Source organism: Pogona vitticeps, chromosome 1 (genome assembly GCF_051106095.1).
Source record: "Pogona vitticeps strain Pit_001003342236 chromosome 1, PviZW2.1, whole genome shotgun sequence".
NCBI lineage: Eukaryota > Metazoa > Chordata > Lepidosauria > Squamata > Agamidae > Pogona > Pogona vitticeps.
Window position 1 is genome coordinate 206,668,602 of NC_135783.1, and position 288,358 is coordinate 206,956,959.

Below are 288,358 nucleotides of genomic sequence, written 5' to 3' on the forward strand. Positions count from 1 at the left end.
GTCTTATATATGTCTATTCAGAATTACCCCCCCCACACACACACAAGCACATGTTGAATTGAATTAGATTAATTTATAGATACTGACAGAACTCTTTTGTCTGATAAACAAAGACCAATAATAATAACAACAACAATAACAATTATAACAACAACGGTGACAATAGGAACAACAACAATAACTAGAACTTTGGATGGCTCCTCTGATCGGGTCCCAATAGATGTTCAGTGCTTTGGCTCAGGACTGGATTTGACCCAGCCCAACCCAGGCCTTCTCCAATCTGTTCCAAGCCTAGATATGGCCGATATTCAGATTTCTGAATATCTGGAACCCACATTCCTCTTGAATGAGGACACCTAAATGGCAATACCTTTGAGGCGAACCTTACAGCATCGTAAAACCTGGCAAAATGGGAGACCAGAAAGAGATCATCCACCTTGCCGATTTGCAGACAAGCAGTTTTTCAGGGTTTTGAGCAAATCATCTCCCCAAATGTAATTGTCTTCTCTCCCCCCCTCCTGTTAGTATTGCCCTTGGGTAGTCAGGCCTGCCAATTGAGGTTGATCCAGGGTACACTGGGGGTTAATACAGACAGTTCCAACTCAACCCTGCTGGCATTTGGTTGAAACTGGTACATAGCCCCAGTTTTAGGTTAATCAGATACTGTTGCTGAATTTAGGTTACCTTATACTTTTGGTTCTTATTTTTGATCCACGTCTCAAGTCTCCCCATTTGATCTTTGTCCCAGACTCCTTCTTGCCACTAAAATTGAACTAACAGTTCCATAATTACCTGGGCCATTCTCCCCCCTCAACCTTTTCCTTTGAAAAAGGCAACGTCAGCTTTTCTTCAACCATCAGATATAATTGATTCTGTTATAGTCCATGAGAAACTAGGAGTCTCACTTGGCCTACACTTACTTGTATCTAACGCTGACGTACAACAAGTTCAGAAAATGACACAAAAGGACATCCAAGGTGAATGGCTTGTGGGCACGTAATCACTTTAAGTGAGCCTAGAGTCTTAAGGACACTTCTGAATGAACAAAGTTCTGCAAGGTATATGTAGCATTTACTGTTCCTCTGCAGCTTTTAAAAACCCATGCCATTTCTAGTTTACACTCTGGAGAGAGTGATTTATTAGGCTGGTGAGCAGCCTGTTTTTTGGGGGCAGGAGGGAACAAACTAATAATAGTTGCAATTGACTACAATACTCATTATACAGAATATAATCCAAGAAGATTTGAGATGGAAAACATCTATACAGGGAGGAATAATTGCAATCCCAGTTACCCAGATGAATAAAAGCTTCTCTCAAAGGTTACAACTCTAAACACTACAGTAAGCCACATGGAAGACCATGGGGTTTATTTCTGCTTGAATATATGGCTGGGAATGTAGTGCTACAGAGCAATCTTTCGTATGTTTACTGAGAAATCAGTTGTTCTAGCTCGACAGGACTTGCTCTTTGGAAGGTAGGTTTAGGATTTCGGTAAAGGTTCCCCTTGACATTTAGTCCAGTCGTGTCCGACTCTAGGGCATGGTGCTCATCCAAGCCGTAGAGCCAGCATTTGTCCGTAGACAGTTTCCGTGGTCACGTGGCCAGCACAACTAGACACGGAACACCATTACCTTTCCCATTGTGGTGGTACCTATTTATCTACTCGCATTTACATGCTTTCAACCTGCAAGGTTGGCAGGAGCTGGGACAAGCGATGGAAGCTCACTCCGTCGCATGGATTCGATCTTATGACTGCTGGTCTTCTGACCTTGCAGCACAGGAGCTTCTGCCTTAGTATATATAATTGATCTCTAAGTTCACACACAGTCGCCCACAAATATCTAGTGGTTTTGAAAAGAATTTGTTGATTTCAGACTAGGATGAAGGCTGTCACATATGGGATCATGTTGCTCAAAGGCAGGAAATCCTAAGCTAAGGCTGATACCTGCACTGGTGTGCTTCATGATCAGAAATGATGTAGTATAATGTTATAATAAACATAAATTGTGTGTGCTTGCAATTCCTCTCTCTTGGTCTTTCTGGTCTAAATCCACATAGGAAAGGTGGAGCATCTCAAATATGTCCCACCTTGTTTTAGTCCTGTATATCCTTACATATTCAATGTGCGTGACTAATAGGAGAAGTGACAAACATTTAAGACTGAGTAAATGGCCTACTTTTTTTTTGAAGGGCAGTTCAGGCAGTTGCTCATAGAAGTATTGCTGCTGATCTTCACAGATATATTTCTGAAAATGTTTAGCATGACTTCCATAGGACTGTGTTCTCTGGAAACATTTATTGTTGTCATGTGTTCTCAAGAAGTTTCATACTTCATTGTTATTAAGTACCGTTACATCGCCTTGGAAAAAACCTTGATGTTAGGAAGGTGTGATGGCAAGAGGAGAAGGGGACGACCGAGGATGAGATGGCTGGACAGTGTCTGCGAAGCAACCAACATGAACCTGACACAACTCCGGGAGGCAGTAGAAGACAGGAGGGCCTGGCGTGCTCTGGTCCATGGGGTCACGAAGAGTCGGACACGACTAAACGACTAAACACACACATCGCTTCTGACTTATTTTCAAGAGCAAATCAAGCCTGAGCTCTCTCTGGAGGCAAAAACGTTGGCGCTGAGGCTGTCCTACTTTGAACACATTGTGAAAAGGCAGGATTCTCTGGAAAAGACAATGATGCTGAGAAAGATGAAAGGCAGCAGAAAAAGAGGAGAACTAAATATGAGATGGATTGACTCCCTCAAATAACACACAGGCTTGAGTTTGCAAGAGCTGAGTTCAATGTTTTCCCCATTTCTTACAATGATGTCCTTTCAAGCATGCAAATGTTTCAGTGCTTCCTGGCTGAGATATCAAAGATGCAGACAAGGCACTATTATGTCCCAGTTAACCAGTTAAAAATGAAAGCAAGCCAATTTGCAAAAGCAGGATGAGGCAGGTTCCTGTTCAAATAAACAGACTAGCAATTAAAGATTCACTACATGTAGAATCAGGGCCATGAGGTAGTACGTACTGATAAGCAGACAAGCATGACTGTCTAGGCTTACCGGCAGATGGTTATTTATTACGAAAGGAAATTTATAACATGTATGTATAAAAGCATATAAGTAAATTGTTGGTGAGTGTTTGTGTTCAGTAAGAAAACATGGGGTTTGTTTATATTATTCAACAGCCATGACTGGCAAGGGATTGGAAGACTGAAAAGTCTCTCCCGCTTGGCTTCCCTGTTTGCTGATGGAAACATGGATGAGTTCCCCCTCTCCTTAAGCTAGTCTATTGTTCTCAGGTAAAGTGGGAAATGCTGAGTTGCCTCTGTGTTGCAGCAAGATTCAATTGCCTATCCAGAAATCACAGTCTTATCCTTTACCTCAGCCAGCAAAATGGCTTGGCCCTAGACTTGTCAGGTCTCAGGGCGCAGACTGAAGTTTTAAGAACTGTTTTGCTTCTCTGGGTCTCCAGCTGGGAGACAAATATCGGGGTGAGGAGTGGTGAATGAGAATGAGGATGATTTGTCCTTGAGGTGGCTTTAAAAATTTGGCATCTATCCCCACCCAACCCTAGCTGATACATAAAGGGTTGATCAAATTATATGGATAATCAACCCTATGTCCAAAAACGTTTGAGTGTCTAGATTAGTGGTTCCCAACCTTGGGTCTTCAGATGTTCTTGGACTAAAACTCCCAGAAGCCTTCACCACAAACTGTGCTGGGAGTTGTAGTCCAAGAACATCTAGGAACTCAAGGCTGGGAGCCTTGAACAGTAGTGCATTTCGCTGAAAAGTGGCTGTGAAAGAGATTGATTAATCCCTTTAATACAATGCCGTCCATCAATGCTACTCTCAAAATTTTTTGCCTCCAGAAAGTATTGGAGAAATCCTTTCCTTTCTACCCATCTTTCTATTGGCTTCTAAGCAGCTGGATTCAGCACACTTCTTTCTCTGTTTGCTTTATACACTAAGCATGAACGTTGCCATGATTATGGAGCGACATCTAGTGATCAAATTAAGCCATGACTGAGGCTCAGACCACATGCTTATTTCCTCTTACAATGTTATTCTGCCAGACAAGCAAATTTTTCAGGGCTATGAACAGTTTTTTCCCTCTTGAATTCACACTGCTTTTAGATGCAGAATTAGTAGCACCTCAGACTGTGAGGTCCTGAATTTCACGACTCTCCTCCTCCTCCTCCTCCTCCTCCTCCTCCTCCTCCTCCTCCTCCTCCTCTCTCTTCTTCTTCTTCTTCTTCTTCTTCTTCTTCTTCTTCTTCTTCTTCTTCTTCTTCTTCTTCTTCTTCTTCTTCTTCTTCTTCTTCTTCTTCTTCTTCTTCTTTTCATAAATGGGGCATAAATCCATTTCTCCTTCCTTTCATGGGGACAGGGATTGGGCTAATGAAGCTATTTGAAGGGCTATCAAGGAGCAAATTTCTATTGGAGGTGTCCTGTATCTGGATTTCTGTCTAGTTCAAATCCAGTAGATAGGGAAACAGCCTTAATCAGAGGTCTTGAGTTTGCCCATCAGCAATTAGCATGTGGATGGCAAATTATGCAAGCGCACAGTTTGCCTGCCTGCAGTTTTGAGAGACATGGCATTAAAATTGGTGAGCTATATAAAATTCTGCAATCCTTTATAAATGTACATCTACATATATAAACAAGCACATCCAAATATGATCATATACTATTTTATCCTTCTTTTTTTAGTGAAGTGTGTGTGTTAAGTGGCCAGTTTAGGTGGCATGTGTGCAGACACACGCAACAACTGAGCCAATGTTTGGCTTGGCCTTTGGGACAGACCCTTTTAACAGACGATGCAGAGGGAAGGATAGTATCGTCCAACACCTCAGTGGTGTTCCTCAAACACTTCCCCTGGGAAACTCAGTGCCATATGATCCCAGCGACAGTCTTAAAATTCCAGTTCTCCTCAGGTTTGTGCAAATACTCCTCTGTCAGCTATACATTTTCAACAGGGTCAACACAAACAGGCGAGGTGAGATTTGGCCCAGGGGAGAACATTTGAAAGGGGAAGATAATAAATATATCATGCAATGAGTATTTTTGTTCTTGAAACAAAAGGTAAACATTCCTTATCCTTGTTTCTTTCAATGACATGTACAGTGGTGGTTGGTTGGAGTCAAATGGTGTCCTCTTTGGAATCTGACGTCAAAGTCTTTATCGAGTGTCGTGATAGTGCCGGCCATAAATAATAGATGACTTGGTTGGCAGTAGGGAAGAAGGGGCATTTGGTTAGAAAAACAACAACAACTGTCCAGCGATTTATATTTACAGGATCTGCGAAGGTTCATGGATGGGTTAGATTTCTATGGCATTGTTTCCTCCTCATTCCGGTCCCCTAGGAGTTAATTGCCAAGGTATTCTGAAAAACTAAGATGGTGACCAAATGGAGCGAGTGAGGTTGTTTCTTGTTTGAAACTCGGGGATTCAAGGTTGATGTTAAGAGGTAGGCCCTCTCAGAGTGCTAGAGCTGTAGCAGCTGCCCTAATTTGTTCAACATTACCAAGATGTGGACTACTGATGCAGCAGAAGTGTAGTGACTAAAAGAATGAGCTGAGATGCTTTTAATTAAAAAATCAAACCAGCCATGTATTCACATATATTTCTCTGCATAACAGAGCACTCCTTCCTCTAGAGGAAGTTTGCTTTGCCCTTAGAGGTTCCCAAATATCCAAGAAGAGAGGAACCAAGAGATGGAATGGGTCATCTCTTCCTGAGGTAGCAGTACTAATACAGTGGGCCCTCTACTTAAGGAATTAATCCGTATTGGAACGGTGGCTGCAAGTCGAAAAGTCTGTAGGTCGAATCTCCATTGACCTGCAATGCATTGAAAACCAATGAGCCTCGTGGCGCAGTGGTTAAAACGCTGTACTGCAGCTAAAACTATGCTCACGACCTGGGGTTCAAATCCCAGGTAGCCAGCTCAGGATTGACTCAGCCTTCTATCCTTCCGAGGTCGGTAAAATGAGTACCCAGCTTGCTGGGGGGGCAATGTGTAGCCTGTATAATTAAATTGTAAACCGCCCGGAGAGTGCTTGTAGCGCTATGGGGCGGTATATAAGTCCAATAAATAAATAAATAAATAAATAAATAAATAAATAAATAAATAAATAAATCCCATAACTGGCAGTTTTTATTCTATTTTTGTTCCATTTTGGTTTTTGTCTGGTCTGTAAGTCAATTCTCCGGCTGCAAGTCGAATCTAAATTTTGTGGCCAGAGAAGTCTGTAACTCAAAAAGTCTGTAAGTCGAGCCGTCTGTAAATCGAGGGTCCACTGTAATTTCCAAGGCATTCTGCCACTTTTTATGCATTTCTTCCGTTGCCCGGGATCACTGCAACCAGTGTCCGCCTATTCATCCGTCTCTAACTCCCCTTCTTTGTTGTGTGTGCCATTCCAGAAAATAAGCTGAGGAAGGTACCTGTTTTCTCTCCTCTTTAGGGTTATTGTTGCTGCTTTTAATGTTTCTACATTTATTTTTTGTTTTCTATTATATGTGTTGTAACTGCCCCGAGTAGTGGCTCAACACTAATGGGAGTGGGATACAAACTGAATAAATAAATAAAATAAAATAAATTCCCAGTTTAGAACTAAAAAGGGAGCCAGGTTCGGAATGAATTCTAATTTCCCAGGTCTCGATCTAATCCTTATGTCTAAAAGATGATTTGGTTGAAACCTTCCTCATTTTGAATATAAAATAATTGGTAGCAGTTGAGAAACTACATACTGTATGTAAATGTGAAACATTTCAGGGCTAAAGGCATCCTAATTCTGGCTCCTTGGATTCAGATTCCCCCCACACGTCTGTGCCTTCTGGATATTTCACAGAAAATGAGATAGATTTAATATACTGTACACACACACACTCTCTCTCTCTCCATACATTTTAGCTACTATTTTATTATCAGTTTCTGTGGACATTGATATGATGAGAGGGCAACTGCAAAACTAAACACCAGTTCACTGAACCTTGGCAATGTATATAGATTAAAATACAATTTTGTTTGTCAGTAATGAACAAGACATTAAGACCCTGTTGAAGAATTCTGAAAGGATAGTTAACCAAACTCATTAAATGTCTTTTATTTGCCGTTGAATTTTACAGACTGTAAAATAACTCCGTTAATACATAACAAATGTCCATAAAACTGAACTGTTCTCACCCTTAGGACTTTTTTTTCATAAGCTGTTTAAGAGGTCACTGTTGCAAATACAGTATTTAGATAGCTTTTTTAATGCTTCAGAATTAAAATTAAATCAAGTGACAATGCCGTTTATAATGGAGCAATGTATCAAGTTCCTAAAAAGAATGAAGTTCCTGAAAAGAAAGACTTCAAAGAACAATAACAGATGGCATTCATGCATTATTATGCAATATTTTCATTAACAAGGGCGTATTTATAGAAAACATTGTATTTGCATAGGTCCACTAAAACAAAGGGCTATCACTTTCAGGCCCGGGGCTGGGGCTTTCTTTAAAATAAGAAGCAACTTCCAGCCACTTCTAGTTCTGCAAAATAAAAAAATACATTAAAAAAAAACCTTAGACAAAAACAGGTATGGGGGTGGACACATGACCAAATTGCTCCCTGTATCAGCAAGTATAGGGAACAGGGGTGAGATATCTCTGAACGGTTCCCCCGCTGATAAATGCATTTTAAGTACTGCGGATGCTAAAATGCACTTTATAAATGTGATTATTGTTAGAGGGAGCTTTAAGAACTCTTAAGTGGAAAACTGTGGGGCAAGTTAAGATCTTAGATCAAACCTCAGACTAGATCATACATTCAGGATATTTCCCCAAACTGAGACGATGTGTATCCTTGAATAACGGGTATCTGGTGAGATTTAATTGGCATATTCACTCTTTTCGTAGTGACTCTTATCACTGCATCTTATTTTGACGTCTTCTAGAAATCTAAAATTAGCTGTGAATATTTGAAGGCAGCAGCACATTAAACCTTAGCATATTTGCTGCCAGAACTTCATGCTAACTACCAAAGAATCAAAAGGCTATCTGATTTGGAAAGAGACAGAAAAAGAGGTGACCCCACAGTTAGAACCCTTGTGGTTAAATTGGCCAATACCTTCCTGATTTTCTGTGATCAGTCAATTTCTCCCCCCCTCCCCCGAAGAGAAAGCCCTTTTCTGTGCAGATCAAAAATCAAGGTTGCCATAGAAACAGCAAAAAGTCAGTTATGGCATCCCAGTGTTACACTGGAACTTTTGCTGGGGAAATCATTTTGTGCTCAGATTTATTCTGTCAGAAATTATTGTAGTGTCTTGTGTGGCTGTACAGTGAATTTTTTAATTATTATTATAATTCCTCATGATAAATACCTCTCTCTCTCTCTCTCTCTCTCTCTCTCTCTCTCTCTCTCTCTCACACACACACACACACACACACACACACACACACACACACACACACACACACACACACACACACACACACACACACACACACACACACACACACATTTTATGTGTTAATGGGCTTTTAATATGATATAATAATATATTTTTGACTGAACAAAATACTTCACATATGATATATAGCATAGTTCACTGGCCCAACTGGTGGAAACTTCTGCTTATGAGGCTTATTGACTGTGCAAGCATTTGGAGCTTCTGATCATAGGCTGCCTCAAGAAGCAAGATAAGTCTTTGTGTATGATACTTTTCTCACCCCACATGGCATGATATCAGTAGGAGTGTTCCAATGCATAAACTGTGGCCCTGTGGTACATCCATTTTTGTTGTTGTTGTTGCTTAATCGTTAAGTCATGTCCGACTCTTCGTGACCCCATGGACCACACTAGGCCCTCCTGTCTTTACCTCCTCCCAGAGTTGGGTCAAATTCATGTTGATAGCTTCAATGACACTGTCCAGCCATCTCGTCCTCTGTCTTCCCCTTCTTCTCTTGTCTTCACGCTTTCCCAACATCAGGGTCTTTTCCAAGGAGTCTTCTCTTCTCATGAGATGGCCAAAGTACTGGAGCCTCAGCTTCAGGATCTGTCCTTCCAGTGAGCACTCAGGGTTGATTTCCTTCAAAATGGATAGGTTTGTTCTCTTTGCAGTCCAGGGGACTCTCCTCCAGTACAACAATTCAAAAGCATCAGTTCTTTGGCGGTCAGCCTTCTTTATGGTCCAGCTCTTACTTCCATAAATCACTACTGGAAAAACTATAGCTTTGACTATGCGGACCTTTGTGTTGGCAAGGTGATGTCTCTGATTTTTAAGATGCTCTCTAGGTTTGTCATCGCTTTCCTCCCAAGAAGCAGGCATCTTTTAATTTCATGGCTGCTGTCCCCATCTGCAGTGATCAGGGAGCCCAAGAAGGTAAAATCTGTCACTGTCTCCATATCTTCCCCTTCTATTTGCCAGGAGGTGATGGGACCAGTCGCCATGATCTTAGGTTTTTTTTTTATGTTGAGCTTCAGACCATTTTTTGCACTCTCCTCTTTCACCCTCATTAAGAGGTTCTCTTCCCTAGCAGCGTGCTGTGGTCTGCCAACTGATGACTCATAGACCTGCACCAGTCGGTGTACCACCACGTTGAGAAGTAGCATTATGGTTTGGTAGCAGATGATGAGTTAGAACCAAGTTTAATCTATACCATCAGTATGTCTGAAATCAATTAGGCATATTCTACAGGAGAAAATAAAGTGGTGAATGTCAATGTGATTTAGTGGTTAGAGTGTTGGATGGGAATGTGGGATATCTGTGTTCTAGTTCCTACTGAACTATAAAACACATTGGTTGATTTTAGACCCATCTCTCTTTCTCAGCGTAAGGGACGTGGTGGCGCTGCGGGCTAAACCGCAGAAGCCTGTTCTGCAGGGTCAGAAGACCAAGCAGTCGTAAGATCGAATCCATGCGACGGAGTGAGCGCCCATCGCTTGTCCCAGCTCCCGCCAACCTAGCGGTTCGAAAGCATGCAAATGCAAGTAGATCAATAGGGACCACCTCGGTGGGAAGGTAACAGCGTTCCGTGTCTAAGTCACACTGGCCATGTGACCACGGAAGATTGTCTTCGGACAAACGCTGGCTCTATGGCTCGGAAACGGGGATGAGCACCGCCCCCTAGAGTCGAACACGACTGGACAAAAATTGTCAAGGGGAACCTTTACCTTTACCTTTACCTCTTTCTCAGCATGATCTGTTTCATAGGGTTTCTGGGAAGACAAATCTGGGAGAGAGGAATCATGTGTGCTTTGAGTCCTTAGAGAAAAGCTTGAATGCAAATTTAAATTTAATTGTTAATGAAATAAATAAATGAGAGCTTGTTGGTTAGAAACCATGTAAATCTTCTCACCAAAGTTCAGTATGCTTAGTTAACACTCTGGTAGTTAAAACCTCAAAAAGCCTCTGGGCTGCAAGGTTGTAAGATCAGCAGTTCGAATCCACGCAATGGAGTGAGCTCCCGTTGCTTGTCCCAGCTCCTGCCAACCTGGCAGTCTGAAAGCATGCAAATGCGAGTAGATAAATAGGCACCACCACAGTGGGAAGGTAATGGCGTTCTGTGTCTAAGTCGCACTGGCCATGTGACCACGGAAACTGTCTACAGACAAACGCTGGCTCTACGGCTTGCAAACGGGGATGAGCACCGCCCCCTAGAGTCGAACACGACTGGACAAAAATGGTCAAGGGGAGCCTTTACCTTTAGTTAAAATTTGCATCCATTTTCAGATTCCAGAGGATATGGAGGTTTACATCTGATGACTCAATATTTGTATTGCTTTCTTGTCATCCCATACGTAGCTAGTTGAGCCACTTTTAAAAATTTGGTAGGGTATATTGCCACTCAAAGAACTGAGTTGAGGGAGATCTATTCTGCCCTGTTTCCAAAGTGCTAAAGACAGAAACAGACACTGAGACAAATCCACGGAAGATGGGTGCCAGAGCTTTGATTTCCTCCTTCCATTGTAGGATAGAAAAAAAGGAAGAAGTAGCATTTGTTCTTACCACTGAACAGCAGGAGGGGCGAGAATCCATTGGCTTGTTATTTCCCCGCAATATAATAGACTTCACGCAACTCTTAAAAACCATAAGTTTCAGAAATTAGGGGAAATTGTGTAGTCACAATTGTCAGACAGCTCAAGAGTGTCTTCAGTCTGAGTAGCTGGAATCTTGTGCCAAGGAGCTTCCTCAGCACATGGCATGAGAGAGTTAGAGGTCACCAAAATCACCACCTCCAATATGAGGATAATTTGTTTTGCCTACAAAAAACAAGAGGATATGGAACATCTGTGCAAACTGTTTCAATGGGAGACCACCCCAGGAGATATGCAAAGAATGGTTACATGAGAGCAGCAGTGGAAGTCTACCTACACCTAGACTTCAGTGGAGAAAGTGTTCCCAACATTTTGAAACAACATAAAGGAGTGGCAGAAACCGGCTGCTTGTGGTCCCTCCACTGAGAGAAAGATGGCATATTAAATAAAGGAACTGAAGGATCGGGCCCTCTACAGACAAAATATCTACCATGTGGAAGCTTCTTTTAATTGTTCTCTATATTCACTCACTCACTCACTCACTCACTCACTCACTCACTCACTCACTCACTCACTCACACACACACACACACACACACACACACACACACACACATGACAGGTGTATGGAGAGGAAGAGAAAAATTCCCCAATCTTTGTGGCAAGCCATTGCTTATGAATAAGTTGTTAAACAGAGATAGCCCTCATGAATTTTCCCTCTGGAGGTGATGATGTGATCAGACGGGAGCTGGCTTGCATTTTGGACCACCTGTGGCGCACTCCAGTGGGAGCTATTTCCTGGTGATCACATGACATACATGACATTGTGAATCAGCCTGATCCTGATCTATGTCCAAGCTGGACTTTTGGGGCGGGGGCAGCTAGAGCAATTCTTCCATGCAAGAAATCATTGCTTCAAGATAAATCACTCACAGCAAAGCAACCTTCTCTCTGATCAAACATGATCCATTCTCATCATCCGATCACACCCTGAATATGTATGGCCTGGTCCTAAATCACTGACAAAAAAAAATGTTATTCTCACTTTGTTCACCGTTAAGTGTTCTGTATCTGTGAATCTTTTATCTTGCATAATGAATGCCTGTGGTGTTCAGACTCTTCTTCTTTTCATAACCTTCCATCCTGTTGATGACATGTTGCCAGCTCTGCTGTTAGGCACAGTGAGGCAACCATGAAATAGCAGCAAGTTCTTTGTAATTTAAATTGTTCTTGTCGTTTTTTTCTGCTAAAAGTAGGAAAACGTGGGGGCAGCGGAGATCCTCAGGTGACAAAATAACGTGGCTGGCTTTGAGTACTGTATGTCTTGACTTGGGTGAGTTAAGTTTGCCTCTTCCTATCAGATAATAAAGTGTTGCGTGCCAGGTCTGCTTTCACTCATATTGACTTGTATTCACTGATTTCCATAAGATGTATTACAATTAAGAGCGTTTCCAATGTTGCTTTGTATATATGCCTATTTCCCCCATGTTTAATGCAGTATTATGGCTTGTGTGCACCTGAAAAACTGTATCAAGGTGAACTGCTGGGTATAGCTCAGTGGTTTGGACTTGGGAGTTCGATGCCCCCACTGTGGCTCCTTGCCAGGGGATGGACTTGATGATCCATTGGGTCCTTTCCACCTCTGCAGGTCTAAGATGATGATAATGAAGGTTCAGAGGGTCTTCATGAGGATTAGCATAATTTATGGGGGAGCACACTAGTCTGGTTGTGCTAGGCTAGAGAAAGACTGAACCTTCTCCCCTTGTGGATTCAAGCCTCCTTTTCGGCTTTACACCTCTATATAGGGCTTTCATTCATGATTATCCCTGAACACTGGATTCCATCCACAGTCATGGCAAAAATGAGTAGACTAGGTACCAGGTTTTTTATTTCCAGAGTTGACAGTCATATGGAAAACAAATGGAGTAGTTGGAATTAATCTCAAAATCCTGTGTGTAAACAAGAGAAAAGCCCCCCAGGGCCTACTAAGTGACAGGTGAAAGGGATGTCCAGAAACAGCAGCCGGCTAAAACAGCAGTGGGGATCTCTACTGCCATGGGTGTTAAGAACTTGTCAGGCTGTAATACAAATGATTGGGTACAGAGCAGTAAAGTCCCAAAGCAGGAGTTGCTAGTAAGGACATTGCACTAGTTTGCTTGTGCTATCGTGTTTGATACAAAGCCTGAAATGTGCACCTTAATTCTTCGATCACTAAAAAGAACAATAAAGGTGGTGGTGGTGATGGAAAAGGTTCATATGTACTAATCTAATTGTTCGTTTCAAATGTTATTATGTGTCATCAAGTTGCCTCCAACCTACGGCAATCCTATGAATGAGGAATCTCCAAAATGTCCTGTCCTCAACAGCATTGCTCAGCTTATGTAAACTCAAGCCTGTAGTTTTCTTTAGGGATTCAATTCATCTCTTATTTGGTCTTCCTCTTTTCCTGCTGCCTTCTAACTTTCCCAGCATTATTGTCTTTTCCAGAGGATCCCACCTGCTCCTGATGTGCCCAAAGTAGGTGAGACTCAGTTTTATCATTTTTGCCTATAGAGATAGTTCAGGTTTGATTTGCTCCAGGACTCACTTGTTTGTCTTTCTGACAATCCAGGGTATCTGCAAAGCTCTCCTCCAGCACCACATTTCAAAACAATATATATATTTTTCCTGTCAGCTTTCTTTCCTGTCCAGTTTTCACACCTAAACTAGTGGTCGGGAATACAAGAGTGTAGATGATCTTGGCCTTGGTCTCCAGTGACACCTCCTTTCGATGATCTTTTCTAGTTCTTTCATTACTGCCCTTCCAAGTCTCAGTCTTCTTCTGATTTCTTGGCTGCAGTCTGCATTTGTATTGAGAACTGAACCAAAATATACAAAATCTTTCACTATTTCAATTTCTTCATTGCCAACAGTAAAGTTGTGTAGTTCTTCTATATTCATGATTTTTGTCCTCTTAACATTCAGCAGCAGTTATGCTTTGTCACTTTCTTCTTTCACATTTGCTTTAAAAAAGTCATTTCAAGTCATTGCTGCTTTCTACCAGTAAGATGGTGTCATCTGTATATCTTAAATTATTGATGTTTCTTCCTCCAGTTTTCACCCCTCTTTCATCCGAGTCTAGTCTGGCTTTCTGTATGACATGTTCTGCATACAGACTGAACAGATAAGGCGATAAAATGCACCCTTGTCTGACCCGTTTGCCTAGAGGAAACCATTCTGTCTCTCCATAATCTGTCCTTACAGTAGCTTCTTTCCCACAATACAGGTTGCAATCAAGTGCTGAGGCACATTCATTTCTTTCAGTTTCTTTGTTGTAGTCTATAAAGCACAGACTGATCTTATGAAATTATCTGGTTTGCTAAAGTAGCTGGTGGATATCTGCAACATGATCTTGAGTGCCTCTTCCTTTTCAGAATTGAGCTTGAACATACAGCATTTCTTGTTTCATATAAGGTAAATTCAGGAAAGCTGCTTTCTATTAGGCTTTCTCTTGTTTGACTGTTATAGTTTCTAACGGGACAACACAATTCTCTTATGGTTTTTCCTCCTATAAGTACGTACAGTATAGCAATACTGCTGGATAGCTCAGTGGTTTAGGTCTCTGCCTGTGAAGCTAGAGCTTGGGAGTTTGATTCATTATTGTGCCTCCTTGACAGGGGCTGGACTAAGTGATCCCTAGGGTCCTTTCCAGCTCTGCAGTTCTAAGATAATTATGATGATGATGATTGTAAAGGAAGTCATTTAAGAAACGCAGCTCCTTCTTGCTTATAGACTCAGGCTGGCTGTGTACCCTTTTTTTTTTTTTAAAGTACAGTCCTCTGTTTAAAGGGCTCTCCAGTCCAAGCCCAGTTTAAAAAGAAATGGCCATGGGGAAGGAAACCAGGAACTTTGAAGGCACCCATCTGGTGTTCCTTCCAATCTAGCTAACAACATATAGTCTTATATTTGATGAGATGTATTTTATTTCTCCTTAAAATACAGAATCACTTATAAATTGGATCTGTAAATATAAATTGCTGTATACCCGTTTCACTGAAACATTTCTGTGCTTTTTGGTTGATGAAAATGACCCATCCTGTGGATTTCCATGTAAAGCTAGGCATAGCTGAATAGATTCAACACTGACCAACGATCTTTTCTGATGCAGTCTTGAAGATCATAAATTGCCTCTAGGCATTATTGGGAACAGCCAGCCTACAGGTAGTCATTACTCTTGTCACTGTGAGACATTCATGGACCGGCAACTATTACCATGAACTGAAAGCCAATGTCATATGTATTTTCTGTCTATAAACAACATCAGAACGCTGCATTAATTCTTGGCTTTGATTGAGTGGGCTAGTGGAATGTGGATAAATAGGAACAGATTATGCAGAAAAGTCAACATTGAGTTGTTTGTGAATGGAGAAAAAAATATGAATGCATCAAAAGTAAGGGGAAGGAAGAGACTTAATTTTCTGACAAATCTTATTTTCAAGACAACACCACTAAGAGAACCCTTACAGGGTAAGAGTGCGTGTAGAAAAATTTGGATCTTTGAAAGACAGGCTAAGGGCTACTTTTTGAAACACATGTTCATATCTTGATTTAAGTACAAGCTAATTTTTTTCATGCACAATTAAGCCATCCTAGACCAACTAACTTGTAGCAGGAGTCATTCCAGCTTGCGGGGAGGGGGTGGACAGCAGAGTCTGTGCTGTAGATTCTGCTGAGAGATGGCTCCACTTGAAACCTCCATGCTCTGAACTATTTTCATCCGAGATGATGTTAATAAGGCTTTTGTTACTTTGAGAACTGGCGCCTGAGCATAGGTATTTTCTTCTTCCTTCCCCCTTCCTTTTCTTTCGTGTCGTGTCTTTTAGATTGCAAGCACACAGCTTTATTCATTTTTTTAACTAAGAGAAGCTGTCTGGGGTGCCTTGCAGTGGGACAGCAGGCCAAATGCTTTCAACAAATACCATGGATAGAACCCTTCCGACTACTATGAACACAGTACTGTCTGGTGTTTACACTAAAAGGATGAAAAACTAGGAAGTAGAGCATGTAAAGTATATAGGCCAGACTAGCATGAACTGAAGATATGTTTTTGTGGCCATTCATAACAATAAGAAGCTTAATCAGTCACTACAGTTATGTGCATGAAGTAAATGGTAAAGGTTTATCTAGTAAGTCAGCATTTTCAAGTCAGGTGCCATCCAGATGTTTTGGGATACAACTATCACGTGAAGCAGCCCTTAGAAAATTAGTTTGTAAAGTAATTCCCCCCATTACTATTTATTTCTAAAGGAAATCAACCCCGAGTGCTCATTGGAAGGACAGATCCTGAAGCTGAGGCTCCAGTACTTTGGCCATCTCATGAGAAGAAAAGACTCCTTGGAAAAAACCTTGATGTTAGGAAAGTGTGATGGCAAGAGGAGAAGGGGACGACCGAGGATGAGATGGCTGGACAGTGTCTGCGAAGCAACCAACATGAATTTGACACAACTACGGGAGGCAGTGGAAGATAGGAGGGCCTGTCGTGCTCTCGTCCATGGGGTCACGAAGAGTCGGACACGACTAAACGACTAAACGAACGAACAAACTATTTACTGTCTTTCAAAACCAAGTCGTTTCATAATGTTGGAAAAAGTAGTCATGTGAAAAAGAAAGTACACCCTCTTTGAAGTCTAGGTTTTTACGTATCAGGGCATAATAAAAATCATCTGGTCCTTTGCAGGTCTAAAAATTAGATAAATACAACCTCAGATGAACAACAACACATGACATATTACACTGTGTCATGATTTCTTTTACAAAAATAAAGCCAAAATTGAGAAGCCATGTGTGAAAAACTGAGTGCACCCTTACTGCTTCCCTAGGAACTAAGAGGCTAAGTAGCAGCCAGGTGCTGCTAATCAAATGCCCTTGAGTAATTGATCATCAACAAATGTGGTCAACTTTATAAAAGCCAAAGTTTTAGCAGTTTGCTGGCCTGGAGCATTCAGGTGTGTGTTAACATAATGCCAAGGAGAAAATACATCAGCAACAATCATAGAGAAGCAATTGTCACTGCCCATCAATCTGGAAAAGATTATAATGCCATTTCCAAACAATTTAAAGTATTTCATTCATCTGTATACCAAAATATCCTAGAGTCAAATGTGAGGCCATCTGTCCAACAGCTAAAGCTCAACCTAAATGGAATCATGCAACAGGACAATGATCCCAAGCATACCAGCAAATCTGCAACAGAACCGCCGAAAAAGGAAAGAATCAAGGTGTTGCAATGGCCCAGTCAAAGTCCAGACCTCAACCCAGTTGGGATGCTGTTACAGAACCTTAAAAGAGCTTTGCATAAACAAACGGCCACAAGCCTCCATGAACTGAAGCAATGTTGTAAAGAAAAGAGGGCCAAAATTCCTCCGCAACAATGCGAGAGACTGATGAAGTCACACAGAAAACGATTCCTTCAAGTTATTGCTGCTAAAGATGGTTCTACAAGCTGTTGAATCAAAAGATGTGCTTAGTTTTTCACACATGGCTTCTCCATTTTGGCTTCAGTTATGGTGACTCTTGCCAGTGCTTCCTAAAATATTCTGAAGTGATTTCCCAGTCCTTTCTTCTGGGAGTGTCCTTGAACATGCAGCCTGCCAAGACTATGCATGCCATCTCTTCTGTAAGTACACCAACAAAATACAGTGGTATCGCAACTTGCGAACATCCTTACTTGCGAAGGATTTGGGTTACGAATGGCTCCATTTGCAAAAAGCTGCTTCGACCTGCGGACGGAGCCTCGACTTAAGAACCAAAAAAGAGAAAAAAACTTTCCTGCCTTTTTTTGACTTAAGTTCACCTTAAGTCAAAAGAAAAATTTAAAAAAAAATCACCCCCTAGTGGCAGAGTATGGATTAACCGGCTTTGCATTAATTCCTATAGGAACTAATGCCTCTACCTACGAACAGCGCCTCAACATACGAATGAAAAACAGCAGATATAGATTAAATGGTTTTCAATGCATTCCTATGGAAAAGTTTGCCTCGACTTACAAACTTTTTGACATACAAATGCCATTCCATACGGATTAAGTTTGTAAATTGAGGTACCACTGTATATCTGATCCTTGTTAATCCCCATCACTACCACCAAATAAACTCATTATTTGGTGGCATTATTTATAAATCATTATTTCCATATTCTGATCTGCACCCAGTGCAGTTATTGGCTATCCTTTCTGGGGAATGATGGGAATTGTAGTCCAGCACATCTGGAGTGTATCCAGGTAGGAAAAGATACCGTATTTTATGCTATGCTTTGTGACTAGGAGAAGAATCCATTTTTTTCCATTGTAATCCCTGAGGCAAGTGGGATGGGTTCTCCAGCAAATAAGGCAAAGATACAAACATCAAGAACCTTTCATTAAATTTGTGTGCACTAGGGTTAGAAGGCCCACCCATATAAGTCTTTCTACAGTTTAAAAAATACACCAAAAACCATCAAGTACAATAAAAAAAATGAAGTCTTTATTCTTTTGGCTCAACTGTAATGTGGCTTACCGTTCTTTATGGTAATAGCATTTTCCTGCATGCAGTTCACCAACACACAAAGTCAACAGTTTCAGTAAAAGAAGGAATTAACATTTAATTTTTGCTTGTGAATGGAATTAAAAAAAAAGTCCTGATGTGATCAGATATACAAGTTCGCTACTTGGTTCTTGTGGGGGGGAAATTATAATTGTGGAACTGCGTATAATATTTAGAAGACTTCTAGTGCAGCATGAATCAACAAGAATAAGAATAGTCTATGTAAACAAACACTGGAAAAGATCAAGAATTTTATGAATAAGACTAACTGCTGATGCAGGCAGTGCTAGGATTTCAGACAAGTCTTTCCCACCACATTTCAATTACAAGTTATAGCTATTTGGAAGCAAGTGCATTTTGGACTCAGTCTGAAAAAATCGCAGTAAGATGTGTGCAAAAATACAGTACTAATTTAAAAAGCAACCCAGGAACCTACCATTACCTCCATTCTCTCCGTTCGTCGTTTTATTCTACTCTGTGAAATCTTTCAAATAAAAAGTGTTATGGACAGAAAGTAACAACCATCTGTAACATCAGCCTGAAGATCAGTTTCTGTTTTGTCATTTATGTACAGGATGCTGACAAATAAAACTGAATGAGATTTTGTACACTATTTATATTTCTCCTTGGAGAACTCTAACCATGTATTTCAAACAGATTAAGCTGCTTTGCAATAGGATGTGTACAGCTGGCTACACCCTGTACTATGCTCACTCAAAATTCAAGAGAAGAATAAAAGAAGTAAGGGCAGAGCAAGAAGCTTTCCCCCTCCAAGCCCACAACCTCCCCACCCCCACCCCAACAGATGCAAACTATTGCTTGATGAAATGAGGAATGATGTCTGGTTGAACAAATTGTTTCACTTTTACCACTGACGTATGGCTTCCCATATTAGATTTCTGAACAAATCCAAGAAAAATACAGCAGCGAAGGCAAGATAAACAACATGCATCAGTGATAGCCTCCAAACTACTTATAATGGTACAGAATACATCATATTTTCCTGTTCAAGGCTTGCGAACGACACTTATTGTGGTACATATTTGACGCAATAAATATTGTGCACAAGGTCATTATTCCTTTGCTCAAACATGCACCACAGGGCTAAAGTAACTATTTACACAGACAGCATCTCATTGACCCATACGGTGTCAACTTTGCTGAGAGCAGAAGATGGCTAAACAATACTGCAGGAGAAATTAAAAACAAACATATATGTTGGATTATTCTCCCCCCTCTTTTGGCCAGTCCAATGTGCCAGACCTTTTGTAAGTGAACACATTTTGTTTCCTGTAGGACACTTAAGAAGAAGACATACTCTTTCCCTACAAAACTTTACATTCAGGTTGCAGTCCTACACACACTTACCCGGGGTAAGTCCCACCAAACTCAACAGAGATTATTTCTGAGTAAACATGTATAGGATTGTGCTGTTGAGTGACACCGATGTCAACTTAATTTCATGACTGAATGGTACATGTGCGGGGACATCTCTGTAGAATAACTGTTGATTTTATGAGACTTACAGGCACATTAATTTTTTTCAGGATGAGACATAAAAGATGTATACTGTTATTGAGCACCTCTGAATCTGGAGCCATCCTGAAACATGGAAGTATTTAAAACTCTTGTGCAAAGAAGTCTTATCAGTTTCCATGCATGGTCTATAAGTGCAGCATGCCTTCATGCAAATCACTTCTGCCTGTACACATTACAAGAGAATCAGACAGAACAGCTGGTCCTCATATTCCCCCTTCCCCCTGTACCCACCCCACCCCTAGAACATAAAACCCACTTACAAAAATAGTCACATATAATAGTAAACAACCTGTGAATTAAAAAAATGACAACCTCACCAAGACTGATTTCTGTAAAAATATGGCAAAAATGTGGCAGTTGGAATGCAAACAGTGGATACAATTATTGTACTTGAGTGTTTTATGTTATAAACACACATAACATCTCACTTTGCACCTCTCCGTCCGGTCCCTACAGTCTGGGTAGCCATTTTTCTCTTCTCTTCAGCAGTGTCAGCTGGTAATAAAAACAGTAACCTCCTGTCAAATTCCCTTTCCTGTTTCACAGAGCAGCATCTGGATTGACGAGGGGTCACTGTCTTGTTAATAGGCACTGACCTTAAGTATATATCTAACATTTGTATATATATTTATAGATATTTGTGTGTTTGTGTGTATGTGTGTGTGTCTCTGTGTGCAAAAACAGTCAGTTTGGCATAAACCTCCCACAGGAGTCCTTTTGAAATAATACTTTACTTTCTCAAGCTGTAAACAATTTGTCACAAAGTAAATTGTCCGCTTTGTTCATTTTTTACTGTCCCTGATATCTTTACCTTTATCTTCTTTTTCTGATTTGTCCTTTTCATATTTATCTTTGTCAGGCTTTGTAACACTATCATAGGAAGGTGGGGAGGTGGTGGACGGCGTCATATCATTTTTTTCAGGAGTTGAATTCTCATTGAGCTTGTCAATGATCATATCTTCTTTGATAAGAGTGTCATCACCAGCTTTGATTCGATCTTTGTTAAAAATGCAGGACACTTTTTTAACTTTTTGCTTTAAGAGGTAGCGCCTGAAGGCCCGCTGAATAATGACAGCAGATACTTCCTCCTGCTTTCGCTTTAATGTGGTGGTAATTGGTTCATAAGAGGCTTTTGAAGGATTGGCAGCCATAAACCGATCTTCCATTTGGACACGAAGGGCGTCCATTTCTTCGCTGTCTCCCAAAACGCGCTTGGTGAAAGCAAACAAGATGTCAAGGCAGTGAATTCTGTCCCCGCTTACCATGGGCAGATCCATTGCAATAAGCTGAACCTTGTTTGGTTTGGCTATTAGAAGAGGTGGATCCAGGGAAGCAGCAAAATCGGAGAGTTTACTAAACTCTATAAACTGGGTTGCATCTGGATCAAACTTTTCCCAGACCTCATAGAACATCTCAAAGTCATCCTCACTCAAAGGTTCTGCGCTTTCTTCTGTAGCAACACTGAAGTTCTCCAGAATAACAGCAATATACATATTTACTACGACTAAGAAAGAAATGATGATGTAGCTGACAAAGAAGAAGATCCCAACGGAAGGGTTGCCGCAGTCTCCCTTGACCGAGCTCCCCGGGTGGTCTATCTCAGGGTCGCAGTCTGGGGGTCCACTGTTGAGAATGGGGGCGAGCAAGCCATCCCAGCCTGCGGAGGTGGTGATTTGAAAGAGGCAGAGCATGCTGTTGCCAAAAGTTTCAAAGTTGAACATGTCATCTATCCCAACTTCTCTCTTCACGTAGGCAAAATTGGACATTCCGAAGATAGCGTAGATGAACATGACCAGGAAAAGGAGGAGCCCAATGTTGAACAAGGCAGGAAGGGACATCATCAAGGCAAAAAGCAGGGTGCGGATCCCTTTAGCACCCTTGATCAGACGCAGGATCCGGCCTATCCTGGCAAGGCGGATCACTCGGAACAAGGTGGGTGACACAAAGTATTTCTCAATGATCTCTGCCAGGAACATACCTAAGAACAACGTTTAAAAATAGGTTAGTTCAGAACATGTGTAACATCTAATGTGTGCAAAATGTCAAAAGCTGCAAACACCTGGTTTAAAATTATAACTAAAAGTTAATTAAAACCTTGCATGAAATGTTAATTAAAAGTACTTCCATTAACTTCCCACAATTTAAATTTATCATATTTTCAAAATAATTTTTATTGAAATAGATTTTTTCCTTACCCACAATAGATAAAATGACAACCACAAAATCAAAAATATTCCAACCAATGGTGAAATAATAATAGCGAAGTGAAATCAGTTTCAAGACACATTCTCCCGTGAAAAGAACGATGAAAATCAGATTAATTCGATATAAGTTTGTTTCCATTGCATCAGTCTGATCATCTGTTTCCACCATCATGGTGACCATATTAAGGCAGATAAGAATCATGATACTGATGTCAAAGGCCTGCTTTGTAACAAAATCGAAGACCATGCCTTGGAATTTGTTCTGTAGGAGAAAAACAAAAACATGTCTGTCCTGTATCTTGTAATTTACAGTGTAAGTCTTTGCAGATTTTACAGGGTACTAACAGATAAGTTGCACAAAACATACATTCACTGCGCATTATAGTAGTTAAGCTAGATGCATGAAGACAGTAGTGAACAACATATGCAGCCCTCTAGATTTCTGGGAAAGCCCTGGCCAGTCTCACTCCCAAACATTTTTGATTTTTAAAATTGTCCAAAAGGTGTGGGGGCAATTTTGCCATGTTCAGCATCCCTAAAAACCTTTGATTAGTATTACATAACCGATACAAGTTTTAACCAAGAAACTAAGTACAATGAGAATCGTCGTCTTGTGAAAAAATCATCTTGCGAGGTGCTCTATGCATCAGTCTCAAAAAAAAGTGTTGCGAAGCATCGGTCTAAAAAAAAAAATCCTGCAAAGCACGGTCATAGAAAAAAACATCTTGTGAGGCACCAAAGTGATTGCAAAAACCAATCGTCTTGCAGGTTTTTCATCCCACGAGGCAATCATTTAGCGAGGCACCACTGTATCTGTTAAATATTAGCACAGAAAAAATATTGTTCCTAATATTGCTGTTTTTTTGTAGCTCTGATTGTGTTATTTCTAATATCTGCAACTGCTTATAATACTGTGTGAAATTTCTTGATATTGTTCCCAAAGCCCCAATGACTTCAGTGGGGACCACTGAAGTGTGTTTTGTCCACAAGCGAGATGTTTCAATTGCCAGGTCTCTGTATTTTGTCAGTTATTTCAGTTCTTCCATTTTCATAATGACAAGTACACTAATTTTGCCACTCGATCATGTCCAATTTTGTAATCTGTTTGTGCAATCTTTGGACATTCGCAGATGGGGCATGACACAGTTTCCTCTTTTTCTTGGCAGCGTGGACATTTGCTGTTAGCATTAATTCCTTGGATCTTGGCTTTTGTCACATTGGTTTGGAGTGCTTGTTCTTCTGCAGCAGTTCCAGTCACACCCATGTTGAAATGTTTCCATTAATATTACTCAGCTGTTGTCACAGAATCATAGAATAATGAAGTCGGAAGGGGCCTATAAGTCCAACCTTCTGCTGAAGGCAGGAATACATATCAAGGGATGTCTATGTAGCAGTTTTCCCAGCTGTTTAAATGATAATGATAATGATTGCAACTAGAGGGTACAATGGTGTTTATCTTCTTTTGTTTACTCTACATTTTTTGAAATAAAAAAATGGGATGCGGGGGGGTTGCAAGGGTGAAGCACCCTTTGTACTCCAGGGATGGGAGTGTGCAATTGCAGGACCTCTAAAGGCTTATGAACCCCTTGCTCATTCCATAGCAGAGTAGAAGCTCTTGCTGTGTCCATCACACAGCCAGGCTACGAGGGAGGAAAAGACATGGCTACTTTCCACTGTTATTATAGGACAGTGGCTCTCGTATGTGATCTTGTGGTCCTTATCTAAACGGCATAAGAAAAACACAACAATTCACCAAAGACAGTGTTTCTATTTGCTATCATAAGACAATGCCCATTATTTCCTGTGATTAGAAAGGAAAAAAATGCCCTTTAAAACCTACTTATAAAAGCTTTTTTTGAGGGGGGTAAAAGCTGCTTTTGATACATTTTCTTCTAAACCATCACTCAGTTGGAGCCTGTAACTTAAAAGAGCAGCAAATAAATAATGGCAGGAGGGAGGGGGAAAAAGACTTACTGCTGGCCTTGGTATTGGTTTCTGTGGTTTCTTGGACCCCAGTTTTTTCATCGCATTGTAATATTTCTTCTGTTCTTCTGTCATAAATATGTCTTGACCTCCAAAGTAAACAAATGAAATCCAAACTGGTTACAACCAATTATTCTTTTTTAATTTTTTTCTAATCAAAATCATACAAACATAAAAACATTTAACACATAACAAAAAATACTAATTGTGCTTTATACTAATTGTCCTTTCTCCACCCATTTGGAATTTACATCCATTTCCCCCCTTCTATGGAGCCCAATCCCCATTCCAAAATTGCATTGACTCTTGTGAAAGCGTATGTGCCTTCCATTTTATTAATACAAAATCCACGAATTCTCCCCATATACTGCATCTATAAATATATTATTACTTACCAGCCTCTTAACTTTAATATTACATTAACTTACTGTTTATTATACCCTGAATCTCTCTGAATCTATACCATTCATTTAATTGAAAATTGTATAATAGTGTTCAATTACTACCCTGTTTCTCTGAAAATAAGACCTAAACTGAAAATAAGACCTAGTATGATTTTTCAGGATGCCCTACCCCAAAAATAAGCCGCAGTGAAGTGAAACCCCACCCTCCACCATTGTGCAGCAACCAGATGACGACATGACCGTTTGAATAAATGTAGATTGGTGAACATGGGAAAAAAAACGCCCCCTGAAAATAAGCTCTAATGCATTTTTGGAGCAAAAATTAATATAAGACCGTGTCTTATTTTCAGGGAAACACGGTAGCTACAGTTAATCTTGCTGCTGTGGGACTTTGGTCACACATGACCAACCCCCCCCCCCCAAAAAAAAAACAGAATAATACTGTATAATCTGTTAATAATGTTTTGCTAATCTTTTAACTCATCTTCAGTAATCTTTATTGGTAACATCATAAATAGTTTATCTACGGTAAAATCTTCATTTTACATACCGTTATTCTAGCAAACCATGAAAGTCCAATTTTTCTAAAATCATTTAACTTGTATTTTTATTTCTTACTTCAATTTATCATTTTTACATTTAAAAAAAATCTCTTTAAATCTTTCTAAACTCATTAGAATATTTATTCCTAAAAACTGAACAGACTTTGAAATATTAATGTTAAAATTCTTTTCTAATTATTTCTTTTTCATTTTATTATATTTATACAACAGGATCCTCTCTGATTTATGCCAGTTTAGCTATAGCCCCGTTATCTCTCAACATTCTTTCAAATACAGTTTTAACCCGTCAATGACTTTTAATGGATCTTCAGTTGTTAATAAAGTATCATCGACAGACTACACTAACTTTAATTCATCTTCTCCAATAACATTTGCTAGCAATTCTATAACTAGAGCAAAGAAGTAGAGATGGGGATATTCGTATTTGTAAATGAATATGAATATCCCCATCCCAGGTGCACCTAATGTGGGTCCGGAACTGGCCTGTCGTGCTGCTGCGCTGCTTGCCTCCCACTCGTCTCGCTAATTGCAGAAGTAGCTCTGCCCTCTTCTGGCTCGGCTGGCTACTCCAGGCAGGGGGTGGGAGGATAAATCTCCATGCACAGCAGCTGAGTGACCAGAAGAGCAGGGAGACAGCAGAATTACTTCCATGATTGGCGAGAAGAGCAGGAGGCCACTGGCGGCACAGTGGTGTGTGAGTGGATGGGCAGTCCCGAGGGCTGGACCCACATTAGTTGCACCTGGGATTCGGGATATTCGTACTTGTTTATGAATACGAATATCCCCATCTCTACAAACTATACTTAAGAGGGGGACTAGTACTACTGTTTAGGAGTATCCATTTGGTTATTCCATCATTTATTTATTTCTTTTCTTTATTTGCATCAAAATGTTGCACAATTTCAGATTACGAGTGTATATGAAATATAGGTAAAATTTAAAACAAATTAAAATGTTAAGATAATTAGACTATTTTTGACAAGAAGTGGGCTATTTCAGCGGCGTTATCTCAGTCAGTTGCTAGATCTTCCTTTATACATAGGGTGGGGCATAAATTGCATGCACGTAAATGCTGCATGGATTTAATTTCTTGACAGTCACACCGTTTCTGGTCAAAAAAATAAATAATGCTACATTAAACACGGTGAAAATAGACATATATATTTCTTCCCCCTGAATCTGCAAAGATTCCAATACCCTCCGAAATCCTTGGGAGAGGGGCAGCCACCCACTTTCTCCAAGCCCACAGTCAGTCTTCCACCTTTATTTCCTATTCCCCTTCTTCACCTATCATCCAACCCTACCTATTTGTTTGTTCATTTATTTATTTAACTTACATGCTGCCTACACTACCCAAAGGTCTCTGGGCGGTTTACAACAATGTTAATGTCTATCTTCTATGTATTCAAATAATACAGTGGTGCCTCACTTGACAACAATAATCCGTTCCAGCAAAATCGCTGTAGAACCAAATCGTCATCAAGCGAAAGAAAAAACCCATTGAAATGCATTGAAAACCGGTTCAATGCGTTCCAATGGGCGAAATACCTCATTGTGCAGCGAAGATCCTCCATAGGGCGGCCATTTTCTGGTGCCTGTTAAGCGAGGAATCCATCCTAAACACAGCAGGGAGCCATTTTGCACAGCGGGGTGCCATTTTGAGAGCCGCTGATCAGCTGTTTTAAAATCGTCATTTAGCAAAGAATCAGTTCCCGAAGCAGGGAACTGATCGTCGTGAAGCGAATTTTCCCCATTTAAACATCATTTTGAGATCACAATAGTGATCGCAAAAACCTCATCATAAAGCGGATTTGTTGTGGAGCGGTGTAATTGTCAAGTGGGCCACCACTGTAACTCCGTCTTAACTTTTTCTTAGTAGTAGACTGGGTCTTGCTTCTGCTCCAGTTTGGCCCTCTCTTGTTCCCATTACTGATCAACTATCAAACTCCACTCATGGAGCAAATTTAAACCTTGATACAAAAATATTATCCTATACAGTGGACCCTCTACTTAAGGAATTAATCCGTATTGGAATGGTGGCTACAAGTCAAAAAGTCTGTAAGTCGAATCTCCATTGACCTACAATGCACTGAAAACCGATTAATCCCATAACCAGTGGTTTTTATTCTATTTTTATTCCATTTTGGTTTTTTTCTGGTCTGTAAGTCGATTCTCTGGCTGCAAATCGAATCTACATTTTGCAGCCAGAGAAGTCTGTAACTCGAACAGTCTGTAAGTCGAGCCATCTGTAAGTCGAGGGTCCACTGTAGTATATAAAACTCTCAAGTATACTGAGTACCCCCAACTGTATCAAATTTCATTCTTTTAGAGGACAATGATGAACAATTTCATATTGCATCACCAGGACGCTATATGATAAGAATGATCCCGATATACTGATATACCTGGATCAGTGTATCTTTAGATAGCAACTGTCCAGACTTTTCTCTAACCACTTCCATAAATAATTATTTCTTCTAGAAATTTGCAAACCTAGCAAAAAATATTAGGAGTCATCTGACACACACCAGTCAAATCCCACTTGATGCAGTCTCTCCAAATCTTCTTGAACCCAACCTAGACTTGGTCCCACTGTCTTGATCCATTGAAATACCAATTCTCTAAGGTTTATTCTATCGTCATTACCACCTTCTGGAAATCCACACAAATTCTCATTTTAATTCCATCCTCTATATTTCAAATTAATCATTTTTTAAAATCAATTTCAGTAAACTTGACTTCATGCCAATATAACTTTCCAGCACTGGCTTTAACCATTTTATCAATTTCTTTCAGTTGTGTGGCCAGTGTTTTCACTTGATATCATTTTGTGTAATTCTGCTTTAACTTCTGTCATTGTCTGCATATTTTTTCCATTTGTGCTTTAACTGATGACTCCAGTTCTGTTTTAACTGCCTTTTCTATTTCTTTTTGTTTTATCCAATTCACTTTTAAATTCTTTAAACTCCAGAGAATTTTCCTCCATTATTTTCTTAAATTCTGCTAGTAATCTATCTTCTTTTCCCATTTTGCTTTTCTTACTGTGATTCTCCTCTTTAGTCTTAGCTTTTTCTTTCAAGCAGATTCTTCTTCCTTCCTGTGATTCAACAAGCTCCTCTTTATTATTAGATCATGGAAAAATAAAATAAAAAGGAAGACAAAAATGTGGCATGTTAAAGACTAACTGCTGTAATTTAATGTGAGCTTTCATGGACGAGTCCACTTCTTCCTCCTTCCTGTGACTCAGCAAGTTTTGGAGACATTGCCTCCTCCTTGTACTTATCTTGGCTAATTATCTTTCCAAACTTTCTTCAGAGTCAACTGTTTCCCCGTCACAAGGTTCCAGCCTCCGTAATCTTGTTAAACCACAGTCTGAGGGGTAAGATCTGTCATGTTTCCACCTCGACCCGACTCTCTGTGTGGCATCTTAGCATTGCAATTGAAGAACTTTCACACCAAACAGAGAACGTAGGGTAACTCTTAACCCCTAACTTAATAGCTATCATAAAAACATGTATTTTCCTCTAACAAAATATATTAGATATTTATTATTAGACAAATAAATAAAATAAGCCGCCTAGAGTGGTCTTTTAGACCAGATGGGCGGGGAATGAATGAATGAATGAATGAATGAATGAATGAATAAATAAATAAATAAATAAATAAATAAATAAATAAATAAATAAATAAATAAATAAATAAATAAATAAATAAATAAATGTGTGGTATTCAAAGGTCCATAAACTATAAACAGGATATGTATATATTATAAATCTTCTTTCAGAGACTCGGAGCTTCTTAGTTCAGCTGCTAGCCAGTCCAGACTAGAAATGCCACTCGTGACTTTTTAAAAATGAATTCTTTTCATATTTATTTGTGTTTTAATGGGCAATCTCTTACACTGGGTTTCTTGCTTCAGCAACAGTATAGGCTGAGAGTGAGAGGCTGACTAAACAGAAGACAAAGGGCATGGCTCTTCTTTTTAAAAAGGTAAGTCATCTGCAGCATGGAAGATGTTTATTTTCTTATGTGTGTGGGAAATCAGATGTGCCCATACTGTGGCACAGCCCACAACAATTATTTCCACCCTTTTAACCAGAGAAAATCAAGACATTTCCTTCGTATCTATGAATGCTTTCTCCACTGTTGGACCAGCCTTTGCACACAGTACTGATTTTTGTAGCCAGTTTTGTAAGACTTTTGGGTGTGATGTTCTCAGTGGCCATCCCTTCATTCACCTCCTCACCCTTGCCCTTTCCCTCACCTTTCCTTCTTCACCAAATCTATAGTGTCACCCAGAGGGAAATGACAAAGTATGCAAGAAATATGGACTTCTTGCTCCTCTCACTGGGCACAGACTTGGAGAGGGGAGATTAAACTGGCAAGACCAGCAATGAGAACCCAGAATTCTCCTAGGGAGCTATGGCAGGCGTCTACTGATGCTGGTCCCAGGCACTAATCTTGTCTGCAAACAAGAAGCTTCATGTGTGCTAAGAAGCAGTGGATCTCCGGAACAAGGTGACTGCTTCATTTCAACTCAGCATCCATTTAGGATTTTCAAATTTTTATTTTTGTGTGTCTCTCTGTCTGTTATAGGAGAATGAAAGAACCATACCTGGAATTGCTGAAAAACACATTGTCATGTCCAGAAAAAAATAGCTTAGTAAATAAAGACACAGAAACAGCCTTCTCCGGAACAAAATACTGAGAACACACATACAGCACTACAGCTGCCGTATCACTGTCTTAAGCCCTCCTGTATGTGCGTTTGGAACATAGTCATACAGAATACTTATCTTCTTTTTCTGTTGATTAAAATTGTCTATGATGACACCAATAAATAAGTTCAAAGTGAAGAAGGAGCCAAAGATTATAAAGATGACAAAATAAAGGTACATGTACAGGTTGTCCTCATACAGAGGTTGTTGTTCCACCTATAAAACAAACAGAATGTTTAAGAAAAACAAACAAACAGATTGCTTGAGGGAAGGGCAGAACATGAACAGCAATATAAAATAGGGTGATTTTCTTTGTATGAATTGTGCACATTGTAGGTGATGTTATATTAAGCATTTGCTTTATAAAGTTACTTGGAATTGGCATAAATCTCTGCACCCATATTTTATTTTGACCTAATACCTGTGGCATGACAAACACTCCAAGCATTTGGCCTGCCCCAAAAGAGATACCACAGATAACCCAACATTACTTCTTCAGTGGGGGGAGTGGCATGGCAGTATACAGCAGGAACACCCTCTCCTCTTTTGTCTCTGCTCCAAGGTATATATATATTTATTATTATGTTGACCCATTCAGCGCTATGTCACATAAGGACTGGGATAAGGAGTTGCGCCCCCTCCCTTCTCGCACGTGCCTCTCTTCCTGCCTCTTCTCCTTGCCCACCTGCCCCCAAGCCCATTTCCCCATCTCTACCCTTGTGCAGAGAGTGCCTGGCAGGTGCCCAGTCTCGGCGGCCATTCTACTAGTGCTGGTATTAGCACTGGTGAAACATTTCCCTCGCTCTGCTATTCATTGTTGCTGCTTGGGAAAATGAAGTGACACCCTCCCTCTTGCTGTCGCTGACACCACTGTGGGTGTTAGAAAGAAGGTGCCGTGGACCGTTGTGCACACTGTAAGCCCCGATTCCCACTGTGTTCTTGAAACACACTGAGGTACTCGGGAGCACCAGCTCCCTGACAGGAAGAAGTGGAGAAGGAGAGGTAGAAGGTATAGAAGACACAGCAGCAGAAGTAGAAGCCAGTCCTACTTCTTCAGGGAGGAGGCACTCACTCACCTTAAGCAGAGAGGATTGAAAAGCCCAAAGAAGAAGCAGAAGCAGCAGCAGCGGTGGCATTTATACTTTTGGCCCTGATTCTGCTATTCTGTTTTGTTTTAATCTTCTTTTGGGTGGAAGTGGCACAGCGTTCAGTTGAAGCCATAGGCTTCCACGCCATGTGTGTCTATGGACCACAAAGCCAACATACCACCTGGCAGCTGGCAGAAGGGGAGGAAAAGAAGTGGTGGTGGTGGGGAAGGTGGTGTTTACAACAAGAGGGTCAGCAAACCGTGATCTTGGTGAGAACTGTAGTAAACTGATGATGTTGCTTCATGTCCGAGGGTAAATTGCTGCTTGCGTGTGTGAATGGAAACATTGATTAAATGCCTAGGAGAAGATTGCACCCGGAGAAGTGACCCTTTTAAATCAGATACAACCCAAGTTCAGCTTCCTTGTCTAGTTGCACCCTCAGCTTCATGCCTGAATGGGGGAGTGGGGGTTGAGCCAAAATCTCCTAAGACTAGTTCAGCATGGTAGCGGAGGTGAGGGCAACCGTAGGGGGCTCAGGGACTCAAATTTGACCAGTCAGTCAAAATTATTGATTTTAATGTCCTTACAGCGCATTTCCTTGATTCAAATGATGTTATGGCTACATCTGTATTCACTGGTTTTTTCCTTTAAATTACCGTATTTTTCGCTCCATAAGACACACCTCTCCATAAGACGCACCAAATTTTTAGGAGAAGAAAACAGGAAAAAAATCTGTTTTCTTCTCCTAAAAATTGGTGAGCCTTATGGAGAGGTCTGTCTTATGGAACACAACCTAGGACCCTTTGGAGGCTCACCCAGACCCCCTGAAGGCCAGAGGGGGCAAAATCACCACCTTTTGAGGTTTGGAAAGCTTCAGAAGAGCCCCAGAAGGTGACAATTTTGCCCCCTCTAGCCTGGTGGGGGGGCAGGGTGAGCCTCCAAAGGGTCCTAGAGTGTGTTCCAGGACCCTTTAGAGACTCACCCTGCCCCCCCGGGGGTCAGAGGGGGCAAAATCACCACCTTCTGGGCTCTTTTAAGGCTTGGGAAGCTTCAAAAGAGCCCCAGAAGGTGGCGATTTTGCCCCCCCTGGACCCGTGGGGGGGTGGGGGTAGCGTGGCAAGGGTCCGAGGGGGCCTTCCAGACCCTTGCCACGCTACCCCCCCACGGGGCCAGCATGGGCGAAACAGCGACCTTCCAGGACCTTTTGAGAAGCTTTCCAGCCTTTCAAAAGGTCCTGGGAGCTGGCGATTTCGCCCATGCTGGCCCCGTGGGCGGGGTGGGGGCAGCCTGGCAAGGGTCCTGGGAGGCTCCCTTGGACCCTTGCCACGCTGCCCCCACCCCCCCACGGGGCCAGGGGGGGTAAAATCGCCAGCTTCTGGGAGTGTTTGGAGGCTCCCCAAGCCTCCAAACACTCCCAGAACCTGGCGATTTCGTCAGGGCTGGCCCCGTGGGGGGGTGGGGGCAGCCTGGCAAGGGTCCTGGGAGGCTCCCTTGGACCCTTGCCACGCTGCCCCCACCCCCACCCCCACGGGGCCAGGGGGGTAAAATCGCCAGCTTCTGGGAGTGTTTTGAGGCTTGGGAAGCCTCAAAACACTCCCAGAAATTGGCGATTTTGCCGGTGGGAGGAGCGTCGCAAGGGTCTGAGTGAGCTTCCAGGGCCCTTGCGACGTTCCCCCCACCTGGAAGCTGGCGATTTCGCCTGCGCTGGCCCCGTGGGGGGTTGGGGGAGCATCGCAGGGGGCCTGGAAGGCTCCCTCGGACCCTTGCGACGCTCCCCCCCCACGGGGCCAGTGGGGGCGAAGTCACCACCTTCGCACCATAAGACGCACAGACTTTCTACCCCCCTTTTGGAGGGGGAAAAAGTGCGTCTTGTGGTGCAAAAAATACGGTATTGTTACATACAGCACTGATGTTACCTGTCTGTCATGGGTTTGGAGGGAAAGTTCCATCCTATGGGGAGTGGAAGGCGGGACATCAGGAGGAGGGGCTGTACTGTATATATATGTGGAGTTTGTGTGGAGAGCTGAGGGAGAGCTGAAGGAGAGCTGAGAGAAGAAGCTGGTGTGGGAGTCTGTGTGTCAGACAGGGTACTACTGTGTGTCAGTCAGTACCAACCTGATAGGTTCAGGTGTCTGTATGGTTAGCCAGAACTGATAGGTTCAGGGTCTGTGCTTTATTTAAAGGTGTGCTGTGTAAACTTACCTGGTGTATGTATGATTGAGACTAAGCCACGTTACTGTATCTTATTCACTTGATCATTTTATTTTCCCTGTGTGTTATTTAAATAAACCTTGTTCTTTTGTTGGTTAAAAATCCATTCCTGGTCTGTGTGACTTCTTATAGGGAATGGTTGGTGGCAGCATAGTGAAACTGTGGTATATCCCAGTAGGTTTGGGGTTTGTCACATTGATGTTTTACAATTGCAAGCCACTTGAGTAGTGGACATGTGGGGTGAAAATGTAACTCACCGCCATCATCAGAGCTGCCATTTCGTGGTCCTTACTATAAAAGGAAGCAGAAGGTATCCATCTAGTTCCTTACAGGGTCTCTTTTTAAATGAAGGGAGGGTAGGGTGTCGTCAGGCGCCCTTCTCCTGGCCCCTGATGTTAAAATGACAGCTCCTATAGACCTCCAGGAGTACAAACGGGTTTTTTAAAGGTTAAAAAAGAAAGTGACAGAGAAGAAGGAGAGAGAGAGAGAGAGAGAGGAGTAGGAGGAGAGGCACTTTGGAAGGAGGCTCTGGGGTAGCCTAGGGGGTTGCAAAAATATTCTGTGAGGCTGTATCTAACCCACAGGCTACAAGTTGCCCCTCCCCCATATTCTAGATCTTGCACAACAGAGACAATCACAACTGACATGATGTTAGTTATGTGGTTTGCCCTTGAGTGCAGGATCTTTTGGCCACAAATAATGCAGGGCTCTGGTCCAGACCACCATGGTGGAAATGGGTACAGTAGGTGAACTTGCATTCTGTGCCCGCCGTTACATTGTCAGTCCAGATCACCAGGGCTGCATCTACCCTTTGTACAGCAAAAAAGTTCTCAGAAGGTCCCCAGGACTGGTTATTTGTCCCCGTGGTCAGGGGCAAAGCACATGATCAATGTCACAAATCAGTTTGGCTCTAAGCAAATGAGGAAGAATAAACCAGACGGGAAAAATGACCCAGCAGCTGTATAAAACTGGAGTGTGAAAATCTGCATGTGCCACAGTGGTTTACTTACATTTCGTGAATCTACAGCTGCATACATAATATCCATCCAGCCTTTGAAGGTGGCCTACAGAAAAAAAGGGGAAAAAAAGGTTTAACGCCTGTTCCGCAAATACAAGATAGCAAGGGCCACAAATTTCAAAGCAATGATAGAGGGGCAGAGCCCTGAAATCCCCCTTATTGTGCCCTGCCTCCTCCAGGCACTGCCTCTGTACTCACCAGAGGAGGCGAGCGGGGAAGCCATTGAACGAACCAGTACAAACCAAACGGAGCTTTAGCCTAACCTCTGAAATGCAATTCACAGAAGGTACCGTGCCAGGCATTATTCTGACAGTAAAGGAGGGGGCTGCTCTGTTAACTAGCCATATGTTAACATATGTAATCAATAACATAATGGATACAATATCCATTAATACATACTAACTAATGAATGGGTCAGTGAGCATGCTTCATAGGTGCTAATCTGTGGTAGCTAATCATAGACTGATTTAGTAAAAGAAGCCACAGCCTTTAGTCTGTGTGCAATGGACCAATGGCCTTTAGGATCAAATGCCTGGATTTTTTGATTTTCAGAACAATGACATCATCTATCTTCCCCTTAATTTTCTCAGAAGGTAGCTGTAATCCTTAGACTAGATTGGGGTAATTCTTTGGGACAACAGTATATTGTGACCTATCCTTGGATATAACGTAAAATATTTTTCAACAGCTTGTTTGTAAATGGGCAGTTAAGAACCACGAGCTTTGCAAAGAGTCTGCTTCCCATGGAGATGGAAACTGAAAGATCTTGTTTCTGCACATGGATCAACATCACTGCATGTATTGTGGGGTGGCTATGGGGACAGTTGTGTTGAATGCCTGCACTTCAACACTTGCCACTAGACCACAGCTTCACTATATGTACTTAGTAAAACATGGCATTTCTTTAGGAAAGTAGAAGGTAAATTTAAGAATTTAGCTTTAAGAAATACAGAAAAAGGGTTACTCACTACTTGAAGCAAAGAGAGGTAACCAAGCCCCACATTATCAAAGTTGACTTTAACATTTTTCCAGCGAGCCGTTTCATTTCTAGCTATGAGTTCTTCACACTGAGTCTGATTGTCGACTTCATCAATACTAAACATTTCATCAGTTGTAGTGTTGACACAGTGGTAGAACTTTCCAGCAAAGAGATTCACCCCCATAATGCTGAAGATTAGCCAGAATATAAGACATACAAGCAGCACATTCATAATAGATGGAATTGCTCCCAGGAGGGCATTCACCACCACCTACAGAAGAAATGGAGACCCAGAAGGGATGTGTCAATATATACCTGCAAAGTGTATGCATCATACTTGCTGGACAGGTATTTCTGAAATAAATAAAAGCTTCTAAAACTTGACTGGTGTACAGAGCCCCTTTGAATGGTATTCCAGGGGCTGTAAGATAAATGAGACCTTCTTCTTCAAGGTTGGAGACAGGGCGACAGCCATGGAGCAGGCAATGAAACACATGGTTTAATACGTTAGCACAGCAAGCAGCAGCTAAGTTAGCATAGCACTGCTGCTTTTTTGGGAAAGTGTCACAAACACTTTTATTCTTCTACAAAAATATGAAATTTAGCATTTAAGAAGGCAAATAGTGTGCAATATTAGATAATAGAAATTCTTGTTCTCGCTGAGTAAGGTAGAGAGAAGCAGGGAACCACAGCTGCCTTCTTACTGCTCAATAATTAAGAGACATCTCCTTTGTCCTTTCCCAGGTTCCTGCAGAAACAAGAGTTTGTACTAGTTTTAGTGGGAGTGTCAAGTAATTCTCCTAGGTTGTGCGGAGCTCTCAGACATTTGAAACCACAATCTCCCTCCACAAGCCTTTTGCAGACTGCATCTGTATCCCTCTAGGACTTTGGGATGTTAATAAAAGCATATAATTTTTGGAACAATGCACAAAAACATGGTGCAGAGCCTGAAGAAGATGAGCTATAACCAAAAGCTAGTTGTCTGTTGTTTCTTTGGCTTTTTAAAAAGTGATCTAATAAATGTATTACTAGCAACATTTGTATTTTTTTTTTACACACAACCTTTTCTGATTTTTTTCCTCAGCTTTAGTTGGGGATTATACAGCCAAAGCTTTGAGCATTTTTTTAAATAAAGTAAAGCACTTTGTGCTGCTTTTTAGTTCCTTCAAGGAAGCATTCATCATTACTTCTTATGTTACAAGTACTGCATTAATAAAACATTACTAACATTTTACTTTTCTGATTATTATTATTTTTAAAGGTCAGGACAGTTTGGAGATCTCTCATTCATAGGGTTAACCATACGTTGGAGGTGACTTGATGGCACAACAACAACAACAACAATTGTCCTAGTATTGCCAGGCCTAGCTAACAAAGATTTAAAATAATAAGATAGGGAATCTCTTCTAAGTATACACAAAGTTTCTATCCTCGTCAACATGGGTATTTCTAGAAAAGTTGCATTTCCCAACTTTGGTGCCTCACAACTGATCAACTGTTAGTAGTAATATTAAGAGGTTGGAGGGGTTTTGGTAGAAAAGGGGTGGCCATAGGCCTTAGGCCGCTTGGGGCTGAAACTCCACAGCGGTGATTTTGGGGGCCTCCTGAGCGTCCTTGCCACTCTTTGCAGAGACCGGTGCTGCTTGGAGAAGATGGAGGACAAGGAAAACCAGCTCAACGCTTAGGTCCTCCTAAGTGCTTAAACACAGGAGCGCCTCCTTAAAAATGTCAGAAGCTTTGGAACAGGATGAAGAAAGCACACCGGAAGATAAAGGGCCTGAAACGGGGCAGGGGAGACATCTTTTAAAATGGCCTTCATTCATAGAGGCTCTGAAGAATGTACCAAATCTGAATTGGATATTTTTCAAATATCACCTACACAAAAACTGCATGCACACTGAGGTACCACTGTTGGCCACCCTAACACTCAAGGCCCTGCTCGAATTTTATATAACTGGCAACAGTGAAGATTATATCATTTAAACAATACATTGCTCTATGTGTTGTGCAAGATCACAAAAGCATCACTGCTGATGCTAAAGTAGCCTTGGTAAACTACCCCATTGCCTCGCTGTTTAGTCAACTAGACATCAACCTTGGAGATCGACATCAGCCAGAGTAATAATTGTTACCCCTATAGAGCCATGATAGAGCTGCTTTTGAACTACGGCTCCGACAGCTTGAGCACCCAATTTGTGGCGGGTGGCTTTTATAAAGATGGTCATGGAGCAAACTGCCACAGGAGCCGGTGCCGGAAACTGGGGCTCTGGAACCAGAGCACAACAACACACCGGAGCCAGTTGGAAATGGGATCTGATGGGCTCATTGCACAACAAACTGTTTTTAGGAGAAAATGTTAGTGAACAGTGTAGATGTGAAAATCAAACTCACCCGTAGCAGGGATATACAGTGGAACCTCTACTTACGAACGTCCCTACCTACAAACAATCCAACTTATGAACAGCTCCGTTTGCAAAATTTTGCTTCTACTTGCGAATGGAGCTTCAACATACAAACAAAGAAAAAAAAACAACACAGGGGAGGTGGGGAAAGTGCAAAATCTGAACTTTCAGTTGACCGTTGGCCAGCGAAGAGGGTGCTTGTCTGCAACATTGCTCGTCCAAGCGGTTAGAGGGTGGATAGGGAGAGAGTCTTCAGACTGCCTGGTACTCTACTGTACGGACTGTATTTTTTTTTGGCTTTCTTTAAAAATTGATTTTTGCATTTTTGACTTTCTTTTTAAAAACAGAGACTGCCTGTTCTGGGTGAGTACACTGTATTTACTGTACTATACGGGGTTTTTTGCAGCTTGGTGGGGGGGTAGGGCTAGGTGGGGGGTTATGTTTCCGTGCTCTGATGGGTCTTGCAGTGCAGATTTTACTTTTAAAATGTGTGTAGTTAAAATGTGGCTCTAAAGTCTGTTTTAAAATCAGAAAATTCAATATTCTGTGAGGGGCTGTGGTGGTACTAGATGCAGGCACCCAGGCTTTAAAATGGAGTTTAGACTCAAGTCTCTACCCCTCCATGCTCTCTTTTTGTGATGAGGACTTCTGTGCTGGAGTACAGTAATGGTTGCTGGTTGTTGGTGAGAGCAGGCTTTAAAATAGAGTTTAGACTCAAGTCTCTACCCCCCATGCTCTCTTTTTGTGATGAGGACTTCTGTGCTGGAATACAGTAATGGTTGCTGGCTGTTGATGCAGGCAGGCTGTAAAATGCAGTTCAGACTCCAAAGTATTTTTTTCTTAAAATCAGAAAATTTTCTGTGAGGGGCTGTGCTGACTGGTTTGGACTCAAATGTGTTTTAGACTCCAAACTCTCTCTCCCCCCCCCCCCTTGTCTTCTCAATCTCTGTCTTCTCTCTTTTTATGCTTAAAAGCACAAACCTTTGTCTGAGAGGTCTGTGTGCCCCAGTGATAACCTTCCTTCTTTCTTTCCCTCCCTCCTTTCCTATCCTTTTTTTTACCTAAAGTGTTCTTGGCTTGGCTTTGTTTTGTTTGAACTAAAATGGATGGGAATGGGTGAATTCAATTCAGACAATTATCATATCTACTATTGTGGGCAAGAAGCCCGTAGAAGGAATGGAGCAGCCTTCATAGTCAACAAAAGAGTGGGAAAAGCTGTAATGGGATATAATCTCAAAAATGATAGAACAATTTCGACACGAATCCAAGGCAGACCTTTCAACATCACAGTAATCCAAGTTTATGCACAAACCACCAATGCTGAGGTGACTGAAATTGACCAATTCTATAAAGACTTACAACACCTTCTGGAACTGACCCCAAAGAAAGATGTTCTTCTTATTCTAGGGGACTGGAATGCTAAAGTCAGGAGTCAAGAGATAAAAAGAACAACAGGAAAGTTTGGCCTTGGAGTTCAAAACGAAGCAGGGCAAAGGCTATTAGAGTTTTGTCAAGAGAACAAGCTGGTCATCACAAACACCCTTTTCCAACAACACAAGAGGCGACTCTACACATGGAAATCACCAGATGGGCAATACTGAAATCAGATTGATTATATTCTCTGCAGCCAAAGATGAAGAAGCTCTATACAGTCAGCAAAAACAAGACCTGGAGCTGACTGTGCCTCTGATCATCAGCTTCTCATAGCAAAATTCAAGCTTAAACTGAAGAGAGTAGGAAAAACCACTCAGGTATAATCTAAACCAAATCCCTTATGAATACATAGTGGAAGTGAAGAACAGATTTAAGGAACTAGATTTGGTGGACAGAGTGCCTGAAGAACTATGGATGGAGGCTCGTAACATTGTCCAGGAGGCAGCAACAAAAACCATCCCAAAGAAAAGGAAATGCAAGAAATCAAAGTGGCTGTCCAACGAGGCCTTACAAACAGCAGAGAATTAAATAAATAAATAGAGAAGAGAAGGGAAAGAAAATAGAAAGGGAGATACGGAAAGTTACAAAAATTGAATGCAGACTGCCAAAGAATATCAAGGAGAGACAAGAGGGCCTTCTTAAATGAATAATACAAAAAAATAGAGGAAAATAATAGAAAAGGAAAAACCAGAGATCTGTTCAGGAAAATTGGAGATATTAAAGGAACCTTTAGTGCAAAGATGGACATGATAAAGGACAACAATGGGAGGGACATAACGGAAGCAAAAGACATCAAGAAGAGGTGGCAAGAATACACAGAGGAATTATACTAGAAAGATCTGGATATCCTGGACAACCCAGATAATGTGGTTGCCGGCCTTGAGCCAGACATCCTGGAGAGTGAAGTCAAGTGGGCCTTAGAAAGCTTGGCTAACAACAAGGCCAGTGGAGGTGATGGCATTCCAGTGGAACTACTTAAAATCTTAAAAGATCATGCTGTTAAGGTATTATACTCAATATGCCAGCAATTCTGGAAACCTCAACAGTGGCCAAAGGACTGGAAAAGACTAGTCTACACCCCAATCCCAAAGAAGGGCAGTGCCAAAGAATGCTCCAACTACTGTACAATTGCACTCATTTCACATGCGAGCAAGGTTATGCTCAAAATCCTGCAAGGTAGGCATCAGCAGTATGTGGACCGTGAACTCCCAGAAGTACAAGCTGGATTTCAAAGGGGCAGAGGAACTAGAGACCAAATAGCTAACATGCGCAGTATTATGGAGAAACCCAGAGAGTTCCAGAATAACATCTACTTCTGCTTCATTGACTATGCAAAAGCCTTTCACTGTGTGGACCACAGTAAACTATGACAAGTCCTTAAAGAAATGGGAGTGCCTGACCACCTTATCTACTTCCTGAGAAACCTATACTGTACGTGGGACAGGAAGCAACAGTTAGAACTGGATATGGAACAACCGATTGGTTCAAAATTGGGAAAGGAGTACGACAAGGCTGTATATTGTCCCCCAGCTTATTTAACTTGTATACAGAATACATCATGTGAAAGGCCGGACTGGAGGAATCCCAAACTGGAATTAAGATTGCCAGAAGAAATATCAACAACCTCCGATATGCAGAGTGAGGAGGAATTAAAGAACCTCATAATGAGGGTGAAAGAGGAGAATGAAAAAAAATGGTCTGAAGCTCAACATCAAAAAAAACTAAGATCATGACCACTGGTCCCATCACCTCCTGGCAAATAGAAGGGGAAGATATGGAGGCAGTGACAGTGACAGTTTACTTTCTTGGGCTCCATGATCACAGCAGATGGTGACAGCAGCCACAAAATTAAAAGATGCCTGCTTCTTAGGAGGAAAGCGATGACAAACCTTGACAGCATCTTAAAAGGCAGAGACATCACCTTGCCAACAAAAGTCCGCATAGTCAAAGCTATAGTTTTTCCTGTAGTGATGTATGGAAGTGAGAGTTGGACCATAAAGAAGGCTGACTGCCAAAGAATTGATGCTTTTGAATTGTGGTGCTGGAGGAAACTCTTGAGAGTCTCCTGGACTGCAAAGAGAACAAACCTATCCATTCTAAAGGAAATCAATCCTGAGTGCTCACTGGAAGGACAGATCCTGAAGCTGAGGCTCCAATACTTTGGCCATCTCATGAGAAGAGATGACTCCCTGATGTTGGGAAAGTGTGAAGGCAAGAGGAGAAGGGGACAACAGAGGACAAGATGGTTGGACAGTGTCATTGAAGCTACCAACATGAATTTGGCAAAACTCCGGGAGGCAGTGGAAGCCAGGAGGGCCTGGGGTGCTCTGGTCCATGGGGTCACGAAGAGTCAAAGACAGCTTAACAACTAAACATCAAAAATATTGAAATTAGCTCAAGAAATTAGCAGAAAATTAGCACAAGAATTGAGTTCAGAAATGAAACTGAGTATGATTAGCTCTCCCTTACAATTCTCTCTGGAGCCTAATTTAGCAGTTTGGTTTTGGACCTACTGTATTTGGCCCTGGTCTGACCTGATCCTGATTTGAGTTCAAACATCTGAAATCACAGTGATCATGCTGTGCATTGATTTTCACTGGGAAACATAAACGACTTATTTTTCTTTTTCACCTTACTGCAAGTCCGTGCTGAATTCTTGGAATAAATAATTCTTTTAACCTGTTATAAATGTATACTGCTGAGTGGGTGTTTTGTTTTTGTAATTTGCAGAACGAGCAACAGAGGTTGAAAATTGGTTAAGGTGATGATGTAAAAAAATTACTTGGTAAACCTTCAATATCTTCGAGCACATAGTGTGGAATCAAATATAATACAATTTAACACTCTCTGAAAGCACTGACGCTTTTGATAGTGGCACACTGTCTTTAAGTTGCAACCTTTGTTACTGCCCATTCTCAAGTGAAAGCCAAGTGGAATATTTGAGTTGCTGCAATGAGAAAGCCTAGTTTCTCTATATAACATAAGATTGAACTGAGAAGTGGAAATCAGGAGTAAGGTTTATATATCTATATCATAACACAAGAGTTTTTTTAACCATTGCTTTAAGATTGTCTCCAATTTAGAAGGTATAATTATTTAATTTGTTGTTACAGTATACAACAACAGCCACAAATAATGTTGGTGGAATATTCTCAAGATCCTCCTCATTACTCCACATCAGGGTGCAGGCTGGCTTTCTTGTGCTTTTCGGCTTCTGCTTTGGCTTTGCGGTAAATACGAATAGGTCTTTTGCAGACCTGAATTTTCTTCTTAGATTTTCTGGATCTTCAGGCAGCATCCGCCTGAGACTTACAGGGGGTTCCAAGGGGCACAGGGGCTTGGAAAAACCCACAAGCCTCTGGTAGTAAGTAACCTTGGGGGCGCAGGTGCCTTTTGGCTTTCACCAGGGCCTTTTGACTTGTCCTGTGGAGCTGGTTTTCCTTGTCCTCCATCTTCTCCAAGCCGCACCAGTCTCTGCAAAGAGCAGCAAGAATGCGCAGAAGGCCCCTAAAATCACTGCTATGACATTCCAGCAACTGCTGTGGAGTTTCAGCCCCAGGCGGCCTAAGGGGCCACCCCTTTTCTAGCCAAACCCCTCCAACCTCTTCCCATTGGACTACAGGGCCATGGAGGTGACACGTCACTTTGGGGGCCAATCCTGAGGCCGCGTTCTGGTCATGGGGGACCCCACGGTCTATGAAGCCCTTCTATAGGCCCATGGCAGCCTCACCAACTTCCTATGTCACCCTAAAGCCCCGCCCACCCAGGACGGTTAATTCTTGACCCTTTGTCCCACCTCGCAGGGGTGGCGCACCTGTCAAAAGTGATTTTGATGAATGCTAGGTAGTATTAGGTTTAGGACCTCGATACTTGGTGGAATGCTTACTCCCAACTAGTTCTACCTGTGTCACCCGCGTGAGCCAGAAGGTGAGGCTGAGGAGCCTGACGCTGAGGGAGGCCCGGAAAGAAAGAACTAGAAACCGGGCTTTCCGTCTCTGGAATAACCTACCTCCGGAGATTCGCACTGCACCCTCGCTGGGTACTTTTAAGAACCAACTAAAAACATGGATGTATAGGTAAGCCTTCCCTTCTAGTTAATTCCTGTCCTCTTTCCTTTTTTTCTCTCTTTATTTGATTTATTTTTATTTTTCCCATCTTATAGAATCATTTAATTAATTAATTGTTATACATTTTTTTAGAACTTGTTATCCTTATGTTGTAAGCCTCCTAGAGTGGTCGAAATGACTAGATAGGCGGGGTATAAATACAATAAATAAAATAAAATATTACTACTCCTGTTCCATATAGATCATCACAATTTCTGTAGTATGCAATGAATAGTCAATGTTCCACAGAAAAGTGGCAGAGGCATACAAAGAGTGATTTTTGTATCATGCAAATAATATGTTACCTCGTCAGCATACTTAGTGAGGAAAATGTCCACATAGTTGGACGTCTGAGTTAAAATGGGAAGGTATGCAAACTGGCTGAGCCATATGGGTCCATCCAGATTGCCAAGAGTGCCAGATGGAGCTATGGTATGCACTACATGATCTGAGTGAATCATGTGGTTCCCACTCATATACACTGGAGCTGCAACATGGAGCTAACCAACCACATCAAAGTAGGGTTTTGGCATCAGTTGTGAATTAAGCTTCAATGACTATTCTAGAGCTGTGGAACTCCATTTGAAGCGCCAAATACCTTCTACAAAATGGGCTATTGTTAACATAGACAATATAGCAATATTTTGGTTCACTTGCTTTTTCTTTTATGGTTTTCTGTTCTTCTTAAAAATTGGGTTACCCATCTTCAGAGTATTTTCAGTGGAAACAAACCAACAGTGCAGTAGACAACTGGCTTCAAGGTACAAGCAGTGCCAAGCCTGCAGGATATATATGTCTCATTCTTCTAGCTAGATGATCAGTCATGTGTTACTCCTTCCACAACATCTGACCTACATTTCCCCTTTTCTGAGCCCTGCAGCTGTTATCACCCATTTACAGTATGAAACTAAAAACATAAAGTGCCAGACACATGCTAACATCTACCAGTACGACATGTGGCGTGTATAGGGCCGTAGGAGCAGATGGCACTTGAGGAGGCAAAAGACAGGAGAGTTATTTTAAATTTAGTGGTTCATTCACAAGGTATAATAATAATAAGACCCTTTGAACTACAGAGCTGGAAGGGACCCTAAGGATCATCAAGTCCAGCCCCTGTCGGCTCTGCAGCCAAAGACCTAAACCACTGAGCTATCCAGCATGCTATTTGAAATATTACCCTCATAACATTATTAAATAGGAGATAAATTGACAGCCTCCATTGGCAGTAGCTACTCAGCTGCTAATCCTAAACAGAAATTTGCTGTCTTCAAAAACATATCTTTTAAAAATCTGGAGGAAACCCTAGAAATTATCTTTTATGTTATATCTGTACATACTTTCCATTTAAATGGAAGAGCGACAAATCAAAAGCTTGCAACAAGCAGATATACTCAGCTCTCTTTACCATCAGCTTCTTTAAAAATCTTGCTGAAACTCTTCTAGTTTTTTTTTTCTGTTGAGTATTTTTGTTTATTTGTTTAATAACAGAATAGTGGTAAACTGAAAACTTCTGTCCAAGAAGATCTTGCCGTCTGACCTCTGCCATTGATACAGAGCGAAACACATTTTTAAAAGGTGCTCTGGAGAAGCACAGAGAAGCAGGCCTTTTGTTACACTTTGTCACAGGTGAAACCAGTTCAAGCATTGCATCATCCGAATGACAGAAAAATACCAATATAATCAATACAAAAAATGGAGATGAAATGCTCTAACTAGATGAGCCCTTAGTTGAGAGTCAACTGAACTCAAAGTTATAGTTCAAGGAACTATATTTTTTCTAAAATGTATGGTAATTAACCTAATACAAGAGGATGACTGTTTTTGAGGTTTTTCAAAAAATGATACAACTATTTTCAACAAGTTCGCAATAAACAATAATGACAATAATTGCATTTATATAGCACATTTAAAGCATGCAACATTAGTTCCGTTTTCACTGCAACATCCTAGGACATAAATTATTATTATTGTCCCATATGTTGCAGATGGGTTGAGGAAGAATAAGTGGGACGCCTGACTCTATACATTCTTATCTAAAATGAGATATTTTTTTTACTGAAGACTTTGCAGCTCACGTTCCTAGTATGTCTTCAAGAAGATGCTCTGAATGGTTGTACTTTATACATGCATTATTCCAAGCTTTTTCAACTTTTTTTCTCTTACCCTCATTCCTTCAAAGCGTGACAAGGCTCTTAGAGGCCTCAAAGCTCTTAAAGTTCTAAGCGATTTAATTGCACCAAGTTCAGAGTAGCCCAAGGCATTAGCTGTTAAGCTAATTAAAGAGACCTACACAGGGAAAAGAGAAAGGAGAGAAGAGAAATTAATTCACTAGATGTGTAAGGACTACTGTGCTTTCCTTCTTCACAGATCTCTTCTGTAGCCTTGTAGAGTTCTTTCCTGTCAGTCACAGTAGAACAATTACATGTCAAAGGGCACCTCATGATAAAATCACATTGGCATCAAGGAAAAGTGCCTGGTCCTTATTATAGATGGCTTTGAAGAATTTCCCTAGCAGCATCCCTGGCCCAGCCAGCAAAGTTCAAACATGCTGTCTGATGCAAAGCAATGAAACACGGAGTGCAACTACATGGTCAAATACTGCAGGATTTGTTCTGCATAAAACGGGTGAAACTGAAGCTTTTTAAAAAACTGACTGACTACATGATGCAAAAGCTGAATCATATTGGTTCAGCCACTTTTGCCTTTTTTTCTCTCTGCTTCTGGGAAGCCTCTACTTGCTACTTTTTCAAGCTGGAAGGATTCAAACAGACTTTTTCCTGTGTGGTTAGTTGTGATAAGTTCTTGTAAAGACAGGGGGAATGTCTGCAGGTAGTGCTTTGATGACGTAGGCAGCTGGGGTGTGATATTCAAGACAGGGGGCATATAAAAGCAAAGTACCATGATTTTGGTTCGCTGGCAGAGTGCTACATTTCTGAATAAAGTTCTTATAGAAAAATAAAAAGGGAAAGTACTTCACAGTCTCAGAATACAGAACATCAAAAGTTGGAACAATATTTTTGCAAAACCCGATTAATGCGTTCCTATGGGCTTGAAACTCACCGTCCAGCGAAGATCCTCCATAGGGCGGCCATTTTCACTGCCCGTGCAGCTAGGAATCCATCCCAGAAAAGAGTGGGGAGCCATTTTTTTTACCCAGCGGCCATTTTGAAACCGCTAATCAGCTGGCCGAAAATCGTTGTTTTGCGAGAATTGGTTCCCAAAGCAGGGAACTAATCATTGCAAAGCGAAAAAAAGCCCATTTAAAACATCATAAAGCAATCGCTTTTGCGATCGCAAAAAGTTCATTGTGATGCGATTTTGTCGTTAAACAGGGCGCTCGTCTTGCGAGGCACCACTGTACTACAAAATACTGCCCCTGGAAAGCTGAGCTGAGTCCAACCATTTCAGGAACACAGAGATTTCATTATTTCTGAGGGGCTCCTTCAAAGCTTATCAAAGAAACAATTGTTTTGGCAAATTCTTATAGGAAGCTTTTTTTTTCCTATTCAGCAAATGAGGCCGACTGGTACTTGGCTTTTGAGTTCTATCATGATCAATGAACCAGTTGATCAGTAACATCACCATCCCACATGAAAATTGTAATGCTTGACAAATGACACACTAGTGGAGTTGCAGTTAAGGAACGTGTTCTGCTGGCAAGGGCTTCTGAGGGTTGCAGTCAAGGAACTTCTGGGGACCCAAGGTTGGGAACCACTGCCATAGCTTATCTGGAGCAGAAGTGCTACCTCACCAGTTTGTCTATTCTCTGCTAGCAAAGGATTATTTCCCTTGTCTCCAGTGGCCCCCTAAATTAGGCTTTGGCAGAAATGTAGGTTGTACTGTAAGTTATTCTTGATTTCTGTAAATTTGTTCCTTTTGTGAAGGCGATGGGTTAGTAATTTACATCATAATTGTTGCAAAAATCCATGGGGCATAAATGGATAATTAATGTGTTATAACTCATTTTGATGAAAGAGAGAATACAGTACTTACATCCACAATGAGGAAATCTAGCCAGCACCAAGCATTGGTGAAATACACTTGAAAGCCATAAGCTACCCATTTCAGAAGCATTTCCAGAATGAAGATGTATGTAAAAACCTTGTCCGCATATTCCAGCATGGTCTTGATGGTCTTCCGCTGTTCAATGTATATGTCTTCAAAGGCCTGTGAAGAAAAGTGGTGAGGGTGTTACAGTATGACTTTACTGCTTGAAATCTGTGGAATACAGAAATTGGAGTATTGCCTTTTCCAGAACAAGGAACGTCAATTTCCCCCTTTCTGAATAGAAAGACTTGGCAGTTCTCCTTTAATTAATATTCTGCTCATCAAATCTAAAATCACTGGAAATTAGAGATGTGTGACCTGTCCAACCTGCTTAGTTACAGGGAAGCCAGGTGATTGGCTGGGTGGTGCAGGTAGCCAGCCTATCCTGGAGCCTGAAGGAGGAGGAGCTGAAGGACTGGAATGTGAAGAGAAGTATAATGGATGAAAAGGGGTGTGTTTGAGCTGTTGGGTTGCAACTGAAGACAAACTGAAGCTTAGATCTGTTCCCCAAGTTCTTGTTACTTCGTAATATAATATCATTTCCCTTTCTTTAACCACTGGGTCTATCTAATGTGGTTAATGGCTGGGGTTACGACTTTTAATGGAAAGCTATTTTTAAAAGTGACAAGCGTAAGTTGAGTCCAAACACAAACTGGTGGCAGCGAAGTGGGATCCGAAAATCCAGTGGGGATTTTTGGAGATCCAGGAGAGGTATTACAAAGCCAACAACTGCTGAAAGGACTGTATTGGAGGTAAAGCCTTTGAATGACAAGACACAAGACATTTTGAGATGGAGGGAGCATCTTCATAGTGAGAAGAGCCATAGCTCAGCATTACACAACACTGGTGTAGGCAGAAGGTCACAGACTCAATTATTGGCATCTAGAATTAAAAGGATTAAGTAGCATGTAGCAGGGAAGACATAATCTTGGCATCTTGGAGATCTACTATCTGTCTGAGTAGAAGACACTGGGCCACAGTACAGTGGACCCTTGATGTACACACAGCTCGACGTGCGTACCTTTCAAGGTACGGAATTCTCCAGCTGCAATATTTCCAGTCGACTTGTGCCTGGAAAATCGACCTATGGACCAGAAGCGGGGAGGCGGGGAAAGCATCAAATTCAAATTTGGCGCTTTCCCCGTCTCCCCCTTCCAGTCCGTAGGCCGCCGTGCCTCCAAATGCCTTCCAGGGCTTCTCTGTCGCCATAGGACGCATCTTGGAGGCCCCGCCTGCCATCGATCGAGCCTCCGAAGCACGATGGGTGGTGAGGGGGACCTCTGCAGGCCTCCCCTGCCGCCATGGGAAGCCTCTCGGAGGTCCCCCCGCCGCCAATTGAGTGTCTGAAGCACGATCGGTGGCGGGGGGTCCTCCAAGAGGCCTCCCATGGCGGCGGGGAAGGCCTGCAGAGGTCCCCCAGCCCCACAGGCTTTCCCAGGGTGGACCGGGCCTACCAGGGGAGGGCTTCCCCCAGTAGGCCCGGTCTACTCCCCAGGCTTTCCTGGGGGGTAGACCTGGTCTACTTGGGGAAGCCCTCCCCTGGTAGGCCCGGTCCACCCTGGGAAAGCCTGCTTCGGTGGGGGCGGGGGACCTCCGAGAGGCCTCCAGCAGCGGCAATGGCAGCAGCGAGGGACTTCCAAGAGGCCTCCGGCAGCAGTGGGGAAGCCCTCGGAGGCCTCAGGCAGCGGCGATGGCGCCGGCTGGGAACCCCTGGAAGCCTTCAAAAGGTAAGTTCTATTTATTTTAATTTTGTGTGTGTGTGTGTGGGGGGGGTTCTTGGGCCGGTTACGGATTAAATGGTTTTCAATGCATTTCTATGGGAAATGCATATTCGACCTACAGACTTTTCGACCTACGGACACTGTTCCAATACGGATTAATTCCGTAGGTTGAGGGCCCACTGTATAAACAGCCAAGCTCTGGGGCCAATCCCCCATTGCCAGGACTTACTGGAGGATGCACTAAGCTCCCAAGACTGGAAAAAAATGTGTGTGTGTGTGGCTCTAAAAGTAGTTGGATGTCTACTTCTGATCTGGTAAACTCAGTAGTTTTTAATACTACTCCAGGGGGAGCCTGCTACTTGTTTGACAACTGAGCCGTCACACTGAGACGCTTCTAAGAGTGTCAATCCATCATTGTTCCCCTCAGCAAGGGGAGGTTTGTGAGGGCCCCGGGGCTCACAGAAATAGCCTTGGGGGACTGCATGTGCTCCATAGACCACACAATTCCTACCCCAAATGAACAAGCACTCTGACCATAAGGACGTCACTTATGCACTTTTGTTTCACTCTGAAGAAAGACAGTTGCTCACTAGTTGTTATCATAGTGCTGCTGTAGGCTGTGTAATTCAAAAGCCAATCGAGGCAGAAAATTAAGAGCCTGGAACATCTCAAAAAGATTGCTGTCCAATCTCTGCATGATATTGCAAGTCATGCCCATTTTATTCCAACAACAGCTGTAACCAGTAAAGGTTTCTTTCTCCTGATTACACCTTGTAATCAGGAAAATGGAACACCTTGTGTAACTTAAATTCAGTCCAGTCCCAGGAAGTGTCTAGTTGTACCTACTGGGATTGCAGAGAATAAATCTTTGCTCTTTTCTATGGAGTAGTTCTGTGGTAAATGGGAAATCTGCAGTAACAACACACTTCTGAACAGTTTCACAAATGTAACATCACCAGCTCATGAAGGGCCTTGATGTCAAAATGTTACCATGGACAAGATATACGATTGCCCTGGTTTATCTGCACTGTTTCCTAACGCTCATATTTCTTGTACTGTTTCCCCCTCTGATAAGATGTCAATCTGACCTGTCTGTGTGTTGGGAATTTTTCACAAGTGTTCTAATGAGAACACCTCTTCCATTATTCCTTTAGCAGTTTAGCATGTACTGTAGCCCCTTCCTCCCTGTCCTTCAGGCTGAAGGGAGATTGCTGGCTGTTGCTGGCCACTGCTCCCAGTTAGTCCAACCAGGAGGACTAGGTCTTTGATTGTTCAAGTCAGCTTGTAGACCTCTGCCAAAATCAGCCCCAAATTTACTATTCTGCCACTTCGTGCGATGGTGGTGAGGATCATTCAGCATATTGAGATGTGAAAGCTTTCTTTGCATTGATAACCTACTGTATATTTTAAGATCAATAAACCACTTTCTTCCCTGGTGTCAAACCTCTGTTTTGGAGGTTCTAACTGCAGATGACTCCCACCCCACACCAAATTAAGACACAACCCTTCAGCAATGTGAAGAGTGTCATGATGACCTCACTCCTCAGAAGACTTGACTTCTATACCCGATTATCTCCATACTGAAGGAAATTGTCCCATTCATTAATTTCTTCATAATCCTATAAATAGTAACTGTGACACCTTAAAAATAGATCTTTCAAGACCAACAGGATCATTGCAATTATTTAATTTAATATGTTTAAAGCATATTCTTTTATTAATGGCGTATATGATGATTCTACTGTTAATGTCTTTGGCCCTTGAGGTGTTACTCTTTTTTTAAAAAAAAATCCAACTCAAAATATTCCATAAAAGGATAGACACTATCCAAAAATAGGCACACATTTTCCAGTTTGATAATTATGCATTTGGATTGCTTGCAATGTTTGTGGTAAAGAACAACTTCCAAAATTACCAGAGCACCACTGCTGAGCAAAATCATGAAGACAATAAAGGTCTCAAACCAATTATGTTCCACTATTTTGTAGCAGGTTTTCCGAAGATTCCACCACATTTTCCCTTTTCCATCTTCTACGCTGACTCGACAGCATGTGAACCTTCGCATACAGTCTGGCAAAATAAGGCGGGAGGAGGTGACATAGGTTATTCTGCAGAAAAGTCTTACAAATGATTTAAATCAGGGGTCTCAAACTCAATTTACCTGGGGGCCGCTGGAGGCAGAGTCTGGGTGGGGCTGAGCCACATCAGATTTTCCACCAAGCGGAGCAAGAGCCCGAGGAAACTGCCCAGGAGTTTCCTTAGCCAGGCAGGCTGGCTGGCAGGGTGCAGTTCTGGTTGGAGAGTGCAAGAGGCGCTGTCTTGGGAGAGAGCTGGAGAGCGAGGCTTCTTTTGACTCTTGACAGCAGAGGACGCATGGGCGCTTCAGGGGGCAGGCAAGGCGGGGGCCGCAAACTATTGTCCAGCGGGCTGCAAATGGCCCCCGGGCCGCATGTTTGAGACCCCTGATTTAAGTAATCAGTTTCAAGTGAAATATATGCTTAAAACAGTTTGCCTAATAAGATTTAAGCCCTCACTTGGTATGCCATATGACAGTGCACACAACGGGCGCCTCATTTGGGAGAAGAAAAGATACATCCACTTCAGCATGTACTGCCCTTTGTCTTGTTTCTCACCTTTTTTACATGCCATGAAATCTGCTTTTTTGGAATACACCTTCTTGAACCAACTCTATAGTGCAGGCGAAATCCAGGGTTACACCTACCAAAAATGATTCCACATAATTAAGTGGGATTGACAAGCCCTGTTCATTTCAATGGGCCTAGTCTAGGTAGGGATAACACTGGATTTCTGTGCTGTATGTAAGCTTGCCTGAGTTTGAATAAAAGCCTCTGAACTTTCCATTTGCAAGGGATAACTGTAAGGGGCAATTCTGACGCAGGAGCAGATGATGAATCTTTCCACATCTTTGCTTCTGTAATATCTCAGAAGAACATAAAGTACTAAAAACAACAGCCAAGGTAGAAAAATTGATCAATGTGGATGAATCAGCAAACTGCCCAGGATTTCTGAGTCCCATCTGCTTTGCAATAAAGGCAACAATAAAATTACCCTCTTCTCCTACCCTACAATACTGAAATATCCTCAGACAATCAGCAGAGGATTTTTGTGTTGAAAGAGTGTGTACTCAATTCTGTTCAAAATGTTTAATTCTAAGTGTGCCTCATTTGCACCAAGCTCAAGACGGCAAATCACGTGATTCTTAGAAAAAGATACCAAGTAGATTCTACTAGCCTGAAGTGTCCCTAGCATAGGAAAGGAAACCCTGAGCGTTCCCCAAGACTTCTGAGCCACTCACCTTCAGTAAAACAAGCCTCTGGTTCCAGGGATTCTTCAGGTTCAGCTTCAGGCTGCTCTCCTATTTGGGGAAGGCCAACATCAACTGTGCTACCTTCAGATGAACTAGATGCATTTAATTTCTGCAAATAAAGACCCCCCCCCCAAAGGCTTAATGAGTCATTTATTGGTTGTAGTACTGGATTACACTTAATGCATTCCAAAATGCTCTCCATTTATTTAGGAACTCTAAAACAAAGAGCAGAACTCATCTGTAAATGTAATGTGAGTTTGCTGCTGTTGTCGTTTTTAATATCAGGTCAGAAGAATCTGATATGGTATTTATATTCGTTTTCCCCATGGCATCAAACATTTTCAGTGTGTTCCTACAAGGAACCACAAATTTGAACCAGTGTGCTAATTGGCTGAGACATATATAGATCTGAAAATTCTGAGGTAGTTTATTTGCAGGAGGAAGCGCTAGCTTGTGGTTTCAATCATGTAATACAGAGAGCACAATGAATTGCAATGTGTTCAATGCCCCGCCCTCTCGCAATTATGACCAAACCAACTAAAAGCTGAAGGGAGTATTTTCATGTCTAATGCGGGTAGAGTATGCATAGGCAGCAAACTGTATTGAACATGTTTCTTCCCATTGACATGAAAACACAAATTATCAGTGTATAAGTACTTCTATGTTTCTATAGTTTCAGAAGGAAAAGCAGCATATTAAATCCAGAGCAGGAGCCATTATTTCGCATTCTCTTTTGCCAATGCACTTGCACAACTGACTGTGCATTTTGAGACTACTTTTTATTCTTGCATGGTACACATATGTGTTCTCTTACTACGTCATGAAAAACACTTTTCTTTAACCACACCTATGAAAGTAGAAACCTATTTTGGAGGGAAAGGCGTTATGCCAGCGATAAAGAAGGATGTCAGCCAAACTTTCAGCTCGTCTCCTAACTCTCTTACCAGAACCAAATGGGGTGCCACATGATTAAAAGTAGACAAATATGAGTACCATAGTGAATAAAAGTAGTGTTGATCATTGCATTCGGTAGCCTTATACAATGTTATTACCATGTATAACATCCATAAAATGGCTGCATTGGTAAGTAGCTATCTTTATGTGGAAAATGATATAAGCAGATGGTGAATAACGCATACCTGTGTTAATGTATTGTTATAAAAGATAATTCTTCACATATCATTCCAAACAAAAGCTATAGGCATTATTTACTGGAATCAAGCATTTTTTAAATTGCATGAACTTTAACCAGCTTAAAATATTAGTCTGACGAGGAAAATACTTTACCAGTTTTGCTCAGTTCATTTGAGATTTTAAAAAAAAACAGCAGAAAGATTTGGTTGCCAGTTTGAAGTTAGGAAAGGGTTTCAGATGATCCGAGTGATTACTACCAATTCAGAAAATGACCGGCTCCATTTTTGTTCATTTCAGGTCGTTCAGCCAACCTCTGGTTAAAAATAATTTCATTTTTTTCAGAAATTGTGTTTGTCCATTTTGGTTGTTCTGTCAATTTCTGAGACACTTGAATAGCTTTTACTGTATTGATTTCATGAGATTAAAGCTTCTTTCTTCCCAATCCCTGTTTCTGTAGGTGTTTTAGGAATAAATGATGAAATTTTATGTGTGTGGCCATGGGAGAAAAACCCACAGAACTATATCAAAGGTAATCGTGTGGCTCATCTGAGTCCCAAGGTTCGAGGGACTCAATATTTTTTATGTTAATTTTATATTTTTAAAAGAAATATAGATTATATTTTTAAAATGAATATTAATACCAATAAAGAAAATAAATATTATTTCTTGCAGAACAACAATTGCCCTTTGTTTCCTGATATTATAAAGCTTTATCAAATAACTTCCTTGGTACAATATAATATTCACAGATGTGAATTATAATGAAAAATTAGCACTACACTTTTTGCATATTGCTACTTCTAATGGCAAAAGGGACTTTCTACAATGAGCAAGCCAAAGTAGTACGTAGTAATAATAAAGTAAAATCAGAACTTCCGTTTTAGTTTTCTCTTAAAACTACTTATTTAGCCCAAGTAGCCTTCCTAGGGCTGACAAATAGACTGTGCAGTCAAAGCCATCATAAAAATGTTCGGAGTACAGTAATTTTATTCAGATTGATGGCTGGGAAAGGCTAACATACTTGGAGAGTCATTGTGTAATGTCCTTTGATTTGGGACTTTCTAAGGAGCAACATTATTTGTGAAGAGTACATACATATAAATCTTCACTTTTTTACTTGCAGATGTAAACAAAAACAGGTTTTTGCTCAACTATCTTAAAAACCTCCACATATCCCACATAAATGCAATCTTCATAAATGACATTCTATACTGTGCCTAAAAACTGGCTCATGAGAACAAAGCAGAGGATCTGAAGTTTGATTCCTCTGAACTCAAATGGCTTGACATCTGAATAAACAAGTTTAGAGGTAAATAGTCACGCAGTAGAGTTATGCATGCCTAAATCTCAGGGAACTTAATAGCACACAGGTGCAAAATACATAATTTGATAAATTAATACATCAGAGGCATGAATGACTCTTTGAAATGTATTGACTACCCCGTTCTTTCTCATGGGTACAGCCAATTCACATATACAATGGGTGGCACATGAAGATTAGATTCCCTTCTGGCAATTAATGAAGCCGTTCATGAACATGTATGTGCATTAACTGGAGATTCTATGTCCATTGAATATTCTGGACTAAGAAACAGATTCTCATCACATTTCTTTATGTAAGCAATTCATGCTTCTTTAATAAATATTGTAAGTTAAAATCCTGATCGCTGTTTGTATTGTTTGAAATTATGTAACATTTTGTGTATAGCACTCCATCCCACACCATTTTTGTAGCATTAATGCTATTAAATAGCAGAGCAAAAAGTTAAAACCAAATCAAAACTCATGAATCTTTTTCAGAAAATAAAGCAGTTGGTTGTCTTTGGACTGCTCAGTTTTTAAGGAAAAAAGTTTTATTACATCTATGTATTGCAACATGAGTAACTTAGTGCAAAGGGTAAGCAAATATAAATCTGATAATATTGTTACTGATTTTAGTCCTTGAAATCATGTACAGGTTATTCACCAAAGAAGTATGTTAGGTATTCTACTTGCGAAGAAAATGGCCAGGCAGAAGTCTAAGGAATCATAGTTAAAGATGCAAACACTCCGCATTTATGTTGGTTGGGGTACATACTGTACAGTGGAACCTCTACTTACAAACGTTCCTACCTACAAACATTTCAACTTACGAACAGCTCTAGCCGCAAAATTTTGCCTCTATTTTTGAACGGAGCTTCAACGTATGAACGAAAAAGGCAGGGAAAAGGGTGGGAAATAAAATTTGCTAACAGTTGGTGGCAAAGAGGCTGCTTCTTTGTAGATCTTTCACCCCAACGGCTAGGAAAAGGGAGGCTCAGCCTCCCGGGGCTTCTACTGCTGCTGCTACCACTGCCGGGAGGCAAGCCGCCGGACCATCCTGGCTGGGCTCAGCCTCCTGGGCTTCCAGTGCCGCCGCTGCAGGCTTTCCTGGGGCTCGCCGGAAGTGCCGCCTTTCTCTGCCACAGTGCGGGTTGTCCGCTGCCATTGAAGGCTTTCCCGGGGCTCGCCACAACTGCTGCCTTTCTCCGCCGCCATTCGCTGCCGGGCCAGGGTTTCCACGCCATCGACTCAGGCTTTCCTGGGGTAGACAGGGCCTAAGAAGCCCTGGTAGAGCAGGGCTTCCCCTGGTAGGCCTGGTCTACCCCGGGAAAGCCTGTATCGGCGGTGCGGAAACCCTGGCTCGGCAGCGGATGGCGGCAGCTCTTGTGGCGAGTCCCGGGAAAGTGTCCCATGGTGGCAGACAATTCGTGCTGTGACAGAGAAAGGCATCGCTTGCGGCGAACCCTGGGAAAGCCTCCGATGGTGGCAGAGAAGCCCTGGCCCGGCAGCGATGGCTGGAGCCCGGGTGGCCTCCTGGCAGCGGCGGTTGTGGCAATGGAGGTAAGATGCTGCTTTTTTCTTTTTTAATTTTTTTCCTTTTGCAGGGTGGGATTGGGCTGGTGGGGTTATATTTCTGTTTATTTTTGGATTTATTTATTTTTTGCAGCCCCAGGGGCTTGCAGTGTTTTATTTTGGTGTGTGTGTGTGTGTGTGTGTGTGTTTTCTTCAGCCGGAACGGATTAATCGGTTTTCAATGCATTCCTATGGGAAATGGTGCTTCTACTTATGAATGTTTCAACTAACGAACATCGTCTGGGACAGATTAAGTTCGTAAGTAGAGGTTCCACTGTATCTACATTCTACCAACTGTAAATTAAGCCTATTCATTTTGCTGTCTCCTTAAACATTTAATGTTTATTGTCATGGGTAGCAGTATCAATAGTAGTAGTAGTACTAATATGATGATGATAAATTTGATTTTGCATAGGACCCAAACAATAACGGGGTGTGTGTGCACCCCATGGCTTATGTAGCTTACACAGAGACAATGGTACAATTAAAGTTGGAGGGTGCTATCTTTGTAGCTTTTCATCCACTTGACAAGCCAACCCTGATAGGAATACTGTACATAAACCATCTTTCTTCAAAGATTTTAATTGGAGCCAGCGTAACCCACCAAAGCATCAGAACCAAGGATTAGAAGAAGATCGGCATACGGCAGATTTACAGTACACTCTGCATCCTGGACTTGTTATTACTCTCTTCCCTTTGCATGGGGCAGATCACATAGGCTGAAATGTAAGAATGCTTTCGGTATTTTTTGAATTATTAATTTTGGGATTTCTATGCACGGAAGCCGTCAGATAAACAGGCAACACCAGCATTTCCTGTCAAGGTCCAATGTATGACAGGAAATGCTGGCTGAATAATCATTAATATCTATGAGGTGTGTTTTCAGTTCATGTGACCTGACACTTATCATTCCCCAGCCCCATATCAAATCTGAAGGATGGGTGGGGCAGTAGTTGTGATTATCTGTCTCAGCAACCACATTCATCAGGAGTCCTAATGCAACACAATCTCCAAAACCCCAAAAAGGATAATCTTATAAAAGAAAATGTGTGTATTCCGTACACACCGTCTCAGTAAAAAGTTATAGGAAATTCATTCATGTTTTCTTTGTTAATCTAACCAGTGGCACCTATGAAAAGAAAAGATGGATGCCTCAAGGACCATATTTGAATAATATGAAAGTTATTGAGATATCATCCGTATTTAAGATGATGATGAATTCTAATCCTTGCCAAACATCATGGAGGTAAATGTAACATAGGTCTGGGCTTGGAAAGTGTACTCTTTTGGGTAACAACTTCTAGGAATCCCCTGCCAGCATGGTCGCTGGCATGTACCTTTAGGAAAGGTTTGAGGAAAGGGCTGATCACAGGGAATATGCATTTCTTTTAATGTCTAGTTTGACCCTAAATGTGCACCAGCTTGCAATGTTCCCTGCAATCTCATTCTTTCTGGGAATTGGTAAATCTGAAGTGTTTGCAGTACAGAATATCAGCCATAAATAGCCTTCAGGAAATGTACCAAGTAAGATTTTCAATCACTATAGAACTTCAGAGATGGTTAATTTAGACATGGTACAAACTTCAGTGGTCTCTCTCTCTCTCTCTCTCTCTCTCTCTGTGTGTGTGTGTGTGTGTGTGTGTGTGTGTGTGTGAGAGAGAGAGAGAGAGAGAGAGAGTATTTTAGATAATCAGGTGGTATGCTGCAAAAAGAAATAAATAAGTAGATTCTGGTAAAATTGTAATGTTGTTTTGGTTCTTAGGGCCTCCTGCTTTTTATATATGAAACAAAATGTACAAACCCAAAGACATGACTTGGAAATATTCTTATTAATGTGCACGCCGTCTTTGCCGTCATGCTTTCATTCAGCAATACAGTATGACAGAAGGGAAATGATGTTTAGCTTAGAAAACTAAAGTTTACATGAGATAGGAATGCTAGTCAGGGAATCATTTCAGCAAGCAGCAAATAAGGCTAACAAACATCTGAATATGTATTAAACAAACTTCACTCTTTAGCTCCACATTTTCATTTCCAGCCTTTGAAATTTGAGCAAAATTAAAAAGAATAAGTAGCTAAAAAGGTAACATGCTAACAGTCTCCATTTCATTTCCCCCATTAAACTGTAATTTAGCAATCTACCAGGATGGGGGGAAATGTGAAAGAGATGGAAATAACTGATGCAGAGATGGATGAAGGGAGAGATCAGCACGTAAAAGACAATTTAGAACGATTTAGACTTAGGGGCTGAAATCCTGTTGCTTAGTGCAGTAAGTTGCACAAGAGTAGGCCCACTGAATCGGGGATTTGGTAAACCAATTTCTCTTCAAGTTGCATTGGTTTAAATGGTCCTGTTCTGTGACTTACTACTCCAAGCCACAGGATTTCAGCCATTATGTATATATGAAGGGGAAAAAACTTTTTTAAAAAAGTCGCAATGCTTTTTAAAATTTAGAATATACAGTATGTCTAAACTTAATGGAGAAACCAGTATCATCAATGGGAATCTACCTACAAAAAACATTTCTGTGTTTTGTTTGGCTGTACTACAGTGGTGCCTCGCAAGACAAAATTAATCCATTCTGGGTTAATGTCGTCTTGTGATATTTTTGTCTTGCGAGCTGCGGTTTCCCATAGGAATGCACTGAAATGTAATTAATGCTTTCCTATGGGAATTTTTTTTTAAAAAGTCACTTACCAGTTAGGGACCTGGGGAAGCACCATCAGAGGACTGGCGGGGGGGCCCTCACCTTGATCGCCACCTTAGGAGGTCCCCCGGGGCTTCCCTTGCACCATCGGAAGACTGGCAGGGGTCCCTCCGAGCGGTGAGTGTCACTTGCAGAGGCTTGTCCAGCACCATTTTTGAAGATTGTGCCCTTTCCCCCTGCCTTCACCAAGCCTCCGAACGGAAAAAGGAAAAAAAGAGAAAGCCTTTTTCCATTCGGAGCCTTACCGAAGGCAGGGGGAAAGGGCGCGATCTTCAAAAATGGTTCTGGACAAGCCTCTGCAAGCGCCGCTCGGAGTGACCCCGACACTTCCCTTGCACCATCGGAAGACTAGTGGGGGTCCCTCTGAGCGGCGAGCAAAACAGACAGCTATGTAAGGGAAGTATAAGTAGGCCGTGGTCTGGATGCCCTGCGACAAGCTGATCAAAGGACAGGAAGATTACTCTCAATTATGGGGCTAATGCTTGAGAATCTCAGACAGTACGCCAAGCCACTGGGGCGCTATGAATGACCTGCTTTAAGTAGCTTCCGTAGTAGTGTGCATAGTAGCATACCCTGTTCCTCAAGAATGTCTGGTTCTCAAGACTGAGATACATTTATTAAGAAGAGCCAAGGTCCATGTGTTAAGCATATACACTAGCACTGCAGCTTCATTTTCATCTTTAAAGTGGTGGGGGGGAGGGGAGACATATGGACTGGGCCCAAGGCGAAGCGTTTTTCCTTTAACACTTTATTCTACAGTCATGATCCTAAGAGGAAACATGACCAGCTACCCATATGGTTATTTTCTCTAGATTTGGGGCAGCATATTTTGGACACAAATACAGGGATTATTGGATCTCTTGACAGAGTTACCATCTCACCATTTTTATATCCCTCTCCCCAAGACATTTTTGCTTGATCATTTTAAAATCATTGTTTGGGATGCTATTTGTTTTGTACAGTATTAGTGATTCGGCGGGATGACAGAATATTGGTGATTTGCATTTGAGCTTCACACACATACGCCAAAATTCCAAAATCCTATATACCAGCTAACAATATTAACTGTAAAGCAGAATAAAAAGCCACGGAGTGAATCGACAAATCCTTTAATTTGCCCATAGACATTTTGTCCAACTAAATCAGTGCTTTCAAAGCTGAATAAATAATAGCATGCACTTTTTGCTTGTTAGAATCGAGGGGTAAAAACGCAGGTTAATTGGAGCCTGAAATCCTACAAATGTTGGGACTGCCAATCCTGCCTGACCATGCTGTGATGCGAGTCATCGGACTCAGCAAAGAGAAGCCGTGGAAAGTTTCTACAATATTGCAATGGATGGGGAAGGAAAATGGCTGAGTAGCATGCAGGCCAGTCAATACCCATTTAAAAAGTAATCATACAGAGGTAGAACTTGCTTAGGTAACCTGTGCAAAATTGGTGCTGCTTGTTGCTCTGATAAAAAAGCACCAGACCGGCATTCTTGAATGATCCAGCTTGATTTTAATCCTGCGAGAGGTAAGAATGGTAGGAAATGAAGTTTACCACACAGTATCTATGCTTTCAACTTTGGCTTCCAGATATTATTCTATAGTATCTAAACTGATAATGGGGGGGGGAGGGGAAAATCTTACTAAATATGGCCAGTTGACGCTCAAAAGCATGCACCTGTCTTCTTAAAGTGTTATTCCAAAAGACCCAAATTAATTAGTCAGTAAATTGTAAAGTAGTGCACTGTCTGTAAAGACTATAGTGGCCTGTTTGTTACAAACCTGAAATTCACTTCAACATCATACGAAAGGCTGGAGCGCTCATAACGACATTCAGACGACAACTCCCCATTTTGTACAACATAAATACAACATAGAATTTATCACAGTCAAGGTAATAAATAAATAATACCTAAATGTCTTAATCTTAACAAAGTGGGGTGAGGATGATACAGATTTAGAGGTGTGCAACAGTGTTGGCTGAAATGGAGTTCATCCTCCACTCTTCAAGGCAATTGATGCTTCTCCCCTTTAAATATTCAGAACTGGTGGGACATCCTGATGAATGGAAAAAGGTGTACCCGGTTGTGCTAGGAACTAAACAGAAAAGGCAGAAGCACCTGGGAGTATAGCCGAAATCTGGAACCAGTCTTATAATTCATGTCAGCACTAATAATTCAATTCCCTGGTTTTAAAAAGATTTTTAAATAAAATTCTAGAATTGCCCTAGGGATGGAAAGTGCAAAATCTTGTTATTCACAGCTTGAATGCAGCAAAAAAAGTTATCTACTACTGTTAACTCTTTTCACAAAGGCAAAGGGTTTGGGTGTGTGATCTTACAAATGTTGTACGGTTTCAGCAGACTCCTGTAATAGGATGCAATTAGTCTTTTACTAACTGCTGTTCAACCAAGGAGAAGACCTAATGGGTACAGTTTTTATGCCTATTATTTCTTTACCTGTTGCATTGTAATCTGTAAGGATGAGCAGTATCGCCTAGTTATATCAAAGAACTTGCAAGAACAAACAATAGCTGTTTGTCCCTCTCTGGTGAGCAGATTGCTTTTGTACTTGAAGCATTAGCAAAGCAAAATGGCAGAGTTCATTGTTAAGTCAATGCCTCATGCTTCAGATTCTGGGCTGCAGGAGATCAGGCTAAACATGGGGATGCTTCTACAGCAAAATCTCCGGGTGCCAAACTACATAAATCCACTCCCATAAATTTCCTCTTGAATTAATCTGGCTTGAGAGAATTTTCCTTCCTAATGCGAAAGACAGCAGCCAATCAAACCGTATTCAGTCATTCTATTAAGCCTGCAGTACCCGCATGCATTGAAAGGAATGCATTAGCTCCACTCCACTCTATCCTCTCTTTAATCAGAGAAATACAACTGTCTTAAGAGGGAACCAGAACCCCCGTTAACATGGAGAGGCTTTCTGGGTACAGAGTCTGCCTTTCTTCAATCAATCCCATTTCTGCGATTAGAATAACAATGGAGGAGGTAGCTAGTGTACTCCTGTCAACATGTGGGGGGGGGCATGCTCCTTAGAGCATGACTTAATAGTGGTTCAGACATCGCCCCTCGGCTGTGGAACACACTCCCCACTGAAATTCGGCTGGCACCCTCGCTGGGTGTTTTCAAAACTCAACTAAAAACCTGGTTATTCAAACAGGCCTTCCCCCAGTCAACTAAGTAATTTTCTCTTTTTCTTTTTTCCCCTCTTGTTTCTTGACTTTTGCCATTTTGTATTATATATGTTACTTATACTGTATACTGTTTTAATGTGTTTTAACTTATGTAAGCCGCCCCGAGTAGACGTTGTCTAGAGGGGCGGGGTAAAAATCGAACAAATAAATAAATAAATAAATAAATAAATAAATAAATAAATAAATAAATAAATAAATAAATATGAGAAAAAGAAATTTATCAAATCATCCTCTTTAAAATGTGGAACTATTCTATGCTACCCAGAACTCCATCAGGTGTTCCAAGAATCCTAAAAACTGAGGAAAATAAGTCATTCTGAGCCTCAAACAGCCAAAACTGAAACATTTAGGGAGAACATTTTCCAATTGTTGCTTGAGTTCAGTAAAGCTCTTTTTTTCCCTCCCATAATGTTAAAAGGAGGCAAAGGCTGACAAAATACATTTTTCTACAGCTGTCCAACTTTTCTGTGGCACAGAATTGCAGCACTCAAAGGCTTCAGAACACATATACAGTAAATCTGATTGCTGAGGCCTGCATCTCTGAGGAAATCCCATTGTGGGGCAGAAAACGTTAGCTGGAAAAATAATGTTGAGCTTGAGCATGAGCCAGCCAAAGTTAGACACAAAATCCCACTAGATTTTTCTGGCAAAGCTCAATGAATATTTAGAAGTTCAATCATATTGCCCATATGAGGAGGACAACTCCTGTCATGTACTGCATCCTATAGCAAACGACGTCTCCCACCATACTACTCTTCACGTAGATCAACCCCTGGATGTTCTACTTGTCAGAAGTAATCAAAATATGCAATAAAGCACATTTTGGTCACTGCAGGGTCCTAAGAGGAGGCGTGGCTGCTGTGATACTAGGCGATTTGTCAACATGAAGGTGGTGAGGCTCTTGCCTCACTCTTATTTAGGAAGGAGTCTGCTACTGCTGAACCCCGAATGGAAAACAAGAAGGGGGCAAGGATGAAAAATCCAGCAGAATGTTCTCTCTTTCTGCTTCTTCCATCACACATTAGGAGCTTCTATGTCTCTGCAAAGGCAGAACAGGATTGAGGCTTAATCCTCTCCTGCAGTCAACAACCACAAGCACTGAATTATAGAACTGTAGACTCGTGATCCTCTGCCTAAGCAGGAAATCCACAACCACAGTCTCCAGGAGTTAAGCACTGAGAGCCATAGAAGCTCTACATGTTAAGTAGGTTGCATCCTAAAACCTGAAAAATACCATGCACTGAAAATAAAAATACAGTGGTGCCTCGCATAGCGAGGTTAATCCGTTCCGGATTAACCTTCGCTATGCTGAAGCATCGCTGAACGGGGCAGGGATTTCCATTGGAACGCATTAAACATCGTTTAATGCGTTCCAAATGGGCCAAATACTCACTGTTCAGCGAAGCTTCAGGATGGCCGGCAGCCATTTTCACGCCCTCGTTTCGCTTAACGAGGGCGCAAAAACGCTGCGCGCGGCCATTTTCCAGCTTCCGGCGGCCATTTTGGCCGCCGAACAGCTGATCGTCAGGGGGGCGTTTTGCGAAGATCGGTAAGCGAAACGCTTACCGGTCTTCACAAAGCGAATTTTTCCCCATTTAAAAAACGTTGAGCGATCGCATTAGCGATCCGAAAAAACGGATCGCTATGCGATTTTATCGTTATACGGTGCGCTCGTTAAGCGAGGCACCACTGTACAGTATCCAAATGTGCCTTGGGAACGAAATGGCTTACAAGTTGTACTTTCACCGTCAAGAAAAGAGGTCATGAGATGAGCCTTTTCTCCCTTTGTTGGGAGCTGCACACTGAGTGATACGTATATTGTATGTAAAGAAATTAGCATAAAATCTGTATGATGGCCAATGGTAAGACAAAAAAAAATCCTTCTACAAACTCCGTACTACATCCAATACTATTTTCCAGGAAGTAAGTGAACAGTATCATTGGCCAATATCCCAGTGATCTTTCCCTGAGTGGAAAGTCCTGCCAGCAGGGCAGTCATGCAGGATAACGCCACCGATGCACACAGGGCAAACCACTGCCTCTTCAACAACAACACTTTGCTACACCACCCATGTGTTCCACTCAGGGGAGATTCAGCAGGACCCTGGCCCTCATGATTAGGACTAGATTCCTAAAATGATATTTCACTCAGCTATTGAAACATGCAGTTGCATAAGAGTCTTAAGAAAAGCAGTATTAAAAAAGTGCAGGCAGACTTCTTGGAGAAGCGCTAATACAAAATGACATAGCTGGAGAGCTTCAGTATTTGTTTCTGAGCTAACTTATAAAACAACACCAAAGATCTTAAAGGAAGGAAATTACGTAATAAAGAGTTGGTGAACATTAATAGTGCATGAATGATGAGAAGATACAGCTTAAGAACTCTCGCAAAGCCGAGGAGTCTGTGAAAGGAGGCTATGTTAGGAATCAACAAATCAAAGCATCCTCAGTCTAGTCAAATGTCTTTAGCACTGTAACACGTTTAAAACAAATATTCCTGCTTTCCAAATGGTGGCATGCCTGAACAAACTAATGACAAGGACACAGTCTGACCAGGCTTCTCTGTCCCATATATTTCAGTGAGATTTAAGCACACACATAACACTTTCATTAAACTCAACAAGAGTTGCAAGCTTCAATGTAGGCTGCTCTCAATCTTTGAGTGAATATCAGTACTGTATTAGATTATGAAAAACACTGCAGTCCTAGCAGATCCTAAATCATTGCTCTACAAATGAATGTCCATTAATGTCTGTGAAATTAATTCTTCTAAATATAATGCTATAAATCAATTTGCATCATAGTGGAACCATAGCTGACAATCACTAAACATTAAAGAACTAAAGAAAGTCTAATCCTACATGCCTTTCCATAAAGCACAGATTCGTAACTATATCATAAATTAGCATTTTAGCTAAGGAGAACTCATTCCCCCCCCCCAATTCTGCTGACAATAAAGACATTTATTTTATTTTATTTTATTTTATTTAGTTTAATCTATATGCCACCCACACTACCCAAAGGTCTCTGGGCAGCTTAGAACATTTAAAATACAATAAAAATTCAGAACAATAAAAATACAATTAAAATATATATTACAAGCCTGCAAAATTATCATTGCTTTTCACCTGTTTTTCAGACTGCTAGAATAAAAATCTAAAGAATACAAAGTTAAAATACTAATCCTCAAAGACGTGCCAAAGGACGAAGATCAGTCTTTCCCAAACCTTTTTAAAACTTGAAATAAATGTGAGAATTTAATAAAAATCATTCTAAATTAAAAATATTCAAAAATTAAATTTTCATTAGAAATTCTTTATACTAACAATATCTACCACACAAAATTGTTTAAGGTGATAAAAATATTTGTTCCTTATAGAAATATCACAGTCTTATGGCCGTCTCTGGAATTTATTCATCACCCTCAGTTTGGGAGCTCATGATCTAAATTAACCTAATGAACAACAATGTTAATATAATCAATATTACTATATAATTTGGCATTTAAAAGAAACAGACACACATACAGAGTATGTCACTCATTCGCAGAGCTTATACAATGCAAAAATGCCAGGTCAAAGATTAAACATTTCCTGTCCTTGTTTTCAAAAGGATAGCATTTTCAAACAACACAAATGTGCACTAAAGTAAACTTACCTCTTTGCTTTCTTCCAAATCTGACTCACTGCTAAACTCCTCAGTGTTTAAATTTTCGAAATCGGATTCTCCAACTGCAATGGGCACGGTCACAGTCACACTCGGGTTGTTTATGAACGACATGTAATCACTTTCGTCCACAACATATTTCTCCACACTGCTGCCGATGCCACTGGTAGTTCCGTTGCCATCTTTCAGGTAGTTGAAGTCTTTGCCGATATCTACAATGGTGTGGTTAGAAATGCAACTGTCCTTCTTGTTGTTTAGATCTTCAAGTGGTTTGATTTCATCCAAAGCCTTCTGTTTCCTCACAAAGGCCTTTTGGACAAATTCATGTGCTTTTCTTTTTACATAATCAATGCCTCTCTGAATCCTTGCTACAGCTATCTGGAGATTGTTCATCTCATTGTCATCATCTGTAGCAGCAAGATTGTCTGAACTGAAGGAGCTCAGCAGCAAGGCTAGAAAGAGGTTCAAAACCTATTAAGGCAAAACAAATGGCTGGTATGTTACACAGAATGACAACAGCCCCTTTCTGAATGTTTCAGTGTAACATCTGTATCCTCCCAACTACTGCTAGATCGAACCATCTTAATACTGTGGCTTCTCCATACCCAATGCCAGTAGTATCAAAACTCGCTTGCTCTCCTCCCCGTAGTTCTACAATGCCAAAAACCTGCTTCAGAGCCTTTCCCAACCATCTACAACAGGTTTTTAGGGTTCACATGGCCTGCCAGAGAAAAAAAGTATCACTGCTTTTTGCAGAAGCAGCAGGCTCCAACTGACGTACACCACTGGATTCTGTCTTTAGTATATAATCTAGCTGGGACACAATGAGCCAGCACTGAATCAAATCAGTGCTCCCATTAACTCACTTAATTGTGCCAAATAGTTGATATTGTTCTCAAAAGATGTCCAGACATTGTAGACTGATGCTTCAGATTGGCAAACTGCAAAACCTGCAAACTCGAAAAACTACATATGGACTTTCTGTAATACGTAATTTGGTGTTAGGACCCAGGTTCAATCCTTAGGAAGTGCCCGGAGAGACCTGTCTGATGCCCTGGAATGCTGCTGCCAGTTAATATAAACAGTACTAAGCAAGATGATTCAGTAGTTTGATTTCACATAAGGCAGCTCCCTACATTCCTATGCAGACAAAGAAAGGACATGACAACTTTTAGAGGAGCAGTTCCAGGATAGCAAAGTCCATCTTTTAAAATAAAATGGGCAGTCCCACTACACACAGGGATTTGATGACGGCCTACATGTCCTCTTTGACACAGGCATTTCTAGAATAATACATAGAAGTTAGAAGGTAAGTAGAACCACCATCTGACCCTTGAGATATTGTCCACTAACATGGTTGATTTTTTTAAATTGCATCTCTGTATTTAAGTCTCATTACTTACACAATCTGTTGAATGTCAGGGATACAAAAGTGAAATGGCATCACTATCTCATCTTTGTAATTTAAATTGAATTATTTCCAATTTTGGGGAGATTTTTTTAATCACTCTATACACAATTTTAAAATATCTAAAAACCAAAGTCTATTACACTGCTTAAATCAAATATACATTTGTTGGATACCTACCACTAGATTTCCAATCACCATGACCATCATGAAGACAGTAAGGCACATGGTCTGGCCTGCAACCTCCATACAGTCCCACATGGTCTCTATCCATTCGCCACAAAGTACTCGGAACACAATCAAGAAAGAGTGGAAAAAGTCATTCATGTGCCAGCGTGGAAGTTCACAGTCGCTGGAGATCTTGCAGACACACTCCTTGTAACTTTTGCCAAACAGCTGCATTCCAACCACAGCAAAAATGAAGACAATAATGGCCAGGACCAAAGTCAGGTTCCCCAGGGCACCCACGGAGTTGCCAATAATCTTGATCAGCATGTTTAGAGTTGGCCAGGATTTTGCCAGTTTGAAGACTCGAAGCTAGAAAATAAAAAAACACAGGCTTCAGTATGCATGTTCATTTTCCTTATTCTTTAAGAAACAACAGTATTATCTTCTTCTGAAAGTCAACAAGAAATAGATTTACAGATCTCTGGACTCCTTCAATGGTGAAGGATGACATAAAACAAGTGCAAATTAGTGGCTTGAATGATTAACAGCTTTAAGTAGCAATGTTAGGTATGTACCTTTAGAGTAAGTTCCACTGCACTGGATGAAATTAACTTCCAAGCAAACATGCATTGTGTTGTGCTCTTAACATGTGTTGCTTCATTCAAGGGTACAGTATATCCATTCATAATCTAATAGGTTAGTATGTATGTGATCAAAATGTATGTTCAAATGTCTGTAGCTTGTTTATGCACTTACCAGTCTGAAGGATCTTAAGACTGACAATCCTTCCACATTCGCAAGGCCCAGCTCCATCAAACTCAAGCTGACAATGATGCCATCGAAAATATTCCACCCTTCTTGGAAATAATAATAAGGATCCAAGGCTATTATCTTTAGGAACATTTCTGCTGTGAAGATGCCAGTAAACACCTACACACAAAAATATGATCTGTCATTAGTTCTGCGTGACATTGATCATACTCTTCAAGATACATTTTGAGCAGGAGAAACCAAGGGCAGCATCAAAAAGAAGTGGGGGAGGGAAAAAAACCCTCCAAAATGTATCCCTTAATTGTAATCCCAAGAAATAAGCAATTTATTCTGATAAGTGAAATATCCAGCATAAGTTTCCCACTATGTGGAAGATCCTTCTCTAATATGAATCAGACCCATTGGAACACATGACTACCCCCCCACCCCTAGAATGCCCTCTCACTGGCTTAAGTGGGAAGTAGAAAAAGAAAGGAAGAAACCACTGCAAAAGAAAGGCAAGAGAGCTAAACCATCACTACCTCCTCTGACATGTAGTCCCCAATCTCAAACAAGCAGGACTATGCATTTGCTAGACACAAACACTTCCCACCCCATTCCATAGGCATAACTGTTCTGCGTACTGGTTACTATTGGATCCCACTGAAATCAATGGGGTGTATGGTATACCCCACCAACTTTTCACCCTGATTTGAATGGGATCTAAATGTGATTAATCTAATCTAGATCCAGCACAAGAAGTCCAAGTAGTTCAGAAATATTTCAATAGTACTTTTACTTTCTGCTTTTTAATATAACATGTGGAAGGCTTACCAAGTTTCCAACAGACAGCACATTATTAAACTGGGGCGTCATCGGATAATGTTCCATGGCCATAAACAAAGTGTTCAGAACAATGCAGATGGTGATAGCAAGGTCGACAAACGGATCCATCACAATCAAATGAACAATATGCTTTATTTTTAACCATGGAGCGCAGCAATCCCAGATTAAACACATGTTAGCGAATTTGTACCAGCATGGAGGACATTTCTGCCTGGATTCTTCGAGTTCTAGAAAGGCAAGGAGAGAAAAGAATACGTACAAAAAGGAATCACTTAAAAAGCAACCCCCTTTATTATTTTTTTCAACACAAGATTTCTGCCATGTTGATCAATGGTGACAGTCAGAGAAAAGTCTGAGAGTTGCACTGTGACCCTTGCTGGCAACCCCCAGCTGTTATCCATCCCTTTCGACAATGACACCTCCAATTTCTGGTTGGATGTTGAGCCGACAAGCAATGAACAACTGACTGCACTGTTGCTTCTGGGGCATGACCCTGGATACCCATGACTTAGAAGCCTGCCAGTACACGACAGCAAGATCTATGCCTATAAGTGGAAGGTCTGTAGCCTTCCTGGAGCACTGTCGCCCCCACCAAGGGCTGGAGTGCCTGGCAAAATCTCATTGGTTTGGGTCTCCATGAATTCCAGACTTCTAAAACTGTTCACACCAGATTTTACTGAATCTGGGGAGTGGGGCACAGAAAAAGATGATGCAACATCAACTCTCCCCCCTATCCGAATGGCTGAGTTTCCATCACTAGCACACAGACACCCCAGTTATCTGTGGCCTTCCTGGTCTTATTTAATTTCACTGGAGACAGTATGTTTAGCACCTGTGGTTTTAATGGCCTGTCCTGGCTAGCCAGTGCCCTACAAGGATAGCTTGTATAAATGGGCCCTGGTTATGATCCTGGGGTCCTTGACGCCTCCTGAAGGCACTGATACTGCTCCTTTTGTCACTTGCACCTCCGGTGCCACCTCTGGGTCAGGGTGGAGGCTGGATGCCCTACAGGCTGCCAGATGGGTTCCATCAGCTTCCTCCTCTTCCTCTTCCCTGTCCCAGGGTGACTGACCAGCTTCTGCACCCACCTGAGGTCTGGCAGATGTTTCAACGAGCCTTCCAAGAGGCGTGGGGTGAGAGCAGATGGCCCACCAGGGATGTTGGAGGTGACCTCTTCACACCTTGTCTAACCATGTTCTAAACTTTGCAAAACTTTAAAAGCATCTTACGGTTCCATGTATGTCGTGCTTTTCCTTCAGAAACGTGAAAGCATGGCACTCGTCCTCCCCCAGTTTAGCCTCAGAACAAACTTGTGTGGTAGGTTCATCTGAGAGACACCGTGACTCGTCCAAGGATGCCCAAGAGGTGGCGACTAGATCCTGCACCTCCCACCTCCTAGGTCTGCACTCTATGCTACACCATACAACCGGCTCTCGAGTTTACAAACCTTCCATTGTGTTGGTAAGTATGCTGGCTATGCTCATTGCTCTTTGCCTTGCAGTGGGATCAGAGAGAAAATCCATAGACATGTGGTAAGAACTTGAGCGCCTTTTCCGTAATTCCGTTTCTGTAGTGGTGCCCTGAAAATAAATTATTTGTTAATGTAAAGGCTCATAATGGTAAAAATATTGAGCAAAGCAAAGAGCACTTGTGGGAGTGGGTTCAAAGTGGCCTACAAAATTGTAGCTCAGAAGCTACGCTGTTCAGGACTGGAATGAGACACAATAATCTGTGAATCTCAGCTGCAGGAGTCCAAATACCTTGCGAGAAGGGGAAAATGTAAGTATTATCAGTAAATGGGGAAAAAAACCAAGTGTCCCAACATCCCATTCATGTTGTACTCATCAAATAACAATGGATATGTTAGGTAGCCCTGCTCTAACCTATTCCCAGTCAACCATGGAACATCTGTGTACTTTTCTTACCAGCAGCCATCAAGGGGATGTGGATCCCATTGACAAGGCTGGCAGAGTATTTCATTACCGTAGTTCCACCCAATCCTGTTTCACACACAGCAAATAACTTGCTATAATTGTTAGTTTTCTGCTTTCTGACCAACCACAGGCTGGGAAGATCTCTGTACAAGTGTCCCCCCCCCCCGCTCCATTTGTGAATATATTTAGCTGACCTGATTCTCATCTCTAATTGTGTGGTAAAAATTGCCTGCAGCTTGATATTACTTGAGAATTTTTCAGTTTATTGTCCTGGCACTAGAATTAAATTGTACTGTCATTTGAGAGGAAATGACAAAATATGTTCAGAAAGCTTTTTCAAAAAGGTCACACAAGGAAAAGCGCCTTTATGCTATAGTCAGACCATGTCGACTGAAAGATGCTGGGAAATGTAGTCCAAAATAAGTAACTTTTCCAAGCTCTGAGGAGGTTCCAATTACATCAGGGCTCATGTCATTGCAAAGCAAAAGATTGGGAGCTTTGGTGTTTTGAAAAATGGTGGCCAGTGGTTGGCAGCTGATGAGAAAGCCCCCTGCCACCCTCCAATGCTTCTTTACCAGTCAAAAGACTTTTCACTAATTAAATGCTCAATTTCTTCAGAAACTTTCAATCTTAATTATGATGCAAAGGTAATTGTGGCCTGCTAATAAGGACAAGGTGTGTGTGTGTGGGGGGGGTAAGGAATAAGCAAAGTTGTTACTCTTTGTAATTTAAGATAATTAAGTTTAGGTTCAAAATATTTCTTCTTCCTCTTCTTCATTTTATCTAGGTTCCAGCTGTATTCAAAATTTCAAAACAATCTGTATGGACACATTCTAGGCAAGGGGTGCTGCATGCTTCTCCTAGCAAAACCTCCGTACGGTATGGAGGTCCTACCTCCTCCACTCCTGACTTGTTGTGTTCAGGTCCGAACCGAGCTTCTAAGTGTTTTAAACTGAACACCCACAGCTGGAAATTTTACACAAGCAGAATCCCCAGGGTTGAGAGGCCAAACACACCTGGCCTCTTCTTTCAGGCCTTTCCCCCTCCATCTGAGATGGTTAAGGAGGAGCAGAGAGAGGCAACACATACCCTTCCAGCATCTCCTGCATACTTTGTGCCTCCTTTCCAATTGTTTAGAATGCCTGAAATAAGTTATTGCTTCAGATTATTCTGATGAATGTGAGTGAATGCAGAACCCCCTTACTATTTGTAGCCTGTCCTTCTGGAATGTTATTTTGTTAAGAAAGGAGCTGCTGTAGCACAAAAAGAGCTATCGTGGCATGCCAGCGCATGCTTCTGAATCTGTAGCGGCGTTATCAAGGATTACCTCAGGCAGAAGCTGTCCAGTGGGTGACATCAGAGCTGGAGGCCCACCAACTAGGGACACCACCCCATTGCAATCGACAGTGCTGTGCATCTTCCCATTTGCTGGAAGCACAGGGATCATTCTGGATGATCGACTGGCTTGACTGATGTTGCTGTTGCGGCGCTCACTGTGCCTGTGAGGAACAAAGAGAGAATCTCTTCTGCTCTCGTTGTCTTCAAAGGTGCTGTGTTCATCATCAGCAAAGTCGTTTTCAGATCCTATATCCTTCGCTCGGCCTCTGAAGCTGAAAAGACTTGCTTTGCTGCTGCGCCTTGGGGAAAACAAGGATCCACGGATGCTCAGCAAAGACTGTATGGAAATATGAAAAGGCAACCCAAAATCAGAAATATCCATGAACCACATAGAAGACGGAGAAAAAAAACTGAATATGCTATGCTGAAGCCAGACTGTAGTGAAAGCAATAGGATTTATTTGTGACTAATTTAGCAAGTCCCATCGGTCATTTATAAGTAGTAAAAATACTTAGAAAAGAGAATAGCAAAGCACAGTGAAATTATAGGCATATGAAAAAGGAAGTAGTGTATACCTTCTTTGAATTCTACCATTTGACATATCAGGACTTAATAAAAATCATCTGAAAATTAGGTAAATACAGCCTCAGATCAACAAGAACACATGACATACTACACTGTGTCGTGATTTATTTTACAGATATAAAGCCAAAATGGAGAAGCCATGTGTGAAAAAACAGGTACACCTTATGATTCAGTACAGTAACTTGTAGAATCCCCTTCAGCAGCAATAACTTGAAGTAATTGTTTTTTGTATGACTTTATCAGTCTCTCACAGTGTGAGAATTTTGGCCCGCTCTTTTTTACAACATTGCTTCAGTTCATGGAGGTTTGCAGGCATTTGTTTATGTACAGTTCCCTTAAGGTCCCACCACAGCATCTCAATTGGGTTGAGGTCTGGACTTTGACTGTGGCATTGTAACACCTTGATTCTTTCTGTTGCAGATTTGCTGGTATGCTTGGGATCATTGTCCTGTTGCATGACCCAATTTCTGCCAAGTTTTAGCTGTCGGACAGATGGCCTCACATTGCTCTAGGATACTTCAGTGTACAGAGGAGTTCATGGTCGACTCAATGACTGCAAGGTGCCCAGATCCTGGGGCTGCAAAACAAGCCCAAATCATCACCCCTCCAACACTGTGCTTGTCAGTTGTTATGAGGTGTTTGTGCTGATATGGCTGGAGAAGGGACAATATTTGTACCAGGTTTGAGAAAAGAAATTAAGAATGTTCTCCTAGTCCCGACATTGGACAGTAATATTCTTAGTGTGAGTAAATTAGATGAAGAAGGTTATACAGTAATGTTTGCTGAAAGCACATGCACTATAAAGAAAGGTAATAAGGTTTGTGCCACAGCAAAACTAGAAAACAATTTGTATGTGTTAAAACAAAATGACACAAAATTTAGTTAAAAATGTACCATATCATGGTTTTTGCTAAAACTGGTGCTGAGCATTATGGCCAGACAGCTCCACTTTGTTCTCATCTGTCCAAAGGACACTGTTCCTGAAGTCTTGTGGTTTGTCCAGATGCACCCCTGGAAACCTAAGCCATGCTGTCATGTTCTTTTTAAAGAGAAGAGGCTTTCTCCTGGCAACCCTTCCAAACAAACCATAGTTGTTCAATCTTTTTCTAATTGTACTGTCATTAACTTTTACCATTTAATGTGCTAACTGAGGTCTATAGAGTGTGAGATGTAACTCTTGGGGTTTTTTGCAATTTCTCTGAGCACTGCACGGTCTGTTCTTGGGTTGAATTTGCTTGGACTTCCACTTCTGGGAAGATGGGCAACTTTTCTGAATGTTTTCCACTTGTGAATAATCTTCCTCACTGTAGAATGATGATCTTTAAATGGTCTGGAAATGGCCTTATAACATTTTCCAGATTGATGGGCAGCAACAATTGCTTCTCTGTGATTGTTGTGGATGTGTTTCCTCCTTGGCATTGTGCTAACACACACCTGAATGCTCCAGGCCAGCAAACTGCTAAAACTTTGGCTTTTATAGAGGTGATCACATTTGTTGATGATCAATTACTCAAGGGCATTTGGTTAGCAGCACCTCGCTGCTACTTAGCCTCTTAGTTCCTAGGGAAGCAGTAAGGGTGTACTTGGTTTTTCACACATGGCTTCTCAATTTTTGTAAAATAAACCACGACACAGTGTAATATGTCATCTGAGGCTGTATTTGCCTAAATTTACCTGATTTTTATGAAGTCTTGATACATAAAACCATAGATTTCAAAGAGCGTGTACTTTCTTTTTCACATAACTGTATGTTGTGGTAAGGCTTTTTCTTCCCCCTAACTTGCACAAGTAATTATTGAATAGAGATGGATTTAGGGTGTCTTCGAAGAAACTTCAGATGACATCTATTAATACTGTTTCAAAATATTACATTAATATTATTAATTAGTTCCAATTTTACAATAAAATGTTCTGCTCTTTCTGTCCACTCTGCATTCTTTATACAATTAATTACAAATGAATGAAACCACAGCCAAACAATGGCCACTCTATTTTTTTTCCAATGGCTTCATGATCAGCAATCAGTGGTTGGTATTGCTGGGTAACATCTGAGGCTCATGATTCAATAAGGGAATCACTGCTGACCTCTGGCGCCCTGTACTGTTGTTGTTTTTTCTCCCTTCTCTCCCTTGCTTCCTCTTGTTGCTCTTTCTCCCTTCCCTCCCTAGCAGGGAATGAGGTGAGAAAGGAATGATGAGAAGGAGTATCAACCTCCATACACCATATTTTCTCCATCTGGAGGGTGGTCTAGATTGGTTCTGAAAGGAGAAGAAGGTGAAGGAAGGAAAAACAGGCGAATGGATAGTAGCAAAGATCGTAAAGAGGATGAGGTGACTGCACTCGGGAAGGTGGAGGAGGGTCCCAAGAACTCCAAGGATTCTCCAAAAATTAAACAAATCCCAAGCTTTCATGGATTTTTACTGAATTCCAACGAGCCTACAAAGCTGCTCAAGATGGCAGCCTCAAGAGTCCATACATCACCTGTCATGGGCATATACCATCGATTTCTGGACTTTTGACTACAACTCTTTTTTGCGCCCTCCATGGGGGAGTTGTGCTAAGCCTGAAGAAGTGGAATTTTATCCATGAATGATTGCAATTTGAAAAAAAATGTTGTGGTCCAATAAAAGGTATCGCCCACTCTTAAATCTGTGTAATCTTGGGGACCGCAGGGTCTTCTCTTTGTTCTTTTTGGGTTATCTTTTTGTAATGGCTATCTTCTTTGCATAGAAATGTCCATATGACACTGAAAGATGTTTCTTTGGATACCGCAGACAATCAGAAACTGATCAATTATGTGGCCAAGTGAAGGAGGACAGGGGAAAGAATGGAAAGAAAAGAGAATACGTTGACCTGAGATTTGGTCAAGGACCATCGGGCCTTTATTTGGCATCACTTGCAAAACTGACCTGGAGACCCATGGCACTCTAAAAGAGGAAGGAATGGCTGGAAATACCCACCCTGCTATTTTTAAAAATCAGATAAAAACCCTTCTGAATAAACCTATACATATACAAGGCTAACTCTTTTCCAGCTGGCCTAATACGACTTGCTGAGTAAACAGAAGACGATTCATGCTTCGTACCTGATGTGGGGAAGAGAACCGCTTCTCATAGGTCAGTCTGTTCCCTTCAATGGAGAATCGAAAGCCTTTCCTTCGGATGCTGTCTTCAGACTCGGATTTGTGAAATCCATCTTCCTCCTTTTCATCGCCTTCAGATTGTTCCCGCTGTTTCCTCTTCTTCCGCCTGTTCCTCCTCTCTTTAGCACTCTTCGAACTCAGCTTTGAGGTGGCCGAAGAACTCTCTGAGAACCCCCCCACACCACCAACTTCGCTGAACTCTCGGGATTCATCGGCTGCAGCGGCTAAAGCAGCTGCCTGTTGTGTGACAAAGTGAAATACATTCAAGATGTACAATACTAATCTGTGAATACCATTATTGAGGGTGAAGGAGCTTGATGTTCATGACTCTAATACTGTGTTCTGAGGGAAAAGAATGAACTCACAAAACAATTTGGTGGGTTTAAAATTCTAAGAAGTGCTCCAAACCTACACCGAGTTTATCTCAGGACACCAGCTGCAGTGCTGCCCTAAGACAGTTTGCTGCCTGAAGCAGTCATGCTCTCTCTCCTGTGCCTCTGCAAAGGACCAATGATTTAAAACTCCTGCTGCAATGTTCAGATACAATATCTTCATCCTAGACCTCTTCTCCCACCAGCCCATGTGAAGCAGATCACCTTGTTGTTTCACGTGAGGAACATTCTTCCCTTTTTCAGTGGTACTGAAAACACAACTCTCAACAGGACAGAGGTCCAGGCAATTACTCACTGTGGTCTAGTGCAGTGGTTCTTAACCTTGGGTTATTCAGGTGCTTTTGAACTGCAACGCCCAGAAACCCCAGCCAGCATAGCTGGTGGTGAAGGCTTCTGGAAGTTGCAGTCCAAAAACACCTGGGTAACCCAAGGTTAAGAACCACTGGTCTAGTGAAACTTTCTCCACAGGGAGAAAGGTGGGGGCATTAACTGGTTAAAATTAAAGGAAAACAGCCCCTTTCCAATCTCTTACTAAGCACCATGAAAAAAAAGAAGAACCATTCCTTCTCTTGAGCCTCCTAGTTTATTCTTTTCAACAGAAGGTTTGATATGGGCAAAAATAAATTATTTAAAAAAGAGAGAGCCAAATAAGATTCCTACTTTAGCACATCCAGGAAAAATCATTCTTTATGTTTATTGCTAATTCAGTATTTTCTCCGCCTGGTGGAAATATATTTTATTCTATGGAGACTGAATGATGGGAAGCTCTTGATCCATATCTGTTAATACCAGACAGGTTTGTCTCAAGCAAATAAATATTATAATTCTATCCCTGTTCCTATTATCAAGTAGCTATCTTGAGAAATTTCATGTCATCCAGCTAAAAGCACCCTGATTAGACATAGCAAATCACAGATTTTAAAAGCCATCTTGAATAAGCAGGAAACAAAAGCTTAAGATACTATATTCCTCAGTAATGCAACCTGAGCTTCTTCTTGTTGTTTTTTCAGCTGCTCCAGCATCTGCTGAAACTCGGCCTCTTTCTGCTCAGCTTCTTCCATGGTGGCTTGATTCTGTTCTTCGTAAGCCATGGCGACAACGGCCAAGATCAAGTTGATCAGGTAGAAGGAGCCCAGGAAAATCACCAGAACAAAAAAGATCATGTACGTTTTGCCAGCAGCACGCAGAGTCTAGGTGAGGTGGGGAGAAACAAAAGAGGCGTTATTATTTTGATGTTTACCAATAACTGACAATAAAACATTCCCTATTCACCATCTTAAAAAAATGATACATGAGATCACAACTACATGAATAATGAACACCTTAATAATAATTATTTGTTTAAAGTTTCTAGTTAACTGAAAAACAGGTAAGCTGCCAAAATAATGCCTCCATTTTAGTGTCACACATTCAACGCTTGCTTCATGACGACTCTCACCAATTGATAGAGATTTTCCCAGTAGTCCTGAGTCATGAGGCGAAAGAGTGACAAGAAGGCCCAGCTGAAGGTGTCAAAACTTGTATAGCCGTAGTTGGGGTTTCTGCCAGCTTTTACACACATATATCCTTCTGGACATTGGCTATAAAAAAGAGGGGAGAAATAGTTTTAAAAGGTTATCCTAATCAAAATATATGTTACTGCAGGCTGATGCTAGAGCTGATGGTATTCCTCTGTTATGAGTTCATGCTGAAACAATTCAAGAAAGCTAACTGCAGGAAAAAGTCCACAGGATCAAACGTTTTCCACCATTAATAATGGAAAGCTACCCACTGCTTCACATAGATCCTTAATGCACCTCAGAGAATGGTACCGTACAAGGTTACTGAGCAGAATCCAGTTCATTTCTCCTGCTTATGTAACAGTCCGTTGTAAGAGCGGTTGTGGACTGCTTCCAAGCTTGCGAAAGAAGGTGTTGCTAGATGGGTCCTTCCGGAAGCTCAGAAACTATACAACCACTTGTGCAATGGACTGCTGCATGAGTGGAAGTAACAAACAGCCCACTACAGTCTACCCTAAGACCTAAAACAAGGGATGGCAACATGTGATTCTCTAGATATTGTTGGACTGCAGCTCCCATTATCCCTCACCACTGGCTAGGCTGGCCGCAACTGATGGGAGCTGCAGTCCAACAACATCTGGAGGTGCACAGATTAAATGCTCTGGGCCAGGAGGGAGATCAAATGCAAAAGAAAAGTCTTCCTTTGGTTTTAGAAAAGCTTCCCAAGTTTGAAACCAGAAAAACATTGCTCTTTCAAAAAGAAAAAAGAAAAAATCTCCCAGAACGCCATGCTATCTACAGCAGTGGTCCCCAACCTTGGGCCTCCAGATGTTCTTGGACTTCAACTCCCAGAAATCCTGGCCAGCAGAGGTGGTGGTGAAGGCTTCTGGGAGTTGTAGTTCAAGAACATCTGGAGGCCCAAGGTTGGTGATCACTGATCTACAGGATTCTAGCGGACGTTGTTCAAAACAGTACTGTATCCCAGCTCTATATAATAATATGTTAAAATTATCAAATTGGGGTCAGGGAGAGATATTAGTGTAACCTATGTTTTCCAGGGGACAGAAATCCTCTTTCCCCACTCCATCACCTCTTTAAATTACTCCACAAAGTAAAGTGTGCTGCTTGTATACTCCCCCATAGTGCTCAAAAGCACTTAGTTTACTGACTTCTGGTAAATGGAAGGCTGAGTCAACCTCGAGTCAACGACTTGAGCCCCTTGGGATTGATCTCAGGTCATGAGCATAGTCTTGACAGCAGTGCTGCAGTTTAACCACTGTGCCACAAGGCTCCTCTCCAAATTTAGACGTTCACATGAAAACATCAGGCTTCTCGTCCCAAGATGTTAAAAGTCTGAAATTTTGGAGATATTAATCTATCTATATCTATCTATCTAAATTGTTCAATGGTAACTATTTGCTGCTGCATCCTACATATAGGACGATAATAAAATGTAACAAATCATTCTCACCCTGCATCTGAGCCGTTGCCACACAGCAAAGCATCATTCTGTCCTTCCAAGAAATAAAAGTTATCTGTTTGGAAAGAATAATCGATAAAATTGAATTGCACTGAAAATAACTATTTGAACAAATGAGTCTTATGGCACCTTGAAGACAAATACATTTATTATGGCATAAGCTCTTACTGCCTCCCGTATAAGATGTAATCGGTCAATGCACCGATTGAGAAGACTGACAATCATCTATGGCAGTGGTTCTTAACCTTGGGTTACTCAGGAGTTTTGGACTGCAACTTCCAGAAGCCTTCACCACCAACTGTGCTGGCTGGGGTTTCTGGGAGTTGCAGTTCAAAAACATCCGAGTAACAAAGGTTAAGAACCACTGATCTATGGTAAAGTAAGCTCTACAACAGGTGCCATTATGACAAGCTTAGTCTTTAAAGTTCTACACAACATGTTGTTGGCTTTGCTCGAACAATCCAACCTTGCAACTCTACTCAAATATGTTGCTGTTTTACAACACACACAGACACACACACACACACAAACACACACCAAACAACCAAACAAAAGTAAACCCACAAACGTAATAGGTGAAATACAGTGGTAGTAGAACAGATCTTTCATTCCTTTGCATCCCTCTCCCCTGTGCCCACAAGATTGGCATCACAATGCTGGGTGTCGCCCAATAAGACACAAAATGCAATTTTAGAAGAGGTAACTGTGTTAGCCTCTGCTAGCATATCGAGCAAAACCAAAAGGAATATTAAAAAAATGAAGATGACAAAACGTATGAGTTTTCATGGACATGTCCACTCGACTTGTCCACAAAAGTCTTTAAAGTGTCACAACGTTTTTGTCTTTCATTTCATTTATCTTTCTTTCGGTTTTGCCTAAAATGTAGTTTGTATCCTTAATCAGTGTGGTTCTTATTCTTAGTTGGAATGAATTTTCCCATTTTCGGTTAGAGAAAAATATTTTTTAAATCCATCTACATTTTCTCCTAAGTTGGAAATAGAAGCCACTACTGCAGGAGCAAAAAAATAACTATATCATTGGGTAACTGTCATAGCCAGTCAAGATCTAACAAACAAACAGTACTGGTTATCATATTTTGGAAGTTAATGAACAGTTATTGTAGATGTTATGTCCCTTCAAGTCAGAACTGACTTATGACCCTAATGGGGTTTTCAAGGTAAGTGAGATATTTAAGGAGCCATTTTACCAGTTCCACTCCCCCAAAGAATTTCCATGGCTGAGCAGAGATACGATCCAGGCCTCCTGAGTTCATTGCTATACCACACAACCACAGTCAATATCAAAAGCATTACGGTGGCAACCTTAAACTTACTTACTGGGAAGCAAACTCCTATGAACACCGTGGCAAATAATTCTAAATAAATATGGTTGGGATTTGTTTATTTATTTATTTAACTTATATACCACCTATCTAGAACGTGTCTACTCTGGGCGGTTTACATAAAACCATGACAAAACAGTTCATTCTACATGTGGTCAAGGCAGCAAAGCAGCACAAATGGGCTCAAGAGATTTTACCACAACCCAGTGAAATTAGTTGAACCTGCCTTCCACTGAAAGTTACAGAATAGGCTTTAAAAATGAGATTAGCAAGTCTCAGTCAGTGCAGTTGTGAGAAGAGGTGGTAGTTGTGACAAAAAGTGATAAACTCAGCACTGCCTCTCAATATAAATCCAGGCCGTAATTCAATTTTTCTTTATTTTACGTGTATCCCACTGGATTCGATGCGTGATTTCTTGTTAACCTGGAGCTGGCCTGACCTAGCACTCCACGCTCTGGCCTTGATGCCACATTAGGGGACTTCAGAATATGTATGAGGAACCGTTTGGATTCCAAAGACTGCCCTTCAACTTAGCTATGATATATTATGGATTGTTTAACCAAATTATAAACTGCCATGGTCACTCAAATTACTGTTTCTGAATTGAACAATGTAGCTCTTGCCAGGTCTGCTTGGAAGTAAATCTCATACTGTTCAGTGGAGCTTATTCCCAAGTAAATGCATACAGGATTGCTGCCTTGGTTGTACTATGTACAGCACAAAAATAAACAATTCAGCTTCCACTCCTGATGCCAATATTGTGATACGGCACACAACTACACAGCAGCAGTAGAAGCAGAAGCACTATGATTGTAAACATATGCAAGTCATCTAAAATTTACTTATGTCCCATGTTTACAGTCAAAGAAACATGTTACAAAAGAAAAAAGGAACGGGAAGGGAAGGGGGAGGCCGGATACCTGTACTCCAGGGCTGCAGATTAGTCTGTGCAAAATTAGATGCAATAGAAAATCAATGAAACAAATTCATTTCAGCTACACTAGTTGAAATACCATCATAAAAGGCTATAGGCACAGTGGACTGTATCAATGTAACTAAGGACAGCAATGGCCTTAGGTGGATGTATTCATTCCTCTCATGAATGATGGGTGTAAAACCCTTATTGGGGGATTAAATTTAGCTATACAGATGAAGCCATAGGTGAGCCCAGTATTTAGATTAAGCATTTAAACTCATGGGGGCAAATGCCTTCTGTCAACTCAATACCATCAACCACAAATACATGATGCTTCACTTGTGTGCACAGGTAAACCCTGACAGATGAGGCCAAAATGACAACTGATGTACTAAGCAATACAGTATACTTAAATGATAGCTAGGCCAGTGTTTGAGATCATAGTTTAAAAATGTAACAAGTAGCAATGGATCTTTAATTCCTTTTGCTGTCAGGAGTGGAGAACATCTCAGAGGATGCTACCAGCATCATTAAAGTGGAAGATGTCTTCATCCATTTGTCTCTTTCACCTGGGGTCATTTTCAGTATTCCCAGAATCTGCTCTGCAGAATAACAGAAGAGGTACCACCAGGATGGAGAAACAGTGAAAGAGGCCTCTTGCCAGGTCTACCAGCAGGATTCACCTCACAGGCCCCTCTGTGAAGGGAAGGTGCTCTTCCACATGCAGAAGGGAACTCAGGACCTGAGCCATTGAGCATATCTACACTACAGCTTTACAGAACTTTGATATCCCTTTAAGTGTCATGCCTCCATCTTAAGAAATCTGGGAGTTTGTAATTTGGTGACTTAGAATTCTCTGTAAAAGAGCAGTCCTTTGAAGGACAGTGTAAGAACTCTTTAGCACAGAATTCTAAGTATCTCACCAAACAACGTATCTCGAGATTTCTCGGGATGGGGCCATGACAAAGTGCTATCAACCCGCTATACCTGGCAGAATGCCTTCTTCCAGCGAGATCTGCCCAACCTATTCAATTATCCCAGACCAGTCATCCCAGACTGATCACGGTTCCTGAGAGAAGCCCTGAAAGAGAAGACCAGGAACTGGGCCTTCTTCGTGGTTGCCCCCAACCTCTGGAATAAACTCCCGCATTTGAAGGTACTGTACTACATCAACAGAGCACAGAGGTTCCTTCAGCTCTTAAGTGAACAGTTCTGCCATCTCATTTTTATTAAATGTTTTTATCCTGTCTTTTTTAAAAGTTTAAATTGATTGATATGTTTATGTATTTGATTTTCAGCATTGTCATCTGTTCTGTGGTTTTATTTAATGTGTTATTGTTGTTTATCATGCTGAAAGGAAAGGAAAGGAAAGGAAAGGAAAGGAAAGGAAAGGAAAAAAAAGAATGTTACAGTAATTTAAAAAGGCACAGATTTTCATTGTTTCCCAGCAGGCCATTTGCACAACTGACTGTGCAGTCAAGGAGTGATTAAACACATAATGTATAAGGCAGAAAACAGTGCTACTCGCTTGCACAATTACTCATTTATGCTCCATGATAGCAACAAGATTTTGGCAATAGTCTTACAAGTTAATATAAATGCTCACATTTTAAATATGTCTCTTTGCTATAGAATAAACAGAAAAAGTACACCGGCTAACACCTATTCCAGACAATATTTTATTTTAAAGATGAAAGAATGTATGATTTAACAGACCAACTAAAACCAATGGTGCTACTTCAAAAGCGACAACGTTTAGGACCACAATTTAGATGGCACTACATAGTTTTAGTGAATACTGTATTGATAATATTCAACTTGCAGTCATTAAAAACTTGTTTTCTAATATTAAAGAGTAATAAAAAGTCGCATATTCTTACTGTCATTACTGACGTATTCATCCCAATTAAAGGTAGTCACAGTGGTGTTAATGAAGGTACCATTTTCTCCCATTGTGCTGTTGAAGTAGGAAGTTATATTAATTTCAAAGGTAGAATTGTCTGGTGGCCAAATCAGGCATTTGTGCCTCAGGTTCCCCATGAAAAGTTGCAGCCCAATGAGCGCAAAGACACTCAGGCAAAAGACGGTCAGGATCATAACATCCGAGAGTTTCTTTACAGACTGAATGAGGGCTCCCACTATGGTCTTCAGACCTGCAAGTGGAAAGCACATGCCATTATAATGTCACACACTAAACATATAGGATGTCATGCACATGTGCTTGAATTCAATAAGATTTCATGCAGAATGATGACAAAATGATTGTATTTGTGACAGTTTAATGAAAAGCCTGGTTGCCTGTGAATATGAATGAGAAGCTGTTAGTTTTATGCCAATTTGAAACAATGTGCAGAAATAAAACAAAGGCTTTTCTATATATCTGCTATATAATCAGAGAACTACTGCTTAAGCAGACATGTGAATTTTGCTCTCCATGCCATGTCTCAGCCCTTTGTATAAAAACATATTGCTTTTTTTGCTGCTGCTGCTGTCTCTTACCCAAACCATTCTTGCAGAGTCTGTTTTTAAAAGTTTTCAACAGCATGGATATGTTTATGCTCTGTTAGACACTTAATTCTATTATGTTCAGTCTTACTGGATAAAACTGATGATGGTTTGGAAAAGAAAGACATTTCTTTTAGAAAAACCCCATGCACAGTCCATGCGCTTTTGCCTCTTTTTTTGCATATCTTATGCATAATTTTTTAAAAAATAAAAAAATAAACAAAAACGTTCACACAACAGATTACACATTCGAGTTCAAAGTGCCTGCAACAAAGAGTAAAATTTGCATCAATATGAAAGCCTTAATATATTTGACCTTTTATTAAAAAGTTGAAAGCTTGATGTCATAAGATGCAAATCATATAGCCACTTACTGCAAATGTCTCATGCAAGAATTTGTTAAACTCAAAGGCTGATCTGGAAATAAAAATCAAGCTGTAATATTTAAAAAGCAAGGAATCCCATTTCATTGAAAACAATGTTTTTGATTCCTGCTTTTCTTTTCTTTTTGCTTTGATTGTGCAGCAAGCAACATGGCTTAGGCTTGGAGATGTGAGTTTGTCTTCAATGGCATTTTTAAAAAGTCAGCCTCCGTGTTTAACCTCGCTCTCACCTGGAATGACTGATATTGTTTTCAATGCCCGGAGAACTCTGAATGTTCTCAACGCTGAGACATTGCCCAGGTCCACAAACTCTGTCACATATCTGTAATAGGGGAGTTCACACACAAACACAATGACAGCACACAAGAAACAGTCGGGAGGTACAAGGGGCCGGCCACTTTGCCAGACCGCGCCACTTCTTACCTGGGATTACAGAAATAGTTTTCAAAGCTCTCAATACTCTGAAAGTTCGAAGAGCTGAAACATTGCCTAGGTTTACAAATTCTGTTACATACCTGTAGAATTAAATCACAGTTACTCAGAATTGAGGCAGAACTTAAGCTAATTATTTGGGGTCTTTTATCAAGACCTCACCCTCTTTTGCTGCGCTTGCCTTGTGTTTATTAATATGCTTTCCGGGACTTCAAAATAAAATTTATAAATGTCATTGAGCAAATCACACTGCTTTATTTATTTATTTATCTATTTAAAGCTTGAGAGCTTGCTTCCATTCTGGTGAACAGAAAGAAGATATGAAATTATCTTATTTTGAAAGAGTAAGGCAGAATTAGTTGCAGATTTATGAATGGCATACCCATAATATTCTGGCTCTGCAGCTGAGGAATATTCTGTGATACTAAAAATAAATATGACTACTAATAAAAAGAGCAGATTATTGTAAAAGTAAATTCTTCCACAAGGTTATCTCTGTCAAATTAAATGTCAGTTTCAGTTTTCCATTGACTAACAAATCCTATTAAGGTCTGTAAAAAACAAGAAAGAAAAATACTTACGCAAATGTAATGACTGTAAAGTCTAACCAGTTCCAGGGATCCCGGAGAAAAGTGAAATCTTCTAAACAGAAGCCCCTTGCAAGAATTTTAATTAGTGATTCAAAGGTATAAATTCCAGTGAATGTGTATCTGAGAAAAATATCAGTGTAAGAGTTATCAGAAATTAAATACAGTATTAATTATTTCAAAACAAACATTTCCACAGTAGCTAATAATTAATTTTTGTTTTTAAAAAAAAGTGAAATATAAACCTAAAAGAAAAATAGCAAGCCTTGGCAGGGCATGAGTTTCTTCTCTAGATAACAATCCAGAACTGCAACAAGCTGATTTAAGCAGGGTTTGATGATATACAGTACGATCAGAAATATATATATGATTTAAGCAGGGTTTGATGATATACAGTACGATCAGAAATATATATATATATTTGAAGGTTCCACAAAGAGATTGAAAGCAAACTCACAGAGAAGGAGGTGTTACTGAACATCTTTTGCCCTTTTAAAAATGTATCTCCTTATGTGTCCTCTTTGCTTCCTTTATTCCTTCCCCCTACTTCAAACTCTCTGTCTGAATAGCTCAGTGAGTTGGGTTCCTGAGGTCAGGAATTTAATCCCCCACTGTGCCTCCTGGGAGGAGAGCTAGCCTGTGTAGCCTTGGGCAAGCCATGCAGCTCCAAAGGAAGGGGATGGCAAACTACCTCTGACTACTGTATGCCTAGAAAACCCAGGAAAGCACTAGCATAAGCCAAAATCAACTTGATGACACATAATTATTATATTACCATGATCAAACTCCTTACAAAATTGGCTACTAAGAAGAGAGAGAGATAGTGGGCAAAGGAGTAGTGGACAAAGCAGGATTGATGATGTATATGTAGTAGTGGGCAAAGAAACAACAACAAAAGAACTCCTCAAGTTTATCCCCATACAGCCTGCAATGTCTCCCAGTTTTCTTCCAGCCTATATTTTGGGGAGAAGCCTTCGGAACTATCAAACAGCCTGTCCCTAAAACGCAGCACAGTCTGAATCCCAATTCTTCTTTGTGCATCCATTTCTGACAGACTGATGTAACATCAAAAGCCACTGTACTGTAAAATAAATTCTAATGCTATTCTGCATTTTAGAAGCTGAAATAGGAAACAGTAGGAAAATGGACTGCAGTCCCATCGAATTCCACTCTAGAGATGATTAGCGAAGGCATTCTGAGGTTATAGGATCTGTTCTAGACCATCAAAAGCACCGTCAAATACAGAACGGAAATTCAGCACTGGGCTTAAAACTGATTCACCCAAGAGGTATAACCGTAGATGTTTTACATGTATCCCCAGTCATGTGTTCCAAACATATGCTATTATGCAGGGCTCTGTAATGTGATAACAAGTGCCATAGGCTGCTTGCCTATGAACTTGTTATCACATTACAGAGACCTTGGGGACTGCACATAATGAACTTGGGGACTGCACACAATAAACAGAGACATGCATTATGTACTTATTAATACACTGAATTGTAATTAAATTGGACTTACTCTACATTCTTTGTCCAATCCGGAGGGTTACTCATAGTCATAAATACACAGTTGGTTAAAATAGTGCACATAATAAGCATGCTGAATAATGTATGTTACAGTCAAGGAACATATACTTGATAATACATCATAAGAAAAATGATCATGTCAGCAGTGCATTCTGACTTACTTCCAACATCATTAATGTTTGCTACATTAAAATAATGCTCAGAGAGCATTTCAAAACTTTCTGACTTATTGCTCCATAATTAAAAGAGAACAGGCAAACACCAAAACAGACTTTCTGAAATACAAAGAAATAAAAGTGGATTTGCAAAAAAGAAGCATGCAGAAAGTCCTACTCTTCTTCTGAATTAAAAAGAAATGGTTGGAGTCAAAAATGGGTGGTCAATAAAATGCTAGGATGCAAATATATGTTGGTGGAGGCATGAATGGCAGTAACACGTAATAAGCTTTCATTTACTTTGTAAACTGCTATGCAACTAGAACTTAGAATCATTGAATGATGAATTGGAAGGGGGCCCTTCAAAAGGATGTTTCAGAATAATATTTTGCATTAGGTGAAAAATACAATTATCAGCTGAAGACACAATGAATCCTATAAGGTTAATTAAATCCATGTGAATGTAAAATGGATTTACACTAATTAGTTAATTAGCAATGGAAAGTGACCCTTGGGTTCAAATATAAATACTGCCTCATGTACACTGATGTAGGGCACGTTTCATAATAATACAAACTTCCTCGGAAGGAAGGAAGGAAGGAAGGAAGGAAGGAAGGAAGGAAGGAAGGAAGGAAGGAAGGAAGGAAGGAAGGATGGAAGGAAGGAAGGAAGCTCATCATTCACTGACAGATGGCCTGCTTTGCATGTGAAAGGTTCCACGTTGAATCCCCAGAATCTCCAGCCAAGCCTGGGAAGGCCTGCCTCAAAACCTGTAGAGACACTGCCAGTCCTTGTGGGTGATGATTCTGAACCAGATGCTCAATGGCCCATCTCTCTTCAGGGAGATAGTGCTACTAAAATGTGTCTAGTTTCAAAAGTACTCTACTGCTATTGATGGTTTGAGGAAGCTTTAGTATGGGGCAATTTGGGCTACTTCCCAAGGAGGAGAAATGTATGTGGAACATGTGAGCAAAACTAAAAAGGAACCACTTGGAGCCATGGCTTATGTCACCATTAGCACTGACTAGAATTGCTATCCTACACACTATTAATCTCCTCAGGCATTTATAAAGCATGTACCTTAAAGGTACATCTTCATGAAAAAGCAAGTCAATTAATTAGTCATGATAGGCACTAAGTGGCCACATGATGGCACCATCAACTAAGATGTTCAGAGCTATTTTATTTTAAGGTTGCACATTGCTTATGCATGCACACATATGTGTGCATGTGTGGACACACACTTAAATATTGGCAGCAACCTTCCTGCAGGGAACTCAAAGCACTACACAAGGATTTTCCAGGACAGCTACTTAGCTTTTGAGAGAAACACTTCAGGCCCTTCAGCTTTTGACAGATGTCTTCCATGTGGTGGTGAAAGTTCCACGGGCGTGTAGGGGAAGGGGCATTTAGTGATGCTGCCAAGGAACAAGAATTCAAGAATCTCTGTTCACTTATTGATTTGAATGGAAAGCCCTCCCCATATCCCTGCCAATTTGCTTCTGTTCTTCTCCTCACCAGCTTATTCCATTCCCCACAAAGGTACAGCCATACTCTTTATCCAGAACTGACTTGAATTTGGATAGCAAAGAGCAGAATGTGACTGGGGAGCCTAACAGTAAAAGCAGTTAGGGTCAGCTCTGAAAGTCATAAAAAATGTGGACTCAGCTGCAGTAGTAAATTACACTGACCTCATTGGGTAGGAATTGCATCTAGGTAGACATGCACCGGTTTGTGCTTCAAGTCTGTGATCTTATACGTACAAGTTATATCTGGGAGTAAAATCCCATTAACCTTGCAGCTTACTTTTGGGGGGGATCATTAGCATGAACTAACACACCAGGCATTATAAAAACAAATTCAGCCTCATTCTGTCATGAATATTCATAGCTCACTATTTTTTTCTTAAGAATTGTACAATCTTTTTTGGAAAGCAAAGCATTCTATCAAATGTTTACCAGACATTTGCTCCAAGGAGTTCAGACTAACATGTAACTTCACAGCAATCCTGTAACGCAGATCGAACTTAGAGAAATTGATTTGCTCACTCATGAAATTCATAGCTGAGTGGAGAACTTGAATTATTGACATCCTGTCAAAACCATAGCCTCCAGATCATGCTGGCTTTAAATTTCTCTAACAAAAAAATAAATAAATCTGTTGACTTCTCAACCCCTTTCTCTTTTTCCCAAGACCAGACATGAAAATATTATACATCTATAGCAGTACATACTATACTGCTTTGTAATGTTCCACTAATCCCATAATTGTTTTTACTGAGCATTATAACAGAAAATATAGATAAGACAAAGAACTACCTAGTTATATACAGTATATATAGTCACTGCAGCCAGAATTCTTTATGCTATAAATTGGAAGAAATCGAAGATACTGAAACAAGAACTCATTGAGAAGATATGGGAAGCGGCAGAAATGGATATTCTATCAGAAGTGTTGAAAGACTGTCCAATACAAAAGGCAACTGAACGATGGGATTTATTATATAAATGGCTTGAGTCACCAGATAGTGTTTGAATAACATAGAATTAAACTAAGATGTAACTGTAAGTTGAAACCTGGAGGGCAATCAAATTGTAGAAAGATGGAAAGTTGACTTGATATCACAACATGAACAGATTGGATGACAGTACATTTCGTGTTCTCCTTCCCCCTCTTTTTCCCCCCATATTCCCTCTACCTTTTGTACTCCTTACAGTACCTTATCCCTAGTTGTTAAAAATAAAAAATAATTAAAATAATAATAATTGGCAGAATCATGGAAAGAGCATTTATTGTCTGGCCTTAGCTACTACTGACATTTACATACATATCTCTTTTGAAACTGTTCTTTAAAACCACCACAACAACACATACTTAAGTTTCTTATTAAAATTTGTATCTGTTAAAACAAAATTCAGAATGAGAATGGATCACTGCAGATTTGCAAGCCACACTGAAGTTTCCAAGTTTCATCAGTTTCACAGGACACAGCCAGTTCTTTGTTGACACAAAAAATACAAGAAACATATGGAATGCTTATACATACCCAGGTGTGCATATTTACTTATATTGATGAAGGGGACATGCTGCAAGTTACATAATAGTTGTTAACAGTTCACAGCCCTGACTCTCAGTACAAGGCTTTGGGGTTTATGAGACAGAGAGACAGGGAAAGAAGGATAGGCACAACTGCTGTGCAGTCTTCATGTCAGTAGGCCGAGTAGGATCTCCAGTCAAAATACACTGGATAAACGCACCATATATCCCCTCGTACAAATCAGAACTGAATTTCTCTGCCTAGTGGCCATAACACATCTGGATCACTCATAAGTTCAGAACACCTCTGTTCGTGATGATTTTTGTCAGAAAGCAGCGGCAAAACCTCTAATGTGGGGCCTGGGCTGGGAGCAGACTGTGGTCAGGCCTGACGGGCCTCAAGGCTGCCTCACAATCTGTGAGTGAAATCTGCAATATGGCTAACCCTTCCCTGCAGTTCCCGACCTTGGGCAAGACGCCTTTCAGTTCATGTCATTGAAGAACTGCAGACAGACTCTTAAGCCATCCCAGAATAGGTGACATAAGCCATTGATATAAGGCAATTAGACTGTCATAAGAAACCAAATGGCAAAATAAGGAATGGGGCACTGAAGGATGGAGATGTAAGAGAAGAAAAGAGAAAGGGGGGAAAATGGGGAGCAAAATAAGCAAACAAGAGAGCCAAAGGAGGATAGGAAGGATCTCATTTGAAAACCTTGCCCTACAATAATGAGGTGAGAGCAGCTGCTGTAGAATTAGCAAATATGAGAAATGTACCGGGGAGTGAAAGCAAGAAATGGAGGAAGGACAACACGTGGTTCATACACTCTTTAGAACCAAACAGCCTCAAAGAATCAAGATACAGTACTGAAAACAAGAGTCAGTGTTATTTTATTCACGAAGAAACAACAACTAGCAAAGGATATGAATGTACCAAAATTTTAATAGCTATTTTTCTAAGAGGGTTGAAAGGAGTTAACAGGTACACAGCGGAAGTGGCACTGAATCGGAAGATCGCCTTCCCTCTATTCAATACTATAAATGTCTGGAAGAAAAAAAAGGAAAACACAACAGTGGGAATTTATATCATAACATTGGCCTATAAAGCACTCAAATCTCATCACATATAAAAAGAGCAAGTCCCAGTTACAGAAGAGTGTATCCACACAGACAGCAGTGCTTATCATCCTATCTACTGGTATTCATGCAACATAGTTATTTTCAGAAGGCTACTCAGCCTGTCTGGTGCCAGTGAAGATTCCTTCTCAAAGTTTCCTCTTGTTTTCAAACTGGAGCTTGAAAATAAATTGTTTTTTTCTGGACCACAGTTCCACAAATCCCCAGCATGCCAGTGGCCATGCTGGCTGGGAGATTCTGGAAGCTGTAGGTCAAGAAACTAGCTTGTCCAAACTGTGTTTCAAAGTCAGACATCTATACAAGCTACTCAGAAATGCACTGATATTGATATAGTTTTACTTAGGGCTCTTCCCACTAAACATCAAGAACTGGATGCTGGGGAGACAGGAAAGCTTATTTTGTACCCGTCCCGCTTTGTGACTGCAAGTCAGCTTCTTACCAAGACAGACAAGTTTGGAAGTAGCAGATACAAATAACTTGTAATTAGTTAGGTTTTCCAAAACAAAGATACAATTACATTATGATTCTAATTTAAACAGGGATAACCCCCACCCCACGCGATCCTTGTTCCTTTTGTATTCTTGGGCAAATTAGGACTCTTACATTTCAAGTTACAGATACGTGGGCTCACTAAATGGTGAGGTAGATGGGGTGAACAATGTGTTTTGTACCTCAGGCTAGCTGCGTAATGCATTCAGATGTATGTGTGTGTATTTTTTTAAAAGTAACCAAAAAAGACAACAATTTTTATTACCTTTGAGGAACAGGAAAGGAAAAATGTCAACTTTTTAAAAACAGTTTACTAACTACTTGGAATGTGATGGCTTGTAAAGATAACTGTAATCAGTTCCTTTAAAAAAATACCGTATTTTTCGCTCCATAAGACGCACCTTTCCATAAGACGCACCAATTTTTTAGGAGAAGAAAACAGGAAAATATAATCTGTTTTCTTCGCTCCATAAGACGCACAGACTTTCCACACCCCTGTTTTGTGGGAAAAAAGTGAGTCTTATGGTGCAAAAAATACAGTAACTTTGTTAATTCTGCTCTGTTCCAAATGCACTCAGGTATAAGAATTTGCATGACAAAAACAGTTTATATAAACTGCAGCTCATAGTACAGTGTAAAGTTTTTACTGCAATCTCTACAGTCTCAGTAGCCACAGAATCACTAAGGATCGCTATCCTGGAAATAACAGAGAAATGTGTTCTCGGAGCAACTACAGTATTCACACACTTTTGTAGGTGGGGAAAAATATGCACGGAAAATAGGAACAGATCACATAGAAGTAATATAGGAATCACCACTAAATTACAGTATTGGCAATTGGAGTGGTCAATTTGGTGAAGTGAGTATATGACAAAGCCATAAGATAATGAGTTTTTAAAGTACTCTCCGTATGTGTGTGTGTGTGTGTGTGTGTCTGTGTGTCTGTGTGTCTGTGTGTGTTTGAGAGAGATGCACTGATGGACAGCTTTCATAACTTTTCTATGAAATGTAAACACCCAACCTTGCTAGATATCTAGTAAATCCCAATGACCAGTCATCACTCTGGGATGGCACTGGGATATAAAATCCAACTGGCTGCCTCAGGAACCTCCCATTTTCTGGATTAGAACTGCATTTTCTATGCTAGATACTGTTATCGGCAAACTCGGCTTCTTCTACAGCAGTCTTATGTTCTGGCTTGTTTCATCCTATAAAATTCCTCAAAGCTCAGAACATGTTTCTTTTCATTATCACATGATAGAAAGAACTGTGCTTATATCCCATGAGGATGAATTTTGAAATGCTCCTCAGTACAAGCCTGCTTCCTGAACTTCTATCATTAGCAAGTTTTTAATCTACACCATGGTCATTATCAAAAGATGTGGCAGACTCTATCCTGTCTTGATGTGAGGTAAATACAATTAACCCATTCTATAGCCGCTGTATAAAACCATTTAGCAAGCTGGTGCTCTTTACTGCCCAGCCAGTCCGAGAGGAGACTGTTAGGACTTTCCTGCATCTTCTGAATTACGCCTGCATGTGGACGTGTAATGCCATTGCCTTTAGCACCCGGCAAGGACAGTCAAGGCTTGGCCTACAAATGGGCCAAGAGGTGGTTAAGCTGCTTCCGGCAACAGATTTGAAGTGACAGAGAAGGCTAGCAAGTGTGTTACTTTCAGGAATAGAAAGACATGTTTATGGGATTTTCCACTGAATGCATCAGAATAAAATGGCTGCCTTTGAGTCTCATGCCTCTCATTGAGCTTGGGGATGGGGATGCCATTTGCTATTCCAACTGAGGTAGCAATAAACCATTCCTCGGGCCGGACAAGGACCCTATCTAGTGGCTCAGTGCACTCCATGATACATTGCTCCATGGCAGCTGCCCTTAAATTTATTTTCACAGCAGCTCCCAGCCATGTCCTGGAAAACTTTACTTGTGAATGTTGGTTTTTTTTTTAATGTGGCTGCCAGAGAAGGCCCAGCTTTGAATGTCTTTGTGGTTGCCTCCATGACAGTGCTTTCAAAAAGGATGTGTGTGATAGTAGGTAGAGAAGTCCAGCTTTTAGTCCGAACAGCAGTACAGTTAGATAGTTTTAGACTCTGGACAACCATCTTGCAGGGGTCTTCATCTTCACATACTAATCTCTGTCATTTTACTTCAAATGGTCCTAAACCTGCCTTGCCCAACTAATGCAGAACTCTACTGAATGTGGCCCTATAGGTCCTGCCTGGGTGGCTGACTACCACTCTGATGAGGTCTGTTAACAAACTGCTTCCTACCAAGAGAACATATTTAAAACAAACATGGAAGCAACAACTTTAAGCAATCAGCTAACTCACAATCCAGTTTGGGGAGCCATGCCATCCTTTCCAAGCGTACTAAGGGATAACTGTCACTGTATTCAGTAAGCTTACTCCCTGGTAAATGTTTTCTAAGATTGCAGCCTAGATCCTACTGAGGAGTCACATTTTATTCATCACATTGCTAGTTATCCTATTTACCCCAGGCTGCCTATAAAATCTTACATCCTCATCAGAGAGATTTGTGGAATCAGTCTGTATTCTGAACAGGAACCAAGTACATTCTGAACAAGCACCAGAGGGATTGGTAAACTGCATCTGTCACATTTTAATGATATCTCCATTCAGTATATTCTTACTTTTATGATATATACCAATATGAACAGTTTAGAATCATCTACTGTAACTATTCAAAATACCTCACAGATTCAGGCCACAATGTTTTCTTGACCTGATGTTTCTTCTCTCACTTGTTACAGGAGGTACTCAGATGTTCGCCTTTACCCACAAGAGAGTAAATGCTTGAACACTGTATATTGTAGCTACACTGGCTGTTTTCCTTTATGTCTGCCAAAACTGCAAGTAATATTCCCCTGCCAGGTTTCTGCAGTAGCTAATACATTTATTTGTCCAATTCCTGTCTCTTTAATGAATTGCCTATGTTCTCTCCGCATTCAATCATCTACATTAATCAAACAATCATTTATGTTTTATATTCACTAACCCCCTTGTAGCAGCACCGTATCTAATCTTAAAAATTCCTTTCTTGTTTGGAAAGGAGAAGGAACCCTGGATTTAAATCCTTCCATTTATAAGCGTTGCTTTGGGGCAAGAAGGGGAAATGAGCACGCTGTAAACCTCTGAACCTCACTCTCAGTTTGCTCTTGGGTGGCTATGTTCTGTTGGGGGAAGGAATTGACAGTTATGCTTTTCTCTGCTCTGAGTGAGGTGAGAGATGCGCCTTTCTCTGCGTTCTGGAAACAACCATGATGCAAACATTTGCACTTCTTGGCTGCAACAGGGACCGGTAGCGCTGTACGTCCCTGTGGAGGCATAAAGCAGGCAAGCTGGCTCCATTCATTAAAACAGGAGGGCCCTAACTTGGAATAGCAGGTTCACTAGCTAACCATTCTCACCCGCTGAATCCTTAGACACACTGGCAACAGCAGCAGCAGTAACAACAAAGATAGAACCTCCTTTCCACAGCACCACTGCTTTAAATCTCATGTTCATCTCTCTCTCTCTCTCTCTCTCTCCTCTCTCTCTCTCTCTCTCTCATATGGATCAGTTCTGAGGTTACAATGAGGCTATTATTCACTTCTTTGCTGTGTGCTGAACATCTGCATGTTTATTCTCAAAGTGTCTTTCCCTCTTGAACCCTGAGTGTTCTATTCAGCGATTCTCACCCCTTTCTAGCCTCTCCTTCCAGAAATATTCAGCGCATGGGAGAGTTCCTTTTTGGGACCCCAGCTCCCAGAATCCCTCAGCCAGCAGGACTATTGGCTGGGGGATTCTGACATCTCTAGTCCCCTCCTGTAAAAGGAGGGAAAAAAAGGAAATGTTCCTAAGGTTTGCAGAAATGTTTGCTACAGATCTAGGTTTTGGCTGATCTTGGTGAAAGATGTCCACTATGGACTGCTTCCCTGAGATGGTCCACCCCTAGCTTGGAATACTACTTTTCAGAACAATGAAAATAATGATGTGCTGAAATCATCCATGACAAGTTGTTACTGTGAGCCAATAGGGCATCATCTGACCGCTGGTCAGTTACAATGGCTTCAGAGTGCCATTATAGTCGTCATTCTAAAAAGCAAGTTTCCAAATTCAGTCTCTTTCCACTGTCGTGACCACTACCTGTTTGCCTAATCTCCCCGTTAACGTCCCAGAGGAGCAGGGGCTCCATCTCCTTGCACCTTTCATTGCTTGAAAGACAGCAGGTAACTAGGCAGTGACCGCAAGAGTGGCAGCTGCCACGACTACCACCACCAGCAGGGTTCAGGAGCTGGCAACGGGCCTCTATCTGGGACGTGGTCTCAGCAAGTGTCCAACAAGCCTGATCTGACATCAGGCCTAGTCATCAAATGAACAAGTCCACAAACAAAGCAACCGGGCACCCTGGCTGCCTAAACTACAGAGAAGCGGCTGTGAAGATCTAGCCCAACTTCATCGCTTTCCCAGCAATATATTGGAAAAGGGGGCAACCACACCTATTTTGCAAAACTAAAGCCCCAGAAGATAAATGAGGTGAGATTGCGTTCTTTTCATCACTGCCAGTTCTTATATATAGGGTAACAAATGCTTTGAAAGACCAGGTAACTTCCAAAGTTAATAGAAGAGAAATGTGACCTCCTCCATACAGCATGAACTTCCACATTTATTGCTAGAAGATGTAGGGACAGCCACCAGCTTAGAGAGTGTTTTTTTAAAGGACTGGATAGATTTGGGGAAAAAACAGGTCTACCAGTAGCTATTAGACATGACAGTTTCACATTCTTTCCAGTACTTTGGCTCCTATCATCCTTAGCTCTACTAGCTAGGGTGGATGACTCTTATAGTCCAACAACACTTGGACAGCCAAGCTTTCAAAATGCCAGCTCACTGTGTAGTATACCATAAGAAGAAATACATGGCAAGGGAAGGCCAGCATCTTAATGCTCTTTTTATAAGCTCCGGTCAGAAGTTGATTTGGACTGATATAGTCAGTTTTACGAACATCATGACCACAGCAATTTAAATCAATTAATTTATAAGTCCTTTAAAAGTATATGGCAAGATTTGCTGAAAGACTGATATAAAGACTCAACTTTCATTTTTCAGCAGATTTTTCGCTTTATTTTAAAAAGACTTATAAATGAAGTTCTTTGGCAATTGGCATGGTCATAATGTGCATAAACCTGGCCATATGAATTCAAATTCTGGTGGCTATATTCTTTATCAGCTGAAGCTTCTGGGCCCTCTCCAATGGCAGCCCCACATACAACACAATACAGCAATGATGACTGATGATAGGATAGTTCAGAGAAACTACATCTAGGGTTTATATTCAAGTTGCTCAAGAAACAAGGAAAAACAAGAGGCCAAAGAGCATTTGTTACATAAGAAAGATTAAAAGGCAAACAAACTATTTTGGCACTGAAAGGGAAAGGGAAAGGTTCTCCTTGACAACTTTTGCCCAGTTGTGTTTGACTCAAGGGGGCAGTGCTCATCCCATTTACAAGCCATAGAGCCAGCGTTTTGTCCGAAGACAATCTTCCGTGGTCACATGGCCAGTGCGACTTAGACACGGAACGCTGTTACCTTCCCACCGAGGTGGTCCCTATTTATCTACTCGCATTTGCAGGCTTTCGAACTGCTAGGTTGGGGGGAGCTGGGACAAGCGATGGGAGCTCACTCCGTCACATGGATTCGATCTTACAGCTGAAGATCTACAGACCTTACAGCACAGAGGCTTCTGAGGTTTAACCCACAGCGCCACCACGTCCCCGGAAGGGAGACTTCATGCTTAATGCCACAGTTAATAAAAACTTTGTTCATTTCTTTTCTCAGTAATTTTCTCTGTGTAAAAAAAAAGGGTCACTACCACTAAATTTTATAATACTGTAAAACTGTTTTTATAATAAAACTGTTTCACATGTAAAGATAAAGCAGAAAATATCTTATAGAAGACTGATACTCTCCCCTTGTAGTGCTTATTTCTGAACCACATCAGCAAACAAGGGGAATCAATGAAGGAAATAGACAGCGATCACTACTGGGAATCATTACCGCTTCAGATGCTTTGGACTACAACTTCTATCAGCCCCACCCAAGGGTAACGGATTATGAGACTGTAATCCTAGACATCTGTAAATTTTAAGGGTTCTCCCACGCTTGCTATAGGGTTTCTTCCCTGTTAGTAGGTTTTGTAACAGCAAACACTCACTTTTTTGTTAACGTAGTATGGGTCCAGGTCCTCCAAGGGCTCAGACACCATTCCCGGAGGTATGTCTCCATATATAAAGGGCAGTGATTTGCCGGCCTCCAAGTCACTATTGGGTTTTGGTTTATTGTCATCGTCGTCGAGGTCTTTGCGTTCTTGTTTGGACTTCGCCGCTTTTTCCTCGGCAATGCGTTGTTCAATAGCTGCCAGCGACTCTTTCGTGAAATAGCGGAAGCTGTCCGGTCCTGGTGGTACCAGCACTGATTGTGCCATCTTTTCATCCTGCACCTCTTAATTACAGTTGTGTCCCATGCATAAAAAAGTGCTGGAATACAGTGTGGAGTGGGGGAGGGGGAGAAGAGAAGAAACACATGAAAGAGGATTAGTGCCATGTTCTGTGCAGAGGGGAGGAAAAGGAACACACTTGCATATCATTGTCTGCAGGGCAGCTTATGGACTAGGCTGCAAAAGGGATTTCTGATGTCAATGCATTCATTTATGTTCCTTCCAGGCAGTTTTCCTGGTTTTCCTCACATCTTTTTAATCATCTCAGATGACTGGAAGTTTCCCCCCTACCTCTCAGAAATCCCTCCCCCTCGATGCAATTCTTGTGAAGCGCAATATATTGACAACCCTTCAAGAATGTTCAGCAGCACCGAGCACAACAAGCTTCCAATTATTTATTTATCCTTTTGTCCAAAAATCAGGACAGATAAATGTAAGCACATGATAGGTCACTGCCCCCAGGTGCCTAAAATCTACATTTAGTCAGAGAACGGCAAAATGGGTATTAGCAATGTAAGGGGAGGTGGGAGATGGTAGTAGACTAACAAAGGCGTAAAGAAGAAAATAGAAATGCAGCTAGGTGGTCCATGAACAAAATCCCAAATCAGGTTTGGTGAGTACATTGTTTGGACCACTAAAATATTCCCAGAAAGCAAGCTTTCCAGTTCTCTTCTTTGGGATGGCCAATACAGAGCATGAGGCGGCTGGGGTGGGGTGGGGTGAGGGACTTAAAAAGTCAAAAAACCATATAAACCTTATATACACAGGATCTGAAATTAAACCAGAAATCCAAAACAGCAAATTGCCGCTGCAAAGCATCGGCTTAAGGTGTGATGGTATCAGGTTTCACTTGAGAATGTACAGAATCTACTCTCTCTTCCTGTTTCTGTAGGAAAAGTACAGACTAGTGCTCACCCCCCCCCCCCCGGCTCCGTGGGCTCTCAATGGATTTTTGTCAAAATATCTGGATTCCACTTTTGGCTAGGAGTGGGCAAAATGTGACTTATAAACTTAACAACAACAACAGCAACAGCAACAGCAACAGCAACAGCAACAGCAGCAGCAGCAACAACAACAACAACAACAACAACAACAACAACAACAACAACAACAACAACAACAACAAAGACCTATTTTGACTGGGGAGAAAAGTCTAGGAAAAGCTATTTTTTGCTCCTGGGCTCAGCTGTTCCCTCCAAGGCTGCCCATTCAATCAGCCCCCCCCCCCACTGTCCAATCCCATCCAGGCACTTTCTGTGAGGAACAGAACGACTGTAGGTTAGAATAACTGGGTATTAAAACTTGACTCTTTGAAATCAATGGGACTGAAAACAAGCACAATTTAAACCCCACTGCTTTCTATGGGTCTATAGTAATTATGATTAAGTCTTATGGCTTACTTGTTTCATATTCCAATATACACTGTGTTACTTTATCCCAAGTGCCTTGCTTTGGAATGAATTCCTTTTGTCACTAGGTTTAATCAACCAAACCACAATACTCTAGTCTGAGAACCTATTGCCAACAATAAATGGATGAGTTCTCCGAGCATGTACAGATGACCACAGCCAACCCCCCCTCCCCTATAAGAGCAAGGTATCATTGGATCCCAGTTGCCATCAGGAGTATGTCCAGTAGTCAGGGATGATGGAAATTGTATTTCTATGTCTGGAGAGCTACCAATTTTTCACCCCTACAGTCAAGGATATTGCTTCCAAATATTGTTTCCAAGTCATTGACCATCGCTTTGATTCCAGGAAGTAATACACAGATTTATGAGTTATGTAGTGCTAGACATGTTTTCACAGAACTCAGTCAGGAGTGACTCAAGATATTTCATTACTAGGAGAAAAGGACAAGATAGCATCCCCTCCCACTCCATGTACAAAAGCTGAATGGGGGTGACATCTGGATTTTTCTTCAACAGTAAAAATGGAAAGACATGACATATCACACTCGAAGGCAGCAGGCTGCCCTTTCCTCAACATCTTGTAGCTGCCTCCCATCATCTACTACCCGAGGAGACACCATCTCACTTTGTCTAACCCCTGACTTCAGTGGAATGGGTTCCTATGTACTGTCTATTTATGTATTTGATTGTTATACTGCCATCTAACCAAAAGTAGGTGAAGCTCAACTGGTATTTTTGTCTAGGGATGCACAGCTGGAAGTTTTTGTTCAGTCTAAGAAGCTTCCTCCCTTAAACTCAAAGGTGACCAGGAAGAAAGTTTGTGCAGTCCTGAAAACTGACAAGACCGTTCTGTGTACAGGTACACACACACACACACACACACACGTATGTACGTACGTATGTATGTATACATGCACACGCAACCATAGAGTACTGGGGTGAGGGAATTCACCTCAGTCTCCTTCCCTGCTGTTGCCACCATCACAAAAGGCCTGGGGAGAGCCTCATTAGCAGAGACTGCTGGAGGCCATAACTGTCACAAGATTCTTTGGCGTGTGGTACTCCTCCTGCTGTCAGGGGAACATGGTATATGCAGAGACCAGCTTGCTTCCTTGAAATAATAAAAAAATCAGCTGTGGACATGTGAATTTGGCAGCATCCTGCCTGAAAGCATTATGTGGCTTTGTAAATAAATAAATGAATAAACTCCTTTTATTAAGTTATGAGTTTGGTGATTAAAAAAAAAAAAAACACTGAACACCGCAAACCTATTCTTAAGTTCTAAGCCTATTACTTTCAAATAAGAGCATTTTATTTTCCTGCTAACAGAAAGAGATCTTTTAATGCATCTGCAGTTTTGAAATCCGGCACTAAAGATGCTTAAAATGCGGAGTGTCATCTTTGCCAGATTCTTAAAACACACAAACCCAGCAACAAGCCTGGATAAGCAAAGCAAGCCGCATTATCCAAGCAATTAAATAGTAACAGCAACAGAAGATTAACAGCTTGAGTGCCAGATGATGTATCAGTATAGCAATTATGATCTGAATATGGTAAACGGTACCTAATCTGCGGTCGGGAAATTAAAAAAAAAACAATCTCGCCCCTCTCCCCCCATCATCATTTGGATAGCATCGGCGAGTGCTCCTCGGCTTCACCGATTCGCGCCCGCAAAAGAGCTGCAGAGGCTCTCCCGCTTCTCCGCACCCGGCGCGCGCGCCCGCCCGCCCGCGCGCACACACCCGGATTCCTGCAGGTGTACATTTGGGCGTCGTGCTTCGCGATTGCGGACCCGTCGGAACGGCTGCCCACCTGAGGGATCCTTCCGATCCTCTTGGGGGAGGGAAGAGAAGCTAGTTTTTAATACCCACGGAGTGCGTGCTGCAAAGTGCAAGATAAGAAGGAACGATCCCAAACGACCACAGCAGAAATGGCTTTAATGTGAAAATGCATCTGGATGGGGAGGCCCTTGGGGATGGGCGCCGACTGGTAAACAAAACACACACACACAGAAGATATCCTTTTGTTAAAACCGCGGATGAGTAACACATGCGCTGCCGGTGTGTGGGGGGGGATCGCCCACTAACGTGGGGTTGAAACACGATCCCCGGGGAGATTGCAGCAAACATCCCATCATCCTTTGCCTTCTGGGGGGGGGGGCGCGTGCTGGGGATGCGCTTGATGTGTTTTAAAAAAAATTAACGCTTCTTCCACAGACCACACCTAACTTCCTGCGAAAGGATCCTGGTTACTGAAGTAAAAACGAGCATTTCCTGTGCATCGAGAAAAAAAAGAAGAAAAGGCTCCTTACCAGGCGCTGCAAAGATTCGGCGTCCACCAGATGGCGCTGGCGGGGAGACGGGAGGAGTGCGACGCCTTGCGCGAGGTTCCCGCAGGCTCATATTATATCCTTGGGCGTCTTTAAAAAGAAAAACTCCCCCAAGCCTTAAGACTTTGGGATTTTACACTCCCAATTTTCACGCTTCTCAGCAGCGCGCCATGTTTGATTGCCCAGGTGCAGCCGAGGAGACTGCAAAAGGGAGAGCCCCAAAGTGTGTGTGTGTGGGGGGGAGGTGTTGCTGAACGTGGTCCTGCCGCGTAGTTAGTTGCACGCAAAGCCGCAGACTTAGCCTGGGGTGCTTCTGTCCCAAAAGATCCCTTTGATCGCCCGGGCACTCCCCCCCCCCTTTCCTGGAGTTTTGGAGCCACCTGGACTCGATCCGGTTTGGTTTGGAAGAGGGCAGGGCGCCAAGGTTCTTGGAGCCCCTTCCTCTTAAAAACGCTGCACGTATATGGAGGGGGGGGGAGCAGAGAGGGATTTCCCCTCTCGCCTCCTCATAAAGTATTAAGAACTTGGCTGCAGTCAATCAAGGAGATGAAAAGGCACGGACGTATAATTAATTCATGGCATTCACTGTCGCAAGAGGTGACAATAGATGGCGGCTGGCTCTAAAAGAGCAGGGGAAAGAGAGATGCGTGGCAGGAAATAGGTCAGCTGGTGGCGGTTAGTCACAGGATCTGTAGTGCCCCCAGAGTCAGGAACAGTGTAGCTTTGGGATGCCAGTTACCCTCTTTGTGGCCACAGGCACAAAACAAAAGGAAAAGACTCGAGTCCTTCACCACCTCGTTTTACTCTGCTCAGTATTATTTGGTTGGTTTATGGGGTAAACAGGCTGGGTTACAGAAATATTTGGGTCTCGTTTAGCGGAATTCTTCATAACACTCGTAAACATTGGAGAATTTTAAGGGATGCCACCGGTGTAGATTTAGATTAACAGCATAATCTTATGTATGTTTATCCTGCTTTGTTTAGTGATGCTTGCTCTCAGCTAAGTAGGATTGCATGCTAAATGTAATTTAATTCACATTTTAAACTGGAAATAAGTGACAGAGAATAATGGCATTCAAGTTAAAGGAGGAAAGAACCACAATAAGAAACAAAAATAACACTAGACTACATAAGATGCAGAGGCAGGTCTTTTTATTTCTTCTCATTTCTTTGCCGGTCACCACCATATTTCTTTTCAGTTGGTGCAGCCTGATGATGCGGACAGGATTCTTGGAGAGGTGACTGCCACCACATGGGTGCTGGACCCTTGCCCTTCCTGGCTCCTAAAAGCAGCCAGAGGAGGAATGGCCGATTGGTACGGGGAGTGGTAAATGCCTCCTTGCAGCAGGGTAGGATCCCTGCTCGCTTAAAGGAGGCAGTCAGAAGACTGCTTTTGAAGAAACCCTCCCTGGATAACTACTGGCCAGTCTCAAACATCCCATTCCTGGACAGTGTACTGGAGCGTGTGGTGTTTTCACAGCAGATTATCTAGACCCATTTCAGTCTGGTTTCAGGCCTGGCTATGGGACAGAGACAGCTTTGGTCACGTTGGTGGATGACCTACACTGGGAAATGGACAGGGGGAGTGTGTCCCTGTTGGTTTTGCTGGATCTCCCAGTGGCTTTCGATACCATTGACCATGGTGTCCTTCTGGGCCGTCTCTCTGGGATGGGACTCGGAGGCACTGCTTTACATTGGCTCCAGTCCTTCCTGGAGGGGGGGGAACTCAGAAAGTGGTGCTGAGTGACTCCTGCTCAACGCCCTGGCCATTGGCCTGTGGTGTTTCTCAGGGTTCCGCTTTGTCACCCATGCTTTTTAACATCTACATGAAACTGCTGCGAGAGATTGTCCAGAGTTTTGGGGTTCCGTGTCACCAGTATGCGGATGACACTCAACTCTATCTCTCCTTTCCACCTGATTCCAGAGAAGCTGTCTTGACTCTAAACCAGTGCTTGGCATCAGTTATGGGCTGGATGAGGGCAAACAAACTGAAACTTAATCCAGACAAGACAGAGGTGCTCCTGGTCAGTGGGAAGGCAGAGGAGGGAATAGGGATACTACCTGTGCTGGATGGGGTTACATTCCCCCTGAAAACTCAGGTCCGCAGCTTGGGTGTACTCCTGGATTTATCCCTAAGCTTGGATGCCCAGGTCGGTGGTGACCAGGAGTGCACTTGCACAAGCTGTGCCCATTTCTCGAGATGTCGGATTTGGCTACAGTGATACATGCTTTAGTTACATCCCGTTTGGATTACTGTAACGGGCTCTATGTGGGGCTGCCTTTGAAGACGGTTCAGAAACTTCAGCTAGTGCAAAGCTCTGCAACCAAACAACAGACTGGGGCCAGCTACAGGGAGCGTATAACACACCTGTTACAAAAACTGCACTGGCTAGCAGTCCATTTCTGGGCCCAATTCAAACCACTGGTCATTACCTACGAAGCCCTACACAGCTTGGGTCCAGGCTACCTGAAGGACAGTATCTCCCTATATGGGCCTTCTCAGCAATTAAGATCAGCAGAGGAGGCCCTCCTCTCACTCCCATTGCCAGCACAAGCACAGCTGATGGGGATATGGGAGAGGGCCTTCTCGGTGGCAGCTCCCAAGTGAATCCCTGAACCCCATTTTAGCAGATAATTTTTCCATGTTTTAATTTTATTTTAAATCATATATTGTTTTATTTATCTTTTAATATTTAACTTACTGTGTTTTCAGTTGTGTGAATTTTAATGCTGTGAGCCACCTTGGATGCCTTTGTTGAGAGAAATGCAGCATACAAATAAAACTAATAAAATAAATAAATCAATAAAGAAATATTTTCTCTGAAGCATCACAGGTCCAGCTAGAGAGGAACTTTCACAACTATTGAAATTTAAAAAAAAACAAACAAACTTAAAGCGTGCCCTGACTCTGTGCCCCAGGGATAGGCAATTTGAGGCCTTTCAGATGTCATTGGACTGCAGCTCCGGTCAGTTTTAGCCACCATACCCAATAGAGTGAGGACTCATGGGAGGTGCAGTCCATCAAAATCCGTTGTCTGCACATTGGCCACCCCTTGTCGAGTTAAGGACAGAGACAATGGGAAATACAGATTTCTTGGATCACCCGCAGTTTCCCTGTCGACCTATTAATGTGATTATTCCAGTCTTAAAATGGAACAATCCTTCCAGGAAATGCATGCCAAAGACGGCAGGAATTTTCTGTTCCCCTGTGCTGTTCTCATTTAGATTAGCCTTTCTTTTTAAACCAAGTTCTCTTCTATAGCAGGCTGTTACTGTCTGGACTTTACTCATGTGCAACAATGCCTTATGGCTAGCAACACTGCATTATTTGGATTTTACTTCTCAGCTCCTGCCCCCTTCTACAAACTGCATGGAGTCCCTGCAACTGTGTTTAGGACTCCTGCCAGCCAAGGAACCATGTTTTTCCTCCATGGTACAGCAGTAAGGACATCGTCGTCGTTTAGTCGTGTCCAACTCTTTGTGACCCCATGGACCATTGCATAGGCTAATTCATTCCATCTCCCCACCCCCAAAAGAGATCCTGGTTTTCTTTTCCACTGTGCGATTACGTGGCTCCTAGAAACCACTGAACACACTCAGATCTTTGTAGAACTGTTTTTTTTTTTGGTGGGGACTTGTCCCTTTCTGGGGATTGAAAGGACTGTTTTGTACTTCTCAGAAACGTTCCATTTTTGGATGCCAACTCACAAATGTCTGCAACCAGCGTGGCCTTGGTCATAGAAGTGGCTGGCCAAACTGTCTCTGGGATTCCAAGACCTGCAATACTAAAAGCCAGTGTTTCCCAGGTTAGAAACACACCGGGCCTGAAACTGGAAGAGAGAAGACGTTCTTCATCTGTGTGTCTTAGTAGGAACTTCTCATACCTCTAGGATTATGCAAATCAACTTGCTTTGTTCGATGATTAGTTTTAAGGATTTAAATTTGGGATTCCTGGTTTCACAGAGCAGAAAGGTTGTGTTAGTCGCCTCTCTGCAACATAAGTCGTGCTTTCAGATCTCATTACAGACGATATCTAAGGTGTTTATGGCCCCAGTTCTATTTCTACAAACCCTGTGCTCTTTCCCACCTCCAACATCCTGGTTCTTCCCACTTATTTCTCAGTGTTTCTAATTTGGTTACTTTCCTGAGGTTTCTTCTTCTTTTTTTTAAGAGAGCAATGAAGATGCTGGGTATCTTCGGGCGTATTTAGGATTGGTAGACAAGAGCTGTCCGGTTGGCCTGTGGGGACAATAAATAGTGATGTGGCGTCCTTAAGACTAAGATGATTTACTGTATTTGGTGGTGGTTGGAAGCCGACAAGAATACCATTCTGAACAAGGGCCCATAGCATATCTAGCCACTGAACTTTGTCACTTGGAGTCACACAGAACTACTGCACCTTTGGCAGTAATATGGATCTCCAGCCCAGTTGCATGGCCGTGAGAACACATAAGACACCATGGTATGCAAACAGGGCTGGAGTTTTCAGATGTATTGGACTACATATCTCATAACCCCCACTGTGGGAGTTCTACTTGATTTACACACACATAAATGTAAAGGTTCTACTTGATTTACACACACCTAAAGGGATGTGGTGGCACTGCAGGTTAAACGGCAGAACCTCTGGGCTGCAAGGTCATAAAACCAGCAGTTTGAATCCACGCGACAGAGTGAGCTCCCATCGCTTGTCCCAGCTCCTGCCTACCTAGCAGTTTGAAAATAAAGTACGTAAATGCAAGTAGATAAATAGGTACCACTACGGTGGGAAGATAACAGCGTTCCGTGTCTAGTTGCACTGGCCACGTGACCACAGAAACTGTCTTCGGACGAACGCTGGTTCTATGGCTTGGAAATGGGGATGAGCACCGCACCCTAGATTCGGACATAACTGGACAATTTGTCAAGGGGAACCTTTACCTTTACCTAAATGTATTTCACCTGGAAGAAAGAAGTGGAAAGCTTTGAGGTTTAGCAAGGCCAAGCTTTCTGTTCCTGCCCTGGTGTCAGTTGGGAGGTTTTTTTTTTTAAATCAAGAATCTAAGCAGAACTAAGCTTAACTAATCTCCAAAACTGTCCCATTTAGCCCTTTTCTCCCAGGTGAGCCACATTTAGGTGTCTATAAGGTATGTATATGTAGAATTCCCAGACCAGGGAATTAAGGGATATGTAGTCCAATAAATCAAAGAACCTTACCCCTACATATTCTTGTTTGGTTCAGTGTGATCCACTGTGTATGGGACAGCCATTTGAAAGTGTTGGGAATCCCCAGCAGGTCCAGTATACTGTTGTTAAGTTGCTTTTAAAGAATGTGCTGGTTTTAAATGATTTGAACTTTATCAGCTTTGTACTGTACTTCTTTTAAATATCCATTTAACATTGCAATTTGTTTAATCTTTTCACCTGAAATCTGTGTTTTAAATGTTTACTGTAAGTTGTCTTTGGTCCCACAAGGGAAAAGAAAGGGAAATAAATAAAAATATTATTGGCCAACTTAAGACAACATTATCTCAGCTCCTATGCCCTAAAGCAGTGGTTCGCAACATTTCTTTCTGAAATCACAGACCCCTTTTATAATAGCCAAGTAATATGCAATCCCTCTGCCACATTTGCATAAAAAGACATTTTTAATGGAGTAAAGTCCCTTCTCAGGAAGTAGAGGCTTCTTTCTTCCCCCCCCACCCCACTCCGAGGGCTTGTTTTTCATACATACACATACATACTAATTTTAATATCCAGCTCCAAAAGGTCATGGAAGAAATCATTTAACAAGGGCTACAACAATGGTGGCGCTGTGGGCTAAACCACAGAAGCCTGTGCTGCAGGGTCAGAAGATCAAGCAGTAGTAAGATCGAATCCATGCGACGGAGTGAGCACCCGTCGCTTGTCCCAGCTCCCGCCAACCTAGCAGTTCGAAAGCATGCAAATGCAAGTAGATCAATAGGGACCACCTCGGTGGGAAGGTAACAGCGTTCCGTGTCTAAGTCACACTGGCCATGTGACCAAGGAAGATTGTCTTCAGACAAAACGTTGGCTCTATGGCTTGGAAACGGGGATGAGCACCGCCCCCTAGAGTCGAACACGACTGGACAAAAATTGTCAAGGGGAACCTTTACCTTTACAACAAATATAAAGCAATCCCCAGCCCAGAAAACCCTTCTGTGACTCCCCTTGGTGGCCATGACCCTTGGGTTGGGAAGCATGGCTCTAAAGTCTCTCCTCTATCTAAGATATGTTAATGACATCATTATCATCTGGACTTATGAAAAAGAATCATTTGAAAAGTTCCATCAGAATTTCAATAATTTTAATCTTCCCATTAACCTGATCCTAGACTATACTGTACAACAGGTACACTTTCTCACTGTCACCATGTACCTGCACAGTGGACATCTAAGGATGACATGGGTTTGGAAATCTGCTCATTGTTTTATATATACATACTGTATTGACATGTCTTCATCTTCCACTCAGAATACAATACAACATCTACTTTCTATAGCTAAGCCCTCTGAGATAACCACATCTACTTAGACCTATAAGACAGAGACTCTAATTTAATGGATTTACAGTAGGCCTTTCTTAGACTATAGCACCATCCACTGAGGTGGAAAAAACAAATTGACAGGGCAAGACAAGTATCTAGAAACCTTTTGCAAGACAGGCCAAAAAAGAACATTACCGAACGTCCAGTTAAGACCACTCAAATATGTCATCAACAATCTAATCTAATCTTAAACAACTAGTGAAACACAACAGGCCACACAATGCAGATGTAGAGTGTATCCTGCTACAGTCCTCACATCTATTCTGGCCACACCCTTAGGACCACCCCCATCCCCAGCAACATTGTCATCAACCTCAGGACCTCATTTACTTGTCTATGTGCTGATTTGATTTCTGCCATCCTTTGCTAGCAGTGTCCTGCTGCATGTTACAGAGAGCAAACAGAAAGTTCTCTACACCAGTGAAAGAAATGGATATATGTCTGACAATGGAAATGGCAACACACACAAGCCAGAACCCTTCACCCTCTCATGACATTCTGTTGAAGATCTTGAAGTAAGTGCTGTCAAGAAGAAGAATTGCAAAGGAGGACTGGAGAGGAGAGTGAATGAGAAAACACTGAAGAGGGCTACATTCATAAGAGTCCAATATATATCAACAGGATTAAATAAGGTCCAGGAATTCTTAGCACACCGTGGCTGAACTCCACTAGTAAGTCCCCCTAGAATAGACCCATTGAATCAGTGGGGATTTGGTAAGTCAGCTGCTCCATAAATTCTCTTGATTTAATTGTCCTACTGTACTTGTGACTTACTGCTATCTTTCAGCCAATATGTATCAATATTTTGGATTCACACACAGTCTTGGTTATAGCTATAATAAGAAGGTTATTTTCCTTGACATACTTTTAACAACATACTTTCTGGAAACCATATGATTGCTGATAACAGGAGAACCATCTAATCAGCACTCGGTCTATTACTGGTGTTAGTAAAGTAAATGTGATTTTGAAAAAATTAGCCCATTAACTAATGCAGTTATCACGCTCTACCATCTTCATTTGGACCCCAGACACTAACATGTACTTTGGCCTGTTTGCTTAAAATATTTGAACCCTGCCTTTCTCGTTAAAAAGGACTCAAGGTGGCTTACATTATTAAAAAGACAATATTTTAAAGTTAGAAACTAAGTATAAATTTTTTTAAATTGAATATTATATTAAAAACCAATGCTAAAAAGAAATTACAAAAGCACTTTTAAAAGCAACAAGGCGCAACTATCTCTTAAAAATTCTTCTCAAGCAGCCAGTTACTAAGGGAAAACTTGCCTGAAGAGAAAGGTCTTGATCTGGTTGTGGAAGGACAGCAAAGATGGGGCCAGCCTGGCCTCCCGTGGGAGGGAGTTCCAGAGTCTGGGAGAAGCCACAGAGAAGGCCTCTCCTGTGTTCCCACTAAATGCACCTGTGAGGGTGGTGGAACTGAGAAAGCCCTCCCCTGGTGATCTTAACACCAGGCAGACTCGTAAAGGGAGATGCGTTCTTTGAGATAGCTTGGGCCCAGGCCATTTAGGGTTTTATGGGTTAAAACCAGCACTTTGAAATCTTGGAAATGGATCAGCAGCCAGTGGAGCTGCTGTAACAGGGATTATGTGATTCCCCTAACTAGTCCCAGTTAACACTCATGCTCCTTGTTTATGAGAAAACTAGATGGTAAACCAAAAATGTTCACACTGAAATAAGTCCATTAGTTTTTAAGATACCACTATCTTTTTATTTTTGTTATCCATGCAGAAAGAGCCCAATAGACTTCAAATAGTACTTTGAATAACTCTTTATGGTGGCATCATTAAGATCTCAGTCTTAATGACATATCAGCTTCTCAACATGCTGGACCTGTTGTGTTTTTGTTGCATTTCATACTCCTGTTCTCTCAATTATTGTATAATTGTCTGTCTGCCGAATCTTCACTAGATAAATTTGAAGAAGTGGGGTCCAATGCATGAAGGCTTATACCAAATAAAACTTTTTGGTCTTAAAAGATGCCACAAAGCTGCTGCTGCTAACAGAGCTATTCCTTTAAAAGAAAATTGCCTGTGGGAATGTTTTGTTGATTTGGTTTTTACTATTATGTGCAGATGTCAACCAAGCAAATGCAGTGGTTTTTGTCCTACCAGTAAGCACTGGCTTTGACTTTAATAAAGTACTGTACGTCTGTCTTGTCTGAACCCTACCACCTTGTGTCTCCTTAAGTAACAGAGGATTTGTGATGATCATGGAAGGACATGCAGATGCCTTTTTTTTTAAAGAAAAGCTTATATTGGAGATTAACCATCGTGATAGGCAAAGCTGCACTCTTATATTCCTTTCCCTGCCCACATTTCTGTTTCTATTAGAAGTGAAAGTTGAGAATACAAATTTGGGATGCTGCATGTAAATCCAAATAATTTGGATGGTGTTCTACAGAACTGTTTGCCTCTTTGGTACGACTGCTATTCTGTGCCAAGGAAAACTAACCTGTGACCCTGGAATGACAACTTACTTTTTAAACTTATTCCCCTCTCTTCTTTCAAGGAGCTTTTGGCAGCATGCATGATTCCTTTCTCTTCCCCACTCCTTGGTTGTAATTACCCAGGAAGACAGGCTGGGTTGAAAGATAGCAGCGGTCCAGCAATCACACAAGTGATAGTTTCTTGGCTGCGTAGAGATCGAAACCCAAGTGTCCCATAGTTCTAGACAGTTGAACCACTTACCTGACGCAGTTTCACAAACGGTGTAGGTCAGCTGCTTCGAACCTGGTGCTCTCAAAATATAGTAGACTCTACTAGCCATAGCCAATGTCATGCTGGTGATAGAGGGGTGGACTAGAACGCAGGAGACCTGGGTTTGAATTCCCTGCTCAACCCCTCCCCCCAACACCACTCCACACACAATCTTTCTTAAATGGCACCTCTAGTGGTGGTGCTGTTCTAAAGCAAGGCCTTAGCGCTCATCCTGGCCTCTACAGAAAAGCTCTTTGTTCTTCCAAATACTGACATTTGAAATAGCAGTCCCATAATGCCTGTCTCTTCCCCTTAGGCATACATACTTTTCTTCTAGATTAATCTTTGAGTAATCCTTCTTATTGCAAAGTTCAATTGTATATTGAAGTTGTATAGTGATATAAAAGTTGGCATTGTGTTTCTTTTTTTTTCCTAATAAGAAAGATTTTTTTTAAAAAAAAAATTGAACATTTGCTTCATCATAAACATATTTTGCTTTGCGCAGATTTCATCATGCATGGAGAAAAAACAAACATCTCTTACATGGAAGCCTACAAAGCCTCCCTTGCCATGAATGATAAAATACTGGCTTCCAGATGCTAGCTAACTGCAACAGAGTGTCCTCATCATGGGTCTCTAGAGGCCAAAAGAAATAATGACATGATGCCATTGGCAGGGTTGTGCTACAGCATGTGGGCCTTTGCTTGCCCAGCCCAGCATGGTGTAGAAAGAGTGGGTGGCTGGACTGCTGCAATGCTATAGTGAAAGAAGCCAGCTCTGCCCACCCATTGGCAATATCTTGGTATTTATGCTTAGTGGTTGACATTTTGACAGTGCTGGATATTATTACACTGGTGAGAGAGGAAGCAGGATGATGTTAGATCATGGCTGGGGAAGATGTCACCCTCTAGATATGGTCAGGTTCCGGTCCACATCAACTTCTGCCAGGGTGTTGTATTTGGATACTGCCTTTTACTACACTACTGTATTCAGATACAGAATTTCCCTAACTGGGTTGGGCAACCTGTGGTTCTCCAGAAGCTGGGAATAGCTGGGTTTGGGAGTGGGGGTTTAGACCAGTGGTTCTTAACCTTGGGTTACTCAGGTGTTTTTGAACTGCAACTCCCAGAAACCCCAGCCAGCACAGCTGGTGGTGAAGGCTTCTGGGAGTTGCAGTCCAAAAACACCTGAGTAACCCAAGGTTAAGAACCACTGATTTAGACTACTGCTTGCAGAACCCCCAGTGTTCTGAGCATAGCCTGGTGCATGACTCTATATGGATCAGGACCACAGGAGAGCTAAAGACCATCTGTTATATATCAAGGTGCCAGTATGGACTAGGCTTTCTCTGGCTGTGAATTGTTTTTAGACAACTGATAGTAAGATAAGATGCCACACTCTCTAGTCTGGCTCCCAGATAAATAAATCAAGAGATGTGGACTGTCAAGGTCATAGAATCAATTAGGAGGACCATAATTCTTGGGCAGAGCAGATGCTTGGCCTGCAGGTGGTCCCACCATGTTCAAATAGTGATGTTTAGAGATGGGCACAAACCTCAGTTCAGAGATCTGGCCCAATTTATTGCTGTGTTCACACAGTGTTGTGTGGGCACAGCGCCTTCCTGCCTCCCTTGCACACTCACCCATTCCTCAGGTGATGCGCACTTTGCCCTCCGCCTACCCACTTGCCTTTTGCAGCATCTCTTCCCTCTTCCTCTTCCTCCGTCAGCCACCCAATTAACAGCAGTGGTGCAGGAAATCTTGCTCTCCTCTTCTGAGTGAATGAGCGGCTGATGGGGAGGCGGAGGAAGGAAGAGCAAACTGAAAAAGTTGAGTGGGTAGTCGCACTGGGGAGGCGGGGAGGGAAGCACATATCCGAGGAATGGGTCAGGTATGCAGGGGAAGCAGGAGTGGGGAAGGTGCAATGCCTGCACAACAGCTATGCAAGAGCTGCAACAAATTGGGCTGGACCTCTCAACTGAGGTTCATACCCATCTCTAGTGATGTTAGACCATGGCTGGGGAAGAGAGGTGTATACAATCATGCATTTCTAGCATTCAGGGAAGGAATCCTATCTAGAACCTTCAAAGGCCACTACCAGTCTAAGTTGGCAGTACAAGACTACATGGTTTAAAGGTAGTGTTCTAGGTTCAAGAAGATCAAACAATCAGTTTTGTGGTGTGCAGGATGTATACCCCCACACACCATGAAATTTTAAAGTGAGATACCCCACTGCTTGGTCCACAACCTGCCTCTTCTCATGGTGCTCCTAAAAAAAATCTAAGATCTAAACCAACCTACCAGACAAGTTCTTTTAAGCTTAGTTTTAAGAGTTCTTATCTGGTCAAGCCAGGAAGTAGACAAAAAGTGAGGCAGAAAGAGAAAAAGACAACATGTTCCTGGGGGTAGTAATGAAAAGGGCAAGTTTTCTCATTGATTTTTATAAGCCTTCCCTTCAGATCTGGCTGGTTGAGGAACTTAAGCGAGCCATCTCATGTGTCGCTTTATGTCCTGTTGCTTTGACAACAAAGCAAGCCAGGAGCAAAGGAAGGAGGTGTGGGGGAAGAATGATGGATGCACAACAGAAGAAAATAAAGATCAACTAACCTGTGCAGACAACATTTTTACATTGAGGGAAGGAGGGGGATGGGAAAAGCAAGGTTGCTTTTCAGATGTAAAAACCTTTGCCTGTTGGGGAAGGAAGCGCTTTCAGGGCTGTCCAATTCGGCATTATAAAATGCTGGGCTGCTTTTCCCCACGGTAGTTAATTTTCAAGGGTTACGTAAGAAAAGCCGAGTGATTATTAATGTATGGACCTGCATTTCTGTGGGAGTTACAACTGAATCTTTTCATGTGTGTTAATTTCTGCATGGATAATCTGAAGAGTCTTTAACAACCGTGCATTTGCACATGGGCAAACTCTCTGTTCTAGCAAGAGAGAAAAAAGGAGCAGTCGCGCTCCCTTTTTGTGGGGGCAAAACTAGATTCATGCTGTTTCAGGAAACGATAAAAGAAAGGAGACCCCAAACAGTGGCAGTTTGAGGTCAAGTGGAAATAAAGACATGCAGAGAGAAGAGTACAAGATGTCAGGGATTATATCCATTAAGATGTTAAGGAATATATCCATTAGCGCAGTGGTCCTCAACCTTGGGCCTCCAGATGTTCTTGGACTTCAACTCCCAGTAATCCTAGCCAGCAGAGGCGGCGGTGAAGGCTTCTGGGACTTGGAGTCCAAAAACATCTGGAGGCCCAAGGTTGGGGAACACTGCATTAGCGTATAGTAACCGTATGAATCAATAACTCATAGGACCCCTGTAAGTCGGAAGTGACTTGATGGTACATAAAAACAGCACTAAGGTGGAACAGAGACAGGGAAACTTTGGACTTCCAGATTGTTCAGGCTACAGTCTCACAATCCCATACAGTGGCCATGCTGACTGTGGCTTCTTGGAATCACAGTTCAGAGCATCTGGAGGGTCAAAGGTTTGCTGCATCTTGGATACAGCATGATACTTAACTCATTTTAAGGCCTTCTGCTTAAAAAAAAAAACCTCAGCACTGAACTTCCATCGTCCCTAGTCCTTTGGCAATATCTAACTCTGCTGACATGATATATAAAAAAACTAACAGCATGTTGAAAAGTAGATTCCCCTCTTCAGATCTCTGAAGCATCAGCCTCCTGCTTTTGTACACAAGCCACAATTCACGCATGCATGCCTGCTGCTAGCCTATGGTTTTAACAGCTCTGAAAGTGCTAAGGGGTCCTTTTCCATCTGCTGAGCAGCAGTAAGGAGGGCCCTCTGACTTATACTGCCATGGTAAATGTTTGAAGCCCAGCTCCTCATTATGATGCTGCCCATAACTGTGTCCCTATGGAAGGTCCAGGAATGCAGATGGTTATGTTGATCCCTATTAACACATCACTTCCACCTCCACCTGAAGTAGATTTTTAAAAAGCTAAATGGGACTCAATTGCCAATGGAAGATGAAGCCACTCCAGCACAAGCACAAAGCAGCATGCAGACAGTAAATGCTAATCAAGGGACAGGAGTATTTGTGTCTCTCAAAAATGATCCAGATAAACTCTTTTGTTTTCCACAACTAACTTTGCAGTCTAAAATCTCTTGGATTTGTGTGTGTGTGTGTCCGGAAAAGATCCCCGGAATGTATCATACCTCTTAATCTGTTTTAGGTAAGCAAACATTTATGGCGGGAGTAGGCAATACATGCCCCTTTAGATGTTGTTGGACTACATTATCTATCAGCCCTGGTTTGTGTAGCCGGTGGTGAAGGGAGCTGCAATCTGACATCTGGAGTAGCCCAAGTTTCTCGGTCTTTATTAAGAGTCATCGTTGCTTTGTTGCTAGAATACAAATGTAGAGCCAACATCATGACTGTGAATACAGTATGTGTCCTGAATGCAGATGTATAAAATGGTGTCTGTCATCCACATTTTACGTGCTCACTGTGTGAAACACCAGAGTACACAAAGTAAAGCTTGGAGCTGTTGCAAGAGCTCAAATGTGATGAAAGTGTAGCGATTTGCTGAGGGCCTTGCTAGAAGGTTTTGTGCTGGGTACAGCATTGCTTTTCTCGTCCTTGAGAAAAGGCACACACCAGTTGTCTACAGGAACCAAGCATGCATACTGCATAGAAGGTCCTGGGTTCAAGATCTGACATCTCTCTTTCTCGATCATGGGGAAGACCCTCTGCCTGTGGCCCTGGAGATCAGAGTTATTGGGTTAGGCAACCATCGGCCCATAACACTCATGATCTCTCCTCATTTGTGTCTAGGGCTAATGGAAGTTTAATTCCAACATCTGGAATAGCACACATTGCTCCACCTTGAAATAGATCATGCTGGCCCAAGGGGCCTTCCAGATGAACAAGGGCTTCCAGACTACGTTTTTACTGAACTGTCACAGGGTCTCCTTCATGCACGTTTATGGGTGGTGCAGAGGCAACAATCCCTATTTTCACCTCTCTTTGAGTTTCCCCAGTATTTCTTATGTCGTCATTCTTATGAGACTGAGACTTATAAGGAAGTTGCACAACACCTTTTAACTATGAGTGGTAAGAATGCTCTGTCTGGAAGCACTCCGGAATACAAAACAGGATACATTTTCTGAGACATTTCCCACTCATCTAAAGCAACGTAAGTCTGATCTTGGTAGTAAAAGATAACTTAGGTTTGACTAAACAACACTTTACAAAGGACCAACTTAAAGCGATTTAAAAAGTAATGTTAATTTTACCTGATTTATACATATAAGGAAAGGACTTCTAATAACCAAAAATACTTGAATAGAAATACGTTTTGGGGATGTAGGGCTCAGTGAAACACCTTGATTTGGATGTAGCAAGAAGCCAGGGGGTCTGTTGGGTCTCTGGCAAGCAGTGTGCTGATGAATGCTACCTACCCGTTTGTTCCTTCTTTGCTTCTCCTGCAGCTACACAAACCACAGGTCTTTCATCTGCGCTTTTATATCATTATGTGCGAACTGGGAACTCTGGCTTTTTTTCTACCCAGAAAAGTCAGAGGCATAAATTATGGCTTTTTCCTTTAACTAGTCTGAGGAGAGACAACATTAGGGATAGAAGACCTGAGGTTGATGTAGCTGCTCCCACTTCCACAAGAGGCCATGTGGGAGCACCTGGGAAGCAGGCGCCAGCCATGGCTGACCAGTCAAAATCCAGGGCTAGCCTGTATCCTTGTTAAGCCTGGGCAAGATGGCACAAAAGCAGGCAGACTTTTGAGTTTTCCAAACTCTTCATCGGGCTAGGGGGGCACCAAAGAGGAGGAGGCGGGGGGGGGTGGGAGAGAAAAATTAGGCCTGAAAAATCAGAAAAGGCAAAAATTTAGGACAGATTGGATAGTGTGAGATCTTTAGTTCAACTCTACCCCAAAACGGAGACTGCAGACTGAATGAATCAGGGCTAGGTGTGTAGGAATCGGGCTACATTTATCATGCATACTAAGATTAAATAAAAATTCAGGGCTCCTCTCCAGTTCTTAAAAAAACCAGGCTGAAAAATCTCTCTGTTGCCTTGGCTGAAGAGCCACACAGATCTTTAGTGGTTAGAGGAAGACCCTTTTCTGCCACTTGAAGGGAGACTGTGCTGAAGTTTCAAATCTCTCCAGCTAAGAAATCCTGTTCCTAGTCCCAACTGGATTAGACCCACTGAATCAATGGGGTTTATTCAACAGTTGGTTCAGTGGGTCAGCTGTCCTCAAGACTAGCTATGGGGTTTAGGGCCCAGTGTTCCTGTTCCTCTCTAGTTACATATAGTTCCCACTAGATGTATGGCATTGCAGCCTTCTTAGGTAAAGGTGAAGGTTCCCCTTGACATTTAGTCCAGTCGTGTCCGACTCTAGGGCGTGGTGCTCATCCCCATTTCCAAGTCGTAGAGCCAGCGTTTGTCCGAAGACAGTTTCCGTGGTCACGGGGCCAGCGCGACTAGACACAGAATGCTGTTACCTTCCCACCAAGGTGGTACCTATTTATCTACTTGCATTTGCATGCAGGCCAAATGATTGAAGCAAACAGACCTTTAAAAAGGGATATGGAAAGGTGCAAGGTCCTTAGCAGTGACCTCTGAAACCACCTGGCTGGAGCTGCGTGTAAATGCTGGAGTCAGCACCCAGCATCGCCAGAGGAAAGCAAAAAGAACATCTAGAGTAGAAAAAGTACAGTCGTCTTCAGTGGCTCCATGCTGCAGCATTAGCAATTAATTACCTCTTCTCCTTTGTTGTTATTAATTGACATTTATTTTGTATCAGCTATTTAGGACATTCTAGAACAAATGCAGAAGTAGCAGCTAAATTTCCAGTACAGCCTTTTCTCTGTGTCTTAACCCTACCCTGCATCCTCTTCCAGCCATCTTCTGAGCAGAACTGGCCTGGATATTGCAAATGTCTTTAAAAGGGGGGGGGGAGTGCAATTACAACCCCCTGAGTTCTCTTTTTTCAGTGGTACAGCTTAACAAATACTCCTCCCCTTGCTTGCAGTGCATGTAAAAGGCTACTGGTCCCACCTTCATGGACCCAATATATATATATTTTACTAGTTTCAAGGCTTTCTTTTCCCCTTTTTCTTATATATTGAAAATCTGCCTACTTCATATATTAAGTAAAAAGGATTAAAGGTATTGGCAAACACAGAGAAAGGCAAAAGATAGGTTTTGCCAGGTGAGCCCCATTAAAAAAAAATCTGCAGTAGCATCCAACCATCATCTCCAGAACAGCCTCATAAATCTGACATATACTTTTTCTGGGTTTTTGTTTTGTTTTGCAAATTGCAGTCTAAACAAGGGAAATTAAACCCCAAACCCTAGGGACATCCCATAAATCATACCCCGGAATGTTTTTCACAATAGCTGCTTACAAAAGTTTTAAAACTTTTAACAGCTATGAAGGATGTGCACCAGTTTTGAAGAAAAGTGTTCAAAAGAGGCAGAGTTGCAGGGTGATGCAAGAATCTACAAATCACTCCAGTTTGCTCTGCCATTTGGGAGGGGGGGCAGAAATGTTGAAATGTCGGGAGCATCCATTGCTGTATCAAAAGAAAGAAGCGCCAAAGTAGAAAGAGGCTGCCAGCTGCCACCCCAATGAAAACCAAAAGCTCTCCTGGAAATTCAAATCACTGAGCCCTTGGCGACAACTCAGACCAGCCTCACCAAACTCTGTATATTCCTGTCTACCTGGCTAAGCAGCTATTTCATAGCCAGGAAAGTGAGGGAGCTACATACATAGCTTACAAGAGTGGCAGGAAATGTCTCTCCATTCCCCCCCCCCCATTCATTTTCAATAGTTAGCTGCACAGAGTTTTCATTATGCTTAGAACCAAAGTGTGTGTGCATGTGAATGACTGACTGTAGTGCAGGCATTGATTGCATAGGTCAAACTAGCAAAATGTACTGCTTTTATATTTTTGTAAGGTCTGCTGCTGACCTCTATTTGCCAAAACATTTTTTTCTTGCCATGCATGCCTGTCTGTGTTCCAGACTGAGTGCCCGTGCAGCACCACCCAGTGGGCACACCTCAGCAAGTTAGGCTACTGACTGGGTACACTAAGGGGCATCTTCCCTGCTCCCAACGTAATTTTCTCCTGTTCTCTTCCTTGTCTTTTCCTGGTTGGTGCACTGCAATCATGCCATGAAAGAAATGTCTGCCTGAACATCCAGAGGTAATACCTGCCTGCCTTTTTTGCTGCATGGCATGCAACAGCCTTTCCTGTGCCACTAACACCTTTCCATCACCCGCTTTCCTTTCAGAAGATCCAGGGATGAAGGTCAGCTTAGCAGCCGTGCCCAGGTGATGCAGGAGCTGGGCAAGGAGCAGAGCACATGGCCCCCAAGAGATCGGAAGGAAGGAAGACAGTAGGAGCTTTGCTTACATACTGAAGCTTCACCACATTCCACAAATGTACGGCGTGGCGTGGTGCCTCCCTTCCAGAGCACAGCTTCCCAATACAGAAATATGTGAACACCTGGCACAAACCTGGGAACAAATTAGTCCAAGTCATCTCCAAACCAGCGTGGAGTGGCTTGGTCCTAATCCGCACAACAAATATTCAGACATTTGCACACCCCTTACATATGTGTGCTCCAAAGCATGACTTGTGCTTCCACGTTTTCTGTCTGTCTCATTCTTTTTTTAAAATTCTGTTACTGCTGCCTCCTTGAGAATAGGCAATCCTGCCTGCCTTTTTCTTTCTTCATCCTTCTCCTTTTCTTTTTCACCTTTCTCTCTTGGTGGGGCTTAGGGAGGGGGCGTTCAAATCCTGCTGGAAAGACAAGGGCATAAAATGTATTTCTTGGCTTGTGGTGCTTCAAACCATACTTGACCCTCCCCCGCGATCATCCGTGCAAGTGGAGGAGCAGACATTTAGACAATGACTATCAGGATGGAGAATGAATAGATGAGAGAGGACAGTTTGCACTTGCAGAAAATAGTACAAGTAGAGACTCATGAAAAACTTTCACAGCCTGCGGATTTTGCTCCCATTCTTTTTTCTTTCCTATTCTGGTTACATCTTATTTGAACTGAAGACAGGCTGACCAAAGAGTCCACTTCTTTCCTCCCTGGCTCTCTCCATCTCTTTACTCATACCTCAGTTGATCTGGCTACGGATTCCCATTCAATCTGATCTGTTGATTATAATAAAGATCTCTCTCTCTCTCTCTCTCTCTCTCTCTCTCTCTCTCTCTCTCTCTCTCTCTGGATTCCCATGCAGGTAAGCAGCCTTCATAGTTCACATCCCTTGTTAGATCATGACCACTGGAGCCTATATCAGAGATGCATTTTGAATATGGATGCTGACCAACACCTCTGCAACATAGCTGACAGCATGCACGCTTGGATTTGCAGTCAAATGTGCATCTTGATGGGATGATAGTGGATGCATTTAGTTGGAAGCAATGCAATAGAAGAACGAGACAGCATATTCACACTCCTGTGCATTTGGATGCACATTCTATTTACCCTACAGCAATCCTTTAACCTATGACAAGGCATTCCTTTTTTGCAATTTAAAGGATCCCTTGATGGGTAGGGAGAGCTGGGCCCTGAAGCCAATTCCCCTGGAGCCCCCATCCTTTAAATGGAAGGGGTTTCCAAGGGAATTTGTTGTACTGCAAAGGTGCAATCCTCTTAGCATCTTAAAAGATCTTGGGATGAAGGCATCAAAGTGGGGGAGCAGGGGATCTCAAACCCTTTTCAGACCGCCCCCCCCCAGCATTCTGTTATTAGAAGTGCAGAAAAAATGCAGCCACACTTGCACCAGTGATGAGGACAACTGAGGCAGAGTCAGGTAGTTACGATCCCTTTGTATTGTCTGCACTGGCGCACCTTTAGGTGTTGAATGAAATTGGGTAATACCTTTACGATTAAGAAAGCAAGCTTTCCAGTCCTGCCAAATGCTTCATCAGCTTGTGTATTACAAAACTTGGGAAAGGTATGTGCTGACAGAGAGGCCCAACAATCATCCTGGCCAGATGTTATTGCCAGATATTAGATCCATAATGCTAGGGCATTTCCAGGAATTGTAGTGCAGAAAAATCCCTTCCCTCAGCTCTGTTCAAAGCACTGGTTTCCACATAGGCCAGCACATACACATAATAAGTTGCCAGTGCCAAACCATATGATCAATCCAGCTGGCTCGTCTTTCCTCTTTCTCTCTGTTTCTATAGCAGATGCAGTATAGGACAAGACAAGCCACACTACAGAGCCACAGGTGAAGTCACCACGAGTCATCAATTCATTTAGGATTCTACTTGCCAGAAAGGGAGTAGGTATCTCTACATCAGTGATTCCCAACCTTGAGTAGCCCAGGTGTCCCAGAAACCCTGGCAAGCACAGCTGGTGGTGAAAGCTTTTGGAAACCCTAGGTTGTTGTGGGTTTTTCAGGCTCTTAGGATAGAGTTCCTACGCCAGTCCTCTGAAGATGCCGGCCACAGAGACTGGTGAAACATCAGGAAGAACAACCTTCAGATCACGGCCAAAGAGCTTGAAAAACCCACAACAACCATCAGATCCCAGCTGTGAAAGCCTTTGAGAAAACCCTGGGTTATCCAAGGTTGGGATCCACTGCTCTAGATGAATACCAGTTACGTACTGCTTCTATGCCACATGCCACCTACATATAAAATGCATGGGATACTGGATTGATTGGCTAGTGGGACCACACTAGGGACAGCCTCGAAAAATCCAAGTGTTTCTTCCTTAGTGCCACTAAACTGCAGTCATTAAAAGCCAATAAGTGCAAGAAAAACTATCTGCATGTTTTAAAGTTACAAATATTTATACATTGCTTTCATCTATAGATGCTGAAGCAGCATACAATAATAATAAAACATATAATACAGAAACAGTACAGAAAACCAAGACATAAAGCTTGCATTGTCTGTAAAATAGATAGTAGACAGGACTACAGCAGAAAGGGTTGCTAAAATAGGTAAGTCTTCAGTTTGTATCTGAAAATAAGTACTGTTGGAGCATGCCTGATACCAGACAAGAATTTCACAGAGTAGGAGCTATTACACTAAATGCTCTACTCTAAATTTATGATGACTGGGTTTCAGCAGCATGTGGTACCCCATTTGGGACAGGAATGTAATCTAGGAAGGCCTTTGTAGACAACATCATGCCCAATGGGGTTCTTGAAGAAGAATGTAGTTTCCTAGGTAACCCTGCTTGAAGATGTTCAAGGCTTTTTATATGGACCACAAAAAAACTAGTACCAAATGGGTAGCCACTGACTGTGCCCAGTTTTGTTTTCCTAGACAAAAACCAAAACAAAATGAAAAACACAAATTCAGGATAATGTTACATTAGCCAATCTATTATTGTTTGGGACCAAAAAAACCCCTATAACATATTGGGACAAAAATATCTTGTGCCATTTTCCAGCAAACCACAATGCTGAGAAGCAGAAAGGACATACAATAGATTGGTCTCATATAAGCAGGGCACTGGAATTTTCAGTGGGTTCAGAAAATATAAACTTGTACCTTAAAACCTAATCACAACCTAAAACCTACTGTTAATCCTAAATATGTTGCAATTTTCATGAGATCAGAAAATACCTTTTAATCTCATTAGTTCAATTTTACAAAAAAAAAAAAGTCATGGTAGAACTACATTAAGTACAGAGCAGATAGCAATAGTCCAACTTTGAGTTTACCAGTACCTGAACCACTTTAGTCAAGATATAGCTGTCTCACTGCAATGAGCATGCAAATCAAATTTGAGAAAAGGCATTCCAACCTATGAAATCACCTGAGCCTCCAATGTCAAAGACGGATCCTAGTGTAATTCCAGGCTACAAGCTTGATCCTTCAGAGGGAAAGCAATGCTATCGAGAAGAGACAGCTTGCACACACAGCCTTCTATCTTTCCAGGATTGAGTCTCAAGGGTTTTTTTGGACCTTATCCAGCCCACCCCTGCAACCAGGCACTGTTCCAAGACTAGCACAATTGCACCTGATTCAGATCTGACTAAAAAGGCACAAAGGGGAGATCAGCATTCTGATAACATTTTGGTCCCAAACTCTTGATGACTACCCCTAACAGCTTGATTACCTTTTGGAGTAATAAGGCTGTACAGAAAGTGTTGATCTTTAGAAGGATTCCATCATTTCATTGCTACAACAAACCTTTCCTCCAAGCAAATATGTAGTAAGAATAACCCTGCAGAAAAAAATTATTTCAAATTCTGCCAGGTTACATCTTCAATGTTTGGTCTCTGTCCAAACCCAGTTTCTGTCAGTATGAACACCAACAAGGAATCGTAGTCTATCCTTATCAGATCCCAATGCTAGTGAGTTTTCCTGCCTATCTCCTTTCATTCTCTAGCTTCTTCATATTTCTTATTTTGAATACTCAGTATAATCAAAAGCTGTGAAAACTCCCCATTTCCAAACATAATCTCCAACCCCCACAAGTCAGGGCTCGACTACAATGTTGAATTAAATCAGTAGCTGATTTGGGTTTTTAGAAATTGATTTAATGTCACATGGTGTTTGAGTTGGTGTATGTGTCCGCAGGGAACAACTTTGAGTCCAATGGTAAGCTATATGGTACATTGGCACTTTGGCCTCCTGGGCCCCCATTTTCCTGGGTTTTGTTTCTGTACCAGGAACATAATTCTTCATCCTTGCCTGCCTTGAGACAGCTGGTGCAGTACTCAGCAGTTTTTATTCAGCAAAGCCAGCATTAGAATCCCTCAAGATAGACCACAGCTACTCTGTCATTTCCTCTGTCCTTTAAGAATTAGCATATCTGGTAAACCATGTTTTAAAATATCTTTTATATTAAGTTTTGAACTGGCATAGCGCTGGATCAATGTAGCACTAAAATAGAAAGAGATGGGGTGAAAGCAAGAGTTTAGACTGCAATCCAAAACTCATGGTACTCGGCAAACCTTGCAAATCCCACAAACACTGGTTATTCCAACTTAGGCGGTTGCCCATGCCAAATCACGTACAAATGAAGTGGCTTGGATTCAAAATAAACACACACCCCAAGCAGAGGTTTTAAAAAACTGGCTTCCGAGTTAAAAAAAAAAAAAAAGAGCACACTTAGCTGTATGTCATGTAATCATGCTGAATCTGACACACAAAAAAGAATATTTCCACATGTAGTCATGCCCTCAGTTAAAATTTGACTAAACAGAAGATGTCTTAATCAAAGCTCTTTAACTTCAGGAATGATTTTTCTTCTGTTTTTTGCCTAATCCAACATGTAATATCTGTATTGTTAAGCTCTTAACCATTCTATCCTTCAACATTTATTTTCATCCCATCCTCCCACCACATTACCATACTTCAAGTTCCCCTCCTTGTACACAGACCTCTCCAGATCCGGTGTATCACCACAACCCCACTGTATCCAAAATCTGTTTTTACATTATCTCTGTGTTGCTGAAGGTCTGAAGGAATAGTTCTTTGATATTTCCTTCTCATCTCACCAGACTATCCTTCTCACTTCAATACAGTATATGTTTCCTTTTTCTTTACAAGTGAAAGTATAGGCAGAACTCCTAACTTGATTAAAAATTATTCTTTCTACCAAGTACCAGAGAAACATTGCGGTCGAAGTGTGGAAATTCCAGTACGCTCAACACATTTACCTTCTAAATTAGGGAGCATAAGTCTATAGCTTTTGGTTCAACTTCTGCTTGAAAGAAGTTGGATATTTCCCTTCTTGATTAGTTTGATGACAGCTTGTGGGTGGACCATTGATTTGATTGAACATAAAAACCCCCTTAAACTTTCCCTATCTTTGACTAAGGATGTAGGAGGTGTGGGGGGGATTGCCTCAAGACCTAGAAAACCGAGGGCTTCCAACAGGTTGATTCATATTGTTACCTACTGTATGACTGGTATACAAACAAGATTAGGTCTGTTGTATTCTTTCTCATGACAAGCCAGCATGAGCTGGCCATGCAAGCAAATTGGGCGGGGGGGGGGACAGTTTACTTTTTCTACCGAATTCTAGATGAAGGGTTGGGGGATAGAATATGGTAATCTTGATGGAAGCAAGAAAAAAAATTATTGTCTGTTTCCCTCCAATCCATCCTTCCTCTCCCCTGGGTTTTCACCATAAATTACAAGAATTTTAAAAAAGGGAGTTTTGTAAAGGGTTTGCTGCAAGTCCTTGTTCTCACTATCTAGTGACTGCCTCATTTTCCACCTTTGACGCTCAGAGTAGTGGGCATACGGGCAGCCTAGCATATTCAGCCATGCCATTTATACAGCATCACAAACTGAAAGTTACTTGACCTTTGTCTTACAGGTTGGCATGATGACAGGAAGGAGTTAATATCCTGAGATAGACTGTCAGTGATAATATGGCTTTTGACTTACGTGTATAGTCAATCAGGCTCATTCAGGAATATTTAACTTAGAAGTTTAGGAGAAGCTTCCTTTCTCTTCAAACACCTGTGGAGCATATGCACTGCCAGACCAGCCAGATTTTGCTCATGGCAGAATAAGAGCAGAAATAAGAGAGCTTCGTGGCTTTAAGTAACACAGGCAACCTTGGCAGGCTTAGAGGATAAAAATCTTTTTTCATCTAGGCCACACCAGTGGCCATTTATTTTAAAATCCCCCAAGCCAGAAATGGCTTGGTGGGCTCTTCCATATTTGTTTGGATTTTCATGGGAATAAAGCTCCCTGGTGTAAAACACACAACACATATGCCCTTCAGATGGCTTCCAGGAGCAATTTTAAAAATAAAATAAAAAATGGATTTTATTTGGAAAAAGGGACAGTACTCAGACGTCTCTGGAAGTGGAGGCTGGTGACTTCAATTTGTGAGGGAAGTGTATCCACTCTTGGGTTTAATCCATATTTTAAAGTTGTTATCTTGGGTGCTAAACTTATTTTGTGAATTAGGTAGCTCCTATAAAGTACAACCTAAAATCAGGAGTGGATTCATTGGCACTATGAAATCAGAGTCACCAGCCTCCCTTTTCTTCGGAGCTGCAAAAATGGCCAGCCCTGGCCTAGATAGATGCCTTCGGGACAACTTTGTTTCATTTTTTGATATTCAGAAAAAAAATTGCAGCTATTTTGCTCACTAAATTAATATTCCAGAGAAGGAGCCCTGTATTTATATCTTGCCTCAATAGAGAACTTTTCAAATGTGTTATTATTTATTAATTTTGTGTATATAGTAAACTTTATTTAAGTCTTCCTTAGTTAATTAATATGCAGCTTGTCCAGTTCCTTTGCTCACTCCACATGCAAAGCATAGTTCTTCCTGACTAGTAGGAGAAGGAAGGCTTTAAGGTTTGAAGTCTCCTAGTCACAGGGAGGGAAACACACGCTACAGTGAAGGTGTGGAGGAAAAGAGTGAGCCGTCCGCGAAAGACAAAATGGATACCAAAGGAAAAGAAGGGGAACATCAGGATGACAGTGGGAGTGGTGATAGAAAGGGAGAAGTTCTGACAGTTGAGGAAAAGGCGGGAAAATTAGAGGTATGCTTGGCTGAAGGGGAATGGGAGGAGCAAGAGGTGACAGTGTGGGAGGAGCAGAAGAACGAGGAGGGGGTTGTCGGGTTCAATACGGTGGTGGAGGAGTATGAGTGGAGAAAGAGGGAAGAGAGAAGAAAAGCCTTTGAAAGAGTGTGACAGCAAGGGCTTATGAGAGACTTCCCTAATTTAAAAGTCGGAGGACTGCTACCAGACCCCACAGCCAAGGAAGAGAGACTGAGGCGTATGGTGGCTAGTGAGTGAACGGTCATCGTAGCTCCAAGAGAGGCTGAGCTGCAGTGAGAACGGGAGAATTTGTCAGCTCCTTTCCCTGAGGAACCGGACGAAAGGGGGTGGATAAGACACTCATGTTGTGGGACGATCTGTGTGATGAGGAGTGTCCCACCCCCGCAATCGGAGCCCAAGGAACGATATGGGGAGTTACACCGTTAACTCCATGGGACTATAACAAGAGCTCAGTTGATGTTAATAATGGCCTGTTGCCACAGTTAGAACCAATGTTATCTTCAAGCGAAGCGCTGGTGGACGTAGGAGACAATAAAGTTAAGAATGTTAAAGTTATGAAGACTCAGCCTGTGTTATTTCCCGCCGAAACCGGAGAGTCGCCCATGGGAGGCAATGAACCTCCTCACAGCTACACAACTTGCATGCCCTGGCCTGTTCTCTCCTTGCAAAAAAAGGAATCTTGGGGGGGGGGGGTGGAATCATTCTCAGAAACTGCTGCAAATGAGCTGACAGTCAGTGACTTCCTGTTTAAATGGAACTCATGACAGGGAAAAGAACTAGGCCCAATAATTACCTTGCAGGATTAGACACAAATCTTTCCCATCATCAGAAATGCCTTTCTGCCAGCTGATCTCAAAGATCTGCCAATAGATTAGTCTACTGTCTACCAGAAGAAGAGCAGAAAGGGAGCAGGAAAGGGGTAAGGTGAAGCAGGATCTGAGTTATACGAAATATGTACAGTATAAGCCTTAAGCTTATGGACACAAGTACACTGCTGGCACAAAGACAGACAAGGGGGAGGGTAGCCCATGTAACAGAGTTGACAGTTCTCAATTTGGGGAAAGGTGGCACTGAGCTTTGAAACTGTGTCATTCAGGGTAATTTTTTTAGTTGTGTTCTGCCTCTTTTAACCACAGGCTTAAGAGAAAGATGTTGCATCACACAAGAGCAGTAGGCCTGCACAGTCATCTACTCCACCATATATGGGGTTGGGTGGGTTTTTTAAAAAACAAATTGGATTGCTATGTACTATATGTGCCCATCCTTTGGAATCACAACTAGTTCTGTCCCTGCCCCCAGTGGACACAAAGAAGAATCATTTATTATTTGACCCATTCATTGCTGGCAGGAATTTCAGCAGGTGTGATTTTTTTTTTAGCCTCCAGCTGAGTGATTCTGTGATGTGGCAATTTAGCAGGTGCAAGGTTTCCACATCATTGGATCAATGTGTGGGATGTGGACTGATTCCAGGTGAATTTCTGGTTCTTTTGGCATTTGTTAGAAATACAAGCATCCTGTCCTAAAAAAACAAAACAAAAACCAGCCTAGGCAAAAAAAAACAACACTGGTGAATAAAACTAAAAAAGAGGGTCACTTGCACAGTGCAATGGCTACATTATAGCTGGGGCAAAAACAAGCTCCTATATGACATATTTCAGTACCAAAGTGTATTGAACGTATTGATCTCTGTGCCAGAGCTGGGGAAAGTATGTTACTTTACTGACTACAGGTCCCATCATCTGTCACCCTTGACTATGTTAGCTAGGGCTGAGTGAAGCTGCAATCCAACAGAATACAGAAGACCTTACACTATCTAACCCTCCGCTATACCATTTTCATTCAGAAAGCACAAGCACCATGTTGGTCCTGCTTTAAACACTATTTCATGGGCAGTGGCTGAATGAAAAAGAGGCACTGGAATGCTACAAGCTACATTCCATGGGTATACATATTGGTTGTAGCAGTAATAAAAGCAGAAGGAAGCATTGCAATATCTTTGATACTTAATATGACATTAAGCAGAAGATTGCACAACAAATACAGAAGGCCTGTTGTCTAAAACCTGTGTGTGTGTGCGTGTATGCAAACACATATGCACATGCGTGTATGCGTGTGCAAGAACAAGGCCGGCTCAGCCTTTCTGTCGCCCACCTGTAACTTTGATTAGCTAGCAGGCATCTAATTTAAGAGCTCCAGGTTGAAATAAAAACATTGCTGAATCCTGTCTGCAGGTCCTTTTTTGCTGTTTCACCTGAGAGTGCTAAGGCACAGCTACAGTTGGAATTAGTCATTCTGCCTTGCTAAAAATGTTGATGTACACATGTAGAGAACTGATGGTGTTGGAATTCCAGCTTAGGTGTTATCGAGGACTGGGAAGGGAGAAGGAATGAAGGTATTGGAGGCATGGCTCTTGTACTCTGTTTCCCAAAAGAAATATTGTCAAGTGCTTTCATGGCTGTAAACTGATACATCCCCATTAGCTAATACCTGTCATCATAATCTTCCCAACAGTGCTGAAAAATGCAGCAAATGAGATGGCAGAAAAAAATGCAGCTACAGAATGTGTAGTTTAACCACAGGACTTAACAGCATTTTTATAACGCCCTTTCCCCAGCCTCTGACACCTCCATCCTTGACTCAAGCAAACACATTTAACGAATGTGATACATTAACTAGACACAGAGCACGTATATATTTATTGTGGGGAGAGGTAGTAATAAACACTGATATTATTTATTTATTTATTTCATTTCATTTCATTTCATTTCATTTCTATCCCGGCCATTTAGGGCCTGGTAGGCAAAGTATGTGATCTGTAAATTTAGTAATTAAATAAAATTGTAATGTGCTTTCTTGTATGACAAATAATATGCTAATCTCATTCCCTGCTATGCCAGCTTTTCCTCTAGCAGCGTCCTTCATATATATGTTGGGCTTTCGTTTCCATCATCCTCAGCCAGAAGGCAGAGTTATGGGTGTTGTAGTGCAGGGGTTACCAGGTTCCAGAAGGTGGTGATAAACCATGCAATCCCATTTAAGACAACACATGTAGTAAATCTCTTTGTTTAAACCCAGGTCTGTCTCATTTGCAAAGTGGAGAATGGCAATAAAGTTTACCAAGTTTTCATGGGAAGAGAGCCTGTGCTGTGGGGAAGTAGAGGAAGAGATAGAGCATGTGGGGAAATGTCTCATGTTCAGCCACCAAGCACAGCTAGGGAAGGTCCCTTTCTAAATTTCTAGTGATCCACACCCAGTTAGTGTAAAGGACTACACTGAACGAGATGAACCTGTAGCACGACTCATTACAAAGAAGCATCCTATGGCAACCATCCCCTGTTTGCATCATGCAGTTGGTACATTTATATATTCACACTGAAAGCAGAGTCTGGATTTAGTTAGTATAGCTAAATAATGTCTGAGAGACATTTTATTCACAAGCCTTTCTAACCTTTGTTTCAAAGGCACCTTTGAGCTCTTCACATCTTATGGCAGTAAATTTCATAAGCTAAATGTGATCATTAACCACAATTGCTAAATCATGTTTTTTGTGTTTTTTTTGCTTCAGACATCTCTGTCTCACATTTTATGTGAGTTTAATAGATACAGCTGCTGCTGGTACTGTCACCAGCAGATTCATCCTTAGATTTATTTAAATGGAAATTCTTCTATGGAGGACTGCCCCTGAAAAGTAGAACATTTTTGTAACATGCTACAAATACTGATGTTATCTGTAATATATTAGAGGGGGTTAATTAGGGCACAACACTGTGTTTTTTGCAAAAAAAAAAAATCTGGATTTTTGTAAGGACGAACATTTGAGACAGGGCGAGATATAAATGCAATAGCAAACTAAAGCAAAGCCAGGAACATCTCATTTGGGAAATACAGCATGTGGCAGAAAGTTAACAAACATCCTTAAAAAAAGGTCAACATAGAAGAAAACATGTTGTTCCTAAAATAAACATTTGCAGGAGTCTGAGCAAAACATACGAGATTGCACCTCAGTAGCCATAGCAGAAAGAAATGTTTTATTCCACATTGTTTCAGGAAGTGTACCACTGCGTTTCCTACCTCTACAGTAGCCTCTGAGTGCAGAATAACACCTTCCCATGATAACTGACAGAAATAAGCAGATGGATAGCAAATGAATGAAAGAATGTCAATCAGAAGGCAGGGAAATTAAATAACAAGGAAAGGCTTCATTAAATGGGGAAAAGGGCTGTGTTTGCTGTGGCAGTTTTCTGCATGCTCTGTGAAAAAGGGCCCGGTAGCAGTCGTGCGCTGCTCAGCAAAGGGAGTGGGGAAAGGTTGCCTAGCAACTGGTCCTGGAAGCTGCAGCAGAGAATTTTGACCTGGCAGTGTGAGAGTAAGGGGAAACACGGACGAAAGCGCTTGCACACGTGCACACATACACATACACACAACACACACACACACCCCACACAACACACACCCCATGTCTGCTACAGAACCTTACACAATCTAGCATTAAAAAGAAGTGTTGTCATTGCACATTGCCATAGTTCCCCTCCCTCTGCCATATAGACAAGTATTCATTCACATGCTGTAATTAGAAGTTACCTTTGGTTAAAAAGACTGAAATAGGAGCTGTGCCATGGGGATGTGTGAAGAGGGATTCAGTCTGCAGGCAAAAAAAAAAAAAAGGTGTGTGGGTATGTGTGTGTGCGGTGGGAGGGAGGAATGTGCAGAACATCCTGTAATGAGATGGGTAAACTATGGAAGGATTATATAGGAGATGGGATGAGGGCTTGGCTTCACTTAAAAGATGTACAGAAGGCTTTCATGTCTTCTGCATGTATCAAAGACAGTAGGAAATGGCATCAGGGCATTTTCAGTAAAATGAATTCCCCATTTTGTGTGCTTTTATACTTTATGACAACTAGTTCAGATGAATCTTGCTGTGGAAATGATTGCAGGTGGCCAGAAAGAGGCAGCGAGAGAGAGAGAGAGAGAGAGAGTTAGTTTCTTCTCTGCTGCCATAGTCTATTAACAACTAAAAGAGTTTTCAGGATTGGAAGCAAGCTATAGGTTACAAGAGGAAACTTTTGGCTCTTGGTATATTTTGGGCAACAATTCCCATTACCCCTTACTGTTGCTGGCTGCGGCATCTTGTACTCACAAGACCAAAACATCTGGAGGGGCAGAGGTTCTCTCCACCCTTATTAATTAACATAGTGACTTGAAGGGAGTTTACCTTAACATCACCATCAGCTTAAAATAAATCAGCCTGCTGTTCAAACTACCTGCCCTGTGTTATAGGTACAGTTGTGAAGACTAACCAGGAAGGAAATGAAACAATGAATCTTGAAGACATTTTGAGAACAATCAGCTCCACTGCATTGTACTGTGGCCTTTGTTTACAGACTGCTCCTATGAGCTACAGTTAAATGAATAATATGACATATCTTATTTTATGCATATTATTTGGAAGTCTTCAGTGAGACTAACTCTTTATTGTGTTTAGGATTACAGTATGATTCATTATTTTTAATCATGACAACCAAAGTGAATTATATGTAAAGAAGCACTTTCTTTTGTCTATCCTCATACCTATCTATCCTTATTCATGATTTGCTTTGCTGCATTCCAGATGTGACATGTATTTGAGAGCTTACTGGGTAAAATAAATGTGCCATGTTGTGAATTGTGAATGGGATGTGAATGTTTCATTTACAGTGTTTTTCTCCAGCAAACATGGATGCAGCAATTGCAAAAGATATGGATTCCTGTTAGTGTGTTGTACGAAAACTGGGTCATTTCTCTGTGTATGTGCAATTTACAGTGTTTGGCTCATATGGGATGATGTAAGAGCAGAATGTAAAAACCTGAAATATCTCAAAGACATAGAAGAAGCAATGGTTCATCCACTCCAGCAATGTGTTTCTGGCTGTAGTTAACCATTGGGAGCCCACAAGCAAGTTATGAAGGCTACTCTTGTATGTTATTGCTCCCAGCAAGGTATTTACAGGTATCCTACCTACATCAGGGTACTCCAGATGTTTTGACCACAGTTCTTGTAGCTCATTGCCATTGGCCATAATGGCTCTAGCTCTCCAGATTTTTGATGGGAGTTACAGGCCAAAATGTCTGGAGGGTTGGGACCTCTCCACAACTGTACAGAATGCAGAAATTCCCAATGTGGTGTGGAGGCCAAGGTTCAAATCCATGCTCAGCCATGGTAACTCATTGGAGGAGCGAAACTGGTAAAACCACTCCTTAAATATCTCACTTACCTGGAAAGCCCTATTAAGGTCACTATAAGTCAGTTCCAACTTGATGGCACATAACAAGATCAATTTCATATTGCTAAACTAGCCAGGATGGGAGCCATGCAGTTGTCTCTGTGTATGCATGTGCCAATAGGTGCTTCCATCAACTTCTCTGGTGTATTCTCTGGTGCACAGCATGATGAACAGAATGAACAGAGCTTAAAGTGGTGGATGTGAGGTGGGACTGGAAATAAGTCACCACAGTGCCCCTCTAAGTGACCAACCACAGACCTGGCTAGGTTGTCCATCTGTTTTGTCATAATTTATCATACATTTAGTTATTGATGAAAGAACTTGGTCCCTACTTTTCAGCCTTTCAAAGGGACTTCAAGGCAATTTGTAACAGAACACTGTTCCATAGGTTATATTTTAAAATACTGTATACTTCACTCCAAAATGCAGAGTACGAATAAAACAAACCAGCATTGAAAACATGAGTGTTGTACATCTATATTTGTCAGAGGACTGGACGGGCTGCACGTATCTTTTACGTTAGTGGTCCCCAACCTTGGGCCTCCAGATGTTCTTGGGCTACAACTCCCAGAAGGCTTCACCACCACCTCTGGTGGCCAGGATTTCTGGGAGTTGAAATTCAAGAACATCTGGAGGCCCAAAGTTGGGGACCACTGTTTTAAGTCTTTTGCCATGTGTTTTACAAAATCCACAATTTATTGGCCTTAAGAACTGTGAATTTATCTTAGTTTTGTTGATAGTGGAAGTGGCTTGCACCTAACCCTAACTCTCTACATCCGTAAGTTTGGATTGCACTCTCAAAACCAGTAAGAAGAACCATTGTGAAGACTAGAACTATGTGGGAAAGGAATGAAAGAGCAAGGTAAGGGAAGCATTAGGATGGACTCTTATTTTTGTTCTATGTCTTACCTTGATTTTTGTTAAGGTCTTGAATACCTTTGAAATTCTGATGTCTTTTTGTACCATTGCCAGCCTTGAAAAAGAAACATGTAATATGTATATAAAAGGAGATAGCAGGATTCATGAGAGTTCCAGTAGATTGATCTTACATACTTTTTCAGTTAGAAAGTGTAGAGCTAGAATCTCCAGTTCCAAAAACTGGGAAGCTATGTGCCCCTTCTGTCACCTGTTTTATGTACAATACAGTGAGATTCTGAATTTGGAATTAGATAGAATGCATTTTTAATAGCTCTGCTGATAGGAGACAACGGTGTTTAGGAGACCTAGAAGAGGTGGCATTGGCAAGGCATGGGAGAGGTGAAGCCTGCATATCTCATGCAAGGCATTTGCTTTTACACTGAGAATTTTATAAACATATGGAGAGCACACTATTATCCCACTCAGGGGCAACTGACATTTTCATGGATACTTGATGAAAATTCTCCCTTGGGAATCAAGCTGCTAGTGACAGTTCCCTACAGCTGCGCAGTCCCAGCTGCTGCAGAGTTTACGCTGCTCGGAGTTAAACTGAGCTGCTTCGTTAATAAACACATCAGACTCGAAGGCCATGCTTCTTAGCTTTGCTTCACCTGCCCTGGACAGGCTATGAACTGTTTGATCCATCTGTGACAAAGACAGAGCTTCTGCAAATTGCAGGACAATAGGGAAAACAGAAAGTTATGTTCCCAAGCTGAAATCTGCAGTTAACTTCCTGGACTCATGTGTTTGCAGAATGTAATCTTTGACTTCATTTTAACACTTTGCTTGTGCCTTGTTTTTTGCTTTCTTAAATAGCCATGATTTTCAGCCCCAACACCTGTTTCTCGAAATACCATCTAAGCAAATGGGTATACTGTAGTACCTTCCTTATCAGAAGGATGATTAGTGACACCTGCTCATATTTTGAGCACATTTTTATCCTAGCGCTGAGGCTTATTTCTGTCACTGAATATTTGTTGCTGCTGTTTTATAATTGTACTTATATCCCTTCTTCATCACCAGTGCTGTCCATACATTTATATTCACAATAGTCCAGTCTAGTCAGCCAGTGATTGACTTGCCTGCCAAGTGACTAAGTCAGCCAGGAAGCTTCAGACTGAATGGGGCTTTTTCGGCACCTGAGTCTTTAGGTGTCGTTACATGTCAAAATACTCCTGGGTTTGCATTCTTGAATTGATTAGAAAATATACATTTACATGACATATAGCTAAACATTGCTGGGAAGCGGGTTCCCCTCTCCCAAAGTGAGTTTTTGTAACACCCTCTAGGGCCTTCTTTATTTTAACTCAATTATGAATGTGGTTTGTTTACATGATTCAATTTTTATTTTTTTATTTTTTGCATGTGTGCTTCCCTGAATTGGAGTTAATTATGTCTGTGGGGTTTTTCAAGTATTGGCTATTAGAATCTGCAGTACTGATCTAGCACTATGTCAATTTGAAAAAAAAAAAAAAAATTAATCTTTATACAAATATTAAAAATCACACCATAGTCGAAGAGTACAATGGCTAGTACAATGGATCATAGTGGCCAGGATCCTCTCCTTCCCTGTAACAGACATAAGTTTCAAACCAGCCAACGTATAAAAGGTGGTATGAGCTAGAAAGGTCATGAGTGCCTCAAATGGCAAACTGGATTAAATAGCAATACCCTCCAAGTAAAAAAAAAAAAAGTGCTTTTTCTGGACAAATGCAACCCTATCAAGAAACAGGCAGCACATTTATTTTCTGGACATAACGATCCCCTTGCTTTCTCAAGATCCAATTACTGGCCCTCATTCAGCCCATTACCAGATCCAGACATTGATCAGCCCTGCCTGACCAGGTGACAAAGCAAAATAGACCTGTGTGGTCCAGTATCAATGACACTTTTTTTCCTAATGATGTTTCCCAGCAGCTTGAAAAAGATCCTTGGAAACATGTGGGATAAGATGGTACCTTGTGGGACCAAAAGTGGTGTTTGGAAGCAACAAGTTGCAAGTGGCATAGTTACCTGTAGCTAGTTATCTTCTGGGGTAACAAGGATATTTATAACATTTCAACAATAGCATAATGTGTAGGATCAAAATTATTCTCCTTGTGTAGCAAATAACATTTTCTAATTACTTTCAAAAGTTACTTTTAAAAGGTATTTTAAGGCACTTGGACAAGTAGTGTTCCAATTCTTTCAATCCTGTCCCCTCAAAAACGTAATAACAAACTAATAACATAATGTGTGAAATCCTTTTGGCCAAGCTGGGCCACACAGCTTGGATGATTTCATCAGCTGTGACTGCCCTGTGAACATTTGGGGGCAATTAAAAGTTTCCTGGCCCTCTCCCAGGGAACCTGAGAGAGGGCTAGGATGTTTTTAATTGCCCCTAAATGACCATGGCATAGCTGTGGCTGATGACATCATCCTAGTTGCATGGCATAAGTGGTGCAACAGGAATTCAGACTGTGAATTACTTTTTACGCTGGCAATGAATAACACCAGGTTCTTTTCAAACACTGCAACGAGTAACAGTGACAACCGATTTTAAAAAGAAGCTTCTCAAGCTCTTTATACAATAGAATGCAGCAATGAATGAATGAATGAATGAATGAATGAATGAATGAATGAATATTATACAATAGAATGTAACACGAATGCTACGGATTCAAGGAGAAAAAACTCTTGTATTACATTCTGAAACTGAAGCCTGCAGGTAGAAGCTCCATTGGAGGACTACTTGGAGATGCAATGAAGGGTAAGACTGCTTTGATACCAACGTCTCCATAGAGGAAGCATGATAATGGGCTTTTAACTTCTCTTGGGTCATAGTTGCTGTAAGGTTTTGTACTACTTGCTTTCTAGTCATCATCTTGTGTTATACTCTACAGTGTCCAGATAAACTAGTACCTGGGTGAGCTCTGTGGTGCTACACAGGGATGCTTGGAAGTGGCAATGTTGACTATCTATTACATAACAAGGCCAGGATGTCAGCCAGAACCACAGATTTTTCAACTGGAAACCCTTCAAATTCCATAATTCTCCATAGCTGGACTGTCCTACATGATCTATTACCTCTGAAGAGTGGAAGACCAAATTCTTAATCTAAGCTTCACCTGGACACACTCTGGTGAAACATCACTTCTTCAGGAAGTGTTTTCTCAGAAAATAACTGGCTCCAAATCTACAACCTCTCAGTTTGTTGAAAACAGGTCAGGTGTGTCCTGCAGAATTTGCCAGAATAATGACATATCGAGCTAGGCCCAACAATTGTCAGTGTAGCACTGGGTTGAGGATAAAGTCTTTATGAGCTGCCAAATCTTTTGAGACAACTATTCTGGTGTTTTCTAACACTGTGCCTAAGGCAGAGAGATAAACAAGCAGTGGGTTATACAATGCACCAGCGGCATTCCTGGTCTAGCATTCAGGCCCAATATAAAGTAACAATACTTGTGTGCCATAAAATCAATTTTGACTTATGGTGACTCTTTCCAGGGTTTTCTAGGTATAGAGTACTCAGAGATAGTTTACTATTACTTTCTTCTAAAAGTAATAGCAAAGTAATGGCACAGCATAGGCTACACAGGCTGGCTCTTCTCCCATAGAAGGGAATCAATCTCCCAACTCCCTATTTCCTAGCATGGGTTCTGTTACTCATTGATCCATTTGGAGACCTTTGCTTTTCATGATAGGTTGTCCCTAAAGGTCAGGAGACTGCTCTGAAGCTCCCCCCCCCAAATTGCATTCAGCCCCCAAGCCAGGTTCAGCCTGATTGTCCCACGCTTGCTCTACATCAGTGGTTCCCAACCTTGGGTATGTTGGCATGGGGCCAGAACTCCAGAGTGTTAATAAGGCACAGGCCTCAAGAAAATGTCCTAGAGTCTGGCTAAATCCCACTTTAACATTAGCAAAGCAAGAGACTGAGAGATTGAGTGACTTAGAGATTTAGACGTGTGGGAGAAACCAACATGAGAGAGTTCTTATACTTAGAATATATTATATTGATTATGGCAAAACATATACAGTATACAGAATAAGGTACATTTGACATACGTAGTAACATTCAGAGCATTGACATAGAAGTATACAGTATGGCCACCAAACGTACTGCTGAGTGGTAAGGTCTGCTCTGTTTCAGCTACATTTATACTGAAAACAGCCAATCCCATTTCTCCATTCACAGCTGGTGTTGTTAACAATCAAGCAATACATCATCTTGCTTCACCTGCATGCTGTAGTCATTACATTGGCTTTTCTCTGCTACAGTGATCCTCAACCTTGGGCCTCCAGATATTCTTGAACTACAGCTCCCAGAACCCTTCACCACCACCTCTGCTGGCCAGGATTTCTGGGAGTTGAAGTCCAAGAAAACCTGGAGGCCCAAGGTTGGGGACCACTGCTCTTCTACACTTGTGCCTCTGCACTACATTTACAATATTAAAATTTAACTCCCTGTTCATAAACAGAACCAAATCCTGACAGGGTAACCCAAGTGTTCATGAGCTGCAACTCCCAGAAATAGCTGATGGCAAAGGCTTCTGGGAATTTTAGTCGAAGAAAATCTGGGTCACCCAAGGTTGAGAGCCACTGCTCTACACACCCTCCCCCATCATGCCCATTCCCCAAGAGCATTATTATAGGGCCAGGTAGCCACCTTGCAGAGCTGTTGGCTTAAAATGGAGTCAGATTAAAATATTAAATGAAGTTGAAGCCCAGTTACAGTGGTTTCAGAGAGAGAGAGAAACAAACTTGTAATATCTGTAACATTATAAATCAGTTCTACTGTGCCAGGAAGTGAAGCACAAGATATGGACAGGATCAGAGGAAGAGGAATAGAATGAAAGGGGCAACAGCGGAAGCCCATGAAAGGAAAAAGATCTGCATGAATTACTCTTCTACTTCTGCAGAACTGCAGATTAAAGTAACACTCTGATTTTCCGTTATGTTGCCCCCAGAGATCCTGACTCCTCCATTCCCAAGGTAAAGGTGCACACAATAGCTAAAGACAGTCAAGTTATTTTGGCACCTTAGGCATAAAATCTTAAAAGCACCTCATCCAGTTTCTGGCAGCAAAAGGTAGAATCATAAAACAATTAAATAACTATGACTTGGCTTCCCTTTCATAGCAACCTACATTTGCTTCCCAAGGCAGCCACACCTCTCTGGCGAATATGAGGTCTGGATCTGCACTCCACTCTGTATGAGACATAACTGACTTGTATGTCTCCTAAAATATAAGGGGCTCTTACTCACAGGGAGGTACACTTTGAATCATGATAGCCATACATAACTAAGCAGCATGATGCATTACATGGAAACAGATATAAACAATTCTGCACTTTATAGTTTGCTTTTTAAAAAGGAAAACTGAATTGTGGTTGGTATGGTCCAGCTGGTGACACATTATTAGCAGGCTGAATGAGACGCTCCGTTCAGATATAACGTGCTTCCTTTGGTGTGAGCTTAGTTAAAATGGCTCCCAGCTGGATAACCAAATCATTATGCCATGTTCTTACACTTCTTTTCAGTCTCTCAGGAGCAACTAGGTTAATCAATATTTAAAAAATATGGCACCGTGGTGTCTGTTCTGTACAGATGAAATTTATTTTCCAGAGTAGCATATTGTATGTTCTGTGAAGAAGTGATGTTCTAATCTTTCAAAATAATGATTAATCCATTAAAATAAAGGGGCATTAGACAGCAGCTCTGCAGTTTGGTCAGAATATGACTATTTATTAATTAATGAAATTATTATTTATTTATTAAAATATTTATATCTTGCCTTGTATCTGGAGATCTCCAGGCAAGATAGAGAAAATAAAAACAATTTCATTACCAATTTTTTTAAAAAAAGAATTCAACTGAGTATAATATAAACAGAGAAAGGAGGATTACCAAATGGCTTACATTCACTGCATCATTGTTTTCATTTTCTTGTGTGTGTGTGTGTACACATATATAGAGTCAGTTTGTATAGCATTACACTCAGCTAAATATAGCCCACCTACTGTATATGATGAGGGTCCATAGATCAAGGGCAGGTACTTCTCAGGTTCAAGTCTCAGCATTGCAAGGTAGGGATAGGAAAAATTCCTGCCTTGGAGCCTTGAATGGCTACTGACAATCAGAGTAGTCCATATTAGGTTAGAAGGACCAATAGGCAGACATATTATGTGATATGTAGCTGTGTTCCTACAAGGTGCCCCATCACCCTACAAGGAAAACTGCAAAACTGAGGATGTTGCAAAACCCGCAGGCCACAGGACATTTGCTGGTGGGTTCCATTCAGTACTGGAAGCCTCAAGCAATGCAGGTCTTCCACAAAGGCAGCGAGAGGAAAATCAGGAGCCATGCATGTGCCCTCTTCTAAAATAATGTCTACTACAACAAGGGAAGTGGGACATGGAGATATCTCTGAGCCCATTTCCCATTTTAGATAAAACAGGGGAGTAGCAAAACATGCAATATGTGGCAGTACTTCTGAAAGAGGTTTGAAAATGACCACGGATGAAAAATATGGTCACCGTGGTGGCACCAGGGTGTCTGTGTGGTGTAGGCCATTTGTCAGTGCAGGACTGGTGAAGATCTTCTCCCCATCATGTGAAAGATTGGTGTGATTCTGAATTAGTACATGTGCGGAGCCCATTCCTGTTCATTGCAGGGGAGTTGACTGCTAGAGGTAACAAAGTAGTGGAATCAAGCTGAATCATGGCTAGGATGGCATAGTGGTAGAAGTTTTGGACTAGGTCTCAGGAGACTTAGGTTCAGATCTCCATTCATCCATGAAACTCACTGGATGATCTCTCACAACCTGACCTACCTCACAGGGTTGTTGTGAGGATAAAGGGTGGAGGAGGAGACCCTTAAGAAACCCAAAGAAGGAGTGGGGTTTGAATAGAATAAACCAATCAATGCTTCTTTAGAGCAGTTTGTGCCTGCCTCTGTTGTGCTTGCAAAACTCTTGAACTTGGGCCTATGGGACACCTTTAGTCCCCTCACATTCTCACAAAGCCAGGCTCTTGTTTCTGAAATCTGCAATGGAATGACGTTCCAGATTTCCACCTCTACATCTGCCTGGAATGTTTGTTATCCCACGTAATGAAAAGATTAGACCATAAAAACTGTAGTAGGAAACATAAAGCAGTTCTTTATTGAGTTTGTCTCTCTCTCTCTGTTTTTTTTAATCGAAAGGAAAATTGATGTCTAATTGGCCCACAATTCAATTTTTCTAAATGCTGCTTTTAAAACAATTTTAAACAGCTGGCTAGACTTGGCTTCCTCATGACATACACAATTGTTTGGGATGACTTGAATTTCAGAAGACAAAGGAACTAATTAGGAATGAAGAATGCGAAAAACCTTTTAAGACCTACGCTGTTTTCCTGCATGCAGAAAAGGTGTAGAAAAGGCCATTTAATGTGGCTAAAAGTTCAGGGAGGAAAAACCCCCCTCATTCTCTCAGGAAAATAAGATAGCACTTAAAAAGCAATGCTCTGCCATCCAGTCAAGCACTGGGACCTTTTTTTTAAAAAAAGGCAAACCAATGTTGAGAGACCAATGCTGTGGTAAAACAAGCAAGCTTATTTTACAAATAGGCATAAGTGGGCAAACTTTTACTCTATCAATACATATTTTGGTCCAAAGCTCTAAAAATCAGCTTCACAATGTTCGGTGCGGTTTCCTCCAGGGTGAGGGTCTGTGAGACTGAAGCCTTGAAGTATCTGTAGAACTTACCACTGTGGTGTCAGGGAACAAAATGTAACTTGTGTGGTACTCACTTAGACAGAGTGGTGTGTTTTGTTTTTTTAAAAAATAAAATAAAACATAGCACAGCCCTTGTTGATTTTCCAGGCACCAAGCTCAACTCCACTGACCAACTACAGAGGAGTCCATCAAAAATCTCACTAACACTTTTTACAGGTCGCTTAAAAAATGACAACATGCCATATTTTAAATAATTAAAAAAAGAAGTACTTAACAAGTACTCACATTTTAATCTCTCAAATCCATGGTCTTTATTTCTTTTTCACAGTGTGCTGACTGCCCCTTCTCAGTTTCAAAATTTTGGATGGATCAGAATGTGTAATCAATGACTTCAGAAATTTGTTTCAGAAATTAGAAAGGCAAACCTGGTCCACTGCCCAATGAAAAATTGGTCTGCTTCTGAGTGTGAATATATTTGATGCCCCACTCCTTAGCCTAACACATCAGATTACTACACTCTCTTCATATCATGAAGCATATTTGTCATATATTCCTTTTTTTTTCCTTGTTGCTTCTCTGTTTTCTTCCTTGGAAGTTAGACCTTCTAGGGTTACTGATTTGCCTCCCTCGGTTTGATTACTGACCCCAGGCTTTGCCCCACATCAACAGGGACCAGCTAATTCATAAAAAGGACAGCTGGCAAAAGTACAAGGTCTTGTTACAGTCATAAAACTTTCTGGTTCTCTTTGGAGTGTTTTCATATTAAATCTGAAAACTCACTGGGGGAGCGGTTGAGGAAGTAAATTAGAAGCATCGAAGACTGCACTTATTCTGTAACTGTTATATAGGAACATAATTTAGATGGTAGCTACCCTGCTATGCAGCCTCATCCTCTCTTGGAAGCAGGACCTCCAAAGTTTAAAGTGACTTAATACCAAGTAACTTTGTAAGAGTACCTCACTCTTAGCTATATATACGTAGAATTTGGCAGGTTGATGTGCTGAAGCTACCGCTAATGGAGCAGTTTTAGCATGATGCTTTGGGAGGGACCAAGAGCATCATTCCACCACTGGCTAATTAGGGATGGCGTCAGCATGTCATTATGTTCATTCATCTTCAAAATAATTTTCCAGATTCTATAAATAGTCTAAGGTTAATGACACACATCAAGTGCAAAGATGTCTCACTGGAGACCAGGACCAAGATCATCCTCACTCTTGTATTGCCAATCACCACATCTTGGTGTGAAAGCTGGACAGCAAAGAAAGCTGACAGGAAAAAAATATATTAGTTTGAAATGTGGTGCTGGAGGAGAGCTTTGCAGTTACCCAGGACTGCCAGGTAGACCAACAAGTAGGTCCCAGAACAAATCAAGCCTGTCCTACTTTGGACACATCAGAAGATAAGATTATCTGGAAAAGATAATAATGCTGAGAAAACAGGAAGCAGCAGCAGGAAAACAGGAAGACAAAATATGAGATGGATCAATTGCCTCCCTAAAGAAAGCCACAAGCTTGACTTGGCAAGAGCTGAGCAGGCCTGTTAAGGACAGGACATTTCGGAGATTGTTTATTCATAGGGTTCCCATAAGTCAGAAGCAACTAGATGGCAAATAACAGCAAATGTGTTTTCACGGCAGAGTAGGGATTTGAAACCAGGTATTCTGAGAACACAATACTGTATACCATGATGGTTCTGAAATCTGAAACATAGGCTGAAATTCAGACACACGGAGACCATGTGGTAGCAACAGAATTTAAACACCAGCGTAAATATTGCTGCTGGCATAAGGCTTAAAAGTGATGATCAGACATTGTATCCCTTTCCTCTCTGCACCTCCAATATCTACATGTTAGGAATGTCCTGAGAAGAGAAGAATAGCAAAGTCTGAGGCACCCCTAAACTTGCCTCCTAGAGAATTTAAAAAGTGTTCTGCTGCTGCAGCTCAGCATCTTCCTTATACTGGTGGTCTTAACCAAGATAAAGAAGTGGGTAGACTTAAGTCTTAGAGGATTTATTTTGGATCCTCAAGGCCTACCACCTTGAATAATGGTGCAAAAACAGTAGCTTATGAACACTGATGTAGAGTTGTTGGACATACACGAACACACACACACACAGAGGGAGAGGGAGAGAGAGGGAGCGAAGGAGAAAGAAGTGAATTTTTCCAGAAACAACACATTGTTGCCCCTCTCCCTATTTAATACAAGGTATTCGAGGATGGTTAGTCTTGAACAAGCAATTAAGACCCATTAGCTTTACAAAAGCCCTTCTTCTACTTTGTTAATATGAACTGATTCTGCTGTTCCCATTTTTGGGCTTTCTGGGAGAAGTTATTGGATTGCCATGCTCAGCACCTGCTTTTCCATATTTATCGTTACACTACTGCACACACTGTACACACCTACTTCAACTTTCCCCCAAGCTTTCCCAATTTCAATAGCCTAATTTTGGATCAAAAAGGATCTGCTGTCATCACTGTTTTTAAAGCATTAGGGTTAAAAACTGTTGCTCATCTACTACTAGAATTAAACAAATATTTGTGAGGGTTCGATTTCTGGCTCTTTCTTCATTCAGATAAATCAAGAGATTTTTGCACTTTACAAACGGGGTGAGGTTTATTGGAGTGTTTAACAAATAACCAGTGTCAACAAAGTTATCCCAACGTCTTTCTCCTTCTGACAGCGGGTCGGTCAGGGGCTTCCATTCTTCATCTAGCAACAGGTTCTTTTCACCAGCATCCCATGGACCTGGCCAGTCTATAGATACATTCAGGTCTACTGCAGCTCTGGCTTCTCCTTCCAGCAGGGGCACGGTGTCCTCGTCCTGGTCGTCCATCCATACGGAGCATCCAACGGGTGTGGGGGTCTTCCAGGGTCCTCCTGATAGTCCTTCTTCTGTATTTCTCACACCCTTCATTCCAACTTCTCTCTGCTTTCTCTCTCTACCTTCTCCTTTTCCTCTCTCAGCCTTTGTCTCCACTCCCTGGCTTCTGCTTCTCCCCAATATGATGGTCTAGGGGGACTCTCTCTCCTTCTCCTGTAATCAGCCTCTTCTTTGGGTACCCTCAGCTTCTCCCAAGCTCCAGTCCAGGGATCCTCCATCCAGACCCATTCCCAGCCTGGAGGCAACCGTCCCTCTGTCACATTCCCGTGGGTTTCAAGAGCAAAGTCCGATAAGCCAGTCCAATATCAGAATTTCAGAGGATGCAGAGCCGATACCAAAATGCCAAAGCCAAATCACAAACCATAAGCCGAGGTCAGGGTCCAAAGCCAAATCACACAACATAGTCCAGGGTCAGAGTCCAAAGCCAAAGGTCCAGGGAACAAGGTTCAAGGTAGTCAGGAGCGTGGATGCGAGCCAGAGATTTGACTTGTTGCTTCCACAAGCTTGCCAGTGTCTGGGTGCAGAGTTTATAGCAACAGCAGCCATCTAAACACCTCATCCTGCTAATACTCAGGGCTGGTCGACCTGATGTTCCTATGGGAAGCATTCATGCGGGCTTCGGATCTCCGTGTCATGAGTCCTTGCCGAAACTTGTCCCTCACTCTGGCTACTGGGGGAGGAGAATATGGTGGTGATTCAGCTGTCTGTGATTCTGACTGCCTAGCATTCCCCTCAGATTCCAGATCTTCTTTGGCAGAACTCATGACACCCTCCCTCTTTTTTATATCCACTGCTCCCGCCTCTGTCTCCACCCTCTCCTTCCATTCTGTTCCCGCCATATCTCCCTGAATTCCTTCGACCATTAAACTTCACATTTCTCTCTCTAAATCTTCTGTATCGGTCCCTCGCTGTACTGTTCTCTTGGGGGATGAAGTGGGCAGGGTCTGTATTTCTTTCTCAACAGTGTGAGGGAGGGATGGCACTCCGGCAAGAGGGTTACTGCTCTCGCCCTCTGTCTCACAGTATTACATTAAAAACAGTAATAAAATCAATACTTTAAAGCTTAAGTGTTTCAATAGTCTATTTATGATAATTTATTTACATGTGAAAAACATCCTTTAAGCCAGATTCTATTGGGCGGTAATGCCCCTTTCCTTTCCGTACTATATATGGCTACTTCACCATTGAAATTCTGCAGGCCAGTTCTGGAAATGATCAAACAAAATACAGTGGTGCCTCGACTTACAGATGTCCCTACTTATGACCATTTCGAGTCATGACCAGCTCCGGTTGCAAAATTTTGCTTCTACTTGCAACCAGAGCTTCCACTTACGAACAGAAAAAGGCAGGGGAAAAAGGTGGGACATTCAAATTGCTAACTGTAGGTGGTGGCGACGAGGCTGCTTCTTTGTAGCTCTTTTGCCCCAGCAGTTAGAGAGTGTGTGTCATCGTCAGAGGCTTGGGACTGCCTTCTTCTACTTCTGAGAGCGCGCGTGTGTGTTTCCAGGGAGGCTTCAGGCTGCCTTGTACGGTAAGGTGCTGTTTCCTGCTTTTAAAAAACTGTTCTGGGTGTTTTTTAAGAGTGGTTTTGAGCTGGGGGGTTATATTTCTGTACTGTGATGGGTCTTGGGGGGTTTATTTGTTTGTTGAGTTCTCCCATTTCCAATGGGTTTTGGGGGGTTTGGTTGTTTTTGTTTTTTTTCCCCATTTCCAATGAGTCCTGCATGTTTCCTTTGTTTTTTCCTTTGTTTTCTTTGCATTTCCGACCTGCCCCCTTTGTTCTCTGTGCATTTCCGATCTGCTCTGTTTATTTCCTGTGCATTTCCAATGGGTCTTGCTTTTTATTGCTTCCCCGCCCCCTTGGCCAGAAGGGATTGATCGTGTTTCCAATGAGTCTTGCAGTGATTTTTTGGGGGGGTGTATTTTTTTTCTTTGGCCAGAACGGATCAATTGCATTTCAGTGCATTCCTATGGGAAACGGTGCTTCGATTTATGCCCATTTTGAGTTACGTCCATCTTCTGGAACGGATTATGGTTGTAAGTGGAGGCACCACTGTAGCATGTATCACAGTGAGTCAGTAGAAGAGACTAGATGAATTTACCTTGTCCTAGATAACATATAAGCATAATTCTAGCCAACATATAAATCCATTTAACATATGCATGTTTGTACACATAATTGCTTCAAGGATAACATAATGACTTAGCGCTAATTCCCCCTCCCATATTTTACAAGCATCAGGACTGCAGGAAAGATAAAGTGATTACTCCTGCCAGAGCTTTGCTCTGTCAGCGGATCCTCTCTTTCTTTGGGGGGGGGGAGAGAAATCTAGTTTGTGTGGATCTTTATGCTGCCAAAGATACCCTAAGGCAAAGGGGGGGGTCACAGCAAATGTCCTTTTTTTGGACTGCCAGCTTCCCCTTGAAATGCACAGTACACAGCAATTCTTGAAACAGGAATTCAGTGTGTAATAAGAGTCACTCTGTGCATGTTGAAGTCTCCTTGTATCATCCTCTTAGACTAAAGCAGAGCTTGGAAAACGACTCCCCCAAAATATTACACTCTTAGAATTCCCTGGCCAGCACAAAGGTATCCCAAATCACAATAATACCAACACACACACACACACACACACACACACACACACACACACACACACACACACACACACACACACACACACACACACACACACACACACACACACACACACACACACACTTGTATAGTGTTTAAACAGTAATCTTTCCTCCAGAATAGAAGAAGAAAATTGTACATTTGCCCCTGTCACTCCAAAAAAATTTTTTTTGCTGAAACAGTAGGGCTGATGTAAGAATACTTAAGCTGATATAACTTTTTGGCTCAGCCTACAAGAGCCTAGCCCACAAGCCTCAGAGGGACTACATTCTTATATTGTCATTTTGTGTATCTTTCTTTCCTTTTGTGCTGAAGGAAGTGTAGCTCCCCAAATCCAGCCCAAACAAGCATGGCAGATGAAGAGAGATGATGGGCACTGTTGTTCAGCATCATTTGGAGGGCTGCAGATGCTTTCGTGCCCAAGATCTTCCCTCCTCGACCCTCCAGTGTTAAGTGTGCATCGCTCATACTTTTCAGCACAATTTCATTGTTTTAAAAAGAATCATCATCACCCCCCCTCCCGCATCCCAGGCAGACGAGCTCAGCTTGATCAGCCAACCAGATATAAAAGGCTGCTAGCAGCGCTCCTCTGTCTTGGCACTGTCAAAATTCTGGCCCTGTCTCTCTTCTACCTTTTCTCTAACTCTCTTTCAATTCCAAGTCATGTCTTTTTGTTTGTAAGCCTAAGAGCAGAAGCCATTTGTAATTTTTTTAACCTATATTTAAGCCTCTTCCCAAACTGGCTGTATAACTCAGTGATTTAGGTTTTTCTGGCTGTGGAGCCAGAGGCTGGGAGTTGGAGTCCCTTCCTGTGCCTCCTCTGAGTAGAGCCAGTCGTGGGTGGCCTTGGGCAAGCTGCACAGTCCCAGGGCGCACATCCCTCCCCCAGAAGAAGAGAATGGGAAACCACTTGTGAGTATTCTCTACGTGGAAAACCCCGAAAAGCCTTGATGGGACATGATGATTATTACTGTACAACACGTCCTGGCACATGGGTGCACCAAAATTTAATTACTGTGTTTCTACTTCAGGGAAACAATTTTTGTTTAAAAAGCCCTGCTTTATCTTGGATCCAGCTTCATCTGGAACTGAACACCACTCATGCGATGACTACCAGCAGAAGAGGCAAACGGTGGTTTCCCTCATTGACTGGCTGTCTGACAGGGGTATTTTTAAAATTGATTGTTGTACCTTCTTGTTTTACATGTGTTTTTATTGTTGATTTTATTTACTGTTTTAAATCTAAAATTTGTCTAATTCTTTTAAAAATATTTGTAGGCTTACTGTTGTTAGCTTTAAAATATTGTCTTTTTTATGATGATCTTCTTTAGGAGAAAGATGGGCTAAACATATTTTAAAGAAAAGGAACAAAGACAATAGAGGATGGTGGTGTTTGTGATTATCCGCCCCGCAGCTTCCCTCCTCCTGCGCTCTCTAAAAATTGGTTCTGAAATGTTGGGGACCCTCCAGTACAGGACGAGGGACTGCTGGAAAGAGAGGAAGAAACAAAAATAGCCTTCCCCATCTGCTGGTTGGAGATTGTACCCAGCCTGTGGGATCCTATCTGCAGAAACACCATGAAAGCTAAACGGTGATGCAATGGCTTGGCTTAGCTTTCTTCAACGTATTGCTCTTCACATGTGTTGGATTCCAATGCCTATCAGCCCTGTTTGGGGATTGTATGCATTATAGTGCCACACATCGGAGTACTGTAGCTCCTGATTGGGGCAGGCTAAAGTGGTCAGTGGGCAATTATGCTGACAATAATTATCCACTCAACTGGCTGTCCTGAGACCAAGAGTTTGTTAGTACAAAGGCTGTCATAAGAAATCCTTATAATGTTTTTTTTTGTTTGTTTCACTGGTAATACAGGAAGTAGTGGCTTTAAGCTACACTCTTGATTGTAACTGTTTTCAGACAGGTAGCCACTAGTCAGTTTCAGCAATAGATGCAACACTTCAGTCCTTACTGATTGTGACTCCAAAATGGGAATGAAGGCATTCCAAATGACTCCTGTCTTCACATTTTTAGAAAGAGAGATGCAATGTCCCCAAATTTCATTGCTACAAGGCCTAGCTGTGGTTATTATTCTTTGGTGTGGGAAATTCACTTTGTGCATGATCAGTGATAGAAGTAAAAATAACGAAAATGAAGTTGTTGTAGTTTGGGTGCACCATGAGAGGACAAGACTCTCTGGAAAAGACAATGATGCTAGGACACGTTGAAGGCAGCAGGAACAGAGGAAGATCAAATATGAAATAGAATGACTCCATAAAGGAAGTCACAGCCTTGATTTTGCAAGTGCAGAGCAGGGCTTTTAATGACAGGAGGTTCTGGAAGTCTCTCATTCATACAGTTGCTATTGGTTGGAGGTAAGGACCTGATGCCACACAACACTAACACACTTTCCAGTGATTTGCCAAAGACCATGGCTGGACTGCCTCAGTGGAACAGTTTTCTGTACTAAGACTTCCCCACATCTGACCCAAAAATAGATTATTGCTCTCTGTAATATATATATATATATATATATTGACCTTGTGAGCTACCTTAAGTATAAGTTCTGTGTGAGATATACATTTTGTAAAACATGATCAAAGTGCTGTCTGAAAATGCACTGATTGAGGGCCAAACACATGGTATAGTTAATGTGTCATTAGAAGCACAGACCCCTTAAGAGAAAAGATTGTTTATTTGAAATTTGTTTGCCTCAATCTGCATTTGGCAAATTAGTGTAATTTGTTCTGTGGTTGGTTGACAGATAGATAGCATGTTTTTGTTTGTGCATCTGAACTATTAGGCATCGAATTTATGTGCCTGGTGGGTTAACATCGTAAGAGGAGCAAATCCACATTTAAGTTAAGATGTGATCTGACCCCTAAGACTGGGCTCCTGTCCACACCTTTTTGGGAGACATGACAACCAAATGGGGTGGAATTTAGCTCTGCACAAATATGCATAAGATTGTGGTGCTCAGCACTTTGGTTATCTGCAAGAAATTAATGAATATTTTGGGAAAACATGGAATTGCCAATTTCACAAAGTGTATACAAGGCAACCATTTGGGAAGACAGTAATAAGACAGTGCGAGTGATGGGTCTGCAGAAGTTGAAAGCAATCACAGCCACGTATTCACCACCCTGTGGTCAAATAGCTCAGTTTTGTTGTATGTTTCTGAATACACACAGCATGAAACTGGCCTAGGGACAGCACCATGTTGGGCCAATCCAAAGCCAATTTGGGCTGTGTGAAAACAATCTTTGTATCTTAACAAGGGCTTCACTACAAAGCTCAGAGCCAAAAAAATATAAAAGAGTTATAATCAAGTTATAAGTAGCTGGGAGATAAGAGGAGACCGTAAACATGTTAACTTTTCTTAACTATTAAAAACAATCAACAAAAAACCCCACATATAAGTCAGTCATTCCATTCTAATATTAACAGCTACAGCAGATTAAATTATTTGCCTTTCTGTAATCTAAGCACGTTCAAAAAGGTGAGTTTACATACGTTTTTGTATTGGTTTTCAGAACACCATCAATGCTACAATGAAAAAAAGAGGCCAACTTTGACTATTAAACTTTCCTGTCTGTTTAAGAGTTATGTGGTTGAAAGAATAAAAATACATTATGTGAAAACCACATTTACATTTGTCTCATTGTATAGACTGGTGTCAAAGGTAACAGTATACACTGAAATACGTGCACCTGCAATTGGTCCACATTATATGTGCATTAAATGACCCTCCATGGATGGCCCTCAAGATGGATCCACACGCAATATTTTATTTATCTAAGATTCGTTACTATATAACTGACTATGTTGGCAGAGGGTGTGACCGGATGGACAAAGGTTCTGCAGCAAATATGTGTGGTTGGTTGGTTGGTTCATCCTGAAGGAGGGAAGGGCTTACTGGTCTTCCCATCTACGCTGCATTGCAGAAGCCACATTTTTGAGAGTCATTTTTTTTTCAGAATTGTTAGGAAAGAAATCCTTATAAATCTACTTCTTTGTTGCAGCTTGACCTCTGGAACATTTTCTCTCTGTTTTTGGTCATTCTGGGAAGTTCATTTCACAGCCAGTTAAATGCTTATGATCTGACACAGAAATGAACTCTCTCCATGGAGTGCTATAGCACTAAGCTCTGCCCCCCAAGAACAAATCCAGGAACAAAATAGTGGCACTCCCCAGGAAGATTTTTTTAAAGCACGGAAGAAAGGGGACAAAGCGTAGCATGTATCTTATTGCATGGAGCCTTGTGTCATGTGACTGGCAAGGGGGGGAAAGCATGTAATCAACACTGAACATGACACTTTAACCTCCATCTGGACAAGTGCTCGCTGTATGGAAAAAAATATTCCACTGGAGTTGTACATCCACAGATACAATTCACCAATGAAAGTTGTAGAAACAGGTGAGCATTCATGTGTGGACCAAATCTTACAGGAGGACGAAGCAAATGACTGGATCTTGCTACACCTGGAAGATATCAACAAACAGATATACGGAAACTTCAGTTTTGATTTGTCTGGCCAAACAGATAACAAGCCAAAGATGGAGCTCAGACTTAAGGTTCAAAGGCCAGCTGTTTGTGATGAATTTGGGCATGCCGCTGTATCATCTCTGGATTGTTTCATGTACTGTAAAATGGGAACTGCACATGCTGACAAGCCTTGGGACTAAGAACTAGACTTATTCCATAATGTTTCTTGCTTGATATTTGTGTGAGTCCAAACTGTCTTGGAGTTGCACTGGGTTCTTTTTGCCTCAAAGGCAAGACTAAACCTCTTTCTAAAAAATTTACTAGTGAAACCAATGGGATCTACTTCCATATGACTAATGCCAGGACTGTATATAAACAACATAACAAGAAAAAGATCTGTATAACCATCATCATCAGTCATCACCATCTTAACAGAACCCGGCAAAGGAAATACATGTTAGCATCTGGTTGTACGTGTGTGAGAATAAGAGAGAAAGACAGAGGAAACATTGAAGAATGCTATTGTTCCTCCTCAGGATATATTAATATGCAATATTCATGTATTTCTAATATGTCTAGCCTTCTGTTCTGGGAGCATAAATGCAAGTATTGCAAGCCAACTCAGTGAGTTAGGTGTCTGGTGCCTAGAAGTCGAATTCCCCACAGTGCCCCTCGGGAGAAGAGCCAGCCTCTTTAGCCTTGGGCAAGCTGCCAAGTCCCAGGGTGGAATCATGGACTACATTTGAGTATGCCTAGGAAACCTTGGAAAGGGTCACCATAAGTCAGAATCACCTTGACAGCATGTAATTACTATTGCCAACAGTATAGTGTTGGGCAAAATTCTAATCCATAAAACTCAAAATAGATTAAAAGAATGTAAACGTTATGGCCCAAATCATGTTTGTGACCTGCACAGACTTTTGGAGGCAAATTATCTGAACTTCAGAAATCACCATCATAGACGTTAAGTATTGCATACTGAGTTGTTTGCATTGTGCTGCTGTAAAATCCTTATAGGATTTTTGGTTTTTCAACTTGTCTTCAAAATATTTTTGAAACTGTGGGGAAATATAACAGCCCGTGCCAAAATTAAAGCAAAACAGATGCCAGGTGAGCCTTCAAGAGATAGGATGCAAAAGGATGGAACAAGGTCTCTCCCTGATTGGCCCCTGTTGTACCTCAGTTGAGGAGTGCCTGGAGAAAGTCTTTAGGTGAAAAGCTTGGTACAGATTGGATAGACTGAATCCTATGACACACATGCTCATAAGCAGAAGTAGAAACATCTAGTGGGATCCTGAATGGGGTGAGATGTTATAGACCAGCTGCAGTAGCGCGGGAACAAGAAGAAGTGCTTCCTGTTTCCGTGATCCATTATAACACAGAATTCCCAAACTGTTATTTTCCCCTTCCCTTTTGGTGATAAAACGGCACAAGCTCTACCCTGGGAAGACATGGTTTGTATATCTCATCCTGTGCGTTATGTGCTACCAATTCAGAACTGATCTACAGTGTCTCTAATAGTGCTTTCAAGATAAGTGAAATACCTGAGAAATGGTTTTACCAGTTTCTCACCCATCCACCTCAGGGAGTTTTCATGACCAAGAAGGGATTCAATCTCATGTCCCCTGAGTTCTGCTCATCACTTGGCCCATTACATCACATTGCATGTTATTAGCTCAACCTAGAGGAAGTGAAAGAACCAACTGAATCTTATATAGAGATTTACAGTATAATGAGGAGGGGCAGTAAAGTATGGTGATGTTGTGGCAAACAAGAAAGGTACTATTTAACTTTGATGTGAAGTTTATTAAAACTTTATTAACATGTTTGCTGTCATTTAATTTTTGATGTAGATACTGTTGGAGGCAGCTTTTCAAACCTGAGGCCTCCCTATTCAGTTGCATGAAGCTGCCAGGATGCAGCTTAGGCCAAATAAAGGTCGGTGTTACCCAATCCCCAAGCACAGGATACTCATTGAGGTAAGCAGGCCAAGTACTGTAGGTTTAAGGCCAACGTGGAAAGTGCCATCTAACTACACTGTTTTCCCGAAAATAAGACAGGCTCTTATATTAATTTTTGCTCCAAAAAATGAATTAGGGCTTATTTTCGGGGGGATGTCTTATTTTTTTTTTTCATATACAGCCATCTATATTGATTCAAATATAGTCATGTCATCTTCTTCTGGTTGCTGCACAATTTATTTATTTATTTATTCAATTTATATGCCACCCACACTACCCAGAGGTCTCTCTCCACAATGGTGGAGGACGGGGTTTCACTCAACTGGGGCTTATTTTTGGGGTAGGACTTATATTACGAGCACCCTGAAAAATCATATGAGGGCTTATTTTCAGGTTAGGTCTTCATTTCGGGGAAACAGGGTAGATGCAATCTCTGGCCAAAACAATGCCAAATCCTGCCGTTTTCCACATGAATTGGAGGAGGCTCTGTTCCACCAAAGCTTATGCCACTGCAAATCTGTTAACCTCTGATGCGTGACAAAGAATCTAGTTCTTGCTGGGGGGGGGGTTTCTCCCCACAGAATAACACAGTTACCTATATGGTAGTTAATCACTCATTCAGGACCTGTCCAGCTGAAAAGATGATCACAATTGAAATGTTTGTCTTCAGGTGCCTTTTCCCCTTTTCTCAAACCTTTCCTCTTCAGTGATAGGTAGATGCACACAAAGGCATGTTTACAGGCCTACCATCTATTTTTCAAAATTACCACTCAGAGACGCTCTCAAATGTAACAAACAAGTCTGTTTACAATGAATGGACCTCTTCAGCCTGAACGTTTACTTAATAGTGAAGGTATTATGGAAAACACAGAAGAGTAGGGGTGAGGGAAGAGATCATCATCTTCAGCTTAACATTCGACATTTCTCATCTACCAAAACCATTTACGGCACATCAGCCAGGAACAACACGAGCACCTCCTTCCTACTTCCTGCCCAACAAGGGTGGATCCTTTTCCATATCATGAAGACAGCCGCATTCTCCCTCTAGCCATGACAGTGGTGCCGCACACCGTGCCCACCAAATCAGTGCTCAGCTATGGAAACAACCTAGCACAGATCAACATTGGGTGCGGGGGGGGGGGGGAGAGAAGAAGAAACCACCTCCTCCAGAGCAAAGCTGCTACGAAATCTCCATTCAATTTCATATGTGTCAAAGAATCTTGGAGGCCAAATCTGATCCGGCTTTTCACGCAGTCATACTGGCAAGCTACTGTTGCTTTGACAGCCCATGACACAGACACCAGAATACTGATTGTGTTGCTTACCACACAAGGAGACAGGCGGTGTTTTTCTTAAGGCCCAGTGTGCTGATCACTCTCTCCAAACCATTCCTATATGGAACCAGCTGGATCTGTGCTGTCCCATCCTTAATTCCTCCTCCCCCCCCCCAATCTTTTTTTCTAGCAAAAGCAGGAAAATGGAGGAGTAGTCAAATCAGGGAACTGCATCAGTTTGCTACCTGCTGAGAATGTCTGTCACACTCTCAATCATGTGAATCACACATATAATGGGGGGGGGGGAAGGCAGGAGGAGGGAGATCAGGACCTGTCAAAATACAGAGTTAAGTCTTTAAAACAAGACTAATCTACCTCATTTAACATATTTTGGACCATTTGCTGTGCCTTTGGAACCTTCTACAGTGCTGATTCACCTGACAGTGTTTCCCATAATAGAAAGGGCGATTTCATTGGGAGGCAGTGCCGCAGCAAATACGGTGCAGAGGATGCCTGGATATTGCAAAGGCAGTGCTCTGCCACCTGAAGATGCTACAGGAAAAAAGCAGCAGATACATGCAACATTCTCCTTCAGCGAGCCCCCCCCCCTTTTTTTCTTTTGAGATGCTACATCATTTTTCTCCCATTTTCATTGTGCATAAAATAGCCATCGAAGCTCCAGTGGAAAAATGTTAACACTTGTGGCTAATTCAGAATGTCCAAGCGACAACAGCTTATGGATGCCTCCCCATGCATACAGGAAAATGTGCGTCAGCATTAGAAGCAAACGGCAGATCATCTACAAGATATGAAACCACTTCCCAATGAAAATTATAGAAAACTTTTAATACATTTAGCCACCATGATGCCCCCCTTGCACCATCTCCTATGATGATGCCATAAAAATGCATTGCCAACAAGGTGCGCCAGCAGGAGACAGGGCAATCAATAAGATGGCCTGATTCCGGATGTGCAAAACCAGTGAGGAAAGACTCTCTTAAGCCCATGGTCTTACCTGTGAAGAAGAAGGGCAAATTACAGCATGCTGAGTACCGTTATCCATAGATCTGCATGGGAAGGCTTTTCTCCTCCTGCCGCTGTTCAGGTTCCTCAAGAGAGCAGCTTTCCAAAGTCTCCCATTTTACACTTGTCTCATTGACAACATGATCCACCCCTCTCAAGAAAAAAAAGAGGAAACCTTTTCTCCAGTAATCTTCTTTTCTCTGTGCCTTCTTCTAAGAAGCACTCTGTGTTCCCCAACATCCGTAAAAAAAAAAATGCTTGTGAGGGGGATAAGAAAAAAGAGGGAGAGAGGGGGGATAGGAAGGGAGGGAGAGACAGATTCATATATAAATAATGAAATAAAACAAGGCGGCAAATTAAGGGATAGCCCCATCTACTGGCAATCGGAACGAACACTTTCCGGCTGCCTTGTTTTTTCACATCCCTATTGCAGGAGTTTCATTGTTAATCACATATAATCACTCCATGGGCTAAAAATACTCTTGTCTTAAAGAAGGAAACGGTGAACGTTGCATCTGATTATTACATTTCCAACGAGGATGTGAGCTGTACAGTGACATGACCTCACTGTAGAGAAGCTCAGTTAATGTTACCTACAAAAGCCATGTAGAGACCGGATGACGTTCAAGCTTTTACCTGCTGTGTGGAGCAATCAGGAGTGGCAGCATTGAAGGAAAGGGGTTCTCACCCTGTATACCCCAGACATAAACATGTACTTTAGGGAGGAGCCTTACACACTTTGGGATGACCTCCAGTCTTTGAGAAATCACCAAATCCAAAAATTCTACAAACTGCTCATGCAAATGCCCCGTGTCTGTTCCACTTTAAAAACAAAGCAAGACGAAAGAAGTGAATTTATGGGTTGTTAGGAAATATAAAGCAAATAAATGCAGGGATACAAACTGAAAGGCATTTAATATCATTTGGGCTATAATTTTATAGACACTTACTTGGGGAGTAAGTTCCATTCAGTTAAGTGGGGTTACTTCTAAGTGAATATGTATAGGACTGTCATATTTCTACACAAACACACACACACACACACCTCCAATGTTCTTTCACTGCTTTCTATAATGATTTTTCACAGTGCACTGCATTATAGGAAGGTACTTTATCACCAGCTGGGGAGGGCAACATGGCTGGATTTTGGACTGCATCTCTGATCACTGTTTGCTATTGGCTCTGTTGTCTAGAACAGTGGTTCTTAACCTTTGTTACTAGGATGCTTTTGAACTGCAACTCCCAGAAACCCCAGTCAGGACAGCTGGTGGTGAAGGCTTCTGGGAGTTGCAGTCCAAAACTCCTGAGTAACCCAAGGTTAAGAACCAGTGGTCTAGAACACATGGGAGTTGTAATCTGTCAATATCTTGATGGATAAAACTTGCCCACCCCTGTTATAAAGGATCACCAATTAGAGGAGTTTATATGAATTCCAAAGTGGTAAAACCTGTACTAAGCATGTCACTCGTGGTGCCCCTTTAATACATGTTTCATAGAGTAAGTGGGGGAATGATAGCTGCAGATGGTTTTTCTCATTTCATCACTTGTGTCTAGCTACAGAAAACATACTCAGTATCACAGATCAATGACTTCTTAAAATCTCCTTTGTCTTTGGTATAATAGTAATACTCAGAGTGTAGAAAGAGTTCAGAACCAAGGAGTGATGGTTATTCTAAATTAATTAATATGGAATAAACAGGGTGATCCTATATATTAATTGCCTGTGATATATTGGCTTTGGGGTGTAGAATCTTGAGAACTATATTGTTTTAAATTGTGTATGTTCTAATATTTTCCAGTCTAATAATGTCTTCTCTCCCTCCACTCCCATAAAGTTTATAAAGTCTGTTTAATTCCAATTTTATTTAAATCAAACTTTGAAAAAAAATGTTCCATTTCATAAGACTAGGTTCTAGATCAGTGATGGCAAATCTATGGCATGCGTGCCACAGATGGCATGCAGAGTCCTTTCTGCTGGCACGCAAGCCATAAGTTGCCGGATCACTACTCCCCACTCCCCCCCACAGCCAAACCTGAGCAGGTGGCTGCAACTGCGGTGCTGGTGCCTGGACAGGTGGAGGGTCAGGATCTGGAGCAGCTGATGCTGGTGGTGGATCTGGAGTGGCATCTCGAGGCACCTCCATGCCCGGGAGTCCCCCTTCTGCTGCCACTTCTGGTTCTGCAGCAGTGGCGGCACACCACTCCCTGTTTTATTTTTTTATTTTTTTCAGTTTGGGCATGTGAGCCCAAAAAGGTTCACCATCACTGTTCTAGATCATGAATGAGGGAAAAGACATGATGACGTGGATTATTTATGCTTATAACCTTTTAGCCAATTGTGAGACTCTTATTTGGGGGATTAGTCTTAAAAACTGGTTACAGTCCACAAACCCAATTGTGAAATAGTCTCAGAAATGCCCCATAGTATTTATCAGAATGTTTCCTATTCATTGATATTGCTGTTAAGATGGCTTTTTGTTTGTTTTTTAGGGATGTCAGTGCAATGAATCACTACTAGGCTTTGCAACATGATGCCTCTACCAAGACGCTAGAGATCAGCACCAGGGACAGCACCTGCAGTAGCATTCTTCGTTTGCATCTCAGATGTTCAAGCCTCCTACTTCAGATACATTTCCCTGTTCTTCTCTATCTCACACATTACTTTGGAGAATGATGCTGTTTCTGAGCACCGTGCACTCCGGGGCAATGTCTTCATGTTCCAGAAATAACCTTATGTGTGAAAACTCTTACATTTTTGTCAGGCCTGGGAGTGGAGTGAAGAATAATTTGAAAGAAATTTAGCAACACCATCTAACATGTCATTAACAGTGTTATGATTAAAGATAAACTTCTGCCCATGTGATACAATAAGGATTGCTAATGATGTCTAGTAGGAGGAAGATCCTTATGAAGAAGAAAGATGAAAGACATGCTATTCTGAAAGCCGGTCCTTAGTACAGAGGACAGCATTATAAAAGTTTCGTGCCCAAGAGTAACGGACTGCAACACACATTCTGTTCTCTCCAGGCTTTTGCTACATCATTGTAGCTTTGTTGTTACCAGGTGGAGCTGATCATTTCTGTGTCTTAATATACTTAATAGTCCTTAATATTTTTTTTGGTTTCCAGGTATGCTTTGCAACCAAGGGTGAGCAAGCGAAGGAGCAGAGGGTTTTGTTAAGATGTTTATGAAAGTATCGCATATAGTTTAAAGGCAGAAAAAATAGTTGTATTACAAGACAGACTGGAATGTCAGCTGTTCTGAAACTTTATGTTACCACAGTTGCTGAAACTATCATAATTATAGTAGCATATTGTGTTTTCCCAGGGTCTCCGAATGTTTTCAGCTTCAATTAGGGTTTGCAAGTGTGAACGCACCTTTCTGTTAGGTGGCCAGTTGAGCAGAGGGACGATCAGAGTTTACTTTTGCTGGTCTTTGTCCCAGATTCTAGCTTGGGTATTCTGCTGCACAGCTCCCTTTCCCCTGCTTAACCCTGCCCCTAAGTTTTAACTCCTGGTGTAACTCAAAGGGTTTCTCAAGCTTCATCCTAGTGGCATGAGAGACATTGCAAATTGTGTTCATCCTTCTCGAGTCTAATAATACAGGAAGGTTTGTATGTTTAATCATTTGATTTATATCCCATCCCATTAGTGCAATGCACTATTCTGGGTGGTTTACAATGATAAATAAAACATATACTAATAAACTATAAGTATACAGTAAAATTAAAGCATTAGTAAAATAAGAGCAAGTAGCACCAAGGCAATTCTCTGTGACAGCAGAACAGGAGACATAGAATCAAACAGGGTCAGCATGGAAAGCCTCTTTTTAAAAACAATGTCTTAAGTTGCCTTCTGAACGTTAACAGGGAGGGGGTCGGGTGCAGCTCCACTAGGAACTGGTTCCACAACATCAGAGCCACTGCAAAGAAGGCCCAACCTCTTGTGGAAGAGTTCCGGACTTCCTTCAAGAGTGGCTACCCAGAAGAGCTTAGCTTGGGAGGATCTGGTGGGTCAGGCAGATGACATTGGGGAGAGACATACCAACAGGTAGTGTAATCCCAAACCACATTTTATTTAATTTTGGCTATGTTAAAAATGTCACCGTGTAGCTCTTTTTCATGCCACTATTGCTCCAGATCAGTGCCTGAAAAATTTGCTTTTCAGATTACTTGTCAGATAGCTGGGGCAGCTATGTGAGTCTATTACAGCAAAAAATACAGAGAATCGTTGTAGTTAAACAAGAGCAAATTTTATTTGGCATAAGCCCTTGAGGACTCCACACCAATGAATTCAGTGGGCTCCAGTCAACAAAAGACTATGTCCAATGTATCTCTAAGGTGCTGACACTTTGTTGTTTTTGGGCTACAGTTCCCAAAATCTGCCCAGTCAGCATGACAAGGAATTTTGAGAGTTGTAGCCCAAAATAAAAGAATTAAATGTTAATTCCTAATTTTGCCTTAGGAAGGCTGAGATTATATGAGATGAAATATTTTGGACACTGTTTGTTGGTTTCAAACAGAGGATTTGCTAGTAACAGCTAGCAAGGCAAAAAAAAAAAATTGGGACAGTAGAGAACAATTTAATCCGCTCTTGAACTAAACCCCTATCTCTATGGTTTATGCTGGCTAGATAGCTCAGTGAGTTAGATATCTGGAGGGGAAACCAGAAGTTGGGAGTTCGATTCCCCACTATGCCTCCTGGGAGAAGAGCCAGCCTGTGTAGCCTTGGGCAAGCTGCACAGTCCCAGGGCACCCCGTACTGTCTACCTGGACCACTCTGAAAAAGGATCACTATAAGTCAGAATTGTGTTGTTGTTCTTGTTGTTGTTCTTGTTGTTGTTCTTGTTGTTGATGATGTGTATATTTATTTATTTATGTGTAGTGTTTTATACTCCCATGCATGGCTAGAAAGGCTCTCGCTTTGCAGCGAACATATACCTTTTATTAAAAAAGGACAAGATAAGACAATACCTGTCCTCAAGCATACAGTCTAAAAAAAGAGACAATGCAAAAAGTAAAGGGGATGGAGAGGAGGAAGGAAAACAAGGAAACGTGGACACATACTCTGCATGTCACAGAGTTTTGCAGCCTGATGGAATGGCTGCTGGTCAGGTGCAGAGGGGCAATGGGGTTGGTTTCTCAGGCGCTCTGACAGTGGACTTGCTTTCCATCTCTCCTTTTTCTACAGCTTGGTAGAATAGCTAATTAAAATAAGAGTCACTGGAGAAGCTGGCCAACTCATTCTCTGGATACTCTCAACTGCCAGCAAGATGAACAAGTGGGTCCTAGACTAAATTATTCCTAATTTGGGCACATCATGAGAAGATAGGATTCTCTGGAAAAGACAATATTGCTGGGAAAGATAGAAGGCAGCAGGTAAAGAGGAAGATCAAATTAGAGATGGAGGGACTCTTTAAAGGAAGCCACAGGCTTGAGTTTATACAAGCTGAGCAGGGCAATTGAAGACAAGACATTTTGGAGATTGCTCTTTCATAGTGTCACTATAAGTCGGAGATGACTTGATGGGACATAATAACAGCAATTGTCTGTTTCTGCCGTCCTTTTTTTAAAAAAAGATTCAGATTACATATGTCTTCCTTTCAAAAACCCACTTTTCATTTGGCTTAGGATGCTTCATGGAAGATAAAGTTTTTGCAAGTAATTTTTACATATGCAGAAATCTTATTGATTGGCCCCTGTGTATATAATAAATATTGCCCAGCAATAGTCATTGCTTAGGTAAAGGTAAAGGTTCCCCCTTACATTTAGCCCAGCCATGTCTGACTCTAGGGGGCAGTGCTCATCCCCATCTCCAAGCTGTAGAGCCAGCGTTTGTCCGTAGACAGTTTCCGTGGTCACGTGCCCAGCGCAACTGGACATGGAACGCCGTTACCTTCCCACCAATGTGGTACCTATTTATCTACTTGCATTTACATGCTTTCTAACTGCTAGGTTGGCAGGATCTGGGACAAGCGACGGGAGCTCACTACATCGTGTGGATTCGATCTTACGACTGCTGATCTTCTGACCTTGCAGCACAGAGACTTCTGCAGTTTAACCCACAGCACTACCACGTCCCACATTGTCATGGCTTAGCCAAACTCTATTCTACAAATTCAGTTCATAAGAACATAAGAACAGCCCTGCTGGATCAAGCCAAGGGCCCATCTAGTCCAGTGTCCTGTCTCTCACAGTGGCCACACCAGATGCCTGTGGGAGCACACGAGACAACTAGACACTTGTTTCCTGATATCCCTCCCCTGCATCTGGTATTTGAAGGTACCTTCCTTCTAAAGCCTGGAGATTGTACATCCGCATCGTGGCTTCTAACCTGTGATGGACTTTTCCTCCAGGAATCTGTCCAATCCCCTTTTAAAGGCATCTAGACCAGATGCCATCGCCACATCCTGTGGCGAGGAGTTCAACAGACTAACAACACAATGGGTAAAGAAATGTTTTCTCTGTTCTCACTCTCCCAACACTCAATTTGATGGATGTCCCCTGGTTTTAGTATTGTGTGAGAGGGAAAAGAGGTTCCCTGTATCTACTTTATCCAGCCCCTGCATAATTTCATCCCTTCTGAGACTCTGAATCTGCTTATTACTATTATTAATACCACTGTTATACAAGACTAAAAGTGAAGTGTCTTTACCTTCTGTGTCATACTGCGATGAGGTCATTGCCAGTGCCCTGACCAGGCCGTCTGGGTTCCTGGGCCCCTCATAGGAAAGGGGAAGGGATGACAAGGCCCTAGCAAGGAGGTCACTGATGAGGGCCTACTGCAAGCGGGAGAGGGGGAGGCAAAGGCCAGGATAAAGGAGGAAGACTGGGAGGACATGAGGGCTTCCTTGAGGGAAACAGAGGGAGAGATGAAGACTTTGGAGAAGGAGGAGGGGATGTGGGGAAAGGACATTGAGGCTTGGGATCCCCAGTTCTTAGGTGAGGAGTGACTGAGAAAGGGCTGAAGTCCCCAAGCTCAGTCCATTGGATAGAGGAAGGGGCCTCAGACAGAGGAACCCAGGGCCAAGACGCCAGGAGCCCACTATATAATCCCAGTGTCCACGTTGTCCAACAAGAAGCAGCAGAGCATCCACTCCAGTCCAGCTGTGGTTCTGCAATGGAAGTGCCAGTTGGAGAGACAGAGGAGTCGACAAGAACCTTTCCAGGTTCTGGCTACTATTTGATTTTTTTTCTGATTTAATGAAGGGTTTTAGCTGTGCGGTGCTTTATTATTTGCATTCTGAGCTACTCTGAAACAGCTCTTTCAGTAACAGCCACAACTGATATTCTAAAAACAAAAGATTTTAGTATGCTGTTTGGTTATTGCATCAGTTTGGGAATGTATACATTTCGAGGCTGCATAAAATCTCTACTAAGTTTCATTTTAGAATCTGACCTTTATTTAGCTTAAAGAAGCTAAATATCTGGGCATCTAGAGCTCAAGGCCAAACATGTACCTGTTACCATGATGAATACATATGATCTTACTAGGCCAATACAATTAGACAGCAGGCTATCAACCACTTCTTTGTGCGTGAATTTGTTTCATTTAACATTGCTCAGCTTTATGTGTTGGAATGCCATTAGTTTGATACACCAAGGCCTTCTAGCAAAGTGACACCGCGGCCACAGTTGGACACTTTGGGCCCACCCTGACTGAAGGAAGTCATAGCTGTTGAGATTCCTAGGCATCGTCACCACCATTGGGGTACAGCTAGAATGCTCTGAAGAAGGGGCCCATTCTCTTCCTAGCTCTCTCTCTGTGTGTTGGGCAGCAGCTCTTAGGAATGAGAGAAGCCATGCTAATGATCTATCCTATGGACCACTCTTCCTCCCCAGCTTCAAACTGCATTGATTAGAAAACAATATGCTTGGCAGGTAAGTCACTGCTTACTGAAGACGATACTGCTGGCTTCAAATACAGACACACAATTACATTAATTAAAATTAGTGGCAACAACTAATGGGGTGGTATAGAAATTGAAATACTATAAATTTAAAAAGGAAGTAAACCATGGGTAGGTAAAATGTGGTTCACTGGCCAAATGTGCCCCTCAAGGAGGCCAGTACACCCACATGCCCCCAATGCCCCCTTGTGCCCCTGAAACCTTAGGGGGGGGATTAAACAAACAAACAAACAAAAAGATCTGTCATGTCCAGTTTCAAAGATGTTACCTGGAACTGTGCTCCTAGTGGGAGGAGGATGAAATATAAACGGGGAACACCAGCATTCTGAAGCTTACATCTCTGAATGCCACTAAATAAACAGAAGCATTTCAACCTTTCAGAAGGAGAAAATATTCATAGAAAAAGCTGGAAACCACAGAACAATGATGTCAAAAATAAGAAGGCATGGCCCTCTACTGAAATCCTGGGAATCCAACCAGGACTCTTGGGAGCTGAATTTGGGCTCACATCGGACACCCCTCAATCTAACTCTAAACTGTAGATGCCTCCCTGAAAAATTTCATTCTTCCTTCCAAAAATTTAGCTCTACCTTGTACTTCATCCTCTTTTGCAGGACAATCAGGCTGCTTCAAGATGAGGGGTTATTGCAGAATCACCCTGACTCATTCAATAATATTTATAGGAAGACATGTTATTATTATGTACATAAGTGAAATCTTCCTGGGTTTTCGTAGCATGGTTTTAATTAAAAAAACAAAAAACCGGAGAACTCCAGGCTTCCTGGAGGCAGATCAAAGAGTGAAACAATTTACACAGGTATAGATGTTATCAGTGCTACTCTACCATCTTTCTAAAGAGCTGTGCTTTTCAGCAGTCTTGGAAAATTTATGTTTTTAGACTACCATTGGCCATGCTGACTTGGATATTCTATGAGCTGTCACAAAAAAGTAGCTTCTTCAAGCTCTGCATTTTGATGTGGTCCATGGGGTCTCGAAGAGTCAGACACGACTTAACGACTAAGCAACAACAATAATAACAAATCATTTCAAAGTATTAAATGCGAGTAGATAAATAGGTACCACCTTGGTGGGAAGGTAGTGGCGTTCTGTGTCTAGTCGCGCTGGCCATGTAACCATGGAAACAGTCTACGGACAAACTCTGGCTCTACGGCTTGGAGACGGGGATAAGCACCGCGCCCTAGAGTCGGACACGACTGGACTAAATGTCAAGGGGAACCTTCACCTTTACCTTTAATGGCAGTGACCAGAAAGGCATTTTAGAATGTCTTTAAAATTAGCATTACCCAGTGCGCTTAACCTTACAGTGACGAAAACGACTGAATTTTGCTGATATAGTAAGTCACTGATCCCTGTAAAAAGTCAAAAAATTTTAAAATTGAAATATATGTTACTTTTTCTGAAGTGGCAAAATATGACTCTTATAACTTGCAAGGCTGGCAAATTGCCACTAAAACAGATATTAGCCATTGTTTGATTGAACAGATTCCTGCACTTGCAAGAATAATGTTACTCAGCTACAATTTTACCACATAGGCGAAACGCTATGGGTGTAAAGTGCTGGTAGACCAAGTTTGTTAGATACCAATTTACTTTCTCCTCACTTTAGGATTCTATGAGTTTTTTTCTCAATTGTTTTGCTATTTCTTATCCGTTGCTTACATGTTCAACTCTCAGTCATGAAAGAGATTATTTTGAAAGACTGTACATTGACCTTGGTCTCAGACTGGGTTGGAGAGCTGGTGGGTTATTTCACAGTGACTTTTATTAAATCTCATTTTCAAACCTCATTTTAAAGCACAAAGTACAGTATGTTTTCAGGATTACATTTTTCTACACTACCTTTAATGTTTTTAGCACTCTGTACACACAAAATTTCACACATTGGTCAGTGATACTTTAAAGAAGAGACCTCACTACACCTAATTATAAGACTGGCCCTGTAAATAATATAAATAATACGAGTCAAGCATTTCAAAAGCAACCGTCATAGCTAGAAATCCAATAAGCTTTTAAAACCCAATAATGCTCTCCCAGGGCATGCAAATAAAAAGATTCCTTTCACAAACACTTTCGTTTCATTTATTGCTAACAGAATTATGCGGTTTAATTGGTTGGTCTAACTGTGATTTGGCATTAGAACCCAGGTGAGATTTTGTTAAACAAACCTCTTCTTATTGATTTATTTGAAAACTCCTTTTAAAAGCATGGCTGTCTCAATGAAGATTCCACTTCATAACAGCTCATGCTTGCAGACCTTGACCTAAATCCAATGGTTAATCCTAGCTAGAGTAGACCTACTGTTCTGAGCTGACAGGAATCTGTTTAATAATTAAGACCAGACCAGAAGCCCATCCCAGCCACCTCCTATAACAAGGTTAGTGGTAATGAGTAACAAGGAGTAACCTTTTTTTCCGTACAGCAAAGAGAGTAAAGATGGAGGGTGATTTTGTTACCTCATAAAGGTTACATCATTTACCCCTTATCATTTTCAATTACATAAACTACAAGCATCAGCATTTCTTTTAATAAATTACCTCCATGATCTGGCCTCCCTGCCCTGTTATGTCTTACTGACACAACCTTCTCCACATTTTGATCTCGTTCTGCCTCACAACCTCCTGTTTCTGTTCCATTCTGAAACTTCAGGTTTCTCCTCCTCTCTGAAAGTATCTCTCCACCACTTGCCTTTCCATAATCCAATGTGGGTATCAGTACTGGTATCATACCCACTTACAAAGTAGGACACAGATACAGCTGCATAATTTCCCAATGAAGGCGGTAGTAACATCAGCAACATGTTGAACAAGAACCGTCAACCCTAACAAGAACTACTGCTATCCCCATTCTCATGTACATTTCTTATGTATAATAATATACTCATGGATTCATTAACATCTAATGATCACCCAGTTAGATTATTTAATATTAAATGTGCAACAGGTATGCTAGGTTTACAATGATTGCCTCTTACAACACTACTGCTGTATGCATTTTAAGTAGACTTTGTGCAAAGTTATATAAATGAGTTTATATATTCAAGCAGCTCAAAATTGTCGACTAGGGTGACACCTGTGTCTGTCCTTCTTCCATGGATTCCTCAAATGACTGACAGAACCCTGTCTCACCACAGAGTAGATGAAATTACGGTGTTAATTGCCAGCAATGGATCCAAGGAATAACAACTTTTGGAGAACATTTGGCCCTCCACAGGTCTTGAACTTTAACTCTCACAACTCTTACAGACAAGCTTCCACGCTGTACTGAGTGTAAAGAAAATTCATTTTAGTGATATCAAGAAATACACAACAGTGATTGTAGTCTTCTTTATCATGTTTCTCATAAGTAGTAACTGTGTGTCAGACAGGGTCATAAATACAGACACTGAAATTTAGTATATATTTGCATAAGAAGCTGCAGTTTTTGGTTTTTGCATATAATTAATGCTAAATTTGAAAAATATAAATTAGTTGTTGCGTTGCATCAAAGTGTTCTTAAAAACTAATGGCAGATGCTTGGCTGATTGTTCTTTTTGTGCCATGGGCCATCGCATGTGCCAAATCATGTTTGCAGAACTTGAGCAATGAGGCATCTAGAACCTTTCTGTGCAAGCAGAAGACTATTGTTGTGAACAGGTCTGCTCTGTAATCTTTGCTTGAGCAACAGTTGTTAGGCAGAGACTAGACTATTACATTCTGGCAATCATCTACAAGGCAATGCCCTGGCACATTTATTCTGATCATACATTTTCATTGGCCAAAGGTCAATCCCACTCAATACAATAAGTGATTGCTTAAGTGGATGATGGTATTACAGAAGACCTATTTTGGTTGGTTCTGAACTGTGCTTCAGGTATACTAACAAACTATTTATATGTAACAAGTGCAATTTTGATAACTATCCTCTTATGTTATAAGTGAACAGTTGTTCCTATACTGTGTTGCCCTGGCAGAAACAAGGAGTTGACCAGAAACAGAAAGATCTAACTGCTGCAGATTTATTTCTATAATATACACCAAGGCTGCCTTTGACATCTCTAACAACAACAACAACAAAACAAAAACAAAAAACTCTTTCTTCCATGGTGTATTTAAGCTAACTGGAAACCATACTGATTTTGGAACCCGTCTTCCAAGTGATTCTTTTAATTGTAGTTAACCAGAAGTGAAGGAAATGAATTCACAGTGTGCTCAGTGCTCTTATTAATGAGTATCTTGTACAGGAATATCCTAGGATCAAAGGAGGTTCTTTGTCTATGGTTTGAAAGCTGGTCTCCTATTTCATATGATTAATAAAAAGTGGAAAAAGAAAGTTAGGGGGGGAAAACTGGAAAAAACGGAACTGGGAAGAAAATATGGAGTAGAAAAGAAAGGGTGAAAGGCATTCTGGATCACAAAGCTCTGATTAATTAAAGAAACATTAAAGTGAAATATAGCACCTGCAGAAAATGATGGCAGGACAAAGAATTGTGTGATGCCAGCAGGAAACAGAATCAGAGAAATATACTGTAAATATGCTAAGCTAAACGAAAAAGAACATGGGGCAGAAAGGGAATGTCAGCAAACTGTAAGAAGAAGGGGTAAAGAGAGGACAAAGCAAGGAGAAAAGAAAGAAAAATAACTTGAATCTGCAAATTCTTTCTGGTTTCCTGCATTCCTTTTTCCCAATGCCCACACCGGAATTTCTGTTCCTCCCTGGGGTCAGGTGGCCAAAAATAATGGAAGACAAAGAATTCTCAAATCTGAAAGCTCAAAAAGAGCACAGAAATATTGGAAGCCAATCCTCACTGAACGTACAATGGAGCTGAGAGAGCTACTTGGTTTAGAACAAGTAAGGGGGTCATTAAATAAAATGTACAGTAGATCTTGTATAGTATCTAGAAGCAGGGCTCCTTCAAGTGGTAAATGCTGTCTATTTCTGAAAGCATAATAAAAGCAGAAGCCTGATTGTTGGTTAAAATGGAAACACTGGTCTTCCTTACAGGTCTGTTTGCTGAGATTCACATAACAAAAGAGATACATGGCTGGAGGAAATATGTTGTAGGAATGATAAGCACACTTATATCTGAACCATGTTCTTCATCTAATAAGGGAGCTTTTATTTATGTGACATATTTATAGGCTGCATTTTAGGGCCATGTTTTCACAAAGTAAAAAGTAAGGCTAAAATCCAACACATCTTTATTAATGAGTAATCCCCATTAAATACACACATACAATTGCCCTATAAGAGAGAAGAAAAAGGAGGAGGATCCCAGAAGGTTCTATGAGTAGAAATGAGTAGTATGCTTCACTTAGCCTAGATGTTGGTCACCAGGACTGCTGTTTGGATATTAGCTGTGGAGTACCTGGATTTTTGTGCCATTACCATCTCTCGTAACAGATGGACTTAGACGATCTATCAGGCAGGCTAGTGTTCCTTGCAGTGTGTGGCAGACTTCTATAGATGCTCAGCTGTGTAAGAAATACATATCTTGTGCTGATATGTATTTCATTGCAGTGAACAAGTCTATCTCATTTCAAAGGAGATAGACTTATTAATTGGTTGCAATAAAAACAAAAGAATCTTATAGCGCTTGTAAGAGTTTTATCTGGCATAAGCTTTTGAGAACGTGAGCCTGTTTCCTGCATCTGAAGAAGTGGGCCAGAGTCCACAAAAGCGTCTGACGAATAGTGAGTTTTAAAGAAGTAAGTCTGAAATTACCTGCCTCCCAGATACATGAGAACAAATGGATCAAAGTTAGATGAGTTACTAGTTGGACTATGGTCCAGTATTTCTGCCAAAGCCCTTTTCTTTCCATTTCTTCCATTTTGATGGGCAAAACATTAGCATACCATTCTATCAGTTCTATTTTCTAAACAAACACTACATTTTCTCAATGAATACAGCAAACACAATAAACTTTACAAAGACTGAATTTCCAAATTGCAAACAATACATACACAGGCTTTGGAACTCCTTCCCACTGGAGATGAGGCTGGCCATCTCCCTCTTGTCTGTCTAGAGGCAAACAAAGACCTTCCTTTTCAGGAGGGCTTTTAATATGTAAACTGCTGAGGAGAGGATTTTAAGATGAATTGATCTTTCATCTTTTAAAAATGTGTTTTAACTTGTTTAATCATAATGTTTGCATATTGATAATTGGTATAAATTGCTTTTCATAATGTGATTTTTACATTTATAATTGTTTTTACTTTTGTGTGTTTACATCTTTTGTAAGCTACCTTGAGGCCGTCTATAACACTGTTTCCCAACGTGGAGGTTGCAACCCCCAAGGGGGTCAGGGGTCCCCTTATATGGGCTGTAGCCCTTATTAAATGTTTTATTCTGAAGCCAGATATTAAAGTTAGCATGTATGTGTATATATGCAAAACAGGCTCTTTGGGGGAGAAAGAAGCCTCTATTTTCTGAGAAGGGATGAATTTGCTCCATTAAAAATGCCTTTTTATGCAAATATGGTGGAGCTGGTAACAGGTTATTTGGCTATTATAAAAAGGGGGGGTTGTGACTCAAAAAAGGTTGGGAACCACTGCTTTAGCGCTACATGTTTGAGAGAGGGAATTATTGTTGTTTAGTTGTTAAGTCATGTCTGACTCTTCGTGACCCCATGGACTAGAGCATGCCAGGCCCTCCTGTCTTCCACTGCCTCCAGGAGGTGGGTCAAATTCATATTGGCAGCTTCAGTGACACTGTCCAACCATCTCATCCTCTGTCATCCCCTTCTCCTCTTGCCTTCACACTTTCCTAACATCAGGGTCTTTTCCAGGGAGTTTTCTCTTCTCATGAGATGGCCAAAGTATTGGAGCCTCAGGTTCAGGATCTGGAGAGAGGGAATAGCCTGTTAAAAGTGCTGGACTCATATACTCTCTCCTGATATTCTTATTGTGACCACCAATAGAAATTAGCCAGAATCTTATTTCAACAGATTCCTGGTTTATTATCATGTATGAAACTAGAAATGTAGTTTAAAGTAAATTGCCATTTGATAAATAAGCCTGTAAACAATCAAGATCTGTTGCCTGCTGGTTTAGAAACTGAGTACAGGTTATTTTTAAACGGTGTTTTAAAGTTATTCAAGTCACTTCCTGGTTTGCCACTGAAATTCAGCAGTGCAATTTTCAGGCATACCTGAGGAGGCTTAAAAATGGCCGGGGGGGGGGGGGGGGGCTAAATGCAGTCAATGTTTTACCCATCCCTGTTTTAAACCATGGCTGATGATTAACACATCACGACAACTCCAGAATCTGCTAAATATGAATTCTGGTTTACTCATCTGGTATGGTAGGAAGAAAGCAGAGGGTAGAGTATCGAAGCCCAATGCTTTTCATAGGTTCTTTTCTATTTATGCAGGCAGTGTTCATTCATGTCTGCTGTTAATGTGCACTGCTTTCATCTCTTACGGTGATCATGCTATGCTTATGGCTGGGAATGATTTTATTGTTCAGCTGCCCTGCCTGCTTCATAGAATCTGATACAAGAGAGTGTATCCATAGGTGTTCACTTTGAAGCCCTCTATTTTTCCCTACCATTTTCCAATATTGTTTTCATAGCAGGGGAAAAATAAGTTAAGGGGGGTAACCAAAATGGGCTATGCCATGTGTTTTGCTCACTAGCAACAGGAGCTTATCTAAGAGAGAGCTGTTTACTTTCACCTGTCGGTTTGTGCTTGAGATGGATTTGGAACAGGAGACTTACTGATAAACATTCTTGGTCCTTTTTTTTCACTAGGGTTGAAAGTCCTAGTTGGGCAGCCATTTTAGGCAAATTGCTAAATTTTATTGAAAGTGATGAAACTCTCAGAAGAGAAGACTTATGGAACTATCTATGGTAATTGTTCCTCCACAAACCTTCTGTTTACTCTGCATGACTGTTGTAAAAATCTAAAAGGATAATCTGCAGGCAGGTTAATCCAATAGAACTATTGTTGACCTTGTATCAGGCCTAGCCAGCACATCACTGGTAATGAGGGATGGTAGCAGTTTCTGTCTAACAACATCTGGAAGAACACATATTCTCCATCCCTCATCTATTGGAGGCTACATGGCTGTTGCTAAGGGCTGAGTGGGCTTAACAGGCAATGCAGCAATGAACCATGGTTCCTCGTATCCTTGAACTCTACAACACAGGAGAGATGAAGAAATCTCATATTTTATTTCTTCTCCGTCCTTTCTCCCTTGAGGCTGGACTTCATCACAGTTATTCTTACTTGGGATGTGACAGCTTTAAACAATTATGTTGTGTTACATCCAATTCCCCAGGTTCTTCATCTAATAAACTCTCTTTCCTGCAGCTCTTTCCCCGTTTATACAACCTTAAATTATCACTTGTAACTATTTTATGTACTTAGTTACAAAAGCATTTTGATTCTGCCTTTCTATAAAATAAAATGCCCAAGAGGGTTAATGTGATATGGAAACAAACCAAAATAAAGCAGTAAGAAAGACAATGGGTGGGGTCCAGAGTATCCCTTGTGCATGAGTGAGATGATTTGGGCTGACTGCCTTTCCCCGCTTTCCTCAGTGCCACCTCCCATAAATAGAAAGTAAAACTTGGAAAAGTTACTTTTTTGGACTACAGATCCCACATTCGCTCTGTCAATATGGCCAATGGCCATAGCTTCTGGGGGATTCTGTGAGTTGTAGTCTAAAACACAATTTAGAGGGCTCTGGTCTGGGGAACAAAAGCAATCTGTTGAAGCAGCTCTTCAGGGGACATGGGGCTGTGAGGAGAACAAAGAAGTAGTGAAAATAGCCAGTCTATACACCAATAAATGTTCTCTTCAAGAAAAGAAAAGATCAGGACAAAACGGTAGTACAGCTGATGAAAACAAGACACATCCAATAAAATACATTCTCCAGACAGACTTTCTTAGTCTTTCAAAGGCAAGCCAGGAGCACAAAAGGATTTTTCATTAAATGAGGAGGGAGTTCCAGGCTTAGCCCAGTCGCGGCAATACTAGATGCTCTTCTAAGCCTCAACCAGGGCTCCCTCTGCCAAGAAAGAAGAGCTTCCTCATCTACTTAAGTGTGAAGTACAGTCCCAGCACTAAGTGAAATGCCCTCCCTGAGGAGATTTGCCAGACCTTGACATTTTATTATTTCAGGCGTCTGGCCAACACATGGCTGCTCCAGAAAGCTTTTAGCTGATTGCCGGTGTTGGGAGTTTGTTATCTCTGTATAATTGTACTGGCTTGGCCTTCATGACCGGTGTTGTTGTGATTGTTTGTTTTTTTAACCCTCTTTTTAATATATTGGATGTATTTTGCGTACTGCATTATGTTCCATCCTACAAGCCACTTCAGAGAGGACTTCGCAAAGTTAAATTCTTTCATTAAAGAATTACATTAGCAAGTATATGAAGAAGCATTTGCATCCATGATGCAAAACTAAATAAGCGGATGAGGCAAAGAGAATAGTCTGCCCATAATCAGGGCTGGATCCGGGCGATGGAAACACAACCCTCAAAGAAATGGGGGGCAACACCAACACCCAGCGAGGCTGCTCCGGCACGTGCGGCCTAGTTTCCTGTTCCCCTGTTTTACTGTCTGTTTCCGAAGCAGAGAAGCCATCTCACGGGCAAGGGCAAGTCGAGAAAAGGTGGAGGGAGCCTGGGGTGAGAGAGCTGTAGTTGCAGCCCATCTCTCTTTTAGGAGGGACTCTCCAGCATCTCTCTCGTCGTGTTCCCTTTGCAGTCGTGTGAGTGTGCCCGCCTGGGTTTGCCGGGAGGGAACACAGCTATGAAGCTGTTGGTTCAGATACCAGGCTTTTAAAAACCGGTTCTTCTCCTCTATTCGTGCTCTTTACCAGTAGGTGGAGCTGCCATGTTAGGTGCTGCCTCTCTCTCCCCCCCCCCCCCAACACATACACTTTCTCCTTTTCTCTCTCTCTCCCTCCCCACCTCCTAATGAGCTGTTTTCTGATATATGTTGGGTACCATAGAGTGAGGCTGAGAACAGGAAGCGGAGGCAGGAGCAACGAGGTTTCTGGAAAGGTCTCTGTGTGGGGTTTTTTTCCCCCCTTTATTTCTCCCCCCCCCCTTCTTCTTCCCCACTGAGAATTCAGGGATCGGAGTGAAGAGACAGCTGCAAAGCGTTGTGGTCAGGAAACCTGGACCCTGGTTGCCGGAGGAAAGAGCTTTGCCCGATCCTGCTGGATGGATGCTGTGCTGTGATTTGTCCCTCCCTTGCTATCAGGTAAGCTGGCAAGCCATTTCCTCCTAGAGACGACGACCGGGCTCTTAGCAACCTCGAAATCTTCCCAGAAAAGAGGGGATCCGATGTTCCCCCTTTGATGGAGGCGCAGATACACGGAAAGAAGACTGGGGGGGGGGATTTAAAGCCATTTCGAATTGCCCAATTATAGTGATGCTGGGCTGGTGGGTGGTTTTGTGGTCCTCCCTCCCTCTTATTGGTATGTTTTCCTTTTCTTTTCCTCCCTACCTGTTCAATGCTACACTCCTCAGTGCACTTGCCTGCAAAAAAGCCCAGCTGAATTTCCTGGGATTTCTTTTGAACAGACATGCAGGGGCTTGTATTCTAAAATCTCACCGTGGGCCTAGGATTGTAAATATGACCTTTTTGCCAATCCTCTTCCACACAGACTGGATCAAACTGTAAAATGGGATGATAAATAAAGTCAGAGGCCGTGTTTTAGACTTTCGGTGGAGGTCATGCTGCATCTAAGGGGAAGGAAGATGTACTACTCTTCCCTTGGTGGTTTAAAAAAAATCTGCTTTTGCTATGGTGTGTCTGTGTTTCTGCAATTACTGTATATATGTTTTAACAATATCTCATCTGTACCATTTTTAAAAATGGTACAGATGAGATATTGTTAAAACATATATGACTGGTTTTGAAAGAGGAATCAACTTACGTTTCTAGAATATAACAATAATATGCCTTGTATCTGTTATTATTTTTCTGTTGGTAAGACAGGTTTGGTGAGGCATCCAGATGAACATGGCATCCAGATGAGTGATGATAAAACAAGGCCCCATTTGAATCCATGAAATGAGCTTCCCTTTCACGTAAGGCATATTAGGCATATGTAAGGCAGGCCATCACAATTATTTGGATTGTTCCCTACAGGAATATCTATTAATCTATCTCCTTTGACAATATTAATAATTTTATTTGTTGTAGCTAAGTAACACATCTTTGATTCTGGAAAGTGTGTGGATTGGCCCAGCTTGCTAATGGTATCAAATCAGTCAGTCAACACTGAAATGTGTGGGCTTGCAAGTTACACAGAAATGTCTTGTTTTATTTCCCGCCCCCAGCTCCAGTAAGGTTATAGAAATATAGAAATTCTTGTTCCCTTTATGTCAGGTTTGCAATAAACTTGTGCTACACACTGCTGTCAAAATTTTGTGGTATCCTGTATAAGCACCAGGAGCTTCCTGAATGATGGCCTACACTGTAGGTATTGGAAGAGTAACTTCTGAGCTTAATTCTCAAAGAAAATAGGGCCATGATAATTAGTGAATCTGAGATTTGTAAAACATGCAACAACCTTTAGTGGGATGTATACAGTATATATACCTATAGATTTTTCCTAGCTTTACTAAATAATGAGAGATTATGGATCCTTGGTTAAGTCAACAATATTTAAAGATGTAAAGATTGTTGCTCTCGTTTATGCTGACCAACATATTTTGCTTGACTTGGATCACTGTATCTTGTGGAGCATGACAAATAGCAGCCTCAGGAATGTTAATTTTCTCTCAGTCAATCTGCCTTCCAGCTTGCTTGTGTTATGAAGTCAATGCTGCTTTGTGGTGCTTCATCCATCTCTTCTCTTAATGCACCTAAGGTTATGCTTACACTTCATCCATCTGCCTGTTATAAACTGATATCTGGGGTTGGTTTAGGGGCAGTTACTATGGAGGAGAGACATAGAGGCTATGGCCTTTCTTTCTGTGTTAGGTGTGTGAGTGTGTGAGCTGCCTTTAATATACAAAATGTCCTGGCTTTTTTTTTTAAAGCCAAGGGCAAGAATGAGATGATGTGTCATAAGCAACATGGATCAGTGATGGGAATCCATTGCTAATTAACTATGCCTGCTCTCTGTCAGATTCTTATCCTGAGTGAGGATTATAACTCCTACGATAATTAGAGTCATTAGGGTTTATCCAGATGATCAGCTCAGGGCATGGCCCAAACATATTTTGTGATAGATCTGTAAGTTCTGGTTCAAACATAGTAGTGTGATATTTGGTCTACCCGTAAAGAATGGTGGGAGAGGCCAGTCCCAATACAAAGGGCAGTGATGGGAAAATAACCTTGCTGTGTGTGGACACAAGGGGGAGAGGGCTGAACAGTAAAGAAAGTGTTATCTCAGAACCTGAAACTGCATTTAACCCAAGCAACCATGTATTCATTTATGATTTCCCATGGTATGCATATAACTATATAGTAAACCTGTGATCTGTAATATCCAGCAGCATAGCAAGGAGAATTTTATTATTCATCCTCCTACAGTTAGGTATATTGGGAAGAAAGGGAATGATACAAACTTTCTTGTACATTGTTGTAGACTTAAGAGCTGAACATGAAGTGAAAACATGTGAATTTGACAAATTATCTGGTTAGTGGATAGGCCTACATTTCTGTATAGTGTATATGCATGTATTTACCCTCCTTTACAATCCATGTGACTCTCAAGGTCGCTAACAGTAAATCAAGCATAAAATATGAACACAGATTAAAATATTATTGTTACAAATAAAACACCAGTCAACAAAGTTGAATATGAGAAGCAGTGAAACTGGAAACACTCTAACATAAGAGGACTTAATGTTGAATTTGTTCAGAAACAATTATTCGCCTTTCCTAAGAAACAAGGAAGTGGTTTAGCTCCTTTATAAGACCATCTGAATTTGAGCAATGCCCTATTATCCCCTTCCGCGGCCAGTGAGAGTGTCATTTTGCCAGGGGAGAGAATTCTCCCAGATGCCGATGGCCACTTGCACATAGTCAGGGATTGTGGGAAGAGTCACAAGTGGTTGACACAGAAGGAAAGAAAGGGTTTACCCTGAAAACTGCTTGTGGAGTCACAGGTTTGCCTCCATTGATTTCTTTATGTCTCAAGCATGTACGAGTCAGTGTTTCTCCCCCACCAGGAGTTTTTGTGGGTTTATAGCCTTCACTCCAGCACAGAGCAACCAGTTCCCTCACATGTGAGACATCATTATGGTACAATGATGAAGAGACTGCAGCTGATATTTTGGTGACAGCGCCTGTCTTTTTAAAAAAAACACATTTTATTAGTTTTTCAATCTATCTACATTCAGTTCATGCTTGTTAAACATCATGTTGCATGGGTTACTTATAGTTATTTGTTTTTTGCATCTTGGTGTCTTAGATGTCCCTTCAAAATCCATACATTTTTTAAACGTTTAAATCATTCATGTGTGTATTTTAGTGTATAATATTGTCTACTATCATAATATTGCTGTCATAGTATACAATGTTCTCAAAATCTTCTAATAGCATACCTAATAAAAGTAATTCTGGTTTCAAATTTATATAATTTTTAGGTGATTTAACCAACGAACTTTGTATTTTATACCAGAAATAACTGAATAGGTTCCTAACACATAATAGATGTTCTTTAAAGCGTCTTATACAGATTTTATTTATATAATTGTTTAACCATTTCTATCTCTACATTTTCTATCATGTCTATGTCAATATCATATCTAATGTATGTTCATTAAGTACTATCTCTTCTACCTCATCCTTATATCTAGCTTCAATTTACCTTAAGAACCACCATGTTATGCCTTTATCCTGACTAGTGATCCCTTGTTTCAGTTTAATTCTCTTTTCTAATATATAGGATATGCCCCCTTACAATTCCAGAAGTTAAGTATATACATGTTTTCAACGTTGAAGGCCACCTTAATATTTTTTTCTTTTTCATCTTTCTAAGTAACTTCTTCTTTTATTTGTCTTTTCCCAATTCTTCTTTCTATCTCTCTAAAAATTCTGCCATGCCTGGTGTCACCTGGGAACATTTTGCATACAGGTATTTGATCTGTCTCCAATAGATTTTCCAGGCTGTTTTTAATTAGACCTGCTGAGTCTCTCCCCTTATCTTCCCTTAGCACACCTAAAACTCTCCTTGGCTCCAGTGTTAGAATGAAATCTCCTAGGTTTTCTCCTCTAATTTCCTCCAACCCCTCTTTTGATTACATCATCCATCATACATCATTTCCTTGTTCATTATTCCTTATCTTCTGTTGACTATAGTTCTTCAACTGCTTCATGAATATTTTTGCCTCTTCATTGTGTGATCTCACTATTTCAAAAATTTCTTGAAGGGTAGATTTTGTTTCACCCAAAATTTGTTTCATCCCAAACACAATGCCTGTTTTGAATGAGTGCCCCAAAGAGGTCCCATTGAATTCAGTGGTGCTTGTTCCCATAGAGCTTTGTAGAATTGCAGCGGTCTTTACCTTTCCTGCTGCTGTTACACCCTCTCCCCATCTCCAGTTCCTTAGCAGTTATAGATACCTTTGCAAAGAAGCTGTTTGTCATCCCTTCCTGCATCAGCTGTTCTGGAAGTAGAATGTAGGAGGAGTAGCAAAGCCAAAAGATAGCTTCTCCATTAGAAACAGCATCACTTGGTTTTAGGTATGTGTATTCCCATTGCATGTGTATTAACAGTACAAGAGCTACAGTATGTAAGCCAGTGGTTTGTAGAAGAAATATCTATTATATTTCAGTGTTCAACATATTGAAGCCTGAGATTCTGTGGCCACAGTTGATATGGAGCTGCTCTCAGAAGTGGTGAATTCACTTCCTTTCCATATCTCAGAGGGTGGATATCCCATAGAAACAGTTATATGTCAAGAAGCTACTCTGGAAATTGGTGCTATTTGTGTTCAAGTACTGTAAATGAATAGATGACAGAACTCTAACAGAATATCACTCACTTCATCTCAGACTGTCTGCTTCTGGGTTGACCTCTGTGGTGTTGTAATGAGGCATCACTACCATAAATGCAAAATAAAGTCAGTATCCTAATGCTAGTCTCAGTAAGAAAGTAAAATCATTTCAATCAATTATGCCATGGTATGTCAATGCATATGTAAATCTTATTGAGTCAATGAGTCTAGTCTAGTTGGGACTGGCAGTAGAGTACTGTCCATTGTATCATTTAGAGTTGTGAATAGATAGAGTTGCCATGTAGACCATAAGGCCCTTCAAATGTTATTGGATTACAACTCCTACCATCCCAAATCATAAGTTATATTGACTAAGGCCGATAGAAGAGAAAGTGCAATATCTGGAGGGGCCATGTGTGAAAGTTATGTGGGTTTATTGTCTTCCCTCTGTCAAGCTGGGATCGCCTTACAGTAATCCTGATAGGTATTTAAGGAGTAGTTTTATCAGTATCATCCCCTCTCCCTGGTGATTTTTCCATAGCTAAATGAGGATTTGACCCCAGGTATCCTGAATCCTAGTCCACCACTCTCCACTGCAGCACACTGGTTGCATCCTGCCCTACCCCTGGTGTAATCGCTAGTACAAAAGTTTCAGATATGCATGTGCTTCAGGCTTGTCAAGCATCACTTTGCTGGTGTCATTTTATGATAAACATACTCCTCTGTTTTTGCCTGTTACTTCTGTATGACTTTAGAGATTGATACTCTTGCAAACAAGGGCCAGCAGGTAAAAAAATGGCTTTCAGATTCAACGCTGAACATGAGTGTTATGTAGTGGTTTTTCTTCAGTAGAACAAAATGAGTGAAAATGCCCCTGCCAATTTTAAACAAATAAAATCTAGTGCATAAGCTTGCTTTTTAGTACATTAGAAAATGACTTCTTTGAGTACAATATAGATTTAACTGGAATTAGCTAATATGGCGTATGTTCAGTATTGAGTCCTCGGTAAGAGTGGACCTATTGAATCAGTCACACTTGTATATAAACATTTTCTTCAGATCTCCTCATCGATTCAGTACATGTACTCTGCTTGAGACTAACAATTAGGTTTAGTCCAATTAGAGGAAGAGAGAGTGCAATATCCAGAGGGCCTATTGTCGTATGTTACGTGTTGTTAAGTTGGAATCATCAACCTGAGTTCAATAGGGCTTCTTTCTAAATAGAAACATGTACATTTGCCTGTTGTATGTCACAGAAGAAGTGTTTATACATCTATTGATATGATGGATGTAAATGTGTTTGGATGATGCAAAGATTTGTTCGGAGTGTATTTGTAACTTAATAGTGCATATTAAGAAGGGTACTAGGAAAGGATGTGAATCTTTTTGTGATTGTTGTTGTTTAGTTGTTAAGTCGTGTCTGACTCTTTGTGACCCCATGGACCAGAGCACGTGAGGCCCTCCTGTCTTCCACTGCCTCCCGGAGTTTGGTCACACTTTTTGTGTCCTGCAAAAGCCTTTCACAGCTCTGAGCAATGGGCAGGCTGTGTTCTAACCAACAGGAAACGACACATCTCTATTTCCTGTTGTATCAGAACCAAGAAAGGGGTTCGTCAACCACAATGCAACTTAGAAAATACCATTGGAGGATTATCTGTGATGCCTGAGCTGTTTGTTCCCATCGGCCCTGTGGTAAAGCCTGGCACATAGCTGTAAATGGCAACCATCTTAATTGACCTGGAAGTGATATTTAAGAAGCATTTGTTCATGAAAGACAATTTGAAAATATATTACCATCCAGCCCAGTGTAATGATTGAAATATTACTTTTTTAAAATTTTGTGGATAGGTTGTTTGGTGAGTACAGTATACTGTAAGGAAACAAGGCTCTATGTCTTCTGCATATATATTTACCCATGTAGTCCTTCCTAAATGTTTCCTGGGTCCTACATTCATGGAGGTGTGGGGAAGACAGTTCACTTTTCTCATGAACACCTGCTACTGGAATGTGCTTTGCTCTGTCTTAAGAGCATAGATATTGTAATCAATCTTTCCATTGTGATTCCAGGGAGCAGGGAGCGATGTAGCTTGGCATAAGGTGGGAGGCAGAGCTCAGGATAAAATACTCTTTAGGGTGAGGGAACAAGACCAAGGACCAATTAATTAGTAGCATTGTATCACTTCTGTTCCATGGGCTGTTACCAGCAAGTAATGAGTCTTCCATAGCCTTCAGTGGTATGACTTAAGCGCACATTTGTTAAAACTAGTGGAACTATGAGTCAAGCTTTCCATTACAGAAAGCACATTATCAGGACAGGGATTTTTTTTCAGTGCTGAAAGATGTCTGATTGTCATAACAGGAGTTTTACACCTGTCTTTTGCTTCTTTGTTTTATGATCCATCATCAAGAAGTAACCATGGCTTTTTTTAAAATATGCTTGCTGGGGAAGGTAGGAAGCATATCTCTGATTGTGTCTCTGGAATGCTAATTTAGTTTTAGTTTGTGCTGAGTTTCTTATTTAATTTTACTCTGTTTATTTAAAATATGTATGTGCTGCCTTTATCCTATTTTCTATCTGTAACATACAGCTTAACCCTTGTTCTTCCTAAATTGGCTTATATGAATGAACTGATATGGAAGTGCTTCTTGTTCAATATGTCCTGCTCATGATATGATAGTTCAATACAAACTACTGAGAGATGGGAACCAACAATAGGTCATAGTCCTTTTTGAATTGCTCTCATATTCCACTATGTGGAATTGAGACTGAAACGTGCCAGGAGGATCCATGGAATCGCCAGGTATGCTATCTCTCTGGAGGATGGATAAAGGATGTGATGGAAGGCTTGCCATCACTCATAAAACCTATAGATACATATCTCTTTCTTCTTCTCCACATGGGAACAAATGACACAGCCAAGAGGAGCTACCAAGAAATCATGTCTGACTTTGAAGCTCTGGGAAGGAAGCTCAAGGATTTGGGGGCCCAGATAGTTTTTTTCATCCATCCTACCAGTGCTCAGAAGAGAAATCAAAATAGAAAGGAAGATCCACTGGGTGAATGACTGGCTATGAAGGTGATGTTGATGAGAGGGATTAGTTTTTTGGGACCATGGGCTAAGCTTCACAGAAGACAGACTGCTAGCAAGAGATGGCTTGAATCTAACAAGGACTGGGAAGAACGTGTTTACCCACCGCATGAAGAACTTCATCAGGAGGGCTTTAAACTGAATTGGAGGGGGAAGGGAGACGCAAGCACAGAGTTAAGGGTAGATGAAGCCTTACACACAATAAGAGGAATGGACCAAACTGATCAAAAGGGCAACAATAATATTAATAATAATCGCAATAATAATCATAATAATATAAAAAATGTACAGAGACAAACAGGCCACAGATCACACAACCTCCGGTGTCTGTGTATGAATGCCAGGAGTATGGGAAACAAACGAGAACTGGAAATTTTAATTCAGGAGGGTAACTATGACTTGATAGGAATTACTGAAACTTGTTGGGATGACTCCCATGACTTGAATACAGCAATTGAGGGATATAAACTAATCAAAAAGAACAGAGAGAATAAAAAAGGGGAGTGGCAGTATATGTCAAAATTATGCATTTCTGCACAGAAATACAGGAGGAGGAGATTGGCTGTCCCATTGAGAGCATCTCAATCAATCTGCTTGGGGCAAAAAACAAAAGGAACTTGGTAGTTGGAGTCTACTACCGGCTACTCAATCAAAAAGAGGAAGCAGATGAAACTTTTGACAAGCAAATTGCAAGGTTTTCAAAGAGACACGATGTAGTAGTGATGGGAGATTTAAATTATCCAGATATATGTTGGGAGGGAAATTCTACTAAGTATGGCCCTTCCAAGAAATTCCTGGCTTATGTGGCTGATAATTTTCTCCTACAAAAGGTGGAGAAAGAAAGTAGAGGATTTCCTATCCTTGATTCTGACCAACAGAGATGACTTGGTGGGGGAAATGGCAGTAAGGGGAACTCTAGGCGAGAGTGACCATGTCCTTCTAGAATTCTTGATTTTAAAGGAAATGAAAGCAGAGTGTAGCCACACACTTCTGGATTTTAAAAAAGCCAATTTTAATAATCTCAGAACAAAGATAAGGTCCCATGGCAGGAGATCCCAACAAAAAAAGGAGTCCAAGAAGGGTGGGAGCTTCTAAAAAAAGAAATTCTAAAGGCACAACTACAAACAATTCCAACAAGAAAAAAAGGTAGGAGGTGGCAAAAAAGGCCAGTGTGGCTTCAGAAAAAGCTCAGGGAGGACCTAAAAACAAAAAAAGACATGTACAGGAACTGGAAAGAAGGCCAGGCCACCAAGGATGAGTACAGGCAAGTAGCAAGGAAATGCAGGGATGGCATTAGGAGGACAAAAGCTGAAAATGAGCTGAGGTTAGCTAGAGACACTTAAAGCAATAAAGATTTATTCAGCTATGTGAGTAGCAAAAGACAAACAAAATACATAGTGGCGCAGCTCTGCAATGGAGATGGAAAAATGATAACAGAGAACAAAGAAAAGGCAGAGGTGCTCAATTCCTATTTCAGTTCAGTCTTTTCCCATAAGAGAGACTATGAAATTCCAAAAAATTGGAAGTGCAAGTGGGGGAACAGGATTGCAGCTGGAGATAGATAAATAGTCAAGGAATACCTTACCACCTTGAACGAGCTAAAATCTCCAAGGCTGGATGAACTGCATTCAAGAGTACTGAAGGAACTGGCTGAAGAACTCTCAGAACTGCTATCCATTATTTTCTTGAAATCATGGGAAACAGGGGAGGTGCCGGAGGATTGGAGGAGGGCCAATGGTGTCCCTATCTTCAAAAAGGGCAAAAAAGGAGAAACCTGGGAACTACAGGCCAGTCAGCCTGACATCAATCAAGGCAAAATTCTGCAACAGATTGTAAAGCGGTCATTGTGCAAACACCTACCTAGAAAACAATGCAGTAATAACTAGAAGCTGACATGAATTTGTCAAGAACAAATGATGCCAAACTAATTTGATTTCCTTTTTTGATCAGGTAACCTCCCTGATAGACAGAAGGAATTCTGTAGATGTACTATATCTTGACTTCAGCAAAGCTTTTGACAAAGTGTCCCATGATATTCTGATCAGCAAGCTAACTAAGTGTGGGTTGGATAGAGCAATTGTCAGGTGGATACACAATTGGCTACAAAATCGTACTCAGAGGGTGATGATTAATGGGTCGTTCTCTAACTTGGGGTATCCCAAGACTCTGTCCTGAGCATGGTGCTCTTCAATATTTTTGTTAATGACTTGAATGAGGGAGTGCAGGGAATGCTTGTCAAATTTGCAAATGATAACAAAATTGGGTGGAATAGCTAATACCCTAGAAGACAGAAACAAAATTCAAAATGACCTTGATAGGATGGAGCACTGAGCAGAAAAGAAAAAACAGAAAGAAATTCAACAGGGATAAATGCAAACTACTACACCTCGGAAAAGAAACCAGTGGCACAGTTACAAGATGGGGAATACCTGGCTCAGCAAAACGATGAGTGAGAAAGATCTTGGAATTCTCGTAGATCACAAGCTAAATATGAGCCAACAGTGTGATGTGGCTACAAAAAAGGCAAATGCTATTTTAGGGTGCATTAATAGAAGTATAGTTTCCAAATCCCGCAAGGTGCTAATCCCCCTCTACAGGCACTGTTTAGGCCTCACCTAACCAGTGTTGTGTCCAGTTCTAGCCACCACATTTCAAGAAAGATGCTAAGAAATTGGAACAAGTTCAGAGGAGGGTGACAAGGATGATCAGGGGGCTGGAAACAAAGCCTTATGAGGAAAAGCTGAAAGAATTGGGCATGTTTAGCCTTGAGAAAAGAAGATTGTGGGGTGATATAATAGCACTTTTCATATATTTGAAAGGCTGTCATACAGATGAGGGACAGGATCTGTTCTTGATCATCCAGGAGTGAAGGACACACAACAATGGGCTCAAGTTAAAGGAACCTGATTTCGGTTGAATCTCAGGAAAAATTTCCTGTTAGAGCAGTACAACAGTGGAGCCAGTTACCTTGGGAATTGGTGACTGCTGCAACACCAGAGACATTCAAGAAAAACTTAGATAATCACCTGGCAGATATACTTTTATTGTATTCCTGCGTTGAGCAGGGGGGTTGGACTTGATGGCCTTGTTAGGCCCCTTCCAACTTCACTTTTCTATGATTTCTATGATTTCTATGATTTGCTGAATTTGGAAGGGGAAAAGGTCACATCTGCTGTCCACACCCCCAGTGATGATACACTCTCTTGTGGTTTACAGTGCTGTACACATGAGAGCCATATCTTGATTCCATCTCTGTGTGGACAAGCTTGTTTCTCACTATGGTTGAGTATCTTACCTCTGGGAACACATCTACAGGGAACATGTGGAGCATCGGCACCCTATATATCCTATCCTATCCTATCCTATCCTATCCTATCCTATCCTATCCTATCCTATCCTATCCTATCCTATCCTATCCTATCAAAAGCCAAATTTCTATCCATTCTGTTGATGGAAAACCAGCTGTACTGTTGAATCTTAGCTGTAAGAATAACTTTGTTAGGGTCATCAGCATCTAGTGCAAAAGATTGTAAATGCTCAGTGGCTCATCTAGTTTAAATGAGCATTTCCCTGGTGCATAGCTAGTCTAGATTAAGAGACAAATGTGAATATATCTGAAATAATTCCCTAAGATCTAGTTGACCACATTTACTCTTGTATAATTCTTCTGTGGCTTGTACCGTGATGCCTCGCTTAATGACAATAATCCATTCCAGGAAAATCACCGTTAAGCGAAAATATCGTAAAATGAAATTTAAAACCCCATTGAAACACATTGAAACCTGTTCAATGCGTTCCAATGGGTAAAAACTCACGGTCCAGCGAAGATCCTCCATATGGTGGCCATTTTTGCTGCCTGTATAGCAAGGAATCCGTCCCTAAACACAGCAGGGAGCCATTTTAAGCACCCGGCGGCCATTTTGAAACCGCCAATCAGCTGTTTAAAAAAATCATTTTGTGAAGAATCGGTTCCCGAAACAGGGAACCGATCATCGCAAAGCGAAAAAACCCTATTTAGACCATTGTTTTGTGATCACAATTGCTATCGCAAAAAGATCGTCGTACAGCGATTTTGTTGTAATGCGGGGCAATCGTTAAGTGAGGCGCCAGTGTAGTTCTCAGCAGGGGACTCAGTTTCATAATGGCTGAAGTCCAGTGGTAATTTACAACTAGAGTAGGCCCCATTGATTTCAGTGGAACGTACAGAGGGGATGACTCGCCAAATCCTCACTGATTCAATGGGTCAACTGTAATTTCAGTTTACAACTGAATTTCAGCCTATGTTTCAGATTTCAGAACCATTACGCTATATTGTGGCCTCAGAATACCTGGTTTCAAATCCCTACTCTGCCATGAAAACACATTTGTTGTTATGTGCCATCAAATCACCTCCAGCGTATGGTAAATTCCATGAATGAATGATTTCCAGATTGTCCTGTTCTCAACCGCCCTGATCAGTTCTTGCAAACTCAAGCCTGTGACTTCCTTTGTGGAGTCAGTCCATCTCATAGTAGGTCTTCCTTTTTTCCTGCCGCTTTCAACTTTTCCCAGCGTCGTCGTCTTTTCCAGAGGATGCTGCCTTCTCATGATGTGTCCCAAGTAGGACAGCTTTACTGTCTATATTTTTGCCTCCAAAGATTAATTCAGGATTAATTTGATCTAGGACTCATTTATTGGTCTTTCTGCCAGTCGAGGCTATCTGCAAAGCTCTCCTCTAGAATCACATTTCAAGCAAATCGATCTTTTTTCCTGTCTGCTTTCTTAACTGTCCAGCTTTCACACCCATGCATGGTGATTGGAAATACAACAGTGTGAAGAGTCTGTGGGTCGATGTGGAAAATGCATTGGGAGGAGACAATGATAAACTACTCCTTGAACATTTCTCTTACCTCAAAAACTCTTAGGTTGCTGTAAGTTGGAAACAACTTGGCAGCCCATAACAGCGTAAGTATTTATTGTTACACATTCTAAGAGATTCCACTTGTTGACTTTTCCCCAAATTGACACATAATGTTTGAATTGCTATTACTCTCTGCTCCTCATTTTTTTTCTTTTTACCTTGCCACTCCCCTCAGTAATTTCCCACCTTGCTCCCAAGATGCTCAGAGAGGAGGTATTCAGATCTTAAAACTATAATCAGCAGATAACAAGAGGGAGGGGTGTTTGATAAAGACTTAACTGTGCCACGTTACTTATGCTGGTAAGGGATCGGGTTTCCTTTCAACCATTTGTGATGCTAGATTGCTGCTATATGACTTATTTGAGAAGTCAAAAATGTATGATCACCATGGATGGATAGGAACGCTTCCTGTGGCTCAAATATCACAACAAGCGTTTTGTTGTACTTCCTCCCTCCCCTACTTTGGAGGCAAAAATATTTTGACACAGGTTGGGGTTGGGCATCAGAAAGTGAAACAGCTGTTTGAATACCCTACCAGTGTTCTTAGGTATCAGTATTAGTGTGTTGTTCTGATAGTATACTTATTTTTGTTAGGTGCTTTGAAAGCCTTTATCAGCTGAAGAGCAGAGCAGAAATGCTTTTAAAATGTTCTAAATAAATAGCCAAAAAAAAAAAAATGGGTTGGGTGATGAGTTTGATAACAGATACATATTTTTATTAACTTCGAATATTAAAAATCCAGACTTTTTTTGCTAGAGCCGCCTTGAAGGTAAAAGTAGGCTACATCCAAACAATCCAAGCCCATGGGATAAAAACTGGAAGGTGGGGGATTTCTTGTCTGTTTCGTTAGATCTTAGAGACTCTTTGGAAATATTAACAGAGTCTTGCAAAAATGCAAACACAGTTCTATTTTCCTGCTTCAGCTGTAAGGTCTGAGTTTAATTTGTATTCCACTGTCATATATTATAACATCAAACATGGATTGGTTACACCATGCCCATGGAAGGACACGTGTTAAGAGTCTACAACAGTGTAAAAAAATGGCCAAAATCCTATTATGTTGTTACACCGGTTGAAGACAATTGGTATAAATCTTGGTGACAAACTGCTGCAGGTTAAGAAATTAGAGTAGGCATTTGCACTTGCACACTGAGTGGGCAAATGTTTGCACTGACTTCTTAATTTACTGCAATTCATCACTAAGATATACAGCAATTGTGCCAATACAGCAATTGTGTCAGCAGGCATAACTAATAGAATTTTGACCATTAAAACTGACTTTTGACCATTAAAACTGACTTTTCATCATGGTTTGTATAAAATGGTTGTGGACTCAAACAGGTGGAGAAGAAATTTTGTTGAACTTCAACTCCCAAGCACCCTAGCTGGCAAAGCCAGTGTGAGGGGTGATGGAAATTACGGTTCAGTGTCATCTGGATAGCCAGAAATTACCTAGCCTGGACAATATGAATACTTTCTTTGGACCTATTCCACATCTGTTTTCATGAACAGACTTCTTTAAGTTTAAATAAAGTTATTTCAACTTCTGTAGTGTAGAATGTGAACACATGTTCTAGTTACTGCTGGTTCTTTTTTAAATAAAACAAGAAAAAAAGAATTGCACATTGCTTAACATCTGAGGTGAGTGTGGGAGTCAGAACTGAGGCAATTATTTTCATCCTTTTAATCAGTGATTTGCCTTGTTAAGTACTCAGAACTTGTCTCAGAAAAGCAAATTGCTAAGTTGATGAAACACTGGCTTCTAGATCTTGTGTGTGTGTTATGTGCTGTCAGGTTGGAACCAATGTGTAGTGACCATCATAGGGCTTTCAGGGTAAGTGAGATATTTAAGTGAGGCCTCATTGCGCACTGGTTAAACTGCTGTACTGCAGCCAAAAATATGCTCACAACCCAGGGTTCAATCAAGGTTGACTCGGCCTTCCATCCTTCTGAGTTTGATAAAATGATCACCCAACTTGTCCGCGGGGGGGGGGGGGGGATGTGTGGCCTGCATAGTTAACTTGTAAACCACCCAGAGAGTGCTTTCAGTGCTATGGGGCAGTATATAAGCAGCACACTTTTTAAAGGAGTGGTTTTACCAGTTCTACCCACCCAGTTTGTTTCTGTGGCTGAGCAGGAATTCGAGAACTGTTCTCCAGAGTTCTACTTTGTCACCCTATCCACTGCACCACACTAGGAATGTAGAACTTAGTTGGTTATAAAGTGTCATCACCAGAATAAGTTGTGTCAACAGTGGTATCATCTGGCTTTGTCAAATAGTGAGTCTCACTGTGTTTCATGAAACTTATTTCAGAATAAGTACACTTAGGCTTGCAGGCTTCTGTTTGTGTAAATATGTCATCTTTGCATATACAGTGGTGCCTCGCTTGATGACATTAATTCGTTCCAGCGAAGTCACTGTAGAGCGAAATCGTCGTCAAATGAAATTTTAAAAAAACCCATTGAAACGCATTAAAAACCAGTTAATGCATTCCAATGGGCGAAATACCTAATTGTCCTGCAAAGATCCTCCATAGGGCGGCCATTTTCTGGTGCCTGTAGAGCGAAAAATCAGTCCTAAAAACAGTGGGGGGGCATTTTAAAACCCGACGATCAGCTGTTGGGAAATCATCGTAAAGCGAAAAATCGGTTCCCGAAGCAGGGAACCGATCGTCGCTAAGCGAGGAACCCCATTCAAACATTGTTTTGTGATCGCAAAAGCATCGTTGTGAAGTGGATTCGTCGTTATATGGGGTAATTGTTAAGCGGGGCACCACTGTACCTGTGTTGTTGTTAGAGAAACAATAGTGTTCTGGGTTTTGTTTAGATTATAAGGGATGGTTTGGTGTAGAAGCGTTGAAATATGAACATGTAGGTTTCTCATTTTAAAAAGTTGCCTTTTGTGTACTTCTTCAGGTTGAATTGCTTCTGTCAGTGGAACATAGAGTGTGATGATCCTCCTTCATCTGCTGGTGACATATGCACCTTAAAACCCTGCTGGGAAATCCCGCAGACTCTGTTTTTGGGAGTACCAGAGACAGCTGCAGCTAGGGCAAGGATTCTCATCCTGATGGTCAGGCACCCATGTGATTTGGATTTTGGCCAAAGGACATCACAGATATCACAGCATAGTGCTTGTTGAACTGTGATAACAATAAAAATTTCTTGATTAAGACCTGAACTTCATTCTGGTTTAGATAACTGAAACGTGTAACTAGAATCCCACTCATAGTGAATTCATGTTTACCATGATGTGATTTTTGAAATGTGTCATCCAAATGTGGTGACACATTGACTGCCACTGTTTGGTTGCCCATACCACTTTATCTAGAATTAAAACAAGCCAAGAATAATTTATTTTTGTGTAAACAGTCTGCTTCACCAGATGCATGAAGGAAATTCAAAAGTTTATACAGTATAAATAATATGACTAAACTTTTGAATTTCCTTCATGCCTTCATACCATATATATATATGGTACATATATTTGAATTTCCGCCATACCATTTATTTATTTATTTATTTATTTATTTATTTATTTATTTATTTATTTATTTATTTATTTATTTATTTATTTATTTATTTATTTATTTATTTATTTATTTATTTATTTATTTATTTATTTATATCCCACCTATCTAATCAATTAAGATTACTCTTATATATGGTACACCCATTTGGAGGAAATGTAGACAATTTGGTCTGCTGTCGAAATTACTGACAGTAACAATTACATTACTAACATTGGCTACAAATAAAAGAGTTTGTTGATAACACAAACATCTTGGCTGTATTTAAGCCAATCAATACACATAATAGGATAAGAAATTTTGATCGAAGACTGTTGTAGTAAAGCAGTGCCTCTTGGTTAATTGCAATTCATCAGTGTTCACTCTAACATCAATTTGAATTTACTTTGGTGCAGGGTGGTCACATTATGTCAGTAACAAGATGGTCCCAAAAGGTTGAAGTGTACTTCCATTTACTGGTTTAGCACTGCTTTGTCTGATGTCAGATTTATGTTCTTTTATGATTTTGCTTAGAGTTTGTCCTGTTTGTCCTGTGTAGCCTGCGAAAGAGCATTGTTGAGAGAAGGTGGTAAGATGAAGAAGTGAATGTATTTCTGAAATTGTATGTGAGATTATTACAGTTTCCTCCCAACTTGATACCCTATAGATTTTTTTGGACTGCAACTTTTTTCACTCCTACTCTGTTTCCCCCCCAAAAAGAAGACTGGGTCTTATATTAATTTTTGCTCCAAAAACACATTAGGCTTTATTTTCAGGGGATGTTTTATTTTTTCATGTACAACAATCTCCATGTATTCAAATACAGTCACGTAATCGTCTTCTGAAACGTCGCCATAACTCTCCAGACCCCAAATTCCGGCCTGAAGTTCTTGTGACTCTCTCCAGGGATGGGGGAGTGGTCGTCATGGCGGTGATGTTGGCGTTAAGGGCCCCAGCACAAACTGGCCTCAAGCACCTTCCACCGCAGGACTTGGTGGTTTTTGTCTTGTTTTGGGAACACACTTGCTTGTCGAGGTGGTGGTGGGAGGGGAAAGTATGGATCCCTCTGGTCCACACGGACGAGACTGAGTCAATCCCGGTTGCTGCATAATGAGTATTTATTCAAATACTGTCATGTCATCTTCTCGTTGCTCCACAAGGGTGGAGTGCAGAGTTTCACTTCAATGGGGCTTATTTTTGGGGTAGGGGTTATATTACGAGCATCCTGAAAAACAATACTAGGGCTTATTTTTCAGTTTAGGTCTTATTTTTGGAGGAACAGGGTAGCTAATATGATCAATCATAAGGAATCATGGCAGTTGTGGTAGTCCTCATTATTTGGAGTGCACCAGGTTGGGGAGGGCTTTTCATTGTTTCTTGTCAGAGTGTTGCAAGAATAAATATGGGAACAGAGTTACCTGGATTTGTTACAGTGTCTGCACCCTATGTTTATATCCTTGTTATGTGTGTGGCCTTTTGTTACACGCGAGTATCACTTTCAGGATGCAGAAGCATTCTCTGAAAACTCTTGACTGCTTCAAGCATCAGAGGATTCTCTGAGATTCCCATTATCAAAGATGGACTAGAGCTCAAAGATGATATATTTGAGTGGTTCCAGCTGGGAGCAGCTGTTGAGAACAAGCGATGTTTTTTCACTTTCTGATTCTGTCCTGTATGAAGTTGATTTCTTCCTTCTCTTCACCACCAGTAGTGTGTTCTGGGTAGATGGCCAAAGTATGCACTTATGTGTGGAAGCTGGTAGGTTTTTCAGTTGAAGTAGTATTTAAATGTCCATTATATAAATTGCACGTTGGTAGTCACAAGTGAACCTTTGTGTAGGCTCTCAACATTCAGGCTGCACGTGGGTGAAGCTACTCAAGCAACTCTTTTCCATAAAGCCAGATGATACAGATGTCATCAGTGTGTCACGAGAAGATGGCATGTGAAAGTGTTGTTCCAGGTTAGCCATAAAGATAGTGACATATTGTAGAACCCAACATCCAGATCTAAGATAATTGTAGGTGTGCATTAAGCGGCACAGCTTTGTGCCTACATCTATTGTAAATATGCCTCGAATGATGTTCCCGATGGCATGTAGTCCATTTTTATGGGACATTGTAGAGTCAAGTGCCTTAACATAATCTTTTGTGGTAGGGGGAATTGTATTCTTTGGCAGAGTGGGTTGCCCGAGAAGTCAGTGGTACAAACAATAAGTGTTGGTTGCATATGGTCTGAGGATGGAGTCCATATTGCCAGGTACCCCAAATATGTTAGTGTATGTGACTGAGACTACGGGATGCCTGGGGCGCCCTGGTTTGTGTACTTGTGATAACAGATACCTTATTAAGGTCCCTGTAATATTTCTGTGTAGATTTGGTCTTATTTATGATATCATTATTGTTTCTGAGACAGTGGATGGCTGAAAGTATGTGGGGAAATTGTTGTTTTCTGGTTATCTCAGTTCATATGAAGATAGAAGCACAATCTGAACTAGTGTTACAGCCATCATGAAGTTTGTTGTGTGCTTATATGTTGTCTCTTGGTGTTCTTGGAGGAGGCAGTTGTGTGGTACCCTAGTCAGTGTTATGATGAAACTATTTCTTGAAGAAGTTCTGAGTCATCATATTAATTCTGCTACTTTAGAAATTATTGCTACAGAGTACACGGAAGAGAATGCCTCCGAATGGCAGCCTTACAGCAATACAGTTCTGGTATGGTGGATGCATATCAGGCAAACTCCAAAGGGAAAAAAAAGAACAAAATTAAAAATAAAATTTATAAAAGACAAAAACCCTGTGGCATCGTAAAGACTAACTGTTCTATTTTAATGTGAGCTTTCATGGATCAAGTCCACTTCTTCAGGCATATGGCTCCACTCTACTTGGATAAACTCAGTACCTTCCATAGTTGTAGTTTTGGAAGAGCCACGGATGGATAGAATTTGGACCTTTTGAAAGGGATAGAGAGAGAGCTGTGTTGTAAAGTGGATTAAGTGTAAAGTAGATTTAGGTAAAACACATGGAATTTTGATTATGGGATTGTTGGGTGCCCTAAGGTGACTAAGAGAGTTTTATAAGAAGTATAGTCCATGTATTTTGCTCGCTTCAAGAGCACCTTCCTAAGGAGTCACATTCTTTGCTTCATGATAAACCATAATGAAATTTTAAGATCATTATCTGGATATGGGCAGATGAAGCTGAAGAAGGAACAGGAAGGTGTTTGAGTTCTACTGGTTTCTTGGGAAAGAAGGGGTTAACAACTGCAGTCCTTGTTAGAAATGACCAAGTGAACCTCTGCTGTTTTTACAGCATGATTGGAAATTATTATAGAGAGGGTTGTCGGCCTTTTCCTTCAACAATGAGCATAATCAGTTCATGTGGAAGAAGTGGACTCCTGCTGTGTTTGCGCATAAGATATGTTATGTGAGAATCAGATGTGCAGTCTTCCATAGTGTAGCTTTGAGAATCCTAAGTATAACCTCCATAGTGTTGTGTTGTTTAACTATGTCATGTGAAGGCTACAATGTATGTAGGAAGGCCTGTGCCCTCTGAACCAGTAGTTGTTTGAGGTCAAAAGGTAATGCAGGAGTGATGTGGTCACGGCACTATATTATACAGAAATGACCTGACCGTGTGATTGTAATGCCTTCACAGCAGTGGAGAATTATCTGACCATCTGATCAGGTATTTTTTTAATGTTTATCATAGGTGAACAGTTATTTTAAAATGTGAATTTTAAAATGGGCCTTTTCAGAGTTCGAAGGAGAGCTTCCCAATTTGTTGGTATATTAATTGTCTTTATACTCACACACCTGTAACTATACAGTGGTGCCCCGCATAATGGGCGCCCCGTTTAACAACGAATCCACATAGCAATTAAGTTTTTGCGATCACAAAAGCGATTGGATTGCGATGTTTTAAATGGTAAAACATCGCTTTGCCATGATCAGTAAGCTGTTTCGCTTACCGATTTTCGCATAGTGATGTTTTTAGAACAGCTGATCGGCAGTTCCAAAATGGCCGCCGGGTAAAAAAAATGGCCGCCCGCTGTGTTTTCACGCCCATTCCTCGCTTACCGGTCAGCGAAAATGGCGGCCGTATGGAGGATTTTCGCATAACGGTGAGTTTTTAGCCCATAGGAACGCATTAAACATGTTTTAATGCATTCCTATGGGCTTTTTTGTTCCGTATAGCGATGAATCCACATAGCAACGATTTTTCCGGAACGGATTATCGTCGCTATGCGGGGCACCACTGTACTATTTTTTACATCCCATTCATATATTAGAAATGCTACAAAAATGTTAAGTGTTATTTATTAGCAGGATTCATAATTCATATCTCATAGTATTTAGATCTATAAGAATTAAGTAGTGTACAATATCTCATGTAGTCTCATGTATTCTACCTCAAAATCTGAATGTAGATCCATATTGTAACTGAACAGAGTAGAATCAAAGAATCATAGAAAAGGGAAGTTGAAAGGGGCCTACAAGACCATGCAGGAATAAAATCAAAGTACCGTATTTTTTGCACCATAAGACGCACTTTTCTCCCACAAAACAGGGGGGTGGAAAGTCTGTGCATCTTATGGAGCGAAGAAAACAGATTATATTTTCCTGTTTTCTTCTCCTAAAAAAATGGAGCGTCTTATGGAAAGATGCGTCTTATGGAGCGAAAAATACGGTATATCTGCCAGGTGATTATCCAAGTTTTTCTTGAATGCCTCCAGTGCTGCCACACTCACCAACTCCCAAGGTAACTGGTTCCACTGTCATACTGTTCTAACAGTTAGGACTTTTTTTCCTGAGATTCAACCAAAATCTGGCTTCTTTTAACTTGAGCCCATTGTTGCGTGTCCTTCTTTCCAGGATGACTGAGAACAGATCCTGTCCCTCCTCTGTATGGCAGCCTTTCAAATATTTGAAAAGTGCTATCATATCACCCCTCAGCCTTCTTTTCTCAAGGGTAAACATGCCCATTTCTTTCAGCACAGAGTCCTGTCCTCTGAAGATGCTGGCCGCAGAGACTGGCAAAACATTAAGAAGAACAACCTTCAGAACACGGCCAAAGAGCCCGAAAAACCCACAACAACCATTCTTTCAGCTTTTCCTCATAAGGCTTGGTTTCCAGCCTTCTAGCCCCCTGATCATCCTTGTCACCCTCCTCTGAACTTGTTCCAATTTCTTAGCATCCTTCTTGAAGTATTGTGTCCAGAACTGGACACAATACTCAATGTGAGGCCTAACCAGTGCCTGTAGAGGGGGATTAGCACTTTGAGGGATTTGGAAACTATACTTCTATTAATCCACCCTAAAATACAAATGCTTTTTGTAACCACATCACATTGTTGGCTCATATTTAGCTTGTGATCTACGAGAATTCCAAGATCTTTCTCACTCATCATTTTGCTGAGCCAGGTATCCCCCATCTTGTAACTGTGCAATTGGTTTCTTTTCCGAGGTGCAGTAATTTGCACTTATCCCTGTTGAATTTCTTTCTGTTTTTTTCTGCTCAGTGCTCCATCCTATCAAGGTCATTTTGAATGTTGTTTCTGTCTTCTAATGTATTAGCTATTCCACCCAATTTTGTACCATCTCTAAATTGGACAAGCATTCCCTGCACTCCCTCATCCAAGTCATTAATAAAAAATATTGAAGAGCACCATGCCCAGGACTGAATCTTGGGGTACCCCACTTGTGACCTCCTCCCAGAAAGAAGGAGTCATTAATCATCACCCACTGGCATGCTTTCTTAAACATACATAATATTGAAGCTTTAGTTCAGCAGATAATAAAATTTAAAAAAATTGCCACCTTCTGGGACTCTTCTGGAGCTTCCCGAGCCTCAAAAGAGTCCCAGAAGGTGGTGATTTCGCCCCCTCTGACCCTCCGGGGGGTGCAGGATGAGTCTCTAAAGGGTCCTGGATTACACCCTAGGACCCTTTAGAGACTCACCCTGCCCCCCCCAGGGGTCAGACGGGGCGAATAACCACCTTCTGCGACTCTTCTGAAGCTTCCCAAGCCTCAAAAGACTCCCAGAAGGTGGCGATTTCGCCCACGCTGGCCCTGTGGGGGTGGGGTGGGGGGAGCGTCGCAAGGGTCCTGGAAGGCTCACTTGGACACTTGCGACGCTCCCCCCCCATGGGGCCAGTGGGGGCGAAATCACGGCCTTCGCTCCATAAGACGCACAGACTTCCCCCCCTCACTTTTTTGGGGGGGGGGTAAAAGTGCATCTTATGGAGCAAAAAATACGGTAGCTGTTTGAAATCTCACATGTTACACTTCAGTAAAATCTCTGAGGCAGTATGTACTATAATAATATGTGTTTAAATGAAAATGAATAAATACATTATAAAATAAGAGAACAAAACCAGCATTTAAAACAAACCCATAATAGCAATTAAAACAAACCACTTTATCAAGGAAATAAAAAAAGGCTCTGAGAGTCACTGAAATGACATCAATGTTGGCACCAAGTGGAACTCTCTAGGAGTGAAATTCCACATGTGGGTTGCCCCTCTCTCTGTACGGGAAGGCAGATGCAGAAAGAGGGTCTCAGTTTATGCTGGTGGAATTTGGACAGGGGTATGTGGTAAAATGCAGTCATCATTGAGCTTTAACTGGTGGATTGGAATCCCAGACTGTTAAGACCAGGGCTGGCACTGCCATGCAGCGGAATGAGGCCAGCAACTATAGTCCACGCTGGCCTGATAGATGAAGACAGCAGCTGATATCTTAATGGCGCCACAGACCCTTTTAAAGTGCTGAGCATAGGGATTGTGTATGTGTGTGGCTCCGGGCACCACAATGTCTTAGGCCATCACTGATTGTGCTTTGACCTAAATGGGGTTCACATAGGACCGCCACGATTTTTTAATTTGACTCTTTTATAAAAGATAAGGAGAGAAAGAAAGAGAGAGTGGCGGGGAGCATGTGGAGAAGAGGAATACAAAGAGAAGTGGAATTAAAAGAGATATGTGGTACAAAGAATTAAGTAATGGGCAGACTAAGATTAGCTGTGAATCTCAAAAATGAAAGAGTCAAAGACTACTGTGCCGGATGCCATAAATCAGGCTTCTCCAAGCTGGTGCACTCTAGATGTGCTGCCATACAATTCCTTTATTTCCCCAGACAGCATAGCTATTGGTCTCACTGAAAAGAAATGATGAAAAAGTACAGTCTGGTACCTTTTAAAGGTACTTGTTTTGGGAAAGCTGCCAAATAACCGGGAGTGAAGTTAGCAAGAATAGCATTCCATTCTGCGTCTTACTGACAGAGTAAGGCTCATTAGAAGAAATGGATATCATCATTGCCTCGCCGTGAATCCAGGGTGACTGTATATTAAATCAAAGCACTGTGTCCAAATATGCTCTGCCTTGCTAGACAGCTAAAGATGAAAGCTGGAGAAATGAAATCCAAAATAGAAACTTAATTTCTCATTTTTTTCTGGTTTGAAAGCATTCACCCATTTCCAGGGCTTTCGAACGGTATGACAGATTCCCTACACTAAACATTTGAACGAAGGCTCATCACGTAGGTTATGTTGTAGTGTGTTGAGAAGGGTAAGTTGGTATCAAAATTATTCAGGAGAGCATTGTTTTAGCTTGTTATCAAAATGAAGAATAGCTGCAGGTTCCACCATTTGAGCCTAGAGTCCTTACTAGGGAAAGAATCCTGTTGAACCCAGTTAGATTGACTTCCAGGCTGTTAGACTGGAACTGCTGGGTATCTCAATGCCCTAAGTATCTGGTTGTGGAGCCAGAGGTTGGGAGTTCGATTTCCTCCCATTTGTGCCTCCTTGGCAGGGGCTGGACTCAGTGATCCAGCCCTGCAATTCCAAAATGATTACCCAGTTCACCTGAAGAATAGCAAAGTACTAAAACAACTGCAACTGCAACTTTGTGAAAATGTTAGTCATAAACCCCTGTATTAGACTTAATTATATTTCAAGTCTATCTGTTCACGCATCCTCACTCGCTATAGCTCATGAAGGTGGTATAATTAAGCAAAGATATTTATTTATTTATTTATTTATTTATTTATTTATTTATTTATTTATTTATTTATTTATTTATTTATTTATTTATTTATTTATTTATTTAAAATGTTTGTACCCTGCTTTTCTCATTGAAAAGGAACCAAGGCAGCTTACAACAATGAAATACAATATTTTTAAAGTTTAAAACAATGAGTATACAAAGATTTCTGATTCTTTTCAGAAGTGCATGTATGTGTGCATGCGCAAGCATACACACACACACGTTTTATTTATTTTAATACGTCTGTATCTCTTCGTCCTACCCTAAAAAGAGGCTATGATGCTTTAGGTATATCACGAGAAGGCAAGACTCACTGGAAAAGAGAGTAGTGCTGGAAAAAGTTGAAGGCAAAAGGAAAAGAAGGCATAACATGAGGTAGATTGAATTAGTAAAGAAACTTCTGGCCCTCAGTGCGCAAGTCTTGAGCAGGGCCGTAAGCTTTTGGAAGCCGCTAATTCATAGGGTCACCATAAGCAGGAGGTGATCTGACAGCACATAGTGCTCCCCCCTGTGTGTGTGTGTGTCTGTGTGCGCGTGCATGTTTTACACACCCACACACCCCTTTCCTCTAAGGCAGGGGACCCCAACTCCCAGTCCGTGGACCAGTCCCAGTCTGTGGCCTTACCAGGACTGGGCCCTGGAGACAAATCTCCTCGCCCCTGCACATGCACAGATGCATGCCCACCTCTCCTATCCACACATGGCCCCTCCCACACACCCATGGCCCTTCTCATGGCCCCTCCCATGATGCCTTCCACACATGCACAGACCCTCCCCGACATGGCCCCTCCCCCATACGCATGGACTCACACGCAGCCCTTCCCACACATGCACGGACCCACTCCCCGCCCACACACTAAACCAGTCCGTGGAGTCAAAAAGGTTGGGGACCACTGCTCTAATGAACTCAAAGCAGCCTCCGTCACTCACTCCTACTCGTCCCCAATGTGAGCTTCATGAGTCTTGTGAGATTGGTTGAGAAATAGTGACCTATGATAAGATTCATCATTAAATGAATGATGGGTCTCTTTAGTCCTACTCTGGAGCTTCTGCACCACATTTTTGAGACCTTACCAAGTTTCTCACAAACCAAAGTCTATACTTGCAAAATTATGCTCGATTTATGGGGGATTTATTTCTTCAAAAGGGGGGGGAGAGAATGCAATCAAATTATTTGTCCAGCTATCAAGCACGTCTCCCAACACATAAGAAATTTCCTAGGACTATGAAAACAGTAGGACCTTGCGTGGAAGTACAGTATTCAGACAGGGTATGTTCCCCAGGAGTGAGTAGGAGAGAAAGAGCTGCAAGAGAAAGAGAGGAAATGGTAATGAACAGGTGCTGTAAAAGCAATGAAGTGTTAAGATGCTTTAAAATTTAATCTTTGACTAAATGCCACTATTAACATCCTACTTTTTTTAAAAAAAAAATCTTTATTTTTCTTTTGTATTGAGAATCCTCATCCAGATATGTCACAGATTACATTAGTTAAGGAACCCCTCGTGGTTGTGGTTCAAGGAGGATGTCTGTATCTGTTGCTCATCCTGTTGTTTCCAGGTTGAAGAGAAGAGCAACTAAACCAATGACTGGGCTGGGGCACCTCTCTTATGAGGTGTACAGTGTTTGGGGCTCTTTAGTCTAGAGAGAAAAGGCGCCTGAGGAGGGACATGACTGAGATGTATAAAATTATGCAGGGGGTGGATAAAGTGGATAGAGGAAAGCTCATAAGGTCATATGCTAATACCTGTGCACTAGAGGATTGTGGGAGGAACACCTAGCCCCTGATAGGGGTCCCGCAGAGCACCCCAAAACACGGAGGAGCTCTCTTGGCCTCTGGCAGGACTGGGGCTGTGCAGCCCTGTACTGAGTGGGAGGTGCAGCCAGGGAGTCACCATAATGTGGGGGTCAGGGGACAGAAGGGGGTAGGAGATGCAAGGGCCATTCCAACTCATACCTTGTAAGGGAAATACCATGGTCATGAAAGTGGTTTTCCCAGGGTGAGGCTCATCCATTGCACTTCACATGTGCTGATTCCTATGATGTCCCTAAATGTGGGGAACTCAACTGCATAATTTGTGTTAATGAGGGATTGCAGTTGTGATTTCCCTAGTGTTTTTACAGTCTCTTTACCCTTTGGTTCCTGGTTGTTTTCACCATCCTCTGCCATTTAAATTTGCAGCCATAGCCCCATTGGCGATGCTTTGCAAGATGAATCCCCCCCCATTGGAACACATTAATTACATAAGATCTACTTTTTTATCCCAAAAAAGTGGGGGAGAAAGTGTAGGCTGCTAGCTTTCCAGGGTCTGCCTCCTGGAAAGCCAGCAGCCTATACTTTCTCCCCCACTTTTTTGGGATAAAAAGTAGGTCTTATGTAATTAATGTGTTCCAATGGGGGGGGGAACCATCTTGCGAAACAGGGTCCGCAAACATCATCCAGCGAAAATCGCCCATCGGAACAATTGTTTTGTGAATCGCAACATCGCTCAAAAAAGTCATCGTCTAGCGAATTCATTATTTTGCGAAGTAATCGTCTAGCAAGGCACCACTGTACCTATCTATCCAATGTTTTGGCCATAATTTGTAAAAGCCAAATAAAAGTAACAAAATAGTTAAGTTCTGACAAAAAAGACAGATAAAACACCAGTATTAGTAAAGAATTTTTAAATTTGTGGAGTGGTGAATAGTGCAGTTCCATTGCCCTCCAGATCAAACATTTACTGAAATAGCAACATGGATACCAAGTGCTAAAAAAGAAGGAGAATGAAGGTCAAAAGAGCCTGCTAGGGTAAAGATTTCCATAATTTGGGCATCACCCCTGCAACTATGGTGGCAGTCATCTCAGAAAATATCTTTCTTGGGTCTGTTCTGTAAAAATGTCTTTAGAATATATCAGGCTTTCAATAAACTGAGTATCATGAAATTAATGAGCATTTCTAACAGTCTCCATCCATGTCGTGTTTCATGTTATATATGAAACTCAATCTTTTTCTGATTTTAATTTTCTCAAGGTCCTCTGTAATTTGAAGAAATATGTGGTGATGTGACTGGAAGCTAGAAACTTTTTTTAACTATCTTTTTTTGTGGGCCACAATGCCCGGAATCAACTGAAAGGAGAAACTCACCTGGTATTAAATATGCAGCACTTTGAATTCATTTTGTCCTTAGAGGAAAAGAAGATTTTTTTAGTCTAAAGCCATTGTGTATTCCACTCAAAGAAATATATGGACAGATCCAGTGGCTCTATTTCAACACTGCCCAGAAATAAAAAGGTACGGCACATTTTTCTCTTTTTCGTCTCAGCTGTTTGGTTATGTTTCATTTTTGGGAAATGTGAGCCACTTCCCCATTTTCACATCTGCATAGTTCCACTTGTTGTTGCTATGCGCCATCAAGCTGGAACCAGCTTATACGTAGCTACCTTAAGAGGGCCTTCAGGTAGGTGAGGGATTTAAGGTGTGGTTTTACTAGCTAGAGGGACGTGGTGGTGCTGTGGGTTAAACCGCAGAAGCCTCTGTGCTGTAAGGTCTGTAGATCTCCAGCTGTAAGATCGAATCCACGTGACGGAGTGAGCACCCATCGCTTGTCCCAGCTCTTGCCAACCTAGCAGTTCAAAAGCATGCAAATGCGAGTAGATAAATAGGGACCACCTCGGTGGGAAGGTAACAGCGTTCTGTGTCTAAGTCGCACTGGCCATGTGACCACGGAAGATTGTCTTCGGAGAAACGCTGGCTCTATGGTTTGAAAACGGGGATGAACACCACCCCCTAGAGTCGAACACGACTGGGCAAAAATTGTCAAGGGGAACCTTTACCTTTACCAGCTCCATGCCCCCAGTGAGTTTCCATGACTGAGCAAGGATTTGAACTCTGGTCTCCAGAGCCCTAGTTCACTACCCTATCCGCTGCACCATACTGGATACTGCAGGTCCACTTGGCCACCTATATTTCATGAATCCCCTTCTGAGGCATTTCAGAGGACTCTATATCTTTGGTCCATTTCAGTCTTGCATCTGGGCCAAAGTCTGATATATCACTCCTGCTGCTTCTTAGATCTCCCCTCCTCCTCCTCTTCCTCTTTTTGGTCCACTGGCTCCCCCCTTCCTTTCCTTTCTTTCCCTTACCCTCAATACAGATTCAGACCATTTACCTTTCTTATTGTACTCTTCCTGAGCAGTAGAAGCCCTTGCACCACCGTGCCTCAGAAACGGGTTGGACTGTAGTGACCACCTGTAGCCCGTTCAGAACAGAAGTCCAGTTATGGGTAGAATAGTACCTCGTAAAGTTATGATCTGTTATGGTTTGCAGCCTTTCCAGTTAGCATGACACACCCTTAGAGATTTCTGAATCTTCTTAATTTTCCTGCACCCTGGGTAGGATGCTGCCTCACACGTCCGTGGCTGCTCCACAGATAATCTGCTGTACTTCTGAAACAGAGGCTTGACCTTGACCTGTTGACTTAGTAGTCCCCAGGCATTTCCTACCTCTCCCCCCTTTCTTAAGTGATTCTGTGCTTTGTAGGAATTAAAGTCTGAGGTACAATAATTGCCTGAAGGGAGAAAAGCCTGTCCTATAGTTTCACCTTTCCATGAGACAGGCTTTATTTTGGGTTTAGAGGAGTTAGTGACGGATGCATTAACATGGACTGCTTTCCTCACTTCTTTGCCTTCTTTTTCTTTTGCAGGTCATTCTTATGCAATAGGCTAAACGTAATTTAAATGTGCAGGATGAAAAAATGGCACAGGCACTGCTGGTACCACCAGGACCTGACAGCTTCCGCTATTTTACGAGAGAATCTCTTTCAGCTATTGAAAAACGTTGTGCAGAGGAGAAAGCTAAAAAGCCCAAACAAGATCATCCAGATGTCGATGATGAAAATGGGCCAAAGCCAAATAGTGACCTGGAAGCTGGAAAAACACTCCCATTTATATATGGAGACATTCCTCCAGGGATGGTGTCCGAACCATTGGAGGACCTTGACCCATACTATAGCAATAAAAAAGTGAGTTTGTAATAAGGCTACTTGGAATTTACCTTTTTCTGACAGTCTTTGTATATTTCTCTCATTACATTAATTTCTGATGTCTTCTCAGTATATACTGCCTTGGCCAAACTGTTCTCTGCTTATAGTTGGAAACGCTTTGAATGAAACCATTTGGAATTTTGCAAAGTCATTTCAGTGTCAGCTGCATTGTTTTTACTGACAACATCCATGAGCTTCCTTTTACTTGTTTGTGCATGGGTGGAAAATCTGGGCATCTGGTGAAGCCCTTCCCTTGCTAGATGCCCAGAGTTGGGGTACTGGCAAGAAGGAGAAGGTGCCCACACATTGACTCACTTCAGGTTTATCCCTCACAAGTAGATTGGAAACTGTGGCAAGAAAGAGTGACTGCAGCAGCTGGTAAAGCATGGCAGTGAAGAGTCGGGAGTCCCACTAAGGGAAGAGGGGCCCACTGAGTGAGTGGCCTCAAAAATCTGGACTGGGTTCTGTATTCATAGCTGCCCATCTAACGTGGGAGGCAAATTTGTCATGGTGGCATCTCTAGCAGCAGTGGCCTTAGTAGAGTGCCTTTATTATTAGAGTGAAGTTGCTTTTGACAGTGGACCAAGAGCTCCCATGGGCTGAGCTAGTCCGCCCCTGAAGACTGCCGATTGCTATTCGATGAGTTGGTTTCTTCTTGCCATTGGCAAGAAGACTGCCTGTATCCTGGAGAGGTGCAGAGTAGGCATAAAAATTGAGGGAAAGAGAGATAATTTTGGCAGTGATTGGGAAAGCAGTAGAACAAATGGAGGGGGAAAAACAGATTTCCAACAGGCAGTGATCTGAAAGAACAGAGAGACCGAGAGAGAGAGAGAGAGAAGAAAATATGATAAAGAAAATGGGAAAAGAGATCAGGACCTTCAGAGATAAGGCTGAAATATATACTTTAATTTAGATAGATATAGATATAGACACCCACACACACATATAGGTTGCATGCGCCTAGTATTTCTGCACTGATTTCTACTGAGCACATTTCTACTGATGGGTTTCTATTTGTGTCTTCTTCCCTCCAATACTATAGTTATAAGACTGCAGCTGTCGCAAGGGAGCTGTCCAACAGAACAAACAGCAGCTTTAAGAGAAGACTGATGCATTTGTATAGCAGGGGGTTGAGTTGGCAGCCAGAGCTAGAGACCAAAAATATGGCTCTTGTCAAAGTAGGGGTAGTTCTAGCAAAGCCTAGGCTGTTTTAAATCTGGTCCTGCAGCTGTATCTCTTCTTGGTCCACTAGAGAGTCAGTCCTTGTACAATTGTGTTCAAGAGCATTTTCCTCCAAAATAATGCTAGCAAGAAAAAGACCTTGCATGGCGCTGCAAAGTAGACACACTTCTGTCTAAAGCTTCTTTTTACACGGACTTATCGGTAACATTGTCCCTGAGACCCTGGGGAGGTAGATAGTCCTGAGCTGGCCTGGAATCTAAATTGGAATGCAGTGAACACCGAGAGCTGGTTTGCAGGATTCAGAAACTCTTCTGGAAATCCTTAGGCTCTAGAAGTTGGTCAAACATGATGTTTGTGTTTATTGAATAATCATTTTGTTGTGTGTTTATTGAATGCTTGCTTCATCACTCTTTAGATCAGCCACTCTCAACCTTCTTTTGGCCATGGCCATAAATACAATATGAAAGAAATAAAGGTAGAATCAGGATTGTATAAGGCAAATAACAAATCTTCTAAGGTGGTGTGTGAAGAATTGCTTCCAGTTTGTGGCCTCCTTCAAATGTGCCAGGGTCCCCCCAGGGGGCCTTATGGCCCCTGATGAGAATGGCTGATGGATCCTCCTGTCCTTGCTCAGTTCACTTCAGAAAAATTTGTGAGATCCATGACCTAAATCTGAGTGCACTTATGTATGCATACATTTCAGTAGCCTTCTTGATTATCTTCAAATACTTCAAGCTAAGACACCGTTTATAATGGTTGGAATATAGTTGGTGATTTGCACTTCCAGAATTCAAATGGTGTAAAATTATTGTAACAAGTTGCTGCTAATTAATCATATGCTATTTGTGTTCTTGGGTGTGCACCTGATTGAATAACTGAATGCATGCCCAGGAACATAACCAGCACTTTATTAAATAGTGGCAATTTGCCATGGCAGCCTATGCAAGTTTAAATCCCTGGTTGGATTCTGTTCCATGTTGACAAAAAGAGTGGCTTCAAATGCTTCTTCTTCTTCTTCTTCTTCTTCTTCTTCTTCTTCTTCTTCTTCTTCTTCTTCTTCTTCTTCTTCTTCTTCTTCTTCTTCTTCTTCTTCTTCTTCTTCTTCTTCTTCTTCTTCTTCTTCTTGCTGCTGCTGTTGCTCCTCCTCCTCCTCCTCCTCCTCCTCCTTCATGTCTTCTTCTCCTTCTTCACAGAGTTACTACATAACTTGAGTAGACCATACTTGAATCCATTTCCTAAGGATATAACAATAGTGGTGAACAAGAGCTGACAAAAGACTGTATAAATATATATATATTTTTGTATATAAAAGTTTAACTTTTTTCCCCCTCCAATTTGTACATTCTTGTTTTCCAGACCTTCATAGTATTGAATAAAGGGAAGGCGATTTTCCGATTCAGTGCCACATCTGCCTTGTACCTGCTAACCCCGTTCAATCCCCTCAGAAAAATTGCCATTAAAATTTTGGTACACTCATATCCTTTTTCAAGTAGTTGTTTTTAAATGTATGAAATCCAAAGCATTCTTCCAATGTTATATTGCCACATCTCTGCATACAAACAGATACAGTGGTGCCTCGCTTAACGAGCGCACCACATAACGATGAAATCGCATAGCGATCTGTTTTTCGGATCGCTAGTGCGATCACTTAACGTTTTTAAAATAGGGCTAAATTCGCTTTGCGAAGACCGGTAAGCGTTTCGCTTACCGATCTTCGCAAAACGAAGCCCGACCATCAGCTGTTCGGCGGCCAGAATGGCCGCCGGAAGCCCGGAAATGGCCCAAAATGGCCGCGCGCAGCGTTTTCGCGCCCTCGTTAAGCGAGGCGAGGGCGCGAAAATGGCTGCCGGCCATTACAAAGCTTCGCTGAACGGTGAGTATTTGGCCCATTTGGAACGCATTAAACGATGTTTAATGCGTTCCAGTGGGTTTTTTTGATCCATTCAACGATGCTTCAGCATAGCGAAGGTTAATCCGGAACGGATTAACCTCGCTATGCGAGGCACCACTGTATTACCTTTTGATGGATTAAAACTTTTTAGAGTGTCAGTATCAATTCAGGATCATTCACTGAGTAAACTTGGTCGAAGGTCTTAGTGACAGAGTTCTTACTGAACTGCTTAGTATTGTAACCTTGTCATTTTGGAATAAGCATTACATACATACTTAGCCTGAGATGATTAAAAAATAGCACCTCTCCAATTAATAGCACCGTCCAATTCTTAGTTGGATTGTCACATCTTCAACACAGATAGAGGGCCAATTTTTTGTGCTCCAAATCCTCCAAGGGCTGTACAAACCACCAAAAAATGCCCTAAAGCTGGGGTCCCCAGCCCCTGGTCCGCCACCCTGTACAGGTGGGCCATGTGTGCATGTGGGGGAGTCATGCAGGGGGTCGGGAGATCTGGCCCTCCAACTGGTGCATGGTTTGGAAAAGGTTGGGGACCACTGCCCTAAAGCATAAAACAAAACAGGGTGTAGCCCAAAATCCACTTTAAATATTAAAACAGTGCAGGTAACAAATGTGGGATAGACAGATTTTTCTTTCCCAAAGTCCTCTGTGGCTCAATTGATGTCAGAAGACATGGCTCAGCCCCTAAACCTAACTTTCATATCCTGCCTTTGTTTTCTGTTTCTTTAATTATTGTTTTGTAGTGTACAGATATATATTTAAGGCATTCTGTTTTTTTAATAGATGCTACACTGCCTACGGAACTTTGATTAGTGAACAGTGAACACTCAAGAATGATTGAATGGCTGACTGCATGGAGCCACCAGTTTGCCTGCCCAAGCACCAGATAGATCTTTTCCCTGTAGGGAAGCAGTGGAGAAGTTAAGTGCTCTTAGGTAGCACTTTGAAGGGCTGTTGGAAATGCCAGCTGAAATCAGGAGCAGGGAGTCCTTGCTAATTGGGTTTATCAGGGATTTTCAGGCTGTATGCTTTTCTGGCCTGTTTGCTCCCACAGGCCACATCATCACAAAGCAAGCCAGAACTCCGGGCGTGGAGCTTGCACACCATCTGTAGTGGACAGAACAGTGGCCTAACTGTTAATGTGCCCTATTGTTCAGGAAACCTATGCTGACATAAATGAATCTTTTAAAAGTAGACGGGCTCCCGCCCCCCCAAGAGACTACCATGGGCACTCTTCTGGAATCTTCCATTCAGTTTATGTGAACTGCTGGATAACTCAGTGTTTTAGGTATTGGGCTGCAAAGCCAGAGTTAGGAGTTGGGAGTTCCAATTCCCCGCTGTACCTATTTGACAGGGGCTGGACTCAGTGACCGACAGGGTCCCTTCAGGCTCTGCAGTTCGAAGATGATGACGATGATTATAGAGTCACTGCCATTACTGAAAGTTGTTGTTTAAGTGGGTGCTGTCATTTGTTTTATAATATGACGTTTGATTTAATGGCCAAAATTCCTTGACTGCATTTTACATTATTCAGCATGCTTATTATGTGCACTATTTTGACAAACTGTGTATTTATGACCATGAGCAACCCTCCAGATTGGACAAAGAATGTAGAGTAAGTCAACACTTGATTGATAACCTATAATTGTTTTTGGTGTGAGGGAATTTTAGTTGTGAATTTTGACCGGATGCTTCGACGGCTGGTTTGTGTGTTTTCTGTCTCTTTCTTTCTACAAAGCTTTCATGTTAATAAGCGTTAATAAACTGCATGCTCCCTGTAGCAATCCTGATCAGCAGCCTGGCTGCAACACTTTGAACCAGCTGAAATTTCTGAACACTTTCCAAAGGCAGCCCCACATAGAGTGCATTACAGTAACCCCAGTGGGATATAACTAAGGCATGTGTCACCATGATGAAAACAGGCATCTCAAGCAATGGGCATTGCTGGTGCACCAGTTTTAAATGTGCCAAGTGCACCTCTGACCATTGCCAAAACCTAAGCATTGAGGCTCAGGTATGAGATCAGGAGTACACTGAAGCTGTGAATCTGAGTTTCGGAGGGGAGGCATAATCTCACCCACCATAGGCTGAATCACTGTTCTTTGGTCTGCCTTTCAGTTGAGGCTTCCAGGAGCACCTCTGTCTTGTCTGGATTAAGTCCCAGTCTGTCTGCCCTCATCGAGCCCATTACTGATGCTGGTTTAGAATAGGAACAACTTCCTTGGAGTTGGATAGAAAAGAGAGATGGAGTTGGGTGTCATCCATGTATTGGTGGCACTGAATTCCAAACAACCTCTCCCAGTGGTTTAATGCAGTGGTCCCCAACCTTGGGTCTCCAGATGTTCTTGAACTACAACTCCCAGAAGCCTTCACCACCACCTCTGCTGGCCAGGATTTCTGGGAGTTGAAGTCCAAGAACATCTGGAGGCCCAAGTTTGGGGACCACTGGTTTAATGTGTGGCTTTGGGAAAACTGTACAGTCCCAGGGACCCCAGAGGGTCTGAATTCCAGCGAGTCTAAAGCCCAACAGGCAGTGGTCTGGCAATGACAACAGAACTATAGGAAGCTCTTCCACATCCAGAGCACTCTCACTCTGCTTTGTACCGAAAACAAAGTCCAGAGTGTGTGAAGAGTTAAAGCCCTCGTTTCCAGTCTCCTTGCCCATTTACTTGTGGCACTTAGGCAATTACTGATTGCATGACTGGTGTTGTGTCCAGTTTGGCCCTCAAGCCTGCTAAGCTTCAAGAAGGTTGCTGTTTCACAATGCTTGTAGACTGTATCCAGGATATTAAATCCTGGAGGACTCAGTTTTCTCTCCCTTAAATATTGACTGAAGGAGTTCAATTGTTTCATTATTCAGATCTTCACAACAATTGTGGTCAGGAGGAGGTGGTTTGTTTATGCCATAAAGATTGACTTGATTGATTTCCTCTTCCCTGTTATACAGTACCCAGCTTGCTTGCATTTGGGTTCATTTGTACGAAACATGCCTTTATTTTGAGATACTCTTGATGTTCATATTAAGTGCATCACGATCAGTTGGAAAGGCTCATATAATATTATCTGAAGTATCCCTGCCTTCCAGAGAGAACGGGACCTGTTAGGAGTCCATCGGGTCGATTATGTCCTCTTCGCATTTGATCTTTATTCTATTTGAGAGGCCTTGTATTGACCCGACTGGCTTATCAGATTATTTTTTAATACCATGCTAATGATTGGATACAGCAGAGGTCACTTAATGCAGTAACATCTTTGAAGCTAAGTAGCTTTTGGCAAGACTGGAGACTGAACCCCCTTTTGCACCACTAGTAGTACTAGAGGATATGGGAACCCTAATGTGTGCTCTATGAACAAAAGAAAGAATGCCATCAATAATTTGTACGAAGCGTGATGAGTGTGACAGTGGCACACCGGCCATAAGAATAGTAGTGCATGTTACTTGTTCCCTTTCCTTATGGTTCTACATTAAATGTGTAAAGCAGCCAGTGCATCGGCTAATAAATACTGTAAGTAACGAGAAAGGCTAAGCAAAGGTCTTGTGGTAACGGAAGCGCAGTGGAACGGAGGCTCTTGTGACAAATGGGATCCTTTTCCCTTTAGATGAAAAGAAGTAGTGACTCAGTGGAAGATAGAGACACAGATTGAGAAGCAGAGAGGAAAAGGTGTGTTGACAGAAGACATGAAAGTAGGAGCTGGAGAGCAGACCACCATGAAGATGGTGGGATGAAGTAGAGCCCATCACTTGCAATGATGTTTCCCAAGATAGTCCATCATCCACCCCATCAGTCTGCATTTGTTGCTTGCTTTGTCATCCCTGACTGCTGCAAGAACAGTGGCCCCTCTTAGATTTTTCGTGCTTTTTTTTCAAAAAATTGTGGGGCTCCCCTCAGGCCCACCAATACCTCCTCTTGAATGTGGATGGTGTTATTTTGACTACACAAAGGCCGAAACGCAAAGAGTTTGATGTTGATATATTGTCTGGATTTCAAGAAGGTTGACTTTTTGATGTGTGAAAGAGATCTTGTATTTTTTTTATTACAGTATGTATGGCTCCTTCACATGTATCGTTTTCATGATAGGAGGTTAATTTATTGTAGGAAGCAGGGGTCTGTGAAGAAGAGGCTTACTTACTTGACTGCCATTGTACTTGAGAGTCTGATTTCTCGTGATCTTCTTGTTTTTAGTAGCAGCTACATGATAAAGTACATGATGTAGCACAACTCTGGCTGCTATCTAGCATTTTCAGTGGATAATATACAATTCATATCTGATCACTGTAAGGCCCATATAGGTAGGATATTTGGTGATCAATCGGATTCACAACTAAAAAGTGTAAAACCTTTTTTTTTGAAAAAGAAAACCCAAATTGGATCTGACTAGGGCTTTTGGTGATGTGTTATATTTTTTGTTTTATTTTGCTCAGAGAAAATCAGTTGTAACTTGACATGCTTTCTTGCAGCCACCCCATTGTAGAAGAACACATGACATAAAACAGAAAGGCGAAATCCTGTCGGTGTTTATAGAGGGACTGTGTAACTTACTATGGCTAATCAACAGGGTGCATGACTTCCCTCAGTGCATGACCTCCCTGATCCAGTAGCATTCCAGCCAAAGTGTTTTATAGAAGCAAATCTTCCAGTGAAAATATTTGGCAATGTCATCAGTCATGTGAGGCTTACTTGAACTGAATCTCACTGTACAGGATAGAGTGGTACTGACCCTCTAAGAAGTAGGTGTGTTTAATTTTTTATTTGCACTTTTTTAGGTACACGTTCACTGGAATTTATACCTTTGAATCCCTTATAAAAATTCTTGCAAGGGGCTTTTGTTTAGAAGGTTTCACTTTTCTTCGAGACCCATGGAATTGGCTCGATTTCAGCGTTATTTTGATGGCGTAAGTATTTTTTTAAAATTTGGGGAGGGAAACCTTATAAGGGCATGAAATTAGTGTCAGTGTCTATCACACAAGGAAGCATATACTCATAAAATAAGAAAAAAAAATCTGCCAGCAGGTAAAATCTTGATTAACATACTTCTAGTTTATCGTACATTACAATGTGAAAATATATGGGTTACTTTATATACTTGCTTGCTTATATTTTAGAGATACTAATTCCATGTCCTGCATTCTTTGTGTGTACTTGAATGGAAACTATTCTTTGACTTCATGCTGTTCTATTAAATTATTCTAGCTCAGCTTCCCAAATACAAAACTTAAATTTCAGTTCAATGAAACAACGACCGATGATGATTAGTAAATTTAAATCTAGGTTGGATATAATGTTTTAATTTTAAATGGTGAAATCAGCAGCGTGGTCTTTGTGAAAGACCCCAAGAAAGTGGCTTAAGTTCTGCCTCAATTCTGAGTAACTGTGATTTAATTCTACAGGTATGTAACAGAATTTGTAAACCTAGGCAATGTTTCAGCTCTTCGAACTTTCAGAGTATTGAGAGCTTTGAAAACTATTTCTGTAATCCCAGGTAAGAAGTGGCGCGGTCTGGCAAAGTGGCCGGCCCCTTGTACCTCCCGACTGTTTCTTGTGTGCTGTCATTGTGTTTGTGTGTGAACTCCCCTATTACAGATATGTGACAGAGTTTGTGGACCTGGGCAATGTCTCAGCGTTGAGAACATTCAGAGTTCTCCGGGCATTGAAAACAATATCAGTCATTCCAGGTGAGAGCAAGGTTAAACACGGAGGCTGACTTCTTACTTCTAATGAAGTAAAGTTTGCTTATATCCAGCATGAATCTTATTAATCATGGCTTATGTTACCAAAAGGCAGGAATCAGAAGATCCTTTGTCTTTTCAGTGTAACATTTCTTTTAATTTGCAAAATCAGCCTTTGCGTTTAACAGATGATTGCATGAGACATCTACAGAATGCACAGCCTATGCATTATATTTTATTTCGGGGGATTACTTTCCTTTGTTGCTCTACATTTAATGATGAGAAGCAGTTTTTGTTCTTCCATGCCAAAAGCTTTAATTCTATGATTTTTGTAATGCCATGTTGTTTTTAGCACTCACTGTTTCAGGCTGCACTGTTGAGCACAGTTCTTTGGGAGTAAGCTCCATTGAATACAGTGCAATTTACTTCCAAGTAAACATGCAAAAGATTATTCTGCATGGTTCAGTTTGAACTGTGTTTTAATTTGTTTTAATTGTTTAAAAAAGACAAAGACAGGCATGGTTTGGGAGCATATTAATGGACGTAAAAATGAAAATGCCTGAGTTCTTATTATCTCCCTTCTTGTCTTAGGGTATGATTTTTTAAAAAAGGATTGTAAGTGGTGAAAATGTCATTTTTAAAGGAAGAAAAAGTAGTACGCACAGGGTACTTTTTAAGCAAATGCTTTGTTACATCCAAGCAATCCATGAGTTATAAAATGTCTTATTTTGCAATAAATGGTTTCATGAACAGACAATTTTTGCTCTTCATACATTTTCACAAGTGCTGGAACTGTTTATGAAGCTTTACTTTTTCATAAACAAGATGTTGTTTGCTGTTTCTGCATGGCTTATAAATATGAGATAAATATGTTACATCTCAATATAACTTTTCAATCCTTTTCTGCTTGCAGGTCTGAAGACCATAGTGGGAGCCCTCATTCAGTCTGTAAAGAAGCTCTCGGATGTCATGATCCTGACTGTTTTTTGCCTGAGTGTGTTTGCACTAATAGGACTCCAACTTTTCATGGGGAACCTGAGGCATAAGTGCCTGATTTGGCCACCAGCCAATTTTACCTTTGAAATAAACATAACTTCCTATTTCGGCAGCACAGTGGGAGAAAACGAAACCTTCATTAACAATACAGGGAGCACCTTTAACTGGGATGAATACATCGAGGATCCACGTAAGATACATCGGTCTAAACTTGTATAAATAATCATGTGTATTGTGGTTTGTTCCAATCTGATGCCCATCTGCAGATGAAAGGCCATGTAACAACACCATCCTAATTGGGGCTGTTGGGTTACTCAAATCTAAACCCCTCCAGTCCTACAGTTGTTGGAAATTAATTAGGTTTCCTTTCACCCTGGCCCACCTTATGCTGGCATAGTGATTGTCTTGTGGGCTGGAGGGGGTTTGGATCTGGTTTAATTTGGCTCTTCCTTTGCCCTGCCCCTCCCCTTCTCCTTTTTTTGGCTTTCTTACTGCAGATCTAAACCATGAGTTCAGTAACGCTGTCAGATCTTTCTGCTGGCAGATTTCTGAGATCAGCATGCAGAATTCTGCTGACTCAAGGGCAATTTCTGCCTATAGAAAGGATTTCCCTCTGTTCATAGTGCACCTCTCCCCCAGCTAGCACATCTGAGTTAGCATCACACAATAGTCCAGCTGAAACTTCTATTTATGCAACAAGGAGAGAGGAGATTTTGTGTGGGGGCATTTTTTTTCTTTCCTGCAAGATCTGATGGATTGGGAAAACTGGTCAGAGTAATGTAGGAGGTGATGCATGTGTTCCAGGGAGCGCAGGACATCCCCCTAACATTCTTCTTCCTTGTTCCTCTGTCAGAAGCAAAAGGACAAGAAATGAACGCAACCATATGCAATTAACCAAAAAGTTAGCATCTGTAGTGCGCTCAAGCCTTGTGATGTGGTGACACTGTGGGTTAAACCGCAGGAGCCTCTGTTCTGTAAGGTCTGTAGATCTTCAGCTGTAAGATCGAATCCACGTGACGGAGTGTGCTCCCGTTGCTTTGTGCCAGCTCCCGCCAACCTAGCAGTTCGAAAGCATGCAAATGCGAATAGGGACCACCTTGGTGGGAAGGTAACAGCGTTCCGTGTCTAAGTCGCACTGGCCATGTGACCACGGAAGATTGTCTTCGGACAAAACGCTGGCTCTATGGCTTGGAAACGGGGATGAGCACTGCCCCCTAGAGTCGAACACGACTGGGCAGAAATGGTCAAGGGGAACCTTTACCTTTTACCAAGCCTTGTGATGTTGGGTACAACCAAGGTTTGAAAGAGAATGTGATTTTTAAAAAATGTTAAGATTTAGTTGTGTTAAATAAAATATTTAGTGAAAAAAAACCCAAACAAATTAAATGTGGGATGCAGTTCTTAGTGAAGTAATTGATTATAGTTTATTACTGTGAATGTCTATGGAGTCTCACTGAAATCATTGAAGCTTACTCCAAGGTAGGTGGGCAAAGGATTGCAGCCGTAGCATACCTGGTTAAATGTCTTTTAATTCCCTTCAGTTAATCAGGCAGACAATTTCTTTTTTAAAATGTGAACTGTTTCTTAAATTCAAGTTTTTATAAAAACCATAGAAAACAAATGCACTCTAAGGTGGTGACTACTTTCATCTGGATACTACATCTAAAAACTACAACCGCCACCCTTTTTTTAGAAGTGTTGCTTCTATTCATAGCTAACGAACACTTGTGATGAATTAATTAATGGTGCAGTGCTCTACATGTCTGCTCAAAAGTAACTCCCCATTTTGTTTCAGTTACTTCCAGAAAACTGGGCATAGGATTGCCATCTAAGACATCTTTAATTGTGTGACAATGCTAATTAATATGCTACCCTCAATTAATAAAGAACCTCTGGTCATTGAGGGAGTCAGACAAATTCATTTGTAGCTATGCACTTTTAAAGAACAAAACAAAACTTCTAATATCTATGTGATTTTTGGAAATGTAATCCTTCACCCTTGTTGATAGGTCTGTGTTTAGTATCAGAAACTATAGAAAAATAGTTACTTATTGTTTCCCCTCCCAGGTAATTTTTATGTTTTGGAAGGACAAAGAGATGCCCTTCTTTGTGGTAACAGCTCGGATGCTGGGTAAGAATTTTTTTAAATACTCTATTGCTTTACTCTGGTAAGACTGAATAGAATAAATAAAAATATACTATTTCAGTGCTGGAAATGCAAAAAAGAAAAAATGGACCTATATGCATATGTGGTGAACATGTGAAATAAGAAAGAAAGAATGGGCACTGGTTTTTAAGGAAATTAGAAAAATTATTGGATACAATATTCAGATATCACCAATTATTGCCCTCCTGAACATAATTAAGAATGACCAACTAAAAAAGATCAGAAAGTTGTTATAATGGTTACAGTAGCAAGACTAATATTTGCAAAGAATTGGAAAAGCCACAAATAAACTAATCTTGAAGATTGGTATTAAAAATGGGGAGCTTAGCAATTAATGATAAGTTAACATGTGAAATGAAAATAAGAAGAGGACTGGTAATGTCTTAATGATTTCAAAGATGTATGGAGTTTCGAGTATGTTTTTTCGAAGGGAAAAGGTTATATTCCAGCAAAAGAATCAATGGAGTTTTGGAGAGGTATGGGTGAAAAGGGGTATAAACCGATATTATTGGTCACCTAGTCCCAAGGTGAAGGTGGCACCGGTGGGGAAAGTTCAATGTGCATTGTGTGTAGTCACTATTGAATTCATATTTTAGTTTTAATTTTGTAAAAAGTAAAAACTTTAAAAAAATACTCTATAAATACTCTATAATTTTTTCTAAAAATGCAATTAAAATTAGAAAAGACTAAAGCTGTGATCCAGAACATCATAGGAACAAAGGAAGCTACTTTTTATATACAAATCGTACTCTTGGTCCAGTTAGCGCATTATGACCCACTTAGGAGTGGCCATAGTTCTTCAGGGTTTTGGACAGGAGTTTTTCCAACCCAGCCTGGAGATTCCTAATATTAATTGGGAGTTTCGTATCCAGGTACTATGACCCTAATATCCAGAGTGAGATGAGATCAGTATGTTCAAGATTATCCACCAAACACTCTATCTCAGCTTCATGCAGAAATCCCTCTGCATGAATTTATCATTACAGGACTACATAAACAATATGAGAGCGGACTCCATGTTCTCTAGAAGAACTAAAAGCACAAGGGCACTTTAAAGACAAAAAGGATTTATATAATATACATTTTTGTGGACCGCAGTTCACTTCAGCTATTGCATGGAGTGTTGTCTCAATTGGTGGATTAGCGTACAAACGCTGTAGTGGCTGAATCAGTGCATGGGCTAAAAGCAAATGGAAATATGAAAAGTGAGAGCAGTTACTCTAACGGTGGTACTTTAACAATGGTACTTTACCAAAGTAACCCCAAAATAAAAATTAAAAAACCGCATTTGTTAGAGCATAATTGGTTCTTATTTCGGAGAGGGTATTAAAAAATAATAAAAATAGGCCTAGAAGTATTTTGGTGAAATTTGAGTTAGAAGTGTTTAAACATATTTGTTTTTCAAAATTTTAAATGTTTCAAATTGAAATAAAAATGAACCTGTTAAAGAAATTGTCTGGTGATTCAGTGACCAAAAGTGATGTTTAGAATGACTACAAAAGTGGTGATGAACAACAAAAATGCTTTGTGTTTTAGAAATTCAAAATTAGATGCTGAAGAGTCAGGCCACACCTAAAATATTTAGGTTAAGCCTAAACCAGACTGTAGTGTCTTTTGAAACACATCAAGAACGATACTAAATGAAATAGTTTGGCAATAAGTACAAGAGTTTTTCCAACAGAAAACAGTGCAAAGACAGTGGCAGAGACAAATTAGGTCTTACTTTGTCATATCTCTCTGATATTTGAACCTGAAGGAATTGAAAGGCCATTGGTTGATTCTGGAGGTGACTTTCTACAGCATCATATTTGGGGGGAAAAAAGGATGGACCACTATTTAGTATTGTCTGATTCAACAATCTCTGTATTATTATAGGTATGCTGTTCTGTGTTTCATACTGTTTCACTTACAAAACAGGACTCTCCCACCCTCTCCTCTTGCTTCCTCCCCTCCAATCAATTGAGAGTTCAAAAACCCTTGAGGACAAAAATGTGTGACATGGGGAGATAGGCCCTGAGAAGAAATCAGAGGAGGTTGTGCACACACATGCTCTTTCTTACACAGAGATACACACACACGAAAATACATGCTTTCCACTTCTGGCAGGATCACTTTGGATGCAGTCTATCTAGAGTATTTTTTTTAGGCTACATGAATTGGGTATTTCTTAATTTCTTAATTCCTTATTGACAGTGAAAAACCCGTTAGAATGTATAGATAAAATTAAAACACACTTAGAAAAATTTGGAAAAATAACCGGATTAAACATAAACTGGCAAAAATCTGACTTAATGTTGTTTAATTATAGTAGAATAGAACAAGAAAAGTTTGCCGAAAAACACGCCTTTAAAATATGTAAAACAATTAAATACTTAGGAATAGATTTAGCGAAAAATATTTAAAAGATAAAGGATTATAATTATAACAAACTAAAGGAAGTAATTAATAAGAAACTACAAGAATATGATAAGTTCAAGTTATCTTGGTTTGGAAAGATTGCATTGGTAAAAATGAAAATTTTACCAAAAATTAATTTTCTATTCAGAATGTTACCAATGCAGTTAACAGAGGATGATTTGAAATATTGGCAAGGAATAGTTAACAAATATTGTAATGAAGGGAAGAAATCTAGTATTTCTTAATTTTGTTTCAGTTCCTCAATTAATTAACCAAAAAAAAAAAAAAAACAGTGCACACTTTGGCTGTTTAAAAAAAATGCTTGTACAAAGTTTTGTCAGGAATAAGTGATGGTCAGTGCCCAATCGAAAAGCTATTTACATATATTTACATATATTCTATTTTTGAACTAAAATAGGGCGAGCAGATTACTTGGAATTAAGAATACAGAACAGCAGACAGGAAGGGTTAAAAAAAGCCACCAATGCAATCCCGTTGTATAAGCATACTTCTACAAAATTTTAGTCTGTTTGTTCAAGAGTTTGTTAGAAATGAGTTTATCCTCTAACCCAGTGGTCCCCGACCTTTTTGCCTTCACAGACCGGTATAGCATGCGGGGAGAGGCGTCCGTTCAGGCATGGGAGGGGCCATGAGTGTGTGGGAGGGGGCGTGTGGGCGGGGGAGGGTGTACATGCATCTGCACATGGGGGGGGTCAGGAGATTTGTTTCCCGGTCCAGTCCTGGCAAGGCCACGGACCGGGGGTTGGGGACCCCTGCTCTAACAGATACTTGCTTTGTGTCTAATTATTGCATAGATATTCAGTCCCACAAGTAAGCCTGAATATCTTTTTATTATTTAAGGAATGTAGCTATAGTTGTCTGTTGCATTAAAAAAAGGATAATTCTCACCATAACAGATGTAATGCTATGAATTGACATACACTCCTCTATAAATCTTCCTGAAGATTCATGGTGGGTTGTCCTCTGCAGAGAGAAGTATACAGTGGGTGCTTCGCAAGACGGGCACTCCGTTTAACGACGAATCCGCATAACGGCAAGGTTTTTGCGATCGCAAAATGACGTTTTGAATGGGGGATTTCGCTGTGCGATGATCGGTTCCCTGTTTTGGGAACCGATTTTCGCTTCCCGACGATCAAAACAGCTGATTGTCAGGTTTTCAAAATGGCCGCCGGATGCTCAAAATGGCTCCCCGCTGTGTTTAGGAGCCATTTTTCGCTGCACAGGCACCCGAAAATGGCCGCCCCTATGGAGGATCTTCGCTGGACAGTGGGTTCTTAGCCAATTGGAACACATTAACCAGGTTTTAATGCGTTTCAATAGCTTTTTTATTTTCGCTTTATGACATTTTCGTTCTACAGCGAATTTGCTGGAACGAATTAATGTCGTAATGCGAGGCACCACTGTACATTTCTCTGATTAGATGAATGAGTATCACTGAACTAGTTTTAACAGGTTTAGATAATGTGACTTCTCGATCAGGTGCCTCAGAGAAGATTGAAGGCAAACTAAACCTTACAGCCACATCGGCAAGTACTTATCTTCCTTTTAGAAATAACTAGACCAAATCAGTCACTCTTATTGAAAACAATGAGATGTAAGCCTACACTAAAAGATGAAGTGAAATGTTTTTTGGCAGTGTAGGAAAAAAGGAAAAACCATAAAATATTCTTGTCACGCTTCTACTGTTCTGTGTTGCATTTGGGGGTGAAAAATCTATGTTTTTTTGGGGTGGTAGTGATTTTTTTTCCATTTGAATCACTATGATAGCTGAAGACCATACTTGTCATAAGTGACCCTGTCTTAACGCTACTTCAAGTCATCAGGTTTAAAGGTATTTAGACCAGAGCCTACTCTGCTAATTTCATATGAGAAAACAGTATGGAGGTGGGGGGGGGGAAACAAAATAGTACTTATCTTCATTATAAACAAATCATTAATTTTTCTCGGCACCTCCATGAGTGGGATCAGGGGTCAACAACATCACATCACATTAGTATGGAATTAGAATTTTGAAAATAGCACAAAATACAAGTGATAGAGATGCTAATTCATGTCTGATGTGATTTACTTTTTCATAGCCAATGTCCAGAAGGATATACATGTATAAAAGCTGGCAGAAACCCCAACTATGGCTATACAAGTTTTGACACCTTCAGCTGGGCCTTCTTGTCACTCTTTCGCCTCATGACTCAGGACTACTGGGAAAATCTCTATCAATTGGTGAGAATCGTCATGAAGCAAGCGTTGAATGTGTGACACTAAAATAGAGGCATTGTTTTGGCAGCTTACCTGTTTTCCAATTAACTAGAAACTTTAACCAAATAATTATTAAGGTGTTCATTATTCATGTAGTCGTGATCTGATGTATCATTTTATTTTTTTTAAGATGGTGAATAAGGAAGGTTTTATTATCAGTTATTGGTAAACATCAAAATAATAACGCCTCTTTTGTTTCTCCCCACCTCACCTAGACTCTGCGTGCTGCTGGCAAAACATACATGATCTTTTTTGTTCTGGTGATTTTCCTGGGCTCCTTCTACCTGATCAACTTGATCTTGGCCGTTGTCGCCATGGCCTACGAAGAACAGAATCAAGCCACCATGGAAGAAGCTGAGCAGAAAGAGGCCGAGTTTCAGCAGATGCTGGAGCAGCTGAAAAAACAACAAGAAGAAGCTCAGGTAGTTTTATTTAGGAAAATGTGCTTGTACATGTGCTAAAACCCAGTGGCATAAATAACACTTTCTTTGATTTTCTCATGACATGTCTCAGTTTCTCTGAGTGAAGAACAACACCAAGAGGAAGTGATGAGACTGAGGAGAAAAAAAATGGTGCTGCCAGGTCTTTTACCTGCACTTTTTCTGTGGGCATTGTGGAGAGCAAGCCAGTGAGTGATGTTCACAAGAGAGAGGAAAGACCTCCATGAGGTGTTTCCTCCCCGCCCCCAAAGGGAATGGTGAATTCTAGCATGATCGTGGCATTCCTCTTCATGAATATAGAGTCAGGATTGGCACATCACTAGAAGGCAGGACCAAGTGGGCATGGTTTTGCTTCCTTCTTACACACTCAGGAGCTATTTTATTAAGTAGCCAATGATATGTATGTACTTGATACATATTTCTTTCTTTCATAGTGCCATACAAGGCCCTCCTCTCAGGTTTTATCCTTACAGCAACCCTGTGAGGTACATTGCCTTGAGAGCCAGTGACTAGAACAGGATCATCCCATGGTCAAATGGGGATATGAACTTGGGCTTCTCTTCCTACCTCCCTGAATGTTGCTCTACTATAAGATATGAGGCCATCAAGAGAACAACTCAGAAGAGGCAAAGTTCTTGCCCTATCCCCACATTGACCGAGGGATTCTTACATATTGGGTTGAAATTGGCAAGAATATTGCAGAAACGCTCTGTGTAGGCTTCTCAGATTGACTCTGGTTGCTGGTCTCTCAGTCAGGGAGAATACAGGGGGAAAAGGAGAAGATAGGTTCCAAGCATGGGCAGATGTTGTTGGCAGCTTCATTAAAGTCTTCAAGTAAAGCTAAATATGGCTGTGATGTTGCAGAGCTGCCCTCCCCCTTTTGTTCCAGTTCACACAAGGAAGCACTGACTATTGCCAGTATAGTGTTTAATTGCTTAATTGCTTTATGTAAGAACCTTTGGATGTAATAGTGCATTTGTCTGCAACTGTGATGAATGAAGTAATCCTACTAATTCTAATTACCTGGCACGGTAACACAACAGACAACAGCAGCTGTGGCAGCAGCCTCGGTGGCGTCAAGAGATTTCAGCGGCGTGGGTGGACTGGGGGAGCTCTTAGAGAGTTCTTCAGAGGCATCTAAATTAAGCACGAAGAGTGCTAAAGAAAGAAGAAACAGAAGGAAGAAAAGACGGCAGAAGGAGCTGGCAGAAGCAGAGGAGAGGAGAGAAGTGGACACGTTCCCTAAATCTGAATCGGAGGACAGCATCAGAAGGGGAGCGCGGTTGTCATATGACCAGAGGACTTCGACTCACCAGGTACACTCCCACACAAATTCACAGGGTGTGATCCCAGTTTCAGAGCTGGCATTTCATGCATATTTTTGGTTGCTAAGAGTATGATTTTATGTTACTAAGAATAGGGAGTCTTTCTTGCAAGGAATGGAACGGAGTCCTTTTTGTTGTAGAGCTCCTTAGTGAACTTCTTTCTAGAAAAAGTCTGCAGAGGTCTGTCCTTTTGAAAATCGGCAGGGAGGCATTTTTTAGGTAACTTAGGATATGCAAGCAAGGACTGACTTCATCTGAAGTGGCTCTTATTCAATTCTGTGGGACAGTTTAGTCTGTGACACAGCAGAGAGAGATCAAAGTCTGCAGATGCTGGCGTCACTTAAGGACACGATGTCTGCTGAGTCCTTGATGCCCCAAAATGTATGTTCTTACTTTCCCATTGTTGTTTGGGAACAATTGTTTGGTGGAGTCAAAGCTTTTTCCACTTCAAACAGTGACTCCATTATGGGAGTGCTGCCCGCTCTCCCACTTATGAATGCAATGCCATGTTTACATGAAAGAGTTATATGCTTCTGATTCTCCCAATACGAATATGTTTTTAATGAAAATAGAGGTATCAGTTTCTGCTAGTGTACTCAAAGCAAAAGAACATAGGAAACTGCCTTAAATGGAGTCAGATCATTGACCCAATATTGTTGATACCAATTGGCAACATCTCTCTTCTGTATTCAAAACATGCTTTCTATCCATTGAGCTATGGCTGCTATTAAAGAGGGGGAGTTTTAGAGAGAATCATGTAGTGTATGTGGATTTATGATATTATTGCTCACTGTACTTCTTACTTGCATAAGTATTTCTAGTCTGCCTTTTGGAATAATTTATTTTCAGAATGTGTTTTTCTTCCCTTTCCTAAGTGTACTTTTTGTTGCATGTGGAGATTTCCTGCCTTCCTTCCTTCATATTGCCGTTTCTGTTTTTCTTCTTCACTTTTTAGCCTAAATGGGTTCCCATGACATTATGCAATAATTAAAAACAATAATGTCTAAAACAGAGTAAGTGATAAAAAGTAGAAACAGAAAGAGAAAATTAGAATTATGGAAAGACTTTCTAGCAGCAAAACAGTACTCATTCTAGACAAAAGGCTTGGCAGTTTTATCTCAGTGAACCAGAATACAACAATGGCTTAACTCATAAGCAGTCACTTTCTGGAATACAGTGTTACCTCGCTTGACAACGATAACCTGTTCCGTTCAAATCGCTGTTAAGCGAAATTGTCGTCAAGTGAAATTAAAAAACCCATTAGAATGCATTAGAAACAGGTTAATGCGTTCTAATGGGTGAAATACCTCATTGTCCAGCGAAGATCCTCCATAGGGCGGCCATTTTCTGGTGCCTGTAATGTGACAAATCCATCCCTAACACAGCGGAGGGCCGTTTTGCACAGCAGGGAGCCATTTTGAAACCCAACGATCAGCTGTTTTCTGATCGTCGTTAAGTGAAAAATCCCGAAGCAGGGAAACGATCATCGTCAAGTGAAAAAAGCACATAAGAACATCGTTTTGCAATCACAATAGCAATTGCAAAAAACCCATCGTAAAGCAGATTCATCATTTAACGAAGTAATCGTTAAGCAGCACACCACTGTAAATTATAGTTAGTGGTGTAAAATCTGGGAGAAAAAGCCCAGGATTCTGTTGCTTTTGTCATCAAATAAGGGCAATTGCACAAGCAGTGGTAGGCGTTATTAAGGGAAGTAGCGTTTAATGTTTTGCCTGTTTTTAATTATTTAATTATTTTTAATCAGTTTTATAGTTGAACTGTTTTTAATTTATATTTATTTTATTTATTTCTTTAATTTTATATACTGCCCTATTAGTGCAGAAGCACTGTTCTCCCTGAAAAGGAATGTTTTGAGTTGTCTTCTGAATGACATCAGGAAGGGAGCCATGCATAACTCCTCTGGGAGCTCATTCCATAAGGTTGGTGCCACCACAGAGAAAGCCGTGCCTCTTGTAGAAGACTGTCAGGTCTCCCTTGGAGTGGCTACATAGAGGAGCCTAGCCTGGGAAGATCTGGTGGGTCAGGCAGATGACATTGTGGAAAGATGCCCTGACAAGTAACATGGTCGCAGACCATGGAAGGCTTTGTACATGAGTGTCAAAACCTTGAACCTGATCCAGGACTCAACAGCTAACCTGGAGTGATGTGGTCAGATTTGCTCACACCAGCCACCAGTCTGGCCACCATGTTCTAGATCTGCTGTAGTCTCCGAGTCAGTCTCAAGGGACTCAGGCATTAGAGTAGTTAATGTGGGAGATGACCAATGCTTGCACCAATGTCTTGAGGAAGCTCTTGTCTGGGTAAGGGTGGAGTTGGACGGTGATCCCCAGCTGGTTAAAGGCTCATATACCTTTATTATGTTTTTAATTTTCTTATTTTTAATTCTGTGTGATGCCTTGGGTCCCCTTGTCGAAAGAAAGATGGCATTTAAATAAAACAAATAGCAAAATATTTATTTTAATTATTTATCTGTCCATTATACACCGAGTCGCCTCTGGTTGCACAGCCCACAACCACAAAATGCAAAAACCATTTGTATGATTGCCCTTAAAGCATACAGTTTTCAATAATAAGATTTTGGTTGATGTAGTTTTTTCGGGCTGTCTGGCCATATTCTTGAGGTTTTTCTTCCTAACATTTCGCCAGTCTCAGAGGCCGGCATCTTCAGAGGACAGGAATCAGAACTCTGTCTGTGCTCTGGTGACTCCTGTCCTCTGAAAATGCCAGCCACAGAGACTGGCAAAATGTTAGGAAGAAAAATCTCAAGAATACGGCCAGACAGCCCGAAAAACCTACAACAACCATGAGATCCTGGTCCTGAAAGCCTTCAAGGATAAGATTTTGGCTAGATTATCATTTACATGAAAATGTGGGTTGTATTGTCCCAGCTCCCACCAACCTAGCGGTTCGAAAGCATGCAAAATGTGAGTAGATAAATAGGTACCACCACGGTGGGAAGGTAACAGTGTTCCGTGTCTAGTAGCATTGGCCATGTGACTATGGAAGATTGTCTTCAGACAAACGCTAGCTCTATGGGTTGGAAACTGAGACGAGCATCGCCGCCTAGAGTTGGACATGACTGGACAAATTGTCAAGGGGAACCTTTACCTTTACCTTTATGTGTGTAAAACACCAGCCGTATGATATGTGCTGCCGTGGTTAAAATGGTCTTTACTCTTTAATTGTTCCAAATTCAGTTGAAGTGGTTTTTTAAAAAAAAACCCGTAAAGTTAACATAAATTAGATAAGTGCAGTGTCTTTTGTAATGAGTGGGAAAGTCTAGAACACTGGTTCTTAACCTTGGGTTACTCAAGAGTTTTGGACTGCAACTCCCAGAAGCCTTCACCACCAGCTGTCCTGACTGGGTTTCTGGGAGTTGCAGTTCAAAAGCATCCGAGTAACAAAGGTTAAGAACCACTGGTCTAGAACAGTGGTTCTTAACCTTTGTTACTCGGATGTTTTTGAACTGCAACTACCAGAAACCCCATCCAGCACAGTTGGTGGTGAAGGCTTCTGGGAGTTGCAGTCCAAAACTCCTGAGTAACCCAAGGTTAAGAACCAGTGGTCTAGAAGATTGATATCAAGCAAAATATGTCAGAATTTGTTACAGGGGCAACTAGAACAAAATTCTGTCTCTTTCATGGACTATTGTTTACTTGCATCGGCAATTTATGTCTTGACTTTCCCCTCAAGCAGTGCTCATAGTTGAATACAAATGCTATATATTGACCTATACATGAAAGTAAAATTGTTAAGCTATATTTTTAAAATCATGTCAGGCAAAAACAAAACAAAACAAAAAAACAAAAACATGGTGGCACCTTAAAGACTAACTGCTATGTTTTAATGCGAGCTTTTGTGGACAAGTCCACTCCTTGAGACAGTTTTAAAACCATATATTTCGTGATTATTCCATTGAATGAACAGGAATCAGGTCAGACTTCGGCAGGGAGCACTGAAGTTTAAAGTGTCCAAGCCTGAAATTAAATTCTTAGACAGGAGTAATAAATCTCAATGTAAGAATTGTTTTTCCCCAGCACCAGTGATGGCTTTATTTATTCATGAGTACTGCTAATAAAATATGTGAAGGGGGAGCAAAAAATTCCATTAAGAGTTTCTATTAGGGCAATTACATGAAAGAACGACCAGCAAAAATTGAATCTGCTTGCTTTCCATGCCAGAATAACCATCTTCAAGCCTCCTGTGGTTGGTGAACATTGCTGAAGGCATTAATTGATGAGCCGGTATGATTAATAAATGGTGAATTAATAGCAGAGCTCTAATTAAATGTAGCTAGCCTTTAGGCTTCCCTCCATAAGTAAAAGCAACAAGTGGTTAGTTAATGTTGGCTTCTTTTACATTAGGATATATCTGCTCACAAGCGTGGATTAGTCAGTAGCTGAGGAAATTTTGTGAAATACGATTTATTACCTACTAATGTTGTCTTGAATGATGGAGCAAAGGGCAGCAGATCATTCTGCATTGTAACAATCTGTATGGAGACTGAAAGGAGGAACAAGAAGATTAATAATATTTATTCCATCAATGTATACCTGGCCTTCCTTTCCCAGTGGAGATTGTTGAGGAGACTGTGATGATAGGAAGTGTTTTAGCCTAGAGGAGGTCTCACAGAGGTCCAGCATCATCAGCCGTGACATACAGTAGTACGTCTCAGTCTTGGGGTTGTTAGGAGGATTGATTTATTTATTTAAAATATTTTTACCTCGCCTTTCTCCTTAAAAGGACCCAAGGATATCACCTCCTGATACCCAAATGCCAGGAATTGAATCTCGAACTTTATGTCTGCAAATGATGTGCTCGGTCAATGAACTGTGGCCCCTTCCAAGCCAAAGAGGGCATGAGTCTATGAAATAAACCAGGAGGGTGTGCTGCTAATACATTTCTAGGTATCACAGGTTTGTGGCAGTCAATCCTACGGGATTTACAACTCAGACTGTCTAATGGATTAAATTGGTATGGGTAGGCAAAGGCATCCTTTCTTGTATCAATAGCTCTTCCTGTAAAAGCATGATTTTTTTTTCAAATTAGAGCCATTGATGAATTCTCTCATTCTAAATACTTAACTTCTTGCTTTGTTTGTTTTTCTCCCCCTCTTACAGTCTTTGCTAAGTCTTCGTGGCTCTCTGTTTTCCCCAAGGCGCAACAGCAGAGCAAGTGTTTTCAGCTTCAGAGGGAGAGCCAAAGACGTAGGATCAGAAAATGATTTTGCTGATGATGAGCACAGCACTCTGGAAGACAATGAGAGCAGAAGAGATTCTCTCTTTGTGCCAAACAGACACAACAGCGAGCGCCGCAACAGTAACACCAGCCAAGCAAGCCTGTCGTCAAAGATGGTGCCACCTCTTCCAGCAAATGGGAAAATGCACAGTAGTGTGGATTGCAACGGCGTGGTTTCCTTGGTGGGAGGTCCTGCAGCACTCCCTTCTCCTACTGGACAGCTTCTCCCAGAGGTGACCAAAAAAAAAAAAATCACTCTTCCACTTTATCATCTTTGATTTAGTTTGACACGAGTGTCTGTGACTCTTTGTGATGTGTTGTGTAGGCGAGGCTCTTGTAAGGAGACTCACCAAGGCAGAATTCCTCACCCCTCTACACTTCTACAGCCCTCTCTTCTCCTGAGGGCGGAGTATCTTGAGGGAAGGTCTGGCATGTAGGATGAAATAACTCTGGGGAGAAAGAGACAGAGTAGCCTGTGTGGGGAGAAGCTGTGCTTATATGAGTACCAACTGTCTCTGTCCTGTTTTCCCAGATTGTTTCTAGTGAGGGACACATATGATAACAATTACTGATGAAGGACCACAAAAGAGACAACTTTGTCATGATATGCATGATCACTTTTGGATAGTTTCTCTGTGCTGTTTTATTAACCAGCATATGCACACTTCCTTAAGCATTGCTGATAAAGCACTATGGAAAAGTAATATTTAAATTAGGGTTGTGCAAATATAATAAATATTGCAACATCGTGGACACTCTCTTGGCTCCACTCTCATGCCGTCCAACCTGCTGTTAAGCTTCCTAACTGCCATATCAATTCGCCTCATTTAATTCTATATATAATCCATTTGATGAGGCTCTTAATGTGATTTATAATGCAAAACAAACAATTGTAATGAGCTCATAAAATAAAATTAAGACTAGAAGGTTTAACATACTGCAGTTACCTGTCATTAACCAAATAACAACGGCTAACACTGTAAAATTGTGCTAAAAGCCCTTGTGAGAGACAAATTCCTTTTCTTTTTTTTTTAAATTATAAACGAATGCTTTCATTTCACAGCATATTTACAAAAATGATAGATTGATTTCAAGGACAATAAATCCTATCCTCCTCTGATTAGTGTATGCTCCGATAATTAAGAAAGACAATTTCCCCCTTAAAATATACACAGAATCCCAATGACGATCTCTTACAACTAGATATTTTATTTATAACTATACAAGGCCATATTTTTGCTTCCATTGCTCCGCTGATGGTAACAACATCCATCCCTTTGTGTCTTCAAAGTACTCCACAAAATTCATCTTCCTTTGAAAATAGCTGTTCGAGGTTTAGCGTCTCCTATGTTGAAGTTTAAATGCTTAATATGTGTGTGTTTAGTCGTTTAGTCGTGTCCGACTCTTCGTGACCCCATGGACCAGAGCACGCCAGGCCCTTCTGTCTTCTACTGCCTCCCGGAGTTGTGTCAGGTTCATGTTGGTTGCTTCGCAGACACTGTCCAGCCATCTCATCCTCGGTCGTCCCCTTTTCCTCTTGCCATCACACCTTCCTAACATCAAGGTTTTTTCCAAGGACTCTTTTCTTCTCATGAGATGGCCAAAGTACTGGAGCCTCAGCTTCAGGATCTGTCCTTCCAGTGAGCACTCAGGGTTGATTTCCTTTAGTATTGATAGGTTTGTTCTCCTTGCAGTCCAGGGGATTCTCAAGAGCCTCCTCCAGCACCACAATTCAAAGGCATCAATTCTTCGGCGGTCTGCTTTCTTTATGGTCCAGCTCTCACTTCCATACATCACGACAGGAAAAACCATAGCTTTGACTATTCGGACTTTTGTCGGCAAGGTGATGTCTCTGCTTTTCAAGATGCTGTCAAGATTTGTCATCGCTTTCCTCCCAAGAAGAAGGCGTCTTTTAATTTCAGGGCTGCTGTCTCCATCTGCAGTGATCATGGAGCCCAGGAAGATAAAATTTGACACTGCCTCCATATCTTCCCCTTCTATTTCCCAGGAGGTGATGGGACCAGTGGCCATGATCTTAGTTTTTTTGATGTTGAGTTTCAGACCGTTTTTTGCACTCTCCTCTTTCACTCTCATTACAAGGTTCTTTAATTCCTCCTCACTTTCTGCCATCAGAGTGGTATCATCTGCATATCTGAGGTTGTTGATATTTCTTCCGGCAATCTTAATTCCGGCTTGGGTTTCTTCCAGTCCAGCCTTCCGCATGATGTATTCTGCATATAAGTTAAATAAGCTGGGGGACAATATACAGCCTTGCCGTACTCCTTTCCCAATTTTGAACCACTCAGTTGTTCCATGACCAGTTCTAACTGTTGCTTCCTGTCCCACATATAGGTTTCTCAGGAGACAGATAAAGTGGTCAGGCACTCCCATTTCTTTTAGGACTTGCCATAGTTTGCTGTGGTCCACACAGTCAAAGGCTTTTGCATAGTCAATGAAGCAGAAGTAGATATTTTTCTGGAACTCTCTGGCTTTCTCCATAATCCAGCGCAAGTTAGCAATTTGGTCTCGAGTTCCTCTGCCTCTTCGGAATCCAGCTTGTACTTCTGGGAGTTCTCGGTCCACATACTGCTGAAGGCTACCTTGCAGGATTTTGAGCATAACCTTGCTAGCGTGCGAAATGAGTGCAATTGTACGGTAGTTGGAGCATTCTTTGGCACTGCCTTTCTTTGGGATTGGGATGTAGACTGATCTTTTCCAATCCTCTGGCCACTGTTGAGTTTTCCAAACTTGCTGGCATATTGAATGTAGCACCTTAACAGCATCATCTTTCAAGATTTTAAATAGTTCAACTGGAATGCCATCACCTCCACTGGCCTTGTTGTTAGCCAGGCTTTCTAAGGCCCACTTGACTTCGCTCTCCAGGATGTCTGGCTCAAGGTCAGCAACTACATTGTCTGGGTTGTCCGGGATATCCAAATCTTTCTGATATAATTCCTCTGTGTATTCTTGCCACCTCTTCTTGACATCTTCTGCTTCTGTTAGGTCCCTCCCATTTTTGTCTTTTATCATGTTCATCTTTGCGCAAAATGTTCCTCTAATATCTCCAATTTTCCTGAACAGATCTCTGGTCTTTCCTTTTCTGTTATCTTCCTCTATTTCTTTGCATTGTTCATTTAAGAAGGCCCTCTTGTCTCTCCTTGCTATTCTCTGGAAGTCTGCATTCAATTTTCTGTAACTTTCCCTATCTCCCTTGCATTTTGCTTCCCTTCTCCTCTCTGCTATTTCTAAGGCCTTGTTGGACAGCCACTTTGCTTTCTTGCATTTCCTTTTCTTTGGGATGGTTTTTGTTGCTGCCTCCTGGACAATGTTACGAGCCTCTATCCAAAGTTCTTCAGGCACTCTGTCCACCAAATCTAGTTCCTTAAATCTGTTCTTTACTTCCACTGCGTATTCATAGGGGATTTGGTTTAGATTATACCTGAGTGGCCCAGTGGTTTTATTAAATGGTTATATAAATGCTTAATATAGAGAAGCATATTTCTATCAGAGCTGTGTCCTGAAACTCTGACATTTTTAGGTTGCCCTTTAGCTGGTTTTCTAATGCGAATGCAGGAAAATCTGTTGCTTGCAGCTTCCTGGGGAGAGCACACTATGTGACAACCAGAACATGTGAAATGGCCCTCAGTCTTTGGACCCGACTCTTCGTTCTTGAAGATTTACTTGCTTTCAAAGGGCTTTTACTCATATTTTTCTCCAGCTGAACTTGTTCATTCCCCCAACCCCCCAAAGTCAAGCAGTTTGCTTTGTGTGCCCAAAGTGTGTGTTGAAAAGCATCCACCCACTCTGCATGGCAAGCCGTTTTCAGACTGCCTGGGCCTTTCAAAAGCATTGACTCACCATAAAAGAAATTAACAAATCCCTGGAAAATCCTTGCAGATGTAACAGCAGATCCATTCTCTGAATGCCGATCCTTCTCTAACCAATTGGGCAGTGTCCTACTGAAGCGAGTGGCGTCAGCTGTCTTGGGGGCACCCCAAGGTTTGTGGCAGTTCAAACACAGTTCGGAGCAAAAGCTTATAGGTGGGGGGAAAAAAACCCAACGGTCCAGTGAGGAACAAGTGTGTTCTCCGTGGGATCGGGGAGAGGGAAAGGGCGTTGGCTGGAAACTGGAACAGGAGCAGGGCAGACTGCAGGATTTTCTTGCAAGGGCTCCTTGTAGAGCTTGCAGCATGAGTTCCAAGAAATACTAACGATGGTGTTCATTTTAGGGTACCACTACAGAGACGGAAATAAGGAAAAGAAGATTAAGCTCTTACCAGATTTCTATGGAACTGATGGAAGAATCTGCAGCGAGACAAAGAGCCATGAGTATAGCCAGCATACTCACAAACACAATGGAAGGTACGGTGCAACATGCTTGACCACCTACTGCGCTTTTACTGTACTGTACTCAAAGGGGAAAAAAAACGGCCATTTTAATTTCAGTGGAAAGTGAGTGTTTTTAGGGCTGAAGCCTTCAGCAGTCATACGAGCATTTTCATTTCACAAATTGTTTTAATTTCCTTGCATCAAGTCTCCGGATACAGATGACTGAAAACTTCTTTTTTTAAAAAAAATGCCTAATTTACCTCCCCTGTCCTTCCATCCCTATCAGGCAGCTGCCAAGTTGGTTTTCACGTAGATGCTCTTCCACCAGAAACGGTAGCATTCCTGGCTCTCCTGAGGAAGGAGCATTTGCATTGCAATGGAGGAAGAAGAGTCTGCCAGTGCCTTCCCTTGTGGGAAGCAATTAACTTGTCCACATACCTGAGCTTGTATGTCATCAAAAGGCTAATCCCTTGAAATGTCAGGCAACAGTGACTGACGAAGGAGAATATTAGACTGCTCATATAGGAATAAGTCAAATATCAGAGGACAGCCTGTCAAGAAAGATGGCGCTTGGTGGCTACTCTTTTTATCAGCAGGAGAGCTGATGATTAGAGACATTGGGCCACTGGGTGTGCGGTGGGTGTATAGACTGCGTGAGGAATTGCCTGTAGGAAAGTTGTGAATGTCACACATCATCTAGCTGGGCTGCTAAGTAATGCTGTGTGGAAACAGTGGCTGTGGTGCATATTGGGACCGTAGCTGTGAATGTTCTAGAAGCCAAGTTCAGATTCCTACGTAGGAGACTGACAGCCGGGAATATCAAAATAGGTTATTGTTTTCTTTTGTTTTGTTTTGTTTTTGTTTTTTTTTTTTGGTATATCAACCAGGCAGAGAAAACAGAGAAATATTGATGTGTGGGCTTCCTGTGGGTGCAGAGAATAGGGCTTTAGACTTGTCAGGCACTCAGCAATGTTTTGAGGTAACTTGGGCAAAAGGCACAGCTTTCATTTGAACCAAAACATAAACCAGACTGTGAGGTTGAACGTAAAAAAGGTGACAGACCAACTTTTGAACCAGGGTTTAGGGATTTCTGGCAGGAGCTAGGAAGCACTTGGTTCAGGTTGAATTGTCCCAATAGGTGATGATCAAAATATTTCGGGTTGGCTAAATAAGAATCAGGTAGAAAACCTACATATAGTAAGCATAACAGAAGATCTTGTAAAATGAGTATGCTTTTCTATCCCCCATGGGGATAGAAAAGCATACTGAACAGTAATGGGAGTTATGCATGCAGTTTTTACCTTTTAAATATTGTGCATACATGGAGAAACTCTCCTCCATGACTTAACAAATAACTGTATTTGATTTTTTAAAAATCTTTCTGTAATTTTAACCAAGATAGTCCACGTAAAACCATATTTTTATTTTTCTCCAGAACTTGAAGAATCCAGACAGAAATGTCCACCATGCTGGTATAGATTTGCAAATACGTTCTTGATCTGGGATTGCTGGAGCCCTTGGCTTAAAGTAAAACACGCAGTGAATTTGATAGTGATGGATCCATTTGTTGATCTTGCTATTACCATCTGCATTGTTCTGAATACCCTGTTTATGGCCATGGAACATTATCCAATGACTCCCTACTTCAACCACGTGCTTTTGGTGGGAAACCTGGTATGTATATAGACAAGCAAGAATTAAGTTTTAATTTATATTACATTTTCTTTTTGTATCAGTACTTGAGGCAGTGCTAACTGGTCTTCAAGAACAATAGAACATAACTGTCACAATAGAAAACGCTAGAAAAGCAGTAGTGGTATATTCCAGAATTCAGATACTCAGTGCTGTTTAAGGTAGTTTAGTCCAGAACCTAGGTATGGTCCTGAGTAAGCAGGAGGAACTTGGGTGCCATATCAAATTATAAACCATGATTGGGATTGATAGTGCTTTATAAACGTAGCATCACAATTAAAAAGTTCTGACTCCACGCCTACTGGTTTCCTTACAAAGAAGGGCTGTCTGACCTTGGGGAGAAGCTAATGATCACTTCAAGGTCTAAAGACTAGTATATGGAAGATACCATAAGGAGCATCTTAAACTGGTTATGAAGAATATAGTACAATAGTCAGTAATATGATTTTGAAATCTATTTTGGGATTAACCTTTCTTCTGGGGTTCAGTTCCGGTGCTTGCATATATATGTAAGGCGGCCTATTTATCCAGTCCTTTTCATCCTTTCCTCACCTTTGTGGTCCTTGTCTCTCTCAATCCCTTCTCCAGAGGTTGGGTAGGAGGAGGAAGTAAAAATATATTGGTGTAGATATAAACCTCTTTAGTTCTGGCAGTTTCTCCCTTTCTACAGTAGTGTATTATAATATAACTTACATTATTCAGTAGCCCCACCCATTCCTCTGAGGAGTTTTTTTTTTTTCAGGGAGGGAGTGCATTTACTGCAGAGAGAGATTGGGAGTGGGAGAGAGAGAAGTATCAGTTATGGGAGCTCGATTCTGTTCACATCACTATTGAATACAAACCTCTAATTCTGAATAATTTGGGCAAGATTGCAAGAGTGTCTAATCATGGTTTTATGTCGCTAGCAAACAGCAAGTTAGAATATTTTTGAGATGTACCAGTATATCTATTCGCGAAGGCTGTATATTCGTGAGTACCAGTATATCGTTGGCAGTTTGGCCATGGATACGAAGTAAATATTAACAGTAAACCTTAGGGGGAATGATTTTCTTCCTTTATTGTTCAAATTACTGTTTGGAACCTGAAAGTTAATTACTTTGTTGGACTTCCCTAGTAACCCACTAGGGAGTGATGGTTGCAGAAAGTTCCTAAGCAGACATTTCTGCTTGCAATAGGGACTATTATAATCACTTCCTTGAGCTTTCATTACTGGAAATCTGATTACAGATGTTATTTGGCAGGAATATAGAATTTTGAATGGAGTTAAGCTGCTTAGTAGATCAACTCTAAGCCTTGATCTATATAAATGTATATAGAAGCTAATCTAGTAGTGCTGTCTTTGTTGCAGTGCAGGAATCTCTAATGTTAACATCTAATGCTACTTTTTAATCTCAAACCGCTCCAAATTACCTTGGCCTGAATTTAATAAAAAAAATCAGTGCCTTTTAAAAATGGCCGTAGTGGTTTGAAGGATAAGGAGCACCTGTGCCGAAGAACTCCAGCTCTTCTGCCAGCTACAACCACTCCTTGCCCAGGATAACTTGGCTTTAGATATCTGTGCTCTAATAATCTTATGAGTAAATTATTTCAGCGCATGGGGCTGGCCTTGGAGATGCCCAGAAATTGCAGTTGGTGCAGAACGCAACTGCTAGGGGTGCGGCTGAGTGGAATCATTTAACTCTCCCTCTTTAAAGTCCTGTCTCGGATCTATCCAGCCCAATTGGAGCCAATTGCATAAAAAAAGCCTTAAATGCTTTAGGATCAAAGTTCCTAAACAAGCCTGTTTTCCTTTACCAGCTATTCTGGGAAGACCTGCTGGTGATCTGCCCAATAAGGATGCCCTGTGGAATAGTGTCTCACAAAATACCTGCTTGGTGCTATCCGCCTGATCATACCATTCCCTTGCAGAAATAGAGCTGGCCTCTCAGTTGTTGTATTTTTGAGAAATAAAAACATACTTGTTCACTCAGCTTTTTGAGATATAACCTCACCCTGTGGCCTTTTATTTCTTACTTGCTTGTTGCTTGCCTTCCCTCAGAAAGAAAAGGATTGTCACTCTCGAATTGGCCTTCTCACCCACACTAGACGCTGTTCCAAGACCTCTAATTCAGAGCATGTTACCGTAGTCTCTTGAGACTGAAGGATGCCTACCTATTAACTTCAGATTTACAGTCTAAAATGTATGACACACAAGGAATAAGGGATGTGGAGGGAAGAGAGGCTAAAAATAAATCTAGTCCATAGCTGTTGGAGAGAGGTGCAAGAAGGAAATGCACCTGACTGCTCTCCTCTCTCTCTCTCAGGCATGCTTTACAAATGTGTGTGTTGCAATGTGTTATTGGTTTGATTTTGTGGTTTATGCTTACAGTCTGTATTGATGGTGTATTTTCATTATGTTGTACATCCTATACATATATATTGCAGCAGGTATCCAGATAGAACATGGTGATAATCTAGTATCTGTGTCCCAACCACCTGCTTTTAAAGCATATGTATAAAACAGGTAGCTGGCTGGTCAGCTCAGTGGTGTAGGTATGTGACTATGGAGCCAGAGGTTGGGACATTGATTCCCCCCTGTGCTTCCTGGGAGAAGTGCCAGCCTGTTTGGGCTTGGGCAAGGTGCAGCGTCCAGCGGTGCCCCAAGCGGAAGGGAATGGTAAATCGCTGTTACGCTGTTGTGTATTCTTTACCTAGAAAACCCTGAGAAGGGTCGCCGTAAGTCAGAACTGATGTGATGGCATGTGATCATTATCGTTATAGAACAGGGAAAGACTGCAGGATACTCCCAGAGGGCTGTAACTCCCGGCAGCGTGCGCTTATACAACAGAGCACATTGTTGTTGTTTTTTCTGAGCCTAACGTGTGGAACAATCTTCATTATGTATATTAATTTAATTAGGGGAAAGCATATGTTTATACTGTCCTTCACACTGATAATAATTTAAAACTTCAACTCTTTCTCACTCTTGCCCTGTTGATCTCATTTTGTTGGTTTCTATCCAAAGAAAGCTAATTTACTATTTCCTGTGACCTGTTTTCTCGTATGTTGATTGATTAAAATCTGGGAAGGAATGACCTTTTTTTGTACGTGCAGCAAAGGAAATTACAATGAAAAATCATGATTGACAGCTGTGTAACCTAGAATCGGTCATATCCTATCAAGCACTATTTTTTTAACGACAACATGTAAATTATGTTTACACTGCATCTGAAACTTACATTTCATACATATAATGAAAAGTGGTACATATGCTGGACGGAAGCAAATGGCAGTATTTTTAGGCTATGTTACCTGAAAATATCTTCTGTAATATTTATACAGTGTCAGCAATGAATGTGAAAAGGAACAGACAGCAAGGAAGGTATCTAGAGTTTAGCATAATCTGCTGTTCTAATGTTGATTTTCATGCATAAAAGCGACCTGACAGTTCTAAACTCATCATTTTAGTTTGGTGAGCCCCATTAGAATCTGTAATATTTACTTCCTTTTTTTTAACAAAAGAAATGGCTGAATGTTGCGATGCATTGTTCTCTGTTATCAGAAAATTTTAATGTTTGCATGCCTTTACGCAGACTAAATTTTTTGCAGACTTTATCAATCTGTATGCTTTTAAACATGGAAGGTCTGTAAATTTGTGGTGCACCATCTGCTTTGTGTTCCTGTTTCTGCCCCTGAAACTTCTGTGAAAGGTCAGGAAATACTGAACAAGACTCAGAAGCTCAGGAGGAACTTTTGTTAGTCCCTGTGGGCGACACTGATCCCAATAGACCAGTGATCTAACTTGATATGGTACAAGCAGCTTCCTTTTGCCAAAAAATAAATAAATCAGTATATAGTTCTTGAAGTTAAAATATTACTCTGATGCTGTAATTTAAAGCAGCCATTCTCAGATTTACAACCTTCCTGGAGGGTCCTGGCCCATTTTAAAGGGGCCACAGACTGGAAACACTTCTTCACACGCCACCTGATAATTCTGATTCAGCCTATATTTCTTTCATATCGTATTTATGGTCATGGGCAAAAAAAAAAAAAAAAAAAAAAAAAGGTTAAGAATGGCTGATTTAAAGAACCAACTTAAAATGTATGCTAATGAGTTATATTTACATCTAGGTCTTCACTGGGATATTCACAGCAGAAATGGCCCTCAAAGTGATAGCCATGGATCCTTACTATTATTTCCAAGAAGGGTGGAATATTTTCGATGGCATCATTGTCAGCTTGAGTTTGATGGAGCTGGGCCTTGCGAATGTGGAAGGACTGTCAGTGCTAAGATCCTTCAGGCTGGTAAATAAACAAATTACTTTAACACCAGCTTTCATATAATCTTTGGCATTTACGGTATATGTGAAATGCATCATCACTAGAGATGAGGGTATTCGTATACAAATACCCCTGTGGAGCTGGATTTAATGAGTTCAGCTAGCCGTTCCAAGCAGGGGAAGGGAGGACAACCCCCCCTGCATGGCTGCTGAGTGGCCAACTGAGAGGAAAGAGAGTGAGGCTTTGGGAGTGATTGGAAGGATGAGTGAGGCCGCCGCCGCCCCGGATGCATGAGTGGATGGTCCGGCTCCAGAGGCCGGATCCTTGTTAAGTCCTGCTGCGGAGGGATATTTGTATTCGTATACAAATACCCCCATCTCTAATCACCACCACCACCATTTTCAAGGTTGCACTAAAGGAGAGCTATTGAACGTTATTTTTTTACTAAGTATTTTCTGCTGTATTTCCAGGCAAATGTTTCCTTAATGAAGTGCATAGAATAAAAACTTTAGTGTTTGTTTTGGGGACTATATAGTGGACCAATGCATTTAAAATCAAGTAAGAGTATTAGTTTATCTGTCTGTCTGTCTCCATTTTTCAAGTATGCTAGCATTTATGAACTTAGAATTTCTTTGTTACCTGGGCTATATATACTGAATGTATGCATCTACGTAGAATAAAAGTAATTGTGGGTATGTTCTTCTTGCTTGAAAAAAACACAGTGGCCAATCCTAGTATGTATCTGTTTGGCAAAGAATATTACAACAGGCGTTTAACATTTAATGGAACAGGACAGGGATTCATCCATCCAGACCTATCTGGACTGTAAATCCCGGCATTGCACATCACTATATGTGATGGCTAGGTCTGATAGGAGTTACGGTGTGATAAATCACACTTAGCCCAACCTTGATATGAAGGTAATGTAGAGAAGCAAGTACTGAAATAAATGGAGATTTCAGTATTCATAATCAATGTACAGGTATCTGGATGCTACTTTCCTACATTATTTACTGTGCTGATAGTGATTACAAGATTGCACTAGTACAACAAACCTTAAATCAACATTTGACAGAATTTGTGAAAATGATCATGAAATTTTTTACAGCTTTAAATTTAACATATATAATTTGAGAAATAATGAAAGTAATGAATAAGTCCACCAATGGTCTGAGATTTTATGTGTATGTCTAGCCCAGGGACTGTCTCATAATAAGGTTTGCATGGGGAGGAGAACTCAATAGTGGTTTACCATTGCCATCTTCTACACAGTATTAACAAAAGTTAGCTGAGTGTCACCACCATTGCCGCCTTCACCAGTGTCACCTTCAGCTACCACTGCTGCCCTGTAGCTGCTGCCCCCATCACCCCTGGAGCTATCCATTCTCTTCTGCTGATGTGCCCATTACCCTTGAAGAAGGTCTAGTGCCTCAGCTGTGTTCATTCCACTTTGGGAATGGAGTCCAGCTCGTAACGGAAGTCTAGCCGCCTGATGGCATTGCTTACATCTTCACTGCCACACTCAAATTCTTTCACTACATTAAAGTGTGCATCCACGCAGGGAAAAGATTGCCCCATCATAGGATTTTCATGGTAAGGAAAATTCAGTAGTGATTTACCACTGCATCCTTCTGCGCAGTACTAACCAATACTTTAGTTCAGTCATCCATCCAAATGCAGACTGCAGCCAAGAAATCAGAAGAAGACTGAATCTTGGAAGGACAGCAATAAAGAAATTAGAAAAGATCATGACTTGTAAGGTTATGTCACTGGGGACCACACTATGTATGGGTGTACACGTGGGACAGTAAAGAAAGTTCACAATGGAAAAAAATGAGAAAGTTCACAGGGGAAAAAAAGAGAGAAAGCAGAGAAAGTTCAAGCCCAAACTATCTCTGGAAGCAAAAAAGTGATGAAATTGAGGCTGTCATACCTTGGGCATATCATGAGAAGGCAAGATTTGCTGGAAAAGACAATAATGCTGGGAAAGGCTGAAAGTAGCAGGAAAGCTGGAAGACCAAATACAAGATGGATTGACTCCCTAAAGCAGTGGTTCCCAACCTTGGGTGCCCAGATGTTCTTGGACTACAACTCCCAGGAATCCTGGTTAGCAGAGCTAGTGGTTAAGGCCTATAGGACTTTTAGTCCAATAATATATGGGGACCCAAGGTTGGGAACCACTGTCTTAAAGGAAACCATGACCTTGAATTTACAGGAGCTGATCAGGGTTGTTGAGGACAGGACATTTTGGAGATCATTCATTCATAGAGTCGCCAAAGGTTGGAGGAGATTTGATAGCATGTAACAACAACTAGTCCAGCGATAGGTAATTTGCAGAAGTCCAGGGACTATACGCCCTCACTCCTAGTTCTTGAAGAGCTGCACACAACTGCACATTCCAAAATATTTTTCTTTTAAAAAGTTTTTTTTAAAAAAAAACTGAAAAGACACTTGGAATTTTATAAAACAGAAAAAAAAATTGATCATGTGTGGAGGATGGGGGCACTGAGGGACCCCCAGACATGACAAAAGTGTTCCCGCACAGTCTCTAGAGAGCACAAGGGGGCTTCCTGAGCAACATTTTTTTAAAGTTAAAACTGAGGAGGTGAAGGACCATATTTGGGACCTATGTGTAGTCCTTGGGCTCCGCTTTTCCCATCTTGGGTCTCTTTACAGATGTCATAAAAGAATTGACACAGATGTGGTTGAATGCCTACCATATAGATCTTAATATTCATAGAAATACAATGTGAATTATGCTGACTATATATCGATAAATTAAAATGTGGCTTTCAGAGCTCAATAGATTGTCTGTTCTCTGGTCTATATCCTACATTCCACTAAATATGTATAAGTAGAGATGGAAACTATGCTTCCTATGAAATGCCACTGCCCATGTTTTCCTAATCCCTCTCCTTGCTCCCTCCCCCCAACCACATGGTCCACTTATCAGCTCCACAGGCAGTATGGTTGGCACACCAATCAACCTGGAGCCCGACCAGCCCATTCCCACCAGTTGGGCTCCCGAGACACCCAACCATTCTGGCGGGGAGGCAGGAGTAAGAGTCCCCCCACGTAGCTGAGGAGTCATCTGCTACCTGGGGAGGTGGGGGCGGTCCAGTCGGGCTCCAGAATTGTTTAGTGTGCCACTGCTGCAGAAGAACCACGGCTGCCTAGAGAGCCTGGCGGGAGGGAGGAGAAGAATTAGGAACACCGTTATTCAATACGGAGCACAAAGCCCCTGTCTCTGTCTATAAAAACCAAATCTGCCTTCTAGAATTGGACAGATTGTGTTCAGTCTTCATTTTCTAATGAAGCAAAAGCAAAAAGGGCAAAACCAATTTTGAATAAAGTAAGAATACACTAATGTGAAAGAACTGTCAGTCTTTCAGATTTATAAACATACTAATAATGTCTTTTTGCAATTGTTTTCAGCTGCGGGTTTTCAAATTAGCAAAATCTTGGCCGACACTAAACATGCTGATCAAGATTATTGGCAACTCCGTGGGTGCCCTGGGGAACCTGACTTTGGTCCTGGCCATTATTGTCTTCATTTTTGCCGTGGTTGGAATGCAGCTGTTTGGCAAAAGCTACAAGGAGTGTGTCTGCAAGATTGCAGAAGACTGTGAACTTCCACGCTGGCACATGAATGACTTTTTCCACTCTTTCTTGATTGTGTTCCGAGTACTGTGTGGCGAATGGATAGAGACCATGTGGGACTGTATGGAGGTTGCAGGCCAGACTATGTGCCTTATTGTTTTCATGCTGGTCATGGTGATTGGAAACTTAGTGGTATGTTGTTATTAATTGGTCTTTGTAAAAACTGTATAGTGGTGTTATAATGTCCAAAACTCATATTTCATTTATTACTTTGAAGAAAAATTTCTAAGGTAAAGTCTGATTTGGAATCTGTATTAGACTTGGGCGGTCTTCTCTGAAAGACTTGTGTTTCATCCTTGAAAGAACATTAATCTTTGGGAAGAAAAGAAAGTGTTTGCCAAGTATGCAGTAAACTGATTGTGGGAGTGACTACACAGCAGTGGAAAATGTGCATTGAAACCTGGGAGGTCAGGTTTCCTCAGGTGAATTCACTTTAGCCGGCAAATAGGAGTCAGCAGAGAGAGAGAGAGAGAGAGAAGAGGAGGAAATTGCTAATCAACCCTTGTTTGCAGCTTGTTAAGGCACTTTCTGCTGTAGCTGGCCAGATTTACAGGAGGCATAGCTACAGCAGAAGCTCCTTTAACAAGCTGCAAACAAAGATGGATTGGCAATTTCCTCCTTTCTCTCTCTTCCTCTCTTTTGGTCTCCTAGATACTCTATCACAACCTTATTCCAGTGCTGGCATCAAACTATATTTTTTTAATGGCTTGGAGACTAGGGTGCTTGGTTAAGGGGAATTGACACCCCTATGAGTGTTCCTTTTATTCATTTCTTCTCACCCTGCCAACCACCAGTACCTCTACACATACTTTTCTGCATTGGCCCAAGCACTATCTGAAGCCCCTGAGGGAAAAAGTTTGTGTAGTTGGGGAACTTCAGGCTGTTTTGCATTGACTTGCATGTCTTAAAATCAGCAGAAAATAATACAAATCTGTCTTTTTCCTGGAGCATTTCCCGTGCTGTTCTTCAAAGTAGTTGCTTCTGAGAAGTGTACCTCTGAGCCCTGTTTGTTACCGGCGTTCCTTCATCCGAAAAGCCATAGGCAGCCTCACTTCTTGCTGTTCTCCTTTTCCCCTTCTGCATTTCTGTAATGGAAAGAAAAACTGGCAATTCAAAGATTTCCTCTGTGACCAAGGTCTTCCTGGATCTATTATGTGACCTAATTGAAAGGGTTCAGGGCGTGGGGTTAAGGAAGAACCTTTTTTGGTGAGGAATTATGCTAGTTCATGAGCTATGTGGGCCAGCAAAAGGAAAATAAGGGATTTGGTGAGAGCGTGCATGCAGCCAAGGAGTGTGTCCTTTCCCCTCAATGTTGCCTGTATAGGTATCTATTTTCACGCAGCCAAACCTTCTTTCTTATTTAATAGATATAACTGGCAATCCACTGAAGCCTTCTGAGTACAGGAAAAAACAAAAACACAAGAACACAGCTAGAGGTGTTTTTTTTCCCCTTCTTCAAGCAGTTGTATTTTTTGTGCAGCAGCTCTTTCTGCAAAAGAGGCAAGGACTGCTTGCTGGCCTTCTCCTTGCACAAAAGGGGAAACCCAGCACAAGCGAGGGAATCGCCCTTCTTCCTGCAGTGCTCTATCCAAGTAATTAAAACATATGCTGGGAGAGGGTCTCCAGAGCAGGTTTTCGGGCAGCTCTGAGGGGGCTGCAGGGGGAGCTGGAATTCCTTATGTTGCCTCCAGGGTCATGTTGGTTTTAGGCCTTTGAGTGTCAAAAACAGCTTGCCTCTTGGGAAATTAGGGTTTTAGTTGCTAAAATGTTAAGAGGAGAACCTCACTGCCATTGTGCTGTTCCCTCTATACATGAATATGTTTGTTTTCAAATCATAGTCTATGACAGTGATTGGGAACCTTTTTGAGCCTGAGTGCCCATACAGCAACACAAAATCAACTTAAAGGGCCAACCCTGCAATTAAAACCCAAATACTGAGGTTTCAGTTTAGAAAAAAAAATCTCTCCTGCACTGCAAGGGTTAAATGCTTGTTGTTGTTTTTTCTATGGGTGGTATTAACAAATAAATACTTACTGGTCCTCCAATCCCACATTGGGCTAGACTGGTAATGGTCGCCATTGCACCCCCTCCGCTGGACCACTGCACCAGCAGAGGGGAGTGCCGAAATCCAGGATCAGAGGATGGTGTCAATGGCGACTTATGGCTTGGGTGCCCACAGAGAGGGCTCTGTGTGCCAGCTGTGGCACGCGTGCCATCGGTTCGCCATCACTGGTCTATGATAAGCTTTCCCAAATATAATGGGAGCAGAAAAGTTATGTTCTAAAACAAAAGTGCAAGAATGTAAGGTGAGCCCTACTGAGCCAAGCCAAAGGCTCCCCCGGCCCATTCTGTTCTTACAGTGTTCTAACTAAATGCCTTTGGGTGTCCACCGGCAGGACATGAAGGTAAATCTGCCCTTTTGCTTGTGTTTCCAAGTACACTACTTGTGATACTGGAGATAATATCCACCCATGATAACGGGTAGCCTTTGACAGCCTTATTCGCCATGAATTTGTCTGGTTTTTCTTTAAAGCTGTCCAGGTTGGTGACCATTTCCTGATTTTTGCAAAATCTTCTAAATAGCAGTTTGTAAGATTAGCACCGGGTATTATGAAGCAATAAAAGCATGGGCAAATTCATGGAGAACAGGGCCATCAGTAGACATCTGCAGTAGGAGTCAAATAATCTGATCTAATGTTTGGTCTGTGGATTGAGCAGAATGAAGTAGAGGAATAGGAAACCATGTGCGTAGATGTATATTCCATACTCTATTATGTGCCTGCGTGCTAGTATAACAGAGAACATGCAGGCAGTACAGCACCTAGTCAGAATTTTACCACTTTGCTCTCTGCATGTGTAGACCAAGTCTGTTTCTGAAGGTGCCATTTAAGGAAAGAAATAGAAGGAGACAGAGTAGATAAGCAGGAAAACAGGAACTTAAGGATTGAACAGTATACATCATGTTTTAAGAAGCTGCCTTTAACTATCAGCTTCTAATCGAAGAATTCCCATTCTGGGATCTCCCACTCCATAGATGTAGTTGGGCCATCATCATCCCTGACCTTTGAATATGCTAATTAAAGATGATGAGAACTCTAGCTCTTAGTAGTATAATGATATATGGGGACCCTAAAAAGCAGTCTCTCTGTAATGCTTCCGCTGATACAAGACAAGATTATTATTATCTGTGCCTCATTGTTGTTTTTGTTTCACCTTTCTTTTTTCTCTCTGTGAAGGAATCTCATTTTTACTTTGACGTGTTCTCTTCCTGCCTCGTAGGTACTGAACCTGTTCCTAGCCTTGCTGCTGAGCTCCTTTAGTTCAGACAATCTTGCTGCTACAGATGATGACAATGAGATGAACAACCTCCAGATTGCTGTGGCAAGGATTCAGAAGGGAATAGATTATGTGAAGAAAAAAATGCGAGAAGTTGTTCAAAAAAGTGTTTGTAGGAAACAGAAAGCTATTGAAGACATCAAAGTGCTTGAAGAACTAAACAACAAGAGAGATCTCTACATTTCCAACCACACCATGGTCGAAATAACTAAGGATGTTAATTATTTGAGAGATGGGAACGGAACCACAAGTGGTGTAGGCACCGGCAGCAGTGTGGAAAAATACATTATTGACGAAAATGACTATATGTCATTTATAAATAATCCAGGCCTCACTGTGACAGTGCCTATTGCAATTGGAGAATCAGATTTTGAAAATATAAACACAGAAGAATTTAGCAGTGAATCTGACCTTGGAGAAAGCAAAGAGGTAAGACTTTATATATATATCTCCCAAGTAAACACACAGGCATTAAAAAAAACCCAGAAAACTAAGGAATAATAATAATAATAATAATAATAATAATAATAATAATAATAATAATAATAATAATAATAATAATAATAATAATAATAATAATAATAATTACTACTACTACTACTACTACTACTACTACTACTGCTACTACATTGGAACTGTCTTATTTATGGCCCTGTACAGATTAAATAGCTGATTTGTTTATAGCAACATTCTTAGTACTTATTGGTTCATTGTAAGCATGTTTTTCAGTTTCAAATTTATAATGGTGACATATCTTCGATTTGACAAGCTTTGAAATGATGAGTGATGATAATCGTTGGTCCATATGAAGCACATGCTTTGCATATACAAGATCCTAGGTTTATTCTCTTCTGCTGTTTGTTAAGAGAAGGTCTAAAAAGACTCCTGTTTCATCCGCTGGGAAGCCGCTTTTATCAGGGTACATAAAACTGAGTTAGTTGAATGGACCAGTCGTGTGACTTGGCATATGCAAGCTATATTGCGCACAGATCTCTTACAGGTTAGTCATCATGTCCTCTGCTGTTGCCATCGCAGCAGAACACCAGAGTATAGTAGTGTCTTGCCAGTGATACTGGGATTCAAATCTTATGTTAGTGCTGGGAGTTTACTGTGTCACCTCTACACTAAGCTTCAAGCAGGTAGGAGCATTGGAGGGCTGGGGAAAAGCTGGTGCCACTGTTGATCCTGTTGAGCTGTCACAGGAGAATTTTTGCAGAATGTACTCCAAAAATGTACTAGTAAAATGCATATCTGTTTTGTATGTGGAGGAGGAAAATGGGGCCTCCAAAATTGCTCACCCCTGAATTGTTACTGGAGCAAAAATAAATGTAATGTGTTTTTTAGGAAATCAATACTGATCAGTGAACAATGAAAGATATTGGCTTGGATCCAGACTCTCCTATGTGTGAATGATAGGTATGTCTGACTCATTAGGTACAGAGATGTGTATGTTTCTACATGTGTGAGTTATTTCCTGCTTGTAGGTAATGGTTTGCCAATCTGGAGAGCCCTTCATAGTGGGAACCTTTCTGAGTTGCCACCACTGGGGGCAGGGAGCAAAGAACCACATTAAAGCCATTCGGATCGTATGAAGGATTTCAGTTAATTGAATCTTGCCTAAACATACATGAATGATGTTCTTTCTGCCTAGTTGTCTCTGAGTGCTACAAATATTCCAAATCATTTTTCACTGAAGTAGAAAGAGGAAACAAGCTTTAAAAAGTAAACAAACACACAAACTCTAAAATTTGTGGAATATATTTTGAGTTCTAAGGAATGTATGGTTTCTGTAAGATTTATTCATTTTCATATTTTATAGAGAGGGCTGTCACAATTTGTCAGAACAGCGTACAGTTCTGTGATCCTTTTCTACTTGCAAGCTCTGGGTTGGTTTGTTTTTTAATGATGGAGTGGTTACATGCTTGATTGTTCAGCGATGCACACAGCTATTGACAGACATTTATTTGAATGCCTTAAGCATAAGTATATCAGTCATCTTGAGATTAAAGTCTTCCTTTATGGTTCTTAGAGTGGCCAGAGAAATGATGAATTTAAAGTTATCACAGATTCACTGAATGATATTCGTGAATGTAGAACAGGAAGGATGTCTAACCAGAACAGCCAGACTTTACTACCTTCTGCTACAGGTTGTTTTACCTTTGACTAACATTGGGTTATTTTAGTAGTATTTTCTTTTTTAAAAGTTGTTCCTAAAAGAATTCACCTGAAATTTCATCTTCATTTATATGTTGTATAAGTCAGACTCTCAGCAATCTTAAAAAAAAAAAAAAAAACTACAGATGTTAGAATTTCTTGATTTGTTATATGAGAAACAAGTTGTGGAATTAGTTCCTTCCTTCCTCTGGAATCTATGGAATATTTTAGTTCACTAAAAAAAACAAAAAACAAAAAATGCATTGCTATTAAATGAGACATCGTTTTAAAGGTTGCACTTTATACTTTAGAGCTATAGATGCAGATTTAGAAATAATTAGCTTAAATATAAGTATGTCTGATGATACTGAGTTAGACGATTAAGTGAACTGCATGCATTCTTAAACTGCTGTCGCAGCTGTCCTTTCTTATGGCTTATAGTCTTTGAACTGGACTATACTTGAAAAACCATTGAAGTAGTTTGATTTCTTCAAAAACAGAATTGTCTCAGGACAGCCTTTTCAGATAGATGATAGTGCTCTATGAACTGGAAGACATGGCAGCCCTCTTGATTGAGAATTAGTTTGCTTTACTGAATTATTGTTTCTGTTGTTGGTAACTATTGTTACTGAACTCATTTCACACACTAGCAAGGTTATGCTCAAAATCCTTTAGCAGTATGTGGACCGAGAACTCCCAGAAGCACAAGCTGGATTTCAAAGGGGCAGAGGAACTAGAGACCAAATTGCTAACATGCACTGGATTATGGAGAAAGCTAGAGAGTTCCAGAAAAACATCTACTTCTGCTTCACTGACTATGCAAAAGCCTTTGACTGTGTGAACCACAGCAAACTATGGCAAGTCCTTAGAGAAATGGGAGTGCCTGACCACCTTATCTATCTCCTGAGAAATCTATATGTGGGACAGGAAGGAACAGTTAGAACTGGATATGGAACAACTGATTGGTTCAAAATTGGGAAAGGAGTATGACAAGGCTGTATATTGTCCCCCAGCTTATTTAACTTATATGCAGAATACATCATGCAAAAGGCTGGACTGGAGGAATCCCAAACCGGAATTAAGATTGCTGGAAGAAATGTCAGTGACCTCAGATATGCAGATGATACCACTCAGATGGCAGAAAGTGAGGAGAAATTAAAGAACCTCTTAATGAGGGTGAAAGAGGAAAGCGCCATAAATGGCATGGTCTGAAGCTCAACATTAAAAAAAAAAACTGGTCTCATCACCTCCTGGCAAATAGAAGGGGAAGAAATGGAGGCAGTGACAGATTTTAGTTTCTTGGGCTCCCTGATCACTACAGATGGTGACATCAGCCACAAAATTAAAAGACGCCTGCTTCTTGGGAGGAAAGCGATGACAAACCTGGACAGCATCTTAAAAAGCAGAGACCTCACCTTGCCAACAAAGGTCTGCATAGTCAAAGCTATGGTTTTTCCAGTAGCAATATATGGAAGTGAGAGCTGGACCATATAGAAGGCTGGCCGCTGAAGCATTGATGCTTTTGAATTGTGGTGCTGGAGGAGACTCGTGAGAGTCCTCTGGACTGCAAAGAGAACAAACCTATCCATTTTGAAAGAAATCAACCCTGAGTGCTCACTGGAAGGACAGATCCTGAAGGTGAGGCTCCAATACTTTGGCCATCTCATGAGAAGAGAAGACTCCCTGGAAAAGATCCTGATGTTGGGAAAGTGTGAGGGCAAGAGGAGAAGGGGATGACAGAGAACGAGATGGTTGGACAGTGTCTGCGAAGCAACCAACATGAATTTGACACAACTCCTGGAGGCAGTGGAAGACAGGAGGGCCTGGCATGCTCTGGTCCATGGGGTCATGAACAGTTGGACATGACTTAATGACTAAACAACAACAAAAACTGAACTATTGACACACCATACAATTCAGATTATCATATCTCAGTTTAGCTAGTGATATATTATGTTTTAGTTTTACATTTATCAGAGTCCTAAAACATGAAGTTTGGTATTTCATCAGTAGATTGTTTTCTGTACATCACAGTTGATGATAATTATGTTTTAATGGGAGAGAGAAGTTTCCATAGGCATGATATTTAATATACAGTATATCACAGGAGTACACCCCCTCAAATTTCATAAATATTTTAGTATAACTCATGTGACAACACTGAAGAAATGACACTTCACTACAATGTAAAGCAGTGAGTATATAGCTTGTATAACAGTGTAAATATGCTGTCCCCTCAAAATAACCCAACACACAGCCATTAATGTCTAAACTGCTGGCAACAAAAGTGAGTACACCCCTAAGTGGCAATGTCCAAATTGGACACAAAGTGTCAATATTTTGTATGGTCACCATTATTTTCCAGCACTGCCTTAACCCTCTTAGGCATAGAGTTCACCAGAGCTTCATAGGTTGCCACTGGAGTCCTCTTCCACTCCTCTATGATGACATCACAGAGCGGGTGGATGTTAGAGACCTTGCGCACCTCCACCTTCCATTTCAGGATGCCCCACAGATGCTCAATAGGGTTTAGGTCTGGGTACATGTTTGGCCAGTTCATCACCTTTACCCTCGGCTTCTTTAGCAAAGCAGTGGTCATTCTGGAGGTGTGTTTGGGGTCATTATGATGTTGCAATACTGCCCTGCGGCCCAGTCTCTGAAGGGAGGGGATCATGCTCTGCTTCAGTATGTCACAGTACATGTTGGCATTCATGGTTCCCTCAATGAACACTCCCTAGTGCCGGCAGCACTCATGCAGCCCCAGACCATGACATTCCCACCACCATGCTTGACTGTAGGCATGACACACTTGTCTTTATACTCCTCACCTGGTTGCCACCACACATGCTTCACACTATCTGAACCAAATAAGTTTATCTTGGTCTCATCAGACCACAGGACATGGTTCCAGAAATCCATGTCCTTTGTCTGCAGCAAACCATACACGTGCTTTTCTTGTGCATCATCTTTAGAAGAGGCTTCCTTCTGGGATGACAGACCTGGAGACCAATTTGATGCAGTGTGTGGCATATGGTCTGAGCACTGACAGGCTGACCTTCCACCCCTTCAACCTCCGCAGCAATGCTGGCAACACTCATATGTCTATTTTCCAAAGCCAGCTTCTAGATATGACGTTGAGCACGGGCACTCAACTTCTATAGTTGACCATGGCGATGCCTGTTCTGTGTGCAACCTCTCCTGTTAAACTGCTGTATGGTCTTGGCTACCGTGCTGCAGCTCAGTTTTGGGGTTTTGGCAATCTTCTTATAGCCTAGTGCAGTGATGGTGAACCTTTTTGAGCTTGAGTGCCGAAACTGCAACACAAAATCAACTTATTTATTTCAAAGTGTCAACACTGCAATTAAAACCCGAATACTGAGGTTTTAGCTTAGAAAAAAAACAACTGCTCCTGCACTGCAAGTGTTAAATGCTTGTTTTTTTTTCCTATGGGCGGAATTAATAAAGAAATACTTGCTGGTCCTCCAATCCCCCTTTGGACTAAACTGGTAATGGTCGCCATTGCACCTCTCCGCTGGACCTCTGCACCAGCAGAGAAAATCCAGAAATCCAGGATTGGAGGATGGGTAAGTATTTCTCGATGTTGACTTATGGCTCGGGTGCCCATAGAGAGGGCTCTGTGTGCCAGCTGTGGCACATGTGCCATAGGTTCACCATTGCTCGCCTAGGACATCTTTACGTAGAGCAACAATTCATTTTTTCAGATCCTCAGATAGTTCATTACCATGAGGTGCCATGTGGAACTTCCAGTGACCAGTCTTAGAGAGTGGGAGTAATAACACCTGTTCCCCCTTCACACCTGAGACTTGTGACACTAACGGGTGACACCTGGGAGAGAAAGCAGCTACTTGAGCCCAATTTGTACATTGTCACTTTGGGGTGTACTCACTTTTGTTGCTGGCAGTTTAGACATTAATGACTGTGTTGCGTTATTTTGAGGGGACAGCACATTTGCACTGTTATACAAGCTGTATACTCACTGCTTTAAATTGTAGCCAAGTGTCATTTCTTCAGTATTGTCACATGAAAAGATATACTAAGATGTTTATGAAATGTGAGGGGGTGTACTCACTTCTGTGATATACTGTATTTGGAAAATCAGAATTCTCCTTTAAAACAAGATGTGTAACACACACACACACACAAACTTACACATACACACCATCTTCTTTTGCTCAAAAATAAGGTAATGTTGCAACGAATCAGATTCCTGTCTAGTTGGTGAATGCTGGTGCAATTTGTGGCGAGCTCAATGAGGAATTTCTTCTGGCCTCGCCAATTGTGCACACTATTCTAAAATGAAAACATTGTGTTACCTCACAGCAATCATATGCACACCTTCCATGGGAATAAATCCAGTTTAATATATGTCTACTTAAACATGTGCCTAACAGTATTTTCAGTACTCATTGGATTGGCTCCAAGTTTTTGTGGCCTCTGTAGTGACCTCTCCCTTCTGACATAGTTCCTTGTGCACAAAGCAATGGGCAAACCTCCAGCTCCTCATTCCTCCTGGCAGCTGCACCATCACTGGCATTGCCCCTTCTGCGGATGGGGAAAGGGTGGGAGGGCAGGAGGAACACAGCAGATTTGAGATCAGCTAGTTTCAGTAAATAGGAGCAAGGCCAGTGCTGTGCACTGTTTCTGGGGCACTGCTTGGAAGGGGCCAAATGCCCACTCTTGGGGCAGATCTCATCAACACTGGCTTCTGATAGTGTATTCAAGTTCATGCCTCAGAAGAATGGAGGTGAAGTGTCGATGATTAATTGAGAGTGAGGAACTGGCAACATTGCATCACCAGAGTATAGAAGAAATATGAAAAATGCTGCATGTTGTGATACAGGCCCCTTGATGATTAACTCTAGTTCACAATGTTTCCTATTACTTTGCATATGTTAGTTAGTGTAGAGCATATCGAGGCTTGATAAAGATAAGAACTGAATTCTGTCATCAGTCAGTCTCTCTCTCTCTCTCTCTCTCTCTCTCTCTCTCTGTAATTATACCTTCTTTTCCCTGAAATTGACTTGAAACCATGTTTGAATGCAAGTCTCTCAAGAGGTACTATGCCATGAACTTCATTGCCTGCCATTCTTACTTCTCACAGGGGTAGAGCCAAGCTGGAGCAATCAAGAATGCAGCTCTGGTGCTTTTTAACCAGGTAGATTCAACGTGTCACCACCACCCTTACACAGGTTACCAAAGCAAGTTATACCTCTCTAATCACTTTCTGGTGGATTTTGACTGGCCTGCATGCCTCTGAGCTGTTTCCTTCCCTGTCCATTGCAAGATAGTCCAGACATGCACAGCTGCTCTTTGCTGAGTCCTGTGATTCACACATCACAGCATGGTCAGGCAAGATTGGCAACCCCAATATATATTCTTGAGTCTGCTAATGATTTTTCTAGATACCTTTTTTTTTAAAAATCAGTGCCTTTGAACAGCTACTGCATGACCTGTAGGTTTTGTAGGATGGATTATGAACTGGATGAGAACGTTGAACTCTCCAAAGGCCAAGGGGGAAAAAAGGGAGCATGCATAGTTTTTAACAACAAAAACAACCCCTTTTTGATTCAGCCCTTATAAATGTGGCATTTGGTTATTAACACCATCTTCTTTGGGGGGGATGTTTGAAAGGATGTAATTTCGATTTGTAAAACAATTTCTAAGGTTGTTCTGTTGGTTTCCATTTATATTTTGAAATGCTGAATGTTATTTCAGGATGTTGTGTAGCAAGATTCTCTACATTCAGTGCCATTCTTCCATTTTCTTTGGGACTCTGCATACATATGTGATAAATTGGTCCAGAAATCATTCATACACATACCATTCATACACATACCATTAGTAAATCAAAATATGTGACAATATCCAGTCAAAAAGATATTTAGAATGCACGAGTGTACATGCGATGGTGCAATATTTTCCCAATTTCCATTTAGCCAAAGGAGTGATATTTGTACAGTCTGCCTGACATTTGCTCCTTTGTCTCACATTTTTTCATTGCTAAAGAGAGACAGTTTACAGTTCAGTTTTACAACTGCCTTACAATCAACATTCTTTCGCAGTGACACATCTGAGCACAGATCTTGCCGTGTTCAGATTTTATTCCTCTCCGATCCTAAAATGGTAGTATTGATAATGTTCAGCTAAAAATAATCAATTCAAGTAAAAATAAAGTGGCTAAATCCACTCTTCTGTAATAGCCAAATGAAAGCAGTGAAAAATACTTGGTAAGCCTTTCGAGCAAGGGCACACTCCCATTCAGTGTGAATGTCTTTGTGTGCTCCACTGTCCAGATTTCTTACCAGATTAGATATTTTCATCAGCCACAGGAATATGCATCTAGGTATGAACATTCCCATAACTAGTTATCCAATATAACATAAGTTGGTCATTGCTGGTGGGTTTCTCTCTGTCTGACATTAATGTGGTCACGGATGGAGAAATTTATTATTTTCCGGTCCTGATTGGGACAACACGTGGTAACAGCACAGGGTATAGAATTTCATCCCAGGAGTAGCTAGCAGTGAATGTCATTTCTCAACCAGTTTCTTAACCCTGAATTGACAGATATGAGAATGTCACATAGGCAAGTCATACTGTTAATTGCTATAAAGACATGTGCCTAATCCTTATAGATTTCTAAAAACATATTGGATAAGAACTGCTGGAATGTAAGCATAAATATTACGAGGCTGCAAATTGAGAAGTGCTTCAGCTAATCCAAAATATCAGAAAAAGACACTAATACGGGGTGTTAATGAATTTTTTTTAATTTTATATATTTTTTGGTTTGGGTTTTTTTGGTCATGCTTAATATGCAGTTAAAACCTTTAGCAATGTGGTTGAAACAATAAGGAACATGGTAATTGTTTTTCCTAGAGTTTGTCACATCACAAAGCAATTTAGGTATTTCAAGCTGACTTATTCCTGATAATTTATAATGGCTGAATCCCTTTGTTTAGTTTAATGTCACCTGAATCATGAAGTGGTTTGTAAAGCTTTAACATTTGTATAAGTAGCCTGCTCCTGCTCCCATTGAAATAATGTAAAACAAAATCCGATGAGAGCAAGACTGGGCCTTAAGTGAATGCTTCTGATAATGGAAATGAGCCCCATTAACATGCTATTGGGCAAAGCTTGTGATTCTTATTCTTATTATGAGGACAAAAATCAAGAGATGTACTAAAATCCAAGAGACAGCTAAAGTTGTTGCCCTGTTGCCATCTACACCAATTTAGATGATGACCGCTTACTATCTGGTGATTATAATTCAAACTATTTTTCCAGATCATCTTTTTTTTAAAAAAAGAAGTTGGACTTCTTTTCTTCTTCTTCTTCATCGTCTTTTTTTTCTTGGTGCAGTTTCACTGGTATGGCACAGGCTTCTGCTCTAGTCAAAGCATGTTGTTTTGCTGATTCAGGCCTTGGGAATGCTGCATCATCAATAAATGCTTTCTAGTACTGTATGTTCCTTCTAGAATGTTAGTATAAGATGTTCTCTCTGTATGAGCGCCTAGTGGTTTCTAAAAGAAAGCTGATAAACTGTCATTGAAGTGTCCTTCTTGATGCAAAAGCAGTTGTAGAAATCATGCAATATCTGTCATTGTATTATGTGGGTTAGAAACAACAGTTACTGCTTTTTTCAGTTATTACTGAATCTGATGTCATAATATATTTATAAATACATATATATTTGTTAAAAACACAAAGAAATGTACAATTGGTTAGAATCACTGCCTGCATGGAAATACGGGATCCAATTCTGCTGCCTCTCGCAGGGGCCACTGAAAGTACTCATATTGGCCCAAGTCAAACATTATATGGAATTGTGGTTTCCCACTCCATGAGAGTGTTGTAACAAATTTCCATCTCATGTGCTTCCCTTTTGGTTTTCCTCCTCTTTCACTCTCTAGCAGAAGAGATCAAAAGTGTTCACTTCTGGTTTTAAACAAAGTCAGATTTCTGTGACATCTAAATTTCATTTTCCACTCATGTACTAACACAGTGACTAACCCAGTCATTACTATACCCTTGCTTTTGTGAAGATTTAATTTAAATTTAATTTTAAAATTATATTATAGTAAGGAGGAAAAAAAGACTTTTTTAAAAAAGCAGCAAGCCACTGTCTGAAAGCATGATTTGGTCGTGATGTGTTATTGTGAGCCACAAACAAACCACAGTTCCCTAACTTTTCATGTCATTGGGAACTCTGGTTTGTTTATAACTGGAAATGCACGTGTCTGATCTCAAGGGTGTGAAAGAGGAAGAGAGGTTTGCTGAAAGTTCTTTTAACATAGCTGGATGCCCTATTTCTTGTTCCATGTAATCTGTACTGTTGAACTTTAGTGGTTGTCAATTTCATCCCAAAAGCATGTTTTTCAGTTTTGATTGATTACAATGGCATAACAGAAAAAATGTAATCCATGGATTCTTCAAATACAGCTATTCAACTTGGAAGTTTGCTTATAGCTGACCCAGCTCAGTGAAACACATGGCATCTTCGGCTTGTGCTTTGTGCTCAGCTACAAATCGTTCTTGGAACTAACTGCCTGAAGTTGCAGAAACAAGAAGGAACCAACCTTTAAAAATGTGAATTGCTTAAGAAATAGTGGCTGAAATCCTGTTGCCCAGTAACTTTTAGAAGCAAATTGATATAAATGAAGAAACCTCTGTAGGCATTCTCTGCTCCATGCTGAGCCACGCAACTCAGTATGCAGCAGACGTCTATGGAAATTTCTTAAATTAGAGCAATTGGCTTTCAAGGATTACGTTGTCTGTGTAACTCTACAAGAGGATTTTAGCCACTGTGTAATAACAGAAAAGCACTCTAGACTTTCTTCAGTGAACTAAGTTCAGTATACTTGCAGACAGGGTACATTTTCTTTTACCTTTCAGGAAATAATAATTCCTGTTCTTGCTGCTGACTTTTAGAATTAAAATGATGTGAATGACTTTAAGCTCGGAAAGGATAAAGAGAGAGAGAGAGAGAGCCCCATTAAGTCCCAGGCCTGTCCCTTACCCTCAGTACACATAGTTTTGCCTGAAAAAATTAGAAAGTGGATTAGACACAAAATAGTTTTTAAAACATAACAGGCAGCAGAATAGAAAATTAATTACTATTAACATATTACCCACACTACACATCAGTATTGCTGATAATGATGCTAACGGGAATCTTAGTTTATGGTACAGTATTTGCTAATATAGTAAACATTAAATATATTTGTGCACACGCACACACGCACGCACACACGTAAGCTTAAAAAATAGTAGTATTCATGTTGTAATAACAATCACCATCATCATCCTAGAACCGAAGACCTTGAAGGGACCTTATGGATCATTGAGCCCAAACCTGTCAAGGAGGCCCAGTGGGGAATCGAATTCCCAACCTCTGGCTGCACAGCAAGAGACGTAAACCAATGAGTTATTCAACAGTAATAGCAGAGGCCAGACTGATACTAGAAGAGACTAATATAAAATTTACTGCCATTTTCCCATCCCTTGGTTAAATTAAGGATTTGGACACGTTGCTGTTGAAGTAATGAAAAATAATGTAAAGCTACCTGGCATTAATTTTTCCCCCCATTGGTCTGTCTGAAATAGTCTGTCGCTAAGGTAACTGAAGAAAGCTACGTGAAGTCATAGTGGCATTCTTAGTTGTCTGAAGATTAGTTCTCTTGAATGAGTTTTTTAAAACTAAAAGTTTTGTGCTGTGATATTCTGCATGACTCTTCTGTGGAACAGCACAATGTACAGCAAACTTCTTATTATTCACACTATGTCCGATCTTATACTGAATGTATTGAGGCTGGGCACTCCTGTAGTCCATCTGCATTGTTCTTAGAATATTTGAAAAGGTGTTGCAGTCTATAATTTTTAAATCCTATAACTAAGTCATGTGACAGATATCCCAGGGTCTCTGTGTACACAGAGATGAATACAGCTTTCATTATTAATATTTAATTCTCATCTTCCATGTTATAAGATCTAATGTTTTATATTTATTCCATGCAACAAACTTAACTGTTGCTGAACTCTGCACATACATCCAGATTAATAATAGGGTCAACATCAAATTCTCAAATGATGTAATTTAGCTCAGGATAAATTTATCTGTATCGGTTTCTTTAGAGCAAAAAATTAAGGGTCACATTGTGTTATCCTACCATCTGAGATAACTGAGCTGTCAGCCTAAGAGTACTTTTGAGGAAAAAAAATAAAGTATTATTTTATGGAGCGAGACAGGTTTCTAGTTGTAATGCCTCTTTTTCTATTTTAATATGACAAAGTAATATATGCACTTAATTCTGCCCTGCTGTGTAAAGTTTCAGTGTCATAACCTCAACAGTGTATTGCTTTCACAAACTTACATTTGATCAGCCTTTAATTTGTTTTTATTTAATAATACATTCATACTTTATTAATAATATGTGAGTTAATTTAATTGGCTAATGTTGTGTAACTCTAATACTAAGTTTACAGTCACTAATGCAAACTGTGCAAAGTTTAGTCACACATTTATTTTTCCACAGTCTTCTACAAGGGCAAGAGGTTGGATATAACATTTATGTAAAGATTAAGAGTAAAGAAAATAAGTAAAAGATTTAACTTTTTAAAAGTTATTGCAAATACAGTGCATAAGGCCTTATAATCCTCTATGTGTTTTTTTAATCAAATAATAACTAAATGCATGAAGATCTTTCCAGAGCAAATTAAATTTCCTGTGGACCAGTTCACATGTTCTTCACCACGTACCATCAGATCCTCTTTTTAAAGAAATGTGTGAAGTTACAGTTGTCAGCATTTTAAGTTATAACACTTTGAACAGAGTGCCTCTGAGCATGCACCGAATCATCTCACCCTCCCACCTCCTACAGGAGAATATCACCATATGACAGCACAGTGTTTGAATGCAAATCCCTCCTGCACGCACGCAAGTTCCACGAGCCGTAGTAGCTCACACAAGCACAAAAACAGCAACCGTAACATGGCATGCGTTTTTCATACAGGCTGAATTTTACAATTGTAGCAACTAGCTCAGAAGGTCAAATTTAAGCTGGGTTTACTTTTTTTTTTTTACTGAACTGCAGTCTGTACTTAATAGTTGGTTTCACATGGTTCATGATATGATCATTGTAAAATTAATTTGGTAATTCACTGTTCTCTCATCTGAAATCACTACAGAGCATTTGAACAACAGGTTGTTTTCCATAATTTTCTCTGCATATTCCAGAATAACCTTTCACAGTCATGAAGATGCACATTTTTAATAAAGAGAAATAATGATTACATGTAATATGATATGGTGAAACATATTTTCAAAAATGTATTCAGCCTCTCCACTTTTAACTTGTATTTCAGGTACATTTAAGGATACACAGACGTTTTTCTACAGCATTTTTATTGTTTTTATAAAAATTCAGGTCTCCTGTGAGTAAACAAAACTACAGTGACAGTTCAAATGCTGTGCTTTTGTTCACATCAAACCACTTACTGGTCTCTGTGACCAATACAAAGCTGAGGAGGGCTGATATTCAGAAGTACCTGTATCTCCTTTGGCGTATGACACAGACTTACAGGGGGGAAAAACCTATTCTGTGGGATTTTATTTTCAGAAGCTAAATGCAGCCAGCTCCTCTGAAGGCAGCACAGTGGATATAGCCCCGCCTGGAGAGGGTGAACAGGCAGAGATTGAACCTGAAGAGGCTCTTGAACCTGAGGCCTGTTTTACAGAAGGTAACAGGGGCAGAAAAATAAATTTTATTTGACGAAATTAAGAGTTCCCCTAATTCAGCTCCCCGGTACTAGTTTTGTCTATCGCAGTGCCCCTAACAAGTACGATGTTCAAATGACTCGTGGCAAAACATTATAGTCACAATTATATTGTGCTTGCCCCTCTTTACTATCATATTATGTTTATGTTAGATGTTCTCAGGTGTCAAAAAAAAAAGTCAGTCAGCTTCAAGGCTCATGTAACTGCAGTACAGTATTTACCCTCTTGAGGCCGGATAAAAAAGGCAAGGTGGGCCTGTGGGCCATCATTTGGAGACCCTTGCTCTTGACCATAAAACTCAGCTACCATTGAAAAGCAATCTTGGAAGCTGCCACAGTCAGAATTGGAGAGAAAAAGTATCTTGCTTCATATTTTCCTATTCTGCCATTTATCCACTCACAACCCAGCTGTTTTCTCATCCACATGGAAAATCTTTTTATAGACAGGAAAGCAGTTTGTGGCATGGGTTGAGTGGATAACAGTAAACAAGAACTAGCTGAATAATCTTTCTCCTCTCCCACTCCAGCTGCCTAGGGTGGTCGTATTGACCAGATAGGTGGGGTACAAATAAAATGAATAAAATAATAAATAAATTCATCCAATAACATAACCGAGGTCTAAAACCTGAAGGTCAACAGTGTGTAACTTGTCATTTGTATTTGCACCAGTGAAAAACTTACATCTGAAGAGCTACTTTGAAGAGCACATCTTGCCATATCGCTATCTGCTTTTGAAAGTAACTTCACTTTCGTGTCCAAAGTCCTCTTTGCATGGAGCTAACTGTGCGTTTTTGTAGAGCTGTGGCTGAAATGGATGAAAATCCATGCATCCTGCTGGACACAGTTTATCACGTGTGACACATGGACAGCTACCACTAGATATTTTCCTCCTGTATCTAAACACAAATATGTTTCGACATGTTTTTATCCATAGCAGCAAAATTAAATTGCCTTGAATGCTGTACTTCATTCAGTAGTTGATGAGTTTATTAAAGTTAAGCCATAAGACCAGCAATTTATTATTTTACATCTCAAAGTTATTATGAGAATAAACTGGAATAGCATTATGTATTCAGTCTTGAACTCGTGGAAGGAAAAACAGGGGTAAGGAATAGTCAGCAAGTGAGTGAATAAAATAATATTTATCCCAACACTTAATAGTTGAATGTTGTTGTAAACAGGCTGCATCAAGAAGTTTCCGTGTTGTCAAGTGAGTATAGAAGATGGCAAAGGAAAAATCTGGTGGAATTTTAGAAAAACCTGCTACATCATAGTAGAACACAACTGGTTTGAGACGTTCATTGTATTTATGATTCTCCTCAGCAGTGGTGCTCTGGTGAGCAAATTAAAAAATAAAAATAATATTTTTCTCAAAATGTTTATGGCATTAAAGTTTTTTAATGTATGTTATTTAAAGTGATTGGCATATACTGTATTTTCAGATTGGAAAATGTTTGGTACATAATAGTCACATGCCAAGGTTATAAATATAAGCTGAATAAGTAAACTTAATGAAAAGAAAAAACAAGTAAAACAGTTTCTCCTCTTGCTGATTTTTTTTGCAATGTGTTAGTAGAAAATGAAGTTAAAGTGAAATTTTTAGAGATACAACTTGCATATTTGAATCATGCTCTGCTTTTATGAATGATAAAGCAGTGGTTCCATCTCAACAACAGGCCTTTGAAGACATATACACTGAACAGCGCAAGACCATCAAGACGATGTTGGAATATGCAGACAAGGTTTTCACATACATCTTCATTCTGGAAATGCTTCTGAAGTGGGTAGCTTATGGCTTTCAGATGTATTTCACTAATGCCTGGTGCTGGTTGGATTTCCTTATCGTGGATGTGAGTACTTAAAACCCATAATTTACTTTGTTCCTCTTTTGCTCTTGTGTACATGTAAATAAATTTTGCTAGTAACTGGCATGTTCAGCACTTAACAAAAATAACTGTGTCTTTTGCATGCATTATTATAGGGGCTTCCCCTAGAGTTTACAGCTAACTTGATTTCTCAAAGGACTCTGGGTGTTTGTTCATAGGCTGAGCATCTCTTAGGGAGTAGGGAATGGGGGCATGAATTGAGAAGTGGTAGCTCCTTGTATCTGGTCAGCCAAGATTCAGAAAAATGAAAGTGTTGTTTCTGTGTTGATGCAAATGTTGCAATCTCTGTGTTCCTGGCTTAGTTGTATGGCAGAGGAGCAGGTGTGACAAGCAAAGATAAGTGATGCAGTGGCTTGGCTGTGCTTTGCTATGGGATTTGTGTGGTTTGTCTTTCCATTATAGGAATATACAGTACATCTTTTTTGAAATACTGTACATGCTTTTGAAGGGCAGATCTGAGTTAGCTGCTTAACAGCTGAAATTAAATCTTGGTTCAGTATGTTGCTATATAGAGTGTGAACTGGAAACAGAAACAAGCCCACATCAAGGTAAAAGGACTGTGTTACTTGGCCTGTGATGTAGATGTTTGTATTTTTAGTGTGGACTTTTAGTGGGTGGGGAGTGTTTGGGGAATTTTATGTGTGTTCATGTGTCTGGTCTCTGAGTGTCTGTGAATTTCATTGTATGGATATACTGTGTATATATTTACAATGCTCCTTCATGGATTGCTGCCTTGTCGTGGCGAAGGGGCTTGAGTAACTCAGAGAAGCTATGGGCTATGCCGTGCAGGGACACCCAAGACGGACAGGACATAGTGGAGAGTTCCGACTAAACGCAATCCACCTGGAGTAGGAAATGGCAAGCCACTCCAGTATCTTTGCCAAGAACGCCCCATGATCAGAAACAAAAGGCTAAAAGATATGACGCTGGAAGATGGGCCCCTCAGGTCGGAAGGCGTCCAACATGCTACTGAGGAAGAGTGGAGGACAAGTACAAGTAGCTCCAGAGCTAATGAAGTGGTTGGGCCAAAGCCGAAAGGACGCTCAGCTGTGGACGTGCCTGGAAGTGAAAGGAAAATCCAATGCTGCAAAGAAGAATACTGCATAGGAACCTGGAATGTAAGATCTATGAACGTTGGGAAGCTGGAGGTGGTCAAACAGGAGATGGCAAGAATAAACATCAACATCCTGGGCATCAGTGAACTAAAATGGACAGGAATGGGCGAATTCAGCTCAGATGATTATCATATCTACTATTGTGGGCAAGAATCCCGTAGAAGGAATGGAGTAGCCCTCATAGTCAACAAAAGAGTGGGAAAAGCTGTAATGGGATACAATCTCAAAAATGATAGAATGATGTCAATACGAATCCAAGGCAGACCATTCAACATCACAATAATCCAAGTTTATGCACCAACCAGCATTGCTGAGGAGACTGAAACTGAACAATTCTATGAAGATTTACAACACCTTCTAGAACTGACACCAAAGAAAGATGTTCTTCTCATTCTAGGGGACTGGAATGCTAAAGTAGGGAGCCAAGAGATAAAAGGAACAACAGGGAAGTTTGGCCTTGGAGTTCAGAACGAAGCAGGACAAAGGCTAATAGAGTTTTGTCAAGAGAATAAGCTGGTCATCACAAACACTCTTTTCCAACAACACAAGAGGCGACTCTATACATGGAAATCACCAGATGGGCAATATCGAAATCAGATTGATTATATTCTCTGCAGCCAAAGATGGAGAAGCTCTATACAGTCAGCAAAAACAAGACCTGGAGCTGACTGCGGTTCTGATCATCAGCTTCTCATAGCAAAATTCAAGCTTAGACTGAAGAGATTAGGAAAAACCACTGGGCCACTCAGGTATAATCTAAACCAAATCCCTTATGAATACACAGTGGAAGTAAAGAACAGATTTAAGGAACTAGATTTGGTGGACAGAGTGCCTGAAGAACTTTGGATAGAGGCTCGTAACATTGTCCAGGAGGCAGCAACGAAAACCATCCCAAAGAAAAGGAAATGCAAGAAAGCAAAGTGGCTGTCCAACGAGGCCTTAGAAATAGCAGAGAGGAGAAGGGAAGCAAAATGCAAGGGAGATAGGGAAAGTTACAGAAACTTGAATGCAGACTTCCAAAGAATAGCAAGGAGAGACAAGAGGGCCTTCTTAAATGAACAATGCAAAGAAATAGAGGAAGATAACAGAAAAGGAAAGACCAGAGATCTGTTCAGGAAAATTGGAGATATTAGAGGAACATTTTGCGCAAAGATGAACATGATAAAAGACAAAAATGGGAGGGACCTAACAGAAGCAGAAGACGTCAAGAAGAGGTGGCAAGAATACACAGAGGAATTATATCAGAAAGATTTGGATATCCCGGACAACCCAGACAATGTAGTTGCTGATCTTGAGCCAGACATCCTGGAGAGCGAAGTCAAGTGGGCCTTAGAAAGCCTGGCTAACAACAAGGCCAGTGGAGGTGATGGCATTCCAGTTGAACTATTTAAAATCTTGAAAGATGATGCTGTTAAGGTGCTACATTCAATATGCCAGCAAGTTTGGAAAACTCAACAGTGGCCAGAGGACTGGAAAAGATCAGTCTACATCCCAATCCCAAAGAAAGGCAGTGCCAAAGAATGCTCCAACTACCGTACAATTGCACTCATTTCACACGCTAGCAAGGTTATGCTCAAAATCCTACAAGGTAGGCTTCAGCAGTATGTGGACCGAGAACTCCCAGAAGTACAAGCTGGATTCTGAAGAGGCAGAGGAACTCGAGACCAAATTGCTAACTTGCGCTGGATTATGGAGAAAGCCAGAGAGTTCCAGAAAAATATCTACTTCTGCTTCATTGACTATGCGAAAGCCTTTGACTGTGTGGACCACAGCAAACTATGGCAAGTTCTTAAAGAAATGGGAGTGCCTGACCACTTTATCTGTCTCCTGAGAAACCTATATGTGGGACAGGAAGCAACAGTTAGAACTGGTCATGGAACAACTGACTGGTTCAAAATTGGGAAAGGAGTACGGCAAGGTTGTATACTGTCCCCCAGCTTATTTAACTTATATGCAGAATACATCATGCGGAAGGCTGGACTGGAAGAAACCCAAGCCGGAATTAAGATTGCCGGAAGAAATATCAACAACCTCCGATATGCAGATGATACCACTCAGATGGCAGAAAGTGAGGAGGAATTAAAGAACCTTGTAATGAGAGTGAAAGAGGAGAGTGCAAAAAACGGTCTGAAACTCAACATCAAAAAAACTAAGATCATGGCCACTGGTCCCATCTCCTCCTGGGAAATAGAAGGGGAAGATATGGAGGCAGTGTCAAATTTTATCTTCCTGGGCTCCATGATCACTGCAGATGGAGACAGCAGCCCTGAAATTAAAAGGCGCCTTCTTCTTGGGAGGAAAGCGATGACAAATCTTGACAGCATCTTGAAAAGCAGAGACATCACCTTGCCAACAAAAGTCCGAATAGTCAAAGCTATGGTTTTTCCTGTCATGATGTATGGAAGTGAGAGCTGGACCATAAAGAAAGCAGACCGCCGAAGAATTGATGCCTTTGAATTGTGGTGCTGGAGGAGGCTCTTGAGAATCCCCTGGACTGCAAGGAGAACAAACCTATCAGTTCTAAAGGAAATCAACCCTGAATGCTCACTTGAAGGACAGATCCTGAAGCTGAGGCTCCAGTACTTTGGCCATCTCATGAGAAGAAAAGAGTCCTTGGAAAAAACCTTGATGTTAGGAAGGTGTGATGGCAAGAGGAGAAGGGGACGACCGAGGATGAGATGGCTGGACAGTGTCTGCGAAGCAACCAACATGAACCTGACACAACTCCGGGAGGCAGTAGAAGACAGGAGGGCCTGGCGTGCTCTGGTCCATGGGGTCACGAAGAGTCGGACACGACTAAACGACTAAACACACACACATTTACAATGACAATAAATAAATAAATAAATAAATAAATAAATAAATAAATAAATAAATAAATAAATAAATAAGACAGAAAAGTGCCCTTTATTTTACTTCCCAAAATCTGGAGACATAGCCTGTTTCCCCAAAAATAAGACTGTGAGACTGGAGGTGAGAGTGAGGCTCCTCTCACGGGAGTGCTGTCCCTCCCACCTACTGATGATAAAGAGAGTCAACCCCCGCCAGTTCCTGCACCCAGGACGACAAGACCACCTGGACCTGACCCGCGGAGGATAGAGAAGGAATTGAAAGAATTAATGGTCAAAGGGTCTTATACAGGGAGTCTTCTCTTCTCATGAGATGGCCAAAGTATTGAAGCCTCAGCTTCAGAATCTGTCCTTCCAGTGAGCACTCGGGGTTGATTGTGTACCTCTAACAAGATTAGCAGCAGCAAATAATTACATAACATCAGCATACCATAGAGTTAATGTGACAGTTGGATCTTTAACATCTGGCTTTATGAACCTCTTATTCAGTCAGAGGTATCCAACATAATAGCCAAAATCCTCTTATGAAGTTTCATTGGAATAATGCAGAGTGTAACTTTGGGATGGCCTCAGTAACATCACTGTAGATCTTGCCTGTTGTGTGCTGAGTTGCATGACTCCACATTCAACTGATGTGTACGGTGTTGATTCCTGAACTTGAAGCAGTTCACCTTCAGAAGTTATGATATTGCTTTATGCTGGCATAACTGCACAGAAGGATTTTAGCCAATATGAGGAATGGGCCACACAGGAGAGGAAATACTGCTGGAGCATTGAGACTTGATTCTGCTCATGTGCTTCTGGCAGGTTTGTTTGTTTGTTTACCCTATTTCCATGAAAATAAGACCTAACCTGAAAATAAGCCTTAGTGTGATTTTTCATCAAAGCTCCCAACATGAATTTGACCCAACTCTGGGAGGCAGTGGAAGACAGGAGGGCCTGGCATACTCTGGTCCATGGGGTCACGAAGAGTCGGACACGACGTAACAACTAAACAACAATGATGATTTTTCAGGATGCTCGTAATATAAGCCCTACTCCAAAAATAAGCCATAGTTAAGTGAAAGCCTGCCCTCCACCATTGTGCAGCATTGTGCAGCAACCAGAAGATGACACAACGGTATTTGCATAAATGCAGATTGTCGTACATGAAAAAAAACGTCCTCTGAAAATAAGCCCTAATGCATTTTTGGAGCAAAAATTAATATAAGACCCTATCTTATTTTCAGGGAAACACTTTAAATAAATAAATAAATAAATAAATAAATAAATAAATAAATAAATAAATAAATAAATAAATAAATATTGATTGATTGATTGATTGATTGATTGATTGATTGATTGATTGATTTATTTATTTATTTATTTATTTATTTATTTATTTATTTATTTATTTATTTATTGTATTCCTATGCTACCTTTCTCCCCGAAACTACCCAAGGCAGCTTACATTACTAAAACAGTTTTTAAAAGCTAAAACAGTAAGTATACAAATATTTAAAAAGAATTAAACGAGTACTATATTAAATGGTAACTAAGATCAATGTTAAAATACATTTAAAACAACAGAGCACAACAGTCCATTTAAAACCCTCTCAGACTACCCATCTATCTCTAAAACAAAGACAGCTGCCTATCTCTGAAACAAAGCCCCCATGTTTGTTGACAGATTTAAACTTTCATTGTATCACCCTAAAAGCAACAAGAACACACATGCTATTTCAGAAGAGTTATGGGGTGAATAATTTTTCCTCACAGATTTTGTCAAACAAGTACTGCCCTTTGCTGCATTTATTTATTAAAATACTCATTCTGAAAAATGAATACCCCTCCCCAAGGCAACACGTAGGGTCTACCTTCAAAATAATTCCCTACATATGGCAACATTTACTTTTGTCTTTGCCCTAAATGTCTCTTCCTGTTCCCTAATTGTTCCCGCTAATTTACCAGTTTGATCTACAAATCATGATCTCTGCCCACATTGCCACAAACCCAAAAGGGTACGTTCCTGTGTACCAGGTGCCACAACCAGTTCAGCTGCCACATGGGAGTCTCGTTGGGTTACTCTTGTGCTGTGCAAGTTTATCATCTGCTAAGATTTTTTTTGTACAGTAATCTGCCATGTGCTGGGATGATGTCTTCTGTATTGGTAAGAAATATCCAAAAGAAAGATTTGTACTGCTGTGGGTTAAAATCAGCTCAAATGCCTACCAAATAGTGGCAAGTAAATGTCTCACTACATTGTAATAGATATGTTGTTAGGTAATAATAACATATTATGCTGAAATATTTGAACAATAAGTATTAGGTGAAGTTCTTTTTTTAAAAAAGGCAGACCAACCATAAAAACTGAACATAAGCAATAAGGAAAGGAAAAGTGTGGTAAATAGCACTATTGGTGAGCAGAGAATTAGTATTTGAAGAACATGGCCGTTTGCCTCAAGCAGTGTAGAGGGGCAGTGTTCTTGATAACGTAGTTAAGATGTTCCTGGCCTCATTAGTATTATACCCACAGCTGCCTATGAAATCCAGAAAACTTTTAAATTATCTTGCAGCTCAGAGGTGGAAATAAAAATGGAAAGAATACAGAAGCCAGAAAGATCTTAGGATGGGTTTTCAATATCCCTAACATCAGAAACCCACCTTTTAATTCCAACTCTGCCACTTGATGCTAAAACAATAGCTTTGATCGCTAGAAGAGCAGTAGAAAAGGGTAACAAATATATACAGTAGAAACACTCTTTAATACCGATAAAAATAATTATAGTTGGATGGTAGGCAGTCCATTAGGGTAAATCTCAGACCTTCAAGGACCTCTTAAGTTGTATATCCTTTGGGGTAAATACAGCTGTAGACTTCTGGTCTTCCTGATTGGCGGTTAGCAATAAAGCTTCAGGTTGTGTTCAGTGTAGTTAATTGGATTCCCACTCCTTCACTGTTCTTTTTCTCAGTGCCTCTTCTTCATGACTCTTCCACCACCAGCAGCACCCATTTTAGACTGTCTCTGAGGCCCTGTTCAGGCATTACTGAGTCTGGTGGTTTGAAAGTACTGTACAGTATTTAGAGGAAAGTGTCTAGCACCACCTTTTTCCATTGCTGTGTTCTTCACGTGATCATTGGCCTAAATCAGTGGTTCTTAACCTGGGCGATAATGCCCCCAGGGGGCGATTTCATTTTTCAGGGGGGCGGTAGAACGAAAAGGGGCGGCGTGGGGGCGCTGGAGCAGAAGGGGGCGGTAGGGGGCGCTGGAGCAAACCAAACCTGTGAAGATGGCTGCAGCCTTTTTACAATGTGCATGAATATATATTTTCCTCCTATCTTAATTTAGTTTCAGAGTTTTCGTCTTGAAATTTTTAGTTCCTGCATTTTCTGCCCTTTTTATATTTCTTTTTGAGTCTTAAAATTGGCTTGCAACTAAATCATTAAATGTTACTTTTGGGGGGCATTTCATTTTCTTGGAATTGAATTTTGTTTTCAGTGGTCATTGGATTTAAGTGTCTTATATAAACAAACAAACAAACAAACAAACAAACAAACAAATAAATAAATAAATAAATAAATAAATAAATAAATAAATAAGATATAATAAGAAATAAGAGGGGGGCGATGATAACTTCCTCAATGGCTCAAGGGGGCGTTTCTTTCAAAAAGGTTAAGAACCACTGGCAGAAGAGCAGAAGTTCTTGTTGATGTGTTTGCACTCCATGCAAGAAAGAACCTAGATTTTTCCAGGATTCTTCCTTGTGTGGAATAGGAATCCTTCCATGTTAGACTCTACAATGACAGCATGAAGAAAGCGACAATGGAGGGTGGGGTTGACTTGGCATTCGCCGCTACGTATGTTCAAACCATAGAGTGTTAGTTTTTCCTGGTAAAACCACCTCAGACTCTTATGGCAGTTCTTCTGGGAGAAAACCCATTCCCTCACAGAGGTCCACTAAAGGGCCATATTTAGTAGAGTTACCCTTCTTCCCTTTTGAATGTGTTTTGCAGACTGACTGTTCAGTCTCTCTTCCTAGCAACAGATGCACTCAAACTGACAGGGAGCAGCAGTGATTAGCGGTTACCCGGCAACAGGCAGGAGAACAAATCTGCCTCTGACCCTCTGTGCTTGAGTTACGGCCAAAACCAGACCCAAATACTGTATATATATTTTCTATCATGGGAAGATATAGTAGTAGAGCATGAGCTTCAAATGCCGAGTGTCACATGTCCAACTTCCTTCCACTTTGAGTAGATCATACCAAGCTTAACCATATGTGGTGATCTGACTCTGTATAAGGTATTTTCCTATAGGTTGTGAAACAGGACTTGTATTCACCATATATTACCCTGTTTCCCCTAAAACAAGACCTAACCTGAAAATAAGCCCTAGTATGATTTTTCATAAGCCCTACCCCCAAAATAAGCCCCAATTAAGTTAAACCCTGCCCTCCACCATTGTGAAGCAACCAGAGGAAGATGACATGACAGTATTTGAATAAATGTAGATTGTTGTGCATGAAAAAATAAAACATCCCCTGAAAATAAGGCCTAATGTGTTTTTGGAGCTAAAATTAATATAAGACCCTGTCTTATTTTCGGAAAACAGAGTACAGTAAGTAGCTGAATAATCAATGCTTGGTTATTTTAAAAAGAGCATTGGTAGCTGCCAATGTTTTTATGGAAAAAATCATCATTTTATTACACAGTGTTAAAGCTTATAAAAAGCTGATGAAAACATAATTATTGCTAGCATCATTATAATTCATAGCCATTAGTGATTAACCCAAGACACAGGAGCTTATTCTCTTCCCCACCATCACTATGGAGAGAGCACATAGTCCTTACTGAATTTATATTTTCGCAGCATTTTCCCCATTTATCTCATGGCCTACCAAATGAAATTTCAGCAGTCTGTTGCTGAAGCTGAAAACTTTGAGTTGGTAACTAGAGTCAGAGCTGGGAGCCTGACAAGAGGTTCTACTCTGTTGACTATGTAAGATGGGCATACCTCTGAGAGTGCAAAAACAGCAGGGTTATTGACTCTTAACAGACCAAAAGACATGGGTCCTTTCCTATAAAAGTGCCTAACTGGCTGCTTAGAACACCAGACAGGGTGCAGTCTCTCTGTAAGGACAAAGGGAGAAGTTGAAAAGGTAGGGCAAGTCAGTATGCAAGGGAGAGTTCAAGGAAAAGACAGAATGGCTAGTCAGAGTTCATGCTAAGTCAAGCCATAAATCAAAGTCATGCCAAGCCATCAATCCAAATCAAGGGCAGCCAGCACCACAGTCCGTGTTACATCTGGGTTCAGTCATCAGAAAGTCAGTCAAACAGCAATCTAACAAGACAAGAGCACAAGCCATAACAGAAGTGTAGGTCATTGAAAGGCAAAAGCAGGTATGGTTTCATTAAGCAGGGCTGGATTGCTGGTGATATACTGTTCTCAAAGATGGTGTTCCCAGTAATGTTCTAGGTTAAGCAATACTTTTATTTGGATCACTAAAGTATTACAAATAAAATGAGTCCAGTTTTATACAAACATTTTTTCCTCTGGTAGCAGGATTTCTCCCAAGCAGTTCAACCGATAGTGTTTTCCAAGAGCAGATAAAAAATATATTGTTGTATATAAAATCTTTTGTGTCTGGGCATGAGTGCCACCAAATCCTAATTCAAAATATAGTCCATGTATAGCAGAATCTTGTTCGCTGTGTCTAAAATGGCAGTAACATCTTTTATTCCTTTTCCTGCAGGTTTCACTGGTTAGCTTGGTAGCCAATGCTTTGGGCTATTCTGAACTTGGTGCCATTAAATCTCTTCGAACACTGAGAGCTCTGAGGCCTTTAAGAGCCCTGTCACGATTTGAAGGCATGAGGGTGAGGCAGCAATGCATAAACCTGAAATAATATGTGCATGAAACAAGGGTATTCTGGAAAATGAGGAATTATAAATACATGCTGAAATATTACAATGTTTTCTACTGCATGCCATAAGAATCAGCATTTCTAAGATACAATCAATTTGACAGCCTTCCTAGATGGTTCCCTCTTAGTTATCCGTTTAAACCGTCTTTGTCTCTTGCATGTATATTGCTTTCAGTGATTTTAGGATTGCATTGATAATGTTGAAGAAGAATGGGACTTTTGAGGTTTTTCGGCCTCCCACTCCTGGAATTTGCCCCGAATCCCCCAGGCAGAATTTGGGGGATACAGCCCCCAAACAGGAGGCAACAGAGGAAATCTTCATGCCTTCATTGTTCCCACGTGCTTCTCCTTTGAAAAACAAGGGAAATGTCCTGGTCCTTCCTAGGAGTTGCAAGGCTATTTGGAAGTCATAAGTTCCTCGTTCATGTAATTTTCTTCCATAATTGATACCATTTTGCATAATTTGATCTTACTGTGTGAGTTGTGGGAGGGCCAAAGATACCCCATTGAAGCCTTATTGGAAGTCTTCTTAAGCCATCCTGTGTAGTTTATGAACTCTAGATGGGTTTCCAGGATAGGAGACCTTCGTAAGCAGAACAGCTAGAAATTGAGCACAAAACGCCACATTCTGTACTCACACAGAACTGCAACATATATACAGCCCGAACAATGCATGCTTTCTATATGGACATCACTTAAAAACAGTAGAGGATTACTTTCTTCTGTTACCTCAACAATGAACTAAAGGTGAGTGTATATGACAGTGATGCTCATAATGGACAAGTTCTAACAACAACATGATTCACTGATGTCTAGTTTTTATGAGCTTTGGTCAAGAATGTACAGTACTTTAAAATCAAACAGTTCCTTCAGCAATACAATATTCTGGTGTATAGAGCTTAGAATACAGGGCCTAAGGCTGAATGTAGAGGCTTAAAAATCACGAAAATAATACCATATGAGTTTAATTTTCAGGACCACTGAATTTTGGATTATTCACAGCAGGAATGAAATCTATCCAGTGAGAGTTGTCATGTGGATATCAGATATATGTACTGAATGTTGAGCTTCCACTTTGTGGATTCTGAAATTTCCCCAGTTTATCAATACAATTAGAACTCAGAAGGCTTTTAAGATCTAGATCCTTATTTTCCTTACAAAGACAAAATCTACAATGGAAGACTCAGTGGGTGTACTAAAGTAAGTTATCAAAAGAAAGATTGGGGTATGAAGTAGAAGGTTTGAAATAGGTTGTCATTACACTATATTAATAGACCATTCTTGTATTATTACGAAACACAGTAGCCAGAATCCTATTGATGTTTGCATAAAATTTGTGTAACTTGCAGCTAATGGCTGAGATGCTGAGGCATATCTCAGTTGCACAGTTGAGCACATGGTTGATACGAACCCTGGTATCCCATCAGTTAGTTGTGGCAAGTCTTGAATGCACAAATCTTGAATGAACAGAAATATTTTAGCTAGTATGGGATGCATGTGGACATAGACAGCTTGTGACCAGAATGGGAGGCATGCCCCACCCTGGAGCAGTGGGTTTATCCACCCATTCTGATCTCAAGCTGCCCCCAATAAAATTTAATAATAATATTAAATGTATTCATGAAAGCCTTCACAAATACATTTAATAATAATTTAAAAAAAAGAAATAGATCTCTTGAGCAATATCATCCACCTTGAAATGTTATGTTTAGGATGGCTGTGTGCGTGATTCCCTTGTTTTAGTCTACCAGCAGACCTGTCCTCTTTTATTGTCATCCTCAGTTTTCTCTTTCAGCAGGGTTTTATTTTGAGAGAAATAGGTTTCAAGAATATGGCAGTATATAGATGGTTTGTCACCTTGTAGCTGCCATGCTGCAGACTGAACAGTTTGTGTGCTCCAGACAGCAGCATATGAGGGAGTGTCCCGTTGGATGTCCAGCAGGTGGTGAGGCCTGGTTGCTTACAGCCATAAAGAAATTGTGGGTAGTATCCTGTTTGCAGTTGCAGAGTATTATGGCGCCCTGGTCATACCATGCTAGCAGAAATCTATTGCTTCTGCTGTGTGGCATCATGGGAAGGGTGGTCCTGCTGAGCTTCAGGCCACCCTTCCCACAGTGCTTTGGCCTAGAGGACCCTCAAAATCAGACAGTATAGAAATACCTGGTTGAGAAACAGTTGTGTTATGGAGACAGGCAGGCATTCTGAAAAAGAGACAGTTGCATACACAGAGGGGCAAAGAGGATTCTGGCCAGTGCATGTGCAGTGCAGTGAGGCTCACAGTGTGCCACTGGAATGCATATTGGGACACAGTCTAAATGTTACTGTCTGGAAAATCTCTCCTGGACTCTCAGAAATGAAACTGTGTACACATGCAATCTTGATTTGCCTTAGAGGTTGCATCTTCACCTTAGTGCAAAATCAAATCCCAGCAGGTAGCAATGATGATGTTTGGCTAGAAAGGAACTAAAGTATTTCATTCATTATTATTCTTTTATTATTATTCTTTCATTTATGTTAATTTCTGGAGATCTACCCCTGATGAAGCATGGGGTTTTGTTTTGTTTTTCTGTTTTGTTTACTAAGAAGCTACAGTTAATGTCCAGTGGATTGATTTCGCACATTTTGCGTATTCAGTGCTCTCATCTCAGCCATTTTTTAATTTGAAGACCTACTCTGATGCCTTGTTCTTTGATTTGTATGTTGGTATTAATTTTTTTTTCTCTTTCTTTTTCTCTAGTGTACACAAATTTTATGGTTCCATCTTACCACTACCAGGTTTTCTTTTCTTTTTGCACTTACTTGCTTTCCTTGTAGAGTTTAGTTTCTTCTTCTCATGTTGTTTATAATTCACCATTAACAATAGGATTTTCTGTTTAACGTGCATAAAGTTTTCACATGTTTGTCTATATGTACATATAAAATGACTTAAGTGCATATGTTATTCAGCTGTAAAAGGGAAATTGAGCTTTCTCTCTCTCTTCCTCCCATTTGCACACTAGGTGGTTGTTAATGCTCTCGTTGGAGCAATCCCTTCCATCATGAATGTGCTTCTAGTTTGTCTAATATTCTGGCTGATCTTCAGCATCATGGGTGTAAATCTGTTTGCTGGCAAGTTCTACCATTGTGTTAATACTACGACGGGTGAAATGTTTAATATCAGCGAGGTTGACAATAAAACCCAGTGTGATGAACTTACAAACAACAATCAGGCTGCCCGGTGGAAAAATGTGAAAGTAAACTTTGACAATGTTGGAGCTGGTTATCTCGCTTTGCTTCAAGTTGTAAGTAATTCTTCATCCTTGCACCTACATAAACAGAGTATGCAAAATGGTCAGCTTCCTTAGCTCCAGTCCAAAACTCCATGTGTTCCAGTGGCATTTGTACGGTATTAAAAGCAGAAGAGAACCTCTTGCTGGCTCTATAAGAGTGATAGTTTCCAACCTTGGGAAGCCCAGGTGTTCTTGGATTGCAACTCCCAGAACCCCTGGCCAGCATAGCTAGTGGTGGAGGCTTCTGGGAGCTACAGTCCAAGAACATCTGGGTTACCCAAGGTTGGGAATCATTGCACACAGAAGAAGCCGTACATGAGGCATATTTACTTCATTGGCCAGTGCCTTTCTCCAGATTCTGCATCTATCAGAGGTAAAGTTTAGTGCAGTAAGGGGACAAGTCCCCAGATACAACAGGGGACGACAGAGGACAAGATGGTTGGACAGTGTAACTCAGTGGTTCTTAACGTGGGCAATAATGCCCCCCAGGGGGCGATTTCATTTTTCAGGGGGGCGGTAGAACAAAAAGGGGTGGTGTGGGGGCGAAAGAACAGAAGGGGGCGGTAGGGGGACGCTGGCGTGAGCCAAACCTGTGAAGACGACTGCAACCACAGTGCTGGCAGTAGATCCGGTGCTGCTGCCGCCGCCAGATGATCCAGCTCTTTCTACCTGCCACGTCTCGCCTTTCTCCTTTAGGGGAGCACTGAGTGTGGATCGGGTGGAAGGAAAGGGTCTCTTGGGTCCTCATCCTCGCCCCGTGAAGCGCTGCCTCGCACCTGGGTGGGGGGGGAGACAAGGTAGGTAGGTAGGTTGGTGGTAGGTAGGTAAGATATCACCTCAGGGAGGGGGGCGATGATAACTTCCTCAATGGCTCAAGGGGGCGTTTCTTTCAAAAAGGTTAAGAACCACTGGTGTAACTGAAGCTACCAACATGAATTTGACCCAATTCTGGGAGGCAGTGGAAGACAGGAGGGCCTGGCGTGCTCTGCTCCATGGGGTCACGAAGAGTCAGACATGACTTAATGACTAAACATCAACAACCCCAGAGAGACACCAGTGCCTGTATAGCTGTCTTTAATGTACTAGGAAACTTTTATTTTTTTTCCTAAGCCTTTACCACATTTCATGATCTTCAGTTTTGTTATACTCTCTGACTTAATAAGTTTGTTTCTTCTGGATATTTTGTTTGCACTTACTGCTGGCTTTTAAAATATATATTTTGATGTGTATAAACCACCTGAGAAACAGGGATAAAAAAAGCAAGAGATAAAGGCTTAAATTACTATTATCTCAGAACCTTTCATATTGTTACATACATATTTTCATAATAAGAGAGCTAAAATAGGAGTTAAGGGGGAAAGCACTTGTAGATGCCATGCTTTTGCTAGCAATGTTGCCACTATGGTATTTATGACATTAGCAACATTATGAGCCGAATCAGAATTTTCTGAAATTAAATTATCTCTTGATTGGTTGTTGTGAGTTTTTCGGGCTCTTTGGCCGTGTTCTGAAGTTTGTTCTTCCTAACGTTTCGCCAGTCTCTGTGGCCGGCATCTTCAGAGGGCCCGAAAAACCCACAACAACCATTAGATCTCGGCCGTGAAAGCCTTCACGAATATATCTCTTGATTGACCATTCTACATCCATATTATAAAAATAAGACAGGTGCTCTATTAATAAAGAAACACAGGACTTACTTCTGCATTCTGTGTAGTTTCTGTAACTTAAACAGCCAGCTTGAAAGCCAGTACTGTCTAGGAAGGTCCTGTATTCAACAAAGGTCAATCATGCTCATTCAGATTCCATCCCTAAAGTTCTCATGTTCTTCATCGTAGTTGTCAGATACAGGTTGGACTAAATCCTTCTCTGACATGAGGACAGCTAAGCCAATGGGACTATGTAGCTTGCTCAAAGCTACCCAGGCTGGCTTTTTCCCAAGGAGGCATGGTGGGCAGTCAAACTCCTGACCCCCTGACTGCAGCCAGCCACTCCTTCTCATTGAGCTATCTAAGCAGATCCCCACTTATCCTTCTCACTTAGATGAAATTCCTCTAGTACTTTAGTAAGGTAGTGGGTCCATTCCCCTGACCCTTAAAATGCAACAAAAAGAGTCACTAATAACTTAGTTTCTGTGTCTGTCTGCCTGTCCTTCTTGTGTTGAAAAGAAGGGTGCTGTGCAGGAAGAATTAATACCCACACAGACCGCCCCCTGTGGCTGCTGCGGGGGAGCACAGCAACTTTATTATGTACCCGTCCACTAGCTCTAGGATCTTTCTGTCAGATTATATATGCCTCTGTAGTGTACCAAATACAGAATCATGCTGTAAAGTATTGCTACAACTCTGCAAAGTGTTGGCTTCAAAATTTCCTGTATAGCAGAAGTAGGCGGACTATATTTAATGTTCTGGTTGTTATCTAAACTCATTCACAGGGATCTGAGTTGTCTGTGGGATTTAAATTAGTCATGATTAATATCAGTGTCATTGCTGTCAGTGTTTCTACTCTGTGATTAAGTCTAGATCCAGCTCCCTGTAGCTTTACAGCTATTCTTAATCTTTGCATTTCACTTATAGGCTACATTTAAAGGGTGGATGGATATTATGTATGCAGCGGTTGATTCACGGGATGTAAGTATCCATATATATATTTAAACAATTTTAAAAATCATTTCTTCTTATATTTTTCATTCTGTAGCTAATGGGATTTCATTTAAAATAGTTTTATTTATTTATTAGATTTGTATCCCGCCCATCTAGACTACGTCTACTCTGGGTGGCTTACAGCAAAACCATTAAAAACAACATATAAACAATTAAAACAGCAATTTAAATAATATTAGTGGCTTTCAAGATGGAAAAACAAAATGGGAGTTAGGACAGAAAAGAAAATCAAGTAATGACTGGAGGGAAGGCCTGCCTAAAGAGCCAGGTCTTAAGTTGGCTCTTAAAAACAGTTAGCTTTTTTTAAAAAAAAATGTATGAATGAGCATGATTGAAGTCTGTGTAACTTAATGAACTAAAAAAAAAGTACTGCTCATGGCATGTATCCCAAATCTACCTCCTGGAGAGAGAAAAGCTCCTTCTATCTATGGAAGGATTTTGATCCAGTAGAATATTCCCATTGGTGGAAGAAGAGGGAAGGAGACAATCTTTTCCAGTTTCCTCCTCCACTTGTAATCCCTTATCCTCTCCACCCCTGAGAGTCTGATCCAGACCCTCTAGATCAGCTTTGGAGGTGGTGCCAAAAGTTAGAATTGTGTGAAAGACAAGCAAACACTGCACCTTCTATAGGCCAGACTCTTCCTACAAGTCACAGTCCTGAGTAGAATTGGTGGATCCAAGCTAAAGTTGACAGGACTATGTTTGCATCCATATTACATGTTTGTTTTCCCCCCCTTTCTCTTGGATTATTATGAAAGAAATTGATTGTTTTCTGTCTCTACTAAGATCCTATAATTTGTTTTAATGGCTTATAGGTAGAAGATCAGCCATACTATGAGGACAACTTGTACATGTATCTTTATTTTGTTATCTTCATTATCTTTGGGTCATTTTTTACCTTAAACCTTTTCATTGGTGTGATCATAGATAACTTCAATCAGCAAAAAAAGAAGATAAGTATTGAAAATGGTTTCTTTTTGCTTTGGACATAAAACTGTAAATGTGTTCTTTACCACACTTGAATCATGAGAAATGTAAACAAATTATTTAAAATGCTAGAATCTTAAGTACTTTTCATTTATTTCAAATACTTCACAAGTTGCTATCAACTGCTGTTTGAATACTATTTCCTCTGGTGACTCCAAGGTCATTTATTTATTTTTGTATTCTCTGCTTTGGGGTACTAAAAAGCTTCTAGAGCGATGGCATAACATTCAGGGTTTTTATTATCGTATGGGAAGGGAGACATATACAAAAAAACCAAGACACATTTCATGTAGAGTTCAAAACTACATACATTATTATTGTTATTATTGTTGTTATTATTATTGTTGTTATTAACAACTCCTTCATGAACAGAAGCCTTGTTGAGGGAGAGGGGCTTGCTTCAGTGAAGTGGGGAGCTATGCCGGCAGTAGTTTGCCACCTGAAGGGTCTCCCAGGTCACACAAGACTTCGCTGAAAAATCAGACTGTGCCTTCTAACCATCAATTATTATGAGAGAAAATAAACAGAAACCATACCAGATCGGTTGTTGCCTGGGTCATCAGATGGTATAGCCCCTGGACATCTGGTAACAAATGGGGTACAGGGCTCAGCAGACCCTGTTGAGGAATCAGGACAGGCTGTTGCAAAGCTATTGAAACAACCTAAATGCAAAACTTTGACTCCTGCCAAAAATAGAGAAATTATGAAATACTATTACAAGGCAAACCCAATAGCCTGTGGTTTTCAAAAAAGAATGATGGAAAAGGAAATACAGTGGTACCTTGCTTAACGATTGCCTTGTTAAACAATGAATACGCTTTACAATGAAGTTTTTGCGATCACTATTGCGATCGCAAAACAATGTTCCTATGGGGAAAATTCACTTAAGGATCGGTTCCCTGTTTCAGGAACTGATTTTTCGCTAGACGACGATTTTAAAACAGCTGATTGGCGGCTCTAAAAATGGCTGCCCGCTGTGTTTAGGATGGATTCCTCACTTTACAGGCACCGGGAAATGGCCGCCCTATGGAGGATCTTCACAAAACGAGCAGGTATTTCACCCATTGGAACGCATTGAACTGGTTTTCAATGCATTTCAATGGGTTTTTAAATTTTGCTTGATGACCATTTCGCTTAACAGCGATTTGAATGGAACGAATTATCATTGTCAAGCAAGGCACCACTGTACCAAATAGTGACACAACTGAATAATGATTAATGGACCAGAGAAGGTATATACAGTAAAGTGTTTTCAGAACTGGAATCGCATGAACTAGAAAAGGCAGCAAAAGAAAAAACACAACACAATGACTATAGTATGGAAGACAAATAGAGGGTAGAAGTAGATGCAATAGAGGAAGAAAATGTATCAATAGAGGAACAACTCATGGAACACCAATTATGATTGACAATATGTCAACCAATATGATTGACATCACTGATGGGAAAAAATAGTAACCAATATTAGGCAAAACACAGAAAGACAAAGACTCCCCATTTTGTGCCAATTACAAAGTAAACCAGTAAAAGATCTACTGACAGATGCACATGTTGTAATCAGAACAATCCCAACCAACACGCTAAAGGGAATAAACCAGATCATGTATAGCACAGCTACCGGAATAACCATGGAACTTGGCTACAAACTAAAAAACAAAACAAAACACCTGGCACTGCAAAATGGAAAATTCATCTGGGGAAAAAAATATGTGCAGACATTAGCAACTTAAAACATTTGAAAGATTCAGAATCTAAAAATGAGAAAAATAAAAGTCAGACTGTGCAAAATATATGACCTAGAAAGTAAATTGTTGAAACTATGAAAGAATTAAAATAATGGGTAACAGCCACAGCAAAGTAAAGATATGACAGATATGACAGTGGCTTGAAATCATATAGAGAAAACACACAGCTTCAAAATAACCAACAATTATTCTATAAATCACTAGGAGAAAATGAAGAGCAAAAGAAATTAGGCCCATGTAAAGATGATGCTCTAAAAATTTTTTTGGGGAGGGAATTGGGAAAGCCCAACCAGACATAACAGAAACAGCTCATGGATTAAAGACATTTGTAAAGAAACTCAAAGAAAACATACAGATGATACTGTAATACCAACTGAAATGATTTAGAGCCAAATAAAGGCTGTGAAAAATTGGAGTGCACCTGGTACAGATGAGCTGCACAGATTTTGGTTAAAGCATTTAACAAGTCTCCATTTATGTATAGCAGTCCAATTCAATCACTTCCTTCAAGATACTACAATTGAAGATTGGAGTACATCAGGCTGCACATTTATTATAATAAAAGATAATCAAAGGGGCAATGAACCCAGTAATTATAGACCAACAATGTTCAAGCTCCTCTCAGGAATACTTGCAAAATCAATATATAATTATTTAATTGAATACACCTTATATCCCACTGAACAAAAAGGGAACTAAAAAGTCAAGAGTAATGAAAGATCAACTGCTTATTGATGAAATGATACTAAAGAATGCAAAAAGATGAAAAACAAATCTTAAAATGGCCTGAATAGACTATGAAAAGGCATTTGACTCATTGCCACACAACTGGATTACACCTGCCTAACGTTTTTTTGGAATTAGTTAAAATATTCAGAAGTTTCTCAAGAAAAACATGGAAAAAATGGAAAACTGCCTTAATGGCCCATGGTGAAGACACTGGGAATGTTAGCCTCAAAAGAGGAATATTTCAAAGGTATTCTTTCTCGCTACTGCTGTTTAACTTCTGACTCATACCCATGTCAATCATTTTAAATAAAACTGGATTAAGCTACCATATTTCAGAGCAACCAGAAAAAATCAATCATCTGTTATACATGGATGGCCTAAAACCATATGCAAAAAAGGGCGATATTACAAAATCACTATCAAGTGATGGAAACTATAGATACCTTGGAATACTAGAAACAGATAATATCCTGCACGCAGAAGTTAAAGAACTGACAGAAAGGGAATATATCAAAAGATTTCAGAAAATCTTAAAATCAGAATTAAATGGTGGAAATACAAATACAGTTTATTGTCATGAGTGCAGCTGAAGACCTGAACCAGAAGGGTTAACTGAGGCTGAGGAGAATGCTGAGAAATCAGAAACACCTGAATTGCCTCCAAATTTTCCTTCCCCAGCAGACAAGTTTCGGGCCAGGCTTCGGGGAAGACTTATGGCAGAAAGGTCAGAGGATCGCTCAGAAGCTGTCCACAGAAACATCCGTTCAACTAGCCCTGAGTATTGACAGGATGGAAAGGTTTCCAGCAGCTCAAGGGGCTGTTTTACTATAAAAACAGCTCCTAGTCAGCTAGAATTTCGTGGAAGCAACAAGTCAAAACCTCTGACTTGCATCCACGCTCCTACAACCTTGAACTGTGTTTCCTGAACTCCTGACTCTGGACTCGGACTTTGGACTACGTTGTGTGTTTGACCTTGGACTCTGACCTTGGACTATGTTGTGTGTTTGACTCTGGACTCTGACCTTGGACTACGTTCTGTGAGTTGGTTTGGTAATTGGATATCAGCTTTGCATTCCTAGTATTCCTGACTTTGGACTGACTTATCCGACCTTGGCTGTTGTAACCCCTGGGAACGTGACATTTAGGCAGTTCCAGTATAATAGATTGGAGCCAAAATAAATTAGAAGAATTGGATCAAAAACATGGAAACTAATCAACAAGCATCACATACTACATTCAAAAAGTAATGTAGATAGATTATATTTACCAAAAAAATTGAAGGTTTGGATTATTGCAAATACAGCAGGTAGTAGCGGAGGAAAAGAGAAGACAAAATGATTATATTAGTAGAAGTAGAGAATAATTACAACACCAGAAAAATATTGATGGAGAGCATGATAATAATTTAACATGGGCATGGATAAAACTGGGAACTATTAAGAAAGAAACCAAAAGCTTGATTTTTGCTGCACAAGAACAAGCACTTCAAACCAATGTGAGGAAAGCTAAGATTCAAGAAATTAGTGCTAATGGTAAATGTCAACTCTGCCAAGAAAAACATGAAGCTGTGTCACACTTCATCTGTGAATGTTCAAAGATTGCACAGATTACAAAATTAAACATGATAGAATTGCAAAATTAGTGTACTGTGGTGCCTCAATTTACAAACTTAATCCATTTATTTATTTATTTATTTATTTATTTATTTTATTTCTATCCCGCCTATCTGGTCTTATTCGACCACTCCAGAAGATGGGTGTAAGTCGAAATGGTTGTAAGTCAAAGCAACATATCCCATTGAAATGCAATTGATCCATTCTGTCCGAAGGAAAAAAATCACCAAAAAATCACTGCAAGACCCATTGGAAACTCTAGGGGGATGGGGTAAAAAATTTAATTAAACAAACAAGCAAACAAACAAATAAATAATCCTTTCCAGCTGGGGGGGGAGAGAAAAGCAAGCACAGCATGCAAGACACATGGAAATGGGGGGAAAGCAATGCAAAAAGCAAGTGAAGCATGCAAGACAGATGGAAATGGCGGAAAGCAATGCAAAAAGCAAGCGAAGCATGCAAGACGGATCGGAAATGGGGAAAGAGCAATGGAAAAAGCAAGCAAAGCATGCAAGACAGATCGGAAATGGGGAAAGAGCAAAGCACAAACAAACCCCCAAGACCCATCAGCAATGGGGGGAAAAGCTCCAAAAAGCAACCAAACCCCCCAAGACCTATCAGAAATAGGGGGAACCAAAAAAACAAACAAAACCCCCAGGACCCATCACAGCACAGAAACAATCCCCCAACCCAAAACCACGCTGCAAAAACACCCAGAACAGTTTTTAAAAAGCAGAAAACAGTACTTTACCTTACCCAGGCAGCCTCCTCCAATCGCGCACTCTCTAACTGCTGGGACGAAAGAGCTACAAAGCAGCAGCCTCATCGCCACCTACAGTTAGCAATTTGAATTTCCCACTTTTTTCTCCTGCCTTTTTTTCTGTTCACAACTCGAAGCTCTGGTCGCAAGTAGAAGCAAAATTTTGCAGCCGGAGCTGGTCGTAACTTGAAATGGTCATAAGTAGGGACGTTCGTAAGTTGAGGCACCACTGTACTAGTCACAATGCAAAAAATATAACTTGCCAGCCTCCAGAAACCCATGGGAACATCAGGTAGTGACAGTGTCAAAAAATGACAAAATCAAGATCTTATGGGATTTCCAGATCCAAACCAACAGGCACCTTGAACGTAACACACCAGTCATAGTTGTAATAGAATAAAGAAATGTCTGTATCGTTGACATTGCAATTCCATAAGATGGCAGAGCTGAAGATAAAGAATTCAAAAAACTTTCAAAATGCAGAGATCTGACAATTGAAACACCTCGCTTATGGATGAAACACACTTTGTTAGCCGTTTAAAATCACAGCAGAAGATTTTCTCCTTATGAAGGTTTGGACCAGGAGCTCCAGCGTAGAAAGGCACACAGGAAGACACCATGAATAAGTACAGAGAATATTTACTTGCTGTACATATTTACATAGTGCTCACAGGAACATAAACATAGGCATTCAGCAGTCAAATGGACAGAAAATAAGCATGACAATCAAAATAGAACTGTAAAGGGCACATTAATCTTAATTTATACTACTTCCAACCAATCAAATTAGTGGTTCACCTCATGGTAGTTAATTCCACACAGCTGTGTCCTTCTTGTCACATAGGCAGTGACTAAATAACTCCACCTGCACTAACCCAATTGTTAATTACATTTCTTCTTCTTAAAGACCTAACACACTTCAGTGGTCCCCGTAGTCATTGGCGATTTGTGAACAATATCAAAAAATTTCACACAGTATTATAACCAGTTGCAGATCTTAGAAATAACACAGAGCTAAAAAAAAAAAAAACAAAAAAAAAACACAGCAATATTAGGAACAGCATACATACTGCACCAATATTTAACAGATACTTAGGTTTTTGGTTAAAATTTGTATGTTACAAATCAGTGTTTTTATAATCTTGATTGACTATGCCTGGTATTTTTGAATAATAAAATACCTAGCGATTCTAGCCCATCTGTGCCTTATTATCATTTGTATCACACTTTATTCATAGTATTCAGTACTGCTTTTCTGAAACTAACCAAGTCAGTTACAATTTTTTAAAAAAACCAAAATGATCAGGTAGGATACTGAAAGTAACATTAAAAATTGTACTGATTTCCTAAGAGAGGCACAAATAAGGAAACCACAGGAATTAATTGTCGTACATTTGTGTTAGATTATTTTCATGGGCTGCTTAACAGTCATCCCCCAAAGACATGGAAACATCTTAAGGCTGAACCTTAACATTATGGGGAATGTATGAAATGTAGAAACACAGGTAATGTTTCTACAAGTTTTCTCTGCTACCAGACCGCTAAATGTACCATGTAAGTGTCATATATTTACAGGCTAGCAGAAATGGGCCTTCATAGGCGTCTCTCAGATGAGCATTGCACAACACGGGTCCAACATCTGAGAAAGACGTGTCCGGTCTATCTTCTGGCATTACTCACATGGCAAGGGGAGAGAGTGACCATCCTCTGATATAGGAACATATACAGTATGTAGAGATCACCATTAAGATATCCTGGCCCCAGGATATTAAGACTTTCAAAATCAAGACCAACACCATGAAATTGTTCTGGAAACAGAAATGGTGTAATATCAGAATAATATGCTCCATGTTCATTGCTGATACCAAAATTTGCCCTGGAATGTATGGTACTATTAGCAGAGCATGCTAAGATGAAAATCTAGATGAATTTGTAACATGATTATAACTATTCCTTTTTTCTTTTCTTTACTTTGGAGGACAAGACATCTTTATGACAGAAGAACAGAAGAAATATTACAATGCAATGAAAAAATTAGGCTCTAAAAAGCCACAAAAACCTATACCTAGACCAGGGGTATGCATTTCTTTCGATTTTACATCTTCAGAGTGTGTTCACATTTTTTAAAAAATGTTATGAATCTGCTAACAAAGAGTTTCATTTATGTTTTTAATGTTTTTAACTTTCGTTTTTACAGAACAAATTCCAAGGCTTGGTCTTCGATTTTGTTACAAAGCAGGCCTTTGACATCAGCATCATGATTCTTATCTGCCTTAATATGGTCACCATGATGGTGGAAACAGATGACCAAAGTAAAGAAATGGAAACCATTTTGTCCAGGATTAACCTTGTCTTCATTGTCCTTTTTACCGGCGAATGTGTACTCAAGCTGATATCACTCCGTCATTATTATTTCACCATTGGCTGGAACATTTTTGATTTTGTAGTTGTCATTCTCTCTATTGTAGGTGAGAACCATTTGTTTCCAAGAATGAATGGGGATTACAGTGTGATTTTATAGATATTTATAATCTACCCTGTTTCTCTGAAAATAAGACCTAACCTGAAAATAAGCCCTAGTAGGATTTTTCAGGATGCTCGTAATATAAGCCCTACCCCAAAAATAAATCCCAGTTAAGTGAAACCCCATCCTCCACCCTTGTGCAGCAACCAGAAGAAGATGACAGGACTGTATTTGAATAAACGTAGATTATTGTACATGAAACAAAAAATAAACAAAAAATAAAACATCTCCTGAAAATAAGCCCTACTGCTTTTTTGGAGCGGAAATTAATATAAGACCCTGTTTTATTTTTGGGGAAACATGGTAGATCTGAGCAAATTTAAGGGCTGGATGTTTTCTTTTTTCTCTTCTTCCCATCACGCATTCCAGTCTTCTCACTTAACCTAGGGCGGACCATTCTTTGGTCTTTGATCAGCAAACTTCAGTTTGCACTTGTTCTCCAACCCACATTTGCAAATGAGTTTGATTGTAACAGCAAATCATGGTGTTAAACAGAGGGTGAGTGAATTAAGGAGCATGAGGGGAAGGTGGAGAGAGAGAGAATAGATGGCCTGGCATGGCATGTGAATTGGCTCATCTTCATGCCCAGTGGTTGGCAGTGCCTCTTCCCATCTGCATTGTGATGCAAGTGGCAATTTTTATCACAGGCTGTCCTGTCTTTTGCAAATTGGAATTCTGTTAAATATCTCATATCCAGAAGGGTATATGCAAGCATTTTCCTTATGGAAGCACACTTTTTTTTGGTTGATCTGGAACACTAGTTTTGATTGATTTAGCCTGATCCAGTCAGAAAAATTATCTCACCTATTTTTATAAGGTCATACAGGAATTCAAAGCTTCTCTGGTACCTGCAGTTTGAAGATACTAAGCTGTGGTTGTCTAATTGTCCGGCCTTACATTAAGATTTAGACCATCTGGACTTTGTAGCATGTATCATGTGACACAACATCTCTACTGACTCGTATAGAGGTATTGACATAATCTGTGTAAAATGTTATCTACAGCCATATAAAAAAGAAAGTACACCCTCTTTGAATGCTATGGTTTTATGTATCACAATAAAAATCATCTGGTCCTTAGGAGGCCTGAAAATTAGGTAAATATAACCTCAGATGAACATGACATATTACATGGTGTCATGATCTATTTTACAAAAATATAGCTAAAATGAAGATGCCATGTGTGGAAAAACTAAGTACACCCTTATTTGTTCCATATGAATTAAAAGACTAAATAGCAGCCAGGTGCTGCTAACCAAATGCCCAGGTAATTCATCATCAACAGATGTGACCACCTCTATAAAAACGGAAGTTTTAGCAGTTTACTGGTTGGAGCATTCAGGTGTGTGCTAACACAATGCCAAGGAAGAAACACATCAGCAATGATTATAGAGAAGCAATTGTTGCTGTCCATCAATCTGGAAGAGTTATAAGGCAATTTCCAAACCATTTAAAGTTCATCATTCTGCAGTGAGGGAGATTATTTGCAAGTGGAAAATATTCAAGACAGTTGCCAGTCTTCTCAGGAGTGGATGTCTAAGCAAATTCACCCCAAGGACAGACCGTGCAATGCTCAGAGAAATTGCAAAAAATGCAGGTTTTATATCTCAGACTCTATAGGCCTCAGTTAGCACATTAAATTGTGACGTTCATGACAGTATAATTAGAAAAAGACTGAACAAGTAGGGTTTGTTTGGAAGGGTTGCCAGGAGAAAGCCTCTTTTCTCTAAAAATAACATGACAGCATGGCTTAGGTTTCCAAAGGTGCATCTGGACAAATCACAAGACTTCCGGAACAGTGTCCTTTGGACAGACGAGACCAAAATGGAGCTGTTTGGCCATAATGCTCAGCACCAGTTTTGGCAAAAACCAAACACCGCATATCAGCACAAACACCTCATAACAACTGTCGAGTACAGTATTGGAGGGGTGATGATTTGGGATTGTTTTGCAGCCCCAGGATCTGGGCACCTTGCAGTCATTGAGTTGACCATGAACTCCTCTGTACACTGAAGTATCCTAGAGTCAAATGTGAGGCCATCTGTCCAACAGCTAAAACTTGCCAGAAATTGGGTCATGCAACAGGACAGTGATCCCAAGCATACCAGCAAATCTGCAACAGAACGGCTGAAAAAGGAAAGAATCAAGGTGTTGCAATGGCCCAGTCAAAGTCCAGACCTCAACCCAATGTACATAAAGAAATGCCTTCTCAATGAAAAGAAGCAACGTTGTAAAGAAGAGTGGGCCAAAATTCCTCCACAGCACTGTGAGAGACTGATAAAGTCATACAGAAAATGATTACTTAGTTACAGTTACTTATTGTTACAGTAACAATAAGTTACAGTTACTGCTGCTGAAGGTGATTCTACAAGCTGTTGAATCATACGGTGTATGTACTTAGTTTTTCACACGTGGCTTCTCCATTTTGGCTTTATTTCTGTAAAATAAATCATAACACAGTATGTCATGTGTTGTTGTTCATCTGAGGTTGTATTTACCTAATTCTCAGACTTGCTAAGGACGGGATGATTTTTATATGTCCTGATGACATAAAACCATATACAGTGGTGTCCCGCATAGCAACGTTAATCCGTTCCGGATTAATCGTCGCTATGCAGAAACATCACTAAATGGAATGGAAAAAGCCATAGGAACGCATTAAACTTGGTTTAATGCGTTCCTGTGGCTCCCAAACTCACCATTCAGCGATGTTCCTCCATAGTGCCGCCATTTTCGCACCCTCGGTAAGCGAGGGCAGGGTGCGAAAACACTTGCGGCGGCCATTTCGGGCACCCGGCAGCCATTTTGGAACCGCCGATCGGCTGTTTAAAAAACATCACAATGTGAAGATCAGTAAACGAAACGTTTACCGATCATCGCAATGCGATGTTTTGCCTATTCAGAACATCGCAATGCGATCGCATTATGCAAATTCGTCGTTAAACGGTGCGCTCATTAAGCAAGGCACCACTGTAATTCAATGACGGTGTACTTTCTTTTTCACATGCCTGTAATATTAAAAGATGATTTCACACAGAATCTTTATCAAAACAAAATACGCCCTTTGAAACAGTGCTTCTGTTCAAGAGCTTCCCCTGCTACAGGCTTTGTGCTAATGCAGAGGCAAACCGGCGCTATGCGTGGAATCCTTTAAAAATAGCTCTAGTACAGTGGTGCCTCGCATTACGTTAATTTGTTAATTCGAAATCGCTGTAGCACGAAAATGTAATGCAAAAATAAAAAGCCCATTGAAACCCCTTCAATGCATTCCAATGGACAGGAAATTCACTGTCCAGCAAAGATCCTCCATAGGGCATCCATGTTCGCTGGCTGTCTTGCGAAGAATCCATCCAAAAACACAGCGGGGAGCCATTTTATTTACCCGGTGGCCATTTTGAAACCGCCGATCAGCTGGAGGAAAATCGTCGTTTTGCGAAGAATCAGTTCCCGAAGCAGGGAACTAATCATCGCAAAGAGAAAAAAACCCATTCAGACCATTGTTTGCGATCGCAAAAAGATCATCATAATGCGGTTTTGTTGTAATGCAGAGCAATCGTAAAGCGAGGCACCACTGTATACTAAAATGGACCAACTTCAGTATTATTCATGGAAGCATGTTTGAGGTGTTCCTGTAGTATTTTACTTCAGCAGCAAAGACAGCTTGGAGGAAAAATAGGTCTACATACATCACTCAACCACAGTCATATCTGGCCCCTGTCAAACCATGTTGGAAGCAGGATTTTCATAGAGAGATGTTCTGTTCCAATGCGGAAGGAATTTACACCATACATAATACCTGTGTGATTAATGCACTTCTGTACACCTTACAGTGTAAACACAATGGGAAGTTATGATGGGTAGTGATACCTTGTGCTAACAAGTTACAAAATGTACATATATCTGTTAAGTACTCATGATAATATGAAGCTTTTTTTGGTACCTACCCATTAGTAATCTCAGTGGAAGAAATCTGTCATGAATCCCT

At 41.1% G+C, this 288,358-nt stretch overlaps 2 protein-coding genes, 2 long non-coding RNA genes and 1 other non-coding gene across 6 annotated transcripts in view; 4 read left to right on the forward strand and 1 right to left on the reverse strand.

The window, feature by feature from the left end:
- Positions 1-18,497: 18,497 nt before the first annotated feature.
- On the reverse strand, positions 18,498-156,680 carry SCN2A (sodium voltage-gated channel alpha subunit 2). 2 transcript variants are annotated; one of them, XM_078394659.1, is made up of 27 exons: positions 156,102-156,680; positions 98,181-98,502; positions 91,253-91,373; positions 87,130-87,217; positions 85,603-85,731; positions 84,820-84,911; positions 83,582-83,854; positions 79,435-79,498; positions 77,903-78,044; positions 77,448-77,654; positions 76,016-76,309; positions 72,335-72,682; positions 70,521-70,653; positions 69,062-69,300; positions 68,234-68,407; positions 67,490-67,846; positions 65,893-66,372; positions 52,313-52,433; positions 50,912-51,066; positions 47,222-47,395; positions 45,392-45,514; positions 35,276-35,557; positions 34,300-34,353; positions 30,069-30,206; positions 24,297-24,401; positions 22,314-22,584; positions 18,498-22,096 (listed from the first exon to the last, which is right to left on the reverse strand). In XM_078394659.1, exons 2-27 carry the CDS (start codon positions 98,448-98,450, stop codon positions 20,901-20,903), a joined length of 6,030 nt encoding a protein of 2,009 aa, XP_078250785.1. In that variant the 5' UTR covers positions 98,451-98,502; positions 156,102-156,680; the 3' UTR covers positions 18,498-20,900. The 2 variants fall into 2 exon arrangements, with proteins under 2 accessions (XP_078250785.1, XP_078250786.1); XM_078394660.1 differs by lacking the exon at positions 84,820-84,911 and adding an exon at positions 85,013-85,104.
- LOC144589610 (uncharacterized) lies at positions 21,916-30,378 on the forward strand. The gene is made up of 3 exons (XR_013545827.1): positions 21,916-22,050; positions 29,192-29,262; positions 29,869-30,378. It is a non-coding gene; the product is annotated as an uncharacterized LOC144589610 (long non-coding RNA).
- LOC144589611 (uncharacterized) lies at positions 101,745-102,307 on the forward strand. The gene is made up of 2 exons (XR_013545828.1): positions 101,745-101,862; positions 102,090-102,307. It is a non-coding gene; the product is annotated as an uncharacterized LOC144589611 (long non-coding RNA).
- A 17,233-nt stretch (positions 156,681-173,913) lies between the features above and the next one.
- LOC110076881 (sodium channel protein type 2 subunit alpha) overlaps positions 173,914-288,358 on the forward strand; it is a 119,885-nt gene continuing 5,440 nt past the window's right edge. Inside the window, 29 exon segments of the mRNA XM_078394671.1 lie at positions 173,914-174,227; positions 174,969-175,060; positions 201,474-201,734; positions 203,146-203,463; positions 206,023-206,140; positions 208,103-208,193; positions 211,344-211,472; positions 211,968-212,106; positions 212,108-212,252; positions 213,160-213,432; positions 215,310-215,373; positions 219,906-220,047; positions 220,299-220,505; positions 221,567-221,839; positions 226,990-227,340; positions 231,337-231,469; positions 232,872-233,110; positions 237,239-237,412; positions 240,824-241,180; positions 244,328-244,813; positions 258,178-258,298; positions 259,516-259,670; positions 260,011-260,184; positions 269,917-270,039; positions 273,087-273,368; positions 275,930-275,983; positions 276,832-276,969; positions 283,822-283,926; positions 284,048-284,318. Of these exon segments, the coding sequence (XP_078250797.1) occupies positions 203,197-203,463; positions 206,023-206,140; positions 208,103-208,193; positions 211,344-211,472; positions 211,968-212,106; positions 212,108-212,252; positions 213,160-213,432; positions 215,310-215,373; positions 219,906-220,047; positions 220,299-220,505; positions 221,567-221,839; positions 226,990-227,340; positions 231,337-231,469; positions 232,872-233,110; positions 237,239-237,412; positions 240,824-241,180; positions 244,328-244,813; positions 258,178-258,298; positions 259,516-259,670; positions 260,011-260,184; positions 269,917-270,039; positions 273,087-273,368; positions 275,930-275,983; positions 276,832-276,969; positions 283,822-283,926; positions 284,048-284,318 (5,011 nt within the window). The 5' untranslated portion in view covers positions 173,914-174,227; positions 174,969-175,060; positions 201,474-201,734; positions 203,146-203,196.
- LOC140703376 (U1 spliceosomal RNA) lies at positions 200,409-200,572 on the forward strand. The gene has a single exon (XR_012082796.2). It is a non-coding gene; the product is annotated as a U1 spliceosomal RNA (small nuclear RNA).

What these genes read in the sequence shown, in the direction of transcription:
- SCN2A (XM_078394659.1), bottom strand. Translation starts at nt 98,450, where the DNA reads ATGGCACAATCAGTGCTGGTACCACCAGGACCGGACAGCTTCCGCTAT. An exon ending in GGCAACGGCTCAGATGCAGG is followed by an intron (nt 78,045 to 79,434) that starts GTGAGAATGATT and finishes TCTTTTTTATAG; the next exon opens with CCAATGTCCAGAAGGATATA. An exon ending in ACTTACCAACACAATGGAAG is followed by an intron (nt 69,301 to 70,520) that starts GTTTGTAAACTC and finishes TTGCCTTTCTAG; the next exon opens with AACTCGAAGAATCCAGGCAG.